This window comes from Megascapheus bottae, chromosome 20, assembly GCF_031878675.1.
Source record: "Megascapheus bottae isolate mThoBot1 chromosome 20, mThoBot2.hap1, whole genome shotgun sequence".
Taxonomy (NCBI): domain Eukaryota; kingdom Metazoa; phylum Chordata; class Mammalia; order Rodentia; family Geomyidae; genus Megascapheus; species Megascapheus bottae.
The window spans coordinates 738,704-978,180 of record NC_143528.1 but is presented as its reverse complement, the minus strand read 5'-3'; the positions used below and the strand labels follow the sequence as shown (position 1 = coordinate 978,180).

At 40.2% G+C, this 239,477-nt stretch overlaps 5 protein-coding genes and 1 non-coding gene across 18 annotated transcripts; 3 read left to right on the top strand and 3 right to left on the bottom strand.

The window, feature by feature from the left end:
* The first annotated feature begins 12,116 nt into the window (after window positions 1-12,116).
* Polb (DNA polymerase beta) lies at window positions 12,117-53,392 on the top strand. 3 transcript variants are annotated; one of them, XM_090353859.1, is made up of 15 exons: window positions 12,117-12,332; window positions 12,639-12,696; window positions 16,511-16,577; window positions 22,623-22,697; window positions 25,160-25,218; window positions 26,236-26,285; window positions 29,425-29,476; window positions 33,939-33,993; window positions 34,088-34,160; window positions 39,437-39,507; window positions 41,163-41,249; window positions 44,797-44,861; window positions 45,647-45,786; window positions 49,695-49,818; window positions 53,305-53,392. In XM_090353859.1, the coding sequence occupies exons 1-14, from the start codon at window positions 12,272-12,274 to the stop codon at window positions 49,787-49,789; spliced, it is 1,008 nt and encodes a 335-aa protein (XP_090209985.1). In that variant the 5' UTR covers window positions 12,117-12,271; the 3' UTR covers window positions 49,790-49,818; window positions 53,305-53,392. The 3 variants fall into 3 exon arrangements, with proteins under 3 accessions (XP_090209985.1, XP_090209984.1, XP_090209986.1); XM_090353858.1 differs by lacking the exon at window positions 53,305-53,392 and having other exon boundaries at window positions 49,695-49,945; XM_090353860.1 differs by lacking the exons at window positions 22,623-22,697; window positions 53,305-53,392 and having other exon boundaries at window positions 49,695-49,945.
* LOC150049054 (U6 spliceosomal RNA) lies at window positions 47,499-47,605 on the bottom strand. Its single transcript, XR_016539055.1, has one exon. It is a non-coding gene; the product is annotated as a U6 spliceosomal RNA (small nuclear RNA).
* Window positions 51,912-68,110, bottom strand: Dkk4 (dickkopf Wnt signaling pathway inhibitor 4). 2 transcript variants are annotated; one of them, XM_090353862.1, is made up of 4 exons: window positions 55,922-56,172; window positions 54,251-54,401; window positions 53,217-53,369; window positions 51,912-52,459 (listed from the first exon to the last, which is right to left on the bottom strand). In XM_090353862.1, the coding sequence occupies exons 1-4, from the start codon at window positions 56,030-56,032 to the stop codon at window positions 52,200-52,202; spliced, it is 675 nt and encodes a 224-aa protein (XP_090209988.1). In that variant the 5' UTR covers window positions 56,033-56,172; the 3' UTR covers window positions 51,912-52,199. The 2 variants fall into 2 exon arrangements, 1 of the variants encoding a protein (XP_090209988.1); XR_016539008.1 differs by lacking the exons at window positions 51,912-52,459; window positions 54,251-54,401; window positions 55,922-56,172 and adding exons at window positions 64,650-64,781; window positions 67,749-68,110 and having other exon boundaries at window positions 53,284-53,369.
* Window positions 68,111-68,275: 165 nt separating this feature from the next.
* On the top strand, window positions 68,276-85,603 carry Vdac3 (voltage dependent anion channel 3). The gene is made up of 9 exons (XM_090353861.1): window positions 68,276-68,459; window positions 71,901-71,969; window positions 73,187-73,236; window positions 78,131-78,283; window positions 79,907-79,959; window positions 81,873-82,100; window positions 83,620-83,770; window positions 84,385-84,442; window positions 85,079-85,603. Exons 2-9 carry the CDS (start codon window positions 71,903-71,905, stop codon window positions 85,168-85,170), a joined length of 852 nt encoding a protein of 283 aa, XP_090209987.1. The 5' UTR covers window positions 68,276-68,459; window positions 71,901-71,902; the 3' UTR covers window positions 85,171-85,603.
* Window positions 85,604-95,361: 9,758 nt separating this feature from the next.
* Slc20a2 (solute carrier family 20 member 2) lies at window positions 95,362-198,803 on the bottom strand. 6 transcript variants are annotated; one of them, XM_090353846.1, is made up of 13 exons: window positions 197,935-198,047; window positions 193,332-193,679; window positions 191,926-192,309; window positions 140,167-140,719; window positions 134,844-134,984; window positions 132,550-132,635; window positions 126,705-126,801; window positions 111,717-111,833; window positions 108,575-108,778; window positions 106,558-107,149; window positions 105,826-106,011; window positions 104,495-104,579; window positions 95,362-96,948 (listed from the first exon to the last, which is right to left on the bottom strand). In XM_090353846.1, exons 4-13 carry the CDS (start codon window positions 140,453-140,455, stop codon window positions 96,784-96,786), a joined length of 1,962 nt encoding a protein of 653 aa, XP_090209972.1. In that variant the 5' UTR covers window positions 140,456-140,719; window positions 191,926-192,309; window positions 193,332-193,679; window positions 197,935-198,047; the 3' UTR covers window positions 95,362-96,783. The 6 variants fall into 6 exon arrangements, with proteins under 6 accessions (XP_090209972.1, XP_090209973.1, XP_090209978.1 ...); XM_090353847.1 differs by lacking the exon at window positions 197,935-198,047 and having other exon boundaries at window positions 193,332-195,182; XM_090353852.1 differs by lacking the exons at window positions 191,926-192,309; window positions 193,332-193,679; window positions 197,935-198,047 and adding an exon at window positions 198,668-198,803.
* Window positions 197,458-210,483, top strand: Smim19 (small integral membrane protein 19). 5 transcript variants are annotated; one of them, XM_090353856.1, is made up of 5 exons: window positions 198,010-198,090; window positions 198,335-198,486; window positions 202,428-202,567; window positions 204,356-204,480; window positions 208,626-210,483. In XM_090353856.1, the coding sequence occupies exons 2-5, from the start codon at window positions 198,460-198,462 to the stop codon at window positions 208,688-208,690; spliced, it is 357 nt and encodes a 118-aa protein (XP_090209982.1). In that variant the 5' UTR covers window positions 198,010-198,090; window positions 198,335-198,459; the 3' UTR covers window positions 208,691-210,483. The 5 variants fall into 5 exon arrangements, with proteins under 5 accessions (XP_090209983.1, XP_090209982.1, XP_090209981.1 ...); XM_090353855.1 differs by lacking the exon at window positions 198,335-198,486 and adding an exon at window positions 200,807-200,902 and having other exon boundaries at window positions 198,021-198,090; XM_090353854.1 differs by lacking the exon at window positions 198,010-198,090 and adding an exon at window positions 200,807-200,902 and having other exon boundaries at window positions 198,237-198,465.
* Window positions 210,484-239,477: the final 28,994 nt, after the last annotated feature.

Below are 239,477 nucleotides of genomic sequence, written 5' to 3'. Positions count from 1 at the left end.
TCTTTTTCTCATAGAAAAATGTGTTGTTGCAAAGAAAAGCTCAGATGCTTTTCCTAGGACCTGAAAAAATTTTTAGATGCACTGCATCAAAACGTGCATTAATGGGCCCGGGAGTTTGGCCTAGCGGTTAAAGTGCTTGCCTAGCATGCACAAAGACCCGGGTTCGATTCCTCAGTATCCCACATACACAACCAAGCCGGAAGTGGCAGAGACGAGACACAACCAAGCCGGAAAGTGGCAGAGACGAGACTGCAACAAGCGACAGAGAGCGAAAGCAAGCAAGCGGGGCCGGAGCGAGCGGGCCGGAGCGAGCCGAGGCGGGGCCGGAGCGAGAAGGGGCCGGAGCGAGCGGGCCGGAGCGAGCGGGCCGGAGCGAGCGGGGCCAGAGCGAGAAGGGGCCGGAGCGAGCAGGGCCGGAGCGAGCAGGGCCGGAGCGAGCCGAGCCAGAGCCAGCGAGGCCGGAGCGAGCGGGCCGGAGCAAGCGGGGCCGGAGCGAGAAGGGGCCGGAGCGAGCGGGGCCAGAAAGAGAAGGGGGCCAAAAAAAAAAAAAAAACCGTGCATTAATTAACACAGTTCTTACATCCTTGGTCACTTTGCGCTATTGTGACGTAATCATCTTACCAATATATTTTGTTTTCTACAATTTCTTCCTTTATTGTTATTTGTACAGGAGAGTAAATTAGCATTTATAAATCAGTCATGTATATGATAATCTAGTGACACCACTTCCTGTTTTCTTGACTAGTTCCACAAACATAACATAGACCTGATCTCTAAACGAGCTGGAATTATTGGGAGTTTTTTTTTTCCTCCAACCTAAACCAATCTCACTCCCAGTGGCATAATGCTGCTTCAGAACTAAATGCCAGCTATATACTGATAATTTCACATTTATAACTCTAGTTCAGCACTGCTCCCTAACTGCAGAATTATATATCCAATGATTTCTATTGCCAGTTGGATATATAATAGGTACCACATGTTCAAAAAATAAATGACTTTCTCTCCTGGACCTATCCCTTTCAGTCTTCCCATCTGCACATCTGGCAGCATCATTCTTCTAGTGCCTCAACACTTGTAGAGTCAGCCTTGACTTCTCTTTCTCATATTCCCTATCCAAAACATCAGTGAATCTTGCTGATTCAGTCTACAAAACCACCCCAGAATCTGAATCCTTCTGCCTGTCTCTCTCAGCATTACCCAGGCCCTGACTATCATTATCTCTCCTCTGGCACCTGTGCTATTGTTACTGCCTTCCTGCCTCAGCCAGAGTAATTACCTTGAAACTTAGATTGAGTCAAGTCACTTTCCTGCTCAAAACCTCCTAAGGATTTTCCCCTCACTAGAAGTAAAGTCCAAGGATGGTACAGCGGGCTACTCTCAGCTCCCACCCCCATCTCTGCCACACTTATACTGTCATATGGCTACACATGTCTGAGTTCATTTTATGCCAATTTCCCCTTGCTTAGTCTTCAATGCCCAGGCTGTCTTCTCTGATGATCCTCAAATCAAGGCTATTTGTTCCTCCCTAATGTGTCCCAACTTCCAAAAGTTTCAGCTTTGGAGGCTGCCCTCACTCCTACCTGGATCACTTTTCCCTAGATGTTCTCATGGCTCCTTCCTCGCTCACATCTTTGTGCACAAAAACCTTAACATGGAGGTCTTTTCTGGCAACCTCCTCTGACCTGGAACCCAGTTTCCCAAGAGCTTTCCTATGACTTAATTACAAATTATTTTCAGTGCCAAAGGCCTTGCACATGCTATGTATGCATGATATCCCTGGGCTACACCAATACACTCGACATTTTTTCTTTTTAATGCAATATTGGGGCTTAAACTTGAACCAAGCCTGCTCTTCAGGATTTTTGCTAGTTAACTGGAAATAAGAGGCTCTTAAATTTTTGGATTTGCCTGCCTGTGCTGGTTTAAAGTTGTGATATTCAGACCTCAACCTTCTAAGTAGCTAGGATTCCTGGCATGAGCCACTGGTTCCATCTCCCTTGTTTTTATGTCACTATTCCTACCTGCCATACCAACTACATACAAGTACCCAATACTATCTCTTGCAAGGATTTAGACATGCTAAATCCTGAAACAGGAACTTTCAATTCTTCTACTTCTCTTAAGGAGATAAAACAAGTAAATTTGACTAAAATGGATAAAAAGAGATTGTTTCTAGTTCAAAAAATATCCCCACATTAGTTATAACTCTTGTTTTCCAAAGGGAGACCACAGATTGGTAGATTCTAAAGCAGGATCCTCTCCTCTTCTCTCTCCTCTTCTCTTTTCCTTCCCTCCTCTCCCCTTTCCCTACAATTTTCCATCTCCTCTCATCCTCTCCTTTATTTTCTTTGTTCTCACCTGGAACCCTGAGGCATGATTGTAACTTGCTTCACTTCCCATCTGACAGCCTCTTTGGCTCACTGTATCTGTGTTGAATTATAACGTGGATTTGTATTTTTCTAATTCTCCACGCGCACTAGTTGTTGTATGTCTTTATTTTCCTATCATACTTCTTTTAAATTGTACAAAGCATGTTCACTTTACTACTTTGAGCCATGATTCTAGCCCCACTTTTTTTTTTTTTTTGCCAGTACTGGGGCTGGAACTCAGAGCCTAGACACTGAACACTGTCCCTGACCTTCTTTTTCTCAAGACTAGCCTTCTACCATTTGAGCCACAGCACTACTTCTGGTGACTTATGTTTATGTGGTACTGAGGAATTAAACACAGGACTTCATGCATGCACTCTCCCACCAAACCACATACCCAGCCTAGCCTTGCTTTTTTTGTTTGTTTGGTTGGTTTTTTTTGCCAGTCCTGGGCGTAAGCTCAGGGCCTGAGCACTGTCCTTGGATTTTTTTCTCTCAAGGATAGAACTCTACCACTTGAGCCTCAGCACCACTTCTGGCTTTTTCTAAGGATGTGGTACCGAGGAATCGAACCTGGGTCTTTGTGCATGCTAGGCAAGCACTCTACCACTAGGCCAAACTCCCGGCCCAGTACAAACATTCTTACACTCTTCTTTCTCCTGTCTCCTGTTGCCTTTCTCCTGTGATTTTCACTCCTCTCTCACTTCATATCTCTTATTTTCACTCCTCTCCTGTCTCATCTTTCCTCCCTCTGTTTCACTCTTCTCTCCCCTCTCCACTTTACCTTCTCTGTTCTTCAGCTATCCTCTCTGTTCTGTCTTCCCATTCCTGATATAATTAAATCTGTGAGCCAGATCTTACTTTACCTCCCATTAGCTGTTTTCTCAAATATTTATCATAGCAATGAAATATGGATTAACAGTTTATATATTTTATCCTGCCTCACACACACCTAAGTTTACATCTATACTGTCAGTTTCTTAAAGCCCTACTACATATCCAGTTTTTTAAAAGATTGGATTCCTCAGTGATCCTGTATGCTTCGTGAAAGTTGCTCCAGTTTCTCTAGACTGTCATACTTGATCCTCTACTGTCCTCTGTCTCCCTCCTTACCCTTGTATCTATCTCATCCCTCCTACATGATCTCTCATACAAGCTAGTCATTAACTCTCACACTCAGTCAACTTTCTTTGTTTTAAAGTTAAAATCACAAGTAGGTTTTCAATAATTTGTATTAATATGTATTTTAAAGCAGTTTATGTGAAAGCATATTTCACAAGGTATTTAAAATTGCACTGAGAATTAGATTGTAATTCAATTTTACCTGAAGGAAGTTAATATGTATATAAGTAACAATTACTTTCAAAATTATGAATAATTTACAATTTTGTAAAAGAATAGCAAAATATTAGCATATTAAACATTTTAGGGCTATTCCTAAACACATTAAAATAGATTCATATTTTTCATCCTATTTTACAGGCATTTGTTACACATGAAATATAAGACACTTCTAAAAAATATTTATAAATTTTTTATTGTTTGTAAGTTCTTCAAAACATAACAAAGTACTTCTTTATACTAGCTCTGAAGAAATATTGTAGTAACACTCTATTTTCAATGCCATTTTACATGAATTCATTTTTCACGTTAATTTTTTTTAATTTTCAATAATTGGGGCCAGGAGTTTGGCCTAGTGGTAGAGTGCTTGCCTAGCATGCACAAAGACCCAGGTTCGATTCCTTGGTACCACATATATAGCCTTGAGAAAGCCCAAGAACCGTGCTCAGGCCCTGAGTTCAAGGCCCAGGACTGGCAAAAAAAAAAAAATAGAAACACAAAAATTTTCAAAAATTTGGCATTGTATTATTGAAAATTATAAAAATGTGTGTTTTATACTTATAAAGACCAGCTGAGCACTTGGGGCTCACACCTGTAATCCTAGCTACTCAGAAGGCTGAGATATGAGGATCCAGTTATGAAAGCCAGCCCAGGAGGAAAAGTCCCCATGAGACTCTTATCCAATTAACCACTCAAAAACTCCAAGTGGAGGGGCTAGGAGTTTGGCCTAGTGGTAGAGTTCTTGCCTAGCATGCACAAAGACCCGGGTTTAGTTCCTTAGTACCATATACATAGAAAAAGCTGAAAGTTGTGCTGTGACTCAAGTGGTAGAGCTCTAGCCTTGAGAAAGTCCAAGGACAGTGCTCAGGCCCTGAGTTCAAGGTCAGAACTGGCAAAAAACAACAACAACAGAAACTATAAGTGGAGCTGTGCTCAAAGTGGCAGAGTGTAGCTTTGAGAAAAGGAGTGCCCAGGCCCTGAATTTAAGCCCTACAACTGACAATAAAAAGTGTAAAGCTGGCCTCCACAGTCACAGTGAAGTGTTATTTTTGAGAATAATTTTAAATAAATTCATTTTAAATAACTAAAAGGGGAAATTTCAGAAACTCAAATTTGAAATTTCCTATGACTTTCAATTTGGGGAACACAAAGTTGATCATACTTTCCTACACTGAAGCACTGCTGAAACATTGGCACCTACATCCAGGCAGGGGTGCTGAGTAATGAATCCAAAATGATTTGTGCATCCATGACAGAGGAATAGATGGATTCAGTATTTCAGCAATGTTCTGTGGTATGGGAAGAGATAACCAACTTTCTGTGTTCCAGAAATTCTATGTTATAACAAACTTCAAGCATAACTTTCTGTTTTCTAGAATGGAATAACAATGCTCTCCTATGGAGAAATACCATTAGCTGTATGGACTCAGAAATATATGACAAAGTTCAAAGTTATCCCCTACCACAGAAAGTTTCCACAAATGCACTCCAATCAGCTTCCTCAAGCCAGGAGTTAGTAGTATAAATCAATCTGAACTAAAAGGCTTTTAGACAAACAGAAGACTTTTAGACAAAACCAAATTGGAAACAAATACAGTCTAACTAACAGGCAAACAAGTAGGGGTCAACAGAATAAGGAGAAGAAGAGAGAAGGATCAGAAATAAAGGAAAACAAGTTAAAGTAAAAATATAGGCTCAATGGTTTCCCTCGTTTGTAATAATAAATACAAACCTTGGACTCTTCCAGCAGAGGATTACCATAGCTCAAAACCTAGATACAAAAGGCCATATAGGGTGAGGCTAAATGAAAGAACCACCAGGAAACAAGAGCTATATAATGAGTGAATGTTGTTCTTAATGTACTGTGTTATTTTTCATCTCTTTTGTTGTCCCTTGGTTATTCTCATATTGTTACAGTATCTTAACTTGTTATCTGGTATATTGTATATATGTTTATTTGTTCATTTGAAATAGGAAAGGGAAGGGGAAAACAAGATGAGGGGAGGGGGTGGAGGGAGGGGAAGGAGGACAAAAAAATGAGAAGGGGTATCAATGTATGTGAAGTAATGCACCTTCTGTCTGGAGACTATAACTGTAACCCTTCTATTAATTACAATTAAAAAATATGTCTGGCATGCCAAGCTTGTCCTTGCCTGCTGCTGAGGAGCAGAGTTGCCTCCCCCTCTGCCCTTGTGGGACTTCCTCTCCCTCAGTGGGCCTTATGTTTGCCTCCAGAGAGGGATGCTGCAAGGACATCAGATTCCTTTGCTCTTTTCAAAAATGGCACCAATTCCTGGCATGTGTTTCAGGCTAGGTGCTCTGACAGACTTTGTGCCACTTTCAAAAATGGTGTTCTTCTTGGGTAGGGAGAAGGAATCCCTCCCTGATGCAGCCTCTGGGAGGGGAGGGATGTCATTTGTGGGGGTACTCTGGCTTTCTCTTGGTGTTTTTCGCAATGTGATGAGTTGTCTCTGCATCTGTAGGTGAGCAGCTGTGCTGTAGTCTACCATTCCTGGTCTATAAATTCCCACTTAAGGTATGTGGAAAGCTCCCATGATCAGCATCCACTGCCCCTGTCCCCTCTACCACCAGTGGGCACTTAATTTTATCTTCTTGTGGAGTCAGGTTATAGGGTTTTTTTTCTTAATTATAGCTTACTTGGTGCACCACTCTGGATGTATAAAGCCTGATGGGGCCCTGAAACTATTCTTTTTTAGAAAGAGCTTAATTGGTTCAATTATGTTTCTGCGATCTTCTCCAGACTGTCCTCATATATTTTCAGAGTTCTGTGTCTTCTGCAGTTTAGGAAAGATTTTGTACTTTGGTCTCTGGTTCCTAGGTGCATCATTTTGCTGTCTGTACCCTTTGTCCTGGGTACTTCTTGGTAGATAAACTAAGTTGATCCCATTTGTTTTGTAAACACTGTTTTCCTTTGAGAAATTGTCTTCTTGTTATCTTGGAGTTTTCATACTGTTTGGTCAGTTTCTGTAATTGATTTTGTAATTCATCTTCCATTTTAGTCCTTGTAGTCACTCTAATATGATTCTGGGGTGCTCGAGGCTGTTGTTCTCTTACTCTCTTACTTTCTTTTACTGGATGCAGTTTAGTATCTTTGTTTTCCCAGCAACATCTTTGTTGCATCATTTGGCTGTGTGCCCTGCGCTCCATTTTCATGATGTTTTCCACCTCAGTTTTCAGGCAGGTATGTGTGGCCTGCACTCTCAGGTAGTGTCTATCTTCCACTAGTTGCCTGGGAATTTCCTCTGGCTTCACGTGTACCTGGATGTTTCTGGGACTTGGTGGCTGGGGTTGAAGGTCACCCCGCTCTTTTCTGTTGGTGGGAGCTGCGTCTTGAGCTTTTGGCTGTCTCCTCTTTTCCTCTTCATGATTCTCCTTGTTCTCTTTCTGAGCCGTATTGTGGATTTTTCCTGCAGTGGGTTTTCTTACACTCTTTGCTTTGTCAACATATTGCACTTGGATTTTTCTCTCCAGCTGTCCTGCCTTCTTTAATGCCAAGTCCGTCTTTGCCCTGAAACTGGGCTCAGGTTTGGGGGATGTTTCTAGCTGGGATTTTTGTATAGGTAATGGTCCTGCATAGCTGCTGGGGTGGCCCCTGGCATGCGAATGTCCATCTGGAAATGAATACAGGTCATTCAGCGTGAACTGGGCAGAGTGGAGGCAGGGATCAGGGGTGCCATGGTGAAGGAAATCAGGCTTGGGAAGGTCTTGCAGTGCCCCTGCTTCTTGCTTGCTCTCAGAGGAACTGGCTGTGATAACTGTAAGACTGCAGGTGTTCTCTGCTTTGGCCAAGTCCTTCCTGCGTTGTTTTGCCTTCTCAGCTGCCAGTTTGGCCAAGGCAGCATTTTGTTTAATGTGCTGGCCATAGATGGTTTGAGCACCCTCGGAGGGCTGCAGGGTGTCAGGGTTCTTCATGGTGGGCCGGTGCAGTTTGCTATCTGCCTGTTTGAAATTGACCCGGGGGCTTCCTATGAGATGGACAGTGTAGGAAGGCACCTGGGTCCATGTAGGCCTGGGAAACTGAACTTCCCGGGCTTCAGGCTCGGCCCAGGGAGTGTGGCCTCCACCCCGGCCCCCCAGCTTTAGGGGCCTGAGTGAGGGGAACACACTGTTGGTGACCCTGCGTTCTGTCATGTCCTGGGCTGACAGACTGGCCCTGGCAGCCAGGAGTTTAGGGGTGGGGAGATCTCCTCCCAGATGCTCCTGGAGGAGATGCTGGATTGCGGGGGTCATCGAGATGGTGCGGCCCTGGCCCTGGTTGATGTCCTCCATTTTGGGGGTACCCCCAGCAGGTGGTCGGCTGAGGGGTCCTCCCTTTGGGGGGCTCGCAGGGGCTTGCAAAGCTTGGGTGATAACTGGAAAGACCACGTGCTGTCCTGATTTCTCCTCAGTAATGGGCTGAGGCCTGAAGGAGGGTGGCCTGGCCACCCGGTCCTGGGTCCTCTGCGGGTGGACGGCACGGGAAGGGCCCCTCTTGATGGCACTGGAGGAGATCAGGCCCAGGTTCACCTCCTCGTCCTCGGTAGTGGACGCAACTCCAAGCGTTGGTCTTTGGAGGCCTCCCCACTCCACCACCTCGGTAGAGAAGGAGTGATCTGTACTGCTGGTGGAACTGGAGGTCTTGGACTGCTTCCCCTCCACGGCAGTGCCAGGGACCCCACGAGATAGAGGTCGGGGGTCCCTGCCCTCCACCACCCCCGGCCTCTGGTTCACTGAGGAGGGCCTGCGCTCTTGGGTCTCCTCTTGACTCGTGGAGGACCCAATAGGAGATGGTGATTCGGCCGTCCAGCTCTCCACTTGGGAGCCGATGGAAGAAAGCTTCCTGCGAGTGGTACCCACGGAGGCGGGCCTGGGCAGGGTCACCTTCTCAGCCATGGAGGCGGGTCTAGCAGGAGGTGGCCTGGTGGCCTGGCCTTCATCTCTGCAGGCATTCAGCTCACACTGGCTCTGGGTGGTCACTGGAGAGGCACTTGTCTTGTCCTTTGGGCCCCATTGCCCTGGAACCCTGGAGAGCAGGGCCCTGCTCTTCCTGAGCCCTGGGGTCCGCGGTGGTAGGCCTTGACTTTCTGGATAGAAAATGGGTCTTCTAACTCTGTACAGTACTCACAGTCCGCAGCTACACGATCCTAGGTATACCAGCGCTGGTGCGTGCCTCACTCTCTTGCTAGGATCTGGAGCCCAGAATTCTGTGAACAATGGGAAGTTGGGGTGGTCTCTCTGTCCTCCCGGAGTCTATGGTGCTGTGGGCTTGAATGCAGGACATGGGGTGGTGGCCCTGCCTGGGGCTGAGCCCCATGCCCCTTCTTATCTTCCCCTCCTCTCCTCTACTTCTCTGTTGCTTTGTTGCTCTATTGCTGTATCTGGGGACATCACCTGTCTACAGGTACCTTACCAGGCATTGTCATAGTAGCTCATACAGAAGAAGTTGTCTGTTGTTGGCAGGATGCCAGAACAACACCCTCCCCCCGCCCAAAAACAAAGAAAAGAAAAAGAAAAAAAAACTGGAGGGTTGTCTTAGGGGAATTGTATGGCTCAGGCCCTTGTTCTCTGGGGGTCTGGTCATGAACTCCGATCCCCTAAAATGATTCCAGTCCTAGCCTGGGTCAATTAAGGCTGCCTTCTGTACCCTCAGAATGACACTGATAAAAGTCACATTGTACATTTGAAAGGACATGTTAAATTGAAAGTCCAGAGCAACTATTTGTGGATAATAGTGCAACTCTGATTTAGTTATGTTTCCTTCCTTCCTTCCTTCTCACTTGTGGGGCTTGAACTCTGGGCCTGGGCACTGTCCCTGAGCTCTTCAGTTCAAGGCTAATGCTCTGTTCCTTGAGCCACAACACTACTTCTGGTTTTCTAGTGGTTAGTTGAGGATAAGAGTCTCCCTGACTTTTGTGCTGGGCTGACTTTGAACCATGATCCTCAGATCTCAGCCTCCTGAGTAGCTAGGATAATAGGCATGAGTCACTGGCACTGGGATTTAGTTTTGTCCTCTTTCAACAACTTTATACAGCTCTACTTGAAGCACAATAAGCTTTACACATTAATGTGCATTGTTGGCAAACTTTGAATGTCCATTTATAAAAGCTCTGGAAAATCGTATTTCTATCACTTCCAAAAGTTTATTTTTGCTTTTCAGATAGAATCTTGTGTTTCTCTGGAGTTGGCCTGGACTACGGTCCTCCTACCTACATCTTCCCACATAGCTGAGGTGATATAAATCCACCACTACACACAACTGATTTTTGTTTTCGGTCTGTCATGGGGCTTGAACTATATACACAACTGGATTTTGAGGTAGTTGTGTTGTCATTAACTTTTTACCTAGATTTGCTTTGAACCACATTCCTCTGATGTTCACTTCCTAAGCAAGTTGGGTCACAGGTATGAGCCACTGTGCCTGGTCCTATTTCCAATCCTAGAGTACTACTGAACTTTTGCTTTTACTGTAGATTTATTTAATAAAAATATTTATTCATCCTACTTTACCTTTATTTTCCTTTTTCTTGGTTGTTTTCCTCAGAGCAATGATTTTGAGAGGCAACAGAGCTTTATCTTGTGTGATTGTTGTTCTTAATGTACTATGTTATTTCTCTTTTGTTGCCCTTTGATTAATCTCATATTGTTACGGTATCTGACTTTGCTACCTGGCATATTGTATATTTGTTTATTTGAAATAGGAAAGAGAAGGGGGGAAAACAAGATGATTGGGAGGGGTTTGGGTGAGGGAAATTGGGATAAAAACATACGAAGAGGCATCAATGTGTGAGAAGTAATGCACCTACTATCTAGTGAATATAACTGTAAAAAAATTAAAAAAAGAAACACACACAAAATAGTGTTTTAAATAGCCATAATACATTCTATTATTGCAGAGTAACAATCCACTTTAAGGAAGTACTATATTTTATCTCTGTTAGAGTTTGTGATATTTGGATTCTTTCAAGTGAGAGTCTATTAGAGTCTATTGATGTGACAATATCTTCTTATTTATTTCCATATACTTATTCTCTCTGTTTAAATCATCATATTCCTATCTCAAATGACTGCCATATGTTTCCCAAATCGAAAACTATCTTCCTTAGTAAAAAAATCAGTGGCTCATGTCTGCAGTACTAGCTACTCTGAGTAGAGATCTAGAGGTTGGCAGTTTGAGGTCAGCTCAGGCATGAAAGTTTCCTTGAGTACCTCTCCAAAAACAGGAAAAGGGTGTGGTTCAAATAGTGGAGTAGCACCTGAGCCAATGCAAAAGGCCTGAGTTCACCATCCCCAAATCTGAAGAAAATCATATCCTTTCTCTAAATGCAGATACTATTGCTTTACTGAAAAATTAAACACATCTCAAAGAAAATATACATGTAAACAAAGTTACCAAGACATCTATGAGTATTCATAGTTATTAACTAAAACAGTTTCAATAGGGAATGGTTAGTATCTCAAATGTCTAAGATAAGGAGAGAGAACTGATTATTTTCCTTAAATTGTCTACTAATTTAAAAAAGATGGTCCTGATACTCATATAAAAAGGATTCCACAAATTCTAAAAGCTTTAAAATTTCTACAAAATGGAGTAGCAGAGACATGAGAATTTATAAGCATAGGCCTGAACTTTTTTTTTTTTAACCAGTCTTGGGGCTTTAACTCAGGGTCTAAGCACTGTCTTTGGGCTTTCCTCAATCAATGCTAGTGCTCTACCACTTGACTCACAGCACCATTTCCGGCTTTTCTGTGTATGTAGTACCAAGGAATCGAACCTGGATCTTTTTGCATGCTAGGCTAGCACTCTACCGCCCTACCCCTGGAGCCACAGCCCCACTTCCCCTTTTCTAGTGATGAACTGGAGCTAAGAATCTCAAGGTCTTTAGTCCCCGGAGCTGGCTTTGAACCATGATCCTCAGATCTCAGCCTCCTGAATAGCTAGGATGACAGGTGCGAGCCACTGCATCCGGCTCTAGGGACAGAATTCTAAAGACGTATAAGGAGAACAGATATAGTTTTAGGTTAACAATTCATGTCTTCCCATAGAAAAAAACTCCAGGGGGGGGCGGGAGTGTGGCCTAGTGGTAGAGTGCTTGCCTAGCATGCGCGAAGACACAGGTTCAAGTCCAGGGTACCACATACACAGAACAAAACAAAAGCCAGAAGTGGCCTTGAGGAAAGCCCAGGACGGTGCTCAGGCCCTGAGTTCAGGCCCCAGGACTGGCAACCCCCCCAAAAAACCCCAAAACCCAAACAAAACCTCCAGTGGATGCAATTCTGAAGTCCTCTCGGGCTTACCTCGTCTTACTAGCGGCTCTGTCCCAGCCCGACCTTTTGCCCCTCTGGCCCCGCCCCCGTCGCTGCCTGCTCAGTGACGTCACTGCGTGCGCCGCGCCGCGCCCCCTGTCACGGGCGGGCGGCCATTGTTCTGCCGGTCGCGCCAGCGTCTCTGGCTCCTGGGTGCAACTCTGCCCCTCCCTAAATCCTGGTACCTTCGTGCGGGAGGGTGAGGGGACCGGTCCCCGGCTTGTGGACCGCGGAGGCCTGGGGTGCAGGTCGCCATGAGTAAGCGGAAGGCGCCTCAGGAGACTCTGAACGGGGACATCACCGACATGCTCATGGGTTAGTTCCAGTCCCGGCCTGCTGGCTCCCTCCCCGTCGCTCACCTTTCCCTCCTTCCCACCCGCTTCCCTTCCTTTCCTCCCGCCCCTCGCTCTTCTCCTCCGACCTGTGAGTGGGGCCGGCCCCGGCTGCGGGTGGTCCTCTCCCGGTGTCGCCCGGCGGCGCCTGCGCCGCGCATACAGCCTTGCCGGTGGGGAAACGGGTGGCCTTGGACCCCAAGAAGGTGGCAGTCTTCGTCCGGGGGACTCGGCTTTCTCGTGTTGTCTCGCCACTCTTGTTCACCGGAGTCTCTCTTTGCCTTCGCAGAACTTGCAAACTTTGAGAAGAACGTGAGCCAGGCTATCCATAAATACAATGCGTACAGGTGAGACAGCCACGTTCTCGGTAGCATGGCTCAGGGGTGCCCTCCTTCCTTGTGGCTTAACAGGGCTGGGGGAGCAGTGGGGCCGTCTGAAGTAGGGGGAGGGCAAACAACAACATGCCAGTCCCTGTCTTTAATATTCGTTAAACTTTTGGCAGCGCTCCAAAGGATTGATTCAGATACATTTTCGATTCTAATTGAAAATAGATACAGCTTGACACATCTTTCGCAACCATCATACATGAATATCTGGAAATGCAATTGTTACATTAAGCCAGTGGAAGAGATCTGAACTGGAAAATAGATATGGTTGGAGGAATAACTTCTTTCCATCTAGTTGTTCCCTGACTGATGTCACCTTCATGAAATCTCATCTCATCTTTGCCACTCACGAAGAATCTTACCAGAGGCCTTCCCCTAGCCATAATTACCACACCCACTGCTGTTTCTCTTCAGCTTATAAATATATCCAAGTACTTCAGGATTGGTTTTTTTTTTTTTTTTTTTTTTTTTGGGTCCTGGTACTGGGGCCACTGGGGCTTGAATTCAGGGCATGGGTATTATCCCTACACTTTTTTCATTCAAGGATATACTACCACCTAAGCCATACTGCAATATCCATCTGGCTTTTGGTGGTTAATTGAAAAAGTCTCAGACTTTTTTTGCTAGGCTGTTTTTTTTTGGGGGGGGGAAGGGGAAGAGGGTGTCATGGGACTTGAACAGCCTGGGCACTGTCCCTGAGCTCTTCAGCTCACGGCTACTGTCCTACCCTTGAGCCAAGCCCCATGTCCTGGTTTTCTAGAGATTAATTGGAGATAAGAGTCTCAGGTCCTTTTGTGCCCAGGCTGGCCTTGAACCATGATCCTCAGATCTCAGCCTCCTGAGTAGCTAGGATTATAGGCGTGAACCACCATGACCGGCTCCTGTCTAAAGTTTTGATTTTAGTTTCCAGAGGTCTGCTTGAAGTTCTCTTACCTTACTTTTATACTTCTTTCTTGGCTTTGAACACCACTTATATGATTGAATCCAAAGCTGTGCTTTCCTCCAGATTTTTTCCTTCCCCACTTAGTATATTTTAAACTGAATTTGCTTCACCCTTTAATTACTTCCTATATAATTGTACTGTGATCCATATGTTAATTATCTAGATATCATAATCAACCCTCTATTTGGGTCACAGCACTCTTAAGTGGGAAGTAAGTCTTCCCTTGCTTGCCACTCCCTACCGCATATACTTCTCTCTCTTTCTCTTTCCACTCTCCTCTCCCCTCTCTCTTCTCTCTCCTCTCTCCTTTCTCTTCCGTCTTCTCTTTCTCCTCTCTCTTTTGTACTACTACAGTTAGAACTTAGGGCCTAGCCATTGTCCCTGACCTTTTATACTGGTTAGTACTTTACCATTTTAGCCACAACTCCATTTCTGGCTTTTTGGTAGTTAATTGGAGGTAAGAGTCTCATGGACTTTTTTGGCTGGCTTTGAACCGTGATCCTCAGATCTGAGTCTCCTGAATAGCTAGCATTACAGGTATGAGCCAGCAGACTCTTGATTGTGGCTCAAAATAGTTATATAATCTTGCCTTTCTCCCAGTGCAAATAAGTACTGTGGCCCTTTATGATCTTCCTTTTCTGCCTTTATCCTTAGTGGCAGTTATCTGTATCTACTTGCCTTTCCTGAAAGGTCAGTTTTCCTTGGCTTGCTTAGCTTACAGATAGGACTGTCCCAGAGTCATCATCAGTCATATGCTAACAAAGAAGTTGAAATTTGAATCTAAAAGTTTGTGTATATTAGAATAGAAGCCGGGCACAGGTGGCTCACACCTATAATCATAGCCACTTCAGGAGCCTGATATCTGAGGATTGAGGTTCAAAGCCAGCCTAGGCATGGAAGTTCGTGAGACTCTTTATCTCCAATTAACCACCAGAAAACCAGATGTGGCACTGTGATAGAGTGATAGCATTGAGCTGAAGAGCTCAGTGACAATGCCCAGTCCCAAAATTCAAGCCCCATGACTGACACACATTCACACACACACACACACACACACACACACACACACACACACAGAGGTTTATATACATTAGAAAAAAGATCCAAGGTTTCCAAGATTACAAAGTATTCATATTAGATAATTATAATATTACTAATTTCCCCCCCCCCCGTGGTTGCACATCATTATTTTCCTTGTGGGGGACATATATCAAATTGTACATAGTAAGTAAGAATGTTAGTATGACACTTTCCTTCATGCACTTAAGTATTTTGATCATGCTAACCTCTTCTACTACTCTTTTTTTTTTTTTTTTTACCAGGCCTGGAGCTTGAACTTGAGGCCTGAGTACTGTCCTTGGGCTTTTTAAGGCTAGAGCTCTACCATTTGAGCCACAGCACTACTCTGGCCTTTTCTATGTATGTGGTACCGAAGAATTGAACCCTGGTCTTCCTGCATGCTAGGCAGCACTCTACCTGTAGGCCAAACTCCCAGCCCTACTCTTATAAATGTTTAAAAATATTCTTATTGTTATTATATAGATGATATACAGAGGGGTTACAGTTATATAAATCAAGTAAAGACAATGTTATGCTTTCCCTCACACTCAAACTTTTCCTTTTTTGCATCAATTCTAGATTGTACTTAACATTGACCTTAAAAACAAGGTTCCATCATTAAGTCCCTAGAGTTCTTACTCTGTCACAGATTACTGAGCTGGATATGTGTGGAGGTAGGTAAGAATAACAGGTCACTGTCTTGTACTGGACTAACAACATGGAAAGAATTAAAAACAAACACAACTACTACCTTGTCATGATGAAATCCATTAAAAATTTGCAAACAAAAAAAGGGGGGACAGGAATTTGGCTAGTGGTACAGTGCTTGCCTAGCATGCATGAAGGGCAGAAATGGTGTTGTGGCTCAAGTGGTAGAGCTCTAGCATTGAAAAAGTCCAAGGTCAGTACACAGGCCCTGAGCTATTCAGCTCCAGGCTACTGCCTTAACCTCTTGAGACACAGCACCACTTCTGATTTTTCTAGTGGTTAATTGGAGGTAAGAATCTCACAGGCTTGCCAGGCAAGGTGGCTCCTACCTGTATTCAGGAGGCTGAGAGCTGAGAATCACAGTTCAAAGACATCCTGGACATGAAAGTCAGTGAGGCTCTTATCTCCAATTAACTACCAGAAAACTGGAAGTGGCGTTGTGGCTCAATGTGGTAGAGTGATAGCATTGAGCTGAAGAGCTCAGAGACAGCACCCAGGCCCAGAGTTCAAGTCCCACGACCAAAAAAAAAAAAGAATTTAAACTGCGATCCTCAGATCTCAGCTTCCTGAGTAGCTAGGATTACAGGTGTGAGCCACGGTGCCTGGCTTATGGTAGCATATTTGTTTGAAAGAATTATGAGGCTTAGAGTCTTTAACTACCATTTGCTCTATGGGAAACAGCCTTTGTTTCTCTTTTTCTTCTTTCTGAAATTTCTTCCTATTTTGTCCGTTATTATTCTTTTTTTTTGCCAGTCCTGGGCTTGAGCTCAGGGCCTGAGCACTGTCCTTGGACTTTCTCAAGGCTAGAGCTCTACCACTTGAACCTCAGCACCACTTCCGGCTTTTTTCTATATGTGGTACCGAGGAATTGAACCCGGGTCTTCATGCATGCTAGGCAAGCACTTTAACCACTAGGCCAAACTCCCGGCCCCTCTATTTTTATTTTTTATTAATATCTTTGGATAATTGTACAAAGGCGTTGCTATTTACCAAAGAAGTTTATGCATATAATGCTTTTTGGTCAATGTCACCCTGGATTTTTAGTTATTCTATTTTTCCTTGCAGAAAAGCAGCATCTGTTATAGCAAAGTATCCACACAAAATCAGGAGTGGAGCAGAAGCTAAGAAATTGGTAAGTTTAATAGGTACTTTTTTTCTTTTTTGCAGAGCTTATATATGTAGTTTTAATGTATTTCCAGAAAACTAAATCTATATCTCTGAAACTACCTAGATTCACATAGGCATTCTCACTGCTCCTGATTTCTTGGATTAATATTAATTCAAGAATTTTTTTTTAAGCTCAAATGTCTTGATTGGAAGAAAGAGTAGATTAAAAAAATTTAAATATATGTAATTTCAGTAGTCTTTCTCTACTTGGTCAAATATACATATACTCACTCTTACATTTTCATTCACCTTGAGTGTGGGTCATTTAGAAGACTATTGATGTTATTGGTGTCAGTGTATATGTTCCCATTCCCAAAGAGATCTTAACCTACTGGTAAACACACGATGAAACCTCTTTCTTTCCTTTTTGCCAGTCCTGGAGCTTGAACTCAGGGCTGGGCACTATCCTTGGATACTTTTTGCTTAAGGCTGGCGCTCTACCACTTGAGCCACAGCATCACTTCAGCTTTTTCTGTGTATGTGATACTGAGGAACTCAGGGTTTTGTACAGGCTAGGCAAGCACTCTACCACTAGGCTATGTTCCCTGTTCCCGAAGCCTCTTTTATATTAGGGTAGCTGGCTCTATTTTCTGTGAAGTGCTGTCTGCTGATAGTTCCTAGTTTCCATGAGGTCATATCTCTTGGTAATTTGTAGTAGTGTCACCAAGAATATCCTGGGGAGTTCTACCTATTGACAATCACAATTTCCTTCCTCTCTCCCTCTCTCTCTCTCTCTCTCTCTCTCTCTCTCTCTCTCTCTCTCTCTCTCTCTCTCTCTCTCTCTCTCTCTCTCTTTCTTTCTCTCTCTCTTTTGCCAGTCCCGGGCTTGAAGTCAGGGCCTGAGCACTGTCCTAGGGTTTTCTCAAAGCTAGAACTCTACCACTTGAGTCATCTTCTGACTTTTTCTGTTTATCTGGTACCAAGGGTGCGTGCTAGGCTGTACTATAAGGCCAAATTCCTGGCCCCCCTTTTTTTCATTTATACTCATTGATTCAAAATTCCTCAAAGTAAAGGACCATGTCTTATTTATTTCTTATTTGATACCAAAGTGACATATACTTAGATTTGTATAGGTCCTGAAGTTATTTCCTCTTTCTATTCTATTTATGTTAGAAAAGTCCTCTGAAATTGATATATTCATGTTTGAGCATTCTTAACTTTCTCCTGAAAGCCTTGAGAGTATGAATTATAGCTGCCTTCATGTTTTCACCTGTCAGACAACATAAATCTTATATACCTTAAGAATGGGAAATTCATACATTAATTGTGCCACAGTGTAACCTTTGAATTTACAAAGGTTTTAAGTCTTTCATGCCATACACATTTCTCAGCATCATATGTCTCCCTAAATAGATCTAGCCAACTAATAAGTATATTGCACTATAATTCTCATTCTGAGTTCTGCTTAGGCTTTAACTTTAATTTACTTTTTGCTTCCATTCTTTTCTCCTTTTGTCACCACTAAATTTCTTTTTTTTTAATGCTCTTTGTAAATATTTATTAGAGAGATGCTTCTATAAAGCTCAAACATACTTTCTCCTAAATCTAAGTGCATGCTGTATCCCAGTATTACAAAGATAACTTTTGGGTTAGATTGGACTTTTATTTATTTATTTATTGGACATTTATTTATTTACTTACTTATTTTTTGCCAGTCCTGGGGCTTGGACTCAGGGCTTGAGCACTGTCCTTGGGCTTTCTCAAGGCCTAGTGCTCTACCACTTGAGCCACAGCACTACTTCCGGCTTTTTCTATGTATGTGATACTGAGGAATCAAACCCGAGTCTTTGTGCATGCTGGGCAAGCACCCTTACCACTAGACCAAACTCTCAGTCCCACAACATTTATTTTATAATATTTATTGTACAATAATTATTTATTTGTAGTAAGTAAATAAATAAGATAAAAAGAAATTCCAAAACCAACATTTTATATTTCTTCCTTTCATTATGCAGCTTAAGGTCTGTCTATCCATATTGTGATCATTTGTGTTCAAATCATTGTATGATCTGCTGAATATTTTCTTGTCCTTAATTCTGTGACAATCTGCCTCTCCCCCAAAAAGGTAAACGTGGTAATCTCAAGCCAACATGAATAATCTGCTTAGTAAATGCTCAAAATGAAGATTTTAGCCTGATGCTGCTGGCTCACATCTACTGTAATCCTTGCTACTTGGGAGGCTGAGATCTGAGGATCGAAGTTCAAAGTTAACTTGGGCAGGAAAATTCATAAGACTCCTATTTTCAATGAACAACTAAAAAACTGAATTTGGAGCTGTGGCTCAAGTGGTAGAGTATTAGCTTTGAGCAAAAGAAGCTCAAGGAAAGTGTCTAGGTTCTGAGTTCAAGTCCCAGGACCAGCACCAAAAAAAAAAAAAAAAAAGAAAAAGAAAAAGAAAAAGAAAAAATATTTTAGATTTATTGCAAGAGAACATGTCCTTAGCAGGCTTGGGTAGTGACCGCCAAAAATAAAGCATCTGCATTAGTCAAGATAAAAAATATATAAGATAGGGGCCAGGAGTTTGGCCTAGTGGTTAAAGTGCTTGCCTAGCATGCATGAAGACCCGGGTTCGATTCCTCGGTACCATACATAGAAAAAAAAGCCGGAAGTGGTGCTGAGGCTCAAGTGGTAGAGCTCTAGCCTTGAGAAAGTCCAAGGACAGTGCTCAGGCCCTGAGCTCAAGCCCAGGACTGGCAAAAAAAAAAAAAAAAATATATATATATATATATATATATGATATAGTTTCTGATGAGCAGTATTAATATATACAACAATGATTTTGTAACAGTTGTGTAGTCTACTCCCTGTGGTTTCAAGTTATGGATTTTTACACCTGGTGAACATAATGTAAATTTGGGTAATATTTAGAATAATGAACTCTATCTTGAACGTTCACAGTTTTTTTCTTAACAGCTGTCTTCTTAGAACCATATACTATGGTTGAATACTATGTATGGATCTGCTATATAGGAAATGAGATGCTTTAAGTTCTTTGTTAATTTCTTTTTTTGGGGGTGGGGGCAGTCCTGGGGCTTGAACTCAGGGCCTGAACACTGTCCTTGGGCTTTCTCAAGGCTAGAGATCTATCACTTGAGCTATAGCACCTCTTACGGCTTTTTCTATGTATGTGGTCTTGAGGATTCGAACCTCGGTCTTTGTGCATGCTAGACAAGCACTCTACAACTAGGCCAAATTCCCAACCCACTTTGTTAATATCTGTTTGGTAATTACTCTTTGAAGGTTACATATAAACTCAGTAGTTTATGGATATTTATTAAATATTATATAAATCCAGAATATGGAAGGGTGAATGGAGGGCCAGCACCTATGCACAATATGTGTAAAGTAATTAACTAGGTCAGGAAACTATAAAGGACCAGTAACTCAACTTAATAGTCAAAGTTGTACATTAAAACAAAATACTGTATAATGGTTTTCATATTATCAGAATAATATGAAATGTGGGCAAAGTTGTGAAAAAAAAAAAAGGACCCTCATTTGTTGCTGAAGGAAATGTTTGTTGTTACAGTCTTTCCAAAGGATAATTTGAAGGATTTCTAGTAGCTCTACTTTCAGGAGTTTGTTCCAAGGAAACCAATAGAATTATTTGTATGAGAGATTCAATAGTTCATAACTTTTGAACACTTATATGTCAGGCACTGGGGAAGATAAATTGAAAAGACAGGTTCTCTGCTCTTTCTGAGCTTATATTGTAGAGCAGTGTTGTATAACATGACAACCACAAACTGCATTTAGCTCCTTAGAAGCTAAACATTTATATACATTTAAATGATCACATGTAGTTAGTGTATCATATTGGACTTTGCAGGTCTAGAGTATTTATCTCACTCTGTGATGCCTACACCAGCAGCATCAGCAGTAGTAACAGTACCAGCACCTGGGAAATTAAAATATAAGCTATTAGCCTCTTTTCTTACCACTGACATAACAAATCAGAAGCTCAAAGGTGAGACTTGACATCCTGTAGTTTAATCAGTCACCTAGGAAACACTGATGTGTGCAAAAGCTTGAGAAGCTCCTTTGGAATTGTGCTAGTTCATGACTATATTGATATAAAATCAAATAATTGGAGACTATCTAAAGGTTCACATGTAGGATATGTGTTAAAAATGCCCATACAATGAAGTACTATGCAGCCACTAAATATACTATTGCTATATTTAGTTACTGATATGGAAATTTGTTCATAATATCCTTAGGAAAAAATTTTACACATATGGGGTCAGGAGTTTGGCCTAGTGGTAGAGTGCTTGCCTAGCATGCACAAAGACTCAGGTTCAATTCCTTGGCACCACATACATAGAAAAAAGCTGGAAATGGTGCTGTGACTCAAGGGTAGAGCTCTAGCCTTGAGAAAATTCCAAGGGCAGTGTTCAGGCCTTGAGTTCAAGCCCCACAACTGACAAAAAAAAAAAAGTTTACATATATGTATGTTTATATGTTTATAAACAGCAAAGCAGTTAAATAATACAAGAAAATACGGGCCGGGAGTTTGGCCTTGGGCTGGGAGTTTGGCCTAGTGCTTAAAGTGCTTGCCTAGCTTGCATGAAGACCCGGGTTCGATTCCTTGGTACCACATATAGAAAAAAAAAAAAAAGCTGGAAGCGGTGCTGAGGCTCAAGTGGTAGAGCTCTAGCCTTGAGAAAAGTCCAAGGACAGTGCTCAGGCCCTGAGCTCAAGCCCAGGACTGGCAAAAAAAAAAAAAAAAGAAAATATGAGGTGAAATCACCTGATAAGTGATTTTATTTTTTTTTAATTTCAAATTGTTATTATACAGGTAATATACAAAAGGGTTACAGTTATTTAAGTCAGAGTACTTTTCTTTTTGGACAATTTCACCTCTTCCCTTGCTCTCTCTCAGTCTTTTTGTTTGTTTGTTGGTTGTGGAACTTGAATTCTGGGCCTGGGCATTGCCCCTGAGTTCTTCAGCTCAAGGCTACCACCCTACCTCTTGGGCCATAGTGCCACTTCTGTTTTCTGGTGGTAAATTGGAGATAAGAGTCTTATGGACTTTAGTGCCTGGGATGGCTTTGAACTTCAGTTCTCAGATCTCAGCTTCTTGAGTAGCTAGGATTATAGGTGTGAGCCACTATTCCAGGCTAATCCCAGTTTTTATTTTAATATTGCTTATGTAACCATATTTTCCAGTTTTTCTACAATAAAATTATTTTTTTTTGTGGTGCTGGGGATTGAAACTAGAGCTGTGCATATGCTAGGCTTCTGTTTGAATTTTTTGACTTTCTGAATTTTCACTGAATTTCTGCCCCTCAAAGTTAATTTTTTAATTTAATTTTATTATTAAGGTATTATACAGAGGGATTGCTGTTTCATAAGTCAGGTAATGAGTAGATTTCTGCCAAAAATTAATTTTAAGTAAACAGGAGTCAGCGGGGGTGGGGGCGGTGGCTCACGCTTGTCATCCTAGCTACTCAGGAGGATGAGATTTGAGGATCAAGGTTCAAAGCCAGCCCAGGCACCAAAGAACCTGAGACTCTTATCTCCAATTAACCTCTTGAAAATAGGAAGTGGGGATTGGCTCAAGGGTAGGGTGGTAGCCTTGAGCTGAAGAGCTCAGAGATAGTACCCAGGCCAGTTCAAGCCCCATGACCCACAAAAATAAATAAATAAATAAATAAATAAATAAATAAATAAATAATTAAAAAAAAACAAAACCAAATAGGAGTCATTCACAGTTGTTTCACTAAAGTAATTTTTAAATATTTGCCTTTGGAAACATTTATTACTGAGGTCAATTTTTAGTATCTTTTTTTCCTTTATTTAATTTTATTGTCAAGGTGATGTATAAGAAGGGGTTATTGTCGCGTAAGGTAGTGAATATAGGTCCTGTCGAACATTGTTGATTTTCACTATGTTTTGTTTCAAAATTTGTCATGAGATATTTGCTTTTAATTTCTCAAATGCTTTATCATTTAGTGACTTGTCAAGCATTATATTTATATGACTAAAATATTTTTACTTTTCCATGTAGCCAGGAGTAGGAACAAAAATTGCAGAAAAGATTGATGAGTTTTTAGCAACTGGAAAATTGCGTAAACTGGAAAAGGTAAAATAGTAACTTATTTATTTGATTACAGTATCTTTGTTTATGACCACTATGTGTCACTTATTCTAATACATCTCAGAAAGATGAGAGATGAGTGGACTTTATGGCTTTAAGTATTAAATTATTCAGTTAGCTTTTGGTCATACCAGTGATTGATCTCAGGGCCTTGTGTTTGTAGGTGTGCTACCATTTGAGCCACACTCCCAGCCCTTTTTGCCTTTGCTAGGCTTGTTGTTTTTTTTTTTTTTTTTTTGACTCAAGGTGTGGTGGCTGTCCTGAGCATTTTTTTCAAGGTTAGCACTCTACCACTTCAAGCCACGCTCCACTTCTGGCTTTTGAATGGTTAATTGGAGGTAAGAGTCTTACAGGGACTTTTCTGCCTGGACTGGCTTACTATGATCCTCAAATTTTAGCATCCTGAGTAGCTGGGATTACAACCATGAGCTGATGCTCAGCTCATTGCTATGTTTTGAACATGGTCTTACATATGCCCCGGCTGGTATGGATTGTAATGTGCCTGTATATACTTTCCATGTAGATAGGATGATAGATGCATGCCACTGTATCCCCAGCTATTCATTGAGAGAGGGTCTCCTGTTTATGCCTAGGTTTAAATACTATCGTCCTTTTAATCTTTAAGCCAGAAGTATTGGCTAAAGATCCTGTTTTTTTAAATTGTGAATACTTAAGTGAGTATTATAGTGCTTGCCAATCATCTCAGGTACATGGGAGGTTGAGACCAGAGGATCACTGTTTCAAGCCAACTAAGACAGAAAAAAATTTCTAAGACCTCATCTTTACAGAAAAAGCTGGATATAGTTGTGTGCTTCTGTCATCCCAGCTATAGTGGGAAGCATAAACAGGATGACTGTGGTCTGCACGGGTCCTGACCAAGAAAAGAAACAATCTTAGAAATGATCACAGGGAAAGCGGCTAGAGGGTGTGGCTCAGTGCAAAGCCCTAAGCTTAGAAAGGTGCCCTCTAAAATGTAAGTTTTGTTTCTAAACATTTTCACTTAATTGGCGTGGGGGAAGATGCCTGTTCCTTCAGCTATTTGGGAGAGGTTAATGTGGGAGGAACAGTCTGAACAACATAGTAAGACTTATTACAAATTTTTACCACTTGCTTTATGTGACATTTAAGAGACTGTTAGCAACTGTTGTATTTGTACTGATTAGTGGGTAGAAGCATTCTTAATTTCATTAGGACATGTCTTAAAATTCAGTCATGCCTAAACACATATTACAATGTACTATATGTATTTTAATGATATTTGTTATACATAATAAAAATATCCTTGAAATGTATTGCATTCTTTCAAATTCACGCAAACATACATAGAAGAGACTATTAAGATCTATACTATAGATCTATGATCACTTTCCTAGTTGGTTCATTTTTAGTACCATTCACAAGAGATATGATAAGCTTTTAACTAAAAGCTTATTTTCAGGTACCAGCGGCTCGTGCCTGTAATCCTAGTTACTTAAAAGGCTTGGATCTGAGGATTCGATGTAGTCAGTCTTGGCAGGAAAGTCTGTAAGACTCTTATTTCCAGTTAACCACCAAAAAGCTGTAAGTAGAGCTGTGACTCAAGTGGTGGAACATTAGCCTTGAGCAAGAAAGCTCAGGAATAGCCCCCAGGCTCTGAGTTCAAGACTGCCACAAAGAAACAAATAAGAAAAGAAGCCAGGTGCTGGTGGCTCAAACCTGTAATCCTAGCTACTCAGGAACTGAGGATTAAAATTTGAAGCTAGCCTGGGCAGAAAAGTCTGTGAGACTCTTATCTCTAGTAGATTACTCAGGAAAAGCTGGAGACAGAACTGTGGATCAAGTGGTGGAATGAGCAAAATAAGCTCAGGGATAGTGCTCAGGCCCTGAGTTCAAGCCCCAGGACTGGAGAGGTATGGGGAGGGAGAGAAGGGAAGGGGCAAGGAGAGGAGAGGGAGGGGAGAAAGAGGAATGGAGGGGAGGGAGACAGAAGGGAAGGAAGAAGGAGGTAGAAAAGGAGCAAGAGAGGTCATTATTAGAATTTCTATGCTTAAACTCAAGTATTTTTATGGGTACTGTAAGATAATTATATCTGTTTTTTTTGAAGTATTGAATGTTAAATATCACAAAATAGCTACATTTAATAATAGCTAGATTTAACCATTACTCAATGTATATACTCCTCAGAACATGATGTTTTACATGAGGCATATGATTTATCACTCCAAAGAAACAAAAATTATATGTGTGTGTGGGGGGGTAACTAGAAAATAATCTCAGAGCCTCACTCATGCTCAGCACCTAAACCTGATTTCCCAGTCCTTATTCCCTTCAAAGAATTTTTTTTTCCCCAGTCATGGGGCTTGAACTTGGGGCTGTTCACTTTTCTTAACATACTGGAGTATTTCCAATAAGACCGCTGAAGTCTGCAGGGTATTCTTTAATAATTAACTTTTTTTTTTCTCTTAAAGATTCGGCAGGATGATACAAGTTCATCTATCAATTTCCTGACTCGAGTTAGTGGCATTGGGTAAGGATTACTTCTTAGACAGATATAGTTGTCAATTAGTTTTATTTTTCATGTCAGCCAAACTAAATTACATGCAATTTCCCTTCAAAACTTGTATTTCTTTGCCTTTATGACTTTTGACCATAGTATTCACTCTTTTTTAGTTTATAGGTCTAAAAGACTGATTTTTCAGATGTTGTCACTATTTGTAATGCACTTTTCACAGGAAGAAAACTTTCCTAGTTTTCCAGGAAGAAAACTATCAAATTTAAATTTAAATTATGAGTAGCTCTAAGAGAGCTAGAAGTAGAACCTGTATGTTCTGACTCAGTATTATTTTAGGGTTTTTTTTTTTTTTTTTTGCTAGTTCTGGGGTTCTGGGGTTTGAAACAGGCCATTTAGGGTGTAGCCACTGTCCCTGACCCTCTTTGGGCTCAAAGTTAGCACTCTACCACTTGAACCACAGCACCATTTCTGCTTTTTTTGATCGGTTGTAGGGCTTGAACTCTGGGCCTAGGCACTGTCCCAGAGCTCTTCAGCTCAAGGCTATTGCTCTATTACTTGAGCCACAATGCCACTTCTGGTTTTCTGGTGGTTAATTGGAGATAAGAGCCTCACAGATGTTTCTGCACAGGTTGGCTTCAAACTGTGATCCTCAGGTCTTAGCTTCCTAAGTAGCTAGGATTATAGGCATGAGCCACTGGCTCCCAGCTTACTTTAATTTTTAAAAATCACTTTTTCTTCAGGTAGTTGTACTATAGAGTGGCCATTTAACAGCAGTTTATGATGACAATATATCTTGATCAATGTGATTCCTTTTAACATTCTTTCCTATTCCTCCATGTTTATGGTGGTATTGAAACTTCAGACTGAAGCTTCAGAAAAGCTAACTTTGGATAAAATTGAACATTAACAAGTAACCATGAAACATTTAGCAGGTCTTGTTAGTTTAGTAGAAACTCCAACAATAACATAGTTGGCTATTGTTACCAGGATTGGGTTTTGCCTGACTTAAGATAATATATTTCTTTTTTGTAGTCCATCTGCTGCAAGGAAGTTTGTAGATGAAGGAATTAAAACTTTAGAAGGTAAGTAAAACCATAGATTACAAATTCCAGGTTATAATATAGTTCTCTAACAAACGAAAACTTGAAAAACCTATTCTCTATCTATTAAGTAAGATTTTCTTTTTAACTCTTTAGTAGAAAGTAAATATAGCGTAAACTTTACTTTCCATCTTGAACACTTTTTAAGTTTGTAAATAAGAAAATTAAGAAACGAAGACATGAAGTTTTTGTTTTAAGACAATGAGATATTTGTAAATTTTTTTGTGTCTTCCTCTTTTTCCCTTCTGCTCTTTTTTGTTTTCTCTTATGCCAGTACTGAGTCTTGAACTCAGGCCTTTATGCTTTCACTCGACTTGCTTGTTCACAGCTAGCACTCTACTACTTGTGCCATGCTTTCAGTCTGGCATTTTGCTGGCTAATTGGAGATGGGGATCTTGTGGAGTTTTCTGCTTGGAATGACTTCAAATAGGATTCTCCAGTTTCAGCCTCCTGAGCCACTAGTTCTTGGCTGTTAAAATTTTAGATACCAAGGCCTTATTTGTCAAATTAGAAGCTAAATTATAAGTATTGAGAAGATTCTGTTAGAGATTTGCAAACCTTACTGAAATAATTTTTGCTTTGGAGAAAGTAAAAAATAGATTACATCAAGCAATTTTAGAAACATTTTTCTTAAACTTGATATAGCAGTCCTTTAATGTAATTTATCTTCAAAGTATATATGCTGTGTATATGGATTTGTTACGTTATATCCGTGGCATGTTCTCTGCCATTCCATGGCATATGGTTTAATATTTGTATTTGTGGGTTCAACCATTTGTGGTTAAATGGACAGATTTTGGAGTAAGACCTGGGTTTGAGTCCCACTTGTACTATGCAATTAGAATGGGTAAGGTTGGTGCTTCAGTTTCTCAGCTATAAAGTAGGTATTTCTGCCTTATACAATATTACACAATAAAGTATGTAAAGAAATTATAGAGTACTGGATGTGTAGTAAGTATTTAAATATAGTAACTAAGCTGAGTGCTAGTGGCTCATGACTAAATTCCTGGCTTTTCAGGAGTCTGAGATATGAGAATTTGGGTTTAGAGCTAGCCTAAGCAATTAATACTGAGTGACTCTATCTTCATTTAACCAGCAAAAAGCCTGAAGTGTGATTCAAGTGGTAGAGTACCAGCTGTGAGAGAAAAAAAAAACACCAAAAAAAACTGAGGGAGAACGAGAGCCTGAGTTCAAGTCCCAGTACTAGCACAAACACAAATAAGTAAAATGGGAGCTGACTTTGAGAAATTGTCCATAAATAATATTACTAAAGCTAAGAATTTATATGAATCAAATAGCTAGAGAATTAACTCTGCCTGCACAATTTAGAGGGTTTTGTGCTTTTCTGTTTGTGTCATGTGCACAAGCAGATTGGCTGAAAGTGTCAAGAATTTGTGGATTTGTCAAAAATACTCAGTTATATTTTCTGATAGTGTTAAGAATGTAGTTTTGATCTTATTTTATAATTTAGATGTATAACTGAATGTCTGCAAAACAAATTCAACATTATCAGGTCATTTTCAGATGTGCTTTCTTTGGGAGTTATTGAATGCTTCTTTGTCAGAGATGATTATTTTTCTCTAGTTTATATTACAGAGGAAAATGTTATTATGTTTTTGAGTATACTTATGGTTTTGTGACTTGCTTCTGAAGCATAGTTAGCTTGTTCTTTCTTTCTCTCTCTCTCTCTCTCTCTCTCTCTCTCTTTCTCTTTCTCTCTCTCTTCCTTTCTTTCCTTCCTTCTTTCTTTCTTTCCTTCCTTCTTTCTTTCTGCAAGTCCTAGGGCCCATTTGAGCCACACCACTTCCAGCTTTTTCCTATGTATGTGGTACCAAGGAATCAAACCCAGGTCTTTGCGTATGCTAGGCAAGCACTCTACCACTAGGCCAAACTCCTGGTCTGCCATCTTGCTGTTTCTTTAACAAGGCTTACACCTCTATTCATACCTGAAAGACTATTCAAAGAACCTAAGTAACTTTTAGTCTTAAAATATAATATTATGACAACTATTGTAAATTAAAAAAATGAAGATAATATCTTTTCTTTTGGCAATATATTTAATACTCTGCTTGCATAATCAAAGTTACTAATTGACCAAAGAAACAAATGAACCAATATACAATGTAAATGACTCTGTTAATCATAAACCTTAAAAATGTTATGGTTAATACTGCTCTTATCAACATTATATTAAACAATGTTGGCTGTCTTAAGGTTGTTTTTAGCTATAGACAATAAAATCTGGTATGATTCCTGGTATGTTGTAGATAATTTTTCTTTTTCTTTTTCTTTTTTGCCAATCCTGTGCGTGGGTTTAGGGCATGAGCACTATCCTTGGGTTTTCTCAAGGCTAGAGCTCTATTTGAGCCTCAGCACCACTTCATTTTTTTCTATGTATGTGGTACCCAGGAATTGAACCCGGATCTTCAAACATGCTAGGCAAACACTCTACCACTAGGCCAAACTCCCAGCCTCTTTTAGATTATTTTTCATATAATTCTACTTGTTTTGATTTATTAAATAAAAATGATCAAGAAATTAGCTACATGCAATGGCTTAAGCCTGTAATCCTAGCACTTGGGAGGTAAAGATTGGGAAATAATGATTTTTAAGCCAGTTTGGGCAAAAAGAAGTTTATGGTTTTCATCTCAATCAATGACTGTGTATAGTGGGACATGCCTGTTATCCCAGCTATGGGGAAAGCACAGTAGTTGGGTGCAGTGGCATGTGCCTGTCATTCCAATGATATGGGAAAGCACAAGTATAAGGATCACAGTTTGTTTGGGCATAAAGTAAGATACTTCCTAGAAAATAACAAATATACCAAGGGGCTGGGGTCATGGCTCAAAGTGGTAAGAGTGCCTCCCTACCAAGTGCAAGGTCCAGAGTTCAGTCTCTAGTATGAAAAAAAATCTCATGAAATCAGTTGTTAAGTTTACAACATTGCTTGAAGAGTTGTTTTACACATTGTTTTGTCTATCTCATATTATCTGCAGTTTTTTTTTTCTTATTGTGTTGTCAAAATAAAATTTTCTCTAAAGTAGTGCTTTGTGAAAAGAGTCATTGTATTTGGTCTTAGTTTCCCAGAAATTATTTAATTAACACTTTATCTTCCATGTAGATCTCAGGAAAAATGAAGATAAATTGAACCATCATCAACGAATTGGGCTGAAGTAAGATGAAAAAATTTGTCTCGATACTTGAGATATAACAGTAAAATTCTTATAGACATTTTTCACATTCTATAATAATTCTTCAAGCAAAACTAAAAGCAACCAGTTTTGAATTTAGAAATACTAATGTTTGTTTTATATTCCTACAGAGTTTATACTAGTGCACACACATTTTAAAAATTACTTTCTAGTTGGTTTGTTTTGAGAATTTTCTTTTGTAAACTTGATTTTATCTAGGAAGTTCTTCTCAAAACAGGAAGGATTTAGTGTCTCAGGAAGCGGGGGGGTGTTTTTTTTCCATATATTTTTTATTGTAATTGATAGAAGGGTTACATTATATTCACCAGATAGAGGGTACATTACTTCATATACATTGATACCCTTTCTCATGTCTTGGTCCCCATTTCCCGCCTCCTACCACCATCCTTCATCTTGTTTTCCCTCCTTCCTATCCGATTTCAAATAACCAAATACACATATATCCAATATATCAGATAACAAAGTGAAATACTGTAACAATATGAGATAACCAAGGGACAGCAAAAGAGATGAGAGATAACATAGTACATTAAGGACAACAATCACTCATTATATGGCTTTTGTTTCTATATCCTGGAGTCCTTTCATTTATCTCATACTATATGGCCTTATGTATCTAGATTTTGTTCTATTGTAAATCTCTGCTAGGAGAGCCCAAGGTTTCTACTGATTATGACAAATGAGGGAAACATTTGAGCCTATGTTCCTTTGAGTCTGACTTACTTCTCTTAATATGATTTTTTCTAAGTCTTTCCATTTCCTTACAAATGGGGCTATGTTGTTCTTTCTGACAGCAGCATAGAATTCCATTGTGTATAAATACCACATCTTGTTGATCCACTCATCAACCGAGGGACATCTGGGTTGGTTCCATATCTTTGCTATGGTAAATAGTGCTGCAATGAACATTGTTGTGCTATTGGATTTAGTCTGTCCTTGTTTCTGGACAGTTGGGTAAATGCCAAGGAGTGGGATTGCTGGGTCATAGGGGAGGTCTATGTTTAGTCTTTTGAGGAACTTCCATACTGCTTTCCACAGTGGTTGAATGAGTTTGCACTCCAACCAACAATGTAGTAGGGATCTCTCCTGGCCATATCCCCTCCAGCATCTGTTGTTATTAGATTTCTTGATTCTGGCCATTCTAACTGGAGTGACGTGGAATCAGAGTTGTTTTGATTTTCATTTCTTTTATGGCCAGAGATGTCGAGCATTTCTTCATGTGTCTATAGGCCATTCCTATTTCTTCTTCAGAGAAGACTCTCTAAGTCTTTGGCCCATCTTTTAATGGGATGGTTGTTACTTTGGAGATTAGTTTTGGAGTGATTTAATTTTTTGAGCTGTAGATATGAGGTCTTTGTCCATTGTATGGTTAGTGAAGATCGTCTCCTACTCTGTAGGCTTTCTAGTTAATTTGCTAGCCATGTCCTTTGCCATACAAAAGCTCTGCAGTTTAATGGAGTCCCACTTATCTAGACTTTCTCTGATTTGTTGTGTTTGTTGGTCCTTATTAAGAAAGTTTTGACCTGTGCCAAGGAGACCAAGTGTGTCTCCTATTCTTTCTTGTAAAGTTTTCAGTGTATTTGCTTTTACCTAGAGGTCTTTGATCCATTTGGAGTTAATCATGGTACAGGGTGACAAAGAAGGATCCAACTTTAGTTTTCTGCAGGTGCTTAACTAATTCTGCCAGTACTACTTGTTGAAGAGGCTGTCATTCTTCCATTCTATTTTTTTGGCTCCCTTTTCAAAGATTAGGTGGCCATAGGTCTGTGGGTTAATATCTGGGTCCTCAGTTCTGTTCCATTTGGTCTTCAGGCCTGTTCTTGTGCCAGTACCACGCTGTTTTGGTCAATATAGCTCTGTAATAGAGTCTAAAGTTTGGTATTGAAATTCCTTCTGCGCTATTCTTTCTGCTAAGAATTGTTTTTGCTATATGGGGTCTTTTATTATTCCATATGAAATTTTGTGTTTTTTTGTTTTTTTTAGATTTTTTAAAGAATTTTTTTACTGTGATTAATAGAAGGGTTACATTATATTCACCAGATAGAAAGTGCATGACTTCACAAACATTGATACCCTTTCTCATGACATGGTCCTCACTTCCCTCCCACTCTCCCCCTGCTTATCTTGATTTCCCCCCTTTCCTATCCAATTTCAAATAATGAATTAAGCACATATAAAAAATATCAGATAACAAGGTGAAATAGTGTAACAATCCATATGAAACTTTGGATTGCCTCTTCTATTACTTTCAAGAATGACATTGGGATATTGATGGGTATTGTGTTGAATTTGTAGATAGCCCTTGGCAAGATTACCATTTTCATGATGTTAATTCTTCCAATCCAGGAACATGGGAGGTTTTTCCATTTCCTCAGTTCTGCTTTAATTCCCTTTTTCAGGGATTTAAACATGTAAACATAAGATTTTCTTTTTTAGGTACTGAGGACTGAACTGAGGTCCTCTCTATCTCTTGAGCCGTACTCTTAGCTAACACCTAAGTCTGAACATGAAAATATACATTTAAAAAAGAAAGAGAGATTTCACAAACACCTAAATAAAAGTATAGGAATAATATGTTCCTGTATCAGTGTCAATAAATTTTGTGTATCACATAAGTACTATATGTATCTCCTATTGTCTTATGATCTTAAATGTTCTTATTGATGCATTATGTAAATACTGTAAACATATATTGTTACCAATAAGAGCCAGTAAGACAATAGTATGGTCTGGGTCTTTCCTTGCAGTTTACATAGTAAATAGAGATCTTCTGAAGAAGCTGGGGATTTGAACAGATATCATTAGACATGTATGTAGATATTTTATACTATGATACTATGTAATAGTCTTATTGACATGATTGTTGTACTATACATATACCTATGTAAAGCATACAACTCAAAGAATTTTAGTATATTCAGAGTTGTACAACTATTATTATAGTCAGTTTTAGAACTCTTGTTACCTTCAGAAAAACCCATACTCATTTACAGTCATTCCCCATTTATCTTTGACATACTTTCCCAGCTCTGCTCAGCCTTAGGCAGCCACTATTCTTTGTCTGTGCAATTTTTCTATTCTACACATTGCATATAAATGAAATCATACAATATGTAGTCATTTGTACCTTGCTTCTTTTATTTAGTTTGGGTTTATCCATGCTTGGGGATAAATTTTTCAAATACTTCCATAGGAATTTGAATTTTTTTAAATAAAAATTTAAACTGATACATAAATGCAAAAATTATATAATATGGAATACAATGTGATATTTTATACATGTACATTACATAACATTTTATTTTATTTTTTATTTTTTTATTTTTTTTGCCAGTCCTGGGCATGAGCTCAGGGCCTGAGCACTGTCCCTGGATTTTCTCAAGGATAGGGCTCTACCACTTGAGCCACAGCACCACTTCTGGCTTTTTGCTATATATGTGGTACCGAGGAATCGAACCCGGGTCTTCATGCATGCTAGGCAAGCACTCTACTACTAGGCCAAACTCCCGGCCCCTGCATAACATTTTATTTTATTTTATTTTATTTATTTTTTTTGCCAGTTCTGGGCTTTAGCTCAGGGCCTGAGCACTGTCCTTGGACTTTCTCAAGGTTAGAACTCTATCACTTGAGCCTCAGCACCACTTCTGGCTTTTTCTATATATGTGGTACCAAGGAATTGAACCCGGGTCTTCGTGCATGCTAGGCAAGCACTTTAACCACTAGGCCAAACTCCCAGCCCCCCTGCATAACATTTTAATCAGAGTAAACACCATGTCTTCAAATATTTATAATAAATTATTTTTTTTGTGGTGAAAACATTCAAAATCCTTCTAGCCTTTTGAAAAACATACAGTACATTATTATTACCTTGTAGTGACCTAAATCTCTTATTCACATTTATGCAGTTTTGAGGTACAGTAAATTTATATCCCTTAACTTAGCAATAGAGTGCAGTGTACTTTTAAAATATGTACCAACTTACATTTATTTATTCATATTATTTGAATATTAAATGTATTTGCAGATGAATTTAGATGGCACCTCTGGAATATTGCAAAGGTTGCACTTAAGGATTTTGATCTAGCTGAGGAATAGATGGCTTCCTACCATATGCTCCAGTTTTGTTGTTGTCTTCTCAATGAATGTTTCCTTTTTTGGTACTGGGAATGAAACCTAGCACTTGCTAGGCAAGTGGTTTGCCCACTGAGCCACATCCTAGCCTGATTTGTCTTTTTTTTTTTTTTTTTTTATGGTCTTAAGGATCAAGCAGCACTTGAGCAGGTTATGCAAGTGCTCTACCATAGAACACTTGAATTGTAGTTTTAACTTGTGAAAATCATATGGTATAAAATTGTATGGTATTTAATTTAGTTCTGAAAGAATTTTAAAGTTTATAAAATTGTTTTCTATTTATTTTATCTAGATATTTTGAGGACTTTGAAAAAAGAATCCCTCGTGAAGAGATGTTACAGATGCAAGTAAGATGCTGTATTGTGTTTTTTTGCTAGTTATGAGAGTGTCACTTGGTAGAAAGCCATTTTTAGAATACTGACTTAATTTTTCTTCTATTAGGATATTGTACTAAATGAAGTTAAAAAAGTGGATTCTGAATACATTGCTACGGTCTGTGGCAGTTTCAGAAGAGGTAACCTACTTCCTGATATTGGGCTACTCATGCCTTGATGTTAAAGTTGCTTAGTGTGTAATAAAAACTTACATTAAAGGATTTAATTTTCCAAGTATTAGTGGCTTATACCTATAATCCTAGCTACTCAGGATGCTGAGATCTGAAAATTGCTGATACAAGCCAACCTAGGTAGGAAAGTCCTGAGACTTCCTATAATTAACCACTAAAAATCCAAAAGTGGTAGAGTGCAAGCCTTGAGTGGAAAAGCTAAAGGATATGCCAGGGATTCCTAGCACATGTCTATAGTCCAAGCTAATCAGGAAGCTGACATCTGAGGAGTGTGTCGAATCATCCTGGACAGGAAAGTCCATGAGATGCTTACTTACTAAAAAGCTAGAAATGGGGGTGGAGCTCAACTGGTAGAGTGCTAGCTTTGAGTAAAATAGTTCAGAAACAGTGCCTGTGCCTTGAATCCAAGCCCCAGGACTAGAAAACACACGCACACACATGCACACACACACGCACATACACACACGCACATGCACATGCATACACGCTCGTGTGCACATGTGCGAGGAGACAATGCTCAGAACTTGAGTTTAAGCCTTAGTACTAGCACTGCCCCTCAAAAAGTGTAATTTATGTGTTAATTCATAGAATTACTAAGATCTATATTAGCCAGGTTTATTTGTTCATAGATGGGAATATATACATATATATATATACACATGTATATATATGTATAGATTTAGAGAATTACAAAATGCTAATAATGGTTTCTGGATATTAGTAAAACTCTGATTAGTTTTGTCCAGTTTTAATTTTTTTTTTAGTTTTGTTTTCTGTAATGGTTGTAAGAACAGTGTCTCACAGAACCAGTTCAAAGACAGTTTTTGCAATGGCTAGGTTTTCAGATTTCTGTTTGTTATGTAATTGTAAACAAAGTGAAAGCTACATGATTCAGATTTCTTAACTAACTTAAAACATTGCAGGGCTCATGTAAGTTTAAAGTACTAATTTTCAAAGTTGAAATAGACAAATTTTACTAGATATTATTGGGCTATTAAAAAACTCTGGATAGGGGCCTGGAGTGTGGCCTAGTGGTAGAGTGCTTACACAAAGACCCCATTCAATTCCTTAGTACCACATACATAGAAACAGTTGGAAGAGGTACTCTGACTCAAGTGGTAGAGCTCTAGCCTTGAGAAAGCCCAAGGACAGTGCTCAGCCCCTGAGTCCAAGCCCCAGGACTAAGGAAAAAAAAAAAAAACCCAAAACAAAACAAACACACAAAAAAAGTCTATGGATAGCTTGTATAAGAATGTAGAATTGGGAGCTGAGAGGTTGGCCTAGTTGTAGAGTGCTTGCCTAGCATGCTCAAAGTTCTGCATTTGATTCTTTGATACCACGTATACCACATACACAGAAAAAGCCAGAAGTGATGTTATGGCTGAAGTGGTAGAGTGCTAGCCTTGAGAAAGCTCAAGGACAGTGCCTAGGGCCTGAGTTCAAGCCCTAGGACTGTCACACACAAAAATGTTGGAAGTGGTGCTGTGGCTCAACAGGTTGGGTGGTAGCCTTCAGGAACAACACCCAGGCCCAGAGATCAAGTCCAATAACCAACAATAACGACAAAAAAGTAGATATAGCAAGAAAAATGAATTAAATTCATAATTTCTAGTAAATAACAATAGCTTGTGGTCAAAGCCCTGGCTTCTCAGAAAAATCTACTTTACTACTATATGATTTTAGATAAGTCTGTCTTGATTGATCCTAGTGTCCATATTTGAAAAATGAGCGAATTGGAGTTAAATCAGTTATGATTCATTAGAAACAATTAGGAAGTATTATATCCTGCCACAGTCTAGTAAGAATCTCTTTGAGTAGGATCTTGGCTTTTCAAAATTTAGATTTTGATACACAACAGGCTAAATGAATGCTCCTTTGAATATGACAGTCTTCCTAGACTTATGAATTTTTATTTTATTTTTACTTTTATTACTGAGTATATGGATACATACCTTGATATAGAGTGTATTTTCAAGTCTTCTGCTTTGTTTCTGTTCATTCTAACCTATTGTTTCATTAATACCTATTCCACTGCGAATTCTTTCAATGTTTCTACAAGAGAATAATAACTAAATATGAGGGTTTTGTTTTTTTTTTTTTGCCAGTCCTGGGCTTGAGCTCAGGGCCTGAGCACTGTCCTTGGACTTTCTCAAGGCTAGAGCTCTACCACTTGAGCCTCAGCACCACTTCCGACTTTTTTCTATATATGTGGTACCGAGGAATCGAACCCGGGTCTTCATGCATGCTAGGCAAGCACTTTAACCACTAGGCCAAACTCCCGGCCCCATGAGGGTTTTTTTTTTGTTTTTGTATTTTTGCCAGTACTAGGGCTTGGACCCAGGTCCTGAGTACTGTCCTTGGGCTTTCTCAAGGCTAGGGCTCTAACACTTGAGCCACAGCACCATTTCCAACTTTTTCTATGTATGTGGTACTAAGGATTCAAACCCAGGTCTTTGTGCATGCTAGGCATGCACTCTACTACCAGGCCCTAAATATGAGTGTGTGGGGGTAAGTGGGGTGTGGGTGTGCCAGTCTTGAGACTGGAACTTAGGACTGGGCCTGGTCCTTGAACTTTTTTTTCCCTCAAGGCTGGTGCTCTACCACTGAAGCCACAGCTTCAGTTCCGGCCTTTCGGTGGTTAGTTGGAGTCTTATTGGCTCTCCTACCTGGGCTGGCTTTGAACTTTGATCCTCAGATCTCAGTCTCTTGAGTAGCTAGCATTACAGGTATGAGCCACCAGAGTCTGGCTTAGGTATATATTCTTGATTTTCTCTTTTTTTTTTTTTTTAAATAAGGTAATATAATATTATGTGCAGCAGTATACCTTGCTTTTTTTTCGTTTAAAAATACACCCTAGGCTGGGAGTTTGGCCCAGTGGTAGAGTGCTTGCCTCGCATGCATGAAGACCTAGGTTTGATTTCTTGGTACCACATACATAGAAAAAACTGGAAGTCTTGCTGTGGCTCAAGTGGCACAGCGCTAGTCTTGAGAAAAAGCCCAAAGACAGCACTTAGGCCCTGAGTTCAAGCCCCAAGACTGTGAAAAACCCAAAAACACACCCTAGAGAGCTGGAGCCTGTGGTTTATGCCTGTAATCCTAACTACTCAGGAGGCTGAGATCTGATGATTTTTATTTGAAGCCAGCCAGCCTGGGCAGAAAAGTTTGTGAGACTGTTATCTCCATTTAACCACTATAAAGCCAGAAGTAAATCTGTGGCATAAGTGGTAAAACACTAGCCTTGAGAGAAAAAAAACAACCCAAGGATAATGCCCAAGCCCTGAGTTTAAGCCTCAAGATAGACAAACACACACACACACACACACACACACACACACACACACACACACACACACACAGCACTATATATATATATATATAGATAGATAGATAGATAGATAGATAGATCTATATATATATATATATCTCCTGGATACATCTGTAATTCAGTATGTTCATTTTATCTATTGTTTTTTACAGCTGTGTAACATTTGATTATATGAGTATACCAAACTTTATCCAGTTTCTTACTGAGGGACCTTTAGTTGTTTTTCTGTTTTGTTTCTCATTCCTTAGGTTTTATTTTCTTAATGTAGTTTGTTTTTCTTTTGCAAAAGGCACAAAACATTTTTGGTGGTAGATGTGTGGTAAAAGACATTCTGTTTTTAGAAGAAAGAAATAAAAAGAGAATAGAATTTCATGTTATAATAGCTTCTATAGATTTCCTGGGATCAGAACACATTCATCTTGCTGATTAATTGGAAGTACAATCCCTAGGACTTTTCTGCCCAAGCTAGCTTCAACCCTTCAGAGGAGCTAGGATTACAGACTTGAGGTACTGGCACTTGATTACAGTTACTGGGTTTGGTTTCTGAGGTTCTAGTTATTTAAGGTCAATCAGTCTGAAAATATTAAATGGAAAATTCTAGAAATAAATAGCTTTTATATTTATTTAATGTATGTAGGTATATATTTATTTTGGTGGTACTGGCATTTGGACTTGGAATCTTATGCTTGGTAAGCAAGCACTCTATGGGCCATCACATTGTCAGCTTAGTTTGTATGTTTTTAAATTGTATACTGCTTTGAGTCATGTGATGAAATCTATGGGTGCCTATCCTGGACATGAGTCATCCTTTTGTTTAGTATATCCATGGTGAATGTGCTGTCCATCCACTAGTCATTCCATAACCATCTTGGCTATTAGATCTCAGCTTGACTGTTAAGTAGTCTGAGTGATTGCACTCATGTAGCTATTTAATAATGGCCCAATAGCTTGAGAGTAGTGATGCTGGCAATTCACAAAGTGCTTACTTGAAGTAAAAAGGAGTAGTTCTTGGGCCGGGAGTTTGGCCTAGTGGTTAAAGTGCTTGCCTAGCATGCACGAAGGCCCGGGTTCGATTCCTTGGTACCACATACATAGAAAAAAGCCGGAAGTGGTGCTGAGGCTCAAGTGGTAGAGCTCTAACCTTGAGAAAGTCCAACAACAGTGCTCAGGCCCTGAGCTCAAGCCCAGGATTGGAAAAAAAAAAAAAAGGAGTAGTTCTTGACTTAATAAAATGTAAGTGGAGACAAAACTTCATCTTATTTAGTTTAAACAGCTACATGTAACTTGTCTAAAGTTACATGGTTATAAAAATCAAAGTGCTGTGTTCTTGTATGTGATCATGTAGTAGTAACTTTTATTAATATTTACTGAATGAGTTCAGTTGTAAGATTTGAAATAAGCTTTCTGGTTAACTTTTATAAAGTTAGAGCTTATTATTTAAAATACATGCATATATAGAGAGAAGTCTGATACATGTATGTACGTATGTATGTATATGCATGTGTATGTATGTGTGTATGTATGTATATGCATGTATATGTATGTACATATGTATGTATGTATATGCATGTGTATATTCATAGAGCTTTTTTAATATTCTTTTTACTGTTGAGTAGCTTAGTACATTTTAATATTAGGTACATTTTACACTAATGCCACAACTTGTATGTAATATATATCTAATGTCAATTACTATTGTTATCCCAGATTCTGCAGTGTCTATCAATATACCTGAATAGTTGGACAGAAATTTGAAATCTTTTAAGTAATTCTGAATATGAAGCGCAGTGAAGTAGAAAGTTAGCCTATAAGAAGTAAGGCTCTTCTATGTGTGTCTTCAGTTTGATTCTCTGTTCATCTAATGAACAGAGAAAAATCCCATACATACTTTTTCTTATAGGTGCAGAGTCCAGTGGTGACATGGATGTTCTTCTGACTCACCCAAACTTCACCTCAGAGTCAAGTAAACAGGTACCACCTCCATCTTATCCTTGGTCATTTCTAAATGCCATTTTGGGTTTTTTTTTTTGTTGTTTGTTTGTTTTTTTGGCCAGTCCTGGGCTTGGGCTCAGGGCTTGAGCACTGTCCTTGGATTTTCTCAAGGCTAGCACTCCACCACTTGAGCCTCAGCACTACTTCCAGCTTTTTGCTATGTATGTAGGGTACCGAGGAATTGAATCCAGGTCTTTGTTCATGCTAGGCAAGCACTCTACCACTAGGCCAAACTCCCGGCCCGCTATTTGGGTATTTTAAAAAATGTTTTGTTTTAGTGTGTATGTGCAGTGAGCATACTTACTAAAAGCATCTGTTCTTTCTTTCTTTTCTTTAAATTCCAGAAAAAAAAATTGTTTTGTTTTGTTTTTGTGATGAGGATTTTACTTAGGGACTTGGACATGTTAGGCAAGTATACTGTGCCACTGAGCCTCATTCCTAGACCCTAAGGTTTTTTTTGTTTTTGTTTTTGTAGGTCGTGGGGCTTGTACTCTGCCTTGATGCTGTCCCTGAGCTCAAGGCTATTGCCCTACCCTTGAGCCTAGCCCTTTTCTAGAGGTTAATTGTGAGATCTTCAGATCTCAGCCTTCTGAGTAGCTAGTTTTACAGGTGTGAGCCACTGCATCAGCAAGCCCTAAATTTTGTTTTAATCTAAGAAGTTATTTATGTCTTTTATGCTGATAGAATTCTGCTGGAAGCAGTTTTTATGAGAAGAGATACACATTGTTTTTTCTTAAGGGACTGTTGGGCTTGTCTAACATTGGAAATAAATGAATTTAAGAAATATTTTCAGCTGGGCACAGGCCCAGGGGTAGATTGGTAGCCTTGGGCTGAAGAGTTCAGGGCCAGTGCCCAGGCCCAGAGTTCAAGCCCCGTAACCCACCCCCAAAAAAAAGGAAAAAAGAAAAATTTTCAGAATTACTTACTATCTAATATATTTTAGAAATACTCAGCTTAACATTTAGGTTTTCATTAAGGGAATATTTTTCTATTAAAGTACTGAGATTCTTCTGTTAGAAAACTTGCAAATGAAAAGACTTTAATTTTGGAATACATACCTACATACATATATACACACATGTTTATATATGTATATATATATTTATAAGCTTATATATATGTATTTTTTCCAGTGATAAAGCAGCTATTTCTTTGATTTAATCAGATAGATAAACTGAAATTTTTTGGGGGTGGTATCGTGAAATACTGGTTTCTGGAAATTATTTTATAAGATGAGCTTTCTCTTAAGAAAGGCAATTACATGGGCTGGGAGTTTGGCCTAGTGGTTAAAGTGCTTGCTTAGCATGCACAAAGACCCGGGTTCGATTCCTTGGTACCACATACATAGAAAAAAGCTGGAAGTGGTGCTGAGGCTCAAGTGGTAGGGCTCTAGCCTTGAGAAAGTCCAAGGACAGTGCTCAGGCCCTGAGCCAAAGCCCAGGACTGACAAAAAAAAAAAAAAAAAAGAAAGGCAATTACACAAAACATTATATATATATATATAAACTTGGGCTTTATTTCATTGGTAAAGGCCTTATGAGGCCTTGGGTTCAGTTCCTCCTGCTTTCCCATGTTGTTTTCTTGCTGTAATAGAGTATTTGTTCTTTCCTTCTTTCTTGATTATAATCCTGAAGCCCAAGTTGTTACATAGAGTTGTGGAACAGTTACAAAAGATGCATTTTATTACGGATACTCTGTCAAAGGGGGAAACAAAATTCATGGTAAGTGCTAACTTGACTAAAATACAACTTTCTTTTTTCTTCTTTTTTTTTGGTCACTTGTGGGGCTTGAACGGTAGGCCTGGCCGTTGTCCCTGAGCTCCTTCAAAGGCTACCACCATTTAGCCACAATGCCACTTCCAGTTTTCTAGTGGTTAATTGAAGATCAGAGTCTCACAGACTTTAGTGCGTAGGCTGGCTTTGAACCGCCATCCTCAGATCTCAGCCTCCTGAGTAGCTAGGATTACTAAATACAACTCTTGAAGACTGTTCAGTGAGCATTCTGAATATATATTCAGAATACTACTTCATAGTAGCTTTCTATTACAGTCAACAAATAGGAGATCTGAGACTTTGGGGAAAAAATAATTGACACAAGCTAGATGTAGGCAGTTCATGCGTGTAATCCTAGCTATTTGAGAGACTGAGCTCAGAAGGTTCAAAGTTTGAGGCCAATTTGGACAGTAAGATTCACAAGACTTCTTTCTCAATCAATGACTGGTTGTGATGATGGGCATCTATCATCATAGTTACTTCGTAGACCAAGATTGGGAAGCTCATACAGGATAGCCCAGAAAAAAATATCCTTGGTACTGACTTAACTGAAGAATCTAGGTTTGATGATATACACCTGTCATTAAACAGCTTCAATAGGTGTGACTCAAGTAGTAGAGTGCTAGCTATGAACAAAAAAGCCAAGCAAGAAGTCAGTGTCTTTGTGCACACATGCACACACATGCATGCACATTAAAGACATTGAGATATTCTATAGTTCCCTACATTTTGAGAATATGAACTTTTTTGAAATTTTGAGTTTCAGTATTTTCAGAAGTATATAAATCTTTTCATACCTGGTTAGTAATTATGCCTGGGTACTGTCCCTGAGCTATTTTTTCTTTTTTCTCAAAGCTAGGGATCCACTCCACGTCTGGCTTTTTTGGTAGTCAACTAGAAGACTCACTGGCTTTCCTGCCTATTAGCTTTGAGCTGAGCTCAGATTTCAGCTTCCTAAGTAGCTAGGATTGCAGGTGTGAGCAACCTGGGCTCAGTGGACTTAATGGTTTTTTTTTTTTTTTGCCAGTCTGGGCAAAAAACTCCCCACCCATTTTTTTTTTTTTTTTGGTTGGTTGTGGGGCTTAAACTCTGGGCCTAGGGACTGTCCCTGAGCTCTCTAGCTCAAGGCTACCACTCTACCCCTTGAGCCTCATGGACTTTAGTGCCTGGGCTGGCTTTGAACTACAATCCTCAGATCTCAGCCTCCTGAGTAGCTTGGATTATAGGCTCCTGGCTTCAGACTTAATATTTTTTATGAAAGCTCTGAGTACTAAATAACTGTTGTGTAGAGGAACTGGAAACTAGCAACACTAGAATCCCTGAATCTTGCAGTTATTTTCTTTTCGGTAATTTTATTATGCAAAGTAAGAATTTTTCTGTTACTCAGCAAGAGTTCATCTAATTTGTGAAATAATAAAGTACCTTAAAAAGGCTTAATTAAGGGGCTGGGAGTTTGGCCTAGTGGTAGAGTGCTTGCCTAGTATGCACAAAGACCCCGGGGTTCGATTCCTTGGTACCACATACATAGAAAAAAAGCCAGAAGTGGTGCTAAGGCTCAAGTGGTAGAGCTCTAGTCTCGAAAAAGTCCAAGGCTAGTGCTCAGGCCCTGAGCTCAAGCCCAGGACTGGCAAAAAAAAAAAAAAGGCTTAATTAAGCAGCACATTATTTGTTAGAAAAGCACTCTAGAGCTACCACATTCAGACTAATTTGGAGACAATATAGATGATTATGTCTTGTGGCAAAGGAAAGATGAATGTTGATGTGTTCATTGTAAAAATGTATTATGAATATAGATCATACAAGAAGACTTATTCTGGCTTAGCTACCGATTTATTATTATGTATATTTGTTTTTTGTATTGTGTTATTATATATTATATTATCACTCTAAGATTAGAATGGGAAATAACAAAAGAAGGAGGTGATATGAAAGAATGAAGTGGGGAAAATGAAAACCAAAAGGATAAGAAAATGTATTCAGTCAATTTAGCTACAGGTTTGTTTTTTGGGGCAGTTTAGTGGAGTTGAGTTTTGCAGACTTTCCTGCCCAGATTGGCTTTGAACCTTGATCATCAGATCTCAGCCTCCTGAGTAGCTAGGATGACAGGCAGCTCCTAGCTCCCAGCTCCTTCTAACCTTAATTGTACTAATAATTTTGAGAAAAGGTCTTGGTTTCTGCTAAGGTGTAGACTATGGCCATGATCTGCCTAATTTGACTTCCAACTGTAAGTAGAATAACAATTACATACCTCTGTGTTCAGGGGAAGGAGTCTCTTAAAAGTTTCTGCCTAGGCTGCCTTAAAATTCTCAGCTTTCCAAATATCTAAAATGATAAGCATGAGCCACCAGTGCCCTGGTAGAAATTCAAAAGTTGGTGGTTAGTATAACTGTTTTTATATATGTATGGGTTGTTGCCTAGTCTACAAAAAAAAGGCAAGGCCAACTTTGATCATCTTTGAAAACTATAGGTGTATAATGAAAACTCACTTATAGAGGAGAAAGAATATGATTCTATAATTTATCTTTTGTATTTGTTTTCCTTATTCTCCTTCCCCATCTGTTTTGTCTGTCTCATAATTTGTGAGAGATCTCCTCAAATTTCTACTTCTGTTATTATTTTTGAATCTTTACAGAACATTGTTTTTCTGAAGTATTCTGTGTCTATTTCATGGATTAAAAATCTTTTATTATCTGAGAATATTATTGGTAAATGTTCTGGCTTGTCTTCTAATTTTACCATTATTTCTCCCAAGTTGTTTTTTTATTGTTTGGTCTCTGTCTTTCATGCTTGAGTGTTTTCTTTGACATTAATTTCTCATTTAGAACCGTATAAAGAACAGTTTTTTATAATTAGAATTTTTGTTTGCTGTTTACTGTAGTTTTGTGATTATCAGAGTATAAAGAGAAGTTAGTGAGAATACTACTGAGAAGCAACTATAGTAAGTTGAAAGAACTCAGAAGTCTGAATTTTACCATTAAATTATATTATTTTTTTGGCCTTTGGCAGTCCCAAGACTTGAACTCAGCGTGTGGGCACTATCTGAGCCTCTCTGCTCAAGGCTAGTACTCTACTACTTGAACTGTAGAGCCTTCCGCCTTTTTCTGAGTAATTTATTGGAGATAAAGTTTCTTAGACTTTCCTTCCTGAGCTGGCTTCCAACCATAATCTCAGATCTCAGTTTCCTGAGATCTGAGCTAGGACTAACTTTTTTTTTTTTTTTTGGTCAGTCATGGGACTTGAACTCTGGGCCTGGGTGTTGTCCATGTTCTATAGCTCAAGTCTGCTGCCCTACCCCAGGAGCCACAGCACCACTTCCAGTTTTTTAGTGGTTAATTGGAGTCTCTCGGTCTTTAGTGCCCAGGCTGGCTTTGAACCCCAGTCCTCAAATCTCAGCCTCCTGAGTAGCTAGGATTACAGGACTAATTTTTTTTTTTAACATTTGATTAAATTTAAGCCTTAAGTTTAATATCTTTATTCTTTAAAATGTCTGTTTTAGGGTGTCTGCCAACTTCCCAGTAAAAATGATGAAAAAGAATATCCACACAGAAGAATTGATATCAGGTATTACTTGAACTTTGTTGCTGGCCTGTTTAGCTGTCCTCATTTGAACCAATTTCTCCCTTCCTCTGAGTATTTTGAAGTTTATCTAAATGTTTGTGTGTCTATGTATCTATCTGTCCATCTACCATCTAGATCGATCAGTCTATCTGTCTGTCTGTCTGTCTATCTATCTATCTATCTAGATGGTGATAAACACATAGTGCCTAATGAAGTTCTGTACCACTGAGCTACAGACCCAACCCCCAAAACACTTCAAATCATTTTAATTTCTCACCCATCTTTTATAGCCTTTCCTCCTTGATTTTCTTTCTTCTTTATCTCTTCAACTCTCCTTCTCCTCTTCCTTTTCTCCTTCCTCTCCCCCCTCTTTTACTGACAATTTGGGGGCTTTGAAACATGCTGTAGCCAAATCTTTTTTTAATCTGAAGGCTCATATGTACCTACCAATTATAATATGTAGCCCGAGATATGTAAAGACTACATGTGGACTACTTTCAGCTCACCATGATTCCTCCCACAGCCCCAAAGTAGTTTCCTTCATGGGAACAGCTAATCTAACAGTAATACCACTTTTCACTTTTGTATATCTCTTTCAGAACAAAACTTAAAGATCTAAAAACTTCAAAGTTGGGTGATTTAATGATCAACCTAGTGATAATCTCCTCTCTATGATATTAGACCCCAATTATATGTTTTAGGTATTTTGTTCCTTGCTGTTTATTGAAGTCCTATGTTTATTAAATTTCAAATATATGATAAAAATTATCTGTGGTTTCTTTTTTTAGATTGATACCCAAAGATCAGTATTACTGTGGTGTTCTCTACTTCACTGGCAGTGACATTTTCAATAAGAATATGAGAGCTCATGCCCTAGAAAAGGGTTTCACAATTAATGAATATACCATTCGTCCTTTGGGAGTTACTGGTGAGTCTTTGTGTTTGTGACTACCCTTGTCATATGGAAGAGATTCCCCCCCCCCCCCCCCCCCAGTCATAGGACTTGGACTTGGGGCCTATGAGCTCTTTTGCTCAAAGCTGGCACTCTACCACTTTGAGCCACAACACCACTTCTGTTTTTCTGGTGGTTAATTGGAGATAGAGACTTTACAGACTTTCCTGCCCTGCCCTGCTTTGAACCGTGGTCCTCAGATCTCAGCTTCCTAAGTAACTAGGATTATAGGCGTGAGCCACAAATGTCTAGCTGGAGAGAAGATTTTTCTCAAAGGTATTTTAGGTGACCAAATTTAGTTTAGTTTTTTTTTTTTTTTTTTTTGCCAGTCCTGGGCTTGACCTCAAGGCCTGAGCACTGTCCTTGGACTTTCTCAAGGCCTGAGCTATATACCACTTGAGCCTCAGCACCACTCCCGGCTTTTTTCTATGTATATGGTACCCTGGAATTGAACCTGGGTCTTCGTGCATGCTAGGCAAGCACTCTAGCACTAGGCCAAACTCCTGGCCCTCAAATTTAGTTTTTGTAAAGAGGTTTTTATTGACTATGTAAGTTAATTGTAGCCCCTCAAGCAAGGAAAGGCATTCTCATTTCATGGGTGTTATTCAAAGCAAATTATTTCTACCTCTACTAGAATGGTTAAATCCTTCTTCCTATGAGGAATCGAACTTGGGTCTTCGTGCCTGCTAGGCAAGCACTCTACCACTAGGCCAAACTCCCGGCCCCTCAATATTACCTTTTTTTAATGAGCCTATACTGGGGCTTGACCCCAGGGCCTAGGTGCCTTCCCTTTGCTTTTTTGCTCAAAGTTGGTACTCTACACTTGCTCAACAACTTGAGCTACAGCTCCACTTCCAACTTTTTTGGTGATTAATTAAGAGATAAGGAATCTCACAGAGTTTCTTTCCTTCCTGGGCTGGCTTTGAACTGAGATCCTTAGATCTCATCCTCTTGAGTAGCTAAGACTACAGACATGAACCACTCTCTCCTGGCATTATGTAACTTCTTTTTTTTATGACAAAAACATCATTGTCTTAAATATCAAATTGTTTTATGAACCATTTTTTTTCAGAAAGTTCCAATTAAAAGAAGAAAAATAAAGTTTTTGGATTATTTAGGTCTGATTTACATTTCAATATGTGACAAAAAAAATTCAAACTCAAAAACTAGTTTGCTCAGCTGCAGACAAGTCCTGTGTTCAGCCCCTAAACCAATGGCACCATGCAACCAACTCTAGGATTTCTGAGTTTGGTTTGCTTAAATTCTCAGAGTTTTCCCAACTCTCAAAATTTCCAAAGCATTGGGAAATAACTAAGCCACTGGTCAAGTTGATTCTGCCAGTAAGCATAGCTCCTCTCATAAGTTGTAGTGGTTTCAAAGCATAGCAATTTCCAAGCATAGCCTAGTGGTAGATACTCACCTCATATGCAAGAAGCCCTGAGTTTGATTCCTTGGTACCACATACACGGAAAAAGCTGCAAGCGGTGCTGTGGCTCAAGTGGCAGAGTTGTAGCCTTGAGCAAAAAGTTTCCAAGGACAGTGCCCAGGCCCTGAGTTCAAACCCCAGAACTGGCAAGAAAAAAAAAAGCCAGAAAATCTTACAATATCGTAACAATTGCAAGAGTAAGGGAAAGAAGAGAGGAGTGGCTATTTACAAGTTGCCAAATATGACTAGAAAACCAATAAAAAAAAATAAGGAATGCTTCATGAATTTGCATGTCATCTTTGTGCAGGGGCCATGCTAATCTTCTGTGTATCATTCGAATTTTAGCATATGTGCTGCCAAAACGAGCATGTAGTATGTAACTTCTGAAACTCAGGTATATTATATTTAGTGCCACTTAAAACTGACAGGTTGGAGTATAACTCCATGGTAGAGTCAGTACTTGGCATGCCAAGACCAAGAAAGCAAAACAAAGGAAGATCAGGGTACTTTAAACTCCATGCTTTAATATTTAAAAGGATAAGGATTTGTCCTTTCTGCTTTATGGATCTTGTTAACATTTGACAGACTATTATATGATTTATTCTTCTCTGCCTAGGAGAATGAATTTTGCCATTGTGTCCTGAAAGAATGGGGCATTCATCTACAGTGACTCAGACAGTGCTTCTCTTATTCCAATGTGCATACAATGAATGTGTTCATATTGCAGTGTGAATGCATGGCCCTTGGGTCTTTGTTCTTTTTTGTTAGCTGGTCGTGGGGCTTGAACTCATGGCCTGGGTGCTATCTCTAAGTTCTGTGCTCTAGGCTAGTGCTCTACCTCTTGAGCTTTAGCACCGCTCCTGGCCTTTTCTGAGTAGTTCATTGGAGATACGAGTCTCACAGACTTTCCTGCCCAGGATGGCTTAAACTACGATCCTCAGATCTCAGCCTCCCGGGTAGCTAGGATTAGAGGCATGAGCTACCTGGCCTCTTTTGTGTTGTGTGTGTGTGTGTGTGTGTGTGTGTGTGTGTGTGTGTGTGGTATTGGGTTTGAACTAAGGGTTTTATACTTGATGGGCAAATATACTACTGCCTGAGTCATGCCTCCAGCCCTGTTTGCTCTGTTTAGTTTTTGAGTGAAGTTTTGCTTTTTTGCCTGAGCCAGCTTGGACCATGATCCTCCTATTTATGTTTCTTGACCTACCTGGAATAACAAGCATATACCACTATGCTAGTTATTCTGTTTAGATGAGTTGTGGACTTTTGCCCAATGTATCCTGGAACTATGAGATCTTAGCATTCTGAAAAATAGGTTTGTATCCACTGACACATGGCTTGGGCCCATATAAAATGTGGATCTAATTCTATGGGCTTGTAGTATTAATCCTGAGGCTTCAACTTAGGACCTAGATGCTGTCCCTTAGCTTTTTGGGCTCTACCACTTGAGCTCTGCTTCCAATCTTTTGCTAGCTAATTGGAGATAAGAGTCTCACATACTGTCCTTTCTAGGCTGGCTTTGAACCATTATCTTCAGATCTCAGCCTTCTGAGTAGCTAAGATTATAGGTGTGAGCTACCAGTACCCAATCTGTTTTTTCTCTCTTTGTTTATTAGAAACAGGCTCTTACTATGTAGCCCAGGCTAGCCTGGAAATTGATGTTCTCTGTTACACTGTCTTGAGAGCTGAGATTACATTGTTTACCCATCATACTCAGCTCAAGATTCCATATTTTTGGAAGGTTTTAGATAATGCCAGTACTGCTAATCCAAGAACCACATTTTGAGCTTCAAAGAAACTAACTAGAACTAACTAGAATCCTCATAGAATATATGATGACTACAATAGAGGTTCAGTAGAGGGGAAAATCATATTAGACTTGGATGACTATAGTCGAGATACTCAGGTTTTGTTTGTAGCGATGGTAAAATATATTAGCATAAATAATAAAAATATATTAACAAATATGATAAAACTCAACAGAAGTCTCCCAGGAGAGAGGCAGTAAATATTTTATTTTAGTGGCTTACTTACTGTTTTCCTTCTTTCCCTTTATTCCTTTTTTGTGGTGCTAGAGGTGGAGCTCAGGGCTTTTATGCACATTGTGTAAGCATTCTTCTACTGAGCAATAGTCTCAGCCATGTAATGATTTTCTTTTTCATCTGAAAGTAGGTTCCTTACAGCTTCAGGCCTGAACCCTGGGTAACTAGTTTCCAAAAATGGTTATTAAAATACATTTTTTTGGGGGCCAGGAGTTTGGTACAGTGCTTGCCTAGCATGTAGGAAGACCCGGGTTTGACTCCTCGGTACCACATACATAGAAAAAAGCCGAAAGTGGTGTTGTGGTTCAAGTGGTAGAGCTCTGGCCTTGAGAAAGCCAAAGGCAGTGCTCAGGTCCTGAGTTCAAGCTCCAGGGCTTGCAAAAAAACCCAATGCATTTCTTTTTTCTCTCTACTTGTAGGAGTTGCTGGAGAACCCTTGCCAGTAGACAGTGAAAAAGATATCTTTGACTACATCCAATGGAAATACCGGGAACCCAAGGATCGAAGTGAATGAGGCCTGTTCTTCCTCCCAGGCACAGCTCAGTAGGAGTCTTAATTTATTTCTTAACCTTTTCTTTGTAAGGGTCTTTGGTGTTTTTAAATAATTGTTTGGTCCCTATACCAGCTTGTACTATAGTCAATAAAACTTATTGTGTTGCTGTTGGGTGAAGTTCTTATTAGTGAATGTGTTCATTTTGAATTTCATTGTGTTTATGATCATAGTTTACTATAGGAGTAATAGAAAGAAAAACTGATCAGTTGACTGATTCCACTACTTATACACTTATTTACTGTGTCTAATTTGGCCAGTTAAGGTACTTTCAGAGGCTCACTTCTAGAAGATGATTTAGTACTTTTTAGGAACTAGGACCTTCATAAATTTTATTTTTTTCTTTGAGTCATAATCTATTTTGTAATATATATTCAAAATTTACATAGAAGATGAGGTATATTGTTTATTCCTTCAGTAGAATCTGTAGCTATTTGTTGTAGTCTATTAGAAAGAATTTCTCTATGCAAACTTACTCTTTTTTTTTTTTGTCGGTCATGAGGCTTGAAGTCTGGGCTTGGGCACTATCCCTGAGATCTTCAGCTCAAGGCTAGTGCTCTACCACTTCCTACTTCCACATCACTACTTCCTCTTTTCTGGTGGTTAAATGGAGATAAGGGTCTCAAGGACTTGAAAGTGCCCAGGGTTGGTTTTGAACTGTGATCCTCAGATCTCAGCCTCCTGAGTAGCTAGAATTACAGGTTTGAGCTGCTAGTGTCTGGCTCATTCTTGTTTAGAAGGTATGGCCTTCTATACTCCAGACAAATTTAATGCTTGCCTTTCATTAAGGTAACTTTTACATATAAAAGATCAAAATACAGAAGTAAAAACACGTTGAAAGTCCTACCTTTCAAACAGAAAAATTACGTAAGTAGGAAAACAAAGTTATCCAATGTTAAGTAGAGTTATCAAAAACAAAATCTGTGAAAACATGTTTTACTGAAATGTGAGTTCCCTTTCAATAAGTGATAGAAGATAACTAAAGAATAGACATTCATTTTTTTTTTTTTCTTTTTGCCAGTCCTGAGGCTTGAACTCAGGGGCCTGAGCACTGTCCTTGGACACTTTTTGCTCAAGGCTAGCACTCTGCCACTTGAGCCAGAGTACCACTTCCAGCTTTTTCTGAGTGTGTGCTACTAGGGATTTGAACCCAGGGCTTCCTGCATGGTAGGCGAGCACTCTACCACTAGGCTATGCTCCCGGCCCCTTTTTCCTTCTTTTTTTTTTTTTCCTGGTCTTGGGCCTTGAACTCAGGGGGCCTGTTGTACTATCTCACAGCCTCTTTGTGCTCAAGGTTACCTCTTTATCACTTGAGCTACAACTCCACTTCCATAAACTAACAATAGGTTTCTAGGAACTTGGGAGTTAGGAACCATTTTTTATTTTATTTTAGTATTTTTGGTGGTACTGTGGGGTTTGAACTTGGCTTTATACCTACCAGGAAGGTACTTTACCATTTGAGCCATTCTGACAGCCTTTGGTCTTGATTATTTTTTGAGTTAGGCTCTTGTTCTATGCTTGGACTCCCCTGGACTTTGGATCGATTATATTTTGAGTTAGGCTCTTGTTCTATGCTTGGACTCCCCTGGACTTTGGATCGATTATATTTTGAGTTAGGCTCTTGTTCTATGCTTGGACTCCCCTGGACTTTGGATCTAGTTTACTTTTAACTTTTTTTTTTTTGCCAGTCCTGGGCTTGGGCTCAGGGCCTGAGCACTGTCCTTGGACTTTCTCAAGGCTAGTACTCTACCACTTGAGCCTCAATACCACTTCCGGCTTTTTGCTATGTATGTGGTACTGAGGAATCAAACCCGGGTCTTCGTGCATGCTAGGCAAGCACTCTACCACTAGGCCAAACTCCCGGCCTACTTTAACTTTTGATGTTCCATCACTTTTTTCTTTCCTGAAGATAGTGTCATATACCAGCCCGTAACCAGAAATGAAAGATTCAACCATTAACCAGTTTTACTATATGTCTACAAAAACACACCTTAAGTATATAGTTTCTGTTTTTTCAAGAGGTTTATTAAAACTTATTGAATTGTTAAATCAGAATTATTTTTGTTATAGTATCACTTTTTTTTAGAATAATAGATAAAAAGCCTTAATGACTTTTAAGTCACTATATCACAGTATCTCATAATTCTCTACTTTCAGCCTTGTTATGTTGCTAATAGATTTGGTGCTAAGAGATATTTGTATACTAGTCTAGTTGTATGCACTTGTAATTCCAGCCCTCTGGAAGCTGAGGTAGGAGGATGAGTTTCAGGCCAGCCTGGGCTATACAGTGAGACCATGTCTCCAAAAACAAAACAAAACAAAACATATAGAAGTACTTTAAAATTATTATCTGAGACCCTGTTTGAATACAGGATTATAGCTTTGCGTATTTTTGGCACACTCTCAATCTTGCATGTTGTCGATTGCCAGCCACCTGACTTCCACATTGTAGCCCAGGACCACAGTCACAGCGCTGGAAGATCTCAGGAGCTTGCACACTGTCTTTATGCCCTTTCCTTGAGCAGACCTGTCCCTCTAATAATACTGGTTTACAAATTTTAGTCCAGAAGTGACGAGCACAGCAAAGTCCAGGGCCACAGTCAGAGGTTCTAAGACAGCTGTCACCTTCTTGTCCTGTAACATGATTAATACAAGATTAATATTGACTTTTGTGGTAAATGGAGTGATTCATGTGGGGGTGGGGTGTTGCTGCTGAAGGGATGAGGTCAGGAATCTAGTACTAAAATCCATGAAGCCAAAACAAACAGCTTCAGGGCCCATCAGTAAAATGGAAATTTTGTTCTCCTTCACAAGTAGAAATTCTACCTTCCTTTGAAGTCAAATATTCATCAAGGAAAGAGGATTTCTATTATTTAGAAAAGAAGTATCACAACAAAATTATTAAGTGAGATTCATAGTAACACCAAGAGACCATTAGAAAAGACAGGAATGGCCTCTTTGCCTTCAAGCAGTCTGGCTATTAGATCAAAGACTAGAACTTGATGCTACAGTTTTGTTTTGCTTTAAGGCAGTTGTACTTGGTATTTTTCACACAGTTGGAAAGTTAATGCATCTACTTTATCTCTTGTGTGTCCTGAGGCTCTAGGCAGGGAAGCTATCACTTGTTAAATTACAGTATGAACTAGAAAAGTGTGTGTATATGAAATTAAACTTGATGAGGAAAGGTTGTTAACTAGTCCATTACTGTGACTCTTCCCCTGCCTTGTGGCCTACTGGCTGTCTTGTGCTACCTTGTACAGTGTGCAAGGTTCTTAGAAAGGAATTACAGACAGGACATGCTCCCTATGAAGTGAGCTCCAGCCTGTCCGTGTGAGAGTGGGAGGGGAAATGTTTTTTTTCTGAAAGAAAATGCTTAGAATGCTACTCTTACCGTTACTGCCTTGTGATTTTTTGGTATCTGGCTTCCTCTTGGGTTTGTTTTCCTCAGTTGGGTGCTTGTTATTTCCTTTTGTTTCCAGGCCATCTTGATCAGCATTCTTCCTTTCCAATATTGGGGCTACATCTTCCATCGCAGTACAAACATCTGAGGGACAGCCAGAGAGAACTAGAGTTATAATTTCAAGTTATTGAAGTTAGTAACTTTTTTTTCATTTTATTTTTTATTATCAAGGTAATGTATAGAGGGGTTAGTTACATTCGCCAGATAGTAGGTGCATTATTCCTCACACATTGATACCCCTTCTCATGTTTTTGTCGCCATTTCCCTTCCCCACCCCCTCTCAATCATCTTGTTTTTCCCCCTCTGCCCTTTCCTATTTCAAATAATCAAATACATTTATATACAGTATACCAGATAAAAAAGTCAGATACAGTAACAATATGAGATTAACGAAAGGGCAAAAAAAGAAGAGAAATAACATAGTACATTAAGAACAACAATCACTCAAGATAAAGCTCTTGTTTCCATATCCTCCTGTATGACCTTATGTATCTAGGTTTTGCACTATGTAATCCTCTGCTAGGAGAGTCCTAGATGTATACTAATTATTACAAATGAGGGAAACCATTGAGCCTATGTTCCTTTGGGTCTGGCTTATGAAGTTAGTAACTTTAAAATTTTGTACCTACACATGCTCATATATGGCAAAGAAGATAGGTAAGCAATAGAATCCAAATGAAAAATGAAGGATTTGTACTAATCCAACTTGAATCTTTAAAATCATTAATCTCCAAGTCACTGGCAAGAAATGTTGAAAGGTAGTAGGTTTATTATTACTGGTTTTCTTTTTTGCAAGTAGTAATTTACTTTGTTTCACTGAAAATGGACAGCTCTATGAGTATATGTCAAGCTAACTCAGGGACAGAAAGCATGAGAAGGACTATCTGGGAGCAATACTCTAGGAGACACAGATGCTGCTGTAGTCTGTGACTTCTGTTGCTGTTCATGGTGTTGGGACTGCTCACCATTCACACAGAGTGTTCCTGGGCAACACATGGCACTGCGCTGGCACCTTCTCCGCACCCCCCGGCATGTGGTGCAGAATGGCTTCTCATCCTGGGACAGTAGGCAGAATTTCCTGACACTGCAGTCCTTGTCTGACACACACTGTGAACCCTGTGAAGGGAAACTTGTCACATGGCTGGGAGATCCAGTAAGAGCTAAGATAACATTATTCAAAGCTCAAATGGAGCAGTCTCATCTCAGCAGCAATTTGAAAGCTGTGACATTTTAGGCAGCATCTTAACTGTCCAGTGTAGTTGATTTTCTCCCATAAAGGGAAGCTTAAACTACCTGTGAAGGGACCTCAGCTCTGTAGAGGTGTGAGAAATTCTTTTCTCTTTTGCAATGCTGGGCCTGGAACCTAGGGCCTCACACATGCTAGGCAAGTGTTCCACCACTGAGCCACATCCCTTGTCTTAACTTGAATTTAATTTTCTTATGCTTTTGGTGAATAAAGAAGGAAAATAATTTTCTGTGCATGTCTATGGATGACTATGCTATGTATAAGTATAGAATTGGCATTGATAGGCCGGGAGTTTGGCCTAGTGGTAGAGTGCTTGCCTCTCATGCGCGAAGACCCAGGTTCGATTCCTCGGTACCACATACATAGCAAAAAGCCGGAAGTGGTGCTGAGGTTCAAGTGGTAGAGTGCTAGCCTTGAGAAAGTCCAAGGACAGTGCTCAAGCCCTGAGTCCAAGCCCAGGACTGGCAAAAAAAAAAAAAAAAAAAGAAAAAAGAAAAGAAAAAAAAAAGATTTGGCATTGATAGTTTTGCCATTTAATTTTTAATGTAGTGAATATCATCCAACATTTCATCCATTACCACATGGTCCTTCCCCAGATGAATTGTTCTTTGATATGTATAAAGTATAATACTTAGATATACATATGCACACATACATATAATTATGCATGTATGATATACATATGTACGTATGTATTTGTGTGTATATATACATATATATCCTTAAAACAAATCTGTAAAGTGAGATAGTAACAGCACAATGCATTATGTCCTTCTGTTTAAATTCTAACTCTCCTGTCTCTACAGGCTGTGTAACCTTTGTTTAAATTCCTCAGCATTTGAGTCTCCTCCGTAATTAAAAAGCATAATATGGGGCTGGGAGTTTGGCATAGTGGTAGAGTGCTTGCCTCACATGCAGGAAGGTCTAGTTTCGATTCCTCAGTACCACATACATGGAAAAGGATGGAAGTGGTGCTGTGGCTCAAGTGGTAGGGTTGTAGCCTTGAGAAAACCCAAGGCCCTGAGCTCAAGCTCAGGATTGCTCCCCCCCTCCCCCCAAAAAAGGCATGATATCTATCTTAAATTACGGATAAGTATTATAAAAGGCTTGGCACATGGTAACATTTTATACATCTTAGTTTACTCCTTGATTTGTAGGCAAATCAAAAGCCAAATGACCTGAAAAACCACTTCCCTGTTTCAATATGTGACTGTTGAGGCAACTGGATTATACCTAGGTCCCTCCCCAGTCCCACTCCTGTCAACTTTCTGTGAGATAAACTGCTTCATGCATTAATTTGAATGACTTACTAAAGTCTGAATTCTACCCTCACTGCATACCACATTCATCTAACCATAAGCCACAGCATCCTTGCCCTGACTGCACCTACCTTCCGAGCTCCTTGCACATCAGCAGGGCTCTTGATGTTGTTGTAGTCCAGAACCAGAGCTCCCAGGGGCAAGTAGAAGCAACTGAGCCCCAGCAAGGCCACCAGCACCATCCTTTGTCACCCAGAGCTCCTTGGTGTTCCCAGTACTCCGCAGGGTGCCCTAAACTTACAGCCTAGCCTTTCCAAGCTGGAACTTGGCAAGTCACCTGGAAAGGCTTTTTCTGAAGGAGAAGGAGCAGGTCTGACAACAGGTTCCTTCTGAAACTATTTATAGCCAGATGTGCCCCCAGCTCTTTACTCCCCCCCCCCTTTGTTTCCTTCCTCTTTACCTCACACAGGCTTCAACAAATCCCTTCAAATCTTTGATCAATAGTTCAAAACAAGCATTCAATAGGAGACAAGAGGCAGGGACACAGCAGCTTCTCCTCCAGGGCAGAATTTCTCTTAATTATCCCATATCAAAGTTAGTTCAAAGGGCTCACAGGCAAGCAGGATGTCTATATCAAAGGCAACTCTGATAATCACCTGCATTTCAGACCTTTAGTAAGTCTTTGGGGGATTATCTAAGATCTGTTTTCATAGCTAATTGTGTTCAAAGAAAGAAAGAAAAAGAATTGTATTGGCCAACAAGTAGAAGATGCCAAAAACTAATGAGTTATCAAATCTAAAAAGCTTTCAACTGCTTCCGATAGTTAGGGCAAATAAAAAAAGGAAAAATGCCTTCCAATTACCTCTGGCATCAAGATGTAAAAGTCCCAATAGCTTAAGACATGCATATAGTAGCACCCATGCTGATTAAATGGCAATTGGGAAATTATTCTCCTTACAATGTTTGACTTCAGGATTATTCAATTAGGAAAATAACAGGTTTCATAAAAAATCTCATATTTATAGAGCATTTTAATTAATTTTTAAACTGATACTTAAAGGCAAAAGACTGCATATTAGATGTCATAAAAATCTCTGATAATGGGGATAATCATGGAAAGTGCATTTTAATATAGATTTATACAGTCTTAATAATATAACTTGCATTATTTTCATTTGCCAAAAGAACAGGGTTTTAGATTCTACCTGATTTCAGATGAAATTTTATGCATTTTCCTAACTTCTAAATTTCTGAAAACTTCTACCCTATCTCTTGTGTCCTTCCTTTCCCTCCTTTTTCTTTCATTCCCATTTGTCCTTTCCTTTTCCCTCCTCTCCTTTCCTCTCAGATTATAGCTGAATATCTGAAGATCTAGAGTCCAAAAAGATGTGGATGGGTGAAGGATTCTCTGTATTATGATAAGCACTAAAATAAAGCTATTCATCTAGGACTGGAAGGTTTATAAAGGAATAAATATGCCCTCTTATGAGGGTATAATTTAGACCTTCTAGAAAAATCAGGGAGTATGTTTATGGAATAAGTAATGTTTTGAGCTGGCTTTTGTGGGATTAGTAGAAGTTTTCTAGGTTGAGACCCATGACTTGGTGTCACCCCAGGCGCTGAGGTTGAGTAAGGACAGGCAGGTGCACAGAAGTTCTTGTGAGAGAAAGCTGTATTTTACTGTCTGTCTATGCAGGAGAAAGTACTGGAGATAAGAGTCTGACAATGGTGTATCTTGATATACCTTCTGGAAAGATGACCCTGGTGAGTGTGGAGCTAGGATTATGGAGGGATGAGGATATGTGGGGAGATCCAGGATTTACCTGTAATTGTGCCATGACAATGAAGAGGTTGAGCCTCAGGCAGTGACAGTGGCAATGAGAACCAAGCAAAGGACAGCATTCTGAAGTTGAATATAAAACATTTGGATGGGTGTGAGGAAGGAGCTAGAGGGAGATGCTAAAGCTTAACCTGATAGGTCTCATTTGGCCTACAGGGTAGATGATAACATTTCTAGAGACCAGGATTCAGGCTGGAAAGCAGTCAGACACAGGATAGCAGTTTTCATTGAGAATCTCAAGCATTTGCTAGATGTCTAACACCAAAGTGAGAGATTATCCTCTGTCTTCCATGAATAGGGTTTTTTATTTTGTCTTCCAGAGACACGAGAGAGTAGATACAGAAGCCAGATACCACACCAGCAGTATTGATAGGATGAATCAATACTGGAGAGCAGTCTTCCCTCTTCCCTCTGTGTGTGTGTGTGTGTAAGTGTATGTGTATGTGTATGTGTACGTGTATGTGTACATGTGAACACAGAAAGAATGAGCTGACCCAACTTGGTTACAAACCTATCTTCCTCTCTCCTCCTGTTTTTTCCTACCTGCTACTATCATAGCACTTAATAAATAGTAGCTGAGCTGGGCCCAGGCCCAGGAGGTTCAAGCCTATAATCCTAGCTCAGGAGGCTGAGATCTGAGAATCACAGTTCAAAGCCTGTCCAGGCATGAAAGCTGTGAGACTCTTACCTCCAATTAACCACCAGAAAACCATAAGAGGTGCTGTGGTTCAGAGTGGTAGAGCAATAGTCTTGAGCTGAAGAGCTTACAAACAGTGCCCAGGCCCAGAGTTCAAGCCCCACGACCAACAAGAAAAAAAAGAAAAAAAGAAAGAAAAAGAAAAAGAAAATCTGGGGCCGAGAGTTTGGCCTTGTGGTAGAGTGCATGAAGACCGGAGTTCGGTTCCTCAGTACCACATACATAGAAAAAGCCATAAATGGTGCTGAGGTTCAAGTGGTAGAGCTCTAGCCTTGAGAAAGTCCAAGGACAGTGCTCAGACCCTGAGCTCAAGCACAGGACTGGCTAAAAAAAAAAACAAAAACAAAAACTATATTTACTTGTACCTAGATAAGCTAGATAATCTTCTTAAGAGTAGAACTACAGTTAATTAGGTTGAGGGTCTAATATACAATAACCCCCCCATATATTTTTACATGCTACATGAATGTAGAAATATATTTACAAGATCTTGTGACTTTAGGGAAATTAGTTTACTTTTCTTTGGTTACTGTCCTTGACTTTCTCAAGGCCAGTGTTCCACCACTTGAGCCACAGCTTCACTTCCAACTTTTTCTATGTATGTGATACCAAGGAATTGAACCCAGGGCTTTGTGCATGAATAAGCAAGCACTCTACTAGGCCACACTCCAGCCTGGCCCTTAGTTTACTTTTCTAGACGGCAGTCCCTTCATCTACCCATCTAAGTGAGCTTTCTAGCACTGTGACAAAATACTATAACAGTTCTTAAGGAAAGATTGATTTTGGTTTGTATGCTCAGATGTTAGTTTACAGCCACTTGATTTTATTAATAATACTCTTTAGGCATGAGTAAGTCTCAGAAAAAGCTCTTACCTCATAGTGGCCAAGAAAAGAGTGACAGGAAGGGTTCAGGATCCCACTATCCCCTTGAAGGCAAGTCCTTATGTCCTAACTTTATTCCACTAAACCCCACCTCTTAAAGGTTCCGCCATCTCCCAGTCACACCAAGCCAAAGACCAAGTCTTCAACACATGGGTCCCTGTACTATTTCATAACAGTATTTTGAAGGTTTGATATATGAATACACACACACACACACACACACACATAGGTGGTCCTGGTAGGTAATAAGCACTCATAAAACAGTAAACAAATGTCTCCTTCATTTTCCATACCAGAGCTTTCTATCATCACATAAACTTTAGCACCTTGCAGGGAGATGGCCCCACCCTGAAAGGCCCTCAGTGTTTAACTTTGAAGCCTTGTACATTGAGGCTGTTTCTGACCCAAAAAGCCAGAGCAATTCGGAGGAAAGTGGGCATGTGAAGTAAGTATTCTCTGAAAAATAGTATGTTTTCAAATCTGTCAAGTCTGTTTGCTCATAATTTCCTAATTTCAATGCTTTCTCAGTAATCTGCAGACTAAAGATAGTAGAACAGTGACAATAAGGGAAGGAGAGGAGAGCTTTACAAATGTTTCTGCTTAAATCGGTATTCTTGCCTCTGGCCAGTCCAGGAAAATTATGCAGACAGCTCAGCAAGGTCCTGAGTGAGAGCCCTTGATCAACAAGCAGTACCCTAAACCATGACTGCTGTCTTTTCAAAAGTCATTTGTCTTTTCAAGGCTGAGATGCAGAACAAAGGAAGTCCCCTTCTTCCTTAGAAAGTTGGCTGACATTTGCCATTTTGATCCCCTCTGGCAAAAATTATGGGTGAATCAAAAGTCTCCAACTGATCATCTTAGATTTGTAGTGAACACCTGGACCAAAGGAAGACTACAGTTGAGTGTTATTGAGTAAGCTCAAGGGGAATGAAAATTCCCAAAAGAAATTTCCATAGGTTCCAGTTTCAGCACTGTAGGTCTGACTCCATCCAGGGTGTCTCCGGACCCAGATAAGAATTGCAGACTGTGTTTGAGACCTGACACCTGTATTCTTCCAAATTACAGCTGCTATAGTTCAAGTCAAAGGCAGTGTGTCAGAACTATGATTTATATTCTTAGGCTGAAAATTTTTATTTGTTATGGCTCCTCTGTCAAAACCAGTTTGAGTTCCATAAATTTTTTCTTAAAAGAAAAATCAAAGTAACCAGGAACAAGCAGATCTTTGGCAGAATCTCACAGGAAATGTTCAATAAAATCAGAGATGAGAAGGGGCATGTTGGCGGGAGTAGACAAAGATCGCAGGATATAATCACAGAGTTGTAAGAATTACCAGCCAGTTACCTGGCTGGGGTCAAGAGGTAAGGCAAGTAAGTCATTTGCAAGCTGAGGTGTCTTGTATGGAATGGAGGGTAGGAGCCTGGGTCTAGTCTCCATCACTTCTGAGTGGCACTTCTGAGGAAGTCATGTCACCTCTGAGTCACAATTTTCCTTTCCTTTAGTGGCCTTCATGACTTCTGTAGTCTTGGATGTGTTTCCCTTAGTCCTGCACTGACCAGCTCCAGAGGGCACTGCTCCAACAGCATTCTCTTTGAACAGCATGTCTGTCAACTTGTTTACTATGGTGCTGCTAGGGACTTTCCTCCTCTAGCAGAGACAGCCCAGAGCTTTCTTTCCACTTTCCACATAGACATTTCACTGGGGACCACTGCGGGCTCTCTGGATCTTCCTTTCTCAGGATGAATCTGTTTTTTTTGTTGTTGTTGTTTATAACAAAATTTGATGCTATTATAAAATTTAAGTGCCTCCTATGGGTAATCTTACCATACCCTCATCCCAGGCACCTTGCCCTCTCTTGCTCTTCTGTGTAGTGCCAATGCCAACACTGAGTAGAATGAGTAGAGTGTGTATGGGGGTGGGGGAGGATAGTAACTTGCTATGGAAAACAGAGAAGAATAAAACTATGTCTCAGTATTTCTTAGGAGGCACTGGAAAGAGGACAGTGCATCTGAGTAAATATGTGTCAATGCTGACCTGTGACTGGTGTCCTTGCATTGAAGTCACTGTATGTCCCAACATTCTTCTACAGACTATGTACGTAAAACAACCCATGAATTATAGTTATGGTTTTAGAACAATTCACAGTTAACATTTTTTATTTTTTTAGATCAGCATTTCACTATGTAGCTAAGATTGGCCTGGAATTTTCATTCCTTCTACCACAGTCTTCTGAATACAGGCATGATGTGCTATTAAACCCAGCTGATTTCATGTTGTTGCTGTTATTTTATGGTACCAGAGCTTGAACTCAGGGCTTCATGCTTGCCAGGCAGGTACTGTGCCCCGAGCCACACCTCCAACTTTCCCATATTCTTTATTTTGATTTTTAATGACTTGACTTTCGTTTCTCCCTCTTTCTCCCCTCGCCTCATTTTCCCTTATGTTCTCATGCTTTTAGTCCAAACGTTCTCTTAAATTTGTTCAGGTAAAGGAAATGGCAGCTAATGGTCAACTGTGCACCTGATGCCCTGTGCTGGTTATGTTGGATTGTGGCCTCTCCCCCAACATCTTGTGACTTCATCTGTCTCCACAGATCTAAGTCCAGGACCACTGAGTGAGGAGGTAAAGGGATTGTGGAGAAAGGGTAGAGAATGGTTTCCATAGCAATACTCTCACTTTGGGGAAATGGGACAGAGAGTGGGTGACACTTCATTCCACATTCTCCTGGAACCTGTTTCACGGATGAAACAAGAATCTTCTGGGTCTGCAGCTGTGAAACTGGTTCAGTAAGAGCAGGTTTAGCTATCTTTTGACCTAGACCTCAGGATGAACAATAAAGTGGATATTATGGTTCCCCCCGCCCCTCCAAAAAGCGAGAGTTCAGTCCTATTAGGAAACCCTAAATCTGCCTGGAGTCCTCCGCCTCCCCACCCCTTTTTTTTTCTGTTAGTGGTGGGGCTTGAATTCAGGGCCTGAGCACTGTCCTTGAGCTCTTTTGCTTAATGATAACCTTTTACTAATTTGAGCCACAGCATCCCTTCTTGTGTTCTGGTGGTTTAACTGGAGGTAAGAGTATCATGATGCTCTTGCCTGGGCTGGCTTTGAACTGTAGTCTTCAGATCTCAGCCTCCTGAGTAGCGAGGATTACAGATGTGAGCCACTGGCCCTGGCTGTTCATGCACTCTGGAGTCCACTACTTGGAAGAGAGTGCGCCTTGAAATTTCTGGGTTACTTTCCAGAACACCTGCTTAGTTCTAGTGTTTCTTCCCATTAGACTTACTACAACTTTCCTCTCCCTGACCTGGGTGAGTCTTTATACTTCTTCCGTTTTCCTGGGTATAGTGCTGTATCTGAGTGACTGGGTGTGATCTTGGTTCCTCAGTTCTTGGCTTCTGTCCTGTGTGCGGTCTATCTTTGCAGTACTTCAGCTGAAGAAAGCCATCTGTGACTGGAGCCTCCCTTTGGGTGGGCCCCATTTGATTAGGTGTGTATTTCTAGAGATCTTCATTTTACAAAAGATGACAGTGAGTCTTAAATAAACTACCTAAGCTCCCTCTGCTACTGATTTACAGACTTAGGGTTTGAATGTCAAGTTGTCTTGTTCCCAAATTTTTCTTTCCTATATATAATATCATACAACTCACTAACTGAAGTTCATTTCTAAACTTGCTTACAAAAACAATTTTGTAAGAAACTTATAAGAAACACACTTTCAGGATACACAGTACTGTGGAAAATCATTGTCTTCTACACCCTCCCAAATTACCTCCCAAATTATTTTCCATATTTATAGGCTTATAGTGTTTTAGCATTTAGGGGTTAAGATCTAATAACTTGTAGGTTTTATCAGCCAGGAAATTGATTTCTTCTTAAAAACACCTGTATTTGATGCCCATTGGACATTTGAATTAGACCCTGGCTTTTAAAGGACATCCCCTGCCAGACATACTGCACAATCCAGACTCACTGTATGTTCACAACTTTTGAGGATCTTGGGTGGCTTTGGAGAACAGGATTAAAGGCTGGGTCCTCATCTTCACTGGAATGCTTGGATGTGGAATGATCCAACCCCAAGGTTAGCTTGACTTTTTACCTTGCCTCTTTGCGCCCCCATGTGTCCAAAAGCAAAGTGAGCGCCCAGAAGCACCAAATCCTGGCAATTTCAGAAACATTTCCCAATTCCTGGTGTAATTTCCCATGGACCAGAGTTTCCCTTCTCATGACTTCTGGTACTTCCCCACCTTGTGAAAGTGAGCTTGACTTTCCTAATTATGGAAGATATGTTTCCAAATTTTAGAAATTTTGGAAAATACACAAAACAGAAGAAAAGTAAAATTATAATTTGACCCAGAGGAAAAAGTCATTGCTAGAGTTGTATAAAATTTTTCTGACTTAAAAATAAAATCAAAGTGCATATATATATGTAGCATTTATTTAAATTACAATATAATCTCACCAATCTATAACTAGTCATTGTATATGTCTCCTATCTCCTTTGTGTGTCCTCTGTCCATTCCTTTTCCTTATCATTTTTGAGCCACAGTGCCACTTCTGGTTTTCTGATGTTTTTATTTTTATTTTTGTTGGTCGTGGGATTTGAACTCTGGGCCTGGGCATTGTCCTTGAGCTCTTCAGTTCAAAGCTACCACCTTACCCGTCAAGCCATAGTGCCACTTCTGGTTTTCTGGTGGCTAACTGGAGATAAGAGTCTCAGCAATTTCCTGGGAGGGCTGGCTTTGAACCATGATCCTCAGATCTCAACCTCCCGAGTAACTAGGATTACAGGTGTAAGCCACCTTGCCTGGCTCTGGTGGTTATTGGAAATAAGAGTCTCTTGTACTTTGATGCCTGGGCTGGCTTTGAACTGAGATCCTCAGATCTCAGCCTCCTGAGGAGCTAGGATTATAGGCTTGAGCCACTGGTACCCCGCTGTTTCTGTATTTGTTTTTTACCTTTCCACTGAACCTTTCTTCCAGATCGTCATCTATTATCAGGACACATAGCCAAACCACATGCATGTATTTTTGGCTTATTTAATGATTCTCCTAAACATTGACTATTTAATTACCCTTTTTTTTTTTTTGCCAGTCCTGAGGCTTGAACTCAGGGCCTGGGCATTGTCCTTGGGTTTTCTCAAGGCTAGAGCTCTACTGCTTGAGTCACAGTACCACCTCCAGCTTTTCTATATATTTGGTACCAAGGAATTGAACCCTAGTCTTCATATATGCTAGGCAAGCACTCTACTACTAGGCCAAACTCCTGGTCCCTAATTACTGTCTTTTTTTTTTTTCCTACTTCAAGTCATCTAAGTAACATTATGATCATTTCCTTGAGTTGAGAGTTGAGTTCTTTGACATGGAATCTGATGTTGTGAAATCAGTACTGTCATACTCTTAACCTGTTAGCCTGTTAACTGTTGTCCACCTGAGGAAGCTTTAGTTACCTCTCTGGTACTATTAGGTTCTCTCAAGCTGGGTCCTTGTGCTGTGCTGCTCCATGAAGAAAATGTGCCTTCTTCACTTCAAAGATGCCATCAGCCACTCAGTAAGTAAAGGATCCTCACAACATTGGGGTTCTTGAAAAGAAGAAAATTAGACCATTTTTTAAATTTTTGTTCAGATTTTAGCCTTTTGAATAGCTAGGATTGTAGGCATGAGCCACCAACACCTAGCTCCATTTCCTTTAAAGAAACAAAAGTACCAACATTAGGTTCAGCATTTTACAGGTGTTTCCCACCCCCCCGTCCTGGGGCTTGAACTCAGGGCCTGGATACTGTCGGTAGGCTTTCTCAAGGCATTCTACCACTTAAGCCACGGTGCTACTTCTGGCTTTTTCTGTGTATGTAGTACCGAGAAATGGAACCTAGGGCTTCATGCATGTTAGACAAGCACTCTAACACTAGGCCATGCTCCTGGCCCCTACAGCATTTTTACTTTATTTATTTTTTGTTGGTCAGTCTTGGTGCTTGAACTGGGCTTGGGAGCTGTTCCTGAGCTCTTCAGCTCAAGGCTACCGCCCCACCCTTGAGCCAAGCCCCACTTCCCATTTTTTAGGGGTTAATTGCAGATAAGAGTCTCAGGTCTTTTTGTGCCTGGGCTGGCTTTGAACCTTGATCCTTAGATCTCAGCCTCTGAGTAGCTAGGATTACAGGTGTGAGCCACCTGCTTCCTACAGTATTCTTATACCTTGAGATCACTGTGAGAACAAATCTTTACAGTGGGGTTGCTATTCTCAGCTGTATTTTAAAGTTTATGAGAGCAAAACTAACTGAGTTTTTCTTTTAAAAAGACAATATAGGCAAATCAGCAGTAACCTGCCTATTGGATGATACAATCTCCACAAGCCATACTGGTTGCCACTTTGGGAGTGTTTCTTCAACTCTGACCACAGTACCATGTACATAGTAAAAACTGAGCAAATGCCTGTCAAAGGAAAGAGGCTGAAGTCCCTTTCTTGATCTCAAAGCCTAAACTGTGTTTTATAGGATAACTAGGTTACCAGAATTTGGACAGATAAGTCCTATCTAAACTTCCCAAGAGTTTAGATCTGGCTACAGGTCTGAGTTAGTGAAAAGGACTCTTGCTATGGGAATTACCTTACTTGATAGGGCCAGAGAAATGGAAAATGGCCAGGTAGCTTTCGATAAGAGACTTCCTTTACCATTTCCTTTCATTGCCTTCCTGCATCAGGTGTTAGGGGAGATGGCAGGTCTCTCTGGATGACCTGGGCAGTCCCAGGTCTTTTCTCAAGAAAGACTAGAAACAAAAGAATATTGCTAAATTCTTATTCAAAGCACCCTTAACTGGCCTACCATGCTTGATAAAGGTCAGGTCTGAGCCAAAGCTAAAGTTGTGGCTATAATATTCATATATGCATGACAATCAATATAGGATTTTGCTTTTGTAGCTTTTAATTCCTATAGCATACTAGTTTTCATCTGTTTTAAACTAATGAGTATTTTCCACATGCCAGGTACTCATATGTACTGAGTACATTATCTGATTTATAGCCACTGTAATCATCTGAGATAGATATTATTTGTTTCATAGATGTAGACTAGGTATTGAGAAGGTAAGTTGCTTGCCTAAAGTTTGCAGAGTAGAGACAGCTGATTTTGACTCTAGGTTATTCAACTTTGTGTATGATACTTGACTTACTCAGCAGAGATTTGTGCAAATACTACATCATAAGAATCCCTAGCGGTATTAACCTTATATGTCTTTTTTTCCCCCCAGTCCTGGGGCTTGAACTCAGGGCCCTAGCACTGTCCTTGGGCTTTCTCAAGGTTAGAGCTCTGCCCCTTGAGCCATAGCACCACTTCTGGCTTTTTTTCTATGTATATGATACTGAGGAATTGAACCCAGGTCTTTGTGCATATTAGGCAAGCACTCTACCAGTTGGCCAAACTCCCGGCCTCTAACCTTATATCTTATTTTGAAATGTTTTACACAGGGCAGGGAAATAATACTTGCCCATTAATCAAGCAGCAGCCTGTAGTTTATTCTGATCATCACAAACTTTGTGGATTTATTTTTTCCTATTATTTTATGTTGAAAATTTAAGACTTCCTGGAGGATTTCAAGAACAGAATACAGGGGCCAGGAGCATGGCCTAGTAGAGTGCTTGCCTATGGCATGAAGCCCAGGGTTCAATTACTTGGTACTACATACACAGAAAAAGCCGGAAGTGGTTCAAATGGTAGAGCAGTAGCCTTGAGAAAGCTCAAGAACAGTGCCAGTTATAAGTGAGTTCAAATTATAAGACTAGCAAAAAAAGAAAGAAAAAAAAAAGCATACATACCTCTTCCACCTAGATTTACTAATTGTTAACTTTTTCTTTTTTAGACCATTTGAGAATTTGTGGCAAGACACACTTCTAAATATTTCAGCATGTATTTCCTAAAAACAAGACCATGTCTGCTTAACCAAGATACATCCCCTCAGAAAACTTGGCATTGTTATGTTACCGGAGTAAGTTAGTCTATGTTAAAAATTTCTCCCTCCCTCCTTCCCTTCTCCTTGGCCTGAGGGCACAGTCCTATTCCTCTACCACATGAGCTCCATTTGATTCTTTGGTAGTTAACTGGAAATAAGATAACTTTACTGCTCTGTTTTTTTTTTTTTTTTTTTTTTTTTTCCAGTCCTGGGCTTGAGCTCAGGGCCTGAGCACTGTCTGTGGACTTTCTCAAGGCTAGAGCTCTACCACTTGAGCCTCAGCACCACTTCCAGCTTTTTTTCTATATATGTGGTACCAAGGAATCGAACCCGGGTCTTCATGCATGCTAGGCAAGCACTCTACCACTAGGCCAAACTCCTGGCCCCTCTGGCCTGGTTTTTAACTGTGATTCTCAGATCTTAGCCTCCCCAGTAGCTAGGCTTACAGGCACCATGTGGGATTACAGCCACCTTCACTCAATCTAGCCTCCCCTCTCCCCTCTTAATCTTCAGTGAAGCCACTTTTTTTTTTTTTAAGACTGAGCACACTTGTTTTGTCATCTGAATTAGTCTGATTGCTTCCACTTGAATAGAAACAACTCACACACCTCAGCAGGATCATTACGGTTTGTCCTTGTAGGCATCACGTGGAGTAATATCTTCAGACAGCTATTAATCATTTTGGCTCCAAAATGAGTTTGGACTTCTGTAATTTCTCCTACGTTGATTACCTGGTTTTCTTCTTTCTTCCTTTGATTATAGCCTACTGATACCTTCCTGATCTTGCATGCGTCGTTTTCCCCCGGGGACCTGTTTTCTCATCTTTAGGATTAGGAAAACTAAGGGTCATAGTCTTGAATTTTGGTCAATCTGAAATGACTTGTAAGCTTCACCAGAGAATCAAGTGTGGCGTGACGCGCCAGCCGCAGGGTCCCTCGGCGACGGAGTCACGTCTTCTCTTCGCGCGGCACTCCCCGCCCCCTCCCCCAGCCCCTCCGTGGCAACTGTAGCTAGGTGCCGCGGGGCGATCTCGCGAGAACGAGCCCCTGCGCGGCCGCGGTCCCTAGGCCTCTCCGTACTGCCCACCTGCCCACACCCTCCTGCGCACGCGCCTGCGGAGTCGGACAGTTGGTGGCGAGCGTCGCCCAGCAGCTGCGCTCCGCGCCGGGATCCGCGACTCTACGGCGCGCTCGCGTTCGGGGGCGGCAGGGCGCGCAGGCGCCGCGGGGGGAGCGAGGCCGCGCAGGCGCGGACGGCGTTGGTTCGAAGAAGACCTTCAGCGTTGCCCTGGCGGAGCGGGCCGGGCCCTCGGGTTGTAGGTGAGGAGGATGGTGGCGGCGGGCCGGGCCGGCTGAAGGACAGGATAGGGGTGGGTCGCGGCCGGGCGGAAACCGACGGGGCTGGCCGAGGAGGCCGGGGACGGAGAGGCCAACGGGGCGCGGGCCGGCCCCGCGAGGGACGCTGGCCCCTGTGGGAGTGTGCTCGCCGCGTCGGGGTGGAGCCGCCGCTTCGGCTCGACCACCCGGCCCGCGCTGCGGCGGGGCTGGCGTCCCCAGTGCCAGGCCCGGAGGGAGGGCGGCCCCACTCGGCTCCCTGCGCTGTCTGCCGCTCGCTCAGGAAAGGGCGGCCGGCGTCGGCGGGCGGGGCCGCCGCGGGCCCGCGGGGAGGATGCTGGACGTGCAACCCTAAAAGCAGAAACCGGGAACAAAAGGCGCTCGTTATCGACCGCCGAGCGAGTGGCGGAGTCAAGGGAGGTTGTCTAGTGTACGCCCACCCCCACCCGCGGCGGCCGAATGCAGCTCGGGGGCCTGTGCACCACCACACACAAGTGCATTCGGTGGCGCTAACAGAAATGTGGGGCTGGAGGTTTTGACTCTCGAGGAACGCCGGCTTTGTGTCACTTCTAATTTTGCTTGATCATACCAGCAGTGCATTTCCCCTGGGTATCCTGGGCCTGGAAAAGGAAGGTTGAAATGGGCAGAAGTGAGGTCAGTAGTAAACTAAGCCGCTGCTTGGCCTGGGCAGAGGATCTGGTATTGGCTTTGAAAAATAAAGAGAAATGCTGAATGATCTATGTATGGATTCTTTTTAATATTTCAGTGTATCTCTTGTCAGTATGGAAAACCAGACGAAAGCTTTAAACACTCCTATTTCAGTAGATATTAACTATAGTCTCTTTACCTACTACCTTCAAACTTGGGGACTTGTGGCAAAGTTTTAACAGACGTCAGCATCGATTGTGATCATAAAGAGCAATAACCTCAAATTGGAGCGAGAACATGCAGAAAGTCCAGAACTGATCATTTGAGCATAAGGGATTACGTTGTAAAATAATGGCTCTGGAGGTGAACTATGAAACCCCTTGTAGCTTACTGCAAGGTTTTATTACGGTTTGATCAGTACATCTTTATCATTCTTTGTACCTTTACTGCTTTATTTTTTGTGTTGGGAAATCAAACCCAAGGCCCTACACATACTACACAAGCACTCTACCACTAAATTATGCCCCCTGTCTCTTTTCTCTTAACTTTATGTGTGAATGTGTGCTGGTACTGAATCGTGAACTCAACCTCGGTGCTGTCTCTGAGCTTTCTTGTTCAAGGCCAGCATATCCTACTTCTACTTATTTGCTGGTTAATTGTAGATAAGAGTCTCATAGACTTTTCCTGCCCAGGCTGGAGTCAAATTGTGATCATCAGATTTCAGCCCCGCCTCCGAGTAGCCACCAGCATCCAGCTCATATATGTAATCTTTATATTATACTTTTTCCTCTTTATGCCATATGTGACAAGTTCAGGGTAAAGCACAGACTTGAAGTACATCATAGGTGTGTATGTTCAGTTATAGGCAGAAACTTAGAAGTACAGATTAAGAGCTGGACTTAATATATACAAATAACTTATTTATTCAAATAGTTTTTGACTGTGTAGATGGTTCAGTCATACTAGTCAAGGGCTAGTTGATATTCTGGATTTTTCTGGTATGTAAAATCCTGCTAATGGAGCATGGGGTCATGGGGCTTGAGCTTGGCCTGGGTGCTGTCCCTGAGCTCTTCAGCTCAAGGCTACTGCCCTACCCTTGAGCCAAGCCCCTCTTCCCATTTTCTAGGGGTTAATTGGAAATAAGAGTCTCAGATCGTTTTGTGCCCTGACTGGTTTTGAACCTTGATCTTCAGATTTCAGCCTCCTGAGTAGCTAGGATTACAGGTGTGAGCCACCGGTGTCGGCATGCTTGTGGTTGTTTTATAATTATTTAAACATAGTTGTTGAGCCTGCAACAGAGAGTAGAACAGAACCAGATGCAGGAAAAGCTCTAGGCAAAGGAATGTTTTTGGTAGCTCTGGAGAATTTGGTATGAGGGTCATACTGGCAATAGAAAAAAAGCTGGGTAACTATGGAATAAAGACACAAAGCTAAAGCACTTTGGATTTTCAATTTGAGTTTACATCACACTTAGGTTAATATATGTAGGCTCTTTTCTACTTCAGGATAGTGAGTTAAATTATAACACTTTAGAAAGAGCTTTGGGAGAAAGACAGTATTCTGGGGGACTATAATGTCATAAATTAATGTCATAAATTTTTATTTAAAAAATTTTAATGACAATTGTAATTTTTTTTTTTGAAAGTGTCTTCTATTGCAGCTCAATCTGGCCTTGAATTTTTTTTATCTTCCTGCCTCAGCCTCCTGAGTAGCTGGGATTACTGGCACCAACAAGCACTATTATATGGCTGCTTTGTTTTCCTTTTCTGGTTTTTTGGTTGGTTATGGGATTTGAATTAAGGGTCTGGGCTCTGTTCCTAAGCTCTTTTGCTCAAGGCTAGCAGTCTACCACTTTAGAGCAGCTCCACTTCCAGTTTTCTGGTGGATAATTGTAGATAGAGTCTCATGGACTCGGGCTTCTGCTTGGACTGGCTTTAAACTGTGATCCTGAGCTCTCAGCCTCCTGAGTAGCTAGGATTACAGGTGTGACCCACCAGAAATTGGCATTTTGCTGCTGCTACTGCTGCTGCTTCTTCTTTCTTCTTCTTTTAATGGAGTTGAGAATTGAACTCAAGGCCTGGTGCATGCTATTCAGACATTTTTCCACCATATCTCCAGTACCAGCCCCAGGGCATTTGATTGCATATAGTCTTATAATTCCCTAAAAATTGTACTTTGGCTCTTTACATAGCTTTTTGGCTGTGTGACAGGTTTTTCTAGGGTAAGTTTTGCATTTTGTTAAAAAAGAAGTCCAGTTTAACAAAGCATCTCTTTCAGACTAAGAACTTTGTGTTCTTTGGAATTTAATCAGAAAGATAGGCTGTGAATCTCATGAGAAAACTTTAATTTCTAAAATCCTGGAAAGTTTTTCCAGGAGCAGAATTCATTATTTGAATTCTGATTGCATTGAGTATAAATGTTAGTGACAGGGAAGAGGCAAAGACTGTGTGTGTACTTTAAGAGTAGGCATGCAGTGAATGAATGCATAGTAAATTGATTTTTTTTTTTTTTTTGCAGACCTTAGGGCTTGAACTCTGGGTCTTGGTACTCTCCCTGAGCTTCTTTTTGCTCATGGCTAGTGCTCTACCATTCAAGCCACAACACCATTTCCAGCTTTTCTGAGGAATGTATTGGAGATAAGAGTGTAAGGGACTTTCTTGCCTGGGCTGGCTTTGAACTGGGATCCTCAGATCTCAGCCTCCTGAGTAGCCAGGATTACAGGAATGAGCTACCAGCACACAGCTAAATAGATATTTTTTGTTTTCTTTCCTTTAAAAGATATGTGTAACACACCGACTTACTGTGACCTAGGAAAGGCTGCCAAAGATATCTTCAACAAGGGATATGGTAAGTAGGCTATTGGAAATTTCCAGTTTGCAAAGGATTAGTGTTGAAAGCCTACTATGTGTAGGATACTGTTGGTAAATAAGGATATTTAACATTAATCTACTTCAAAGGCTTTAAGGGATAATTGTTAACAGGCGATTAGATTTCATTATTTAAAAGTAGAGTCTTTTATAGCATGAAAAATAATTATATACATATACTCATATATACATGCACATATTTCATATTGTCTGTAACATGAAATAATATATATACATATGTGTGTATATATATATATATATATGTAACATTTATGCTTCCTTTAGCTGGCCTTGGGGAGAGTGACAGTACTTCCCGTATGATTTTTTTGTTGTTGTTGTTTTCATGAAGGTAAGGATAACACTAGACATATTCATAGGCTTAAATTTATTATTTTATTTATTTATTTTTTTGCCAGTCCTGGGCTTGAGCTCAGGGCCTGAGCACTGTCCTTGGACTTTCTCAAGGCTAGAGCTCTACCACTTGAGCCTCAGCACCACTTCCAGCTTTTTTCTACGTATGTGGTACCGAGGAATCGAACCCGGGTCTTCATGCATGCTAGGCAAGCACTTTAACCACTAGGCCAAACTCCCGGCTCCATAAATTTATTTTTTTTATGCTGTACTCATTTAACTTTTTTTTTTACTAATAATATTGTATTTTATTTTTGTGTATATATCAGCATTATATCATCTTGTGATTTTCTTTCTCATGATGGTTTTTTGGTGCTCGTTCTGGTGCTTGATCTCAGAGCTTGGATGCTATCCCTGAGCTTTTTTTGCTCAAGGCTGGCACTCTACCAATTGAGCCACAGTTTCATGTCTAGCATTTTGATTGCTGATTGGAGATAAGAGACTCATTGACTTTCCTGCTTGGGCCAATTTGAAACAGATACCCTCATATCTGAGCCTCCTTAGTAGCTTACAGTAGCCAATAGCTAGCACATTCTTGGAATTCATTTCATTTGTTATTTAAAATTTTAAAGTACTCTTTTCATTTTGAGGGGGTTTAAAATTGCTTTTAGTTACAGTTCAATTGGAATTAGTTACAGTTTGCTCTGTAAAATTGCTCTTAGTTACGTTCAGTTAGGAGTACTGTCTATTTTCATGTGGATGATAATGTGTACTATTTTCATAATTTTTGAGTTAAAAAATTGAAGTGTTACATTTTGTGCTTCGTTTTTATGTGTTTGTGTCTAGGGTTTGGCATGGTCAAAATAGATCTGAGAACCAAGTCTTGTAGTGGAGTGGTGAGTACTTCATACATTTTTGAGAGATGTAGTATAATTAACCTAAAGGATTCCATATATTTATTTATTTTTTTTGCCAGTCCTGGGCTTGAGCTCAGGGCCTGAACACTGTCCTCGAACTGTCTCAAGGCTAGAGTTCTACCACTTGAGCCTCAGCACTACTTCTAGCTTTTTTCTATGTATGTGGTACTGAGGAATTGAACCTGGGTCTTTGTACATGCTAGGCAAGCACTCTACCGCTAGGCCAAACTCCCGGCCCAAGGATTTTGTTTATGTGAGGCAATAGACTTTGGTATTTGCTATCTCCCATAAAGTGCTTAGCCCTACTCACATTTTAGACAATGAGGTTGAATTCTCCGGGAGACACTTTGTACCTTTAAGGTAAGAGTATTCTTTAGAAGTTCTAGAGCATCAATAAAACCCCTTCTTTTGTACAATTAATATATTTAAAAGAAAATAGAATTTCATATTTCATGAGTATGTATATAGTTACATAAACTTATTTCTATTACCATGAAATGTAAAGTTTGTCTTTATCAATTTAATTTTAATCTGTTTGTCATGATTAATAAAATGTAAAAGGAAGATATATTTGTACATGTGTATATATATTTTTTTTTATTTTATTTTATTATTATTTTTTGGTCAGTCCTGGGCTTGAGCTCAGGGCCTGAGCACTGTCCTTGGACTTTCTCAAGGCTAGAGTTCTACCACTTGAGCCTCAGCACCATTTCCGGCTTTTTTCTATGTATGTGGTACTGAGGAATTGAACCCGGGTCTTCATGCCTGCTAGGCAAGCACTCTACCACTAGGCCAAACTCCCAGCCCCTGTACATGTATATATTTGTACAGGTATATTTGTGCGTGTGGATTGTTCTGTACTTTTTTTTTTTGTCAGTCATGGGGTTTGAACTCCAGGCCTGGGTGCTCCTCTGAGTTATTTTGCTCACAGCCAGCATTCTGCTATTTTGAGCCAAGTGCTGATAGGAATCTGCTGTGTTCTCATAACTTAATATTATTCATGACTTGACCCACTAACTACCCTTCTCCTAGGGGATCTCTAAAGTCCCTAGCCCAGTCTCCAGTCCAGAATCTTAAAAATTCCAATTCCCTTTCCCATCCCTGGTGATAGGTACCTGAATTCCCAGAAGTGTATGGGGCAAAGGACCTAAACAGTAGGTTCCTGGACCTACTGTCTCTATACCATAAACTCAGGAGACTCGTGGAACACTTGAGCTCCCTGTGATCTTGACCCCTAGCCGTGACCCTACTTAAGCCCTTGTATCCCTACCACCATTATACCTGCCTCATGTCTCCTTGTCTCTCAGGTCACCATGGCATCCCTCTTCAACTTGATCTGATCTGTTGAAGTTGTTTTCTGCTCTTTCTTTATTCTAATACCCTCATGATTCAATTTCTTAACAGGTACCACTTTCAGTTTTCCGGTGGTTAATTGGAGATAGTGGTTAATTGGAGTTAAGAGTCTCATGGAATTTCCTGCTTAGGCTGTCTTGGAACTGTGATCTCAGATCTCAGCCTCCTGAGTAGCTAGGATTGTAGACGTGAACCACCAGTACCTGACTGTTTTACACTTTTAAACTACTATTCTTCTTTTCTTAGTGGAAGTTAAGAATATGGCAAAGAATGTGTTGACAGTTTTTTGTTTTTCTGGGTTTTTTTGGTCCAGTCCTGGGGATGGAACTCAGGGCCTGAGCACTGTCATTGGGCTTTCTCAAGTCTAGAGCTCTACCACTTGAGCCACAGCACCACTTCTGGCTTTTTTCTATGTACAGAGGAATCGAACTTGGGTCTTCGTGCATGCTAGGCAAGCACTCTTACCACTAGGCCAAACTCCTGGCCTCTTGTTTGTTTGTTTGTTTGCTTAATCTGTATTCTTTTTTTGTCTTTTCTTTTGTGGTACTGGGGATTGAACCCAGGACACTGCACTTTGGTAGTTTTGCCACTGAGTACATCCCCGTCCTATGTTGACATTTTAAAGGTATCAACCGTAACCCTTCCAATAAGTCTCTGCAAATAGAGCACTTTTTATTAGTTCACCTTATTTTCTGATATCTACTTATTAGCTCCAGTTTTTGTTGGTGTAAACACCATTCAAACCATGCAAAAAAATTTTTTTTTCTTTGCCAGTCCTAGGGACTGAACTCAGGCCCTGAGTACTGGCTTTCCTCAAGGCTAGTGCTCTACCACTGGAGCCACAGCACCACTTCCGGCTTTTCTGTGTATGTGGTACTGAGGAATGGAGCTCGAGTCTTCATGCATACTAGGCAAGCACTCTACCACCAGGCCAAACTCTTGGCCAACATTTAATTTTATTTGATATAATTTAATTAGTATAAAAATCATATGAAATTCCATTGATATTTTGTATTGTACAGAGTACAACCTTGGTTTGTTAATGTAATTCTTTTAGGTTTTTTTAGCATAAGTGGATAAATGCATATGTATATAGGCATATGCCTTATTAAGGTGGGCATATTATGTGTATGATTTTGGTTGAAATAGAAAAGTTACATGCATTTTGATTAGGTTTTGAAATTTGTGCAAGTTTATGTTACAAAAGTCATCAACTAAATTTTCTTTCCCTATCATGCTTCTGTGGTATGGGAATATTCATTCAGATGGTAAGGAACAAATGCTGATTTATGTGCATGTTTTCATGGTTGCTTTTGGTTTCTGGTACTGACTTAAATTTTATTCATTGTTTCACATTTCTTAGATTGTATCTTGGTGTTTTCATTGTGTATTACCTAATTAACAGTAACATTTTTGTTTCTTACTGACATTTAATATAGAGCTGAAAGTGTCATATGCATGTCGTAATGGAGTTTTTAACCTGACCATCTTGTGAAATTAGAACAAAGCTAAACCAGAACAAAAATGATGATAGCAAGGAAGGCATATTGCCTATTCTATCACCTTAATTTTGTGAATATAGTTTGCCTAACACCAAAATAAAGATTTACTTCTGTTATACTTGTCATATTTATGTAAGGTAAATGTAAAACTGGATAGTTGGAGCCACCAAAAGAAAAAAACTGTTAAATACGACTAATTAACTGTTAAACACAACTAATATTTTATCAGTTTTTGGTCAGGCCTTGCCCTAAGTGTGCAGCATGATACTCCTTGAAAACTTTCTGTGTGGAGTTGATAGAAGGTCACTGTCTCCCACTGTTTCATTGCCTGTAACTAGAGTTGGGCCATGGTGTTTGGTAAAGGGAGAGTTCATATTGTAGGCAGTGAGACAAAACTGCTCAGCTGTTTATAGCTGTTGGCAGTATTTCAGAAATGCTCCTTGAGAAGAGGGCCAATCATCATTTTTTTTTCCTTGACGTAGATTACCACTGACAGGTGTTGACTGTTTATTTCCCCCTTATTGGGGAAGGTCTATAAATTGCTGTTTGTCATATGACTGAAAGGACACTTAAATTGGAAGGATATACTTGAGGCACTCTTAGGAACTATTTGATAAGAGAGCATTTTAGAAGAACGTAGGCTGCTGGAGGGAAGTAGGATAAATTAGCCCTCCATTTTATTATGTAAACAGACCATTTGTAAATTCTGAACTTATTTATGTTAAAAGTTTTATAGATAGCTTTAGGGAAAAAAGCAGTGCTTAATACCACTTTATGCTTGAAAATTGTTAAAATGGTGAACTTTATGTTAAATGCCTTTTTCCACAGTAAAATTCTGTCGGCCTGCCTTTGTCTATCTTGCAGAGCTGGGGATTGAACCCAGGACCTTTCACCAAGTAGACAAGCACTGTACTATGGTACCATTATGGTACCACTGTGGCCTATAAAAATAAAGGGTTTTTTTTTTTTTTTTTTTTGTGTGTGTGTGTGTGTGTCTCATGTGGTTTGAGCTCAGCCTGGGCACTGTCCCTGAGCTTTTCAGCTCAAGATTACCCCTTGAGCCACAGCCCCACTTGTAGTTTTCTAATGGTAAATTGGAGATAAGAGTCTCGTGGTCTTTAGTGCCTGGGCTAGCTTAGAGCCACGATCCTCAGATCTCAGCCTCCTGAGTAGCTAGGATTACAGACGTGAGCCCCTGCGCCCGGCACATAAAAATGAAGTTTTTAAAAAAGCATCAGGCCGAGGGTATAGTTCAGTAGTTCAGTAGTTCAGTAGTACAGTAGTACAGTAGTACAGTACTTAGTATGTATAAGTACTGAGTTTGATCTATAGTGAAACAAAAAGGATGAAATGGTAGTGTTTGGGGTTTTGTAGGTCTCTAAGTTTGATAGTATGAAATGCATTACAGAGAACTGATCATTTATATAGGCCATTAAAAATGCTTAAGAAATATGTTTCAATATTTTTGTCTTTTTAGAAAAGGTATTTGTTTATAGAGATACTTTTCTGCTAGTAGAGTATTGGTGGCTCATGCCTGCAATCCCAGCTACTCAGGAGGCTGAGATCTGAGAATTGCCGTCCAAAGCCTGGCCAGGCAGGAAAGTCCATGAGACTCGTTATCTTCAGTTAACCACCAGAAAATCAGAAGTGGAGCTGTGCCTCACAGTAGTAGAGCACTAACCTTGAACAGAAAAGTTCAGGGACAGTGATCAGGCCCTGAGTTCACGTTCTACCACCACCAGAAACAACAGCAAATACATATGTATGTGTATATATTTTTTTCTGTTAAAGAAGAGTTTAACATATCCATTTAAAAAGTGACAGTGGAAAATAAATAGTAATAGATATAAAACTGCTTAAAATATTTAGAAAGAGAAAAAATAGGAACTGTGTTGCTGAAGAGAAGGCTGTGGTAAAAAGTAAATTGTGTTGGTTTCTAATTCAGTTAAACACTACTTTGCAAATGTTTTCTATTTGGTGAGGTTGTTTTAAAGTGATTTTTTTTTCTTACTTACTAGGAGTTTTCTACTTCGGGTCATGCATATACTGATACAGGGAAAGCGTCAGGCAATCTAGAGACGAAGTATAAGGTCTGTAACTATGGACTTACCTTCACTCAAAAATGGAACACAGACAATACTCTTGGGACAGAGATCTCTTTGGAGAATAAGGTAAGAGAAAGTATCAGAACCCACAGTTCATTATCTCTGGAACAGTGAATAAGCTTCAAGTGTAATCTGAACAAGCTCTTACAGTCATATATACTAGGTGTATTTCTTCTCTGTATGGAGTTTTTTTGTGTGTGTATGGCTTTGATTGTGAATATGTTGTCACATTACATCTTTGTTCTGACCAGTGCAATTTATTGTGTTACATAGCCAAATCTCTCCTGAAGAAAGTAAAATACTTGTTATAAGCTTAGTTTTGTCATCATTGCAAAATTGGCTATACAGAAAATTGTTCCTAAAATTCATTAATGTATTCAAGGAGAAAAATATATTTATGAGATACTGTCAGGTGCTCATTTTGTACAGGGCATTATTTTTAAAGGTATGTCTGTATGCTCATTGGCAAATGTAGATAATAAACAGATTCAGCAGAATAAAATAAGTTGTCTTGGTACACTACAGTAATTTCAAGCAAGATTTTTTTTTTTCCCTGTGGATCTAGAGCCTGAACACAGGGCCTGGATACTGTTCTGAACTTTTTTTTTTTTCTGGTTCTGGGGCTTGAACTCTAGGCCTGGGATCCATCCCTCGGCCTCCCTGTACTCAAGGCGAGGGTAGCACTGAACCACTTGAGCCACAGCTCCACTTCTGGCTTTTGTTGGTTGATTGATGGTAAGAGTCTCATAGATGTTCCTGCCCTGGCCGAGTATTTAGGTTTGGATTGCCACCTGGTGGCATGTGGAATTCTGTTCTTTTTGTACTGTAGTGTATATTACTTAGTACAATAGTGTGCAATAGGATCTACTGTATATGTTTTAACATCTCTTCTAAAATTTTTTTTGTTTTTTTTCTTTTGGTCGGTCATGGGGCTTGACCTGTGCACTGTTCCTGAGCTCTTCAGCTCAAGACTACTGCCCTACCCCTTGAGCCACAGCGCCAGCCACAGCGCCACTTCTCGTTTTCTAGTGGTAAATTGGAGATAGGAGTCTCATGGTCTTTAGTGCCTGGGCTGGCTTTGAATCACGATCCTCAGAGCTCAGCCTCCTGAGTAGCTACAATAACAGGTGTGAGCCACCATGCCTGACATTCTTCTTCAGTTTTTGTGCCATTGCTGGGACTTGAACTCAGGGCTTCATGTTCTCAGCTTGCCTTTTCACTCAAGGCTAGTGCTCTACCACTTGAACGACAGCTTCATTTTTGGCTTTTTGGTTGTTAATTAGAAATGAGTGTCACAGACTTTCCTTCTTGGACTTGTTTAGAGCTGTGATCCTCAGATCTTATCCACCAGGCATGAGCCATTGTTACCCAACTTTTTGCCTTTTGAGAGGAAAAAGACCCTCAAACCTCATATCTGACACTTCTGGGTTTCCCAGGCTAATCTAAAACTTCTGGGTTTAAGGATTCTTCTTAAACAATTAGGAGGCTGGGGATGACGGGAGAAAAGGAGTTAAGGGGACAGGAAAAGATGGGGGATAATTATTTATAATTAAATATGTTGTTCTTCCTCATGACTTCCTTTTTTTGGTGGTGGTGTTGCAGGAGTATTCAGAGGAAATATTAGAATTTGTTTTCTGAGTCAAAAGATTGAAAATTACTAATTGTTCATTTAAAATCTTTGTTTTTCAGTTGGCTGAAGGGTTGAAACTGACTCTTGATACCATATTTGTACCGAACACAGGGTAATTATCCAAGTCCTATTTCCTGAATTGTTTTGAAGCCTTAGAGCTTAATGTTTTACAATAGAGTTGCAGTGAAAAGTGTAGAGATAGGAGAACTCAGGAGGCTGCTATTAGAAACGCTGAGACCCATGTATGTAAAGATAAAAAGTGACACCCCCATTCAAAAATTGAGTAGATGAGTAAGAATTTGTAAATCTATTCCAGAGAAGCACATCATTTAGAAAAGGCTAAGATCTAGAAAATCTGTGCCCATAGCAATATCCTAAGTTTCCTAAAGATTGAGGGATGTGGTAGTCTGCTGAGAATGTAGTTTCCTAGAAGTGTGATCTGGACATATAAATAACACTGTCACTTACTGAGTTCCTTGGCCTTTATAAATCTACCCAGCCCCTTAGTGTGTTTCTTTGTGAAAATTGGGGATTAGGTCATGTCCTATTGTCCTGACTTGGTCCCAGCTGTCTGAAGGATGGAGGTGCTATGTAAATGCAGGGTGGATCTCTTCACTATAACAATAGGTTTTTCCTATCACTCTTTTCCCCTCTTTTTGATCAGATACTAAGGCTTGAACTTAAGTGCTTCCACATTCTTCTCAAAAAGTATACTTCTCTCCATAATAGGTTAAAAATGTGCTTTGGGGGCTGGAAGTTTGGCCTAGTGGGAGAGTGCTTGCCTAGCATGCACGAAGACCCAGGTTCAATTCCTCTGTACCACATACATAGAAAAAAGCCAGAATTAGTGCTGTGGCTCAAGTGGTAGAGTTCTAGCCTTGAGAAAGTCCAAGGACAGTGCTCAGGCCCTGAGTTCAAGCCCAGGACTGGCCAAAAAAAAAAAAAAAAACTGCTTTGGGTGTTACTTTTTGTGGCATTTGGGAACATTTTAAGAGATCTGATTGTGTATTTGTATGTTGGTCCTGGGGCTTGAATTCAGGACCTGTAGTGTTCTACCATGTGAGCAATAGCTCTCCTTCTGGCATTTTCTGCCGCTTAATTGGAAATAAGAGTCTCATAGACTTTCTTACCCAGGCTGGCTTCTAACTGCAGTCCTTAGATCTCAGCCTCTTGAATAGCTAGGATGATCCACTGGTGTCTGGCAAGTTCTGATTTCTTATATATCTGCAAACATACATTTCCAGATTATTAATTTGGCACTGAGGTTATCTTATTTTACGTTTTTGTAACTATTTGACAATGTCATGCCTATTTATGAGATAAATAAATGTACATTATATAGTGTTCAAAGCAGGGTTAACTTATCCAAACATTCACCTTTTTTTTTTTTTGGGTAGTGAAAGCCTTCAGATTCCTTCCAGCCTTACTGTTATTTTTATTATTTTTTTTGCCAGTCTTGGGAACTGAACTCAGGGCCTGAACACTGTCCTTGGGGGCTTTCCTCAAAGCTAGAGCTCCACCACTTGAGCCACAGCGCCACTTCTCGCTTTTTTTTTTTTTTTTTTTTTCACTTCTGGCTTTTCTATGTATGTGGTACCAAGGAATTGAACCCGGGTCTTTGTGCATGCTAAGCAAGCACTCTATCACAGGCCAACCTCCCGGCCCTCAAGCCTTTTTGAGATACACAGTTTCATGATCTGTATTGCCTCTATTGTAGAACAGAACATTAGAATTTATTTTTTGAGTCTTAACTATAACTTTAGTACCCATTGACTATCCTTCTGTTTCTCAAAGTTTGTTCATGTCTTCAGGAATTATCATATACATTATTACTTGGGCTTTTAGTGAGAATCATATAGTAATCGTATATCCATTTCTTAACCAACATAATTTAGAGCTAAGTCATGTGAAACATTTTTTACCAAGTGTATACCACCTACAAAATAATATTTATAACAGAAGATAGAATCTTATATAAAGATTCCATAGTAGAAACTCATTCCCCCCCTCTTTTTTTTTTAATAGGAAGAAGAGTGGGAAATTGAAGGCTTCTTATAAACGGGATTGTTTCAGTCTTGGCAGTAATGTTGATATAGATTTTTCTGGACCAACCATCTATGGCTGGGCTGTGTTGGGTTTTGAAGGTTGGCTTGCTGGCTACCAGATGAGTTTTGACACAGCCAAATCCAAACTGTCTCAGAATAATTTTGCCCTGGGCTACAAGGCTGCAGACTTCCAGCTGCATACTCATGTGTAAGTGTACTTATTCTTTATGGCCAGGGCAGTTTCCCTCAGTTTCTGGTCATAAGCATCTTGAGAATGTTAGAGTGATGATAGTGTACTTTGGTAGATATTCAGCTTTGCTATGTTTGCTTCATTATATGTGCTTGCTTTATGTATATGTGCTTTATTATTATTATTTTTTTTTTTTTTGTCAGCCTGTGTGCTGTCCCTGAGCTCTTCAGCTCAAGGCTACTGCCCTACCCTTGAGCCAAGCCCTACTTCCCGTTTTCTAGAAGTTAGAAATAAGAGTCTCAGCTCCTTTTGTGCCCTAGTTGGCTTTGAACCTTTATCCTCGGATCTCAGCCTCCTGAGTAGGATTACAGGTGTGAGCCACTGCACCCGGTTTATTACTATTCTTTTATGTCAGTCATGGGGCTTACACTCAGGTCTTGGATGATGACTCTAACCTATTTTTTGTTGTTGTTGCTGTTGTTTTGTTTTTGGTGGTTAATTGGAGGTGTAAGAGTCTCTTGGAGTTTCTTGCCCAGGCTGGCTTCCAACTAGAGCCCTCACTGAAAGATTGTGCATTGTGTTCATTGTATTGTTTTGTATTGTATTAGTAGCCTCATGGCATGTGTTACTCCTCTGCTAAGAGGGACCTTTTGGAGATACTCTGCTTCCTGTGTTATCTACATGTTGACCATATATATCTGGAAGCCAGTGTTTGGACCACTAAGAACAATCACCAAATTGATTTGAGTGTACTAGAACATGCCTAGTAATTCTGTGGAGGCTTTTGGATATCCTTGATCAGAATCTAGCTATCCATCCCTATTGCATGTAGAAGTTTACGGGAGTCTTCAAAGCTGTCTTGAGTTTCAGTTACTCAGGCTGTGCTCAGTTGGATGAGTGAACTTGAACTTTTAAATTGTATTTTATTACTTGGACATTATAACTACACTAGGAAGCTGTGTGTTTTTGAAATGTGGCAGACTGTTCTCCTTTAGATAGATGCTAATTCATTTATGATGGCTAGAGCAAAGTCACCCAGTGTATCAAAATTGAGGAAACACAATTAGGAAAAACACTGGATACTTCAAAGCAGTAGCTGAGGCACTCTTATCACAACAAATTGCTTCTTGTTTGAAGAGTGTGTTGTTAGTAAAATCCAGCATTGCCTTATTTATATGCTTCTGCTTCTCTGTTTTTACAGAATCCTTATTGAATTCTACTTGAAGTTTTAATTTTGTAAATCAGATCTGTAGATCAGATTTATCTGATCTGAATAATTAAAACATGTCTAAGGCATTTACATTATACAGAGGAACCAAGTAAATGAATCAAGTATTCCTATGTTTTTAATTGGTTATTTATAAGTTGCATAGTGGGACTTCATTTCTTTGTTTAGCAGCTATTTATGCTGGAAGTTTGCTAAATCTGTAGTGGCATAGGGGAATCTCCATTTAAATAACCTTAGAATTTATTTCCATGCCATAAGGAAGAATAGTACAGACTAATATTTATAACTGTTCTTACTCCATGAGAACAGGAATGATGGCACTGAATTTGGAGGCTCCATCTACCAGAAAGTTAATGAGAAGATTGAAACATCAATAAATCTTGCATGGACGGCTGGTAGCAACAATACCCGTTTTGGCATTGCTGCTAAATACAAGCTGGATTGTAGAACTTCACTATCTGTAAGAATATGCTTCCAGATTGGATCTGCTCGTAGATTTTCATCCAATTTTAAATGAATGTTGAGACATAGTTGTAGTTTCATATTTTCTGTTAACTATAATAAGCTAGCTCATTAAGCATTAACATAGCTGAAGTTTGTTATACTAACAAAATTGAGCTCTTAAATATCAGGTGCTGTGCTAAGGTTTTTCATATATTATCTCATTTAATCTTAACAAATTTCTTCATGTGGTGAACAGTGTTCTCCTCATCCAGGATTTTCTGCGGCCTAGAAACTAGTTAAAACCATGTAGTAAGTAACAGTGCCAAGATTTGAACCCTTTTTCCTTTGTCTGTCTGGCATCTCAAAGAATTTAGTATACAGTGTTGGATTGCAGTGTGCTTGAAAATTTTACCCAAGGCCTTTAAAAAGATAATTATTCTCAAGTTTCTACCTTTCCTACCAGTCCTGTTGGCTTTGGATTTATCTTTTATCTGTTCAGTTTTCAGTTTCAATAATTCTAGATTGAACCCAAAATCCTTTTTAGCTTTGGAAACTTTATGCGTGAAATAGTGGTTTCGTAGACTTTTATATTATAAAATTGATTGTTTTCTGTTTCCATCTCAATTTCAGGCTAAAGTAAATAATGCCAGCCTGATTGGACTGGGTTATACTCAGACTCTTCGGCCAGGTATGTAAAGGAATTAACGGGGTTTAGAGTAGAAAGTGATAAAAGAATAATGAGAATAATCTAAACCAGCTTACAAAAACATGGGGCCTTGACTCAGATTGTTTTGTAGCAGACTATTTTGATTTTTCAGGAAGAAAGAATTTAGAAAGCTTGAATATTCATATAATCAAAATATGCTCAGCTGGGCACTGGTTGCTCACACCTGTAATCCTAGCTACTCAAGAGGCTGAGATCTGAGGATCACTGTTCAAAGCCAGCCTGGGCACAAAAAAATCTCTGAGACTCTGATCTCCAATTGATCAGAAAACTGGAAGTGGCACTGTGGCTCAAGTGGTAGAGTGGTAGCCTTGAGCTGAAGAGCTCAGAGACAGTATCCAGACCCAGAGTTCAAGCTCCCCAACTGACTAAAAAGAAAAGATACACTCACTGCTGCCTGGGATTTGTTGCTCACTCATTCTCAACCCTAACCAAACAAAATTCTCTGTGATGCTTTACTCAGCAGAGGATTTTAGACAGTCTGTGCTGATTTAATAATGGTAGGTTATTCTAGCCATTGACTTTACTCAGAATTTGTAGAGAATTTCAGTCTGATTATAATATTGACTGTAAGTGATTTTTGTGTTTTCTTCCTTCTAGGAGTCAAACTGACCCTTTCAGCTTTAGTCGATGGGAAGAACTTCAACGCAGGAGGGCACAAGGTTGGGTTGGGATTTGAACTGGAAGCTTAGGTTGATTTTTGAGTAAAGCATCTGATTTGTCCCTGCAAGTGAAGAGAAATGAACCCACTATGTTTTGGCCTTAAAAATTCTGTGAAATTTCAAAAGTGTGAACTTTTTATTCTTCCAAAGAATTGTAATCCTTCCCACACTGAAGTCTAGAGATTACAAGTCATCTTAAGGGAGGTCCTTGAAGGCATGCCTGGAAGTTGTCATGTTTGTGCCACATTTCAGTTGAGTTGTGCAGTGTTAATTTAAACATGTTCCTCAGCGACAATGTAGTGTCATGTTAAAGGAAGTGACCCGACTCTCCAGTTTGCATATCACGCCCTGCATGTCCCACACTTTCTCATGACCTTTTCATACATTGGTCTCTGTGCTATAGTGGAATCTTTGGTTTTGCATCAGAGTAAAATAAAATAAACCCATCACATTTGGAACATAACTGCTTATCTGATTTACTAGTGGTGGCTTTTTAACTATTTGGTGTGATTGTTTTGAGAAATGCTCTCAGGTGGGGCTCATGTTTGAAGTGGTATGCCTCAAATAGCCATGCTACTGCTTATCACTTGACCTGCAGTTTTCCTCCCTGTACTGTGAGGGCAGAGCCATAGCTCTGGTCAGCTGGGGAGCACATCTGAGGAGGACTTGGATTCCTATAGTGGGGTGCTAGGGAGTGTCACACTGGTGGTGTTACAGAGCTGCTGAGAAAGCTCACTCCAGGGTATGAGTTTGTGATGAGAAGACGCAATGGGAAATATGATTCAGGGAGATTGGAAAGGGAAGAGATATGGATAGGATGAGGTCATAGGGGTACAAGATGCATCTCTGGCTTTTCTAGGTCTTCAGAAAAAAATACAGACTTTGTGGAGATTCTGGGGTTTGAACTCAGGTCCTTGAGCTTGCTGGTCAGATGCTCTTACTGCTGAGCAATACCTCCAGCTCTGTTGTTCTTTTTGCTGATTATTTTTGGGATGGAATCTTCCTTTCTGCCCAGAAGTGCACCTGGGTGCAATCTATCAATGATAGGTTTCCCACTATGGCTAGGATAGCAGGCACATGCATTGGGCCTAGTTTTCAGTTAGGAAGGGATTCTCATGAAATTTTCTACCTGGGGTAGCCTTGAACTTCCACTCTCAACCTCCAGACTAGCTAATTACAAGTGTGACATCTTTCTCAGAGGGAAAAAAAAATTTGGTCATTTGTGGGGCTTGAGCTCTGGGCCTGGTGCTGTCCCTGAGCTCTTCAGCTTGAAACTGCCACCTTGAGTTAAGAGTCTCACGGAGTTTAGTGCCAGGCTGGCTTTGGACCATGATTCTCAGATCCCAGCCTCCTGAGTAGTTAGGATTACAGGTGTGAGCCACCAAGCCCGGCAAAAAATTGTTTTTTTATCATTAGATCTAGAAACATAATTCAAGAGGAGGAACCAGTTCACAAAAGAAGTGAATGACTAACTCCCCAAGGCTTACTACAACTAAGAATGGGATTCTATACTGTTTTTTAATACAGAATATGCAGGTTGTTAGAGATTCAGATACTTTATAAGTAAATTAAAGTGGAAAATTTCATTTGTTCCAGTCCTTTTACTACCAGTTTTTCATGTATATCCTTGCACACATTTATTAGTGTAAAGTGTGTATCTTACTTTGCAATATACTTCTTTCTTTTGTACCTGTACTGGGGCTTGAACTTAGATACTTGCATGCTTACTGTGTTTTTGGTTAAGGCTGAGGCTCTACCACCTGAGTAACACCTTCACTTTTGGATTTTTTTTTTGGTCAGTCATGGGGCTTGAACTCAGGGCCTAGGTGCTATCTCTGTGCCTTTTCACTCAAAGCTAGTGCTCTAACACTTTCAGCCACAGAATCATTTTCAGTTTTCTAGTGGTTAATTGGAGATAAGAGTCTCATATATTTTCCTGCTCAGGCTGGCTTTGAACTGTTATTCTCAGATCTCAGCTGTCTGTGTGTCTAGGATTATAAGCGTGAGCTGTGGGGACCCAGCTCACTTCTGGCTTTGTGCTGGTTAATTGGAGTCTCTTGGATTTGTCTGTCCAGGTTGGCAGGTTGGCAGTTCTCATCCTTTTTTTTTTTTTTTTTTTTTTTTGCCAGTCCAGGGCTTAAGTGCAGGGCCTGAGAACTGTCCTTGGACTTTTCTCAAAGCTAGACCTCTACTACTTGAGCTGTCACAGCACCACTTCCAGCTTTTTCTAAATAAGTGGTTTCGAGGAATTGAACCTGGGTTTTTGTGCATGCTTGGCAAGCACTCTTCCATTAGGCCAAGCTCCTGGCCCCTTCACAATTTATTTATTTATTTTTTCCAGTCGTGGGGCTTGAACTCAGGGCTTGAGCACTGTCCTTGGACTTTTCTCAAGGGTAGAGCTCTACCACTTGAGCCATAGTACCACTTCCAGCTTTTTCTATGTATGTGGTACTGAGGAATTGAACCCCAGCCTTTGTGCATGCCAGGTAAGCACTCTACCACTAGGCGAAACTCCTGGCCCCACAGTTTTTAAATTTAGCATTATGTTAAGAATCCTTTGTGTGTGTGTGTGTGTCTGTGGTATTGGGATTTGACTTGAAAGCCTCATATTTGTAGACAGGGACTCTTCCACTTGAGCTGACACTCTCAGGCCTTTTTGCTTTTTTTTTTTTTTTTTGTCAGTCTTGGGGCTTGAACTCAGGGCCTGGGCACTGTTCTTGGACACTTTTTGCTAAAGGTTAGCACTCTGCCACTAGAGCCACAATGCCACTTGTGGCTTCTTCTGTGTATGTGGTACTGGAAAATTGAACCCAGAGCTTCGTGCATGCTATGCAAGTTCTCTACCACTAGGCTACACTCCCAGCCCAGCCTTTTTGGCTTTTGCCTAGTTATTTCAGCTAGGATCTTGCTTTTGTCTAGATGCTGGTTTTGGACTCTACTCTTCCTGCTTTAGCTTGAATGATGGGTAACTACCACTGAGCCATGCCTCTACTTGCAGCTTTTTTAGTGGTTAGTTGGAGATTAGAGTCTCATAGACTTTCCTGACCAGGCTGGCTAACTTGTTTCTGTTTAAGATGGGGTCTTGCTTTTTTGCCCAAGCTTCTCTGGAAACACTCCTTTTGATCTTTACCACCCAAGTAACTAGGATTACAGGGTGGGCTACTGTTGACATGTTCATGCAATACTGTTAATAGACTTTCAAATTTTTATCAGTTTAACAGATGAAAAGTAACATTTTATTTTATACTTCCCTAATGACCAGGGCAAGCGAACTATTTTCATACTTACTGACTACTTGTAGTTCTCATTTGCCTATTCCTATTTCTTGCTGTTTCCAGTTGGGTTCTCTTAAAACAGTGAGTCAGATTTGCTTGTTGAAAAATTACAACACATCATCAATTCCCTTACTACTACCAAAGTCATAACTTTACTAGACTGTATAGTTTACCCAAATTATGGATAACTCGGTAATGACTAGCAATCATTTATACTGGAGAAATATCTGATAACAACATATGATTTCTCTTCTCTGATATTATTGGTGCAAGTTGTACCACTAGTACAAAAAGTAAACCGGAAAGGTGGGTGAACTATTACTTTGTTCTGTCTTAACCCGGCCCCCCTGTGTTTTATTGGTGAATCCTGCACATGCAGGGGGTGGTTAGAACACTGGGGGAGGGGGGCTCTCTGGCACATGGGGTCTCCATTGTGCTGTGGGCTGAAGGAGCAGCCTGTTCCTGTAGCGCTGCTCCACTGGGTAGCTGTCTTCAGTGTGGTTAAGACTAAGATGTGCGGAGAAGCTGCACCTTTAATTATCTGCTGAGGTGGATTGCTATTTTTAACCAAAATAAGATGAGTTGTATGTTTATTTTCTTCCCTATGCTTTTAAATGATTTAATTGATAACATAGAGCCAAAGAATCACATTGTACACAAATCCAAATATGAATGTAAGTATTAAAGTGCAGGCTTTATTGAGCTGTGGCTGGCTAGGAATGTGCTGAGGGACCTCATCACTGAAGGTTCCACTAAATTGGAGGGAAAGCCACCTGTCCACCTACAGAGTCCACAGCATGAAATAATAACTGCAGCCTGAGTCCAGGAGTCCACAAGAAGCCTCCCAGGGCAGACGAGCTCTTGTGGGTTCTCATGGTTTTTCTGTCCACCTGAAATGCAGCCCACACTGTGCTTCCCTTTCTCACCTATTCCAGCTCTCCTCCACATCTCTCCTGCCCTTCCTGGGTAAGCTGAGGAATTGCTGTGATCACAGCCATCTGACTTCAGGGCTTTAATTGATCTGTTCTGGGACCCCCAATCTTAGAGTGGGCTATGGCGTGTGTATACATGAACTTAATGGCAGGGCCTGTTTTGAGTCAGAGCCTCTTGAAGATTTGCTTTAAGGGGATAATCAGATGAAAAATTGATAACCAAAGTTGCATAGGTAGGACAATGGTTAAATTGATAATACACTTCAGAAATATTCAGCTGTTACAAATCATGTTTCTGAAACGATGAGTATGTTAAATAGAAGACAAGGTGTAAAACTTATTTAAAAAAATGTCTTTGCGGGCCGGGAGTTTGGCCTAGTGGTAGAGTGCTTGCCTAGCATGAATGAAGACCTGGGTTCAGTTCCCCGGTACCACATACATAGAAAAGCCAGAAGTGGTGCTGTGGCTCAAGTGGTAAAGAGTTCTAGCCTTGAGAAAGCCCAAGAACAGTGCTCAGGCCCTGAGCTCAAGCCCAGGACTGGCAGCAAAAAAAAAAAAAAAAAGTATTTGCATTGGAAGTAGTGTTGTGGCTCAAGTAGTAGAGCTCTAGCCTTGAGCTGAAGAGCTCAGAGAAAGTGTCCAGGCCCAGAGTGCAAGCCCCACCACCAACAAAAACAAACGTATTTGTAAATGTTAGCATTCATTGTGTTGAAGCAGAAATACAAATTTTACTTGGTATTTTACTGAACGTTTCTAGTTTTCTAATGCTGTATTTAGGAAGAAACCCTCTACCTACTTTTGTCTCCAGGACAGAGACCCTGGGGTAACACAGTAGGTCTAACTGGCTGTGAGGGGGCGAGAACAAAACATCACTTCTTTCTACTTGGCAAGAGTATTGGCGTTACTTTTTGGACACTTAATAGGCATGAGATTATTGAATGAGATTTTTGTTATCAAAGTTACAACATAGTAAATACTAATTGTGTGTGCATGGGACTAAGAGTGTCATGGCCCATTTCTGGTTTACCGTCATATTCTGAGTTTTTGCTCAGGGGACAGAGGAGTCTCAAAGTTTCATTTGGTCATGAAATGTCTCTTCTTGGACGTTTACAGCTGCTTGACTGAGCCTCTGGTTCTAGAACGTGCATAGCAGGAATTCGGTGGTTGAAGCCATTTCTTTGACATCCAAATGTTGTCATGTGTGTGAGGATGAGTGTGTGCTGGTGATGGGCTGCCCTTCAGTTTAACCTCACCTCTGGTGACGCCTGCATGCCAGTCTGTTCTGCTGCCTTCACAGGTTTCCTCTTTTGTTCTCCCTTAGATATCAGCATTCTGGTTCCACCTATGCAACCTGACTCTCCACATGTATGCTTGTGGGATGTGCTTTTGCAACTGTTATCTGTTGCTCTGATATCTTCTGGGACCGTTTTATTACCTGTCCCATGTGGCATAGGCAGGGCTAAGGCTGTGCTCTGAGAGCAGCTGACTCCAGCAGCCCCAGCTCATTTTTTCAGAGTCTACTACTTTTCTCTGGTGGAGTAAGAAGGGTGTGGTCAGGTGTCTGTGGATACTCTGTGCCTTGAGCTGTAGTCCCTACTGGATACAGAGGTTTTGTCTGTCTACTCAGAGTGTGTCCAAGGTTAAGACTGTGTGGCAAGAAGGGCGTCCTCTGAGCCAGCCTCGTGGTGAGCTGCACACACTGTACTCTGGCTTTAACCACCACTGCTTTCTGAAGTCTGTCTTCATCAGAGAAGTGCCTCCTACCACCACACCCTCATTTCAAATTGTCAGCCAGATGTTCTTCAGACATCTGGAGCAAAACATGAATGTGTGTCATCTATTTCACTGTGTGTGCACCTCCATGGCATTTCTACCCTTTCTCTGGAAACTTCCTGACTTCCCTGCCAGCTGGACAGCTTGTCCCCAGGGCCCCTGCTCTCTGTGGAAATGCCTTCAGGATGAAACTGTTTTGCTCTCTCCTGCCTCTGGACCCCAAGAATACGGCCCATGCTAGGGACCATAGCAAATGATGGCAGATGACTCTGGTTTAACTTAGGACAGCAGACCTCTGTAAGAAAATTATAGCTCCTCATGATGATGAAAGTATGTATAATTCATGACTTTTTTTTTTTTGCATGCAGGTGGCCAGTTGTAGGGCTTGACTCAAGGCCTGGGTCCCTGAGCTTTTTGCTCAAGGCTGTTGCCCTACCACTTGAGCCCCAGCTCCACTCCTAGTTTTTTTTTCAGGGGGTTCGAGTTAAGTCTCATGAACTGCCTGTCTACACTGGTTTTGAACCATGATCCTTAGGTCTCAGTAGCTAGGATTGTAGGTGTGAGCCATGGCACCTGGCTCTCACAACCTTTCTTGAAACTCTGCATTGTTATATTTCCCTGCTATTTCTGAGGTTCTAAAGATATAATTGCAAGTGAGCTTGACACCACTGGGTGTCACTGTTGATTGCTGTCAAACACGTGATGGCAGGTACCTAATCTGCTTTCTTCCCTTCTGATCTCCACCCCCCCCCCAACCCCAACCCTCTAGTTTGGAATCTCAGGTTCAGATTTGTTTTAACCTCTAAATGCTAAGTGTGGGTAAAGGCATGGAAAATTTCCATTCTATTCCATTCAAATCTGTGCCTTTTGCTGGTTAGGTAGGGGTTTGTATCCCTTCTACCCCCTCCCCACAGATACATACTGGGATTTGAACTCAAGACAGGTGCTCCACTAATTGAACCAGGCCCATAGTCATTTTTTTGCATTATTTTCAAACAGAATCTATGTTTTTCTTTTGCTGGGACCAACTTGGCCCAGGAATCCTTTTTATATCTATTGGATACTTACATCCAGCTTGGTTGAGATGGGTGGAGGGGGTCCTTGCTTTGTATCCTTGAACCTCTATCCTCGATCCTCTCAACCTTCCAGGTAGATGGGGATTATAGGCATATGTCTCTGCACTTGGTCCCTTAAGTAAATTTTGATGTCAACACAACAGAAGCGCTACTCATTTTCATTGTACCTGTACTCCTACACTGTATTTCTTAATTAAAATATTTAATCAAATAAGTCCCCCACTTCTTCCTCCATTTTGTTCCAGTTTTTCCTGTGAGCTTCCTACAGGCTTGCTGCTGTCTTTTTATTCCTCCCAGTTTAAACTTACCTTTGTGATACATGTATATTTCAATAACAAAGAAGGTATTTTGAGCTAAGTTTACAAAAAATGAGCAGAAAGTAGACTGCTCCTATGTACTTGTTCCCCTCTTTACTGGTTGGTGGCCCCAGCCTCCGTTACTAATGGAGTGTTGTTGTGGTATCTGTTACAGTGTTAATGACAGTCCATAGTTTCCATCAGGGTTCCCTCTCATAACCAACCCCCACATGGAGGCTGCAGCTAATGGGAGCTGACAGCTACTAAGAGTGCCTGCTTATGCCTACCTGTCCTTTGCCAGGTACTTGGTGTCCCCAGTACCTGGCCAGTTTCATGTGTTTTAAAGACCAAGCAAAACAAAGGAAATAAAAATGTTTTAAACAGAATGGTGTTTTTTGTACTGGTCCTCAGGCTTGACCTCAAAGTCAGCCCCAACTGACAGCCTGGGCGCTGTCCCTGAGCTGCTTCTGCTCAACGCCTGCACTCTTGAGTCAGCACACTTGAGCCAAAGCTCTACTTCTGGCTTTTTTGAGTGGTTAGAATTGACAAGTCTCATGAACTGTCTGCCTGGACTGGCTCTAAACCATGATCCTCAGATCTCAACCTTTGGAGTGGCTAGGATAATGGCCAGGAGACATAAGTATCAAGTGTTTTTATAGTAGCTTCAGGGTCATTTACACTTTCAAAAATAAAGGCTGACATGTTTACAGAGACACCAATTAATCAGAGGCAAGAGCTAACGTTTCTCACATTCTAAAGGTTTCACACAAGGTGTTTCTCTCCCTCAGCCGTCATCAAATAGGTAGATAATCTATTTAGCAGTTTTTTTAGTCTTGTAAGTAGGTGCGTGGAGTCCCTGTTCGGGGTTAGGCCCTGCAACTGCTCACTCAAGTCCTATGAATCTGTCACAGTTTCACAGACACATCTGTGTTCAAGAAAACTGGAATCATTAGAGGTTAAGTTGCTCAAAGCCCTAAACACAGGGCTGAAATCTGAGCCCAAGCCCATTGGGACTCCATTGGCTGAAAGCAGCAGCTAGTATGGCCTACTAACAGGCATACAGTCCTGTAAGCCTCGTTTCTACCCCTCAGAAGATACTGAAGAGTCTTCCTAGAACACCTTACTTTGTAATCCAATTGTTCGTCATCCATCTTCCCATTTCAGTTTTTGCTACTTGAGAATTCTGTAGCTTATGAAAAGGAGATGGGAAGGACTTAGTTTAAAAAACTACCTGAAAATGAATAATGTTTAGGCCTTTGCTTGTAAGTTTGGCCCCTCAGGGAAGGGAGAAGATGGAGTGGTAGCCACCGTGTGAGGCCCGTCCTGTAGAAGGAAGCTGTCTGAGGAATACACTTAGCCCCCCATGCCAGCCTGCATTATAGGACGAGGCTGATGAGGTGAGGAAAGACTGTCAGGGTATGACTATGGGCAGCTTGAGAGTCCCATCCTGTGGACATGATATAACCCTCTGCCCAAACAGATCAACTGGTCACTGTCCATTGCCACTGATGATAGCCCGACTACCAATCACAGGAGTTTATGCAGGGCTCCTCCAGGCTGAAAGGACTTGTTGGCCCTCTGAGAATCAGCTGCCAAGTTATCGCCCATCAGATAACTGAGACCCTCTCAAAAAATTACTGCTGGTGTGCTGTGATTTTTGTCTTTCTACTTCCTACTTCAGGTGAACTAGGACTCAAACTTTCTTCCAGGATGGCAGGCTCTCTGGTTTGCAAAATGTTGGCTTAGACTATCTTGTGCCATTATTTTTCTTACAAAATTGGGAGGAAGCAAACGTTTTCAGTATTACAAATGAGAGGCTTGCATCAGGGAGGGATTCGATTTCATGAGAGCATGAAGAGGTTGTCCTGCAAGGCTCCTGAGCTCCAGTACAGAAGGGACGAGGTCTGTACTTCCCTGCTGGGGCCTGGGCAGCACTCAGGCTGCCTACATGAGGAAAGCCCTTCACAGAAGACAGTGCCTTTTTTTTTGGCCAGTCCTGGCCTTGAACTCAGGACCTGAGCACTGTCCTTAGGCTTTCTCAAGGCTAGAGCTACCACTTGAGTCACAGCACCACTTCTGGCTTTTTCTATGATGTGTTACTGAGGAATTGAACGAGGGTCTTTGTGTATACTAGGCCAAACTTCCAACTCGCCAGTGACTCTTTTTAACAGACTGATGTGGGGCCAGACCCTCCATGGAACAGCTTCATGGAACAGAAAGGATGGGAAGTTCTGACATTAAAAACAACAAAAAAAGCTATCTTGAAAACTGATGCCTGTCTTCCTCTTTAAGAGATAAGAAATTGGGGCTGGGAGTTTGACCTAGTGGTAGAGTGCTTGCCTAGCATGCATGAAGACCCGGGTTCAATTCCTCAGTACCACATACATAGAAAAAAAAGCCAGAAGTGGTGCTGAGGCTAAAGGGGTAGAGCTCTGGCCTTGAGAAAGTCCAAGGACAGTGCTCAGGCCCTGAGCTCAAGCCCAGGACTGGCAAAAAAAAAAAAAAAAAAAAAAAAAGAGAGAGAGAGAGAGAGAGATAAGAAATTACAGTGTAAAATTGAGAAAAATTGTTTTGAATTTCGTAAAAAATATGATTTAAATGGTTCAGTGTTTTCCAAAATGGCTGACAACATATAAACAAAGTCCTTTTGGAAATTGGTTAAAAAAAAGATGGAGGACTGGATTCATAGGGCCATTTCTTTATGTATATTTCCTGCACAAACCTGGGTGGATATAAAATACAGGAGGAAAAACTCAAAGGTGTTTGAAAACTAAGTAGCCAAATTTCATAGCTTCTGTTTTTTGTGGAAACTCTGAAAGAAAAACATTAAATGGATACTTAGAAAAAGACTCCAGAGACAAATTTTTGAGGGGCACTTTTTATTATAAATTTATTATGGTTGATTAATGAAAAAATCACAATGAAGTACCAAGAAAATGTTTGTCAATATAAAAATTTTAGCAGCATTTCCAAAGTTTCAGGCTCTAACATTAACCCTCCTTCCTCCCTCTTGCTGCCCGGGGGCTCCACAAGCACTCAGAATGTTCTGCTTAGTAAAGGCCCCGAGGAACTCAAACCCTGTGTATTTTGAATTCCCCAGCACCCAATTTTCTAGAACATCAAAGCACACAGAAAGCCTCACTGGCTTTAATGTTTGAGACAAGAACTCAACTTTGCAGACTGCAGGGAGAACAGGGATGGAAGTTTCACCCGGGACTTGATATGTAGTGCTTAGCCCTCACCTGCACCTTTACATTCTCCATGCTGGTGACAGTGAAAGGCCACTGTAGTGCTGACTGGCATCTGGCATGTGGCAGCAGGGGGGCTGTTGATGAGGTGGGAACCCATAGTGGACATGACATGTACATGGCAGGCAGCTGGTGCTCAGCCACAACCTCTGCTCTTGGCAGGTCAGAGCTTGGCTGGTTTTCTATACCCAGGCAAATGGGAGTGATGAGTGACCAGGGAGACAAGACAACAAGAAACATAATACTGGCAAACCATTCCCCTGCTTCTTTGGTACTTCCAAAATTCTCTGATCAAAAATGTGTAAGGGAAGCACACCATTAAAAATTACAGTTTTAAGTATTTACAAAAGTAAGTATATTATACAGTAACCCATTTGCACTACATGAACACGTTCTGCCGGGAAAGCACTTGTGAACTCCTGGCCCAGTTTTGTGCGGGATATGCAGGCCTGTGCACACCGACCTGACAGTATCCTGGATCTGCTACCTCACTGTTTTACAGTATAGAAAAAGGGGGGAAAATACCAGTTGGAAAAAAGAATTCTCCAATCTACACTTCGTTTCAAAAATGTTCTTAACGTCTGCCACTGAAATCATTATGTACAAGATTTATTGAATATTGAATTCCAGGCAAGTCTCCACTCCCATCTTGAGTATGTTTGAAATAACGCTATCTATTTGGTATACATATAATATATATTTAATATATAAGTAACTGCACCACATTATATCACCACGATACCAGTTTAATACATACTACTATGTACAGGAGTTAAGTTAGATCTGGAAGATGACCTTCTGCAGCCTGGGCGAGCTGTGTGGCATGCGGCCATCTAAAAGGGATGTGCAGGGCTGAATGGGAGACAGCCATGCATGTGAGCATGCGCACGCACGCATATGTGTGTGTGTGTGTGTGTGTGTGTGTGTGTGTGTGTGTGCACGAGTGTGTGAGAAAGGAGAGATTATGTCAGGGCACATACCTCCCACACACCCATGCTAGACTATCTACTGTTTTACTTATTTACTGGTGGGAGGAAGACAAGTCACACATATGGAAGGATTCCATACATGAGAAGAGCCATGATAGCCGCGCTGAATAACCCCGCTACAGGGACAGTCACAAACCAGGCCACAAAGATGTTCCGGAAGAGGCGCCAGTCCACGGCCTTCCGGGAGCGGATCCAGCCCACAGCCACCACTGATCCCACCTGGAGAAGCACAAACATTCTCAAGTGAAAATGTCCGCATCTTGACAATCTACACAATCTACACAATGTCAATAAACTATGTATGAAGTTGCCCATTATTTCCCTTAGTTTGTAAAAAGATAATTTTGATATTAGCTGGAATTGTTTTTTAGTATTTTATTTAGTTCTGGTCCTGCTGTACATTTTCTCCTACATTCTGCATAAAAATGTACTACTGGAGCTACAGGTAAGTGTGACTATGAAATGGCTGTGAAATGGAGAAAATCTAAATATATAATAGAGTAGTTTTTCAAACACTTGCAGGTTACTTAAAATTTTAAAAAGGAAAAGAAATATAGCTGAAGTGTCCTAGAAAATGAAAACAATAAGAGAACACTGTGTCCACAACAACTTATACCTCATTTGAGAAGTGGTTAAATTCAAAGAGTTTAATAGTTCCCCTGGTCATACAGGAATGGGATTTTGAAGAATTCCATAAAAAATATGTTTTGTCTCTCTACTTATCTCTGCACACTTAATGGTGGCCAATGATGTTGAAAAAGGAAAGGCAATTCACAGCATCAGGGGTCTAACTCGAGAAATGGAAACACTGAAAACTATAGTTTGTTTAAAGGCAATTAAGGGGACATTCCACTAACTTTAATCAAGATGAACCAGCTACTGGGTACATTTCCAGGATAACAGCTAACTGTGTGTGTGAGTTGTTCTCGGTCTTTGGCTATAACTAGTATATTAAATTATACTTGGTCTTTGGCTATATGGCTATAACTAGTATATTAAATTAATGTGATAAACCTGTTTAGCAATTTCTAGCACATGCTAGACAATGAGTTTTCTATTTCTCATGCATTGGATAGATTGTGTAGATCCTCAAATAAAAGCAGCATAGACATTAGCCCTTGAGTATAAAAGCCTTCTGCTTCTACCTTGAGCTCATCTACACATTCGTCTTAACACTGGTTTTCTTTTTTAAAGGACATAAATAATATAATAACATCATAGCAAATCTTTAGAAGGGTCATGTGATATGGGACAGACTTTTGGTGGACGTGCTTTAATTTTTCCCTTATCAAAACTAGTGTTACCATTTCATTTATTCATATAACTTATACTAAGGCTTTAAAAGTAAGATTTTGTTAAAACATTACTAATTAGAATGCAACCTTTAAATATATATCTTGAAATAATCTGACACTTGGAAGTCTTAGGAACTCCCAAATATGCTCAACTCAAATTCACCAAGTTTTAGCCCATCGTGGCAATGCACAGAGAGACACATTTCCATTACAATAGCTGTCTTCCAATCAAGCCTCTTACTTTCCAGCTAAGGTTTTAGCAATCTAGTCTTTTATTACAAGGGCTGCAAAATGGTGACTTCCTCCTTCATTGCTCATCATCTACTCAGAGTATTCCTTCCTCTGCCAGTAGGTTCAGGATAGGAACACAGCTGCCACACGGCTTTATAAAGGTTATTCTGGTGTGAGACTTTCCATCACCCTGGGAATCTAGCACATTATACCCATCTCCTAAACTGTTCTTTTTTCGCTAACAATTGGATAACAACATGGATTACTGTTATTGTCTTTCTCTACATCTTGTGCCGCTAGGGCTGGAGCCAGGGCCCTGCTGTAGAAAGTGTTCTATCACCGGGCCACTCTAGGGCCCCAGATGTGTTCTATGACTGAGCTACATCCTCAGTCCAATCTATACATCTATAATGCTGATTAAGGCTGGACTTTTATTTACCCAGTTTCAATCCGTCTAGTTTTTAACATGTGAAAAATTTGTCAGGATTTTTGCCTATTCATGTAGTGAAATTTAATGTGTCTGACACTTATTTATGTGATTGTTATTGAATATGAACTTTGTGATACCTAATACAAAGATTTTTCTTCAATCTAGGATTTGTTTTGTTTTTTACTTTTTAGTTTAATGCAATCAATAAGATAAGCTTATACTTTTCTTCTGTGTCTTATGCTTAGAATTAAATACATAGCAAATATTCAAGCTATTTATTCTATTTTTTTCTTTTAAAAAGTTATCTTTAGGAGCTGGGATTTTGCCCTTCTAAGGCACTCCACTATTTGAATTCTCCCTAAATATTCTAAAATTTTAAAAGTAGACTTTATCTTACATTTGAGGATACTTAAAAATATCCAAAGAGGGCTGGGAGTTTGGCCTAGTGGTAGAGTGCTTGCCTAGCATGCATGAAGACCCGGGTTCAATTCCTCAGTACCACACATATAGAAAAAAGCTGGAAGTGGTGCTGTGGATCAAGTGGTAGAGCACTAGCCTTGAGGAAAGCCCAAGGACAATGCTCAGGCCCTGAGTTCAAACCCCAGGACTGGCAAAAAAAAATATCTAAACAGTTAATTTTGGTGCTAATTTTGTTTTTCTAGATTTATGTACATGTTGCATTCTGGTTAATTTTCCTTCCTTAAAATATATGCTCATACCTGGTGTTGGAGGCTTAAACATATAATCCTAGCTACTCAGGAGGCTGAAATCTGGAAAATCGAGGTTCAAAGCCAGACAGGGCAGAAAGGAAATTTATCTACAAAATAGGCAGCAAAAAGCTGGTCTGGAGATGTGGCTTAAGTAGTAGAATACCAGTTCAGCAAGCAAGCTGAACAAGCAAAAAGCCCCGAGTTCAAAATTCAGTACTGGCAAAATAAAGAACCCATCTCTTGGCTGTCTCTCAATTCTTATACAAGTATTAACTTTTTAATTATTATGTTAAAATATGGATAACATAAGATTAACCATCCTAAATATTTCTAAGTGGACAATTGGGTGGCAACAAGCAAAGTCACACTGTTGTATAACCATTCCAAGTGTAAGAACAAAAATATAGTAAGTATAAGAACAATAGTATAATAATAAGTCAGTATAATAAGTATAAGAACAAAAACGGTGAAGAGGAGAAATGGAAGGTAAGACTGGCTCCTATAAACTTTTAGCTCCATGTAACAGATAATACGCTAGTGTTAGAATTTGATCACTTTTCCTTTAAAATAATTTTATCTCCCTTTACCTACCTGTCTACTACCTACTTAATTACCTCCTTCCCTCCCTACCCACCCTTCTAGCCATCCATCCATCCATCCATCCACCCACCCATCCATCCATCCATCCATCCATCCATCCATCCATCCATCCATCCATCCTCATGGTACTGGAGGTTGAATCCAGGGCCTTGTCTATGCTAGGCAACCACTTTTCCATTTGACCTACACTACTTTTGTATTTTGAGATAGCTTCTCACTAACTCTGCTACAGCTGCTTTCAAACCTGTGAACCTCCTGCCTCTACCTTCTTAATATCATTTTATGTTCTTGGTCACTTATTCTAACAAAATAATCTCACTTTGTAAAGTTCCAAGAAAAGTTCTGCTAGGGCCATCAGTGAGGCGAGCACATACTTACAGAGCCTGCTTCTCCCTGTCTAGCACTCCCATTCCTCTGTAGAATTACTATAAAATACTTGATTTCTATCATTATGAAGGGATTTTTAATTTTAAATTTTCTAACTTGCTGACAAATGGGGTCTAGACTTTTGAATAGTACTTGGCACTTTGTATCTTGCGGTATGTTCAAACATTGGTACTTTTGGCACATATCACTGATGGTTCTAGTTGTTCTGAATGAATTGCTAGATGTTAAAGTGTGGCAGTGAAAATGCCACATACCCTTTTGGGGTCCCCTTGGCACACCTGGCAGAGCCCTGCCAGGCCAGGCTCTGCAGAAACAGGTGGTGGCAAGACAGGTTTGGTGACATGCCCCATTTACTACCTTGAACAGGGCTCAGGTAAACAGACCTGTCTGCTCCTGCTTAAAAGTTCTTAAAATTTTATGTCAATATTCATTGGTTACTTATGTGGTTTTAAAATGAGGTTTTAGAATTAGGATAATTCTTTATAGAATGAAGAGAAGATTATGTAATTTAAAATTGCCCCTTTTAAGAATTGGAAAACATCAACAAATGAATCTAAAACAGAAGAAAAAAAAAGTGTCCCTGTTCCTTGCCTCCCCCGGCTCTCCCCTGCCAAGTCCTGGTGCTTGAACTCAGGGCCTTGGCACTGACCTTGAATTTTCTCAAAGCCAGCACTCTACCACTTGAGTCACAGTACCACTTTTGGCTTTTTCTGTGTATGTGGTACTGAGGAATTGAACCCAGGGCTTTCTCTGTGCATGCTAGGCAGGCACTCTACCACTAGGCCACACTCCTGGCCCCTATTCCCTGACATTTGATTGGGTTAAGAAGGTGTGAGGTACTAGGGTTACAGTACAGGGTCTTGCACTTGCTTCTGTTGCTTTCTTGATTTCCAGATTCTCTTTGTTCCCCTGGTTGTTTTGCAGATAGAATCTCATGAACTTTTCTACCAGGGCTGGCTTCACACCATGGTCTTTGGGTCTCAGCCTCCTGAGTATCTAGGATTATAGGGGTGTACCACCAATGCCTAGCTAAATGATTTTTTTCTTTTTTTCTTCTTTTTAAGAATTCTGTTGTGTCCCATTGCTCTGGTCTACTTCTTTCCCTCAGCATTTCTTATGTATATATTTGCAGAAAGTCATGTATATGATAGAGGGGTTTCAAATCCTTAGTACACAGCTGAGTGGTTTTATCTATTTGTTTATTAGCTCAGGCTGGTCTCAGACTCACTATGTAGCCCATGCTGGATGTGAACCCACTATCCTATATCAGCCTATGTGCTTGGATTATAAGCATGTGCCACCACACTATGACTTGTGTGGTAGCTTTTACAATGATAATAAAAAATTCTCAGCCAGAAGCCAGTGGTTCACACCTATAATCCTAGCTGCTCAGGAGGTTGAGATCCGAGGATCACAGTTTAAAGCAGCCCATGCATGAAAATCTGTGAGACTCTTATCTCCAATTAACCACCAGAAAATAGGAAGTGGCACTGTGGCTCAAATGGTAGAGCGCTAGCTAGCCTTCAGCTGAAGAGCTCAGGGACAGTGCCCAGGCCCAGAGTTTAAGCCCCACCACCAACAAAGAAAAAAAAAACCCACAAATTCTCTTCAAGCGAGGCACAGCTACACATACATAGGCCCAGCTATTCAGGAGGGTAAATTTGAGCTCACACATGCAAGACCAGCTTGAGTAATATAGTGAGATTTCAACAAAAAAGTTCTTACAATATGCTTTTCTTTTTTCTGTGATTGATAATATTACTTGAATGCAGGGCCTCACACTTGAGGGAAGTGCTCTACCGCTTGAACCCCAACCCTCGTGGCCCCATCCCTCTTTTTCATTTATTTTTCAGATAGGGTGATGAACATTTTTGCCTGGGGTGGCCTCAAAAGTTGGCCTTCCCAATCTCTGCCTCTTAAGTAGCTCATATTACGGGTGTGAGCCATCATGCCTGGCTTGTGCACTCCATTATACAAAATATTTTCTTTTCTATAATTTTTCTTTTTGTTAAAAGCTTGAACATGAGCCATGAGACTCTTATTTCCAATTAACCAGCAAAAATAGTAAGATCAAAGTTCAGTAAAATAAGTTGGGCTTTGATGGCTCGTGCCTGTAATCTTAATTACTCAGGAGGCTGGTATGTGAGGATCATACTTCAAAGACAGGTGAGACTTTTATCTCCAAAAAAACAAAACAAAACAACCCCCCCTCCCCCGCAAACTAGAAGTGGTGCTGTGGCTCAAGTTGGTAGAGTGCTAGCTTTGAGCAAAAGAGCTCAGGGACAATGCCCAGGCCCTGAGTTCAAGCCCCATGACCGACCAAAATAAAATTCAGTAAGATAAAACACCAGGAAGCAGATACTCAAAAGGGAGAAATGGATAGACAAATGGAGAGGGGATAATGCAGTCAAGAATCCAATGTAAACTGGGAGAGAATGAGGGAAGAAGTGACATTGTTCAAAAAGAAATGTACTCTTCACCTGTCTTATATAATCATATTCCCTCTGTAAATCACCTTTATAATAAAAACAAAACTAAAAACTAAAAGAATCCAACTCCTTTGTATAACTACTTAAAGATAATAATACCCCCCCCCCAAAAAAAAAGAAATAGGAAAAGAAGAACAGGACAAAAAAAAAAAAAGGAAAAAATATGGCCGGAACTGGCGGTACAGCTCAAGTAGTGGAGTGCTAGCCTGGAGCAAAAAAAGCTCTGGGACAGTGACCAGTGTCTGAATTCAAGCCCCAAGACCAACATAAATAATCTTATTATTAAGAATAATTATTATTAAACTATGCACTTTGTCATGAAAACATGAACAAAACTTCTCCCTAGAAAAATCTAAAGGCGCATCTTTTTTTTGGCCAGTCCTGGGCTTGAGCTCAGGGCCTGAGCACTGTCCTTGGACTTTCTCAAGCTTAGAGCTCTACCACTTGAGCCTCAGCACCACTTCTGGCTTTTTTCTATGTATGTGGTACAGAGGAATCGAACCCAGGTCTTCATGCATGCAAGGCAAACACTCTACCTCTAGGCCAAACTCCCCACCCTAAATGCTCATCTTAAACAAAGCTTTCATATTTGTCTTCCTGCCAAATTCTCAGCTTTGCACATGTTTTAATGAATGATCCAACAAGAAACTTCAATCTCCAGCATAAGAGAACATCCTGACCTCCCCTCTGGACTCCACATGGCTGTCCACACCCTCTCAATGCTTCCTCATTCCTGACCTGCCTCATCGACTCACCAGCCTCATTCCTAATGGCTCCCCACGTCTCTCGTGCTCACGCTGTGGGTGCTGCAAAGCCCCGGCCTAGCTGGCTCAGCACACTCTCCTAAACGCCACCTGACCTTCATCCCTGTAACAGTGGCGCCTGTTCATCATGTGCAGTCTGGGCCTAGCTCTTGCTTCGTTGGGGCTGGTTGCTGAGTGTAGGCTGGTCCAGGAGGGAGATCTCAGCACGATCTCAGGTACCAGGAAACCTGGCTGGGGAACTGGCAGCTGTTCACATCGACCTCCCTAGCGCTCACAGCACTGGAGCCCATTTCTTCCTCATTAACCTTCAGGGCTCCTCCTGTTCCAACATTCCCCCACCCGGACAATATACCACCCCCCTATGCAGCTCTGTCCAGCTGATAGAGGGGTTAGGATAGTGGGAACTACCCCTCGTTTAGAATCCACTCAAACGCAAGAATCACTGAGGGAAAACCCAGAGCAAGAGTCTTTGAATTCTGCCATGCTCATTTGTCTCCTTCCATTCCTATTTGCACCACAGAGGCCTGGTCCCCTGCCACAGGGAAAAAGCTCTGATGGGAACCCCAGAAGGGGAGGCCTGGGACTAACTGGGAGCGGGTGGGGTGGCACCCCCGGAGGAAAAGCACTTACAGTCCCAGGTCAGGCCCTGAGAAGGCTGAGTGTGAACCACAGAGGTGTCACCCGAAGGAGCAGGAGAGACTCTGGACGGATGTGGGGAAGGAGGCCGATACCCATACCCAACAATGCCCTGGTACACCATGGTTCTTTCCACATATCACCACGCGCAGAATGTGCCAACTTTTGTGGTTCTTGTGCCCTGGTGGCTGGTGACAGGCTGTCCCTGCTGGGGGAGGCCTACCTTGCAGTGTGTGGTGCTCACAGGAAGCCCGATGTTGGAGGCAATCACCACGGTGAAGGCTGAGGCCAGCTCGATGGTGAAGCCGCTGTGGGGAGCGCAGGGAGACATGTCAGAGGCCCTCCTGCCCTCCTCCAATGGTGCCACAGGCACTCCAGAACATTCTATGGGTCAGCGCTGACTGCTGACTAGGCAGATGGACAAGAGCAGAAGAAACTGCTGCATAATGGCAACAGTTCACGCCAGGCTTCTCATTATCCCGCTGCCAGCCCCAAACAGCCTGCTTTCCTGATATGTTTTCAAAATCCACACACTGAAGGAATTGGGTCAGAAATTCCTGCTGTGTGGTAAGATGATAGAGTAGTCATCTCTAAAGGGACACGGGAAAAACTATGCCCTCATTTTTAAAATGTGCTCAGACAACTAATTTTTCTCCAAATTAATATTTTAAAAGGATCCTTTGCTAAAAGAAATCTCAGGAGGGGAAAACTAGGAACAAAACAAAGTTGACTCCTCCAATTTGATTTTTAAACAAAAAATTTCTTACAATAGGTAGCTCCAAATTTTAGTTCTTTTCTTTTTGCCAGTCCTGAGGCTTGAACTCAGGGCCTGCGCACTGTCCTTGGACACTTTTTGCTCAAGGCTAGTGCTCTGCCACTTGAGCCACGGCACCACTTCGGCCTTTTCTGTATATGTGGTACTGAGGGATCAAACCCAGGGATTCGTGCATGCCACTAGGCTATGCTCTCGATCCCCAAATTTAATTATTTTTTGATTAGTTCTGTTTTAAGCTTGTTATTTAAACTCTGAACACACATAAAGGCCCCACAGTTGAATGAAGTCTCTTGACACTCTACTTTTGACAACAAGGACACATGTCCCATGTGGCTGACCTGGACAGTGGTCAAGTTAGCTCTGGAAGGATAGCAGAGGGAGCTGGTATGGCTGAAGAATTTCTGGAAAAGGCAGGATTGTACTTTGGGTCTAGAATGTTCATCAGAGGCACTGTGTTAAGTTAGGGTAAGGCTGGCCCATGTGTCCTCAGTGGGGGCCCTGTAGGAGGCGGGGCGTAGTGTGAGGGCTTCATGTCACTGGGGATATGGCACTCTTGCATTTGGTCCTTCTCCCATGGCTCCTCTGTCATTCTTTCATCAGCCATAGAGTGAGCAGTTTTGCTCTGCCAACTATTCCCTCTATTATGTGCTCCCTTGCCATAGTGCAAAGAATGAGGCCAATCTTACTATGGACTAGAACCTTCCAAACTATACCAAAGGTCAGCAGGCAGTCTTCCCCAGCTGCCAAACTCCCCACGCCACATGTGTGGCTGAGCTCACCTGGACGGCGTGATGGGAGTGAGATCCTTCCCCATGGTCTGGATCACTCTTCTCCCCCAAACCCAGAGACCTGTACAAATGCCAGCTCCACCATAGAACAGCAGCCAGACGGGAGTTGCTGCTTCTTGCATTACTCCACCTTGTTTATAAATCAGCCACAAAGCCACCAGGGGACCAATGGCGTTACTGGAAAGAAAAGAAGGTTAAACACATAGGCACTGTGATTCTCAGCTCAGAGAATTACACAAGGTTACTATACTTAGGCTCATCTATAACGTGTAGGTATAGTATATGATCTAATTTAGTAGTAATGAGTTTATTATAGCATACTGCACCGTCTAGTATTTTAGCTGTAAGTATATAGTTCAGCACCCAGGCCTTGAGTTCTGAGTTCAAGTCCAAGTGCCAGCATACACAGGCAAAAAAGTAAAGTTTGTATGGGATGAAGGGTAAACCACCTCAGCAGTGATGCTCAACTTGGTGGGGGTGGAATTTCTATCCATGCTGTTTACCACTGAACTCTAGCGCCCAGCCTAATCCCCAGTGTATACTCCTTGTTTGATTTTGGTGTGGGGGGGTTGAACTCAGGACCCTGTGCTTGTTAGGGGTGCTTTACCACTTGTACCTCACTCCGGAGTTGGTTGGTTCTTGGAGAGGGTTTCACCCTTGTTGCTTGGACTGGCCTGGACCGCTCCCCTCTCCCTAGGCGGCCGGCGTGGCCCCAGTGCTTACCTCACGTCATTGCCGCCATGTGCGAAGGACCCGAAGCAGGCTGTGAGGACCTGCAGAAAATGGAAGAGCAGGTGGACCTCGGCGGCGTCCTTCTCCTGCTCCTCCTCGGCCGGGTCCTCGCGAGGCTGGTCGGGGTCTGGGAGCTCGGACGCCAGCTTCATCTCCACGCCGCCCTCCTCGGCCTCGATCTCCGCCTCTGCCACCGCGTTGCAGTAGCTGGAGTAGCTGTCGTAGCGGAGCCTCTTCTTGGAGTAGGCCACGGTGTCCCCCACCAGCTTCTCACTGTCCTCGGGGGCCGGGGCCGGGTCGGCCGCCTTCAGGGTGGCGTGCACGGGCATCCCGCAGATGGCGGCCGTGTAGCAGGTGTAGCTGTTGTTCCGCCGCAGCAGCCGGTAGTTGTTGTCGGGGCCTGGCTTCTCCTCGGAGCCCCGGTCCACGTGGATCTTGTGCAGCAGGTCCTTGTACAGCCCCGAGTCCTTGTGCACCGTGTGGTACACGTGGCCGTCACTCCTCGCGTGGCCGCCGTCGAAGCCGAATGTGCCGTTGGAGACGGGAGACTTGGCCGAGCTGGGCGTCATGGACAGCGCCCTTCCTGGCGGGGTGGGGGAGAGTTTGGTTAGGGCTGGGTGGGCTCGGGGGTGGGCCAGGTGAAGGTCTTATCCTCTAGCCTCCTCAGTGCAAAGCTGTCTACAAAAGAAAAAAAAAAAAGTGCTCCCCAGCAGCTGGTCATGGGTGCGTAAATATTTTTATCGGGTCTCATTTCAACAAATCCACTCATGAATGTGATGCTTCTTGGTCCTAACTGACCTTCTACCACTGGATGTCAAGTTAACTACAAATAACATACAGTAAGAGCTAAAATTAAACTTGTAAACACAGTAACAGGGCATATCAAAAATGAGTTCTGCTGAAGAGGATCTTCCAGACATCATCACAGCATTCTGTTCTCTAAATATCAACCGAGGGAGAATCCTCAAAAAGCATTTATTGCAGAACACCCTTCACACAGGAGGCAGACTCATTCAGGGGAGACAGAGGCTGTCTGCTTCTAAAGGGTCATTCAGGACCATCAGAGGCAGTGCCTGCAGGTTGGAAGGGCAGGTAATTGGCCTGCTTTGCAGGCCTGGGCGTGCAGCTCAGTGGTATTAACATGTGCTTAACCAACAGGAGGCATTTGGTTCAATCCTCACTATCACAAACTGAAATAAAATGAAAAACAAAACCAAAAAACCCATCTACTTGCCTTGGGCAAGTGAGGTCCTACAGAAAGCAGGCGCTGGAGCTGGGTACCCGTGGCTCACGCCTGTAATCACAGCTATTCAGGAGACTGAGATCTGAGGATCTCCATTTAAAGCCAGCCCCGACACAAAAGTCCATGAGCCTCTTATTTCCAATTAGCCACCAGAAAACGGGAAGTGGTGCTGTGGCTCAAGTGGTAAAGTGCTAGCCTTGAGCTGAGGAGCTCAGAGCAGGCACTGGCCCCACCTTGAAGAGCATAAGCCACGTGCATAGAACAGGCAGGGAGTGGAGCTCACTGTGCATGTCCACTAGTGTTATGAGATTGCAGGATGGCCTGGGACAGCCTGAAGGGTTTCTAGGGTCTCTGCAGCTCTATGGCCTGATCATTAGAAGTGCTTTTAGTGAATGAACCAATCTTCAGCCGTTTGGGGAAGGTAGGCTAGGGTAGCTGAGTGTGCTCAGTACAGACACTTGCTGTGTCAGACACCACTATGGAGGCCTTCATGCCCTGGTAAGACTATGAACTGGAGAAAAATCACAGGCCAAAGGAAGTCTATCCTGGGAGTTGTAGAACAGCCTCCTGGGGTTGCTTTGGCCTCTAGGTGTTACCAAAACACTGGAGCACTAAGGATATAGCTCAATGGCAGAACATGTACTCAGTATGTGTTGGGTCATCCCCATCAACAAAATATACAACAGGAAACTGCTTCCAGGTCTGAATGGTCACTCCTTTGAAGTTTCCTGACACACAAATCCAGACTTTCCAGGTAAGCCTTACCATAGGAGGCCCGTGGATGGTTCCCTGCAGAGGGGCCCTCTGAGGCCCCTGCCGTCTCCCCAGGGGGCCCTGTGAGAGGGACAGTGCTGTCATCATTGGCCTTGGCACCTGGAAGCTCCCGAAAGACAGGGGATTCCACTTCTTGGACTTTACTGAGGCTTTCGTCAGATACTCGTGATAATGCACCTTCTTTTTGTAGTTTGCCTAGGGAAAACAGAGTCAGAACTACAAATCCTAGATGAGAACTCTTGCTAGTGAATAATGAATGTTAGAAACTGTAGCACCTACTTTGAAAATAAAACAAAACAAAAGGTTCTATCTAGATTAAGAAAAATAGAAGTCAACTATGGGTAAAATTTAGCTGTTGGGGAAAAGATGTAGATGTGAGTCATTACGTCCAAGCAAGAGCGGGCTAGACAAGTGAGCCAGGCAGGCTCAGGTGCAACATTCTGTGCATCCACCACTGCCCAGCCTGTCTTCTATGTTCCCAAACTAGCTGCAGAAGCCCTGAAATGTTTATTGGGTTTGGCTTCAAAGACATTTGTTCTAACATAGTGGTTTTCTTCTGGTCAATAAATTATTGGTCTCAGATTTCTTTATGGTACTAAATTTTGTGAAGGAAATAAATTCTTAGGAGGGTCCTACTTAAAAAAAAATCCTTTAACGGGGGTGGGGGGTGAGGGAAATGGGAACCAAGACATGAGAAAGGGTATCAATGAATGTGAAGTAATGCACCTTCTATCTGGTGAATATAATGTAACCCTTTTAATAATTACAATAAAAATATATGGAAAAAATCCTTTAAAATGAAACAAGGAAAAGCCTGGGTGATGACTACCACCTACAGTCTTAGCACTCAGGCTGCCTAGGTATGAGGATTGTTTGGGCCCAGGAGTTCAAGACCAGCTTAGGCAATACAGTGAGTCACTGTCTCAAACCAGCAAAATAGCTGGGTGCTGGTGGCTTACTCTTGTAATCCTGACTACTTGTGAGGATCATATTTTAAGGCCAGCCCAGGCAGAAAAGTTCCCCAAGACCCCTTTCTTAACCCATAGTAGTGGCTATGGCTAGTGTCATCTAAGCAACACCAGGAAGCCTCAAAGTAGCTAGATTGCAGTTCACATGTGCACATGGATAGGAAGAGATATCCTATCCTAAAAATATCTATAGTGAAAAATCAGAGATGGAGATATGGCTCAATAGAATCATACTCAATAATGTAACAAAAATATTAAATGAGCAAAAGATTTCTAAAAAAGCTGTTTTCAACTGTTTCTTTAAAGCAAATCAGATACTTGGTGCTGTTAACTTAATTGTCTTGTTTCTTGAAAGTTTCTTTCTAAGCTCTCACCTAAATAACTGGAATGGAAATAAACTTTTGGCAAACAAGCAGCTAAAGCACAGTGAGATTGTTACTGGTCCACATTAAGTTAATTGGTTCAAGTTTCCATAGACAGTAAGTGGTAGAGGCAACTTTAGATCGATGGTCCATATTCTATTTTTTTTTTTGATCCGCAATTTTTTTTGGTTGGTTGTGGGACTTGAACTCTGGGCCTGTGTACTGTCCTTGAGCTCTTCAGCTCAAGGCTACCACCCTACCCCTTGAGCCACAGTGCCACTTCTGGTTTTCTGGCAATTAATTGGAGATAAGAGTCTCATAGACTTTCTTGCCTGGGCTCGCTTTGAAATGTGATCCTCAAATTTCAGCCTCCTAAGTAGCTAGGATTACAGGCGTGAGTCACAGTGTCCAGCTCTCACAATTTGTTAAATTAAATTTTTTATTAACACTGATTTTTATATCATATTTCAAATGCCATATTCTACAAACAAGTATTCAAGAAAGGAATCTCTATACGCAATCAATGGCACAGAATTTTAACATTAAAATTAAGCTGTCTTTGTCATATATACATACTGATTTATATATCAATATATATCTACAGAATATATATCCCATCATGGAATTATGTATCTATGCTGATATATTTATATCTTCAAATTCATGTCAATGACCTGGAGTACCTGAGTATTAAGTCATCATTCTTATGTTGTTTAGATCTAATACCCCCTCAACATGATTTGCTCTAGTTTCAACCACGTCCCAGCAAATGCCATTATTTTATCTTGTCTGGTGGCTGTGTAGAACTCCATTGTATATATGTACCACAGTTTTTGTATCCATTCATCTGTATTGGGACATTTGGATTGTTTCCATTGTTTGGCTATTATGAATAGTGCAGGATGAGCATGGCTGTTGTGTAGGTGTCCTTATCATATCCTGGATTGTAATGCTCAGGATAGATGCCTAGGAGTGGTATGGCTGGGTCATAGAGAAGGTCTATTTTTAGTTTTTTGAGGAACCTCCAAGCTGCCTTCCAGAGTGGCTGAACTAGTTTACATTCCCATCAGCAGTGCAGCAGGATTCTTCTTTCTCCACAACCCCGCCAATATTTGCTGTTGTCTGAGTTCAGAATATTGGCCATTCTGATTGGGGTAAGGTGGTATCTTAGGGTTGTTTTTATTAGCAAAAAGTCTCCTAGGAAGCAAGTAGGAGTTTGATCCTGCTGTGAAATCATACTCAGAGCTGGACAGCAATGATTTGAAGGCCTGATGTTAATGTTTAGTTATTACGAAAATGTTTAAAAGGATTCGGTATACCTTAGCACTTCCCTTGGGTTAACGCAGGCAAGCAGTCCATATCAGGTGTCTCACGGGAGCTCAGAGCCTGCACATATGTTGGAGGCTATAGCTACTATCAACACGGACCTGAATCTAGATTTATGGGAAAGAAGGAGAGGCTAGTTTCTAGCCCATAACAATGTGGCTTTTTAAAGTTGTTGTTGTTGTTTTTTTTTTTTTTTCCAGTCCTGGGGTTTGAACTCAGGGTCTGGGCATTGGGCTTTTTCTGTGTATATGGTACCAAGAAATCAAACCCAGGGCTTCATGCATGCTAGGCAAACACTCTATCACTAGGCAAGTTTGAATTCTTCTTTCTCTAGGGAAATATCTAGGTGTGTGTAAGAAGATGTTATGGCAGTAAACTGCCAAACTTCTTCCACTTTCTCCGTGCGCAGTGGCTTGTTACACAGAAGTCTTATATGAGGAGCACTTTCTAATTCAGAAAAATAAAAATGGCACCTACCTGCTATTTTCCTCCGCATCCATGGACACACAAAAAGCCATACAAAGAAGGCGCACAGCAGAGCCACACCAAAGGAGATGAGCACTACTGCCCATACAGGGAGAAGCAGGCCAAGCACTGGGAAATGAAAACCAACACAAGTGTCACCGGTGAAGCCTCACATCGATGTGCCTTCTGATCCCCAGACTAAAACAAACTACTACCTGATTACATATCTCACAAAGCTCTCACAAAGCTCTCGGACTAAACACAGTTCAGCAGTAGAGTGTTTGCCTGGCATGCACAAGACCTTGTATTTAATCCCTACCACTACAAAAACAAATAAGCTCTCCTCCAAGCAAAATCAACAACAAAAATGTTTCCCAATCAAAGCAAACATGTAGTACCTTTGGGGGTGGAAAGTCCATGTATTAGACATACTTTCCCTACTAGTTATTATGCTAATTATCACAGTGCTACCAGTTGAGTACAAAGAGCATATTATCTTGGACATAAAGCTGTTAATTTCATGCTATGTTGGCATCTAAACTGCTGAGCAGACACATATCTATGAGGTCCAGGTGGGCTACTGCTTCCCATTTGGTTTCCTGCTAGTTAGAAGCTCCGCTTTGTGAATGGACTTGCTTCATTGGCCATGCACATAGGAACCTTTCTTGAATCAGCTTAGAAGTAAAATGTTCAAAGGACTCTGATCTTCAAATGTGACTCTTCTTTGAAGCATCAACTTAAGGAATTACAACATAGAAAAACTTTCCAATAAAACTGAATAATGCACACTGAGTAGCAATTACACTAACGAATAAAAGAGCAGAAGTGGATGTGGCTCAGGGATGTCTTCCCTCAGTACTGTTTTGTCGACAGAGTTCCTCACTCTGCATTTTGGCAACAGGCATCTTCCAGACACAGTTTCGGAGTGCAACCTAAATGTTCATGCCCACACATGAACATAGCCCAAAGTACCTACCATAGCACAATTTGCAATGGGAAGATTCTGCAGAAAACTAATCAATTGTCATTATGGAATTACATACAGGGGAGGCAGGTCTGTGTGTACAGATAGGGAAAGAGGCATGAGGTTCAGTAAGTAATACAGTCAGCTATATGACCTGTATATGTTTAAAAAGAATCCACCTTTGCCTGTTGCATGCTGACTTTGAACCTTCATCCTCTAGGACTCAGCCTCCTGTGTAGCTAGTAGTATGTGCACAAGAGTTTCAATGATATTTTTTACAATGCATCCAATGTATTCCAATCAAATTTGACCCCTTATTTCCCTTCTTTAAAACCATTTAAATAGATTTCATGGTTCTACTGTTATATATGTGTGAAGTACTTTGACCACATTCATTTTCAATGCTCTTTTGCTCTATTAGTTTCTTTTGAAAGTTATTTCTATTTCTATTTTTATTTTTTGTGCCAGTCTTGGGGCTTGAGCTCAGGACTTGGGGCTTTCTCAAGTCTAGAGCTCTACCACTTGACCCACAGCACCACTACCAGCTTTTTCTATGAACGTAGCACTGAGGAATCGAACCCAGGTCTTTGTGCATACTAGGCAAGCATTCTACCATTAGGCCAAACTCCTGGCCCTGAAAGTTATTTTCAAAAACTTAGCTCTTGCCCGGTGATGGTGACTCACGCCTGTAATCCTAGCTACTCAGGAGGCTGAGATCTGAGGACTGCAGTTTGAAGCCAGTCCAGACACAAAAAACTGTGACACTCTTATTTCTAATTAACCACCAGAAAACTGGAAGTGGTGCTGTGGCTCAAAGTGGCAGAGTGCTAGCCTTGAGCTAAAGAGCTCCGAGGCCCAGATTTCAACTCCCAGGACCAGCCACAAAAAAAAAAAAAAAAAAAAAGCCCATATATTTAGTGATGTAGGCTTTGTTACTTTATTATTTCTTTTTATTTTTTGCCAGTCTTAGGGCTTGAACTCAGGACCTGGGCACTGTCTTTGGGCTTTCTCAAGGCTAGCACCCTATCACTTGAGCCACAGCACCACTTGTAGCCTTTTCTGTGTATGTGGCACGCACTGAGGAATCAAACCCAGGGCTTTGTGTGTGCTAGGCAACCACTGTACCAGTAGGCCAGACTCTTGGCCCCTACCTTATTATTTTATATCAACAAATCAGTTCAAAGTAACTCAAGGAAAGCATTAGTGAACATTTTGATAAATGAAAGTTTTAGGATGAGCAGCTGATTATTCTAAATGGGGAGACAGGGGCCAGGAGATTGGCCTAGTGGTAGAGTGCTTGCCTAGCATGTGGGAAGACTGGGGTTTGATTCCTCAATACCACATAATACATAGAAAAAGCCGGAAGTCATGCTGTGGTGCAAGTGGTAGAGCTCTAGCCTTGAGAAAACCCAAGAGCAGTGCTGAGGCCCTGAGCTCAAGCCCAAGACTGGCCCAAAAATAAAAATAAAATGCCAGCACTTGTAACTGTTTACCCCCCAAACTCTAGAGATAGTATCATGCCAGGCTGCAGTGTATTAACCAGCAATTGGGCTCCCCACAGCTCACCTGTGAATCTGAGCCTGAGCTGCTGGTAGAAGCAAGCAGGCTTGCCTCCCTCCCATTCACTGGGGTGTGCATGCTAGTGACCACAGCATCTGGCTTTTGCTTTGCATCAGCATGTTAGTGTCTTCATACATGTGTCAGGGTCACTCCAAGGCTTCCAACTGAGTGGTAACTACTCCTCACAACATCAAGCTGTTCTGCTAACACCCTACCCACCACTGGCCGCTTCTAAGCATTTGGTTTCTAAAGAGGTTTCCCCTTGTGGCTTACTTGATAAAATTGTTACATGTGCTACTTTTGGCTTTGCTGTCCTGACCTGATCCAAGAGAGGCAAGGACTGCATATTGTGGAAAAAGATAAACAATTTGGAAATTTTTTTTAGATGAGTGAGCACTTTTCTTATCAGGCCCTATTTTTTTGGGGTGGGGGGGAGGGGATCTGTTGCGGGGCTTGAACTCTGGGCCTGGGCATTGCCCCTGAGTACTTTAGCTCAAGGCTACTACCCTACCCCTTGAGCCACAGCGCCACTTTCAGTTTTCTGGTGGTTAATTGGAGATAAAAGTCTCATGGAGTTTTTAGTGTCGGGACTGGCTTTGAACCAGATCCTCTGATCTCAGCCTCCTGAGTAGCTAGGATTACAGGCGTGAGCTACCACACCTGGCTCAGGCCCTATTTTCTTTTCTTTTCTTTTCTTTTCTTTCTTTCTTTCTTTTTTAACATCCATACTTAGCAGGCCCCAAATAAAAGTAAAAAGCATTTTCCCATGTGTCTCCTGAGCCAGTCTCCATACTTCCAAGTTAGGGTACATGGTCCTACCTAGTGTCAGACCCAACAGTCAAAAGGGGAAAATGAGGCCAGCTGTAAGATTTTGGATCCTTTGCTTAGACAATAAGACACTGTATCACACCTGCCCTTTGTAATTTTACTGTCATACCTGCCATTGCCAGTGATTTGGCCAGGAAAATAGCCAGAAATGCTGAGGTGACCCTCTAAGTCGTGAGAAACTAGAGGAAAGCAAGGGACAGACACAGCCTATGGGTGGAAAGGGAAGAGGAGGAAGAGATGGAATCCAGGAAAATGCAGCGAATGCTGTTTGTACTGAGAGGACAGAGGAACAGGATGGAACAGTGGTCTTAGCAAATTATTCCAGCAACAGAGGAATGTACTTAACAGCGTATCAAACATTATTATTATGTTATTATTATATTTATTAACTTTTTTTGCCAGTCCTAAAGCTTGAACTCGGGCGAGGAGGGGGGACTGTCTACTGTTGATTTTCAAGATCCGTACACACATATACAGTGTGATGTTGTCATGGTTTGTTTGTTTTTTTTTTTTAGCATTGTACCTCTTCCATGATAGAAACAGGACTGCACTATGCACCTGCCATGCTTTGTCAGGCAACTGTGGACTGTGGGCCATCCTTTTATACATTCATATAACTAATGCTTTACCATTTGAGCAATAGCTCTACTTTTTTTTTTTCTTCTTCTTCTTTAGTGGTTAGTGGAAACAAGAGTTTCATGGACTTTCCTGCAGGGCTGGCTTCAAACCACAATCTTCAGATCTCAGTCTCTTGAGTAGCTAGGATTACAGGTGTGAGCCACCAGATCCTGGCCATAATTATTTTTAACACCTAGATTAAATAAATGAAATTGACATTTATCACAGCTCCAAAATAGACAATCAAGATTTGATGGATAAGAAACAATTCAGGACAATTAGCCTACAAAAGCAGTACTTAGGAGGCTGAGGAATCAACACTTTGAGGACAGCCTGGGGGAAATAGTAAGACACTAAAAAACTTCCTTTCCTTTTCTTTCTTTTTTTTTTTGAATTAATATACACCCAAGGTTTTTGTCTTAAATTCAAGTTTGTCTTATATATAACTTTTTTTTTAACGAAAATACTTTGTATAAAATTGTTTTCCTTGGTAAGACTTTCAAATTACTTCCAAATAGTTACACCTCCAGAGGGCACGGGGCCTGGCTCTAGCTTCCTTCTGTGGAGAGACAAAATAGGGCACAGCTTGAATTGTTCCTGTTCACTCAGCCAAAAGTGGCGGCCAGGAGCCAGCGCTGGGCTCTGACCTTCAGTTCTCTGCATCAGCCACTACATAGCCTTTTATCTCAAGCTCCTTTCATTCTCTAAACAACAAAAATATGATGAAGAGTGATTCAGTCATAACCCCAAACATCTTCACAATTCTGTCCCAAATCCCTAGGATATCAGATCATCCAAGTCATTTAAGGAAGAAATCAATATAACTTTTTTTTTTTATAAGAGATTTGATCTCCATTGTCACTATTTGGTTTAACCTCTAGATTTCACAGGTCACAAGCATTATTATCTGTACAATAAGTCATAGTCTTCACTTGTTTTAATTCTATACTTAATCCATGCTTATTATAAGGCTATCACATGGACCCACACCAAATTGTCTGATGTATAAATATGAAATCCACACTACACTTCCTTCTTCCACTTACTTCCCAGAGAAAAGGTTGGGGGGGGGGCGCTGTCTGCTATTGTCTTTTTAGGCATTTTCTAGATCAGTACACAGTGATGTCATGGGTTTCTTTTTTAATGTTTTGCCTTTTCTGTGATGAAAACAGGACCACAATACACACATGCTGTGCTTTGTCAAACAATCGTGGACTGTGTACACACCTGATATGCAGGTTCTCCTCACTATCCTGCCTCACCTGAGAAAACTCATCTTTGTTTTACACCAATATTTCAAACATCTAAGAAGCCACCAACATAAAAGAAATGCTGGGAAACTTAAGACAAACACTTATTTTTAAAAAATTTGGTATTGGGGCTTGAATTCAGTACCCAATTGCTATCCTTTAGCTTTGTCACTCTCTCACTTGAACCACAGCTCTACTTTCAGAGTTTTGGTAGAGATGAGTCTGTAATAACCTGGCAGGCTTAATTGCCAAGTTGTTTTTGTAAAAATGCTTAGCCTACTCAACCACCTGCGAGAGGTGCCATCCTCATGGTTCTTGACGGTGCACATCATAAGGTGACGTCATGCGGTTAGGAGCACCAGTGTGTAGTTATGATCACCTGTGTGGGGTGTTCACCTTTAAAAGCTCAGGTCCACTGAAGCTTGGGGCTGCTCTCTATCAGCCCAAAGGTGGAGAGTAGTCGCTAAGCTGCTATTAAATTGACTCCAAGCTTGGTTCACATTGCTGGTGACTTTATTATTGGAGGGTTCTTGTCCCCCCAGAATGGCTGGGATATTACATTGGAGGTCCCGTGAGATCCCAGCCTCAGGCTTGATTTTGGGAAGTCCAGGATGCGTGAGCCCTGATCTTTGAAAGGGGGTGGCCACTGAGAGAAAAGCTGTAGCTTTTTCCAGATGGATACTTCTCGTGGTCAACGTTAACAGGAGTCTGTTAAAAAAAAAAATCCTCCAGAGGTGAGCGTTTTGTGTACTAACAATCTGATGAGGATTTTGCAATTTGTGTACTAACAGTCTGTTGAGTGTTTTGTGTTTTGTGCACTAACAATCTGGTATCTTGTGTTCTGTGCACCAGCCGATAGAGACTGGTGAGCGTCTTGTGTTCTGTATACTGGCTGAAACAGGCCGGTGTGTGTCGGCCTTGGATAGGTTTGTGGGTGAGCTGCATGCAGCGGTATACCCGGACCTCAGGTGGTGATGAGAAGTCACCCCATCTGTAGGACCAACTGAAACAGGCTGGCACCAGTTAAGACAGACTGGTGAGCATTTTATGTTCTGTGTACCAATGAACCAGAACTGAGCCAGGACAGGTAAGTGCTGGCTTTGGGTGGGCTAGAGTCCCACCAGAGGCTTGTCTGTGTGGCCACTTATTTGTATGTTCCTTGTCTCTGTGCGCAGCTGTTTCCATTTATTAACAGGACAACATGGGCCAGTTGATAGTAGTCTCTACCCCTGGTGGAATGAATGCTTGATCGTTTTTCTGATTTCAGGAGTAGAGCCAGTGCTCATGGGCTGTCTCTGGGCTCTGTAAGCTTGAATAGCAGGAGTTCATTGTAAACTGGCCATGTGAGGGTTCCTTTAATCTCCCCTTCTTTACACAAGTGCATAGGATCATCTTTGGGGAGCCTGGTCACTCAAGCCAGATGCCCTAGTTCTTCAGGAGCACAGGAATCTCAAGGATGACTTACTCACCTCTCCTTTTTTTCTGAAAAATCTCAGGCTTTAAATGAACTTTTTGGGTCTGTTTTCTCTACCCATTAACCCACTTGGAATGAATGACAGCAGCTTTTACAGATCCTCTTTACCTCCAAGGAGGGGACTGGAGTCAGGTAGCTTCAAAGCTGCATGCCACAATCACCTTCCAGGAGACTGAAACCAGCATTATGTCTGCCCTTGTGAAAAACCAGTCAGCTCAACTTTTACCTTCAAATGGACAGATCCAGAGGGTAGCTTCTCCAGCCAGGTAACCTGGATAAGGCTTTTGCAAGGTTTTAAGAACTCTCCAACTATTTGAAGCCCCAAGTTAAGACCTGGCAGCCTTTGGCAATGAACATCCAGACGTAACTCTTAAACTATGTAGATGACCTCCTACTGGCAATCTCAAGCAAGGAAGTTTGTGAGGATGCCACCTAGGTCTTGCTCAAAAAGCTTGTGCTTTCTTAGCTGATACCTTTGCTCAAATGCTCAACTTTGCACAGACCAGGCTACTAATCTGGGCTATTAGTTGAAGGTGGGACAGCAAGCCCTGTCCAAAAGAATTGAAGCTATTCTAAAGATATCTCCCCCTTTGGAGCGAGGCAAAAATCAGGAAAGCAACTCCTTTTACAATAGCCTCAAAAAAAATAAAGTACCTAGGAATTAACTAAGAATGTAAAAGACCTTTGTTATGAAAACTTTAAAAACCTGAAAAAGGAAATTAAAACAGAACCAAGGAAGTGGAAAAACCTCCCATGCTCCTGAATTGGAAGAATTAACATCATGAAAATTGCAAACCTGCCAAGGGCTATCTACAAATTCATTGCAATGCCCATCAATGTCCCAATGTCATTCTTTAAGGAAATAGAGGAAGCAATTCAAAATTTCATATGGAATAATAAAAGACCCCATATAGCAAAAACAACCCTTAGTAGAAAGAACAGCACTGGAGGAATATCAATACCAAACTTCAGACTTTATTATAGAGCTATAGTAACCAAAACAGCTTGATACTAGCACAAGAACAGGCCTGAGGACCAATGGAATAGAACTGAAGACCCAGAAATCAACTCACAGACCAATGGCCACATAATCTTTGATAAAGGAGCCAAAAATATAGGATGGAAGAAAGACAGCCTCTTCAACAAGTAGTGCTAGCAAAATTGGTTAAGCACCTGCAGAAAACTAAAGTTGGATCCTTCTTTGTCACCCTGTACCAGGATTAACTCCAAATGGATCAAAGACCTGGAGGTAAAAGCAGATATACTGAAAACTTTACAAGAAGGAATAGGAGATACACTAGGTCTCCTTGGCACAGGTCAAAACTTTCTTAAGAAAACTAGTGAAAGAATACAAATTTTAAATACATTATCTGTACATCGGTGGCTAATGCCTGTGATCTTAGCTACTTGGAAAGCCGAGGGATCTGAGGATGATGGTTTGAAGACAGTCTGGGAAGGAAAGTCCATGGAACTCTTAATTAACCACCAGAAAAATATAAGTGGAGCTGTGGCTCTTGAACATAAAAGCTTAGGGACAGCACCCAGGTCCCAAGTTGAAACCCCACGTTGACTAAATAACTATATAAATAAGACTATTGGGAGAATATTGTAAGTACATTATAGCAACAAAATTAGTAATTTGGATTAAAAAACTTTCTTAATAAAAGACCCAGAAACACAACAAATTAAAGTTTGGACAAATGGGACTGCATTAAACTGCAGAACTTCTGTATGGCTAAGGACTTAGCTAGCACATTAAATAGAAAGCCCACTGAGTAGAAGATCTTCACTAACCATACAACAGACAAAGACCTCATATCTAAAATATATCAACAGTTTAAAAAGTTGACTCACTCCAAAACAAATCCCCAAAGAAACAACCATCACATTCAAAGATGGGCCAAAGACTTAGAGATACTTCTCTGAAGAGGAAATAAGAATGGCCTATAGACACATGAAGAAATGCTCCATTTCTGGCCATAAAAAGAGTGCAAATCAAAACAACTTTGAGATTCCACCTCACTCCAGTTAGAATGGCCATGATCAGGAGATCTAATAACAATAGACGCTGGTGAGGATGTGACCAGGAGGGATCACTACTACACTGTTGGGGGGAGTATAAACACATTCAACCACTCTGGAAAGTAGTATGCTGATTCCTCAAAAGACTAAATATAGAGCTCCTTTATGACCCAGCAATTCCACTACTTGGCATTTACCCAAAAGTCCAGAAACAAGGACATACTAAAGCCACTAGCACAATGATGTTTGTGGTAGCGGTAAAGATATAGAACCAACCCATATGCCCCTCGGTTGATGACTGGATAAAGAGGATGTGGTACTTATACATAATGGAATTCTATGCTGCCATCAGAAAGAATGACATCACCCCATCTGTAAGGAAATGGAAAGACTTGGAAAAAATCTTATGAAGTGAAGTAAGCCAGACTCAAAGGAACATAGGCTCAATGGTTTCCCTCATTTGTAATAGTACAAAACTTGGACTCTGCTAGCAGAGGATTACAATAGCTCAAAATCTAGATAGAAAAGGCTATATAGAATAAAGCTAAATGAAAGAACCTCCAGGATATGGAAGCAAGAGCTTTCTTGATTGTTGTTCTTAATATACTAGTTATTATTTCTCTTCTCCTTTGTTGCCCTTAGAGTGACAATATGAGATTAACTGATCTGATTTTGTTACCTGGTATGTTATATTTACGTTTATTTATTTTGAAATAGAGAAGGGAAGGGGGAGGGAAATGGGGACAAAAACATAAGAAGGGGCATCAATGTGTGAGAAGTAATGTACCCATTATCTGATGAATGTAACTGTAACCCCATTATATATTACCTCAATAATAAAAAATAAAATGAAGAAAAGAAAAAAAATGAAGAAAAGAAAAAAATAAAGACATCTCCCCCTTCAACTAAAAAAACAAGTCTGGGTGGCAGGATGCTGTTGTCTCTGGATACCAGGATTTGCTGAAATGGCTAAGCCTTTTTTTTTTTTTTTTTGCCAGTCCTGGGCTTGCGCTCAGGGCCTGAGCACTGTCCTTGGTCTTTCTCAAGGCTAGAGCTCTACCACTTGAGCCTCAGCACCACTTCCAGCTTTTTTGTATGTATGTGGTACCAAGGAATCGAACCTGGGTCTTCGCGCATGATAGGCAAGCACTTTAACCACTAGGCCAAACTCCCAGCCCCTGGCTAAGCCTTTTTATTTTACTATAGCTGGAAGAGACAACAGGCCTTTGACTCAGGCCCTGTGATATTGGCCCCAGCCTTGGCCCTTCCTAATTTGCAAAAGGCTTCCCAGCTTTCAGTCTCTGAGCAAAGGAAAATAGCCAAGGGGTGCTAGCTCAGGACTTGGGTCCCTGAAGAACTGATTCCATCTCTTCCCAGAAAGCAGAACTGGTTGCCCTAACTCAAGCTCTAAGGTAGGCAGAAGGAAAGATGGTAAAATTCTTCACAGACAGCAGATAAGCTTTTGCCACAGCTCATGTCCATGAGGCATTATACAAAGAAAGAGGCCTATTAACTCGGGCAGGAAAACAAAGGAATGTGGAAGAGATCTTGGCAGTGTTGGATACAGTCTGGCTTCCCCAAAAGGTAACCATTATACACTGCCCAAGCCACCAAAGGAATGATTTCCTGGAGGAAAGGGGAAGCAAGGCTACTGACAAACAGTCAGAGATGAAGCCTATCGACCTTTTAGGTGAAAACTCCCCCAAGAAGCCTGTTTCCTAGAAGAACAAATGCCTCTAAATAGCCTTCAGGTTGGAAGACATTAGAAGATGCAAGCATTTTCTTGTGAATTAGAGAACTTGTGCAACATGCACATCAAATTACCCACCTGGGAGAAACAAAGCTTTACCTACTTTATTCTCCACTTGAAAATCTTGTGGCATGGTATTGTTTCTAGGTGTGTCAGCTGCCAGACAGTAAATAGCAAAATCTCTTCAGAAGGAGAAAGTGCTTGTAGTACTTGGTCTGTCTGGAGAGTTCTGGGAAGTAGACGTCACTGAGGTAGAGCTAGGGAAATCTGCCTGTCTTTGTAGACACCTTCTCAGGATGGTTGGAGGCTTACCCAATTAAGACAGAAATCGCCAAGATGTTAAGTTGCTGCAGGAGATAGTGCCAAGGTCTGGGCTCCCACAGGTAACTGGACCTGACCATGGGCCAGCATTTGTGCCTCACTAAATCTGAACTGGGCTTGTGAGTGAGCTTAAGCACAAAAGATCAGGTTTCAGTGTTTAAAACTTTCTATGGATCTTTTGATTTGCAAATTGAGATCTGGTATTTTAATGCAATCAGGTTATCTGGCTTAGAAAAGACGTAAGAGAATTTGGCTAAAATTTGGGGATAAATATTAGAAATTTAAAGGTAAGGGTCTATTAGTATCAGAAACTGTTCTAAAACTGTTTGGGTATTGTAAGTATCAAGAGAAAGGGACAGGCCCTGAGAGGAGTCCACACATGGTGGAAGAGAAGAAGCTGGCAACACGAAGATGGTTCATCTAAACCTAGTCAGATGGGCCGAGTAGACCAACTTCACACACTCTCTCTCTCTCCCCCCTCTCCCCCTCCCTCCCTCTTAGTCCTGGGGCTTGAATTCAGTGTCTGAGCACTGTCCTTGGGCTTTCCTCAAGGCTAGCACTCTACCACTGGAGCCACAGCACCACTTCTGGCTTTTCTATGTATGTGGTACCCAAGAATCGAACCTAGGTCTTCACGCATGCTAGGCAAGCATTCTACCACTAGGCTAAACTCCCAGCCCCCATACTATTTCTTTTCCTTGTAGACTGACACTGGAAATCTGATGTGGATGTGGTTGATATTTCTGAAAATTGCTCCTTAGAAAACTTTAAAAGAGGGTTAGGAAAGGTTTTATCTGTGTAATTTGGTCTCAGTATATTCAATTACAAAATAGTATTTTATAATTTCTTTAAAAGAGGTACCTGGAAATCTTGGTCCAATAATGGTGCTTTTAAGTCTTGCATTAAGGAAAAACTGTCATTGGAGTTCAAAGGTTTTCTAAGAGTTAAACTTAGACTAGGGGAAAAAAAATGCCTATTTTAAAATGGGTGACCCCCAAGGCAATGGGCTGGCTGTGTGTAGTCTTCTAAGGCATCAAATGAAAAAAGCTGAAATGTAAAAGTGTTAACGAAATGATTAGCAAAAATAGGCTAAGGCTATATAGGGAAAATCAACACCCCTGAGTCAGCTGGAAGAAGTTAAAGATGAATCTCGCCTGTCAACCCAACAGAGGAACCAGAGTCATTTTTGAAAAATGAGGCAGAATAGAGCAAAGGAAAAATAAGAGAAAACAGGAGAATGACAATTGGCATGAATCTTTATTTTTGCGGAAGCCTTGAGTCACTATAGCTTTGACCTGGTCTATTGTCTTCTATCAAATATTTGATTATTTACAAAGGAGTTGGGATGTAATAACCTGACAGGCTTAGCTGTCAAGTTGTTTTTGCTCTTGTAAAAAATGCCTAATCTACTCGACTACCTGCGTGGTCCCATCCTTGCGGTTATTGACCGTGGACAACATAAGGTGACGTCGTGCCGTTAGGACCACCTGTGTGGGGTGTTCGCCTTTAAGAGCTCAGCCCCACTGAAGCTCGGGGCTACTCTCTATCAGCCCAAAGGTGGGGAGCAGTCGCTGAGCTGCTATTAAATTGACTCCTAGCTCAGTTCACTGTGTGTGGTGTTCATCTTTAAAAGCTCAGTCCCCAGGCCAGGAGTTTGGCCTAGTGGTAGAGTGCTTGCTTCGATGCATGAAGACCCAGGTTTGATTCCTCGGTACCAGGTTCATAGAAAAAAGCCTGAAGTGGTGCTGAGGCTCAAGTGGTAGAGTTCTAGCCTTGAGAAAATCCAAGGACAGTGCTCAGGCCCTGAGCTTAAGCCCACAAACATACTCAGCAAATTAACTCCTCGACTCCTAGCTTGGTTCATTGAGTGCTGGTGACTTTATTATTGGGGGGTTCATGTCCTCCCCAAATGGCTGGGCTATTAAGAGTCTCATAAACTTTCCTGCCAGAGCTGGCTTTGAACCTCAGTCCTGACCTCAGTCTAAGTAGTAGCTAGGATGACAGATGCTATGTGGCAAAAAATGAAGCATACTTTTGAAATACGGCCTGGGAAGCTGAGGCAAGAGGATTACTTGTGGGGTTTGAAGTTTCCAAACTAGAACTTGCACTGGTGCCATCTGAGGCTGCTTATTACAAGTTGCTGGACTTGGAAGGATTTCCCATCTACCAGACTCAGGGTTGGCCTAGAGAATCAAATTACCAAGTGATGCTGAATGGCTGATTTTCTGACCCTCATTAGGACTTAGAAGCTCTCTAACTACCAGAGGCTTAACCAGGAGATCTAGTTTGCCTATTTAAAGAGCTGTGATAAAGTATAGCATTGTCTAAACATTGACAAAAACCAGGTCTCAGAGAAGAAAAGTTATTTTCCATTAAAAATAAACTTTTGGCTTGTATCCAACAGAAATACATAGGCATTTTATTTTCTAAGGTTATTTTTGGTTCTTGTTAATCATTTTAAGGACATTATGTGAAGACTTTAAAGTGAAAACAGTCTCTGAAGTCTAAGAATGACTTAAGTCACATCAGATGCAAAGCACAACACACTAGATTAAGATATAAACAACATCGCAGTGAGTCACTGACTCAACATCCAGCAAATCCCCATTTAACTCTTTTCTATGCACAACAATGCCACGAAGCAAAACATCTTAATGTTGATTATTGTCACTTCTTTTTTGCCAGTCCTGGGGCTTCAACTCAGGATCTGGGGGTTGTTCCTAAGTGTCCCCTCCCACACCAACACTAACACTCTGCAACTTGAGCTCATGGACTTTCCAGGCTAGCTTCAAACTCTGATCCTCAGATCTCAGTCTATTAAGTACTCAGGATTATAGCGTGAGCTTCCAGTACTGTCACTCGTTTTGGGGGGGGAGGGCAGTCCTAGAGCCTGGGCACTGTCCATGAGCTTATTTTGCTTCAGGCTAGCACTCTACCACTTGAGCCACAACACCACTTCAAGGTTTTTCTGTTTATGTGGTAATGAGGAATCAAATTCAGGGCTTCATGCACGCTAAGCAAGTACTCCAGCATTAAGCCACATTTCCAGCCCTTGTCACTCATTTTTGTGGAAGAAATTTTTATGCTTTTATTTCTATAGCTCCTATACATTGCATAAAAATACACTAAAGCAGGGGCCAGGAGTTTGGCCTAGCGGTTAAAGTGCTTGCCTAGCATGCACAAAGACCCGGGTTCGATTCCTCGGTATCACATATATAGAAAAAAGCCAGAAGTGGTGCTGAGGCTCAAGTGGTAGAGCTCTAGCCTTGAGAAAGTCCAAGGACAGTGCTCAGTGCTCAGGCCCTGAGCTCAAGCCCAGGACTGGTAAAAAAAATAGAAATACACTAAAGCAGCAAGGAGCCAAGGAAGAATAAATTGTAGACAGACAATAAAGCAAATGCTTGTTAAGGAGATAGTGGTTTGGTTACTCTTCTCAGCTCAGCCTCCTCACAAATGTGACATTATGACTATTTAAGCTACAGCTGGCATGAAGATATCCGTTCGAGGAAAATTTACCTTAGGGCTAGGAATGTGGCTCAGTGGTAGAGTGCTGTCTAGCATGTACGAAGCCCTGGGTTCGGTTCCTCAGCACCACATAAACAGAAAAAGCCAGAAGTGGCACTGTGGTAGATTATTAGCCTTAAGCAAAAGAAGCTCAGGGATAGTGCCTAGGCTGTGAGTTCAAGCCCCATGACAGGCAAATAAATAAATAAAATTAAAGGGCACATGATAATGTTCAATGCTTAAATAGAAGGTTTGGACCCATTACTAGATTATCTAAAAACAGTATATCTAGAAAAAAATACTTAAGGCTTTTTGTTGACTTATTAGAGGAATGAAATAGTAGTCTTTTGTAGTCATGACATTTCTCTCCTTCCTTGTTCTTTACATAAGCCTGGAGGAAAATTGTCAAATTATGACTGAAAAAGATGAGACTAGTAATGGCTGGTGGGAAAGAATAGCCACCCTCTAACACAGTCTTACTTAGTTATTTAGTTATTTTTCAGATAGGGTTGTGCATTATTGAACTCAGAAAAACTCAGTAAATTACAAAGTGACATAGGAAGGTAACGGGTAGAATGGGGCTTTAATTCTTAAAATTAACTTGGTGCCTTTGTAGCGTACAACAAGGAAATAAAAATCACAACTCCATTTTACCACTCTTTGCTCATGAGCAATGCCAGCTCAATACACATTATCATGGGCATCTTACCTGGTGCTCCTGTGTACATGATGGAAAAGACATTTATTGCTATTGTAGCAGCATAGAACAGAGGAAGTGCTCGGAGGCCATTGGGAACGGGGTCCTCCTGTGTGACAATGAGATAGAGCGTGGTCAGAACAGAGAGCATCAAACAGACAAATAATGAAAGACCCTGCTACAGTTTCTACCAAGGGGTTGTGGTTGTCAGGGCTGCCTGTCACCTGCTGCATGGGCCGAGGCCATCTCATGTACAGCAGTGCAGTTCAGAGCCAGCATTGTGAAAGCAGACCCGGGAACACTAGAGTCACATGAGCTGATGTCAGACTTAGAAAAAGAACAGCACTGTTATAGACACCCATGCCTGGGGACTGAAGCCCAAAGCTCAGCTCCTACTTCTTCCAATCCTGTGAAGCCAAGTTTGTTTGTCCCCAATAGTCGATGGCCAGCAAATATTGTGAGGCTGTAATAATTGAGAATTCTCTAGGAGGCTAAATGACTTAGCCATCATAGTATTACTGTTAACTTTGTGACAGGATATGTTTTAGCTATATTAAAATAAACAATGCAAATTCTCTTCCACATAATTTTTAAAATATCTTCCTCAAGAATTTAATCTACAATTACTGTAAGTTAAGGAAACTGTGTTTTTAATCTAATAAAGCATTTGTAACTAGGTCTCTGCGACGACATTCTCTCCATGTAATGCACGAGCAAGAATGGGCTGCATGTGTTTGAAGTTAGCTGCATCTGAGAAACTGTTACACGTGTAGGATTTCCTGGGTCTCCTGTGGCAGCTGTCATGGGCCCCCTTCATCACTCCCACTCAGCAGGAAGTAGCCACAACAGAGCTCAATGCCCTCAATATCCCAACAGCAGTCAGGGAAAATTCAGATGGGGGAAATAAAGGAAAATATCAGCCAACTGGTTCAGGGCAGCTTGTCCCCACCTCAACCAGTGGTCACCACTGGAGAAGGTCTTGGGTCTTGCTATAACCCAAACTGGCCAACCCACAAGCCATCATCCTGTGGCTATTGCCCAGGGGGAGGGTCTTCCTTCTTTTAAACAAACCAATCACCATCTGAAAAACTGCCAAGAGAGAGGAGGAAAAGGTAGAGAGGGACAGTACAAAACAGTGGATCTTTGTTTTGTGGACCACTGGTTTCTTGGTCACACTGCTTACTCTTCTGAGTGTCCTTTACTTTCTCTTCACCAAATAACTCTACAACTGTGTTAAAAAAAAATGTAGTTGGGTCAGGAGTTTGGTGTAGTGGTAGAGTGCTTGCCTAGCATGGACGAAGACCTGGGTTCCATTCCTTGGTACCACAAACATAGAAAAATGCTGGAAGTGGTGCTGTGGCTCAAGAGGTAAATCTATAGCCTTGAGAAAAGTCCAAGGACAGTGCTCAGGCCCTGAGTTCAAGCCCTATGACTGGAAAAAAAAAATGTAGGATTTGTTACTCAGGGCCTGCACTTGCTTGCATGGCTGCTAGTCTACCTTGCCTCCACACTAGCTTTTTGTTGGTTATTTGGGACATGGATCTAGCAAACTTTTCTGCCTAGATTGGTTTCAAACCACCATCTTCTGAATTCTACCCTCCCGAGGAGGGTAAGATTATAAGTGTGAGCCACCAGTGCCCATCTAGAATTGAAGTTTTAAGCAGACCCACAGAGGATTTGTGAAGCACTAACATGGACCAGGAACTCCTCAGTGTAGCACTGGCACATAGATACTACCTTAATATTACAAAAACAACCAGTAACAAAAGAACATTCTTTTTTTTTTTTTTAAAAAAAGGACATTCTTGTACACTTATATTAACAATGGTGCCTAACAAGATAAAAGGAAAATTATATGTTCTAGAGTTAAGGACAAGCAAAGATAATGTCAGAGACACCTACTAGGAAATGCAGCATGCAAGAAGATAAGGTTGTTTGCAATCATTAATAACTGATTATTGCCAGGTACTGGTGGCTCACACCTATAATCTAACTACTCAGGAGGGTGAGATCTGAGAATCATGGTTGAAAGCCAACTCAGACAGGCAAGTCTGTGAGACTTTTATCTCCAATTAGCCACCAAAAAAGCCAGAAGTGGAGCTGTGCCTCAAGTGGTGAAATGCCAGCCTAGAGAGAAAAAGCTAAGGGGAGAAGTGGTGCTGTGACTCAAGTGGGAGAGCGATAGGCTTGAGCTGAAGAGCTCAGAGACAGCACCAAAGCCCAGAGTTCAAGTCCCCCTCCCCCCCAAAAGCTAAGGGGTCAGGTCTACTCAGTGTCTGATTTCAAGTTTTACTACTGGCAGTCAGACACACACACACACACACACACACACACACACACACACACACACACACACACACACACACACACACACACACACACACACACACACACATCTTGCTAGTTCTCAAGAGGCCAACATTTGATGGAAGTGAGATGAAGGAAATGCAAGGGCAGGGGCAGGATATGATCAGGCTGTGAGTCAATTGCCATGGCTGTGTTGTGCCAGAGCTAGGCCAGACAGGAGGAGGCAAGAGAAACACCAGGATGAATGGGCCGCAGCCAGGATGACAGCCAGGTCAGTGTGCTGGAGCCAGCGTGATGAGCCCCATAAAAGGATCCTGGGCTGAACTGAACACAGATGAGAGGATCTTCTGATGCATATGACCTCTGCCTGGGGAGAATGGCTTCTAAGTATGCCTACTCAGTAGTTTTTTTTTTTTTAAGGTAAAAAATTTGAGTTGTGTTTTTTTAACTGAATCACTTACTTTTTTTTTTTGTAGTGCATGGGATAGAATCCAATACCTCATACACACCAGGTAAGTGCCTAACTGAACTGCACCCCTGGCCAAATAACCTACTCTTTTTGGGGGGGGGGGTCGGGGAGGTTATGGGGCTTGAACCCTGGGCCTGGCTGCTGTCCCTGAGCTCTTCAGCTCAAGGCTACCGCCCCACCCTTGAGCCACAGCCCCACTTCCCCCTTTCTAGTGATTAATTGGAGATAAGAGTTTCACGTTCTTTTTAGTGCCCAGGCTGGCTTTGAACTGTGATCCTCAGATCTCAGCCTCCTGAGTAGGTACGATAACAGGTATGAGCCACTATGCCCAGCTAATAACCTACTCTTAAACCTTGAAAATGTCACACTGAGACTTATCTTCTTCTTCCCTATTTTTTCCCACTTTTCCTCTCCCTTCCTTCCTATCCATATATTCTCATCTGTTGCTCCTCCAGGCATCCCTCAATTCTCTTTTTAACAAATTTTAACAAGTGTCTTAAGTACAAAGATGGGCACTGGTATACAGCAGTGATTCAGACTGTCATAGTGTCTACCCTCACAAACTGTGTATTCACACAGGCAAGCAAATGAGCATGACATGAAACACTGTACCATGCACCACACACAGTACAATAGTGAGAACACACGGAGATTATGGGAGTAGAAACCAACTAAGCAATCATAAGTGGTCTCAGAAAGGCTCCCAGGAATCTAGGCAGAGGAAAGACTGAAGGCTAGTGGCCAAGAGGGTGGTGACTTCTATATGATGCATCAAAATAGGAGTGTGTATTCAAAAAGAAATGTACTCATTGCCTAACATGTAACTGCACATCCCCTTAATGATAATAAAAAATGAGTATAACCACTCAAAGCCCACAGAAGGAATGGTAAGAAATGAATTGACAAATGTGTATTTAGCCAAGAGAAGGAGCCCTTCAATAGAATAGTAGGCAATGCCAGGAAAAAAGAACTATATTTTCAAGCAATGCACAGCTGAAGGAAGGCGTATACAGATATGCTCACGTTAATGTATACCTCTGTGTGGATTATGCTCCAAAATCCACTGGACTCCTAAAACTATACTTTCTACCATACCATAGACACAATACATTGTCTCACAAGCATATATAATTGTGGCAGTTTAATTTATAAATTAGGTGTGGTAGAGATTGGTAATAAATAAAGTAGTGTGCATGTGGTTCTTTTCTGAAAACATTGGGCATTCAATGAGGTAAATGATATCAGCACTCTGACACAGCATTAGGTTCCTAGAGAGCACTACTAAACATAAAGGTGTTACCATAGCGCCTAGGGGATGTGATGGCTGAGACAGCTACCAGGTGAGCCGTGGTGGGTAGCATGCAGTGTGAGCACATACTAGATATACTAGATATATCTAGGATAGATATAGTATAATATAATAGATATAGGACACAGCTCACATCCAAGGCAGCTTGGAACAGGAATAGTGACAACGTTTACACCATGCACAATGGCATGCAGTATGAACCTGAATTTTCTATAATATTTTTAGACCATGGGTGGTTGTATATAAGTGAAATAGAAGAAAGTAGAATAGAAATAAGGAGATATTACTTTAGAACACAAGCAAAGGTAGACCTTATAGCTTCTAAAACATTACAACAAATCAACCAAGAAGACATGTTGATAGTTTTAAGGAGATAATATATAAACACACATAATGTGGACTCTTGAGTAATACAATGATGAAACCTGTCATTTGTCAAGAATAAGTTCTCACTCATTTGCAGGAGCTATAAAAAAAGTTGATTACAGAGAAAGTAGAATGGAGGTCACTAATAAGAGTAAGAAAGAAATGGAATAATGAATAATAGGTACAAAAGTATAGTTGGATGGGGAAGTCGTTTGCTACCAAAGTCCCCCAAAGTCCTATCTATTAAAGGCTTGATGTTCAGCCCATGGCAATAACAGGAGGTGACTGGGGCCTAGTGGAAGGAACTTAGGTTACTGGGATCACACTCTTAAAGGAAATATGCCCTTCCTCTCTGCTTCTGGCCACCACGAGATAAACAGGCTCTCTTCACTACAAACTCACATTATGATCCTTCATGCCACCATAGGCCTAAAGCCAAGTAACCATGGATGGCAATCTCTGAAATTATGAGCCAAAATAATTTTCTTCCTTAAAAGTTATCTCAGATATTCTGTCATACGGATGGCTCTAAGGTTATAAGGCTCAATTGGGTAATTATAGTCTACAAGAAATTAGTCTCAAAATAAGTACAGAAGAAGTATTTGAAGGTTCCAAATACATAGAAATATTAGAGGACATGGAAATGCTATTACCTTGATTTGATTGATGTACACATATATTGAAATTTAATACTATCTCATGTTAGTATAAATAATTTGAATTAAGAAATAAAATAATTTAAAAAGTCAAATAAAATGACTTCTTTTCCAGAATACTGATCATAATCATATATAAAAAATGTATCACTTGGCCCCAATTGTGGCCTAGTGGTAGAGTGCTCACCTTCTTGTTTGAAGCCCTGGGTTGGATACCTCAGTACCACATACACAGAAAAAGCCAGAAGTGGTGCTATGGCTCAAGTGGTAAAGAGATATCCTTGAGAAAGCTCAAGGATAGTACCCAGGCCCTGAGTTCAAGCCCCAGAACTGGCCAAAAAAAAAAAGTATCATGTGTATTTCTTTTTTATTTTCCAATCACTCCTTCAAATTAAATCAGTTTTTCAAGTTCATTTTCTCTATTAGCAGAAGAGGAAAGAATCTTTACATTTGGGTAAGGAGGTTATCCAGCTGCTTTTAGAGATTAGTCAACTTCAAAGTCTTAACACTATCTCATTCTATTTTGTCTACAGTCAGGAAATGAATGATTCTTTCACTTTCTGAGGCCAGTGAATACTTCTCTGGGACTTACTCCAGTGACTTAGCTGATAAAGTATGACCCTAACTCCACTGTTAAGGCCCACTTAACAATGTAAATGTAATTCTCTAACTCCACTAAACATAAATTTTTGCTGAGTAGGACCAAAATTAGTTCTGAAATTTAATTTAAAAAATAACAGCATCACTTACCTTTTTTAAGATGAACATTCTGATCAGTACAAACAGCACGCCAGACATGAAACCAGACAACAGTGGAGATATAAACCAAGAAGCAACTGAATGATTAAAAAAAAATCTAATGAATGTTAAAATTCATACATCATTATGGTCATGTTGATATAACACAATAACCAATATATTATATACATTAATAAATATCTCAGTTGTTTCCTTCAACTTGGAATCCAGCAAGCCCACCTAACTTGACTCATGCATAGCTGTCCTCCAACCATGTATAATTGGTTTCACTGCTAGAGCAGTAGATCAGTATTCCCCTAAGTTTTAGCCGTAGAAGACAGACTCCTTGCTAGGTATGGTAGCTCACGCCTATAATCCTAGCTACTCAGGAGGCTGAGAATTGAGGATCACGGTTCAAAGCTAGCCTGGGCATTAAAGACCATGAAACTCTTATCTCCAATTAACCACTAGAAAACCAGAAGTGGTTGCTGTGGCTCAAGGGGTAGGGTGGTAGCCTTGAGCTGAAGAGCTCAGGGACAGTGCCCAGGCCCAGAGTTCAAGCCCCACAATGGACAAAACAAAAACAAAAACAAAAGGAAGACAGACTTCTTTACTTCCCATTGAACCTTTTATCGGCTTTTCTTATCAATACAATCGGACATCAAGAACTTCAAAGATGAGCCATTTTACATTTCTTTGCCAAGACCAGTTTGGTACTTTGATTTCTGACACCCAAGAACTGGGAGCCTCTAACTTTAGCATCAAGCCTTATAGCTCTAAGCAGGGTCTGTACAGTATAACTATCTGGAGGGAGGGGAGAATGTGTTAAAAATCCAGTTACAAGGCTAGGTGCATTGCCTCATGCCTGTAATCCTAACTACTCAGGAGACTTTGATCTGAGGATCAAGATTCAAAGCCAGCCTGGGCACAAAAGAACCTGAGACTCTTATCTCCAATTAATCACTAGAAATGGGGAAGAGGAGCTATGGCTCAAGGGTGCAGCAATAGCGTTGAGGTGAAGAGCTCAGGGACAGGCCTGGGCCCAGAGTTCAAACCCCATGACCCACCCTCCCTCCCAAAAATCCAGTTACATTCTTGCTCTAGTTCTAGAATTCTGATTGACTTTAAAAGTTTAGAATGAAGTCTACCCATTCATATTTTTAAATTGCTCCCCTGGACAGTTCTAACATTAGAGTTGACAACTAAGGTTCCTGATCTAATGTGATTTTTCTGGTGGTCTATGTCTCTGCTTGGCAGGTCAGGAGCTAGTGTGACCTACAGTTCTAAAGCCACATGATTCTAATAAAAGAGAAACCAGAAGATAGATATGGGGTAAAGGATTATTTTTCACAGCTAGGTGGGTTAGCATTATGGAGTTGACTGCAGAGCCAGGAAGTCAGTTGTTAGATTTGTGGAAATGGGTACAGGATTAAGGAACACTAGTGCTTCTCCAAAGGGGGCAGACCAGATCATCTCTTTGTGTATATGTGTATGGGGCGGGGGGGGGGGGGGGCACTAGAACCATGCTTCTACTTCTTGCTTTTTTCTGATTAACTGCAGATCGTGTGTGGGCTGATTTGTCTGTCTGGGATGGCTTCAAGTCAAGAGCCGCAGATCTTAGCCTCCCCAGATCTCAGCTACAATTTCAGGCCATGAGAAGCCTGAAAGTGTGGATCACTTCCAGATCTCTGTGAGGTAAATGACAATGGCCTTATTCAGAGGCTTAACCTGACTCCTTGACTCAAGGCATTTACCTTACTAGAATTTATGGTCCTTCTCTGAATTCTAGAGTGATTTAAATAAAAACTTCTCTTTTGCTTGGAAAGACTAGATACTGATTTTCAAAACTGGTTGATGATGTAACATTTCAAAGGAGAGGGGTTAAAAAGGGTATAACGTGCAACAATTCAGTCTCTAGTAAGAAAAATTTACAGGGAGGGCTAGGAATGTGGCTTAATGGTAGAGTGCTTGCCTAGCATGAATGAAGCCCTGGGTTTGATACCTCAGTACCACATAAACAGAAAAAGCTGGCAGTGGTACTGTGGCTCAAGTGGTAGAGTACTAGTTTTGAATAAAAGAAGCTCAGGTCCTGATTTTTAAGTTCCAAGACTGGTAAAAAAAAAAAAAAAAAAGGAGAAAAAAGAAAAATTTACAGGGCGAATGCACTAACCATATAATGTAGGCCTTCTAAACCTTAACATTTTAAGTGGAAAAAAAAACCACATTTATAAAAGCAACTTTTAATAAAACTTACTCTAGAGCAAAGGTAACTTTCCTTCTTATAGGTAAAAGAAAATGGCAATTACCAATCTTGACAAGCTCCATCCACTGCACACCCTTTGTACCAATTGCAACAAGTGAGAATCCTATAGTTGAGCCAACAATGCAGTGAGTTCCTGAAATTGGAAGTCTCAGGAAGGATGCAATCAGCTGCCAAACCGCTGAACCTATGGATGGAAAAGTATAAAAAAAAAGTCAGACATAAAGTTGAATCTCAGCCGGCAACTAAGAGAAGAAATCCAAACTGTTGTTCTCCCAGTTTAACTTCCTATGGTGTTTCTTTATGAGTGCTTAAGTCCTGACAAAAATCACTCAATTAATTGTAGTAAAACTTCTCAACGTTGCAGGTAACAACTCTGTCTTATAGCTAAAACTGTTGATATCAGTCTGTGAACTGACTGTTAACTCACATGAAAGTGAGGTACTGATAACAAGTCTGTCCTGGGGCAGTTGGGCTAGAATCAAGTAATAATAATAATAATAATAATAATAATAATAATAATAATAACAAAGTTTCTACTACACTAAAGAAAGAAAGGAGAAAGATTGGGAGGAAGTTTTGTTAGTTATTAAGCATTCTTGTCAAATAATGAGGGCTAGTGACAAGTTAGCCTGTGTATGAGAGCATAACTACCCTACTAGGTTTGTGCTTTGTTTTTTTTTAAATTAGCATCCACTAGCTATATGGAGTCTGCCCCCTACAAGAAAAATAATCAAGATTCTGCTGGGTCTCTTAGGAGCTTCAAGTTTGGCTTTGTATTTTTACCTTTAGTTCATCAATCTTTTCTAGGCTTCATGTTTTTCTAGGCTATAGTTCACCTCAGATATTTTCATAAGCAGATCAGATTTTGCAGTGTGTATTAAAAACATCAGCTGTGAGAGATCACTTTCAGGGGTACTTGTTGAAAACCTTGTACCAAACTGTACGAGAATGACGAGGCTGGCTGATAAGCTGGGGACATTATTAATTCCAATATTAGCTCTGGACACCTGGTTGCCTGGCAGTACAAGCACCGTTACGCAGACCCTGGCATTTCCTTCAAATCTGAGCTACTGAAGATTCATAATGGCTATTCAAGTCCCAGTTTGTGAAGCAATGTGGACAGCTGATCCAACAAGGGTTGGGCCTGCTGACCTTTGAGTTGAAGCCATCTGTGACCCCGTGAATATTCTCAACACTTGTGCTGGGAGATGAAGGGATTGTTACCCTGCCAAATGGTGACAGGCTCCATGGTTGTATCTGGGTTTCCACTGGACAGTTCCTTAGGACTCCCTTTTGAGGCCTGGGCTGCACAAGGATTGGTTGCTTTTATTTTATTTTATTTTATTTTATTGTAATTAGTAAAAGGGTTACGTGATATTTGCCAGATAGAAGGTGCATTAATTCACATACATTGATACCCTTTCACATGTCTTGGTACCCATTACCCTCCCCCCCACACCCCCCACCCGTCTTGGTTTTCCCCCCTTCCCTATCAAATTTCAAATAAGATTGGTTGCTTTTAAATGAAAGCAAACCTATATTCCTAGCACTAATGAGAGAGTCAAGAGAACTCCAAGTTACAGGCCAGCCTGGACTATATAGCAAATTCTGAGTTTGTCTGGACTGAGACCAGTCTCATAAAAACCACAAATCAAACCAAAACCAAAACCAAAAATATTTTAGGACTTAATAGTCTGTGTGTGTGTGTGTGCATGGACACTCATGTGTATGCCAATCATGTGTAAAAACTCAGGGCCTGGGTAAGTTCCCTGAGCTTTTTTTGCTCAAGGCTAAGGCTCTAACACTTTAGCCACAGTTCCACGTTCAGTGTTTTGGTGGTTAATGGGAGATGAGAGCGTCTCATAGACTTTCTGCTGGACTGTTTTCCCATCATGATCATCAGTTTTCAGCCTCCTTAGTAGCTAGGATTATTTATAGGTGTGAGCCACGTGCTTAATAGTCCTAGAAAATGTTTTTCTGAGGATGGTATAAACTCGCCCCTCTCTACACCTAGCAGAAAATTTTCCTTCCTGAAAGCTGCTATGGTTTATATTGTTGACTCTGTAAAGTATGCCTGGAGGAATTTGCAAAAAGGGTGGGGAGTACTGGAAGAAAAAAAAGAGGGGCCAGGGAAGAATGAAGGGAGGGCATGTAAGATGGGTGATGAGCCAGAGCCTCTTCACCTTGAAGAGTTGCTGAAGGTAAGTGAACTACATGTGGGCCAGGAAGAAAAGTAGGATGTCTTAATGTGAGGTAATGATACCCTACAAAAAGAGGAGGAGCCATGGGATATGGGTGAAACCTAGGGAAAGTAGGTGAGGGACAGGCCTCAGGCAATGGCAGAACAAAGGCTCAGGGTTACACTGGAGGTGTCAGTGCAGCACACAGTGGAGCAACCAAGGCTATGAAAGCTTTAAGACTATGATGTGGCTCAAGCAAATGGCTTCTTACACTAGGGTGGGTGCCTCTAGAGAATGCCAAGGTCTGAATTCCCTGCAAGGTTTTGGAATCATTGGATTCATAAAAAGTGGACTGACTTGCTTTAGAGCTGAGTCTCAAATATAGCATTTAGGAAATTGGAGTAGCATTAATGATTGTTTTACTCAACCAACTTGTTTCCAACACAACTTTATCAGAAAGCACAGCGGCCTATGTCTAAAGAAGTTACTAAAGAACATCAAGAAAAACAGAACAGAATAAAAGGATGGGGACAGAGAGGGAGAAGAAAAATGAGTAGACTTTAGAAGAGAGGAGAGAGAAGTCAAGATTTTAACAGAATTAGCTTTGGTTTGGGCCAATAATGATTATACCACCATATCAAATTCACATAACTCCCAAGTGTAAGGAATTCGATTTTAAAAATCTAGTTAACATAATTAAAAAAAAAAACAAGGTCCTTAAGAGTCCTTTGCCCACACATCAGGAAAAAAAAAGGAGAAAAGAAAGAAAGAAAAAAACCAAACAATCATGTTATTCAAGCAAAACCTCAAATTGCTTTGGTAAGCCCAAACTATAGTTGAGGTAAAAACTCTTCATTCTTTCAGTAAAGAGCCAAAGGCTAAAGGAATGGGGAAGAAGACTAGAAACTGGAGAAATTATACTAACTATAAAATAAAATTAGTGGGGACATGAACTCAGTTCACAAAACTGGGTCTAAATGAAATTTTCCATATAGCCCCTGACAAGGCTCCTACAAGCACAGCATCTCTCCAGGTCTTCTCTAACAGGGAAGCTCCAGGCAGGCCTTGTTCTATCAGCATTGTTCTTTATTCCTTCAATAATTCCAGTAAGTCTTGCCCACATTACAACTGGCAAGAAGCCTTAATTTTTTTTTAAGAAGTCTTAATTTTATTTTAATGTGATTAAACCGTGAATGACAGTTATCTCTCATAATTATCTATCATGAATGTCATGGATAATCTTTATAAATAGTCATTTTTTCTGAGAAGTTTCAGTTAATTTGACTACACTGAGAAATGTATGTACATTAAAGTAAGCAAAAGTCAGTGATTACAAAAGCTGTTGACATTAAAGCAACCCTGACTCTTCCATCTGTGTAACACAAAATATTAGAAATAGAAACTTCATATTTAGTTTTACCTGCCTCTGCACCTTTACTATTAAATACTTAAACATAGCACCCTGCTTCTGACAGGAGACTTCAATTGACTTATCTACTTGCTGGAACGAAAGATAATGGGTTAAATCATCTATGTGCTAGGTGCTTAAGGAATGCTAGTGACAAATCACTAGGGACCTGTTGAACATGACTGTGTTCTTGGTACACCAGCATCTCACCTCCTACTGTGCAGGACTCTTCCTTTAAAAGGAGATGTCCTGTTGAAAGCACAAGGTGGTGGAAACCATCTCTAACCTCTTCTCCTTAACCAAATTACCCGTATATGTCTGCTGTCTGCTGTGATGGCATCTCTACCTAGAGGCAAACAGAGAGAGTCCTGTCAGCTGCACTTGGCAGCTCCTGCCTGGAATTTTCTTACTACCCTAACAAGGCAGAGAGGGAAGTCACACACATGGCTTCCACTTTTATAGTCACTCTGGTAATCACACTGTCCACCAAGCTAATGTTCTCTCACCTATCACTCACCCCAGTTCTTCATTTGGGCAACTTACACCTTAGTCAAGACAGACATACAAATGCTCTTTTAGCCAAAATGGAAAACATAAATTTCAAATAAAGTTCTATGGGGGTAGAATCAGAAAACCCAAATACACGCCAATAAAAGCAAGAAAACTCAAACACACACCAATAAAATATTACAAATAATGCAGAAGACCTGAAACATAAGCACTTGATTAATATTCATTTGGTAATGGCTTTAGAATTTAAAGAGGATACAAAAAGTCAGATTAATAAACACTGGCATTTTCTTGTTGCTGGGCACTGAACCCAAGATCTTACTCATTTGTTCACCCACTAAGCAATATCCAAATCCAAAAAGTACTCTTCATTTTCTTCTTCCTTTTCCCTTCTTCCTTCTCCTTCTCCTTCTTTTTCTTTTTGGTGGTGGTACTAAGACTTGAACTTAGGACCTGGGCCCTGTCTTTTAGCTTTCTCACCCAAGGCTAGGGTTCTGCCACTAGAGCCACATTTCCACTAAAAATATTCATATTATGTTGCAGTGCTGAGGGCTTCATACATGCTAGGCAAGTATTTTAATTACTAAGCCCCAAACATTATTTTTTAACAACTACAATTTCAAAACATAGCATTCTGATGAAAAAAATCACAAGGAAAAATGTAAATCAACACATATTAAAATCTTATAGGTAAAAATTTAAAACAAGCCAGTGTCAGTAGCTCAAACCTATAATCCTAGCTACTTGGGAGGTCAGATCTGAGGATTATGGTTTGAGGCCTGGGGAACAAAATTTGAGATACTCTTTTCTTCTATTAACCACCCAAAAGCCAGAAGTGGAACAATGGCTCTGCTGGTAGATTACTAACCTTAAATAAAATAATAATAACAATAATAATAAAGCTCAGGAACAGTACCTAAGCCCTGAGTTCCAGGTCTAAAACTAGCACATATGAGAAAATTAAAACAAATTCACTATGCGTATTACTTCTTTAATAATCTTGAATACCTCTAAAATAATAAAGTACTATTCATTTATTAAAAATCTATCTTAGCCACCTAACTTGCTAAATATTTATGAAAGTACTTTATTACTTAATTAGCTATAAAAATATAATGATTCTAAGGTGAAGAAAGCAACAATCAGAAAAAACATGAAACCAAAACCAGAAAAGCTGAAACAAGAGTCCCGTTCACAGAACAGGCAGAGATAGAAGGGAGGCAGGTGGGTGCCCATACTTCCCTCAGGGCAGGATTAAAGCTACTCACCAACCATTGCACTCACTTCCCCAGCCATAAGTGTTTCTACTGTCTCGTTGTACAGGTTCACATCAATGATGCCTTTCCGGATAGTCTCTCCTACTTTGGCTCCCAGTAGCACAGAGCCAATAGTTTCAAATATTGAAGCCAGAATGCATGCCTGTCTCAAGGTCACCACACCAGAGCCCACAGCAGTACCGAAGGAATTGGCAACATCATTTGCACCAACAGAAAATGCCAAGATGAAAGCTATAATAAAACCCAAAATGACCATCCACAAATCTCCATTCAGATTCATTCTGGAAGATGAACTCCAAGGACTTTTCTCTCACAGAAATATTTTAAATAACCAAAGCTTGAGGTTAATGAGTTTGTAACACTGAGAGTTCTTGTAAACAGTGAGTTTGCTCTGGAAAGTGCCAGGCAATGTTGGAGCTGGAACAAACTGCTAACTGTTGGTTTTCAAACTACTGTCAGTACAGTTCATTTGGTTGTGTTCAGTCAGCGGTAAAACACATTCCATATTTTTTCTCTCAGACTGGGAAAGCTGTGATGTTGCCTCCTGTAATAAGAAAGAAACAGAATAAATCAATTACCTACAGCACCTGTAACATGTTGTTCTTTCAGAAATAAATGTTTAAGTCTGCCAATAGGATCTAAATTCAGCATGGGATAGATCTAACAATAAAATTCATGGTGGATTACAATTACACCACCTTCCATATCAACCCCCCCCACAAAAAAAAAGAAACAAAAAAATAATCTGATCTCTGGAATGTCAGAGCATGCTTTCTGTCAACTGATAGTAGGCCAGCTTTATTAGGTGACATTTTTAAAGCAATTTGAAAACGTATTTGGGCATGGTTTTCAGACAACATTTGTTCATTTGCTTCAAATGAACAAAAGATAGAGAAAAGAGCCATTAAAACTGAGTATTTTCAAATATGTAGACTGTGCCCAGTTCCTTGGAACAGGGATGATGACGTCTGATTATGTGTTGCCATAGGATGTGGCCACTGTCTACCTGCATATTTACATGAGGGAACGAACCTTCTGTCTTACATCTTATGACAATCTCTGGACCATACCACTTATGGGAGAATGATGAAAGTGAGAGCAGAATGTGCTCCACAAAGAAGCAGGGAGGGCTAGAGGATGTACAAACAAACGTCTTCTCATCTGGCCTAGGAAAAAGAGAGACCTCACCATGGCTAGCAAACCCTCTGCCATCTAGCAGCTCACTACCTTGGTCCACATTCTGGCTTCTCATTACTCCCTGAAAACTCAGGGCTTTGGTACTCCAAGATTCTTGTGGCAGGGAAAGTCCTCCTGAGAGCCATACAACTCTCCTGCACCGAGGCCAGGGCTTCGAGTAAGTCATAATCAGTTTGTTGAATAAATAAGAAAGGAGCTTCCTTTTGCCATAAAACACATTTGTACGGTACAAATGTCAATAAAAACTTCATAATTGTGGTATCATGTTACTATCTAGCTAAAAGATGAAGCTTGTACTTTTTTTTCAGAATGATGCTGGCATACCATATACTACCTCATAAATATGGTTTCTTCATAAATGCTTATTGAATTAAATCAGGCTCCTGTTCCATGTCACATACACAATCACATTTTGGGCAGTCAAAAATGAAGGGTGTGTGCGTGTGAATTTTTATATTCCTTGTGATTATGGTGATGCTAACCCTGTCTGGGGTGTGGATCACTCGTGATGTCCTTACCTAGCGTGTATAATTCCCTGGGTTCAAGCCCCAGCACAGAAAAACACACAAAAAACACCCAAAGTTGATATAGTAAAACGATAGCAGGATTAACAGTAGTATAACTGATGACTCCCCCCAAACTATATAGTATTTATTTTTCAAATGAAAATAATACTAAGTCACTAAACTTACTGGACAATATGAATATCATATTACAGGCAAAGAGTTAAATAGAAAATGTACACTTTTTGTTGTTGTTGTTGTTTTTTGTTTGTTTTTTGCCAGTCCTGGAGACTGAACTCAGGGCTGAAGCACTGTCCTTGGGCTTTCCTCAAGGTAGTGCTCTACCACTTGAGCCACAGAACCACTTCTGGCTTTTCTGTATATTAGTACTGAGCAATCCAGGTCTTCATGCATGCTAGGCAAGCACTCTACCACTAGGCCAAACTCCCTGCCCTTGCTACTTTTTTAAAATCATTTTCTACAACTTTCAGCCAATGTAGTTCTAGAGATAGCAAGTAAGACAAATGAGAGATCACACTAAAGGCAAAAAAGATGACATTCAACTGAAAAATAATTGTATTACAGTATTTTGACAAGCAGAGCCAATCTTCAACTGGAAATCAAAATAAGGATGAATGTTAGCTGCACATACGCTGCCAATAGGGAAAATAAAGACATTCAATAAATTATTTCTTGGAAACTTCCTTTATGCAGTAGCTTGAAATACAATGTAAGTGAAATGAAGGTGGTCCAGGCATATATGGGATTTTTGGCACAGTGAAGGAAGCAGACACCAATCAGAGATCACATCCAGGTACACCTCCACACTGGTGATGGTGCTGAAGGACACAGATTGGGACATGAAATTTTCTCACCAAGAATTCAGACAGCTGAATTCAGAGTAGTTGAGGTCTGGCAGGTATGATGCATCAAGGTATACTGACAGCTTGAAAGTAGGATTTTGAAGGTGGAGAACAAATTAGAGGGGAAATACTGACTCATGCAATAAATGATATAGAGATAATATGTCGGTGACTAAGTGTTTGGAAGAGGAAATGCTAGATCTCTAGTTCACACCAAAATCAACAAAATATTTGAATGAACAGAAAACTTGAAACCCATTTAAAAGAAACATAATTAATTACTTAATACGATAGGAAAATCTAGATATGATACACAGGCAATTAATAAAGGGAATCAAGTTAGAGAAGTGGCTCAGGTGGTAAAGCACCTGCCTATTAAGCACAAGGCCCTGAGTTCAAGCCCCAGTCCTAACTCAAAAAACAGACAAACAAAAGGAAACAAGACAGATGGAAAATGTGGGAACAACACAGAGTATCATGTCTCTTCTACAGCAGAAACTTTCAACAGAAGTTTAGTGTTGTACAATTTTCAGTCAGTGCCTTTAGTGTCTTGGTTCTTTTTTCTTTTCTTTTTTTCCCCCCAGTCCTGTGGCTGGAACTCAGAGCCTGGGCACTGTCCCTGAGCTCTGGCTATGCTCAAGGCTAGCATTCTACCACTTGAGCCACAGTTCTACTTCAGGCTTTTTCTGTGCATGTGGTACAGAGGAATGGAAACCAGGGCTTTGTGCACGCTGGGCCAGCACTCTACCACTAGGCCACACTCCCAGCCCAATGCCTTGGCTCTTTCCAACTCCCCTCAAGGACTTTTCTAGAAACAAAACAAAATTACTGCATAAAACACAAAAAATGCTGAAATTTCTTCACTCACTATCCAACAAGGAAGTCTTCTACATGGCTATAATTCATAGGAAAAAAAGTCACAAGATATTCCTCATTTTTCAAATATCACATAATTTCTGCATTTGAGGAACAGTAAACCTGTCTTATTCATTGACTTATTACATGCAGTTTTGATGGCAAGTATGGTTTAAAAAAGTTAAAAAGTCAAAAGAAATTTCAAAGAGGAAAGTTTTTAGTTTCCATATGTGTATTGTGCAGCTCAGTTGATACAATGAAGCTTTCAGTCAATCCTGTGTTATTAGTTGTGTTTAAATTGTGTTATCTATCATTTATGTCCTTTATTTTGTGAAAATATGCCTTCCCAAAGGCAAATGGTGCTCACAAAGCAAGGTAAAAGTGAGTATGTTTAAGTGACAAAGGGAAAACTTGAGATCTTTTCCCGCTTAGGCTGAAAAAAGAAACATTTGTTCATATTGCCCAGAAAAGAGAACTCCAGGTTCATTCCTGTCCAGCAGGCAGTACTGGCTGCACTAGCCCAGGCAAATCGCCTAAATGCCTGTCTGAGAAATGGGGCATATGGGACATAACCACTGGTTATGTATATGGCACAAGTGTTAACATGGCAGCTTTAGTATCATTAGCAAACAAAGCCCCGGGTATGGTCAGGAGTTGGGGCCTAATCCTTTGCCAGTAAATGAGCTGTTGAACCTGGTGACTCACACGCACGCTCTGACTCTAGTTTCATCATAATGGAGATGGCGATGGCCCATATTCTTCACAAAATTACTGTGAAGATCAAATCTAATTATGTACAAATGTTTTGTACGTTGTGGTGTGCCTCAAGTGACAGGGCTTCACTGCAGACATAAGAAAAACAAGGACCTGAGCCCTCTTAATCCATGTCCCTTCCTCCTAGCTACACAATACCCAGGTACCTCCCCTATTCCTGCTCTAATTCCTCCATGTAAAAATTCTGGATTTGTCATTGGCTAAAGAGAGACACACTTATCAGGGAGATGGTGGCTCATGCATATAACCCTAGCTATTCAGGAGGCCGAGATCTGAGGATGACGGTTCAAAGCTAGCCCTGGCACAAAAGTCCATGAGACTCTTATCTCCAATTAACCACCAGAAAACCAGAAGTGGTGCTGTGGCTCAAATGTTAGAGCCCTAGCCTTGAGCTGAGGGCTCAGGGACAGTGTCCAGACCCAGAGTTTAAGCCCTACGACTGACCTCCCCCCCCAAAAAAGTGACACACTTTCTCAGGGGTGGAGGGAGTTGAAGAGATTAATATAAAAAGGCCTACTCCCCCCACAATGGCACTCAAAATGGAAAGCTATATCAGAAGGTATCAGCCGTTTCTTATAAAAACAAATCTTATGCTGACTATATAACCCAGGAACTTCCTAGTGATGAATATTCATTCCAGACAAATGAAGACACTTGTCTACACAGGAAACTTTCAGTCTGTATCCTAAGTATGGAGGTGGTTTTACTGCTGTACATATCTGTCAAAACTAATGAAACTAAACACTTAGAACAGAGAGCTTTATTATATACAAGTCAGACCTCAATAAAACTGATCTGATAATAATACTGGTCAACAAAGGTAATATTTGCTTTTGTACTATATTGCAATCATTTTTCCCCCATTAGTAAAGCCCCCATAGGTTACTGTACCACATAAAAGGGGAAAATAGTTCTTTCAAAGAAAAAGAGAACCTTCTACTCAAACACAATAAAACTAGTTTCTTTAACCAACCAATATAGGCCCATGGACAGGAACAGGTCACCACACCATATTTAAACAGCAGTATTAGGGGCGAAGGGCAAATGCAGATCAACAGCCAAGAAACTGCCATAACATTGCAAGCATGCCATTCTACAGGAAGGGGTCCACAGTATAACTCCTCCAAGGCTGGAGATGAGAGCTGGACCTGACTTTAGAACTTCTGCCATGACAATTCTTCAACACAGCATCTGAGAATGCCAAAGATGCAAACACACATATTAACATTTAGGGTGAACTGTACAAACACCAGCTGGAAATTACTCCGGTAGGGGTCATAGATGGAATATTTTGTACATCTCGATTTGTGGTCCCTTCATCTACCAAGTGCTTCAAAAAAGTCACTTAGAGTTTGAGAATGACAAATTACAACAAAAGTGTCACTTTTATGGACAACTCCTAACACCAACTCTAAAATTAGTTCTGGAAAGGTTCTACAGTGCTGTAGGGAACATTTTGTAATGCTATCACCCAAGAGTAGTTAGAAATGGTAAAGATACCGGGTGTAGTGGCTCACATCTGTAATCCTAGCTACTCAGGAGGCTGAAATCTGAGGATCAAGGTTTAAAGCCAGCCCAGACATAAAAGAACCTGAGACTCTTTATCTCCAATTAACCTCTAGAAAACAGGAAGTGAGGCTTGGCTCAATGGTAGCCTTGAGCTGAAGTGCTCAAAGACAATGCCCAGGCCCAGGGGTAGGGCAGTAGCCTTGAGCTGAAGAGCTCAGAGACAGTGCCCAGACCAAGTTCAAACCCCATGACGTACCCTCCCCCCAAAATAGTATAGGCAATTCTAAGGAACAGCTTTATGTCATATAGGAAATGGTTTTCATAAACTTGCCAAAACTGGGTCAGATGAGTCACAGTTCTGGAATCTATATTTAAAAAGGAATATCCAGCATAGTGGTCTTTACGGCATTAACCTCAAACATTAAAGAACACATGCAAATAATTCTAAATATGGGCAAATATTGGTGTGAAAGATGTTTACTGCAATGTCATTAAAGAGAAAACATTTAAGAAAATACTGCCAACTTACGGAGATGAAAAATTAATCACTGAAATAAGACATACTATATAGCTGGGTGCTGGTGGCTCATGTCTATAATCCTAATTACTCAGGAGGCTAAGAGGATTATGGTTCAAAGCTACCCAGAGCACGAAAGTCCTTAAGACTCTCATCTCCAATTAACCACCAGAAAACCAGAAGTAGTGCTATGGCTCAAGTGGCAGAGTGAGCCTTGAGCTGAAGAGCTCAGGGGCAGCGCCCAGGCCCAGAGTTCAAGCCCCATGACTGTCAAAAAATAAACATTAAAAAAAAAGATTCTATGAATTCTTCATGACATATGAATCCTAAGTGAAAATTATTTGTTTAAAACAATGATATCAAGAGGTAAATAGCAGTTGTATGTGTGGATGCATACTTGTGATCCTAGCTACTCTTGAAGTGTAGGAATGTCCCAGTCCAAGGCTAGCCTAGGCAAAATGGAAGATTCTATTAAAAACACCTCAAAGCAAAAAGGACTGGGCATATGGCTCAGGTGCTTGATCAACTGCTTTGCAAGTGTGAGAACAGGAGAGACAAGTGAGTGAACGAACTGCCATAGCACTGTGAATGCAGTTCTATCTCAAATGTATTTGAGAGTTCATCTATAAGGCTGAAGAATTCTTTACTGTTTTTTTGGGGGGGGGCGAGGGGTGGTGGCATTATCTAAACTTTCCTACTTTAATTACTGCTTTTATTAAAGGAAGACCATTCAACACTACAAGGAAAGTCATTAAAAAAAAATTAGGAATATCTAACCTTGCCTGGCTTCTCCCCTTACCCTGCACTTTGAAGGATCTGCAAGGTCTTAGTCACACATGAGCCTTTTCTCACACCCTTCTTCTTTCTTATGCTCCTCTTGAGGTTTAGATAATGTCAGAACCAAAGTGAATAAAACTTGTCTTTCTAGTGCCAAGAACTTTGCAGGTATTTTCTTTTTATCATTAAAGTAGTATTTGAGGTTGATGCCTACAAGAAGCAACCTATAATTTACTCTTTTTATTTCTTGTTCCAGCTCACAGAATTAGAGGATCACAGAACATCCCAGTTTAAGGGGTCCTCAGACACCCTCTGGTCCAGTTTTGGTCATTTTGAAGATATGCTGGTCATAAGTGAAGGTGAAAATGAATCTTCAACTGCATTCTTCAAGCACAAAGTTAGTACTATGCCAGTCATGCAAAACTAGGCAGTGATATTTCCATTTGACATTCACAGATCTTTTTCTTTTTCTTTTTCCAGATGCTTTTGCTGTGTGAACCCTGACCTCACCCTTGATCTCTTGATCCTCCTGTCTCCTTCTCGAGTGCTAAGATTACAGGTGTATGTCACTCCTAGCTGACAAGCCATTAAAAAATATTATTCTTAAGTAATTGTACAAAGAGGTTTCAATAGAAACAAGTCAGTCTTGATGATAGTGGTTCCTATCTAGGAAGTTAAGATCCTGGCTTAAGCTGGGGTAGGAGGAGAGAGACTACAGGGTGAGGATGAAGAGGATGGATTACAAAGATGGATAGAGCCTTTGTCCTTGGAAACGATCAAGGTCATATGATGGCTTCAAGTCCTGTCCAACTATTATTCTACAGCAACTAGAAACCACAGGATTGGGAAGAGGCCGTTTAGCCTGGAACTGAGAACCACAAGATTATCCGGTGGGGAGAGTGCTGGAAATTTTTTATCCTTCTTCCAAGAGCACAATGATGGCCTTGGTGAACTGATGGAAGGTGAACAAAACTTATTTTGTGCCATCTAAAGTTCTAATTCAGACCCTGAAGGCTTGTACCCTTTTCATCCCTGGCCTCACTCATGATATAATCTTGCCATCTTCCCTCCTTCTCTCCTTTCCTCCCCAGCCTCACTCCTGCTACCTTTCCTCCTTCTGACATTTAGGTTTGGTGTTATTTTGATATTTCCACCCAGCCTGGCCCTTTCCTCCCTGGGAAGGATTGCATAAATCGATTGAGCAAATATATATATTTTATAATTAATTTATTTTTTTTGGCAGTCCTGGGGCTTGAAACTCAGGGCCTGGGCACTGTCCTTGACACTTCTGCTCAAGGCTAGTGCTCTGCTACATGAGCCACAGTACTACTTCTAGCTTTTTCTGAGTACGTGGTACCAAGGAATCAAACCTAAGGCTTCCTGCATGGTAGGCGAGCACTCTACTACTAGGCTATACTCCCAGTTTCACAAATATATTTTAATAGATAAGATAATAAACAAAACAAGATAAAGTCAAGGGGTCAGCGTGATTTGGCATATGGAAAATTTAGAAGGTACTATATGACTTAATGGAAAATATTTTACAAGTTGAAAGTCTGCCCCAGGAAAGGAAAGGGCACTAGAGGTGTTAGTGGACTACTGTAAACAAGTAGGGTTTTATTTATTTGCAGTACTAGGGTTTGAACTTAGGGATTTGTGCTTGCTAAAATGGGGTTCAAAGCCGGAAATGTTGGCTCACACCTGTAATCCTAGCAGGAGGCTGAGATCTGAGGACCAAGGTTCAAAGCCAGCCCAGGCACAAAAGGACCTGAGACTCTTATCTCCAATTAACCTCTAGAAGTGGGGCTTGGCTCAAGGGTAGGGCAGTAGTAGCCTTGAGCTGAAGAGCTCAGGGACAACACCCAGCCTGAGTTCAAGCCCCGTGTCCCATAAAAACAAATAAAATAAAATGGTGCTTTACTACTTAAACCTTGTCCCTAACCCCCCCCCCAAAAAAAAAAACAAAAACCAAAACTTTAAATTTGTTCTTTCTCAAATCTGAGGGTATAGCACAAAGAAGCAGTCTTTCACAGGAGGTAAAACTAACTGTATTGCCACTACATTCTGACGTGAACCTCCATAGAAAATGAGGCATTACCTGCAGTGAAGGTTTAAAATTGATTGCTACCTTACAGGTCTATTTTAGGTTCAATGCTGCTTGAAAGCAAAGTTTAAGAATGAGGGCCGGGAGTTTGGCCTAGTAGTACAGTACTTGCCTAGCATGCACGAAGACCCGGGTTCGATTCCTTGGTACCACATACATAGAAAAAAGCCAGAAGTGGGCTGAGGCTCAAGTGGTAGAGCTCTAGCCTTGAGGAAAGCCCAAGGACAGTGCTAAGGCCCTGAGTTCAAGCCCCAGGACTGGAAACAAAAAAAAAGAATGACTAGCCTGCCAGGGTGTGGTGGCTCACGACTGTAATCCTACCTACTCAGGAGACTGAGATCTGAGGATCAAGGTTCAAAGCCAGCCTGGGCACAAAAGACCTTGAAACTTTTATCTCCAATTAATCACTAAAAGTGGGGCTATGGCTCGAGGGGTAGGGCGGTAGCCTTGAGCTGAAGAGCTCAGGGACAGTGCCCAGGCCCATAGTTCAAGCCCCATGACCCACCAAAAATGAATGAAAGAAAGAAAGAAAGAAAGAAAGAAAGAAAGAAAGAAGGAAGGAAGGAAGGAAGGAAGGAAGGAAGGAAGGAAGGAAGGACGGACGAAAGAATAGCCAAGTTTTATACATAGATTCTCACTCTAAAACAGAAAAAGCCGGTCAACATGTCTTTCTACCACCTTCCCTTTTCGTATACACCATTGATGGACTCCCCTGACCCTCCATTTTCATTCAGTACCCAAAACAGATTGATTTTCACAAACAAACTGCCTAACATGAAACTTCTGTCAACTGGCAAACCTAGGATCACTTGTTCCAGTGCTGTGCTCTGGAGTGTGAGGCTGCTTGGCCAAGTTCCAAGAGCTATACTGGGGAAATACTTTCCTCTCAGCCACAGCTTAAAATGGAACTATGCATGTAAGTAGATATCTTGGTTCTTATTTATTTGCTGATTTTGTTCTGATGATTTAAGGAAGGGCTCAATAAAAACACAGATGTAACTTGTAAAACCTTGATTCCTGATATAGTCACATATTCTATTAGTGCAATGCTAATATAAATAGTTTGTGATTTTCTTAAATATTTTCCATGCTTGACTTAGAGTTCTACATTTCTATTCTCATACCAGCTATACTGGAGACCCATAAGCGTTTGTTTGACCTTACCTTCCAAGAATGGGATTAGCTAAAAATAATACAAGATAGTTTATAAGATTTCTTTGAAAATCACTTCCTCATCCCAAGAGGAAGGCTGATATTTAACTACATTCCATCAAGAACTGGTTTCCTAGGCCTCTATTTTCCATTTCTGACTTACAATGAGGGAAAGTGGCCCTGATGTAAATATTAAGACCTAGTTACTAAAAAGATAGTAACTAGAAAGCAAACAGATATTAGCTACTTTTTTCATGGTATTTAATGTAAGGTTAAAAAACAAAATATATGATTATTATTTTATCACTATCTAATTAATTACCTATTGGGAACTTTTTTGCCTAGGGGAGATTCAAATCACTACACTTAGTATTACTTCCTTCAGTCTAAATTACTTCTTTCGGTATTTCTTATGAAGAAGACTCCCTAGCAATGGATTTTCTATTCTTATGTAGTTGGGAATGATTTTGTCTCTACCACTTCTTGTATGGTAGAATAGGGATTGAACTCAAAGCTCTGTGCTTGCTCTACTGTTTGAATTATGACTTCAGCACTTTTTGCTCTGGTCATTTTTAAGAGAAGGTCTTGCTTTTTTCCCAGGCTGGGTTAGAATAATTTTCTAACTTGTATTTCTAACTGCAATTGTGGCTAAGGTAAGAAGCACCTGCCACACTGCCCAGATTTTTCTGTTGAGATGGGATCTTGTGAACTTTTTGCCTAGGCTTACCTTGAACCTCAATGCTCCAAGTAGCAGTAGCTGGGATTACAGACAAGAGCCACTACTATTTGCCTCCATCATTTCTGAAAAGAGAGCTCTGCTGGCTATGGGATTCTTACAATTTTTTTTTGGCCAGTCTTGGGGCTTGAACTCAAGGCCTGGGCACCATGCTTGGGCTTTCTCAAGGATAGCGCACTACCACCTGAGCCACAGCATCAATTCCAGCTTTTTCTGTGTAGGTGGTACTGAACAATTAGACGCAGGGCTTTGTGCATGCTAAGTAAGCACTCTACCACTAGGCCACACACCTGGCCCCTCTTATAACTCTTTTACAAGTCCATATTATTTATTGTCTTCGGATTTGCTTCTGAGCAGAGGAGAGGAGATAGCCATCTTGGAACTCTACTGTACGAAGAAAGTTCATGATTTATAATATATTCTCCCACCCTGGAGGCAGGCTTTCTTCTTCCATTATTTCCTTGATACACAGAAGTTTTTAACTCAGATGTAGCCCAATATTTTATCTTCTGTTATATTCTATGCTTTTAGGTATCACTTCTCTATTTGGCTGTAATTTCTACCTCTTTATAATAGTCACTATTTGATAAACCATTGTCACCCTACCTTCTTTTAAGTAGGGTTTTTCTTGATAATGGCTAACTTGAAATCTTTGTCTAAAAAGTTCAGTATCTGAACTCTCTCAAAAATATTCACAATTGGCTCTCTACCATGCAGTTTCTTTTCTTCTTTCCTTCCTTCCATCCCTCCCTTGTTTTCTTTGCTTTCTTCTTTCCCTCCCTCCCTCCTTTCCTATTTCTATTTTATTTTCTCTCACTCTTTTTTAGTATAAGAAATTGAACTCAGAGCCTCCAGATTGTAAGACAAGCACTCCACCCCTTGAGTCCACCAATCCATGCATTTATCCAGCAATTCTGCTTACTAAGACCCTCAATACCCAGAATCCTGCTATTCTTATTTGAAATCGTATTTGTCAGAACCAATTCTGTGAAGCTTATCTCCCTGATAGTGTAGCCACTGCTAGCCCTGCTCAGATTTTGTCCTTTGTTTTTATATTTCAGTTTGGCTTACTAGGGATCACCATGAGACTACATAAACTACTTATTAATCAAAGTTTTCTTAGTTTCTTTTGCCAGTTTGCAACCTTTCCTATGGTATATATGGCTTACAGATGACACTCAAATTTAGGGAGACAGAGGTGTAAGAGTGATCTGCACACAAAAGGAAGCACCTTTTGATAACTGGAATTATTCTGTATTTTGTCTGAGGTAGTGGCATTAAAAACCTGTGAATGTGTAAGTCAGGTAACTAGTGGCTCAGCCCTATAATTCCAGTCAGACAGGAGGCTAAGATCTGAGATTCAAGGTTCAAAGCCAGCCTGTGCAAATGAGTCTGTTTTTTTGTTTTGTTTTGTTTTTTTAGCTAGTCCTGGGGCTTGAACTTAGGGCCCAAGTGCTATCCTTAGGTTTTCCTCAAGGTTATTACTCTGTCACTTGAGCCACAGCATCACTTCCAACTTTTCTATGTATGTGGTACCAAGGAATCAAACCTGGGTCTTTGTGCATGCTAGGCAAGCACTCTACCACTAGACCAGACTCCCGGCTCTAGTCTGACATTTTTTTTTTTTTTTTAGTTTTAACATTTTTTTTAATGTTTTACTATAAATGAAAATTAAGATGCCACAAAAGTATGATTATGAAGCTCATTCTGTAGGGGACACTCACAAAGGTTATCCATAGCGAGATAATTTTATTGACACCAGTCACCTACCATCTGAAATTTCACTTTTAAAACAAATTTAAGGAGGCACTGGATACTGATGAACTTTCAGCCAGGGAATATAGAAGATTAACAGATTTACAGGTGCTTCAAATCTCCACAAACACATAGCTTTACAGAAATAAGCCTAAAAGCAGGACTGTCAGGCCATGTTGAAGCATGCTTTTGAGAGGCAATCTGCAATTTTAGGATGTTTGAACACACTGTTTCTCCTCCTGGATAATTTCCTTTAGAGGAAGAATTTTTTTCCCCTCAGTAATAGTTTTCTTCAGTTGACTGGAGGCCTGGTGACTCCTGCAACGGCCTCGCTGGCACCGGGCAGGTGGGGTAAGTCTGTGAGATTCTTATTTCCAATTAATCACATGTGTGTGCGCACACAGGTCTGTATATACATATACCCTGTCCATGTATAAAAGCTCAGAGATACACACTAGAAAAAGTAAATGTGCGATAGTAAATTTAAAAGGAAATGTAACCAGTACTTGTCTGTTCTTATACTGCTGGACTCACTTTGATCATTGAATTCCTAAAAGTCAATTGAAAAAACAAGATCCTTTCAGATCACAATAAAGTCAGGCTTTTCAAAACATCCTTTTAATACTTACTAGTGGATATGATAATGTCAAGCTCTTGTACCTGGTAAATACAAGTTAGTTAATTGCTACAGACAAGCCTAACAGAGCCTGAAGACATTACAATTCACAGAATAAGGAAAACCTAACCAAATGTAAATGACAGTAGAGATGGCCAAAATTAGGCCTGACAGAAAGAGGCAAGTGGCCGGACACTTTCCCTGCTAAGTCCCCAGGGGTGCTTCACTCTGCCCAGAAGACTGGGACACAAAACGACAACACATCCTAGCAGTTCTCTTTTCCAGTTCCAGCTGCCACTTTAATTTCAAGTCAAGTCTACAGCAATTACTCTTTTGTAAAACTCTTTTTAGCTAAGGAACTCAGTTAAAACTCCTAACCTACTGTTAAGCACGTTCAACACTTTTGCTTTCAGACAAAAATGGCCCAAAACAAAGGCAAATGAAAAAAGAAATAAGCTAGAAGAAAAAAGCTCAATCCAAATCTTTAAACAGAAATTCACTCATTTCCTTCTCCTACAAATGTCATATATATATATATATATGTATATTTATGTGCATGTATACAGGCACCCCCCCCCACACACACACATGCAAGAATGGAAAATGGTCAGAAGAAAACTCGAAGATCCAGCTCCCTGAGTTCCAGAAATCACTTCCTGATGAAAAACAAAGGCCAAGCCAACATATAGATAGGAGATTCCTGTCAGTTTCTACAGGTATTTTGGCTAAATTTGAGGTTATTAGCCCAGTTGAAAGTATATTAAGTTCAGTCTCTATCTAAGGCTCTGTGTCCAAAACAAACCTGATAACAGGCTCAGCTTCACTGTAGGTCCAGGCTCAGGGGCAGACTCTAGAGTGAATCCCTTAAGATAGCCCATCCAGCATGTTTTCTCATACATGTCTGCACAAAACAAGCTGGAGGGGTACGACTGTTTTTGCTTAAGATGTCATTAAATCACCAGAGCCAATACTACTACTCCTATATAACCTTCTGATGAAGGCCACATGCCATAGAATTATCCTGGTGGTATTTTTGGCAGAAATAATTGAGAGTCAGAACTCGTTTTTTGCACTTGGTTCCCGCTTACTACTTTGCACTTAAGATGCTGAACTATGGCCTCTTTCCAAATTTAAATGGATAACCTAACACTGGAAGAACTGTTTCAATTGGAACCTAACACTGGAAGAACTGTTTCAATTGGCCTAAAAATATGCTGGATTCCAGCTGTCTTCCATTACTCTTCAAATACTACTAAAATATGATATCCTGGCCACCTTGAGATCAGACTTAAATTCATTTAAGATTCAGAATAGCAGTGAGTTCAGACCCTGGCTGCAATCTTGAGTGTGGCAGAATTAACTTTTATCAATCAATCAAGGCCACACATCAGTTTGTATGGGTAACACTTCAATTTTTAAATGATAAAAACAGTACTGCTGCTATAAAAATTTGTAAATGGTATTGCATTATAGGTAAGCAAAATACATTATTTAACTATACATTATTATTTTAGGAATATTTTATAGAATTATTAGGTGAATATTCTTATACAGTCTAATAAGTAAAAGGCTTATTTCCCCAGACTTTTCCTTTACATTTAATTTTTTCTCATAAGAATTATAATGAGACAAATTATAATGAGACAAACTAGCTACTTTCATTTTTAATGGTATAAATGTGAACTATCAATATACTGACTTTCGTTCTCTAGAAGGAATATTTAGAACAAATGGCTACTCAATAATTTCTCTCTACACAGAAATGAGAATAGTCTTTCGGGGTGGGACTGACTGGATGACCCTCCACTGAGCTGTGTTCCCCGGTGCTGACCATGGCCTTTTGACTGCTAGCATTAAGAATTGGCTTATATGTACATTTGGAATTTTCCCTATTCAATACTTCGTCATTGCAGCTTCACAGGTTAGGTAGTTTTTGGTTTTTTTTGTTTGTTTGTTTGTTTTTTTTTTTTGGTCGGTCGTGGGGTTTGAACTCTGGGCTTGCACGCTGTCCCTGAGCTACCACTCTACCACCTGAGCCATAGTGCCACTTCCACAGGTTAAGTTTCACATCAATTATTTGTTTTCAGAAACTCATTCATTGCTTTAAAAAATCAGCTCTGGCTGTGGGATAGTGTCTCACACCTGTGACCCTAGCTATTCAGTCAGCTGAGATCTAAGAGTCCAAGTTTAAAGCCAGACCAGGCATAAAAGTCTGTGAGACTTTTATCCCCAATTAATCAACAGAAAGCTGGAAGTGGAGCTGTGGCTCAATTGGTAGAGCATCAGCCTTACATGAAAAAGTTAAGGGACAGTACTTTGGTCCTGAGTTCAAGCCCCACACAGACAAAAAATCAGCTCTACATATACTCTGGATTGGTGATACATCTTAGTGTGCATTATGCTCCCAGGGTGTCACATACTCTGAAATATGTATGCTATGAAGTACCAGTCTATGCAGTTTGATGTCTGAAAGTTCGGTTTCCTCAAGTAAAACAAGATCCCAGGACTGAGTACTACCATTACAAATTGCTTGCTACTTTCACTTGTCTCCTTACAAGGCAAAGTAAAATTTAAGCCAGATTGTCTATACCTGTTTTTTCTCACTTTAAGGACTTTTTCATTCTCTCACAAGATGTGATTAACTATATCTATAAAAGACACAGATTCTACCTATTCAAATTTCAAGTGTTAAAATACTAGGGCCACAGTTCCTTGGCTAAGGGAGGACATAATTTTTTTTTTGGACACAGCAATGCGTTAACTTGTGTGATACTTTTAAAATAGTGCTGGCAAAAAACTTGTCCTCAGAGAACCCTTTTTTTCTGTGTACCACAAAAAGCTTCTATGGTATGAAGTGTTACACAAAGTATAACAAATAAGCACAATCTCAGTAGCTTTGTTTTCAATCCAAAACAATTCCCTCAAAAAGATCCAAGAATAATATATAAAGGGCAAAAAAAATCACTAAATTATGATACATTTACATGGTGAACAAAAGAGTAACATTGGTGGGGAAGGGAGGGGATGGATTTAGGAGTTACTATTTTCATGGAAGGGTAAGAACTGCCACCTTCCTGAATGTCTAGATAACTCACAACATAGGGAAAAAATTCCTGCTGGCCTTGGACACAAACTGAATAAGTTTACATTTTTTTTTTTGTACTAGTTGCCTCTGGTGTGACTCATTGGGCTATTTGCTGTAGAAATAAAAATGTCAATGGATATTGACATTGCTGTCCTTCCAGCAGAGACAGCATGAAGAGACAATCCATATACAGTTAGGTTGTTTTGTTGCTTCTACTTCTAGAGTGTAAGATGGCATTCCCCATGTCAATGTTGATGAATGGTTCCTGCAGGTAAGTAAGTCACCTCACCTACTAATTCTAAGTGACAGAGTAACTTAGAGAGGTGTCCTCCTCAGGCTGCTGTCTTCTGAAATGCACTTTGTGAGTTGGAAAACTGTGACCTAAAATGATGGCAGGCTAATGTCAAGGGTCAAGAGATAGCCTGTTTTGATTATTTGCTAGTTCTGCCTAAATTTCCCTTCAGGTGGCTACCATGAAGCTCAATAGGAAGGGAGAGTATATTCGGCAATCCTGCCAAAACAGAGAGAGCAGCCTATACTTGAGAGGGCAAAACTGCTATTCCCACGCTACCTCACTGTATTCTAATTTTAAATGGTGTTGTCAGAGCTGAGGATATAGCTTTGTGAGAGCATGCTTGCCTAGAATGTATAAATCCATGAGTTCTAATTCCAACATTGCTAGAAAATTTCAAAGAGAAAAAGAAAAAAAAAAAGCAGGTATTAAGCCGGGTGCCAATGGCTGTAATCCTAGCTACTAAGGAGGCTAAGATCCAAGGATCACAGTTCAAAGCCAGCCTGGGCACAAAACAGTCACTGAGACTCTTATTTCCAATTAATCACCAGAAAACCGGAAGTGGTCCCATGGCTCAAGTAGTAGAGCCCTAGACTTGAGCTGAAGAACTCAGAGACAATGTCTAGGCCCAGAGTTCAAACCTCAAGAGCGACAAAAGAAAGAAAGAGAGGGGGGGAGGGAAATGGGTACCAAGACATGTGAAAGGGTATCAATGTATGTGAATTAATGCACCTTCTATCTGGCAAATATCATGTAACCCTTTTACTAATTACAATAAAAAAAAAAGAATAACCAGGTGAAAAAAAAAAGAAAGAGAGAAGAGAATGAGAGAGAGAAAGAGGGAAGGATAGAGGGGTGGAGAGAGAGGGGAGAGAGGGGGGAAAGGGAGAGAGGGAGAGAGGGAGGGAGGGAGGGGAAGAGGGGGAGAGAGGGGGAGAGAGGGAGAGAGAGGGAGAGAGAGGGGGGAGAGAGAGAGAGAGAGAGAGAGAGAGAGAGAGAGAGAGAGAGAGAGAGAGAGAGAGAGAGAGAGGGAGGGAGAGGGAGGGAGAGAGAGAGGGGGGGGTATTCATCTATATTACCAAATTCAGGGAAGAAAAATTGCAAAATGTTCTTAGTGAATAATTAATCTCTAAGTGACAAAAAGAAATCCACATAAAGTGAGAGATAGAGGGGACTTTGAGAGGTCATTTATCTCCTGGCTTCAGCAATAGTATTAAAAACATTCCAAACAAATATAAACTCAGATTTAAATAACTTCAGGGAAAACTTCACATTTAATAGCATCTAAATCCCCATTTTTAAATATTTATTTATTTGAATTTTTTTGTGTTGGTACTAAATTCAAACTCTATCAACTTGAGCCATACCTCCACTTCTGGCTTTTAGTGGTAGAGCACCAGATTCAAGTGGTAGAGCACCAGATTCAAGTGAAAAAGCCAAGTTAGAGCATGAGGCAGTAAGTTCAAGCTCAAATACCAGCAAGGAAAAAAGTCTGCCCTGGATAGTTTTGATCTTTGATAATCAGATCTTGGCATCCTGAGTAGCTAGGATTACACCAATACTAGGTCAAATCCACCTTTTATTGTGTTCTTTTCCTAATATCTCATCTATTGATCAGCATCACTTTGAAAATTGTTTAGCATGCGCTCCCCCCCAACATTTCTGAATCAAGGGTTTTGAGTGGACATGGGCACCTGAATTTCTCCCAAGTTTCCAGTCAGTGTGAATGCTGAGGGTGTGGGGTCACACCAATGATACCACTGTCCTGGCCTGACCCTTCTGTTCTGCAGGGAAGCAGATACTGGCTGGTCGTCATCAGTGCAGTGAGGGCCAAACACTTAAGTAACAATTCAAGGTCCCGCAGTCATCTTTTTTCTCCTCTGTGGGCTAAACAACACAAATCCTCTAACCTCTTATTATCAGAATTATTTTCTAACCCTTTAATCATATTTTGAGGTTCGCTGTTGAGGCTTCACCAAGATTCTTTTAGTTGTGGAGTCACTGGCTGTGGCTAGTACAGAGAGAAGAGTGATTCACAAATTCATATGGCATGCTCCTATATATTAATCTCCAATAGTCACACTTGCCTTATTAGTCCTTCTGAATCAACGTCTTCTGACTCCTTTATGAGCTGCAGTAATGCTTTGGAGATCGTCATAAATATCTGCCTTCTGAGAAGCTCAAGGCTCTTGCTGAACTAATCTAACAATTGACTTGACATTCTAGACCAATGAAAGATCAGGCAGCAAGCTCAACCACAAATCAGTTCAACAGAGAAGAAAGAATCTGCAACTCAAAGCCAGATTTACATCTTAAAATCATTTCATGAAGAAAGCTACCTCTTTATTTTGAGGGTGTGATCTGTATTAAGTTCAGCCTACCACATGACAAGAGTTTCAGGTACAAATGAAACTTCTGAACTTTCTTCCCTGTGGGGCAGTGACATAAACGGGAGTGGTAGACAAAGCTGGGGATCAGATTTCTCTGGGGAAGCAGCCTCATATCCAGTCTGTCACAATTCTATATGCCCCAAACCTGGATGAACAGAAAGCTAATGTACTCTCAACTAACCACATTCTCATTTCCTTTTTTCCCTTTCTATTTCTTTCTCAGTGTACTTCCAGTGATTTGGAGCCACTTTCTGGTTGCTGCTGAGATTGTATGTGTGAGTTGTGAGTGGGAACTATGTTCTCTTTGTGTACTATATGTGTTTGGAGGTGTCTGAGACATTCTGAATGGTACCAATGCTTCCTGAGAAATCTCTACTGTTTCTGGAAGTGGGGGGTGGGGCACATGCTTACATATGAAATAGGCAAGGCTGAAGGCCATTCTGCCCACTCTTCTTTTATTCTAGAGGCTACAGTGGAAACTGAATGTCACACAGCCTCTTCTAGCCAAATTGTTCTCTGAAAGAGAATGTTCTAGGGGTGTGATCACTGGGCATTCAGTTCCAAACCAAAAAGTAATCTATTATATAATGTAGTTTCTATATACTCACATAGACAAGTTGCCTATTCAAAACCTTGATCTGGGGGCTAGGACATGGCTCATTGGCTTGGTGTTTGCTAGCATGCTCTAGAGCCAGTATTCCATCCCCCAGGAAAGTGAAAACAAAAACAGAAACAATATCTACTTGCCGATAAAGAGGACTCAGATAAAAGATTATTATGCTTTTTCAAAAAAAAATTTCTCAAAGCTTCAGAACAGAGTAGTTACAGTAAAACAAACCTATAGTTAACTATAGTTATTCTGCTGAAGTCCTGGGTCTTGGCATTTGAAGAGTAAGACTAGGATCATGGAGAAGACAGCCAGTGAATGCAGTGTACACAGGCCATGAGGACAGAGGTGTGACCTGCAGTCAGGGCACAGCATCTGAGTAGAAGCTAGAAGTTGCTGATCTCTTTCTGCAGGCTTCAAGTCTGGCCTTACTTCTTGGCATCTGGACTCCCTGACTGTGGCTGCACTGATTGAGTTCCTTGTGATTTGTAACATTCAAGGTCACACTTTCGAACCTCTACTCTAGCAACCAGCTAAGAAGTAGCAAAGGGAATCATGGAACCACTGAACACTGGACTCCAACACTGCTACTTGCACAATTAAAACCATCTCCTTTTTCCTTCCCCTGGATCTCACTTACACAGCAAATCGTTAAAACAAACGTTCAGAAAGTGTTTATGAGCATTTTAACAACTGGTCCTAAAGCATACACTTCCTAATAGTAGAGAAGCCTACAGAAACTTGTGTTAACTTAAAACATGGGCAAATTCTAATCAGCTTTTCTTCTTGGCAGAACTAAAAACTACAATCAGTCAAATGAATTTTAGCTTAAAAATGAGCATATAAAAATTAACACACAAAAAAGAGAGTATACAGCTACAGTACACCATGAAAACACCCCACTAATATTCTGACAGCATCTCATTAACAACTAAAAGTACAAGGCCTGCTTTGTTCTTTGGATAAAGTATATTTTATGAAGCATCTATTGGAACCCAGTTCTTTCTACTGCAGAAAATGACATTTGGGACTTTTCCATTAGAATTAATCTGGACTAAAGATTTCAGCTAAAAAAAAAAAAAAAAAAAAGAACCCAAACCTAAGCTTTAAAAAAAGAAGTTTTTCTAAAAATAGCATAGGAATTCAGTTCTATTTTCCTTTCTTACATTCTTCTCCTACTAAATGTACCACAGAAACATTTCTGTTCATTGTTGACACCTTATAGCATTTGTATTTAAAACGAGATAACACATAAAAACAACCAAGAAGTTTTTAAAGTTTTGCCAAATGTGAAAATGACCTTGCTTAAAGATTTTTTCATTAAAATCAATATTTCTAAAGCTGATATATTTTATATGCTAACTAAAAAAGGTTTTCTCGGTTCTGTATTATAAGAAAGCTGATTCCAATTTAATTAAAAATATTCAATATGAAAATCTTTAGTTTTGTTCAGACCAAATTTAAATTGGTAATAAGTTCTTAGACTAAGAGTAGTTAATAGAGACTTTCATAGCTTTGAGGTAATTCATATAAGTCCAAAAGACGCTTTAAAATTAACTTTGTAAAATCTTTCCCCAAAATTAATTTCTGTAAAGTGTTTCTCTCTAAGAGTATATGGGTCTATTTTTAGATCCATTAAAGCTGTCCATCTATACATTTAGCATTCCATACTCCATAAACTTTTAACACCCTGAACCCCTTAGGTTACCAGAGAAAATAGCGCATAATGAAACAGTGTGACTTTTCTGTGTTTATAGGAACCATTTACATTAATCAAATATTTTAACAGATAAAATAAGCACTAAGCTACACATTACTTTTGCAAAATAAAAATAAGAAAGAATCAAACTCATTCTCCTGGGAAAGCTGAGGAAAACAGGATTCTTGCAGGCATACATATGCATAGAAAAATCTTGTGCTACCATTCAGAGATGGCCCTAAAATAGCAACTGTAAAGTTCCTAGTTTTCCTAAGAGCTATAGGACAGTCTCATTAGGAAGATTTACGGTTGAAAGAAACAGAAGTGTTAAAAATTCCCCCAATACTTACAAGTAGTTTTAAAGGAAATGTGACCCACAATTCTTCAGAAGTCTGCTCTCCCGATCATAAGCACAATTTGAAGTCTAAAATAGATAACCTATCACATTAGGCCCAGAAGTCACATTTCAGCTTACTAACTTCTACTTGGGTAACAGTTTTACAACTCATAGAACAAACCCTGTCTAAAATTAACTGCAGCTGAGCAGCAGGCAGGAACACGCTGGTTTGCATCATGTGTGCCGGGATTTATTCACTAGGACAACATCAGTGTCCTCTTAATGGGAAATTTGGCCAAGGGGCGTGCCCTGGTGAACAATACATAGCATCATGATTATGCTGATTACTGAAGTCAGTCCAATAATACTAACTTCTTTTAAGTTGGTTTTGCAAGTACTGACAAAGAGAAAGAGTAAGCTCTTTCTCACAGCAGGCAATCACTTGCTTTTTAAGCACATTCAAATCAGACACAACTTTGGCAACAAGGTGGCAGTACTGCTTGCTCTCTATAAGGAAAAGCAAAGGACATTCAGTCAGATTACTTGAACAGTGGGATCAGACGTGGTACTCTGTGAAATTCAATAGGCACCAAATCTATGTCTCAATGAGTCTATTAGGAGTATACCTCTAAAAAGTTTTTGTTTTTTGTTTTTCTTTACAGACAAGGAACATTATACATACTTGCTCTCTCTCTGGCTTTGTCCTGTGTATCTCCCTAAGGAGTTGCCATGAGAACACAGGCTCACTAATAAATCACAACTGAGAACAAACAGCCCAAACACTTACAAAGGGTATTATACTTGGCAACAAGCATTCTAGAGTGAATTTTACTGTGGGGTGGCTGTAACTGGCCTTTACATGTTAATAGACCATCCTCAAAAATACTTTAAGATCAAATAATGGCGAAAGACCCCAAGAATACAACTGAATTTACAAAATGAGAATTTAGAACACTACATTCTTCAAAAAAAAAAAATAGAAATACCCTCAGTAAGTACAACTTAAAACAAAGGCACAGCACTTTACAAAATTTACTAAGTATGGCTCAGGTTAGTTTGCTTTAGGCATTTCAGTTTCTATGGCATACTATGTACTTACTAAATACTTCATGAAAATGATGACAAACATCAATTGAATCCCCAAACAGCTCTGGGAGATGCAAACCTCTCTTCCTTTTAAGCAGACATAAAGTAATTAATCAAACATTACTCACTCCTAAAGCCTCTACGATATGACTATTTCTTTTCCTAATTTAAAAATGTCATGTGTTACTCTAGACTTCAGGACATTTATTCTACTTTATACCTAAATCTGAGGTCTGACCTCCAGGAACATAAAATCCCTCACCAATATCTATTGCAAGCAGGTGTCCTACTATGTGTGTGTGTGTGTGTGTGTGTGTGTCTTTAATCACAAGCTGGCATTCTTTTAGGAGTGTTGTCAATCAGAGGTATGCATGCCCCCAATTGGCAAAATGGTTGTTTTTGTTAGCATAGGCTGGTAATCGCCAGTATAGTCCCCCCTCCCATTATTTACAAAACTGTGGATTGCATTTCTGACATCCCACGCTCACCACCCAGCCTCAAGCACTGCAGCTAGCAGTCTACCTCTGCACTAAGGCAGCTGGTTAGTGCTTTGCATCATTCTAGCCAAAGTCTCTGGAAATGGGCATTCCACTCCATCTACAAGGAAAGAAGTCACCACTAATAGAAGAGGGCTGATTTCTAATTAATATGATTATTCTCAGTAATCCACAGCAAATCTTGCTCTGGAATTCTTAATACAAATGAGGACATTGTGAGACTATTTCTAATATGATTATTGTATGGCAAGAGGTCAGCAGAGAAACCTCCGAGCATGGATGTTATTTCTATCCTGATCCAGTAAGAAAAAATAAACATGCTAAGTTCACTTATGCATAGAATTTTATAATGAATATTTGACAGCTCCTATATCCATTCTACAGAAACAAGAGATAGCCAATTTCTAATTCCTCCTATGTAAAAAACAAAAACAAAAACAAAACTGAATATGAATCTGCTGTTTCCTCCAACAGCAGCCACACCTGTATGAAAATGCTAGAACCAAAACATTCCAAAGAAAACACTGTATCCTCCAGTTTACATTAGTCATTGTGTTGTTTCTTTTCATTAGAAAAAAATACTTGAGCCAGTGCCATCAGTGGCTCATGCCTTAATCCCAGGCACAAAAGTCCAAAAGTCCATGGGAACTCTTACCTACAATTAACCACCAGAAAGCCAGAAGTGGCGCTGTGGCTCAAGGGATAGAGTGCTAGCCTTAAGCTGAAGAGCTCAGTTCAAGCCCCATGACCAACAACAACAAGACAGTAGGAAAAAGCTAGACATATCATAGAAGCATGGTGAAGTTCTTCCATTTGTTCTTACCATTTGTGAGGGGCAGGGAATGGGAGTAGGCAGCACTGTGCAAGTGAGGGGGTGATCTACAGAACTTTCCTCCAACAGAGCTGAGAAATTCTGAAAACACTATTTTGGGCAGGCCATGGTGGCTCACACTTGCAATGCCAGCTACTCAGGAGGCAGAATCCAGGAGGATTATGGTTGGAGACCAGCCTGGGGTGGAGAAGGGGTTAGCAAGACTGTTACTACAATCAATAATCTGGGTATAGTAGTGTACAACTGTGGTCCCAGCGATGCAAGGACTCTCGGTAGGAAGATCACGGTCCAGTCAGACAAAAACTCAAGACCCTAGCCGTGCCGAGATAAACTAAAGCAAAACGGACTGGAAGTGAAGCTCAAGTGGTAGAGCACCTGTGTAACATGCACTGAACCCTGAATTACAACCGAAGTGCCACCAAAACAAATGACTATTTTTATGAACTCATGCTAATGAATTAACTTGGAAAATAACCTCCTAGAACAGTGAGACAGTAATTGTAAATATTTTAGATAAAATTTAATTAATATATTTAGCTCAATGTAAGATACTATCAACATGGAATGAATGCAAAATAAGACATTTACTGTCTTTTGTTTGTCAGACTGAGTGTGTATTTACAATTAAGGGTGTTTCAAGCACTCAGCAACCACACACTTTAGGGACTATGATGTTAGGCTGCTCAAGTCCAATGATGTCTTTCTGACAAGTTTTCTAGACATGTACTCATGCAAATATATGTGGGCATATACATACCCAGCATACCAAAACTTCAGTGTTGGAGATATGAGGATGAAAAGCCTAGTTTTTGTCCCCAAGGATTCAAAGGCTAGAGATTCTGCACTCTTAACCCATAACATGAAATGTTTAGTGTTTACTGTGTATTTTTCTGGAGAGATAATTTTCTTCATAATTTCATTAAAAAAGTATTCTGTGATCCAAAAACATGACAAGCTCCAAGTCTTTTCTGGCAGCTAGCAATAAATTATGGAAAGCTAAGGGGAATGGAAGAACTAACACAGAAGTTATTTAGAAAGAACAACAGAAAGGAGGCTAATACACCCAAAAGAAGGGAAAAGGAGAAAAGAAAAATTTTATTCCTAGGCATGAGGCCACATCTCAGGAGTTCCTTATGGTTAGGTCTGCCTGGGAGAAATGATTCTTTCCCTTGGTATTCTCCTGTGCACCCTGGAAATCCCCACCCGGACTGTAACCTTGGCAACTGGCATGTCTGGAAGCAGTGGGAGGTCCCCCAGTCTGAAGTATTTCATCCTCTGAGGTCACATCCACTTTCCACTTCCGCTGTGGCCACAACTCCTCCCCCTATATAATCTCTCACTTCCGGCCATAAGGCCCTTTTTATTCCACCTGGCTATATCTTGTGCGGCTGTAGGTCTGCGCGCTCTCTCTCTCTCTCTCTCTCTCTCTCTCTCTCTCTCTCTCTCTCTCTCTCTCTCTCTCTCTCTCTCTCTCTCTCTCTCTCAATAAACCTCCACCTCTTAAACTGCGAGGAGTTTCCTTTCAGCTAACCTTACACTTATACAGTGCAGTAATGTGGGCATATCAGAGGCACACAGCTTGTTTCTTAAATGAGTATTCTTTTCGATTGAAATTAAAAATATATACTCTGGAATAACTGAAGATTCCATATTTTGTTTGGGAATTTTAGAAGTTTCACAGATCATACAGAGGTCAGTTATTACGAAATATCTATAGGCCAGTAGTGTGGCCTAGTGGAAAAGTACTTGCCTAGCATGCACAAAGCCCTGCATTAGATCCCTCAGCATCATATGTACAGAAAAAGCCAGAAGTGGTGTTATGGCTCAAGTGGTAGAGTCCTAGCCTTGAGAAAACCCAAGCTCAGGCCCAGAACTGGCAAAAAAAAAAAAAAAAAAGTAAATCTATCAAGAAGTATCTAAACAGCACATTTAGACAAATCAGGGGGTTTCCCCACTCTGAGGTATTATCTTCCGACTAGACTTGGTGATTCGAGCCAACTACTGAAGATACCTATGGCTCCTTGTTTTTCAGATGATAACAAATACTCAAAGCCTTGAAAAAAATTAATGTGGAAGAACATACCAACCCATTAAAGAAGAAATTCTCTGGATGGTAGCTAGGGAGTCAGAAATACCTGACTTCCAAATGAAGTGCATGGCTAACAGCTATGTAAACTCAGGTACCCTACTGATCTTTGTCTGTTTCCTTTTCTATATAATAGGGACAATAATGCTAACATGAAAGGACAAAGTGAGAACTTAGTGAGGTGACACAGACTATTCACTGGCACATGGCGCTCAATAAATGACCAAACCCATCATGATCACAGCAATTCCATCATTGGTTCAGTATTTGCTAAGGATCAATTGGGGATATTTACTGAATGAGGATTAAAGCTTCCCTACTTTTATAGCTCTAGGCTTCAAAAAAAATCAGAAGTTGAAAGGAACTCTAAATGATTAAGCATTTCTGCACAACAGCCTATTTAATGTTTCTCTGTTATATAACCTTATGTCCCCAAACTTGAGATACTGACTAGAGAACACACAGAGATCACCTACCTTGGTGGACTGTGATGACAAGGCTCTCTTTTGTTCCTAATGCTCATATCCTTACTCTTGGGCAGTTCCTTCCCACAATAGTTCTGGGCAACAGCAAACAGAGATGAGAGCCTTGAAACCTGCTGGCCCACTGGGGCTCGCCCTTTCACATTGCTCTTTGAAACCTTGAGATTGCTGCAGGAAGCATCCCTAGCTGGCCTACAGCTTGAACCAGTCAAGAGGGAGGCAACAAGGAGTTGCCTGTACCTGTTAATCTACCTGATGTATGCGTGGACCCCATGTCTGGGTCCATAAACTCCACAAAACTCAAGCTTCCTGTTCACTGAAAAGATCAGCTAGGCCAGCTCATACTAGAATTGCCGAGAGGACCTACAGAATTAAGAGTCTTAAGTGTTTGGTCTCATCATTTGACCTAGGTTAGCCTTGGACTCAATAGCCTGCCTCAGACTCCTGTGTGCTGAGATTACAGACATGAGGTACCATATCTGACTGTTGGTTTAAGCCACTAGGACTACATAGCTTATGTGTGTTACTGAGTAAGAACTAATCTACATATCTTCAAGAAGTCTATCTGTCCATGTTCTAGCCTTCCAAATGTACACAGGTATAAATCCACAGCTATTCTGTTTGAGCATGTAAGAAATAAATCATTTTCCATTTATATACATCTTAACAGAACTTTGAAAAGAATAAAAAACTTTTCTTCAGCAATAATTTCCTCTCAGTTAAAAAATGATATATGTAATAGCAAACTCATCAAGACAGATTTAACAAATTTATAACATAATTTATGTTAGGACTATAAAAGAAAAGGAAATATCATCAATGCTATTATATAAATACTTATTTTAACACAGGTATTTTTTTCTTAAATCATTCTTTTGTGGATTCTGTTGGGAAATTCTATACTACTAATAGTCATCCATTCAATGGCCTTTTGTTAATAATTGATTGCTGGCACTAAAAACACCCAAATCTTTGCAATATTTGTCTAAATGACCAAAATTACAGCAGAAAATAGTATGATGGCATCTCTGCCTTCAAGAGACCTAGAATCGCATGTGAGAGAACAGTGTTTGTAAACTTTTGCCATATAAAAGAGTAATCAGTAAGCATCCAAAGAGTATGAACTCCTTTTAGTAAGAATGTAAAATGACAGCAGCTGTATTAGTCAAAAAAGACAGTTTGGATGAAATGACACTTGATCTGAGTTGTGTACAAGCTGATAATCTTTCAATACCAAAAGGGGAAAGACTATTACACAGGAACAATCATACAGCAGAGACAGGGAAGGATAGGTTACTGGAGTTCTAGGGGAAGCGCTTGAGTTCAGATTTCACTCCATCAACTGATATTAATTTCTTTAAATCTAGGCTGTGAAGTATCCAGCGAGGTATGGGGTCTATACAAGAGGACCTCAGTTCAAACTCTAGGCCTTCTCATTTCATAGCTATCAACCTGTGTTTCAGTTACATCACCTATAAATGATATAATATACACACCTCACAGTATTATTAGGAAGATGAAATGAGTCTGAAGGGTAGAAAAGTGCCTGGTATGAACATCTTGTGAAAGTGACATGTTTATGTGCCCCAGTAAGATATGCAGACAAATAGATACGAGGAGGGAGGGAGGAAGAAACCCCTTTCTTTGGGCATCTGAAGATAGAGTCCAGGGCCTTCCATACATCCTGAGAAAGCTATTGAGGAGCTACATCCCCAGCCCTAGATAGATAGAGAGGTGTAAGAACAAGATAGCTAGATAAATCTTTATCACCAGTAACAGTTTGACCTACGTAGATGGTGCTCAATATCTTTAAATGTTCTCGCTACATCCTCCTTTGCCTGAGTTCATAGATTTGCACCGGAGTACACAATGCTCAGATATATTTCCATGTCCTCCAACAATAGCCTTCACTAAGTTCAAAGGACTGAGGCTCACTGCTCCCCATTCTGTTTCCTACACATTTTGAAACTGGGGCTTCCTTCTTTCCTCTTGGGATAGTAATTCTGCATTTGGTGATCCAAGATGCTAGGCCTGAAATTCCTAAAGTCAGACATCATATCCACCAGCTGTGTTCATATTTAATATGATATGCACCATTAAAAAGCAAGCAGAGCTTCTTAAGTGTAATCTGAATTTCTATAATATATTACCATTACACTAATAAAAACAGGAAACCTTGAATGTTCTGTCAGTTGAGATCCAGGAGCAAAGTCAAGCAACAGATTAAAGCCACAGTTATGCAAAAGATAAGTTAATGGGACTTTACTAATTTCAAATACATTTCACCTGAAGTAGCTCTACATCCAAACTGAAAATACTTTTTCTTTTTGTTTTACACAGGACTGAATGGAACCTGGAGAATCATCATGGAAGGTGAATATGTGACCACTGAGTTACAGCCTCAGTCCAGAAAATACTTTAAAGGTTTTATTTCTTAGCTCTATCAGTAAAATGTTAACCTGAGTCTCTAAGATTAAAGTACACTAGAAAAGAGAATGTTATATCTAAAGAAATACTGTTTGTATCAGTAATCCCAGCTACTCAGGAGGCTGAGACCTGAGGATCATAGTTCAAAGGCAGTCCAGACAGGAAAGTCTGGGAGACTCTTATTTCCAATTAACCACCAGAAAACCAGAAGTGGCACAAAGTGGCTCAAAGTGGTAGAGTGCAAGACTTGAGCAAAAAAGCTCAGAGACAGTATGCAGGCCCTGAGTTCAACAACAACAAATGAAGTTTTTTTCCTCCAATCTCTTTTAAATGACTTGTTTAAAAGAAGACAAAAAGGCCCTTTCCTAGTAAAAATCAAAGTTACCTACTACCTGTGCTGGAAGAATCTGAATTAATGAGTAGTGCTGCCAGTAAACATCTACTTCTCAGTGTATATCATCCAAATACAAGAAAACTATTCAGTAGAACAAAACAGCAAACTACTGATTTCCCAAAGATTTTGATAGATTTATGCAATGCACAAATTCTTGTCATTCAATCACATTTCAATCACAAGCAACCAAGTCTGTCTCAAGAAAACTCACCATCTTTTGTAAGACCTACCCTACTTCCTAACTTGAAAATTAATACTTTCTGAATGAATGAAGCTATACAGGAGTGCTTTACTAGAACTAGACTGCTGGGCTCACTTGAATCAGCTGGCATTTACTAGTTTAGAAAGTTATTTAATAGAATTCTCTCTGCCCAACCGTAAAATAGGGGTATGATCCCTCCTCCTAGGATTATTGCAAAAACAATTTGACATACATAAAATACCCAATAGTGCTGACATATATTTTGAAATTAAATTTTATGCATCTCTAGAAATATATATGCACTTATATATAGGCATCTCTAGAAATATATACCTATATATAATGCATCTCTGGAAAAAAATATATATATGCAAATTCTAGACATGGAAACAAAGACAAAAAAAATCCACAATTGCACCTGGCAATGGTAGTTAGGGAATCTACTTTGGAGTTTCTTTGCTGTCTTATTTCTGTTATACAATGACTTTGCAGGTAAGACCAAAAGGGCCCTCATAAGAACAATAAAAGTCACTATTAGTCCTTCCAGATGTATTCCCAGGGCTCTTGTTACTCCTCCATAATCATCCGGAACATCTGAAATATTGTTTGAAGAGCAGATGCCCATGTATGTGACAGAAGAGAATGCTCAGTACCAATATGCCAAGAGACCTGTGAAATAAAGATTTTACTTTCTAGTGTTTATGATTGTGCTGTGAACTATTCCCATACCAAATAAATAGAGAAGTGATCATTTCAGGGAAAGTAGTTCAAAATCAAAATGGCATGAAAGAATGAAATATTTGTAACAAATTCTAACTGTGATTGCAAGTAGCTAGTTTCAATAGTAGGTTATAGCCCAGGTCTCTTGCTCAATGTGTATGATTATATCCTTAAGCACAAAGTATTTCATTAAAAAAATACTCCAACAAATGCTCATTTTTCAAAAAAGGTTACTAAGTAAATAAAAACTGCCACCCTTCAAACCCAGTAGAAGCAACTCAGTTCTAAGAACTATCATAATAATCTGAGAGGCCATTCTCAGAAATACCAGTAACCAGCTCCTTCCACAGGCATTAGCTCACAAGAGTAGTGTGACAGCTGTGGTTTTCTGTAAATTGTGAAATAATAGACAACTGTCCATTTTAGACTTTAATGCTTTCATTGTAAAAGTTTGTTTCTTCTCTTCCTTGACATTATATTTGTCTCTCAAAATTGCCAGGAGAGAATGCATTTTCCAGGAAAACTATCCTTTTTACTTCCCAAAATTAACACCTTTCACATAACCCATGTTCAAAAGCTGGAGTCTCTTAATAAAAACAGACCGCTTAAATGTTAAAAAAAAAAAAAAAAAAGCTGTTGCCAGTGGCTCAAGTCTGTAATCCTAACTAGTCAGGAGGCTGAGATTTGAGGTTAGAAGCCAGCCCAGGAAAGCCCAAGACTCTAATCTCCAATTAACTACCCAGAAAATGCTGGATGTAGCACTGTGGCTCAAACGGTAGACTGCTAATCTTGAACACAAGAGGCTTAGGGACAGGGCCCAGGACCTGAGTTCAAGCCCAAGGACCAGCAAAACAAAACAAAACAAAACAAAAACAACAACATAATACCACCCTTTTAAAATAAAAGGAAGGAAAATGTAAAAGGGTAACATTTCGAATGCTTGGATTTTGAATAGAGTTCCAGATAATTTTCTCTGAAAAAATTCATGTACATACGTAATTTTTCTGCCAGATATTGAACACTTTGATGAAATATATGTTATCTTGAATTTTCTAATAGAAAAAGAAATGTTTGGATTTTGAAAAAGAAAAATGCTTTCAAATCTTGATTACTATAGGGATATGGAGCTAGTTAGACCAAGTACTCTTTCCATTTATATGATAGGTATCTGAGCTGTGGATACTTAAAACCACATCAGACTGGTATTAACTACTTTTTTTTTTATAAGCTTTAATAAGCCATGGCATTTCACAGAGTTTTGTGTTAGGGACAAAGAATTAAGATAAAGGGAAATGATTAAAGACATCATTTAACAATATTCAAAAAAATCTCTCTGAGATTATTCATTAAAGAAAGCTAAAAATCTAATCCTGGCACTGACAAAACAAGAAGAATAAATCACATTTATAATTCTTTAGAATGTGTTGGATGATTCTGATGTTCATTGAGAAAATAAATTGTATTAAAAATAACCAAGCGGGGCAAGCTGAGATCTGAGGATCGAGGCAAGGTTCAAAGCCAGCCCCAGGCACTAAAGTCCGTGAGACTCTTGTCTTTAATTAACCACTAGGAAACTGGAAGTGGCACAGTGTCTCAAGGGGTAGGGCAACAGTCTTGAGCTGAAGAGCTCAGGGAAAACGCCCAGGCCCAGAGTTCAAGCCCCACAACTGACAAAAGAAAAACAAAACAAAAACAAACAAAAAAAAAAAACCAAGAGAAGGATTAAGGGAGCAGCTGGAACACAAAGCCAGTGGTGAGATCAAAATTACAGACATATAATGTCTGAACTAAGGTCCATAGAGGGGTATATTGAATAACCAAGTTGTGGATAACCCATTGGACTAAATAGCTGCCACTATCATAATGGCTGATTCCCATCTCTCATTCCAGATTCTCTCAAGATCCTCAGGAAGCAAATACAGCATGACTTGGTGCTATTATATTAGCAATATTCAATATTTGGGGGACACTGCAAAAACGGATCTGATGTTCTTAGTCCCAAACTTACAAGGCTCTAATCTTTCCTTTTTACAGAGCAGTAAAAACAATAACAAACAACACCTTTCTATATTTTGCTGACCATACAGTCTCAGTACTCTGTATTTACTTACATTCCGTGCCTCACAGATTTCCTGATTCCCTGGAGCAGGCCTCTGTTACTTTTCACTTACCAACTGTGCTCTGAGAACCTTAACCAAGTGCTAAGCATGAGAGAAATGAAACAAATAGGAAATCCTATCTTCAGAATATTCAGGGAAACTTACCTATAGATTATTAAGACAAAGTGAGTCCTGTAATGGGAATTGCTACCAAAGTACGAGATGAATTTTTCCTAGGATAGCTTGGGAAAGGTTTTGTAATAGAATAGCCAGCAATAAAGATGATGAAAGGTAAAACCTGATTAACAAAGGAGAAGTTACAGTGGCAGGAATTATCTGGTATGAGTGGAACTAGGAGATAAGATGTGAAAGGGAGGAAGGAGGCTGGAAAGCCCACATACGCCTATTACCCAGTTCGTCCATTACCCTGTGGCCTTGAGACTCTCTACTTGGATACATATTAAAATCTAGGATGCTGAAATGCAGAGAACTGATGCCAACCAACCATTTATTAACATCAGTTAACTGGTCTGTGATGCAGTGAATGCACCAGTACTTTATAAAAACTCCCCATGAAATACCATCATATGTCTAGTGGTAAGAACCATCACTGTAGGCAATAGGTCAACACAACTGCGCAGGATCGTGGTACAAAAACTTTTAAAAAGAACTGAAGAGTAGATTCAAGAAACAAAAAGAGAGACAGACTGTGCCCAGCAGCCTGTGTTCTTGAGCTTTGAACCATGCCATTCAAGGCCTTTGAACAGGAGAGCCACAGTATCCTCAGGTACAGCAGGTTCCAAAGTGACCGAGAGGAAATTCAGGATTTTAAAAGGAACTTCATGTAAGTTTTTTTTAGAATATCCATTTCTATAACTTAAAACATTGTTATATTAATTATTTGAAGGATAATAGCGATATTGATCTCAACCCAATTAAGCAGATCCTTGCAGTACACTTGTGCAGAGAATAAGGCAAGCCGAGGCGCAAACATATATAGGTGCTAAATAAAGCCTGTTATAAATTCCACAGTATTTAATTTCCCAAGTCACAATCTTGAAGAACTAGTTTCACGAATTCAAAATGTTATGCTTCCTACCTGAAGAAAATTAAAGTTGGATCCTTCTATGTCACCCTACACCAGGATTAACTCCACATGGATCAAAGACCTCTAGATAAAAGCACATACACTGAAAACTTTTCAAGAAGGAATAGGAGATACACTAGGTCTCCTTGGAACAGGTCAAAACTTCTTTAATAAAGACCCAGAAACACAATAAATTAAAACTTGGACAAATGGGACTGCATTAAACTGCAGACCTTCTGTGAGGCAAAGGACTTAGCTAGCAAACTAACTCAAAAGCCCACAGAGTGGGAGATCTTCACTAACCATACAACAGACAAAGGCCTCTTATCTAAAATATATCAACAGCTTAAAAAATGAATCACTCCAAAACTAATCTCCAAAGAAACAACCATCCCATTAAAAGATTGGCCAAAGACTTGAAGGGAGTCTTCTCTGAAAAAGAAATAAGAATGGCCTATAGACACATGAAGAAATGCTCGACATCTCTGGCCATAAAAGAAATGTAAATCAAAACAACTCTAAGATTCCACCTCACTCCAGTTAGAATGGCCAGGATCAAGAAATCTAATAACAACAGATGCTGGTGGGGATGTGGCCAGAAGAGATCCCTACTACACTGTTGGTGGGAGTGTAAACTCATTCAACCACTCTGAAAAGCAGTATGGCGGTTCCTCAAAAGACTAAATATAGAGCTCCTCTATGACCCAGCAATTCTACTACTTGGCTTTTACCCAACCATCCAGAAACAAGAACATACTAAGCCACTAGCATAACAATGTTCATTGTAGCTCTATTTACCATAGCAAAGATATGGAACCAACCCAGATACCCCTCAGTAGATGATTGGATCAACAAGATTTGCAATTTATACACAATGGAATTCTATGCTGCCATCAGAAAAAACAACATCACAATATTTTTAAGGACTTGGAAAAAATCATATTAAGTGAAGTAAGCCAGACCCACAGGAACATAGGCTCAATGGTTTCCTTCATTTGTAATAATTAGTACAAAACTTGGACTCTCCTAGCAGAGGATTATAATAGCTCAAAACCTAGATACATAAGGCCATATAGGATGAGGCTAAATGAAAGAACCTCCAGGAAACAAGAGCTATATAATGAGTGAATGTTGTTCTTAATGTACTATATTATTCCTCATCTCTTTTGCTGTCCCTTGGTTATTCTCATATTGTTACAATTTCTTACCTTGTAATTTGGTATATTGTATATGCATTTATTTGTTTATTTGAAATAGGAAAGGCAAAGGGGGAAACGAGATAAGGGGGGAGGGAAATGGGGACAAAAACATGAGAAAGGGTATCAATGTGTGTGAAGTAATACTCCTTCTATCTGGCAAATATAACTGTAACCCCTCTATTAATTACAATAAAAATATATGAAAAAAAGAAAAAATGTTATGCTTCCTGGGCCCACCACAGGATACCATTTCATAATGGTGAAATTACATTTTTCACTCATTCTTACAGAGTCAAAAGATGAGCAACAGGGGCCGGGCATTTGGCCTAGTGGTAGAGTGCTTGCCTAGCATGAACAAAGACCCATGTTCAATTACTCAGTACCACATAAATAGAAAAAAAACCCAGAAGTGGTGCTGCAGCTCAAGAGCATTAGCCTTGAGAAAGCTCAAGACAATGCTCAGGTCCTGAGTTCAAGCCCCAGGACTGGCAAAAAAAAAAAAAAAATCAGCAACAAAAATGAACTCTTAAAAGCACACCATTTGCAAGCCTATACTGTAAATTACTTTAATTTTCAACACCTTTGAAATTCCTGTACAATTAATTAGATGGTCTGAGTCAAAAGCATATCTTCTATAACTAAGGCCAGGTGCAGAGGCTCCCTTTGGAAACTCTTAATTACTTTGGAAGTAAAGATAGGTAATCACCAGTTTAAGCAAAGGAAAAGTTAGCAAAACAAAATTAAAATTTTTCATTTTTGGGAGGGGTGTGTCTCAATAATATAGTACTTGTCTTGCATGCACGAAGGAGTTCAATCTGCACCATTGGAGGATATTTTTAGAAACAGAGACTAGAATTTTCTTCTGTTTTAGAATTAAGATACCAGAAAGAAGAAAAATAAAATTAAGAGTCTGAAGGAAAAAAAAAAAGAAAAGAAAAATCACAACTGGTGGTGCAACTCAAGTGAAAAGAGAACCTACCTAAGCAATGTGAGGTCAAGCCCAAACCCCAGTACTGCCAACAATAAACATTTTTTTTTTAAATAGCAGTTTTAGCACTGTGTCAACACTGTAATCCTAGCTACTTGAAGGGAAGTGGACATTCAGGAATTGTGTGGCTTGAGACCAGCCTCAGGTGTGAGTACAGAACAGCTCACAAGATCCCATCTTGACTAATGGCTTGGTGCACAATGCTGTCATACTAGCTATGAAGGAATCACAAATAGGAGGTACGCAGTCCAAGTTGATTTTTTAGACTCTATGTCAAAAATCACCAACACAAAAAGAGACTAGCAGCATACTTCAAGTGGTAAAGCACCTAGTAAGTCTAATGCCTTGAGTTTAGACCCCAGTACTACTAGTCTGGAGTCCTGTCATATAACTCTTCCTTATAGGAAGAATTTATTTATTTACTTATCTTTTTATTATAATTAGTAAAAGGGTTACATGATATTTGCCAGATAGAAGGTGCATTAATTCACATACACTGATACCCTTTCACATGTCTTGGTACCCATTTCCCTCCCCCTCCACACCCCCCACCCGTCTTGGTTTTCCCCCTTCCCTATCAAATTTCAAATATCCAAATACAAATAAATTCAATATATCAGATAACAAAGTGAGATACTATACCAATATGAGATAACCAAGGGACAGCAAAGGGGATGAGAGACAACATAGTACATTAAGGACAACAATCATTCATTATATGGCTGTCACCCACCCAATGGCCCACTGATAGAAGAATCAACTGAAAGTTCTGCAGTGTAATTTCCATTTTCATGCCAATATTTATTGCTCATTTACATGTTCCACAAGGACTATACATCACTGTCAGGTCTTCCTGTTTTCCATCTATGACAACTGACATCATTGTGCTTCAGATCCAACAAGAAAACTCTTCCATCAGTGTTACTCATGTGAATTTACTTCTAATCCATCAGTGCCCACCCTCCCCCATTACCACTGCCTTGTCTAAAATATGATTCATGGGACTTGAATACACATCATCAAATGTGATCTAACTAAGCAGCCAGCAGAGAAAACAGACTACATGTAATCTAGGCACCAGTGAAGAACCTGAGCTGGGTCTGTTTTTAGCAACCTCATCATAGAGATGGCTCATAGAAGCTGGTGATCAAATAATCTCAGTATTTTTCATCATGTGAATTCGAAAGACTATCAACTGCCTCCAAGAATTTCCCAACTTTAGCAGAAGGTTGGGTCATTAGTAGAATTTATCTTGCTGATTTTAGAACATTATTATAATTTATTAGAGTATTTTATTTGGTGGTATGAGGGTTTGAACTCAGGGTATCGTGCTTACTAGACAGGCACTCCAACACTTGAGCCACTTGTCAGCTCTTTTTCTTTTCCTTTTTTTTTGTAGTGCTTATTTTTGAGACAAGTCTTATTTTATTTTATTTTTGTTTTTGTTTTTTTTATTTGCCAGTCCTTGGGTTTTCTCAAGGCTAGAGTTCTACCACTTGAGCCATAGCACCACTTCTGGCATTTTTTCTATGTATGTGGTACTGAGGAATTGAACCCGGGTCTTCGTGCATGCTAGGCAAGCACTCTACCAGTAAGCCAAACTCCTAGCCCTCATTTTATGCTTAGGCTGACTTGAATTGAGTCTCCTTTTTTTGCTATCAAGGCTGGGATGTCAGATACATACTGCCCTTCATGTCCAACCATTGATTGAGACAGGGTCTCATGAGCTTTTTGCTAAGCTGGCCCCTAAAACTTCAGAATCTTCAGATGTCAACCTCCTAAGTAGCAAGGATTACAAATATAGGTCACTGCACCCAGCTAGACTATTTTAAATCCAGATTACTCCTTAAAAGTGTTCATCATCACACTTAGGTTTTATGTTATCTAGAAATTAAACACCACTTACTGTTATATCAATCCAGGTCTTTACAGAAAAAATGTGATTGAAAACATATGGACATGTACTTAAAAAGTTATCTTACAGTCCTCTGTACTTAATACTCTGAGGCACATATCCATTTTTAACTTTTCTTGTGACAAGATACTGTCAAACTTGATACAAGTCCTAATGGTACATTTTGTGATTTATATATTGTATGGTATGAACATCCAGTTATTAAAGCATTCTGTTCACCATGATTCATTAGAACTCAGTATTTCTAGAGTAATTGGGTTTGCAAACATGTAATGCCCAAGTTAATACTCCGTAGGTACCAAGGAACTAGAAATCAATTAATATTAGCCCATTACTTTTCAGTACAAGAAAGTGTCCAGAAACTAAGAAATCTAACTAAAAACCAAACTATGAACTATACATGTGAATATTGTTAAAACAAAAGTACAAAAGGTCATACATACAAAGATAATGTGCTTCAGTGTTGCTAGCAATAGTTAGGAGTAATAAAAATAATGGTAAACACCCTGAATGTCCATTGATAAGGAGATGGTGAAGCTTTAGGTTACATAGAGCTCAATCAAATGGGTGTTTATATTCATTCCTAGTGACCATCAAATTTTACTTATGTTTTGTCATGCTGTGATGCAATCTAGGGTCTTGTAGATGCTAGATAAGAGTTCTACCAAAATGTCTATCCTCAAACCCATTTGCATTTTCCAAAAAAAACCCCAACCCAAAACACACAGAAAACCCCTATGATTTTTTCTATTGATTTAAATAAAGTTATAATACACTGAAGATAAAAAGCAAGCGTCAGAACCATGTGCAGAGTATAATCCTACTTTAAAAAAACAAAACAAACAAAAAACAACAAGCTGGGTGCCCGGTGGTTCGGGCCTGTAATCCTAGCTACTTGGAAGGCTGAGATCTGAAGATCAGTTCAAATAGGGCCCTGGCACAAAAGTTCATGAGACTCTAATTTCCAATTAACCCCCAGAAAACCAGAAGTGGTGCTGTGGCTCAGGTGGTAGAGTGCTAGCCTTGAGCTGAAGAGCTCAGGGGCAGTGCCCAGGCCCAGGGTTCAAGCCGGATAACTGACCAAACAAAGACAAAAAAAACCCAAGCTGGTCATGTTGGTATATACACTTGTAATCTCACCTCTGAGAAGGCTGAGGCAGGAGAACCAAGAGTCTGAAGCCAACCTGGGCTACACAGTAAAAGAAGAAAAAAAAAAAAAGGAAAAAGAAGGTGGACCCTTTGACACATGTATTCTATATACTTTTCTGAGTGAGCTTTGTGAGCTGAGCAGGGTTCATTCTTTTGTTTTATCCATTACTCCAGCCAACAGGGAAGAGATACAAGTAATAGGAATATCATCAGATGCTAAGTGAAGAAATCTAGGCATGGAAGTGGACCCAGAAATTTCAGTGGTACTCAATCCTGGCTGGACCACAGAATTACCAAGGAAGCATTTTAAAAAATTATATATATCAATGATTCAATTAGAATCTATTCCAGAGATTGTAATTCAACTGGCCCTGGCATAGGCATGCACTACTTTGGAATCTAGCTACACACTCAAATGTGCAGTCAAGAGTTAAGAACATTAGTATTTTACAGTTCATTATGTAAAATACTTTCAAACAAACCCATTACTATTTATTACAGAATCCTATTTATAATGATCAGCAATAATAAATAATTGCCTTTATATATCTGCAAGTGCATCTGCAAGCTGCAAAGGAAGCCTATACTTACCCATTAACAAAAGCTTTGATTTTGAAAAAAATAAATCATTTATTTCAAAGATACAAAAATTCGTTTATATAAAATTTGGCACATAAGCCAGGTGCGGTGGCTCACACCTGTAATCCTAGCTACTCAGGAGGCTGAGATCTGAGGATTACTGTTCAAAGCCAGCCCAGGCAATACAAAGCCAGAGACTCTTATCTCCAATTAATCACTAGAAAATGGGAAGTGGAGCTGTGGCTTAAGGGTAGGGTGGTAGCCTTGAGCTGAAGAGCTCAGGAAAAGTACCCAGGCCCAGGAGTAGGATGGTAGCCTTGAGTTGAAGAGCTCAGGGACAGTGCCCATGCCAGAGTTCAAGCCCCATGAGCACCCACCTCACTAGGCAAAAAAAAAAAAAAAAAAAAAAAAATTGGTACATAAATGTTCACAGTAACTTAATTTATAATCTTTTTAAAAATGTAAACGTTTTAACTGTCCTGTGGTGGACAGATGATTTAAACTGTGGTACATTCCCACTATGGAATACTGTTCTAGTCATGAAAAGGATAATCAATTGATACAACCAAGAGCATTATAGAATTAAAAAAAATTTCAATCTCATAATTTCACATGCTGTCTGATTTCATTTATAGATCCTCAAAATGACAAAATTATAAAAACAGAGTAAAATTATTGGAAAGGAAAGGCAAAGGGAGCCTAGAGTGATGGGTCAATTCTTTCTTTGTTGATGGTCACAGGAATCTATAACATGAACAACTTGTACAGGATGGCATACTCACACCTACCAAACACAAGATGGGAAGCTAGTGAAATCTGATAAGACTGTGCCATTGGCAACATTCTAAACAAATGATGGGAGTCATTACTTAAATATATGAACTATTTCTCTTTATTCAAGTAAATGTATAAGATGTAAAGTGAAAAGATAGAAATGAATGATTAGAGAAATACGGTTAGAATAACATTGCTGGAGCATTTATTGTGTACATGGTACCACAATTAAACTCACTAACCTCAATAAAGGTGGTTGCTAATTAAGTACTTTTCTGATGAAAAGTGAAGGATAAAAAAAAAAAAGGATAAATCCAATCACTGACGTAAAAGCTAAGAAAATAAAACACTTTCCAAGTAAAGAGTATTTTAAGAAAAAGGTATTATTGTGTCCCAAGAGTTTTTAATGCAGTTTAAAAGAGAGTGCGTGAAACCCAATAGAGCTCAATCTTTTTTTTTTTTTTTTTTTTTTTTGGTGGGTTAAGGGGCTTGAACTCAGCCGGGCGTTGTTCCTGAGCTCTTCAGCTCAAGGCTGCCCTTGTGCCAAGCCCCACTTACCATTTTCTGGAGGTTAATTGGAGATAAGAGTCTCAGGTCCTTTTGTGCCTGGGCTGGCTTTGAACCTTGATCCTCAGATCTCAGCCTCCTGAGTAGCTAGGATTACAGGAGTGAGCTACCTGCCCAGCTAGAGCTCAGTCTTAAATACAATCACATTTACCTTAACTTCTGGGAACTTAAAATCTATATTGCAGAATGGAAGTGTGGCCTAATATTAGAGTGCTTGTCTAGCATGTACAAAGATCTGGGTTTAATTCCTTGGTACTACACACATAGAAAAGGCAGGAAGTGATGCTATAGGTTAAATGGTAGAGTGGCAGCCTTGAGAAAACCTAAGGACAGTGCCTATACCCTGAGTTTAAGACTGAGGACTGGCAAAAAAAAAAAAATCCATATTGCATGTAACTAGGATTACTGGCTATGCGTGACCAAGGATGTGTTTGAAACAATGATTATTTTTTCTGATTCTTAATTTTTGCTCAGAAACAAGACAATCAAATGGGCTCTCTGAGTGGAAAGAGGTAAATAAAGAAAGAAAAATCAGAAATAATATGGAGAAGGTGTTCTACCTGGGAAGAAATCAGAGCTGACAGAGGAGAAATGGCCTATTGCTAAAAGAAAGGCAGGAGGCAAAGAGGAGTTAAAAATGCTCTTAGAGATGACATAGACATTCGAATACAGGTTTCGGTAAAAATCTGCATATACTGAGCAATATCTCAAGGAAGGTGAATATTTAAATGCAGCAGTTTTAAGTAAAGTTGTGCAGGTAAGACTGATTTCAGTAGCACACAGAAAAAAGCACAAGGAAAATTTCTGCCTTTTTCATGCCATTTCTAATTTAAATGGGTGTGTGTTTATCCCTGGCCTTTTTTGCTCAATGCTAGAGCTCTACCACTTGTGCCAGCTCCACGTTTGGCTTTTCTGTTGGTTAACTGGAGATAGTCTCACAGACATTCCTGTATGGTTGGCTTCAAACCATGATCCTCAGATCACAGCCACAGATGTAGCTAGGTCTATAGGTGTGAGTCACCAGTAATTATTAGGTCTTTTAACAGCATATTAAGCCCCAAACACAACCCAAGGATACATTCCAATTGGTATTTAAGAAGTTTGTTATTCTGGTGGAAGAGCCTGATACAGGATTTTCTCTAACAAGAAATAGTCTCACTTAATTTTGAAGATCAAGTGAATAAAACACAACGAGGATACCATTAATCACACTTTCGAGGTCTGGAGAATCAAGGGCTAGAAATAATTGTGTTGCTGGAGGAAATACCCTCTCCAAATAGAATGTTTTTAAAAGTATAGTTGCCAGGCGTGATGGCTCACGCCTGTAATCCTAGCTACTCAGGAAGCTGAGATCTGAGAATCAAGGTTCAAAGCCAGCCAGGGCACAAAAGGACCTGAGACTCTTATCTTCCCAATTAACCTCTAGAAAATGGGAAGTGGGAAGGGTAGGGTGGTAGCCCTGAGTTGAAGATCTCAGGGACAGCACCCAGGCAGAGTTCAAGCCCCATTACCACCCCCCCCACTCCGCCAAATATGGTAATACTGGGCTGGGAGTTTGGCCTAGAGGTAAGAGTGCTTGACTAGCATACACAAAAACCCAGGTTCGATTCCCTGGTACCACATACATAGAAAAGCTGGAAGTGGTGCTGTGGCTCAAGTGGCACAGTGCTAGCCTTAAGGAAAAAGCCCAAGGACAGTGGTCAGGCCCTAGGTTCAAGCCTCAGGATTGGCAAAAAAAAAAAAAAAAAAAAAAAAAAGTACGATAATGCTAGCTACTATACTATGCTGTGAAAAAGCTTTTGCTTTTGAATGTGCAATTTAGATACACGATTTAATATCTAGATTTGCTTCAAAATAATAATAGAGGTAGGGGAGATTTAAACCAAATAAGCAACAAGTTAATAAAGCTTGGTGTTGGGGCCATTGGTGATGGGGCCATGAGATTATAACACAATTTTATTTTCTTTAATATGTGTTTGAAAATCTCTAACATTACAAATGTGTATATTCTTACAACACATAAAAATTAAGTCTTAATCAAATTAATCTTAAGTCTGAATTCAGAGATGAATGCAGAAATTCAGCATCATTGAAAGTTTTGTCTAGTGCATAGATCCCAGGCAAATCATTCTGACTAGTAAGTTTTCTGTTTGAAATACATGGTTTGAACATAATGACAGCTCAGGTCACTTTCAGGCCAAGAGTTTTAAGAATGCAATTCTGACATTTCAGAATTGGGTTTAACTGGGGCCGGGAGTTTGGCCTAGTGGTTAAAGTGCTTGCCTAGAATGCATGAAGACCCAGGTTCGATTCCTCGGTACCACATACATAGAAAAAAGCCGGAAGTGGTGCTGAGGCTCAAGTGGTAGAGCTCTAGCCTTGAGAAAGCCCAAGGACAGTGCTCAGGCCCTGAGCTCAAGCCCAGTACTGGTAAAAAAAAAAAAAAGAATTGGGTTTAACTTCACCTTTTCCTAACTGTCTATGGTAACTGATGCTGTACTACTGAAATGCACAGGCATCTCAAGACAATGTGTTGTCTCAAAGCAGATCTTCAGTCTACGGAGAACAGATCAACATCAGCCCTTATCACAGGCAAAAAAAAAAGATGAAGGGAAGTAACTCCAGTGGCATGTGCATTGTATTTTACACGGGTAAGTTAAAAATCTACTGGAGATATTTTCAGAATCACATATCACTCAAACTTTTAAATGGACAGACCCTATGATACAGTAACTTTTCCTCAGTACATTTATCATAGGATATACACATAACTATGTCTCCTGAAGAATACCTGTCATAGTCTGATTTATAAGCGAAAAACAACAACAACAAAACAAAACGAAACAAAAAAGCCTGTGCCCTAGCTAATTCTAAAAAGAGACGGAGAAGTGTGTTCCAGTACCTTCTTACCCTTGAACACCATGTAGCTCTTAAAGCATGGGGACACAAACCCACAATGATAAGAGATGGCAAAGGAAATTAGAAACCAACTGAAAGCTCCCAACAACCAAAAAAACTGGATAACACATCCATTGTTCTGTACTGATATAAATGGCTGAATAAATAAATCAGTGGCAAAGGATAGACAAATCACCTAAATCCAAATAATCTGTGTAGACTCGCTTGTCAATGAATAGAGCACAACTCCCCATTTCTGAGTGTGGGAAGCCAAGAGTAGAGCATTGGAAGGGAAAAAAGTGAGGATTTAAAGTGGAGAAATCCTGACACAGCAAGATGATGGGTGCCAACATCAACACTCAGTCATGTTAATAACATGTACTTCTGAGACGATGTGATCAATGTGTCATTGACTTCCAGTCTCCCCCTCCTAACTGCAATCTATGAGGGAAGTAGACAAAAGCCTCAATTGAGAATATTCTACAAAACACAGATTGGAATATCTCAAATGTGTGGTTACATTTAAAAAAAAAAAAAGCAAGCCTGGGAAGTTGTTGCAGCCAAGTGCTAAAGGAGATATGAAGACTAAGACAAGAGCCTAAGGAGATATGAATACTAGATGTAGTGTGGGTGGATGGGAGGCTAGAACAGAAGATATGCAGGGAAATGATGGAAAGCTGAATAAGGTGTGTACTACTTGCTAACAGTGATATATTTATATTAGCTCACTAACTTAATAAATGTATGGTACTGTAAAGTGCTAATGATGGAGAAATGGCCATGGGGTATATTCAAAGTCTTATCACCTTTGCAATCTCCTTTAAATTCTCTCTTTTCCTTCTTTCTTTTCTTTTCTTGTTTTTTTTTTTTTTGTGGGTCATGGGGCTTGAACTCGGCCTGGGTACTGCCCCCTGAGCTCTTCATACCTTTGAGCCAAGCCCCACTTCCCTTTTTCTAGAGGTTAATTGGAGATAAGAGTCTCAGGTCCTTTTGTGCCTGGGCTGGCTTTGATCCTTGATCCTCAGATCTCAGCCTCCTGAGTAGCCAGGATTACAGGCGTGAGACACCACCAGGTATGCCCTTTAAATTCTAAAAGTTATTTTTACAAAGGGAAAAAAATTAAGCTATAATCTTAAAATGATATGGAGTTACTGTCAAGATATAATAAATGGCCAGGACACAGTGGCATATGCCTGAAATCTCAGCTACGAAATAAGTGGAGGTAGGAGGATTGTGGCCCAAAACCAGATTAGGCAAAACAATGGGACACTGTCTGAAAAATAAAGCAATGGCTCAAGCTGTAAAGTACTTGTTTAGCACATGTAAGGCCCTGAGTTTAACATCCAGGGCCAGAAAAAAGATATAATGCATGTTATAACATCATTTTAATAATATATGTGTATGTACTCATTCACCAAAAGTCAAGGAAACTATACAACAGTGGATACTGAATTATTTGTGATTCTTCTTTTCTTTATCCCTTTTCTTTTTTTTTTTGCCAGTCCTGGGCTTGTGCTCAGGGTCTGAGCACTGTCCTTGGATTTTCTCAAGGTTAGAGCTCTACCACTTGAGCCTCAGCACCACTTCTGGCTTTTTTCTATGTATATGGTACCAAGGAATCGAACCCGGGTCTTCGTGAGTGCTAGGCAAGCACTTTAACCACTAGGCCAAACTCTTGGCCCCTCTTTATCCCTTTTCTGCAGTCTCCTATTCCGCTTCTCCAATAAGCATTAAACTACTTTTAGCACCATACTCTCTTACATCTACAATCATGGACAAAGTTTTATTTTTTAATTTTAGGAAAACATGGGACTATAGCACATAACCAATATTTAGCTACGAAAGGGCCAAAATGTACTTTTTCAAAAGAAAATGATAGAAAGTCTAGAATTTAATCAGTCAGAATAACATCTTGGTTCCATCACTTACTATCAGCACTAGATAGAGTATAACCTCCCTCAGTTTTCTCGTATTTTAAAGACAATATGACAAACTTATTAATCTATAGGACTTATATAACAGTCATCTATCCATATAAACACATGCTATCTACTAGCTATATTTATTATATAAAACACAGACCTGGTGCGGCGCACACATCTATAATCCTAGCTTGGAAGATGGAGATAAGAAAAATCATCGTTTGAGCCCAGGAAAAAAATTCATCTCAGTCACTAGAGAGATAAATGTGATGGTGCATGCCTGATATCCTAGTTATGGTAGGAGAGGTAAACAGGATGACCACAGTCCAGATTGGCCCAGAAACTTGAGACTCTATTTGAAAATAATTAAAGAAAAAAGAACTGCGGGTGTGGCTCAAATGACAAGGTACATGCTTCCCAAGCAGGTGCTTGGTAAATTCAATCCCCAGTAACATCAAATTTTATCAGAAAATCATAAAAGTGTAATTAAAATCTATGTCACTATCCTGACAATACTAGTAACTTGTTATTGGCAGCATTAATAATAAAAATCTGAGTAAAAGTTAAACACTATTAAGTAAAAACTTCATTTCTCAAGAGCGAAGATACTAATAGTACCTCAGCTCACTCTAAAACATATGCAGTTATTTCTCAACTATTTCTAACTAGACCTTCATAACAGCAATTAAACATGCTGTGGGTTAACAAGCCCACACATGAGAATCTTCCAGTGAACATAACTGAAAGCCACTTTTGTAATCTTAATCAGTTTAAACCGAACTTCCAAATAACACTGCTCCACTTCTTACTTTCTATGGGGTAGTTTCTCTAGCTATATAATGGCAATACTAATGAATGTCAAACATAAAATATACATTAACCTTACTCAAGTCTCTTGATTCTAACAGTTTAAACCATTTTGAGCCTGGCACTGGTGGCTCATGCCTGTAATCCTACTAAGGAGGCTGGGATCTAAGGCTCATGGTTTGAAGTCCATGAGACTCTTATTGCCAATTAACTATCAAAAAGTCAAAAGTGGAGTGGTCAAGTGGTAGAGAGCTATCCTTGAATAAAACCCCATGTTGAGACCCAGGACTAGCGCACACTACTTTTTTTTGGCGGGGGGGGGGGGGGGGGGGGGCTTGAACTCAGGAATTGGACGCTGTCCCTGAGCTGTCCAGTTTTGTGGTCTTTAACTGAAAATAAAGCCTCATGGACTTTAACTATGATCTTCAGATCTCAGTCTACCCAGTAGCAAGGATCACAGGTGTGAACCACCAGTACATGGCCAAACTTATTGTTTGTAAAGCAGTTTCAGATAAGACTTTTTGTGTGTGCCAGTCTGGGGCATGAACTCAGGACTTGGGCACTGTTCCTGAGCTGTTTTACTTACGTCTAGCACTCTACCATTTGGGCCACAGCTTCACTTCCAACATTTTTGAGATTGTAAGAGTCTCACAGACTTTCTTGTCCCAGCTGGTTTTGAACCATGATCCTCATGAGTAGCTAGAATTACAGGCATGAGCCTCCTTATGAACCCAGAGAGGCATATATTTTGATCTTTACTAAAGCCCTGGTTGGGAGTTTTAGCTCAATATTTATCCACCTGTGTTCATAGAAATCTGGTTCCAGGAATAGTGGGGATAGGAGATCTGTAGATGCCCTAGTCCCTTACATGAGACAATTTCCCTACACATTTTAAATCACCCCTAGGGTACTTAAAATACCAAATATAACATATATGCGATGTAAATAGTTGTTATACAGTATTGTTTAGGGAGTGGTGACAGAGAAAAAGTCTTTACATGTTCAGCACAAACACAATTTATTATTTCTAAAAATATATTTTGATTCAGGTTGGCTGACTTTGTGAATGAGCAACCCAGCAGATAACAGAAGGTCCAATGTGCTGATTTTAAGCTTACTCCAATTAAAATCTTGTAATGTAGAAAAATTGCAACAGATAAACCAAGTTATTCCATAAATAAATGAATTTTTAAAAGACCAAACAAGCCAGGTCAAAAAAATGAGTTTGTTCTAAGTGAAAAATTTACCCAACCTGATTTTTGTATATAGTATAAGGTATAGGCCCAAATTTGCTAATTCAGTAACTGACAACCAACCATACACAAAACAGTGTCAACCACCATGCCAATTATTTTAAACAGCATGCAGTTATTTTAAACAGCTTATTTTTTTTTGGGGGGGGGGGGAAGGTCCTGGACACTGTCCTTGAGCTTTTTTGCTTAAGGCTGCTAGTACTCAACCACTTGAGCCATGGCTCTACTTCCAGCTTCTGGGTAGCTCGTTGGAAGTAAGAATCTCATAGACTTTTTTTTTGCCTGGATTAGCTTCAAACTGCAATCCTTATATCTCAGACTCCTGAATAGCTAGGATTATATGCATAAGCCACTCGTGCCTAACTTAAACAATAGCTTTCAAAACTGAAGAAGTATCCATACATGGGTAGCTCATATCTGTAAATTCCAGCTACTCAAGAGGCTGAGATTGTGGTTTTAAAGCCAAGCTGGGCGGAAAAGTCTTGAGACTCCAGCTCCAACTAGCAAGCAAAAAAACAAACTGGAGGTACGGCTCAAGTGGCAGAATGCCAGATGTGGACAATAAAGCTGCGCAGAGCTAGAGGCACTGAGTTCAAGCACAGCTCTGGCACACAACTACCCACCCAACCCCCACAAGCGAACTTTACTCAAGTCTCAAACACATATATCTATAATCACAAAATCTACTCAGGATCAAAAACATATTACCTAGTGTAGGAACTGTAACTGTAAAAGAATGATTTTATAACATACTCTAAAACTTCACATCTAATATTCTTTATTCCCTAGTTCTCCAAAGTAGTTCCTTTATAGACCTGGTCAAATAAGTCTATGGTGCACTTTCTTTTCAAACCTGTTCAACAGTTGCAAATTTAAACTTCTTTAGCAATATACGATTTATAGGAAGAAAAAAAGGTCACTAAGGGAGCTAGTAAGTGGATCCAGTTAAATAAACATCTTTTGGTAAAAGAACATAAATTATATTGTTGGTTTTTCTAATACCCACAAAAGCAAGCATAAAATGGGAATTCCAAGCATTATGAGTAGCCACATTAACTTTACAAAATGCATTTTGTTCTTTCCTGTTGGCTGTTAGGGCCTCTAAATTTGAAACAATAATGAAGAGACCATTCTAGTATCTTATACTGATTATCCTTTAAATTCATATATGAACACTACGAGGTATCACCATTTCACAGATGAGAAAACAATGATTTAGGTAACTTGTCAGATTCATACAAGTAGCAACTGACAGAAATCATTACCTCAGTTAGAATTTAACATACATATACCAATATACAAACATCAAACACCTGATCTTTATAAGGCTTATTACCTATACTTCCTAACTTGCTTGACCTTCTTAGTCCTGCACGTGTAAGTGTTATGTATTCCTCAGCATGTACCACAATGTTTTATAACCATTTACTTATCAATAGTCCCCTACTCAATTATGAGCCTCCAGAGAGAGCAGATCCCATTATCATCTGTCCCAGAGCACAGGCCAGACTCTCACCCAGACATCAATTCTTTGTTGGTGGTCTCTTGTTGCCTTTCAGGCCTCCCATGAAGCTGCTCATGGGAGATGACTATTATAGTTCCCTCAGCTCCAAGACACCCACCAGGCACATCACAGCCAGAGAAGGCTCCAGCAGAAAGACTACCCACTAAGACCAGGCTGCAAGGCTGCTCATAATATCTTGACACCACAGGTAATACAGGGTTTTCTTTTTTATATTTAAGTGCTACACTCTCATTTTTCTACTGCAAGCAGCTCTTACACATACTAAAAACTGTATTACAGCACAGTTCCACACTTACATACAGGAATAAGCACAGAAATTAAGGGAAAATATAGAAAAATGTAAATCAACAAGCAGCGAAAGATAAAGCCTTTCCACAACCTATCTTTTCATTATAACACAAGTAGCGTGAGTGGGGCAGACCACACACACAATTTATATGCTTTCTCATGCACGAAACTAACAAATCAGCAGTTCGGGGCATTGAAGAATGATACAGTATAATTACGAAATGACACAGATTAATATTTAAGGAAGGAGACATTAAAGTCTTTCAAAAGAAAAGAAGATTAAGTCTGTTTTTTCTTAAACATTGAAGGTTTTAGAACTTAAAGGGATAAGTAAAACTACCTAAGATGCAATAGTAAATGGAATTTTGATACTTTTTATTCTCTCAGGGGACCTTTTACCTAAATAACAAATAACTAAATGTTAAAGCTCTAGTTTCAAATTTCCACATTTCCATACATGAGTATTCATGCAAGTCCTTTTATGTACTTATCTTTATTTTTCTGCATTTTCTCAATCTCTACCCTCACTTTGGCTGTTCTTAAGTAACTTCAGACAAGAGACTTAATAAATGTCTAACTTTTCAATACAGTTAAAATTACAGCACCTTATGACTATCTCGACTCTCTTTTAAGCAGCATTAGTCTTTTAAAATACTATTCTAATTCTTGGAAGCAGAAATGCGGGAAGATCAATGTTCCAAGAAAAGTTAATAATAATTGATTCATCCTGGCTACAGCAAAGACCTGTGTTCTATGCAAGATTGACAACAAATCCATCCAGTAATATCTGCCACAAAGGGACAAAGAAACAGAAAAAAAAAACAAAAACCCAAAACCCCCTCACAGAGTAAATGCACAAAGACAAAAACAGGAAGAGAACATACTGGTTTAGAGCTGAGAAGGAACAGAGCTGCCGGACACAGAAGACGAGTTACCTAGACAGTAGCAGATAGAAGACTGGACAAAGTTAATGGGGATGAGAATGGAACATCAATGGACAAAGAGGTGGAACCAGCAGGAGCCAGAACTGGTCAACTGAAAGAGATAAGAACAAGCCTAGAGATGGTCAACCAGGAAGGAGTTATACCCATGTGGAGAGGGGAAAGAGCAGAATACAGGAGAACCACCCCCCATTCATGGGAAAGGCAGAGGTGACAAAATATAAAGAACCAAATAAGAAATTTTAGACAGATGAGAAAAATGTACCATGAGAAAAATGTATCATGTGATAAGTAGATAGGGCAGAAAGGGAAAAGAATGAAAGAGGCCTACTGAGGAAGAAATACTAAAATTAACCAAGTGCTTTATGGAATTCTGCTTCATTAAACTTTCTTTTTTCCCTTAGATTTCCCCTTATTAGTCAAAACTTGATTCATAAGAGTAAAAAAGTTTCCTTAATTTTCAGAAGAGAAAATTATTGGGGAGGTCAATTCAACATCAATTTGGACAAAGTCTTAATAAAAAGAGCTGACAATTCAATGTATTTATATCAAGTACTTCAGCTTTAAGCAACAACCAAATTTCTTACTAAAATATGTACATACACATCAATGCCCTTAATGACTCTAACAAATGACTTTCATTTGCTAAGTGTAGCACATCTTTTCCTTTCTCTTTATGTTTAGCAGCATTTGGAGAAATCCATGCTTCTCATTGTCTCTCCCAACAGACAAAAAGGGTAAGATTTTTGCTAAAAAGCAGCTTGATGCAAATTTAACCCAAATATTAAAAGATAGTGGAGTTCAATTACTCATTCTGTCTGGGCTTTCCAGATAACTAAAAATAGAACATAGAGACCACTCTTGGTTTCCATAACAGAGAGCAACAACTAAACACTAAATAAAATGTGGGAATAGTAAACAGCAGACCTGAAAAGAATGGAAATTATTTTGGATCCTGGAAAATAACATAGGGTAGAATAGCAAGTTTGCCAAAGATCTATGAAGCTTTAATTCTATTTTAAACTGAAACAATCATCAGTGGCAAAAATGTGCTCAAGAAAGTAGTCATGTACAGAAGCAGGAAGAAGTCAAAACCGAAGTCACAATGAAGCGGTATGTCACTAGAGAGAAATAATTTATCCACACAACACACTCTTTAGTGATTACTCAATAAGAATATTCCCACTGATGTGATCTCTCTGTCCATATAAAATAAAATACTGATCCTCAATTACCAGCTACTGCAGTTCTGGAAAGTAACTCACATATTGCAAACAAAGTGGATGGGTTAACAGAGGTAATGTAAGAAACACACAGGAAATGTCTAGAATGTTGCCACTTCTGTTTTCAGAATGATCTTCTTTCAGCTGGTCAAAGTCCTACATGGCATTGAAGTTGTTGGTTGATATTCAACTTTTCTTCTGCTGTTTACCATTCTTCCATAAGAGTTCGTGGCCATCCAGTCCATTCACAGGCACCCAGCATGCTATTTCCTTCTGGAAACAGCTGCCACCCCATAGGCTTTGAGAGGCTTCTTGAAGGAATAAACCTGGTCTGTTGGTCTCTATTGAGGACACGCTGAAACTAGGGTCATCTCCATTTTCAAAGATGACATGGAAGCCAAGCATGCTATTTCCAAGGTAAGGTCCCTTAAAAAAGAAAAGTTAAGAATCAACCAGATTAAAAAAAAAAATCTCTAGTAATGCAGTGCAAATTCTCACAAAACATTTTATTTTAGCTAAGGCTGAAAAATAAGCAATTTCAATAAAGAAAATTTAATACTTCATCTCAGCTTTAAAAACGAAATATTTTCAAAAAATACCACAGATAGAAAAATATCGTAAATAATCAACAGTTCCTAAAATTAATTTAAAAATCAATTAAAATTGTATGGAAATTTGTCACTGACTTCAGTCTCGCCATGGCCATGGCAAAATATTACCCTGATTCATATCTTACTTGAATGGATTTTTAAAAATGTTTTACATTCTGCTGTAAAATAAGCCAACAAATTGATGGCCTAGAAAATGTCTTCCAGCCATGAAATTTTGGAATTTTGTATTATCTGGTGATAAAATCCCAATAGTACTAGATTAATTTTGCCTTGGTTTCCTTATCTATAAAATATAGGCTGGTTCTTTTACAGGGAGAGGCTCAAGAATTACTGAAGATGGTTTAAAATAGATGGCCAAGGGCCCCAAGGGACTTGATTCTCTGGAGTTCATCGAAGATAACTGACTTCCATAATAAATCCTGGATGACTCTGACAGCAAACTAGATCAAGTTCAACAGCCAGCTCCAAAACTATAAAATTCTCAAAATGGGGTAGAAGTGACTTATCAGTGCATTATATTCTTTTTGCTAAAAACTCTCCATTCAAGGTTAGGAAAAGCCTAAAATTAAGTCTACCATGCCAATTGGATAAACACTTGAATATATTTTCTTTCAACTCAAAGTTTTCAAATTAGTTCCTCAGATGTTTAAATAGAACACAAGCTGTGAGGCAGTATTTAGAATTCCAAGTTGTTTCTATGCAGGCCATCTCAAAATAGGCGATGGTAAAATGACTGCCACCATGTCATTTTGTTGTTGATCAAATGATAAAGCAACCCCAAGAGTGATGACAAGACACTTTCCCCCTGGAAACTATATGTAATGTACAATACTGTACCTGCGTAGTGGTGTACCCCTTGGGTTCTAACCAGTTGGGTAGTCCATGCTTTGCCCAAGGGCTCTTCCTCCTCTGATTCTGGACAGTAGGCAAGGGGAGGTTTGCACAGTCATTGCCACGTATGTGCTCTTGGAGAAACACTGGCATCCAACACATGGATATGGGGCTGGGCTTTCACAGAATATCCTTCTCTTTCTTCATGGATTTTGTTTGAAGATCCTCATCTAATTACACACAGCTTGAAACTGACTTGATTTCAGCTTTGTCACCAAACCAACAGCACACTTTTTTAAAATATTTCTTTCCACCCGAAATACTACTTGTTTGAAGAGGATTCTCTCTCAACAGCTAAAAACAACCATGATTAAAATTCCACAAAAAGACAAAAAAAAAAATCGGACAGAAATATACAGAAAACCTTCAGTCATATCCACATCATGATAAATCAACATTTTAGAATTTTTAAATGTAGTAAATGGTTTTTTTAAATTTTTTTAAAAGAAAGGAAGATAGTACATGTCATTCAATACATCTGAAATAATTTTTGGACACTAAAAGTCATTGTCCTATGTATACCATGGTAAATCATTATCCTGGAATCCAAGAGCTAGAAAGAATTAAAATCTTCACTTAGCTTTGAGATTCAAATTCAGTTTCTCTTCCCTGTCTTTTAGTCATGTCTGGAAGATTTTGCAAACTTTTGCACTACTCTGAAATTTTAAAAAGAGAATCTTTAAGGCAGAGAGTATATAGCATAGAGGTAGAGTGCTTGCCTAGCATGTACAAAAAGCCCTGTGTTAAGAGTCCCAGCATTGGAAAGAAAAAAAGAAAAGAACTTAATATTAAAATGTACTTGGCACAGTTGCAAAAATAGTGTCGACTTTTAGATCTCTTTTCAAACTACAAAATAAACTCCTCAGAGAAGCCATGCTGACCCTGAAGCCAGGGTGCCTACTTACATCATGCTCTCAGAAAAGAAAATGAATTATTTCATTGGGCCTCTACTTCCTCATTTAAAAAGGTGAGCAACAATCAGACCTACTTCAAAGGCTGAAGATTACTGTGAGATTCAAATAAATTAACATGGGGCTAGAGACAGTAGTAGCTGGTGCATTTTAAATACTATGTAAGTATTAGCTACTCTTGTTTTATTTAGCTCTAAATTCTCATACTGTTTCGCAATAGTACCCAAGGTTTACCCAAAATATTTCCTACATTTTCAAATGGTTTTGATGATTCTTTATAGTAACTAATATTCACTCGGCAAGTACATACAGACCTACTCTCTCTCTATTGTGACAAGGCAGTTCTCAAAAGCTTGTCTTCCTACCACAGGACATATAACATCACTTAAACACCTTGTAAACAAGAACTGTTATTACAATACTGTAGTATTCTACACAGAGAAATGGCAATCAAACAAGTCAATTTTTTCTGTTCTCATTTATAAAGCACTTTTTATGTGAATAATGTAGAACACTTACAAATATAGTCATATTAGTGGAAGAGGTTTTGTTAGTAGCTCATAAACAGTTCAAAAGAAAGCCAACTATTCCTTCCCCCACTTTTTCCCTTCTTTTGCCTTATGTACCAATAGCAAAGCTGGAAAAGTGACTGTAGATGCTGTGTGTTGTAAGGTGCTGGTGGCCCATTATCTCAGCTACTCAAGAGGCTGAGATTTATAGATCTAAGTCCAAAGCCAGCCCTGGCAGAAATATCTTGTGAGACTCTCATCTCCAATTAACTACCAAAAAGGCAGTAATGGAGATTTGGCTCAAATATTAGAGCACCAGCCTTGAGTGAAAAAGCCATGGAAGCGGGGGCTAATGGCCCAAAACAAAAAGAAAGAAAGAAAGGATATAAAAAAACAAATGCTTATATTTAAAGGTAAGAAGTCATAAATAATAGTAGTTACTTCCAAAGAAAATGTGCCTTTTTCTTCTTAGATCCTTCCATTGATGACAACTCAGACAATTCTCCCCAGATCATGTCTTCAAGTAAACCCTTTGTAAATCCAACTAGCAAAGCTTTCCCAATCTTTTCTTCTTCCCAATGATGAAATGAACCACTAGAATAGTCCATGATAGGTAAGCTCCAGCATGTTTTAACCACAAAGAACACACACCTCCAAGGACATTTCTCGACCTTTCTAGTTCTTCCAACCATTTATACACTCACAGATACCAGCTTTATACTCCACTAGCCTTCGTAAAATAAATTGTTTTGGAATTGCTATGCCTGTATAAACCATTAAATCATACTTTTGCAACATAGTTAAAATAATATTAAGGAAGCCCAAACTAATTAAATTTAATCAAAACCTTAATGTTCTTAATTTATAAAATACTAGGCTCAGTAGGAGATACATATTTTAGAATTGTAAAGTTAGATGAGCACCAGTGGCTCAGGCCTGTAATCTTAGCTACTCAGAAGGCTGAGATCTGAGGATAGAGGTTCAAAGCCAGCTGGGGCAGGAAAGTTGGAAATGGAGATGTGGCTCAAGTAGTAAAGTGCTAGCCCTGAGCAAAAACTCAAAAGACTGAGCAAACACCATGAGTTCAAGTCTCAGTACTGGGGATGGGGGTGGGGTGTGTACACACACACACACACACACACACACACACACACACAGAAGTTAAACTAAAAATAAAGCATACATAAATCTCTCACATTACCTCCAATATAGAAAATATAACATTTTAAACAAATACTTAATGAGACTGCAACTCCACCAAAATAAAACGACTACTTTTTTTCTTAGTTTGGTATTGAAAAAAGTCTTCACATCTTATGATCGCTTGCTTGCTCACAATTAGGAATGTCACTAAGGAAAACTTGGATGAATAGATATATGACTTTGGAAACTACTGATTGCTCAAATTCACTTAATTGAGATTTTTTTTATAATGCCAATACCCATATTTACAAACGTGCAAGCAGGTTTGGTTTTTTTTTTCTTTGCCAGTCCTGGGCTTTGAGCTCAGGGCCTGAGCACTGTCCTTGGGCTTTCTCAAGGCTAGAACTCTACCACTTGGCTAGGCAAGCACTCTACCACTAGGCCAAACTCCCAGTCCCAGGTTTGTTTGCATTTGTCGGTCGTGGGACTTGAACTCTGGGCCTGGGAGTTGTTCTTGAGCTCTTCAGCTCAAGGCTACTGTCCTATCCCTGGAACCACAGTGCCACTTCCTTTTGGGGGGGGCAGGTCAGCAGTGGGGCTTGAACTCTGAGCCTGGACGCTGTCCCTGAACGCTTCAGTTCAAGGCTAATGCTCTACCACTTGAGCCACAGTGCCACTCACAAAAGCAGGTATAAATACCCAATGCCACATCTGGACTCTTCAAATATTTTTGAACAATGTACACATATACAAAAAAAAAAAAAAGATAAAAAACGATTTAGAAAAAAAACAACAACAACCTGTTTAGACCATTTGGCACAGGCTGGGCAAAGAATACTCAATACCTTTATTACTGTTCCTAATTTTCCAACTTTAGTTTCAAATTAAATGGCTACAAAATCACATACATGATCATGCGTGTATGCTAAAACCAACAGGCACTGTGGATACTAACGTATGCTAACACTGGCAAGTTACCATACTAACAATGATCACGTAGTCAGAGGCCAGTTTAATTGTCACAGAAGACCCATAAAAGAAAGCCACAAAGGCTAAGAACTAACTTTTGAAGGGGCACTGTATTAACTGTAGTCGCTATCTGGCCTAGTCCGAATTACAATGAGCCGGTCAGCTGATCCTGGAGAACTTGCGCCAGAGAGCAATAGTTACATCTCGAGCACGTGGACAAGCAGCTCTTACTTGCAAGGCTTCACCAGCCGGGCAAATCTGATCACTTCAGAACCGAAATTCATCTGTCTTTTGCTGCAAAACGCATTTTCCAAGTAACTACAAACAAGGAGCTATGCACAGAATCTAGGTCGCCCTATCATCTCCCAAAGCCATCCAAGCTAACTGCTACGGGCGCTCGGGCCACCGCTCATAAATGTTTCAATCGTCTCGGCCACGCGTCGTTTATTAGGATGGAAAGGATGCAAGGGCAGTTCGCAGCGCACGAGCTTGCCAGAGGGCGCCCCTAAACACGGACGGTACCCGGAGGCCACCCGACCTCACGGCGAGCCCCTCGGGACGTCTCCCGCTCGGCCGCGCACCCCGCGCCCCCAGCCCCGGCCGCCGCCCCCGCCCACGCCGGGGCGCCCAGGCCGAGGGGGCGGGACGCGGCCGGGCCCGGACTGGTGCCCGTCCCGCTACTGCCCGTCCGCTCAAGCGGAGGCGCTGCGCCGCCCCACACGCGACTCTAGACCCACGTGGACACCAGGCGCGGTGCCCAGGACCCCCGCACGGCGAGCCGCGCCCCGCCGGCCCACGCCGCGAGCCGCGCCGGCATCCCCTTCGGCCGGGGTAAGAGCTGCGGGGCGCGCGGGCCGGGCTGGGTGGGGCGTCGGCGACGCGAGGAGGGAAGGGCACCCACTCCACTCACGCGCCCGGGCGGCCCGGCCCCGTCGCTGTCTGCCGTGTACAAAAACGGAAAAGAGGAAAAAGACGGAGAGAAGGGGGGAAAAAAAAAAAAAAAAAAAAAAAAAAGACCTGGCTCCTCGTCTCATCCGGAAACCGACGGGCCGGCAGGAAATGACGAAGCCGGGGTCGTCCGGGTCCGCTCGGTAACCGGCTCCCGCGCCCGGCGCGACTCCGGGGAACAGCCCCGCGCGCGCGGCCGGCCTCGTGCGCTCCGGAGCCGTCGGCGTGAGTGCGGCCCCGCCCGCCGGCTCGCGTCACCGCCCCGCCCCGCCCGCCCGGCTCCGCCGGCCGCGCGCGACCCGCGGGCGGGAACGGGCCGGCGGGGGACCCCTGGCGGGAGAGGGCGGGCCGCGGGCTGGGGCTGGGTGGGCCCGGCGGGCGTGCAGGTGTGGCCGGGTGGGACCTGGGGCTCCTCTCGCTGCCTTCCGGGTTCGGAGCCTCCCTGTGCCCCTCCCCATCCCCACCCCAGGCGTCCTGGGGACTGGCGGCTGCAGGTGTGACAGTGGTCCGCGCGGCGGGGCCTGTGCGATTCCCCCCCTGGGCTGGAGGGAAGCCCGTCGGATTCAGTTTTCTTACAAGAGGAGATCTCTCAAGATGGAGGTGATGGCTGGAAGAGTTCAGGTTTGGGCCTTAGATGTGTGTGTCAGCCCGGCCTCTTTGTTCCCTAGCCTGTGCGGCCTTGGGCAAGTTCTGTCACCTCCCCTGCCACCTGTGCTTCCTCTTCTGAGAAATGGAGCTGCGTTGCCTCCCAGCAAGGTTGTCTGGAAAACCACACAAATACGACCCCACCTAGATTAGCTACCTTGTCCTGTTGGAGAAGTCCTGGTAGCTTGTTCTTCTCCCCTTCTCGTGCCCAAACTTCCAGTGTTTCAGGGGTGAGAGAAAGAAACCCCGCTTTATTATGCAAAGGATTTTGTTAAGAACTGGCCTAAGTGATCCAATCTGGATTTGTATCAGAAATGAACAAGGCTCTAAGTGAGCGATAAAAATAACATTCCAGTCACGATGACAAGGGATGCTCAATTTTAGAACTGCCTAGACATGGTAGCAGGAACCCAAGTCAGGACTCTAAATTTAAAACAGGATATAGTCACATGGGAAAGTCCAGAGGGGGGAAAAAATCTTACTTTTCCATCTAAAAGTTTTATCAACCTAAAAAACGAGCTCTAGTTAACATACTTTATAGTAACTTGATTTGTGAAATACTCATGTTTGCATGAGACTTATTTTTCCATCTTCCTGCTTGAAATAATAGTTACAGCATTGGAAAAATTGTCAGGAAAAGAGGTTCATTTTCTCACAAGAACCCTGAATGACACTGTAAGTGCATGACTAGCTATGTTGGAAAATTCTGTTGAAATATTAACTTGCAAGAAATGGACCATTGTACTAACCCCTGAACATTTTACTTTAGACTCAAGGGCTGGATGCACTGGTCATTCCACAAGTTTGTGTACACTTACTGTGGCAGGCTGGGGGGGGATGAGCAAAGATCAGGCCACATGTGGGCCCTGGCTTTGCACTATGACCTTACAGTTCTATGTTTCTGACAGTCATGAGTGAGGGCTGGGCAGGAAGTAAAAAGCTACCCTCTGTGCAATTCTTTCACAACTAAACTCCTAAAAATAACTCAAGTATTTGTCCCTGGAACTATGGAATAGTGTCAATGCATACGAGTCACGTTGTATAATATGTGTTGTGTAATTGTCATGGTAAAATTTTATCACTCTGGGGTCAATTGTAATTAGAAAGAACTCAAAATATGTTTAAAAGGTGACCAATCTATAGTAGGAGGAAATCAAGCCCTGGGTAGTAATATACAGTTTACAGAGTGGCGGATGAACAGAATTTTGCCAAAATTTGAACTAAGAAAGTAGCCTGGTTCAGATGCACTTAGGCATTAGAAAAGAGATGGGTACTATGTTAATTAAATGGTACCTGCACAGTTTCCAGGCAGTGGTGTCATTCTTTTGTCCTGCTTCTCCTCCTTTGTTGATATTTCTTGGAAAGCCATTGCTCTTGCAGCATAATTGTCTGGGCTTTCTGTAACCCCGCAAACAACTCTATTATATTTTTTTCTTCCAGTACTGGGGTTTGAACTCAGGAGCTAGGAGTTATTCCTCAGGTTTTTTTTTGGGGGGGGGTTCCCCCTACTCAAGGCCACAGTTCTTTACCACTTGAGCTATGGCTCCACTTCCAGATGCTTTTTGGTGGTAAATTGGCAATAAGAATCTCATGGACTTTCTTGCCTTGTCTGGCTTTGAACCAGGATCCTCAGATCTCAGCTTCTTGAGTAGCTAGGATTACAGTTAAGAGCTACCTTTGTCTGTCTTCTTTTGGTTTATTTTTGTTTTGTTGCCAAACATACTCCTTGCATTCAGATGTTTGGGGACCTGCATTGTTCACTTAGAACAAAGTGTTGTCATAAGTAGCCATTTAACAAATTCCTGACAGGGCAAGGAAAATTTCTCAGTTAAAAAACATTTCTCTGTTGGTATCTGTTGAATATAAACATTGTCTTTGTTTAAAAAAAAGAAGTAACCAGGACCACTGGTGGCTGATGCCTGTAATCCTAGGTACTTAGAAAGCTGAGATCTGAGGATCGTAGTTCAAAGTCAGCCCAGGCACTAAAGACCAAGACACTCTTACCTCCAATTAATCACTAGAAAACAGGAAGTTGGGCTGTGGTTCAAGGGGGTAGGGTGGAAGCCTTGAGCTGAATCGCTCAGAGATAGCACCCAGGACCAGAGGTCAAGCCCCATGATTGGGGAGGGGGGATCCAGGGAACAATAAAAATAGAATTCTAAATTATAAAACATTTTTAAGTTCAACATTTAAATATTACTTAAACATCAGACGAGGCCTAGTTTTAACATTTTGGCATCAGCAATGGTTGAAACTCCAAAGATCCTAAAGATAATTATAGTGTCTGCTCTTCCAGAAGCCTCCACCTCTAAAATTGCTGATTACTAACTACAAATCATAATGGAAGTGCAGAGCACCTCGAATTCAGTTTTAAACAGTAAGCTCTAAACAGGTGAGTATACCATGTACTCCTTCACCTTCCACTCTCAGAAAGTCCATCCCTGGTTTAGAGGAACTGAGTCTAGCTAATGTTTAATATTTAGATCTTGAGCTTACAATTTTAAAAAATTAATTGAAAGTTCTATATTACTCATTCCCTGGCCTTTTTTGTACCCACAAGACCAATATTTATATAACAGGTGCCAATGGGTGTTTTAGAAAAGTACATCTTGGCATTGTCAGGCATTAAATGGCTATTTTGTGACATTCACTTTATTCTAAATGAGCAGAGCAGGTCCCCAAAGAGCTGACAAAGGGATCAAAAAGAGGAAAACACATCCTCTAGAGTCAGACAGCTCTTGAAATTTTATTCATTTTGTAGCAGAACAAATGAGAAGAAAGAGAAATACATACATGGTGATTTAATATCTACATTAATAAACATTTTTGGGTAGCTTCCCAGATAGACTGAAAGATATTTGAGTGGAAGAATTTCAGCAATGCCTTCATTGTTACAGGCAGGCTGGATGAAAATTACAAAACATCTTTTTGGACATTCCAGATCCTTTACTTGGCATTTAAAAAAAAAGACTGTCTTATTTTAAGAAACTACAGTACACTATCACCTATCATTTGTTCCATTGTTTTTATAGTATATCTGAAGCAACACTTCTGATTTTCTGTCACATAGTAGGTCGTTTTACTTAGACATACCTTGTATGTCTAACAAGTGAGATGCTCTACTTTTATGGAAAAATTTAATTAACTCCTCAAATACAAAAAGAAATCATTCTTTTACTTGCTATTTGATATACTTATGATTACCACTCAGTTTTCTGTGGGAATCTTCAAAGAATGCACTTCCTTGAGAGAAGTCACAGCTGTATAAATAGTAAAATGTAACTTTTTATCCCATAGTTTTCAACAGCTAAGTTTGGGACAGCAGGTCCAAAGTAGATCCAGCTCCAGACTTGGAGGAATATTGGAGACACGTGGAAGAGAAGGGGGTGCTTCCTGGCCCTTCTTTTCTAGGTTGCCATGATGTGCTCTTAACATCTCAGACGTGTTTGAATCTGTGTTTAAAAGGTCTTTTCTGCTTTCATCTGGATATTAGTTACCCTTTGGAAATGGTGCCGGGCTTCCATCCTTTGAGCAATGTTATCTTTTGTCACACATTGTAACCTTTCTGTAGAAACTGTGCTATTTCTAAGTAGGGGAAATGTGGTATGTTCCTTAATGAACTTCAATAAAGTTTTTCTTACAAGACCAGTCTGAAAATAGTTTAGGCGATGAAGCAAATTGCGGTTATTATATTATATAGATACTTGTAGTCATTTAAAATGTAGCCATTAAGGGTATAGGAGAAGGGGAACCCACTCAGTGTTAGAATGCTTAGTGTGTGAGAGGTTCTGGGTTCCAGCCCCAGGATCTCTCATCAATGCTATGTACTCATGTAGAAATGTGGAATGCTTTTTGTTTGCAGGCCTCACAGAAATACTCAGATATGTTTGCAAGCCCTCCTTTCTTTCCTTTCCTAGAGGCCTATGGCTGGAAGTTACGGAGCAATGGATGATGATGGTTCTATGGATTACACCGTTCACGAGGCCTGGAACGAAGCCACCAATGTGTACTTGATTGTAATCCTCGTTAGCTTTGGGCTCTTCATGTATGCCAAGAGGTATATTTGCAAGTATCTCAGAATAGATAAGAAACTTGCAGTTTGAGATTTTTGCAGGCTTTTTAAAAATTGTGCTTAACACTTAAAAATCACTTCAGCAGAAATGTTGTTTCTGTTCTGAAAGGGGTTATCTACTCTTGTCTCCTTGACTGGTTCAGCTTTTGAAACCCCATTACTTTAGCTGCTTAGGGGGCAGTGAGTAGGAGAAGCATGACTCAAGACCAGACCTGCAAGCAGTTCAAGAAACCCCCATCTCTACAAAAAAAAAAAAAAAATGCTGGGCATAGAGGTGTGTAATTTTGATCCTAGTTACATGGGGGAAGGTAGGTAGGAGGATGGTAGCCTAAAGCCGCAAGAAAAAGTATCTCAAGACCCTACTCCCAAATAAAGGGGAATATTCTTGGAGGTAGAGAGTGTCTGTCTGCCAAATATGAGTATTACAAAAGGGAAGGAAAAAAAGGAACAGGAAAGGGAAAGTAAATTGGTTTAAATGCAGCCCTCAACAGAGCCAGCTTCTGTACACCGTTAGTGTGATATCAGTTGTTGTTTTGTTTTGGGTTTTGTTTTTTGCTTTTTTAATTCTGGTCCTGGAGAATGAACTCAGGGCCTGGATGCTGATCTAGAGATTTTTCAAGATTAGTGCTCTACCACTTGAGCCACACTCTACTTTCGGCTTTTTGGTGGGTAATGGGAGATAAGAGTCTCATGGACTTTCTAATTTAAGTTTCCTCCTGCCTTCCTAGCTCCTTTCCTTTAAGTGCAGGTAATAACAATAATTAAAAATAAGAGAAGGGTGTGCTTTAAGGAGGAAAAGCAATATTAGGTGGACTGAATTTGGAAGCCTCTTCCAAGGCTAACCAAATACAACAGCAGTAGTTCAGAGTGATGAATACTTCAGAAACATATTTTTTTTTTGGCTTGGGAATAGCTCAGAGCCTAACTGGCTCTCACCATTCTTGGCCATGTAGCTGTCTTTAAGTAGCCAGGCAAGTGGACTCTAAGCTGTGAAATAGAAGGTGCCACATGTCCTCCTCCTTAGTCTGCTTGCAGGTAGCAGTTGTTTTCTTAAACAAGCCACCACCTTCCCATTTACATTTTTTGGGGAATTTTTTTTTGTTTTTTTGTTTTTGTTTTTGCTAGTCCTGTGCTTGGGCTCAGGGCCTGACCACTGTCCTCGGACTTTCTCAAGGGTAGCCCTCTACCACTTGAGCCTCAGCACCACTTCCAGCCTTTTTCTATGTATGTGGTACTGAGGAATCGAACCTGGGTCTTCGTGCATGCTAGGCAAGCACTCCACCACTAGGCCAAACTCCTGGCATTCCCATTTACATTTTAAAAGCAGGGGCATACACTTATTTTTTTAATATCCTCACTGAGACTATAATGTAATTTAAGAAACACATTTATTCACGGATTTGCAAGTTTAAGGCCTACTCAAATTCAAGGTCTTTTCCAGCCAATAATTTTATCTTTATTTGGATAACAAGAACAATGGTAAATGAGATGCTTTGTTATTTATACATTTTTTCTATAATGGCTTTTTAGGGCCTTTTTATATTAATTGAATATTTTTAGCATGTCTTTTCCTTAGTATCCCCAAGGCTGTACATAACAGCCTGATAATCTTAGTGCAAAAAGAATACTTGATCCAAAAAAGTATTTCACAAGGCAAAATGTAACATAAAGTGGACTTCTAAAATCTAGCTTCTGATTTCCAAGATTTTGAGGATATTACATACCTATGGGACATTCAAACAAACCTTTCTTCTGCATTGGTTTTGTGTTTAGGAATAAAAGAAAAATTATGAGGATATTCAGTATGCCACCTACAGAAGAGACTTTGTCAGAACCCAACTTTTATGACACAATGAGCAAAATTCGCTTACGACAACAACTAGAAATGTATTCCATTTGTAAGTATATTCTATGCTTAACTATATACATAGCGTTTTTTGTAGGCCATGGGGTTTGAATATACATAGCATGTTTTAAATAGTCTCTGGGATTGACTGTAGTTAGCAAAAGGTTATAAAAGAAATAGATGGTTATAACAAGTTAGTGTCTTTTTTCAGAAGCTAAACACAGTTTCAGTAAAGGCACTTTACCTTGGTGTCAGTGCTGTTGCAGTCTGTGTACAGGGCCACTCCAAGACCTGAGGTATTTCCCACCAGTGTGTTCATGTGATTATATTCTTGTAAAGTTTGCGAAAATGAGCTTTTGAATCACCCGTTAGGACTTTTATCTCTTCCTATTTTAATTTTTTCCTCATTTGCTCCTACCCTTATATGAAGTGGCATTAAAGCTAACTACTACAAGCCAAAGTGGTGTGAGGATGGCTTCAGAACAGGATATGTGACATCGGTGTGCAAAGCCAGAAGTTTTATCTCAGTACCACTGTGCCTGCAGCACTGAGCACTGCCAGCACTACTAAAAGGGATTTGAAGAAGAAACAGTTTAGAACACGCAGAGCTGCAAGGAATTGTACATATAAGCCATAGCTTTTTATGCCTGCATTTAAAATTAAAAGAAGGATGTGTGCTGTCCCTTGTGTCTTCTAAGTGAGGACACAAGTGAGCACAATGTACATAGACTAGCATACTACTTCTGTAAAGTCAAGGGATCTAAACACCCTTCCTTATCCACATCAGTAAAACATGGAAGGAGGCATGGGAAGGTACACACCTGCTTATTGACATCTGTTGCTTTCATGATTACCATGTGGGGTTTAGGGAGAAAAGATCGCTTAACTTTAAAGACAAATGTCCACAGTAAAATGTAGGTGTACACATGCATGCACATAAAAAGAAACAAAACAGGATGAACAGCAAAATGTTACTAGCATATGTATTGGGCCTACTGGAACTTCAGAGAATGTAAGTGTATGTAACATGCAAGTACTCTTTATGAAGTGGTATACTTGCATATAATCTGCATGTTTTACCTCAATTATTTCTAATAACTATCACAATGTAAATACTATGTGATTGGGTGTTGTACCATGTTTAGGGACTAACAACAAGAGCAAAGTTCAGTACAAGTATTTTTTTTCAATTCATGGTAGAGTCTCTGAACACTGAGGGTCTGCTGTTCATATTTCAGCTAGATAATACCTGGAACCTTTCCTCTGAATAGATTGTACCCAAAGGATTAGCAACAGTGGTTCCTTTGGGAAAAAAATGGAGAGGGATGCTTGCTATAAGATACCCAGTGGGAGACAAGACATTTCTCACTCCCTGCCTCCTACCCTTTTGCTCCTTCTGCATTTGGCATGATTTGTATGTGTCATCAGTGCAAAATAAGACATAAAACTTAACATAGCATAATTTGTGGTAGTGAAAAGGCAGAAACAACACAAATATCCCTGAAAATAAATGGATAAATACAATGTGGTACATACATACAATAGAATATTACTGAGTTTTAAAAGGAACAGAAATCTGACCCATGCTACCATATAAATGAACCTTGAAGACAATATGCTAAGTAAAATGAACTAGTACAAAAGGATAAAATATTGTATTATTTCACTCAGATAAGGCAAATCATAGAAACAAAGTAGAATAGTGGTTGTCAGGGCTGAAAAAGGAAACATGTAGGAAGTTGTAGTTTAGCAGGTACAGAGCGGAGTTTGGAGGGATAGTGGCAGAATTTGCATAGCAACGTAAGTGTACTTATTATTATGAACTGTAGACCTAAAATTGTAAAGATGACAAATTTTATGTATAATTCACAACAATAAAAATACTTTAAAAGTTTAAGTATTTTTTTTAGTGTATGGAGCCCAAAAGAAAATTAGAGGTAAAGAGCCAAAGACATGGCTCAGGTGGTAGGGCATTTGCCCAGCAAGTACAGTGCCCTGGATTCAGTCCCCACTACTGCCCAGAAAAAGAAAATTACAAGAAAAGAATAAGTTTTTTATTAATGCTTATTCAAGACAGGAGTTCTCTGATGAAAGGAGACATTGATCAAGATGGATTGTACTTACAAACTGACACGTTGAATTGAACCACCCTTGTACAGCTATTTAAAGTAAATAAAGACAGAAATTCTCTCTTACCAATAATATATTTATGATATAAATAAACCCATTTTTGGTGGGAATAATAAAATTTATCAGAATTGCTGTTTGCAAGGTTTTTGTATTGCTATTGTTGCTATAACAAATGACCATAAACTTACTGGTTTAAAACAGAGCAAATACATTGCCTGTCACTTTTTTTTGGGGGGGGGAGCTGGTCATGGGGCTTGAACCCTGGGCCTGGGCGCTGTCCAGCTCTAGTACTCTACTCCTCAAGCTACAGTGCCACTTCCTTGTGTACCACTTTCATGGTTAAAAGTTCTAAAACAGTTTCACTGAACTGAGTAAGCAGGGTTTCATTTTTCTGAATGCTTTATGGAAGAAATCAATTTCCTTACTGTTTCGCAGCTTTTAAATCTGCCCCCATTCCCTGATTATGATTTAATTCCTGCATCCTAAAAATCAGGAGCATTATGTCTTCTATGCTCACATTTCCCCAATGTGGATTTTCTTTTTTTTTTCTTTTTCTTTATGTCAGTCGTGGGATTTGAACTCTGGGCCTGGGAACTGTCTATAAGCTCTTCAGCTCCAGGCTACCACTCTACCACTTTGAGCCACAGTGCCACTTCGGTTTTTTGGTGGATAATTAGAGATGAAAGTCTCAGGAACTTTCATGCCCAGGCTGGCTTTGAACTGTGATCCTCAGATCTCAGCCTCCTGAGTAGCTAGGATTACAGGTATAAGCCACTGGCACCCAGTTTCTCTATGAGAATTTAAAGCCACAAAAGGGTCTCTGATTTCAGGAGTCAATGAAATTATATTGGACTAAATAATCCTGATTTATCTTCCCATCTCAAGTTTCTTATATCAATCTTATCTTCAGATTCCTCTAAAAGGTAACATAATTACAAATTATGGAGATTATTTTGTGACATCTTCAATTAGCCATTCTCATAAATAAGAATAAACATTTGGATTTGTATACTTCCTGAATTCTAGTGTCATTGTTAGAGTTCATGATATAGTTTGTCTACCAGTTCAAGAAGAAATAGCAAACAAAATGCTTTTGCTTAAGGAGAACTCCCAGTTACAAGATTTAAAGCCACAAAAATTCTTATCTAAGTAGCACAAATGAGTACTAACTCTTAGCTTGGTCAAACTTAAGGGAGGAGGTTGGAAGTTTTAAAGTCAAGAAGTTGAATGACTTTAACAAAGACTTTTAATCTTTATGTCATCTTTAGTTTCAGATTAAGATAGTTTTTCTTCAATAACTATTTCTTCAGAAAGAACCCAATTGTATATCTTTTTTTCTTAAGTTGATAATGATGTTTTTTATGCTGAATAATTCTATTGGGTGTATAAATAAATATAGCTAAATTCCTATGGTTTAAGTAAAATCATTATTAGCTTAAGGTGGAAAAAGTAAGAAACAAATTATAAATGTTAATAGTTCAATGTTCGCCCTATATTATATTTATTTTTTAATTTAAGGAAGTTTATTTTTAAAATGTGACAAAGAAGCAGAGCACATGGCACATAGAAATACTCTTTAAATTTCTGAGTAATGCTGATATATGAATAATAAAGAAGTGCTGAGAATTAGATTGTCCTGTAATGGGGGATAATTAACTTCCTGTAGAGAAGCAGAGTGTTAGGCACTTGTAGCTCATACTTGTAATTCTAGCTATTGAGGAGGCCTGATATCAGGATTGTTGTTCAAACCCAGCTCAGGCAGAAAATTCTTCAAAACTCTTTATCTCCATTTAATACTAAAAGAACAGAAGTAGAGGTCTCACTAACAACCTTTAGTGCAAAAAAGCTAAAAGACAGTGTTCTGTCCTTGATTTCAAGTCCTAGTACCAGCATACAAACATGCTCACAAATGTGCACACAAATACACACACACACAAACACAAGAATTGCTTAATTTTAAACTAATTTTTTTTACTGAGAATCATTACTTGACTCTGATTTAATGGGTAACTGGGAATTATTTTTCAGTTTATTTTACTTTCTGTTGTTTCTTTTTTTTTTTAATAGCAAGGAAGTATGACTATCAACAGCCACAAAGCCAAGCTGACAGTGTGCAGCTATCTCTGGAATGAATGAGGAACAGAGGGAATTGTGAAGCTTTACAGCAGTATGCTTTGCATCCTCCTTCAATGAAAACGTCTCACCTGTAATGAAGTCCATCCTCATAAAGGCACTGTCCCCATTTTTTTGCATTCTGTGTTGATTTTCTGATTGCTTTTCCTAATCACTTGTTGCATAGTGCAAAATGGTGCAGAAGGTCTGAACATATACACATCCTACATACTCAGGAAAAGGAGGAAAATGAACATGAACAGGGTAGTTTTCTCTTGTGAGAATCAGTAAGAAATCAAACCTACCTCTGGAAGCAAGATTAGAATGTTTTCGCAAAACTTTTTAGTGACTTTTTGTTTTTTGGGTTTTTGTTTTTTTTTTTTTGCAAAAGGCCTAGACACTATTTTTGAGCTTTCTCAAGGCTGGTGCTCTTCCCCTTGAGCCACAGCAGCACTTCTGTCTTTTTCTGTGTGTGTGGTACTGAGGAACTAAACCCAGGGCTACATACATGCCACGCAAGCACTCTACCACTAAGCTACACTCCCAACCCCTATTAGTAACTTTTTAACTCCATTAGTGATCATTGCTTTTACAGAACTTCTGTAGTACACCACAGACGTTGTAATGTTTTGTACATCTGTAGACACAGCATCTGCTAACATTCTATAACTGGATTTCCCCTTCTTCATGTTCCCAGGAGGAGTTTTATTTTGTTTTGCTTTAGTCTTGTCCTGTCAGGACTAGCTTGTGTAGGCCAGGCTGGGCCATGCTTTGAGCAGATGGGCCCCTCTGTCTTGGTGTTGGCCACTTGCTTTCTTAGTCATATCACTGTAGTTATTCAGTGTTACAGTCTAATTTCTTTTTTTTTTTTCCCCGCCAGTCCTAGGCTTGAGCTCAGGGACTGAGCACTGTCATTGGACTTTCTCAAGGCTAGAGCTCTACCACTTGAGCCTCAGCACCATTTCTGGCTTTTTACTATGTATGTAGTACAGAGGAATCGAACCCGGTCTTTGTGCATGCTAGGCAAGCACTCTACCACTAGGCCAAACTTCTAGCCCAGTCTAATTTCTTACGTTTATTTAACATAAGTTTTTTGGAAGACCCACTTACATTTGATACTGTGCAACAAAGTGATTTCACCTAACTTTCCATATTTAAATAAAAGCTGGCTGATAATAGTGTTTGGGAAATTATGTTATCCATGTAACTCAAACAATCTCTCTGAATTAAAGCTACTCTTAATTTTTAAAGTTAATCTTATTTCTAGTATTACTTCTAGTAAGAAAGACTCTTACTGTGTCAAACTTGTAATTCTTCTGCCTCTGCTTCCAGAATGCTAGACTTGTAGGTATATATTGCCTTGCCTATCCTTCTCTCTTTTTCAATATGAAAATAAAAATGTAATTTTAACAAAAAAATTCAGGGAAATAACATTTACTTTTAAAACATATCTAGATCTATCTATCTATGTATCTATCTATCTATGTATCTCAGAATCTCTTTACATATACTGTATATTATAAGGTACTTAGTTGGCCCAATGGCTAGAAATAGCAGAGTAGCCAGGGGACAGTCTTAAACTTTTCTGTCTTCAGAGAAGTCCCCAGTGTTTTCGTGAGTAGAGAACTTAATGGGGAACAGCAGTGTTTAGGTACACGCATGTTGTACCATCTGGACACAGTATGAAACTGGCTATTCCACATGATCTGTAAAAATAATGCATGTGATTAAATGGAAATTACAATGAACTTATTTATTTGCATCTATTAGATGAGACAAACAATTAAAAAGTAGAAGATGCGTGGACCACAAACTTTGGCAAATGAAGGGATGAATTCCTCATTTTTTCCCTTAAAGCTAAATACGGAAATCACAACATCCCACTGGCAAGAACAGCAGCAGGTCCAACTTTGAAGTCTCTTCCCTGCTTCCACAGCTGAGCTGGGAGAAGGGTGGAAGCCCTGCAGTCACACTTCAAAGTGACACCAGCTGACCCACCAAGATTCCACGGAATTGTTTTCTTTGGAAGAAAAATGGAATGACTAAGAAGCTAGTAATGAGCACTCCTGGTCTTTACCTTGTTTCTTCACCTCTTTGAAGATTGGGCATAAGTACTGTTCAACCTCTGTGGGCTCCCGGCTCAAGTTGTTAGATGACTGGATACTTACCTGTTGCCAGTCAGCTGCACCAAGGGAATAAATTAGCCTCCAGAGGGCACAGTTGTTTGCCATGACCTCACACTGTCAGGTGGAGAAGTTTGCATGATTCACCTCAAATGCAGGCTTTAGAGTAAAATTGTGATGTCAAGAATAGTTTATACGGGGCCAGAAGCATGCCCTACTGGTAGAGTGCTTGCCTAGCATGCACGAAGCCCTGGGTTTGATTCTTTGGTACCACATACACAGAAAAAGCTGGAAGTGGTGCTGTGGCTCAAGTGGTAGGGTGCTAGCCTTAAAAATGCCCAAGGACTGGGCCGGGAGTTTGGCCTAGTGCTAGAGTGCTTGCCTAGCATGCATGAAGACCCGGGTTCGATTCCTCGGTACCACATACATAGAAAAAAAGCTAGAAGTGGTGCTAAGGCTCAAGTGGTAGAGCTCTGGCCTTGAGAAAGTCCAAGGACAGTGCTCAGGTCCTCAGCCCAAGCCCAAGACTGGCAAAAAGAAAAAAAAATGCCCAAGGACAGTGCTCAGGCCCTGAGTTGAAGCCCAGGACTGGCTAAAAAAGAATGCATTCTGTAGAAATGAGATAAAATGGTATCAATAAAATTAATTTCAGGTAGTAAAGAAGAATAAATTTAATCTGGAAAACTCATTAAGAATTGATGGACAAGGGTGTTGTGCAGAGGCAGCAGTCCCATGTAACCTCCCACGTGTAGACCAGACCTGCACTGGAGAGGTGTCACCATCTTCCACGAACTATTCTGATCCAGAAACAGAATCAGAATGGAAATAGGTAAAGGCATGTCACCTCCACCTCTTCAAAATCGGACCATATTATAAGGACTAGAACTTAGTTTCATGCTTCATTCCTGAAGAAAGATAGAATCAAACTTACACATGACCATAAAGAGAGAAAATGTCTCCACTTTAGTTTTTTGCCAGACCTGGAACATGAACTCAGGGCCTCTACACTGTTCTTGGACTTTCTCAATGCCAGTGCTCTGCCACTTAAGTCTCAGCACCACATCTGGCTTTTTCTGAGTATGTGGTACCAAACCTAGGGTTTCATGCATGCTACCATTAGGCCATGCTACCAGGCCTGTCTACCTTTTTTTATTAAAGAATTTATTAACATTGATTTTTTTTACCAGTCCTGGGCTTAAGCTTAGGGCTGAACACTGTCCTTGGATTTTCTCAAGGCTAGAACTCTACCACTTGAGCCTCAGCACCACTTCCAGCTTTTTTTCTATGTATGTGGTACCAAGGAATCAAACCTGGGTCTTTGTGCATGCTAGACAAGCACTCCACCACTAGGCCAAACTCCTGCCCATTAACATTGTTTTTTACATCATGTTTCAAATGTCATATTTAAGTATTCAATAAGGGAATCTATATACAATCACTGGCACTTAGGTTTTTGAATAAAACAAATTAAGCTGAGGGTTTGTATGTCATAGATACATACTAATATATGTAATAAAATAGTATGTCTATAGAGTATATAGCCCATCATAGATTTTTCCATAGATTTTTATTGTAATTAATAGAAGGGTTACATTATATTCACCAGATAGAAGATGCATTACTTCACAAACATTGATACCCTTTCTCATGTCTTGGTCCCCATTTCCCTCCTCCCCACCCCCGCCCCTCATCTTATTTTCCCCCCTTCCCTATCCCATTTCAAATATCCAAATAAACATATATATAATATATCAGATAACAAGGTGAAATACTGTAACAATATGAAATAACCAAGGGACAGCAAAACAGATGAGAGATAACATAGTACATTAAGGACAATAATCACTCATTATATGGCTTCTGTTTCTATATCCTGGGGTCCTTTCATTTAGCATCACACTATATGGACTTATGTATCTAGGTTTTGCTCTATTGTAAATATGCTAGGAGAGCCCAAGGTCTCTACTGATTATGACAAATGAGGGAAACCATTGAGCCTGTGTTCCTTTGAGTCTGGCTTACTTCACTTAATATGATTTTTTCTAAGTCTTTCCATTTCCTTACAAATGAGGCGATGTCATTCTGACAGCAGCATAGAATTCCATTGTGTATAAATACCACATCTTGTTGATCCACTCATCAACTGAGGGGCATCTGGGTTGGTTCCATATCTTTGCTATGGTAAATAGTGCTGCAATGAACATCCTTGTGCTAGTGGATTTAGTATGTCCTTGTTTCTGGACAATTGGGTAAATGCCATAGAATGGAATTGCTGGGTTATAGGGCAGCTCTATGTTTAGTCTTTTGAGGAACTGCCATACTGCTTTCCATAGTGGCTGAACGAGTTTGCACTCCCACCAACAGTGTAGTAGTGATCCCTCCTGGCCACATCCCCGCCAGCATCTGTGTTATTAGATTTCTTGATCATGGCCATTCTAACTGGACTAAGGTGGAATCTTAGAGTTGTTTTGATTTGCATTTCTTTTATGGCCAGAGATGTCGAGCATTTCTTCATGTGACTATATGACATTCTTATTTCTTCTTCAGAGAAGACTTTCTTCAAGTCTTTGGCCCAATCGTTTAATGGACTGGTTGTTTCTTTGGAGATTAGTTTTGGAGTGATTCAATTTTTTCAGCTGTTGATGTATTTTAGATATGAGGCCTTTGTCTGTTGTATGGTTAGTGAAGATCTTCTCACAGCCTGTAGGCTTTCTAGTTAGTTTGCTAGCAATGTACTTTGCCATACAGAAGCTCTGCAGTTTAATTCAGTCCCATTATTTCTGACTTTCTTTGATTTGTTGTGTTTCTGGGTCCTTATTAAGAAAGTTTCAACCTGTGCCAAGGAGACCTAGTGTATCTCCTATTCCTTCTTGTAAAGTTTTCAGTGTATCTCCTTTTACCTCCAGGTCTTTGATCCATTTGGAGTTAGTCCTGGTGCAGGGTGACATAGAAAAATCCAACTTTTGTTTCCTGCAGGTGCTTAACCAGTTCTGCCAGCACCACTTGTTTAAGAGGCTGTCTTTCTTTCATTCTATTTTTTTGGCTCCCTTATCAAAGATTAGGTGGCCATGGGTCGGTGGGTTGATATCTGGGTCTTCAGATATTAACCTGTTCTTAAGTCAGTACCAAGCTGTTTTGGTTACTATAGCTCTGTAATAGAGTCTAAAGTTTGGTATTGCAATTTCTCCTGCACTGTTCTTTCTGCTAAGAATTGTTTTTGCTATACGGGGTCTTTTATTATTTCATATGAAATTTTGGATTGCCTCTTCTATTTCTTTGAAGAATGATATTAGGATATTGATGGGTATTGCATTAAATTTGTAGATAGTCCTTGGCCAGATTGCCATTTTCATGATGTTAATTCTTCCAATCCAGGAGCATGGAAGATTTTTCCATTTCCTCAGTTCTGCTTTAATCTCCTTTTTCAGGGTTTTAAAGTTTTCATCAAAAAGGTTCTTTACATTGTTAGTTAAGTTAATTCCTAGGTAATTTATTTTCTTTGAGGCTATTGCAAAAGGAGTTGCTTTTCTGATTGTTGCCTCGTTCCTATGTTGGCATATAGGAAGGCAGTTGGATTTTTTTTTTTGCTAGTCCTGGGCTTGGGCTCAGGGCTTGAGCACTGTCTTTGGACTTTCTCAAGGCTAGCACTCTACCACTTGAGCCTCAGCACCACTTCCGGCTTTTTGCTATGTATGTGGTACCAAGGAATCGAACCCGGGTCTTCGTGCATGCTAGGCAAGCACTCTACCACTAGGCCAAACTCCCAGCCCCTGGCAGTTGATTTTTGAGGGTCAATTTTATACCCTGCTGCCTTGCCAAAGTTTCGAATCAGCTCAAGCAACTTGGGAGTGGAGTCTATAGGGTTCTTTAAATACAGAATCATGTCATCTGCAAAGAGGGAAAGTTTTACTTCCTCTTTCCCTATTTGGATCCCCTTCATGCTTGCTTCTTGCCTTATTGCTCTGGCTAGGAATTCTAATACTATGTTAAAGAGGAGTGGAGAGAGTGGGCATCCTTGTCTCGTTTCTGATTTTAGAGGAAATGGATTTAGCTTTTTGCCATTAAATATAATGCTAGCTTTGGGTTTGTCATACACAGCCTTTGTTGTACTGAGGAATGTTCCATGGATTCCTTGTTTCTCCAGAGCTTTTAGCATAAAGGGGTGTTGGATCTTATCAAATGCCTTTTCTGCATCTATTGAGACAATCATGTGATTCTTGTCTTTGCTCCTATTGATGTGTTGAATTATATTAATTGACTTGCATATGTTGAACCAGCTTTGCATTCCTATGATGAATCCTGTTTGATCATAGTGTATAATTTTTTGATGAGTTGCTGAAGACAGTTGGCCAGTATTTTGTTGAGAAGTTTTGCATCAATATTCATCAAAGAAATGGGTCTATAGTTCTCTTTCTTTGATGAATCTATGTCTGGTTTTGGGACGAGGGTTATAGTGGCTTCGTAGAATGAGTTTGGCAATGAGCCTTCACTTTCAATTTTATTGAAGAGCTTGAGGAATATTGGTGTGATCTCTGCTTTGAAGACCTTATAGAATTCAGCTGAGAATCCATCTGGCCCTGGACTTTTCTTGGATGGGAGGTCTCTTATTGCTATTTCTATTTCAGTGCTTGAAATAGGCCTGTTTAGTTGGATTAGGTCTTCTTGGTTCAGTGTGGGTATGTTAAGATTGGCTAGAAATTCATCCATTTCTTCTAGATTCTCAAATTTGTTGGAATAAAGGTTTGAAAAGTATTCCCTTATGATGCTCTGGATCTTGGTAATTTCTGTCATGATATTACCATTCTCATCTGTGGTTTTATTTGGGTGTGCCCCCTTCTTTTTTTTGGTAAGATTGTCAATTTTGTTAATTTTTTTCAAAGAACAAACTCCTTGTTTTGTTGAATCTTTGTATAGGTTTTTTGGGCTCCAATTCATTTAATTCTGCTTTGATTTTAATAATTTGGTTCCTTCTACTGGGATTGGGGTTGGTTTTTGCTCTTTTTCCAAGAGCTTTAGATGCGACATTAAATTATTGGTTTGTGGGGCCGGGAGTTTGGCCTAGTGGTTAAAGTGCTTGCCTAGCATGCATGAAGACCCGGGTTTGATTCCTTGGTACCACATACATAGAAAAAAAAAGCCGGAAGTGGTGCTGAGCCTCAAGTGGTAGAGCTCTAGCCTTGAGAAAGTCCAAGGACAATTCTCAGGCTCTGAGCTCAAGCCCAGGACTGGCAAAAAAAAATTATTGGTTTGTGATTTTTCCAATTTGTTAATGTAAGTACTCAGAGCTATACATTTTCCTCTGAATACTGCCTTTGCTGTTTCCCAAAAGAACTAATATTTTGTGTGCTCCTTTGTGTTAAGTTTATAAACTATTTAATTTCTGTTCTGATCTCCTCAATGACCCATTGGTGATTCAACAATGTGTTGTTCAATCTCCATGAGTTACAGGGTTTTCGTTGGGGGAGGTTGGTGTTCAGTTCCAATTTGATGCCCTTGTGGTTTGAGAGAGTGCAGGGAATAATTTCAGTGTTTCTGAATCTGCACAGGTTTGTTTTATGTCCTAAAATGTGGTCTATTTTGGAAAATGTTCCATGTGCTGCTGAAAAGAAAATGTGTATTGTGGTGTTGCTGGGTGGAATAATCTGCAAATGTCTGTTAGATCTAGTTGGTGTATATAGTTGTGCAATTCCGAGGTTTCTCTGTTGAGTTTTTGCCTGGTTGATCTGTCCATAGGTTAGAGTGGTGTGGTAAAGTCACCAATAATCACCATGTTTGTATCTATGTGTGGTTTTAGTGAAAGTAAAGTTTGCTTGATGAAATTTGGTGCTCCAGGATTAGGTGTGTAGATATTCATAATGGGTATGTCCTCCTGGAGGAGAGATCCCTTTATTAGTATATAACAACCTTCTTTGTCTTTTCTCACTAATTTTGATCTTGATGTCTATTTTATCTAGTATAAGGATGGCAACTCCAGCCTGTTTATGGAGGCCGTTAGCTTGATAGATTTTATTCCAACCTCACACTTGCAAAAAATGTTTTGGGGGGCAAGATGTGTCTTTCGAAGGCAGCAGAATGATGGATCTTGCTTTTTGGTCCAACTAGACAGTTTATGCCGTTTAATTGGAGAGTTAAGTCCATGGATATTGAGGGTTATGATTGAAAAATATTTACTAGTTCCTGCCATTTTTTAAAAGCCTTTATTAGGGCCTGTGGCTTGACAGTTCTTCAGTAATTAGCTGGTATGATTTTTGGGTGCCATTTCTTTGTCAGTACCAGGTTTGTGTTGGTTTTCAATGTGTAGAACATTTTTGAGAATTCTCTGTATTGCTGGTTTGGTTGCTACATAATGTTGCAACTGTTCCTTGGAATGGAATAGTTTTATTGTTCCTTTAGTTATGAATGACAGCTTAGTTGGGTACAGTATTCTTGATTGGTAGTTATTTGCTTAAAGGCATGACATACACCCTTCCAATCTCTTCTTGCTTGCATGGTTTCTGCTGAGAAATCTGTAGTTATTCTGATTAGCTTTCCTCTGTAGGTGATTGTTCTCTTCTCCCTGGCTGCTTTTAGGATCCTTTCTTTGGTCTCTATTTATCCTGTACAGATCATAATGTGGGGGTGGGATGTCCTTTTCTGGCCAGGTCTGTTTGGGGTTCTAAAAGCTTCTTGTATCTGGATGAGCCTGCCCTTCTGGATATTTGGGAAGTTCTCTGAGATGATTCCCTGAAGTATATTTCCAATACCATTGACCTCTTTCTCCAGGCCCTCCTCAATACCAATTAGCTTTAAATTAGGCTTCCTAATTGTATCTTGGACCTCCTGAAGCATTCTCTAGATTTGGCTTGTCTCATTTTCTGTTCTTTCTCTATAACAACTAGATTATCTTCAACCCCAGAGATTCTCTCTTCTGCATTGTCTAACCTGCTATCAATACTTTCTACTATATTCTTTATCTCCCTTTCTTCCAGTTGCTCATTTTTGATGCCTTGCATCTCTTGTTTTAGATCGTATATGGACTTATTTAACTCCTTGATTTCCATTTGAGTGGTTAGCTTAGCAGCTTTACTCTCTGGACATTTGTTGGAGTTCGGTCAGCTTTTTGTTTGTGGATTCTATGAATTCATCCATTTTTCCTTGTCACATATCTTTTTCTTTATGGTTTCTTCTCGGCTAGATATGGCTTCCTCTTGTTCATATATCTCTTTCTGTATGTTTTCAAACTTTTCATTAATCATGTTTACCAATTGCGTTTGTGTAGCATTTAGAGGACTCTCCTCTAGTTTTGCCATTGACTGCACCATTGCCTGTTTATATTGGGTGGGAGATGCTATTCCTTGATTTGCCATTTTTTTCTTGAGTTTCTTCTTCTGCCCATTTGAAAATGTGAGCAAGATTAATACTGCACAAGATTACAATTTTTATGATGTAACCAACCTAGAGCTCTTTACTGACCACACAATAGAAGTTCACACTTTTAGACTGGCATTACCCCCCACCCCCCTCCCTCTCTCTCTCTCTCTCTCTCTCTCTCTCTCTCTCTCTTTCTCTCTCTCTCTCTCTCTTTGTGCACTTACAGACAAATCTAACACCACCACCAATCACCATTTTATGACCAAAAAAACCCCACAATCCAATATTTATAATTGTAATATTCTGGTTATGAATTGTACCCTTTACTAATACGTAGTGGCCATCTTCACTTTTATGTACTGATTTTACTGAGAAGTTTGTCAGAGATTATGATTGCTACTCCTGCTTTTTTGCACAGTGCATTGGAGTGGAAAATTCTTTACCATCCTTTCACTTGGAGTTTGTTTCTGTCTTTGGCAGTGAGGTCTGTCTCTTGGAAGCAACATATGAATGGGTCTTGTTTCTTAATCCAGGCAGCTGTTTTATGTCTTTTGATTGGATTGTTCAGCCCATTCACATTTAGGGAAATTATGGAGAAGTGGTTAGTGTCCTTTGTCATTATTTACTTTTACTTCTGAGTTTCTTTCTCTCTCTTTTTTCCCCCTTTGATTTTATTGATATATAGGTGATAGATTCTTGATGGGAGTTCTTGCTATTCTGCAATTTGTTCTTGATTATTTAATATTTTTTGTAATGCTGGTTTAGTGTGCATGTATTCATATAGCTTCTCTTTGGAATGAAATATTCTGTTTTTCCCTCAAATGTAAGTGTTAGTTTCTCAGGATATATCAGTCTGGGTTGGCAGTTGTTGGCCTTCAGGGCACGAATGGTATTTTTTCAAGCTTTTCTTACATTTATGGTTTGTATGGAGAGGTCTGCAGTGATTCTAATTTTTTTCCATTATAGTATAGCTCTTTCTTTTTTTCTATTTTTTTTTTTTTTGGCATTTAAGATCAGCTCCTTAGTATTCAGGTCTAATGTTCTTACTATTATATGTCTGGAGGAGTTCCTTCTGGGCTCTTGCTTGCTTGGGGTCCTGAAGGCTTCAGTAATGTGAGTGAAACTTTCCCTTTTGAGGTTGGAGAAGTTCTCTGCTATAATCTTTTTTTTTTTTTTTTTGAGCTCAGGGCCTGAGCGCTGTCCTTGGACTTTCTCAAGGCTAGAGCTCTACCACTTGAGCCTCAGCACTACTTCTGGCTTTTTTCTATGTATGTGGTACCCAGGAATCGAACCTGGGTCTTCATGCATGCTAGGCAAGCACTCTACCACTAGGCCAAACTCCCGGCCCTCTGCTATAATCTTGGTGAATAAGTGTTGCATTTCCTTTGTTCGAAACTCCTCCCCTTCATCAATTCCTATTAGATGAAGATTACATTTCTTGGCTATGTCTGCCAGGTCCTAGAGTTCTCTTTGGTGAATTCTGATTGATTTCTCCAGACTAATGACTCTCTATTCCAATTCCTGATGTCCTATTCTCCATCTCAGTCAATCTGTTGCTTAGAGCTTCCATTTCAGTTTGCATTGTGGACACTGAGCCCCTCATATCTGCTCTGAGGGTATTCATCTTTCCATCTAGGGAAGTATAAGCTTTGTCTATTTTTGTCTTTACTTCTCTTTTGAAATCAAGGAACTTCTTTGTGATTTCCTGCATATATTCCTGGAATTGTTTTTGGAGTTCTGCTTTAATCTATTTAGTCATGTCCGCAATCATCTCCTTGAACAGAGTCATGGTTAAAGTCTTTTCAGGTGTCATTTCTTTGGATGATGACTTCCCCATGCCTTCACTCTTGTTTCCTTTTGGGATTTGTGTGGGAATTTGATTATTTATGTATTTCATGATTTGTTGCTATGATTTCTGCCTCACTGGGGGAGTTCGCTCCGTGGTCAATAGGCAAGCGGTCTGTAGTTGGTTTGGGGCTGGTGGCTCTGGGTATCTGTGTGTATGTGTCATTCTCAACCAAATTAATTCTGTTGCTGACTGGGTCTGAGTCTTCAGCTTTTGTTGGAGTGTCTGCAAGTTCCCAAAGGCTGTGCCACTGCATACCTAGATCTCAACTAGCCCAACTGCTGGTTTGCCAGCACTGTTCCCAGGGTTGGGGCCCAGCAGATGATGTCTGCTCTGGGAGTTTGTGCAGTAAGGTGGAGCTGCCCGCCTAGGTCTCTGCTAGCCCAACCGCTAGTTTGCCAGCCCTGTTCCCAGGGGCAGGGCCCGGCCAAAGACGTGGTCTCTGAGGGTGGAGCCGGGCCTTTCTCATTCTCAGAGTGTGAGCTTGGCCCTTGCTGGTCTGCCCTCCAGTTCCCTGCTGTGTTTTGGGGTTGCTATCACTGCTCTTTTCCATACTAGGGCAGAGCGCACCCCTGATTTCCACCAAAATTACTGGGCCGTTTTTGGCTTGAGTGTTTCGTTGACTCTGTTGGGAGGCCCCCCTGGTGCTGGCTTGCCATAGGCTCTCAGCAGGAGGGCACCCCACTATGTTTTGGTTCTCTCAGATGCAGGCGCGTACATGCACCCCCACCCACTGTTGGAAGGCAGGGTCTTAGCGCCCCTCAGTCTCCAGTTTCAGTGGCCTGGGAGGGAAGCTATTGGGCAGGTGGGAGCAGGGACACCTCCACACCTGTTGTTGGAGTACTGGGTCTTAGTGCCTATCTGTCAGTCTCCAGTCAATGGCCTGGTGGTGGGGCTGTTGGGGGAGGGGCAGGATTCTGAATTCCTTGTCCCCCCAACACTTACCAATCTTTCTTGGGCGGGGTGGGAGGGGTCTGGGTTAAGTTTTGTAGTTCACCACCAGCTCTACTTTCCCGAAGGGTTTGGGGGTCTTGGTGGGCTACTTACTCCTCAGGGTTTGGCTGTGAGCTGCTCCACGTTGTTGGAGGGTTGTTCGCCTCCCCTCTAGTCTCCACTACTGTCTGTGCTGCCTGCACCTGGTCTGTGTGGGATTCCTGCGTCTGGATTCTGCCACTTGCTGGAGTTCTGGGCTTCCTGGCCCCATTACCCGCTGCTGTCACTTTTACAGCTTGGAGGCTCTACGGTGATGGGGAGGGGAGGGGTCCTCGCATTTTGGATTCTTTGTAAGCTTTATCTGTACTTCTTTTCCAGTTTGTATACTTCTCCGTTGCTTCTTGAATTTGTAGTTGTTGATTTCTTAAGATACTTAGCTCCTGGGATTCCCTGATTCTCTCTTGTGGGAGAGGGCTAAGCTGAGTCCCTATGGTTTTGGTGCCATCTTGCATTCCCCAACCTTACTTTTTAAAAATTCTTCATATTAATTTATTGATTTTGGTAGTTACTCAAAATTTATTTAAGTTGATAGAGGAGAGAAAAGTAAAATAGAAACCACCTGGAACGCTTATTATCTATCTTTTGCAACTTTTCTAGTAAATGGATTTTTAAAAATTGTGTTGTATTGTCAGAGTAATGTATAGAAGGGTTATAGTTACATTCATTAGGTAATGGATGCATTACTCCTTGAACACTGATACCTCTAACCACTTTTTTTCAAAATTAAAAATCTAACAACAGTTTCTACTTGAGAATTCCTATAGGATGCCAGGCTTGGTGGCTCACACCTGTAATCCTAGCTACTCAGGAGGCTGAGATCTGAGGATCAAGGTTCAAAGCCAGCCCGGGCTCAACAAAAGGACCTGAGACACTTATCTCCAATTAACCTCTATAAAACGGGATGTGGGGCTTGGCTCAAGGGTAGGGAAGTAGCCCTGAGCTGAAGAGCTCAGGGACAGTTTCCAGGCCCAGAATTCACATCCCATGATGCACAAAAACAAAACAGCAACAAAAAAGAATATCCACCAGCAACAAGAAGTGAGCTGAGAACCAAGGTGGAGAGCCCTGAAAACCTCTGGAGTAGAGATGGAAACTTTCCTTGACCTCTTAACTCCATGTAAGAATTCAGCATTGCATTCTATACTAATGTATCCCTTGTTTTTATGTGCACACAGTAAAAACCTAAAATCACTTATTCAAAGTAGTCATATTCCCCTGTGTGGATAGAAAGGTAAGGTGAGAGAAGCCACTCAGTGGCCAGGTGCATAAAATGGGCAAGAGTCATGCCATTGCTCCCATGCTTTATGTTTAATGTTTATGACTCCAGGGTTTCCATTTTTCCAAACTGAAACAATAGATGTCTGCTTAGTGACTGCATCTTTAGAATTCCCACTAAAATGTCTTTTTAAAAACAGATTTCAGATTAACTGAAGCAAGCTGATTGCATCAAGTTGCAACTGGCTTTATGTTAAGATGTATCTACAAATACATTAAAAAATCTTAATCTCTTAAAAAAATGCACCATATAAATGTACTTATGAGTACAAATGAATGAATGATTCATTACTTACATTATTTTCAAGATGGAGGAAGGAATTATAAGTGTCTCTAACAAAGTTTTTAAAAAAATCAACATGTAGTTCAGTTTAGAGTGCTTGACTGGCATGTACAAGGACCTGGCTTCAGGCTCCAAACAAGACAGACAGGCACACATGCACATATAAGTACTTTAAGAGCTAGATAATTCAAGTGACTAGCCTGTAATTCTTATTTCTGAGAACATTTCTAGCACCCTTGTTAGCACAATAACTGTCCCAAAGGAAGCACTTAAGAAATAATTTTATTAGTTTACTAGTAAACACTTGTAGAATTGATGTTTTAAAGAAATGTTTGTTGGTGCTGCTTCTGGTATTGATTATGTCGGACTCACTATTACTAATAATGATTATGAACTCAGGAAGTGGTGCGGTGGCTCAGAGTTGTAGAGCACTAGCCTTGAGCTGAAGAGCTTAGGCCCACAGTTCAAGCCCTACCACTGACAAAAAAAAAGAATGATTATAAGCTCAGCATAAATGTTTAAACATAACTCTCTGTAGGTGACCGTAAGCAGATTGAAGGCAACTCTTGAAAGGGGGCTGCACTGGCTGAGATTTGTGTTTCTATGAAGGGCAAAGGTTCAGGAGTGATCTAGAGCTCAAATAGAAAGCTGCAGTCATACTGCTTTGAGTCATATGAAGAGAGTTCAGGGCTTCTAGGAGACTGGGATTAAGGAAAACAAAGAAGCAAACCACATTAGAGAAGCAACAAAATCTGCATATAAGTGTCACAAAGTCCTAGGCTGGACTTAGGGGAGACTCTCAGGAACCTGGGAGAAAAAAACACCTGAACGCTGAAGGCGCTAAGCTGTTTTCAGCTGCTGCTCCCATAAGACTGGCAGCTTCTTGCCTGCTAGAAGGAAAGTTAACACTTTTCAAAGTAGGTTGAAAACCTAGAGATTCCACACATGTCCAATATATAAGTAAAAGTAGGAATGGGAAGAACAGGAAAATGAGACCTGAGGGGGGTGGTGAAGCAAAAATGTGGTCCACAGTCAAGAGGAAAAGCAACCAATATAAGCTAATATCAGGAATTACTAAGATATTGAATTACCTAAGAAATTGAAAGCAGCTTTTATACCAGACTTGTAGGCCATAGGGTACCTAACCTTTGAGACTTCCAACAGATTAGGTCCAGGCACTCAACACTGATATGATATGGAAAAAGAAAAAGTAAACGTTAGGAAAGGAATTTATGTAGCTATATCAAGAAGATCAAGCCTCCAACCCATTGTTAGGGTTCTGATATGAGCTTCAGGTACAAGTAGGAGAACTGAGGCAGGGGTAGGAGGCATGAATATTGAACAGCCTGTGTCAAGTTGTAGTCTAGATTATTATTTCAGTTCTCGTTCTGAGAAGCTCCAGTTTAGTCTTATTGCTTGAGGGGACAATTCAGGTGCCATGTAATATGGTTGTTCCTGCTTGGAGGTGGGCAGTCTCACCATGGGCTGGTGTGCCTGAAGGCTCTACTGTTTCTGTAGAATGATTAAAGATGTAATGATTAAAGATTCTCAAGTGCTTCTCCAGGGGTCTGGAATGGGCTTGAAAATACCTTAGCTATTCTGATCTTGGTGTCTTTAATGTTGAAGAGGCATGAAATAAGTAAATTTAAGGCTGATCAACCTCATATTTATACAAACACACACACACACACACACACACCAAATATGTGTGGTACTAGTGAGTTTAGGGCCTTAAAATCCTTAGGGCAAGTGATCTTCCACTTGAGTCATGCTCTTATATTTTTTCTTTTTCTTTTCTTTTCTTTTTTTTGCTTTGTTTATGTTTTGTATAGTGTCCTAAGGTTTTGCCTGGGGCCAGTCTCACACACAGTCCTCCTACCTACACCTGCCATGTAACTGGGATCACACCTGTATTACCACCTTACCCAGCTTATTAGCTGAGATTGAGGTCTCACTGACTTTTTCCTGGGCCAGCCTTGAACCACAATCATCCTGATTGCTACCTTTTGAGTAGCTTGAATGACAACTACATGCCACCATGTCTAGTATAGACATTCTTTAAATGGTTAACATGTGTGTGTGCAGCTGAGCAGGAATCTGACCTGAAGTTCTAGGAGGTAAAGGAGACAGACAAATAAAGGCAGAGATGTCAGGCTTTATTCTTCTTACTTACTGAGCACCTGCAGACCCAAGTGAAGAGTCATTGGTTTTGGTTTTTTTTTTTTTGCTTGTTTGTTTTTTGCAAAACCAGCCTCCAAGGCCTGTTATTACAACAATAATGTTTAGGTAAATAACATGCTTTTAGGTAAATGACAATTTAAAGGTAAGCATCAGGTCTGCTATACACAAGCCCTATCGCGTTCTTTGATCTAAACAGAAATGATAACACATGGAAAACTCAGATCTAAGCAAACTAGAAGCGTAATGAACAAACATATGGTGAGAGGTTATGATAAATTAGTGGGGGATTTTAGCAAATTGCGATTAAAATCATATAGGATTTTCTTATATTATTACAACACTTTTATGAACTTAAAATTGATTGTTTTAGTTGGGTGTTATTGGCTCACAAATGTAATCCTAGCTACTCAGGAGGGTGATATCTGAGGACTGTAGTTCAAAGTCCAGTCCAGGCAGGAAAGTTTGTGAGACTCTTATCTCCAGTTAACCACCAAAAAGCTGGAAATGAAATTGTGTCTCAAGTGGTAGGGTGCCATCCTTGAGTGAAAAAACTAAGGGATAGCACCCAGACCCTGAGATCAAACCCCAGTACTGACACTAAAAAATGTTTGTTTTAAGAAAAAGTATGTTAATCTTAGCAAACTAGAGTTTTGGGTGTATGTCATACCAATCATCAGCAAGACTGAAAAACAAGAAAGTTGCCTATATTGGTTTATTTCCTATTGCTATAACAATGCACTTGGAACTGGAAACTTTATTTTTTTAAAAGGTTAATATAGCCTAGACATTGAAGACAGAGACACTATATTAATTCTCGGTAACCTGATGAGGGTGCCCTTGGAACCCTCAGATCACAGTGAATGGCATCTTGATAGGGCTTATGGCTTAGTGGTAGAGTGCTTGTCTAGCATGCACGAAGCCCTGGATTTGATTCCTCAGTACCACGTACATGGAAAAAGCCAGGAGTGGTGCTTGATGAGTCAAGTGGTAGAGCACTAACCTTGAGAAAGCTCAAGGACAGTGTCCATCCCTAAGTTCAACCCCCATGACTGGCAAAAAATAAATAAAAGTATGTATCATTTAGGATCTGTACGTTCCTGGGGTAAAAAAGGAGGTTTTTTTCTTTTTTAAAATTTCACAGATAAACAAATAGAGGTAGGCACAGATTGAAATAGGCTGTAACTCAGGTTTACAATTCTGTGTTCCATGCACTGGACCTTTATATGGTCCATTGTCTGACTTTACTAGTTCTTCCAAAATTGTCCAGCAATATACAAAACTAAAACTTCACATTTAACCAATTCAACTTTGTTTTCATTTCTTAGGAAAAAATAATTGATTGGCTGGTAGCAACACATTCCAATAAAATTCAAAAGGGAAAAGATTATTTTGATGATGTTAGATTTCTGAAAAAGAGAAGGTATAAAGGGATTGCTGGTAATCTACAAATTTGCCAACTGAAACATAGATAATATTGGGTGTACCAATCACATATTTAACAATAGTCATAGTGTAAGGATTACAAATTGATGTTCTCTATCATCATATTCAGATTGACCAAATCGCCATTAACAATCCAAGTTCAACAGCATCGCATTCTGAATGTATTTACCATGTTTACCGACTTGTAAGTTCATCATCAAAGTCTAACATGCCATTAGTGTCTGGAATATGAGTAAAGCACTAATCACATAAACATTGTTTATTGGTAGCTAAATTCAATCAAGGAACTACATGAGCTTTCCAGAATACCAGAGGAGTTGCTGGCCCGGCTAAGTGTAGACCAATACTCATCCTTGTTGGGATGTCAAGGCTTTTATTAGCAAATCTCTTTGGGAAGGAGTTGCTTCTTTTCTTCCTTGAGACTTTTGATCATCAGAGTTAGCTCTTTCTTTTCATCTTTAAGATCTGTGATGTTCTGAAGCACAGAAGCCCGGAGAGTGGGTTTTTAAATTGCTAGTTCCAAGGACAGCTTTTCATTTATCTACAAGTTATCTATGAATAAAGGGGATTGGAAATGTAATTACTTAAAATTTGCTTATTCAATTTCATTTTTAACTTCACATAAAGTTCTGCATGGTTGGCCACTTCTTAGATGATTTACTTAATGACCTGTGGCCTCTTGCCTTGGTAAACTAGAATAAAAATTTTTACTTATGCTAACTTTTGCTTGTCAAATTTACCTTTTCTTTGTTTACAAAAAAAGGGACCAGTGCAAATCTAGCAGCTATATAGTAGTCTTTAATGGAGAAATTGCTATGGAGAAGTTGCTGTGGGAAAATTGCTATGGAGAAATTGGAGATGAGCGTATTAACCAATGTATGACAAATATATAGACACTATCCTCCTGGACACTAACTTTGAAGCTTGACATTTGCTTTTTTAAACTGTTTGACAGTAAATTTAGTTTGAAGTGGTTCTGAATGGAGGGAAGTCATTTCATGTTTCTCAGCATGGAAGCAGGAAGACGTGGTGGTTTAAGCATGGTCTTACAGTACACAGTTCTACTTTCTGGGGAATAAATTAAGCATGCTTAATTTATCAGATTACAAAACAGTCCTATTCAAGCCTTTCTGAGATAAAAAGAAAATGAAATAAATGGTAGCAACCAATTAATCCTTGTAGTATTTATTAAACTCCCCAAACACCCAAATATGATGGATTTTTTTCTTTTTATTCATTTGATTACTCCACAGTTTATAAATCACAGGTCTGTTTAGTACACTTTGTACCAGACAAGTCTGGGCAGGCAGAGATTGTAGTGGTTCACAAAAGCCACTTTACACCCTTGGTTCTCATCTAAATTATGACTTTGAATACAAAAGGAGACAAGCCCTTTTATAGTGATAGTCAGGTTTATCTAAAATGCTTCATAAATCGAATTCAGAATAACTTCAGTTCAATTGAAGAAAGTTCTTTTACTTGACATTTTGCCATCACACTCTCTGATGTTTGGGGAAATATCCACAGTGACTAATAAGTGAGACAGAGCTTCTAGTACCTTCTTTTCTTCTCCCATGTATTTCTTCTGCAAGTCATGGGATCTGCAGTCTCTCTCCCCCATTCAGGCTTTCCAGGGATGCTTGGATGGTGTTTACCTTTTCCACCAAAGCGCTTATTATGTACTGTTACTGACCAGGGAAAGTAAGTCAGAGATAGGAGCACAGGTAGAATTTGAGATTTTCTAATTTACTTCCCCTATGCTTGTTTTTACGATTTTAGTTCAGCAACTCAAGGATATCCAAGTTTAAGAAAAACAGGTTCAGGTACATTCTACAACTCAGAACCCTCATTGTAGGTGCATTGTAGGTGCATTGTAGGGGTTAGCAGTGTACCTACCGGAGAAAAGCATGGATTCAAATTCTAGCTCTGCTTCCTACCAGCCAGAGAGAGTAATTTCCACATCAAAGAACTATGCCCATAGTGAACTGCTTGGGGAGTCCTGACAGAATATGAATTTTATATTGTTTCTATTATTGTCATACTTGTTTTGAATCAGTCTATATAATTTATGCTAACAATAAAGTAATGTATTACTAGGAAGGATCATAAAAAGACCTTTCATAGGAGTGTAATAATTGTATTACATAATTTAAAACTAATGAAGTCCCCTTCCCTTAATAATAAAGTAACAGAACTAAATGCATGAATCATGCCAATGTTTTTGAAACACAAATGTGCTTTAATAAATATAAGGACCATTTAGAATCACCATAAGAGGATATACTGAGTGTTAAAGCCTGATTTTATTTTATTTTATTTTAGTGCATTTTATTTTATTACATTTTATTTTATTGTTAAAGTGATGTATAGAGGGGTTGCAGTTACATTCATTAGGTTAGAGCATGATTTTAATTCTGACAGTATCTCCTAAGTTCTTTCTCTCCCTGCCTCTCTCTTTTGGTGTGTGCCATTCGTAGGGCTTGAACTCAGGGCCTTGGTGCTGTCCCTGAGTTTTTTGCTCAAGTCTAGCATTCTTCCACTTGAGTAACAGCTTCATTTTTGGAGATGAGTCTCACAGATTTTTCTGCCTTGACTGGCTTCAAACTGTGATCCTCAGATCTTAGCTTCCTGAGTAACTAGGATTATAGGTATAAGCTACCTGCAAGCAGCTTCTGACAGTTTTTGAGACAGTTTTGCTGCATAGTATGTTGGCCTTGAACATGTGATCCTTCTGCCTCAGCTTTGGGTGGTTGAATGACAGATATGCATCTCTAACCAGTTCCCTGAGTAATCTCTTTATCTTACTCTTAAATTTCTCATCTTCATCAATATATGCCTTTCATGCAATGTGGAATGTATATGAGAACCAGTGGAAAATGTGCAATTGCACATTACAATGTGTAGAAAATACATGGATATTTAGTATAGACTTTCTTGAACTTTCAGTAGGTAAGGAAACACTGAGATATGTCCATGAAAGAACAGATTTAGGAATAGGGAATTTGTAAAAAAAAAAAAATCAAGGCAAATCTAGTTTCTCCCCTATGAATTGTTACTTTGCTTCTCTCTCAGGACAGCTTTCTTCTCTCTACAGACCATCACTCAATCCATGATCACTAACATAGGTGCCTTGAATGGTGGGCCACACTACATGGACTCCTAAGGCCAGAGCTCTAATTCAACTTAGTCTGTCTAGCCCCAGGTCCAAATTCTCTGGAGAGAAAATCTGATTCATTCAGCATTAGTCAGCTGTTCAAGTATGATCTGAATAAAGGTGGAGACCATAGAAGTGGAAAGTTCTTGACTACAGCATTGGAGGGATGACAGGAAATGACTTATGAAAATTCAACACATACAGTAGTATGCTTACTAAAATGAATCATTCCTTCCTTGCAACATAATTGAACTAGCTTGAATCAAACTGCACTGAGAATGTAAGGATGAATAATCTCCAGTCCTTACCCTTAAGAAGGTCAGACTTCAGACAACAGGAAATTCTTAAAGAGTTTGGTTAAAATAAAAGAAGCATGAATGAAATCATTTAGGATCCTAGGAGAGGTGAGAACTAATTCCACAGAGGAGACAACAGCAGGCTAACTATTAACATTCACAAAACACAATTAGTCAGAAATTTATACAGATAAAAATTTGGAATTTCAGGCCAGGAGTTTGGCCTAGTGGTAAGAGTGCCTGCCTAGCATACACAAAGAGCCGGGTTTGATTCCTTGGTACCACATACATAGAAAAAGCTGGAAGTGGTGCTGTGGCACAAGTGGTAGAGTGCTAACCTTGAGAAAGCCCAAGGACAGTGCTCACACCCTGAGTTCAAGCCCCAGAACTGGCAAAAAAAAAAAAAAGAAAAAAGAAAGAATTTCTTTTCAATGATGTAGGTCAAAATACAGATTAAAAAAAAACTCACTGATCTAGTTAAAGCAATAAAAATGGAAATGGACTTAGATGTTAGTGGTTCAGCCTTGTAATCTTAGCTATTCTGGAGGCTGAGATCTGAGGATTACTGTTTAAAGCCAGCCTTGGGAGGAAAGCCCATAAGACACATCTCTCTCATATACCAACGAAACACCAGATGTGGGATTGTAGTTCAAGTGGTAGAATGCTAGCCTTGAGGGAAAAGAAAACAAAGCTAACTAAGGGATGGCACTCAGGCCCTAAGTGTTAAAACTCTAGCATTAACAAAAAAATGTTTAATGGAAAATGGACAAACATTATAAACAAGTAATTACCAAAGGGAAAAACTAAAACCATCAAACATCTGAGATAATAAGACTCACCTATAATTTATTTATAGCTGGTAGTAATGCCTGGAAAGGGTGTGGGGCCTCACCTGGAATGAGAGTGTATGTCAGGCTGCTTCTTATTGCTGTGACAAAAATATCTGAGAAGAACAACTTGAAGAAAGATTTATTTTCATTCACAGTTCCAGAGGTTTCTGTCAGTAGTTACTTGGCTCTGTGTGTTTGGACTGTGGCTAGACAGAGCATCATAGAGGGAGGGATGGTAGAGAAAAAAAAATGTTTTACTTCATATGGCCAGGATGCAGGAGGAGGTTCAGGGGAACCAAAGGAAAAAGGCAAATTCCAAGTGACTTACTTCCTCAACGGGTCTTTCCTAAAAGCTGATTAGTCATAATCAATAAGGCCTGGCAGTGGTGGCTTATTCCTAGAATCCTTCCTACACGGGAACTGAGATCTCAGGATGTCATCTGGAGGCAGTAGAAAAGGTTGTGAAATTCTTACCTCCAGTTAATCAGCAAAAAGGCAGAAGTGGAGGTGTGGCTTAGATGGTAGAGTGCCAGCCTTGACTGAAAAAGCCAAATGAGAGCATGAGCCCCAGAGTTCAAGTCCCAGTTCTGGCCCCAAATCAAGAAAGCAAGCAATAATGACTAGTGGTCACCAAGCCACACAGGAATGGTCACACAGGAAGTAGTCACACAGGAATATTGGAGGACATTTTACATTCAAGCCATAACACAGTGTTATCAGGGTATCCCTGGAGAGCATTCCATGTGCACATTAGTGACATCATCTAGTAGAGGAAGAGGGGGAGAAAGTTTAGAGAAAAGAGAGCCAAAAAGACCCTATGCCAGCAGTTTGGTTTTTGTTTCTGAAGAAAAATGGAGAACCAAGAAAAGCACTCTCAGACAAGTGACATGGCCAGAACAAAACTGATGGCAACATGGCAGCTTAGAAACAGATTTAAAGGACATATATACACAGAATGATGCATGCTGGGAAAATGTTCAGTAGTACACAGATATCAGCTAATGTTATGAGGTTGGCAGAGAGCATTTAATGAGAATCAGAAGTCAATTTCATGTTTAATATTTAGAGGGATATGTTTCCCATGTAGCCATTTTAAATTATATTTATGGGGTAAAATACTGGCGTTTTAATGTTAAGACCAACAATCAATGAGCAACCAAAGCATACATTGTGATTAAAAAGTCACTATCCATTGATCTCCTGTGACAGGCAAAGCGCTGGCAGTTTTTGGAAATTCCTGAAGGTTATTTTTTAATATAACTATTAGGAAAGTTTAAGTCTTAGTTGTTCTTTTAAAGTTTTTAGGAAGTGGAACTATGGCCCCAAATGGTAAATTACTAGCCTTGAGCAAAACCACTCAGGGACAGTACCCAGGTCCTGAGTTTAGGCTCCATGACTGACTACAACAACAAAGAGTTGTTTAAGTACTATAGGAAATAACTTTTGAAAGTATTTTACAAAGCTAGAAATAAATTGAAATGTGGGGAGGGACATGAATTTTTGGCTGGGTGCTGGTGACTCATGTCTGTAATCTTAGCTACCCAGGAGACTGAGATCTAAGGAACACAGTTCAAAGACATTCTGGGCAAAAAATGTCCATGAGACTCTTATTTCCAATACACTACTCAGAAAAAGGTAAAAGTGGAGCTATTTATTGTTCAAGTGGTAGAATGTTAGCCTTGAGCAAAAGGAGCTCAGGAACAGCACTGAGTTTAAACCAACCCTTCCCTGCCCCCCCCCAAAAAAAGAAAGAAAAAGATTTTAATTACTTTCTAAAGAATGCGATTTCTTTTGTAAACCTCTGCTAGAAGAGCCCAAGGTTTCTACTGATTATGACAAATGAGGAAAACCACTGAGCCTATATTCCTTTGAGTCTGGCTTACTTCACTTAATATGATTTTTTTCTAAGTCTTTCCATTTCCTTACAAATGTTGTTCTTTCTGACAGCAGCATAGAATTCCATTGTGTACAAATACCACATCTTGTTGATCCACTCATCAACTGAAGGGTATCTGGGTTGGTTCCATATCTTTGCTATGGTAAATAGTGCTGCAATGAACATTGTCGTGCTAGTAGATTTAGTGTGTCCTTGTTTCTGGACCGATGGGTAAATGCCAAGTAGTGGAATTGCTGGGTCATAGGGGAGTTCTATGTTTAGTCTTTTGAGGAACTGCCATACTGCTTTCCATAGTGATTGAACGAGTTTGCACTCCCACCAACAGTGTGGTAGTGATCCCTCTTGGCCACATCCCCCCCAGAATCTGTTGTTATTAGATTTCTTGATCCTGGCCATTCTAACTGGAGTGAGGTAGAATCTCAAAACCTAGATACATAAGGCCATATAGAATGATGCTAAATGAAAGGACCTCCAAGCTATAGAAACAAAAGCCATATAATGAGTAATTGCTGTCCTTAATGTATTATGTTATCTCTCATCTCTTTTGCTGTCCTTGGTTATCTCATATTGTTACGGTATTTCACCTGGTTATCTGGTATATTGTATATATGCATATTTGGTTATTTGAAGTCGGATAGGGAAGGGGGGAAGACAAGATGAGGGGCGGGGGTGGGAGGAGGGAAATGGGAACCAAGACATGAGAAAGGGTATCAATGTCTGTGAAGTAATGCATCTTCTATCTGGTGAATATAATGTAACCCTTCTATTAATTACAATAAAAATATATGAAAAATAGAATACGATTTCTTTTAGCTGGGCATTGTTGTCTCATAACTGTAATCCTAGCTCCTTAGGAGGTAGGTATCTGAGGATCAAGATCTGATTGAGGTTGGAGATTTGATTAATGCAGGAAAGTCCATGAGGCATTTATCTCCAGTTAACCACAGAAACACCAGAAGTAGAGATATGGCTCAAGTGATAGAGTGCTATCCTTGGTTGAACATGCTAAGGGACAACACTCAGGCCCTAAGTTTAAGCCTTACACAAAGTAACTTCTTTGTGTGAGATAATGGATGGTTTTAAGCTTTTTCTATGATATCTATAATAAGGTTATACCCACAATAATTTAATGTTTTTCTAACTAGGTTGTGATTTTTTTTTTGTGGATTTAGCCTGCTTGAGGTAGAGGTCCATGGAAATTCCATACCTATAAGCTGAACCTAGAGAAAGCCCATGGATGACCCAGCTGGGTGGGTAGTGTTGCTGCTGTCCCCATATTGGGGAGAAGAGCACAGCTGCTCCCGTTTGGGGAAGGGGTTTCAGTATTTATTGCTACCTACACAGTACTTGTGATTGTAAAGCATAAAGCTCATGTTTCTCCAGCCTGGGTAAGTAGTTAGTCAATAACTGCTTGTTAGCTTCTGTTTTGTATGTGCAGAGATTTAATTACCTTTGCTCTTAGAAACTGTTCATTTTGGTTTCTGTAACCTGAATATTAACTAGCATCCTATTTTCTTTTCTGTACATCTCCCCCATCTCATGGCAATGCCAACACTAAAATACACAAAAGTTCTTTTTCTTACTTGCTGCTAGTTTTCTAACTTCAGTTTATTTCTCTGCCTTATTTTCTTGTTTTCTTTCCAGTTCCAGTCTCTTGTCTTTCTTATTTGTACCCCATGTCCTAGGCTTAATGGTGTGTGTTCTTATTAGTCCGTGAGTAGCCTTCATTGAGTCCTGGGCACAGTCTAGACAAATAGACTCTCAGGGTAGAATGTGTGTGTCTCCAAGTGGATTTCATAAAGGAGATTAGTTTGGAGGATTTGTGCTTATTTGGCAATGAAGAATTCTAGGCAAGTTATATTTTAATTTTTAAATTTTTTAGTGCTGAGTATGGACCCTAGGGATTTGTATACACCAGGCAATAGTCTACCACTTAGCTACATCCCTAGCCTCCAACACCAAATATTCTAAGAGCCAAATACCTATATTATTTTATGCAAGCAATTATGTGATTTGCTAGGATGGTTAGAAAAATAGAAACTGAAATATCATTGTGCTACTAAAAATAAACATGGTAATGGCAGAGATTACAGTGTTTGTCCTTTTGTTAGGCCTTACTTCCTTACTGGTTTTTTTTGTCTGTTTTTTGCTTTTTATGAAAATTCTGGGACTTGAACTCAGGGATGCACTATCACTTGGATATTTTTTGAGTTGCTTTTTTTTTTAAAGCTCATAGCTAGAACTTCTGCAGCTCTTGTTTTTTGTTGATTAATTGAGAAAAAAATAATTTCTTGAATTTGTCCAAAATAGCTTTGAATTGTGATCCTCAGATCTCAACTTTCCTAGTAGCTAGGATTACAGGCATGCACTACCAATACCTGATGATGATAATGATGATGATGACGATGATGATGACTACGATGACAACAACGAAGACGATAACGATGACGATGTGTGCTTGTCCTGTGGTTTGAACTCAGGGCCTCAGTGCTGTCCTGCAGCTTTTGTGCTCAAGGCTAGCACTCTACCACTTGAGCCACAGCTCCACTTCCTACTTTTTGGCAGTTAATTGGAGTTCAGAGTTTCATAGGCTTTCTTGACCAAGCTGGCTTCAAACCATGAGCCTTAGTTCTTAACCTCCTGAGGTAGCTATGATTGTAGTCATGAATCACTGGTACCCAGTACTAGCTTTAATTTTAAGACTTGTAGAGAATTTCTTTAACTGGCTGTGGTACCGTGCTTCTGTAATCCTAATACTCAAGAAATAGAGGCAGAATATTGAGATGGAGGCCAGTTTGGGCTGTTGAGGGGACTGAAAACCGAATTAAAAAGCTGTCTCAGGGGCTGGGAGTTTGGCCTACTGGTAGAGTGCTTGCCTAGCATGCATGAAGACCCGGGTTCGATTCCTCAGTACCACATACATAGAAAAAGCCAGAAATGGTGCTGTGGCTCAAATGGTAGAGCTCTAAAAGCCTTGGGAAAGCCCATAAACAGTGCTCAAGCCCTGAGTTCAAGGCCCAGGACTGGCAAAAAAGAAAAAACTGCTTCACCTTCTATCAGGCGAATATAATGTAACCCTTTTATTAGTTATAATAAAAAAGAATATTAAAAAAGCTGCTTCATACTTTTCAGTCATTAAATATTGTCTAATGAATGAGGGTAATAAGAGAAAAATTACTAACTAGCAAAGCTGAATTCTACTTGATGCAGTTAACTGAGCTCTGTGAGAGTAGCATGACAATAGAGATGAATGAATAGAATGAATATTTTTTTAAACCTTAGTTTTATTTTTATTTGTAGAGTTGATATACAGAGTGGTTACAGTTACATGAATTAGAAACGACTATGGCGGAACCATGCTCTCAGTTTTTCCCTCCCAACCCCACCCACAAGATGTCCAGTTCATTTCCCATATAGTGTTTACTGTTGCGTTTCTTCACCCTTTGTCCCACTTTTTCTGTCCCCCCTTACCCTCCCAAATACAAACAAATAAGACAAAAGGAAAAGAAAACAAAAATAGAACAACAGCAACTAAAAAAACTCTTGTTCCTTTTTCTTATAAATAATATTTTACAGAATGAATAATTTTTTGGTTAATTTCTGGGTATTTTATTTTTTCTGAGGCTATTACAAAAGGATTTGCTTTCCTGATTTCATTCTCACTCTTCTCATTGTTGGCATACAGAAAAGCTATGGATTTTTGTGGGTTAATTTTATACCCTGCTACTCAGCCAGAGTTTGGGATCAGCTCGAGTAGCTTGGGAGAAGAGTCTGTGGGGTTCTTCAAATACAGGATCATGTCATATGCAAAGAGGGAGAGTTTTACTTTTTTCTCTACTTAGAGCCCCTTTATGTTTGTCTCTTGCCTTGTTGCTCTGGCTAGTAATTCCAATACAATATTGAAGAGTGGAGATCTTGGAGAGTTTGGAGACTCGGCTATCTAGTTGTATATATGTGAGCCTGTAGCATTAACAATGTTTTGATTGTTTTTTTAAAAGCAAAAATACTTCTTGCTTCCACTTCCTTGTTGGGTTTTTTCAATTACCATTTCCATTCTGTAGTGGTTACTGTTTTGTTTTGTTACTTTGGTTTGCATTAATTGTGGTCATTGACATGTTTTTAAGAAATCGCTTATTAAATATATCTACATTCCCAAATGTATGAATTGTAATTGGTATAAAGCTTTTTGTTTGTTTGTTTGTGTTTGCCAGTCCTGGAGCTTGAACTCAGCACCTGAGCACTGTCCTTGAGCTTTCTCAAGACTAGTGCTCTACCACTTGAGCCACGGCACCACTTCTGGCTTTTTCTGTTTATGTGGTACCAAGGAATCGGACCTATGGATTCTTGCATGCTCGGCAAGAACTCTACCACTAAACCCACTCCTGGCCACTATTATTCTTTTTCCCTGTGCTGGTACTAGGGCTTGAACTCAGGGTTCTTGCTGGGCTTTTTTCTCTTCAAGAATGATATTTTCTCTCTTAAGCCAATGAACTACTTTCTGGTTAATGAGAGATAAGAGTGTCACAGACTTTTCTGTCTCAGATCAAGCTTTTTGAGAAGCTAGGATTACAGGCATGAGCCATGGGTACCCAGGTAAGGAAGCAGTGTGTGTGTGTGTGTGTGTGTGTGTGTGTGTGTGTGTGTATCATGGGGCTTGAACTCTGGGCCTGAGCAACATCCCTGAGCTCTTCAGCTCAAGGCTACCACTTTACCATGTTGAGCCACTTCTAGTTTTCTGGTGGTTAACTGGAGATAAGAGTCTCATGGACTTTTGTGCCAGAGCTGGCTTTGAACCGTGATCCTGAGTAGTTAGGCTTACAGATGTGAGCCACTGTTGCTGGGCCTAGGGAGCATTTTTATTGCTCACTATCTTCCTCTTCCTCCTCTTTCTCCTTCTTCACTTTTGGGAGTACTGGGGCTTGAACTGTCTTGCTAGGCAGGCATACTACCACTGGAACCATGTCCACATGATTTACTTATTTCTCTGATAAGGCCTCATAGTTTTACCCCTATCTCTCCCTCCTACATAGCTGAGACCACTGATGCATGTCAGCATGCCTGTCTTTTTTCCTTTCCTTCCTTCCTTCCTTCCTTCCTTCTTTCCTTCCTCCCTCCCCCCTCTTTCTTTTTGCCAGTCGTGGGCCTTGAACTCAGGGCCTGGGCCCTGTCCTTGGGAATTCTTTTTTTTTTTTTGCCAGGCCTGGGCTTGAGCTCAGGGCCTGAGTAATGCCCTTGGGCTTTCTCAAATCTACCACCACTTCTGTTTTTTTCTATGTATATGGTACCGAAAAATCAAATCCAGGTCTTCATGCATGCTAGGCAAGCACTCTTACCACTAGGCCAAACTCCTGGACCCCTAGAGCTCTACCACTTGAGCCACAGCACCACTTCTGGCTTTTTTCTATGTATGTGGTACTTTGGAATTGAACCTGGGTCTTCATGCATGCTAGGCAAGCACTCTACCACTAGGCTAAACTCCCCGCCTTCTTTCTTTCTTTCTTGAAAAGGTCTTTTATATGGCCCAGGCTGGCTTCAAACTCATAATCCTCCTACTTCAGCCTCCTGAGGTAATAAATCATGGCTACCCAATAACTTCTCTCTGCATTTGTCTTCTTCCTAATATTTAGTGGTAAATATTTGTTTTTTAATTATAATCAGAAGTATGTCTATTTCTGTTGTTTGTCATGTTTTCTTAGAAATAGCTCTTTAAATTATTTGTATTTCAATTCATTCATTTTATCTCTAATATTTTCTGTTTGCTGTTCTTTTGTTCCCCCTGCTGTTTAAAAAAGTATTTTTGAGCTGGGTGCGGTGGTTCACACCTGTAATCCTAGCTACTCAGGAGGCTGAGATCTGAGGATCAAGGTTCAAAGCCAACCTGGGCACAAAAGAACCTGAGACTCTTGTCTCTAATTAATCCCTAGAAAATGGAAAGTGAGGCTTGGCTCAAGGGTAGAGTGGTAGCCTTGAGCTGAAGAGCTTAGGGACAGCGCCTAGGCTGAGTTCAAGCCCCATGACCTACAAAAAAAAAAGGATTTTTGTTGTTTCTTTTCCAGTTTCTTGAGGACAGTTCTTGACTTAATTATTTTGCTTTTCTAACTAATAGTTAAATAATTAGGGGTCATGAATTTTCTTAGATATAATGTGGCTTTATTACATAATTGGAATGTCTTAAATGTTTGATCATCTTATGTTAAACTTTAATTTTTTTTTTGCCAGTCCTTGGGCTGGGCACTGTTCTTGGATGTTTTTTGCTCAAGGCTAGCACCCTGTCACTTGAGTCACAGCACCACTTCCAGCTTTTTCTGTGTATGTGGTTCCATGGAATCAAACCCGGGGCTTCATGCATGCTAAGTAAGAACTCTACCACTGGGCCAAATTCCTGGCCCCAAATGTTCAATTTTTAATATTATTGTATTGTGGCAATAGGCAATAGCTAGCCCGTATACGTTTTTTTTTGTCTGCCCTGTGGCTTGAACTCAGGGCCTGGGCTCTGTCCCTGAGTCTCTTTGTGCTCGAAGCTAGCACTCTACCACTTGAGCCACTGCACCACTTCCAGCTTTTTCTTTGTACATGATACCGAGGAATTGAATACAGGACTTTGTGCATGCTAGGCAAACACTCTACCAAAAGCCACAGCCTGGCCTAGCCTGTATGCTTTTGATAGTTTGAAATTAAGTGACATTTTTAATTCTGATAAATTTATGATTGGATATCTGATTAGCTTAATTGCTAATTTTCTCTCTGCCCTCAGCGTGTTTTTGGTACCACTTGATTCTGGGGTCTAGTTGGATATCCGACTGGCTTATTGCTAATTTTCTTTCTCTCTGCACTTGGGTTTTTTTTTTAACCACTTGATTTTGGGGTCTTGTCCCATATTCTACCCAATTCTACCTCCCAACAGCTGATGTGGCCTCAGTTGGGCCAATGAGGTTTCTTCTTTCCACACATTGGGCACTGATCATCACTTAGTGAGGGGAGAGAATTCTGCATGTTTGTTTCCTACTTTTCAAGCTTCCTGTATTCTCTTGATGGTATATAACTACTCAGTAGACCTTTCCTTTAGTATCTATGTATACCTGGGTCCCAGAAGAAAACACAAGATGCTCAAGATGCATATACTTCAGTAACCCAAA

Excerpts from the sequence above, each read along its gene's own strand:
- Polb (XM_090353859.1), top strand. The coding sequence starts at position 12,272 with ATGAGTAAGCGGAAGGCGCCTCAGGAGACTCTGAACGGGGACATCACC. Across the intron at positions 12,697-16,510 it reads CATAAATACAATGCGTACAG|AAAAGCAGCATCTGTTATAG; the intron begins GTGAGACAGCCA and ends TTTTCCTTGCAG. Across the intron at positions 29,477-33,938 it reads CATCAACGAATTGGGCTGAA|ATATTTTGAGGACTTTGAAA; the intron begins GTAAGATGAAAA and ends TATTTTATCTAG.
- Vdac3 (XM_090353861.1), top strand. The coding sequence starts at position 71,903 with ATGTGTAACACACCGACTTACTGTGACCTAGGAAAGGCTGCCAAAGAT. Across the intron at positions 78,284-79,906 it reads AGATCTCTTTGGAGAATAAG|TTGGCTGAAGGGTTGAAACT; the intron begins GTAAGAGAAAGT and ends TTTGTTTTTCAG. Across the intron at positions 82,101-83,619 it reads TTCCAGCTGCATACTCATGT|GAATGATGGCACTGAATTTG; the intron begins GTAAGTGTACTT and ends CCATGAGAACAG.
- Smim19 (XM_090353856.1), top strand. The coding sequence starts at position 198,460 with ATGGAGGTGATGGCTGGAAGAGTTCAG. Across the intron at positions 198,487-202,427 it reads TGATGGCTGGAAGAGTTCAG|AGGCCTATGGCTGGAAGTTA; the intron begins GTTTGGGCCTTA and ends TTCCTTTCCTAG. Across the intron at positions 202,568-204,355 it reads CTCTTCATGTATGCCAAGAG|GAATAAAAGAAAAATTATGA; the intron begins GTATATTTGCAA and ends TTTTGTGTTTAG.
- Dkk4 (XM_090353862.1), bottom strand. The coding sequence starts at position 56,032 with ATGGTGCTGGTGGCCTTGCTGGGGCTCAGTTGCTTCTACTTGCCCCTG. Across the intron at positions 53,370-54,250 it reads AGGAACACTCTGTGTGAATG|ATGTTTGTACTGCGATGGAA; the intron begins GTGAGCAGTCCC and ends GCTGTCCCTCAG. Across the intron at positions 52,460-53,216 it reads AAAATCACAAGGCAGTAACG|GACAAGAAGGTGACAGCTGT; the intron begins GTAAGAGTAGCA and ends ATCATGTTACAG.
- Slc20a2 (XM_090353852.1), bottom strand. The coding sequence starts at position 140,455 with ATGAATCTGAATGGAGATTTGTGGATGGTCATTTTGGGTTTTATTATA. Across the intron at positions 111,834-126,704 it reads CATGTACACAGGAGCACCAG|TGCTTGGCCTGCTTCTCCCT; the intron begins GTAAGATGCCCA and ends TTCATTTCCCAG. Across the intron at positions 106,012-106,557 it reads CATGGCGGCAATGACGTGAG|TAACGCCATTGGTCCCCTGG; the intron begins GTAAGCACTGGG and ends TTTTCTTTCCAG.